Genomic DNA, 228618 nt, shown 5'->3' on the forward strand with positions numbered 1-228618 from the left:
TTTGGAAAGTGGCGGGTGCATTTCGCAGCCCGAAAGGGAGTACATTAAATTCATACAGCCCGAGATGTGTGATGAAGGCTGACCTTTCCTTGGCAGATTCATCTAGCGGTACCTGCCAGTACCCCTTGGTTAAGTCCACGGTAGAGATGAACTGGGCCCGTCCCAGTTTCTCTAATAGTTCATCAGTGCGTGGCATTGGATAGTTGTCTGGGCGAGTTACAGCATTTAGCTTACGGTAGTCCACGCAAAAACGTATTTCCCCATCTGGTTTGGGAACTAGAACCACTGGAGATGCCCATGCACTTTCAGAGGGGCGGATTACACCCATCTGTAACATATCCTGGATCTCCCGTTCTATAGCAGTTTTAGCTTGAGGAGACACCCGGTAAGGGTGGACCCTAATTGGGTGAGCATTACCTGTGTCAATGGAGTGGTATGCCCGTTCAGTCAGTCCTGGGGTGGCTGAGAACGTTGGCGCGTAGCTAGTGCACAGCTCCTGGATCTGCTGTCGCTGCATACGCCCAAGGGTCATGGAGAGGTTCACCTCTTCCACACCACCAGCACATTTCCCTTCGTAATAGACACCTTCAGGCCACTCAGCGTCGTCTCCTCCCTGGGCTGTAAACTGACAAACCTTTAATTCTCTGGAATAAAAGGGCTTTAGAGAATTAATATGATACACCTTAGGCTTTCGGTTGGAGGTGGGGAATGCTATGAGATAATTAACAGCTCCCAGACGCTCCTGGACCACGAATGGCCCTTCCCACGATGCTTCCATTTTATGGGCCTGGAGCGCCTTTAAGACCATGACCTGGTCTCCTACTTTGAAGGAACGCTCTCTGGCATGTTTATCATACCAGGCTTTTTGCTCTTTTTGAGCATCCTGTAAGTTTTCTCTAGCAAGGGCTAAAGAGGTTCGGAGGGTGTTTTGTAGGTTGGTTACAAAGTCCAGAATGTTAGTTCCTGGAGAAGGTGTAACTCCCTCCCATTGCTGCTTCACCAACTGCAATGGCCCCTTAACCTCACGGCCATATACAAGTTCAAATGGGGAAAACCCTAAACTGGGATGTGGTACAGCTCTGTAGGCAAAGAGCAACTGCTGCAATACTAGGTCCCAATCATTGGAGTGCTCATTTACGAATTTACGTATCATGGCCCCCAAAGTTCCATTAAACTTCTCCACCATGCCATTTGTTTGATGATGGTAAGGAGTGGCAACCAAGTGATTTACCCCATGAGCTTCCCAAAGGTTTTTCATAGTTCCTGCCAGGAAATTAGTCCCTGCATCTGTGAGGATGTCAGAGGGCCAACCTACCCTGGCAAAAATGTCTGTTAGTGCCTGGCACACACTTTTAGCCCTGGTGTTGCTTAGAGCTACTGCTTCCGGCCATCGGGTGGCAAAATCCATGAAAGTCAGTATGTACTGCTTTCCTCTGGGTGTCTTTTTCGGAAAAGGACCCAGAATATCCACAGCTACTCGCTGAAATGGAACTTCAATGATGGGGAGTGGCTGGAGAGGAGCTTTGACCTGGTCTTGGGGTTTTCCCACTCTTTGGCACACCTCACAAGACTGGACATAGGTAGAAACATCCTTGCCCATTCCCTCCCAGTGGAATGACCCCCCCAAATGGTCTTTGGTCCTGTTCACCCCAGCATGGCCACTAGGGTGATCATGGGCTAAGCTCAAGAGCTTGGCCCGGTATTTAGTTGGAACTACCAACTGTCTCTGAGGATGCCAGTCTTCCTGGTGTCCCCCAGAAAGAGTTTCCTTGTATAAAAGTCCTCTTTCTACAACAAACCTGGATCGATTAGAAGAGCTGAGAGGCGGTGGGTTGCTCCGTGCCGCCGTCCACGCTCTCTGGAGGCTTTCATCTGCTTCCTGTTCGGTCTGGAACTGTTCCCTTGATGCTGGAGACATCAGTTCCTCATTGGATTGGGGACATAGGCTTGGTCCCTCTGGAAGCGATATAGGGGATGGAGCTGTTTCTGTTGACTGTGAACCGCTCTCCGCTGGTGCACTATGTTGGGATTCAGGCTCCGGCTGAGCCTCTTGTGTAGGGTTATCGGCTGCTGCCAGTTCAGGTTCGGTGGGGCCCTCTGGTGTTGAGGTTGCAAGTACTGGATTCAGTGCTGGCACGGGGTCTGGTGTTGGTTGTTTGGCTGGTTCCGGTTCTGGGACTGGTTCCGTCTGGGTCTCTGGGACTGGATCCACTACTGCTGTTGCAGACATTGGCCTGGGGTCCGGGTCCATCACCCCTGACCGGGCCCTGATAGAAGTTTCCGGAACAGAGCTAGGCCTCACGGCTTGTTTAGCCTGGCTGCGGGTGACCGTTCCCACCCTCTTGGCCTGCTTCATGTGATTGGCCAAGTCTTCCCCCAACAGCATGGGGATGGGATAATCATCATAGACTGCAAAAGTCCACATTCCTGACCAGCCCTTGTACTGGACAGGCAACTTGGCTGTAGGCAAATTGAAAGAGTTGGACTTGAAGGGTTGAATCGTCACTTGGATCTCTGGGTTGATTAAATTGGGGTCCACTAAGGAAGCATGGATAGCTGACACTTGTGCTCCGGTGTCCCTCCACGCGGTGACCTTCTTCCCGCCCACACTCACAGTTTCCCTCCGCTCCAAGGGTATCTGGGAGGTATCTGGGCCTGTGGACCTCTGGTGTGATTCCGGTGCAATGAACTGTAATCTGTTGGGGTTCTTGGGGCAGTTGGCCTTTACATGCCCCAGCTCGTTACATTTAAAACATCGTCCAGCTGACGGGTCACCGGGGCGAGGTGGGTTGCTGGAGAACGGGGTGGTGGGACAATAAGGGGTCTGGAGGGTTCTTTGGGAGGTAGGTGGGGCTTTGGGCGGCCCCCGGTAATAGGGTGTGGTCTGGGGTGGTCCCTTCTGGTCTCCGCTCCAACTGCGACCAGTTTTCTTCTTCTCTGCCACCTCCACCCATCTGGCTCCAATCTCTCCTGCCTCAATTACAGTTTTGGGTTTCCCATCTAGGATGTATCTTTCTATTTCCTCAGGAACACCCTCTAAGAATTGTTCCATTTGCATTAGGAAGGGCAAATTTTCTGGAGATTCAACACTTGCTCCTGATATCCAGGCATCCCAATGTTTCACAATGTGGTAGGCATGTCGGGTAAATGACATGTCTGGTTTCCACCTTAGGGCTCAGAACCTCCGACGAGACTGCTCGGGTGTTATCCCCATTCTGACTCTCGCCTTGGATTTAAACAGTTCATACTTGTTCATATGTTCTTTAGGCATTTCAGCTGCCACCTCAGCTAAGGGTCCACTGAGCTGCGGCCTCAGCTCTACCATGTATTGGTCAGTAGAGATGTTGTACCCAAGGCAGGCCCTTTCGAAGTTTTCTAAGAAGGCCTCAGTATCATCACCTGCCTTGTAGGTGGGGAACTTTCTGGGATGGGAAGTGGTACCTGGAGAAGGATTGCTAGGGTTTGTTGGTATATTCTGCTGGGCCTTTATCCTCTCCATCTCCTCCACATGCTTCCTTGCCTCCATTTCCCTCTTGTGGGCAGCCTCCTGTACCTCCTTCTCCTGCCGCATGAGTTCTATCTGTCTTTCATGTTCCCTTTGTTTTTCCTCAGCCTGAAATTTGGCTAATTCCAGCTGTAGTCGAGCCGAGGATTTGGCCATTCTAACCTCTCTGTTTTTAACTAACTTTACACCCGAGGTTTAGAAATAAACAAACAAAACTTGGCTGTAAAATTTTGCTGTGCTGGAATAGAATACCTATTCTCTGATAGTGATTGTCAGCCTACAGAAAAAGACAATTCCCTTGTCTCTGCTCTGGGCCCAAATTAAAGCAAAAAACCTCCAACTACTTGGAAACCTGCTTACCCAGCCCAAAGAAAAAAAAAATTCTTTTCAAACCTGTGCTCCTTGTAAAACAAAAAAAAAAAATCAAAATCCTAAAAAAAACCCTGCCACTTTTGTCTCCAGGCAAATGGGTAGAGCACACACCCCCTATTTACTTTTAGGAAGAAAAGAAAAAAAAAACCTCTGGGTTGGAAGACTGTGAATTTCCCTGCAGGAGTTAAGTACCCTGCCTCCAGGCAAAGAAAACCTGCAATTCACAAGATAATCCCCTTTTGTCTCTGCTTGGCCACAAAGCAGAGAGAAACCAAGCTGCTTTCAGTTTCAAAGCTGCTTTCTGGACTTCCTAAAAATTCCTTTTTAAAATCTGTATTTCTAGTTCAAAAAAATCTCAACTGGATCTCAAAATGATTTCAGGTTAATCCCACCACTGTGCCACCATGTCACGGTTCCTCCCCCACTCTGAACTCTAGGGTACAGATGTGGGGACCTGCATGAAAAACCTCCTAAGCTTATCTTTACCAGCTTAGGTCAAAACTTCCCCAAGGTACAAAATATTACCCCCCGTTATCCTTGGACTGGCCGCTACCACCACCAAACTAATACTGGTTACTGGGGAAGAGCTGTTTGGACGCGTCCTTCCCCCCAAAATACTTCCCAAAACCTTGCACCCCACTTCCTGGACAAGGTTTGGTAAAAAGCCTCACCAATTTGCATAGGTGACCACAGACCCAAACCCTTGGATCTGAAAACAATGAAAAAGCATTCAGTGTTTTACAAGAAGACTTTTAATAAAAAATAGAAGTAAATAGAAATAAAGAAATCCCCCCTGTAAAATCAGGATGGTAGATATCTTACAGGGTAATTAGATTCAAAAACATAGAGAACCCCTCTAGGCAAAACCTTAAGTTACAAAAAAGATACACAGACAGAAATAGTTATTCTATTCAGCACAATTCTTTTCTCAGCCATTTAAAGAAATCATAATCTAACACATACCTAGCTAGATTACTTACTAAAAGTTCTAAGACTCCATTCCTGTTCTGTCCCCGGCCAAGACGACTACAGACAGACCCAGACCCTTTGTTTCTCTCCCTCCTCCCAGCTTTTGAAAGTATCTTGTCTCCTCATTGGTCATTTTGGTCAGGTGCCAGCGAGGTTACCTTTAGCTTCTTAACCCTTTACAGGTGAGAGGAGCTTTCCCCTGGCCAGGAGGGATTTCAAAGGGGTTTACCCTTCCCTTTATATTTATGACAGACCTTATTCCTCTTATGCAACAATAGTATCGAGCATCACATGTATAATGAAAACACTGATTTACAATAGTTTTCAACCTGCTGATTTACTAATGTGGAAAATGAATCATTTCATTTGCAGTGGACTGCAAAGTAATGATACTTATAGGTTATACAGTATATAAAACATACATTAACATAAATGTGATCTGAATAGCATTTAGAATATGATTACCTTTGATTGTGATTGCCAATATTTATAACAACTGCCATCCTTCAGAACACACCCACTGCACACTGACACTATGTACACACACTACATATACACACTCTTTCGCACACATACAAACACTATACTCTCACACACAGTATCCAGATTACACATACAAAAATTCTTTTTAGGAAATACAAATGTTTTCCTCCTTCCTATAAGATGTGGAAAATGTATATCCTACCCACAGTGCTGAGTATTTGGAATGTGTGAGATTTTCCCCCATTCCAGAAATTCTTCTTATTCTTAGGATAATCTTCATACCAGTATAAGCCTCTTTGTATTGATATAATTGGATCCAGACTATAATTTGGTACAACTTTCTACAGTAGACAAGGTCTTAAACATTCCTGAGCTCAGCACTGCAACACTTAACTTTTAGGCACTTAAATCAGACTTAGATGCCAAAATATCAGGGTTAGGTGCCTAAATCCCAGTTTTGAAAGCATTGTGATCCACAAAACTTCTGCTGAACCTGGTAGGCATGGTTGGCAGGTATAATAGGCCAGGAAAGGCCAAGGCTTCCCTGGTGCAGCTGCCCCCCCCCCACAGACACCTGGGCTGCGGTGGTCCCGCCCCTTCCCTGAGGCACCCACCGCCTGCTGCTGCTGCCACCGGCCTACCTGCACTCCACCTCCCTCGCCCCCCCCGCCAGGTCCCCAGTACTCGCCACGTCACTTCTCCTCAGGGGCAGGGGAGTGAGGAGGGACGCTGCGAGCAAGTGGCAGGCGCGGGGGTCTAGCAGGGGTGTGAGGCGCTTCGGCCAGGCACCGGGGCTGCCAGCTCGGCAGGGGACCGCCGCTGGCTCTGCCTGGCACTTGGACGGGGGCTGGTCCGGCGTGGCATTCTGGGGAGAGGGGCTCAACTCAGCCTGGCTCAGCGCTCGGCAGGGGCGGGAGGGGAATGGCCTGGCCTGGCGCTCAGCCCAGCGCTGGGGCTGTCCGGGGCTCCTCCTTTTATGGGGGGGCAGGTTTCGGGGCTCTAGCATGTGAGGGGCGGGGCCTTGGGCACAAGGGGTGGGGCTGGTGGGCTAGCCTCCCGAAAGTGGGGGTTCACCCATCGCCCATGCTGGTAGGTGTCTAAACACACTCAACGCCTAAGTTTTCAGGTTAAAAATTCCCTACCTGCCTATGTTTCTGCTTTTGGGCATGCGCGCTGTTGTCTCACTCTAAGCATGTGGATGCCTGTCTCGTACCTAACCCCCACATCACCTGTGGGTGAACACTTTTCACAAAGCGATAGTTCTGTAGCTGACTGGTCAGTCCTCATCCTTAAAGAAAGAAAACCTGCACAACATTTTCAAAAGACAAGCCTCAGAACTTAAATTCATAACTTGGCTAGATGCTAAAAATCATGGACTGCACAGAGACACTGGATGTATGGCTTATTACAACAATCTATAAGCCACTAATACCCCCCCACACAAACACACACACATAGCTGCTTTTCTCCCTCCTTCCTTCCTTTCCTCCCTAACACTGGAGGAGTGTTAATGGGCCACTTCACCCAGATATGTGTGAATTGTTTATACTAAACTATTTAGTCCACCTTATATTTAGCTGTGATGCTTGGAGTTAGGCCTTGTCTATACTACACAGTTTTGCCAACAAACGTCAGCTTTCGTCGACAAAGCAATGGAGGTGTACACACTGAAAAGCTCCTCCTGCCGCTTTAACTCCCCTGCTATGCTGACAAAACCACCTCCACAAGCAGCATGTTTCCCATACCCGAAGAAGAGCTCTGTGTAGCTCGAAAGCTTGTCTCTCTCACCAACAGAAGTTGGTCCAATAAAAGATATTACCTCACCCACCTTTCTCCCTAATATCCTGGAACTAACTTGGCTACAGCACTGCATACAACAATGGAAAAAGTTAACCAAGGGAAAATTTGGTTCAGACTGTGGACTTTTCATTGCCATGTATCTTGTGCAGTCATTAACAATAGTTCAAAATGGATCTAAAATGGTACCAAATCAGAATCGTAGCATTTTGCACCCACTTTGCACTGGTGTAAATGACTATATAAGGCTATGGAGAGTGAGCCTTTTTTGTACCATTAACCCATTTGGGGCTTGTCTACACTAGGAGTTTAACCTTGAATTAAGTGTCTGCACAGCCTAGGGAAGGCCATGTTTACACTAGTGAACTTACAGCGGCATAGCCACTGTAAGATTGCTCATGTAGCCACTCTATGCTGACGGGAGAGAGATCTCCCATCAACATCATAAAACCACCTAAACAAAGTATTTGAAACCCCTCCCAGCTTGGTGTCATCTGCATATTTTATAAGCATACTCTCCACACTATTTTCCAAGTCATCATTGGAAAATATTGATGAAGATCAGACCAAGGACTGACTCCAGGACCCCACTAGGTACACACACACACAGTTTGACAGCTTCCCTGGCTAACCTACAATGTATACATCAGTGCACCCAAACACTGTTATGTCTGAGGGTTACTGTGCGCTTTTTTTGTTTGTGAAATACTGCGATCCTTGTGTGCTTGCCTTCTACATTTCCCTATTTGCTTTCCTTCCTAAACTGCCTTCATTCAGCTAAATCCTGTCCCCAGATACACCAGTAGAAACCATTGAAGGCAAATGGAATCAGTGTTCTCCACTATTGAACATTCATAATTTAAACAGCACAGTTGGGTTATAAAGTGGGAGTAAATATGCTTTAGGTGGTCATATTTTTAACTGAAAACTAGAGCCAATGGGGATAAACCATGGTAACTGAGGTCTTTCCTGTTCTTACTGTCATGTACATTCTCCTCCAGCCTGTGAGCTGGTACATCAATGGGATATGTATAGTGAGATAATGGGGACCTCTTGCAGTCCCTGCACTAATAGTTGATGGGGACACTGTTTACATGGGTGCATTTGTTTCTATTACACTAAGAAACAAGCCACCTGAACTCTCACCTGTCAGTTAATGAGTTGCACACTGCATTGGTTTGGCCTGCTGCTGACTGCAGAATCTCTCTTCGGATTCCTTCCCTGTCTGGATATAAATTGATTAATCTACACCAGATTTACACTACTTTGCACTACAGAGAGGAGATTATCCTTCTCTTGTTTACACCACAGGAACTCCATTGAAGTTACTTTTTTTTTTTTTACATTGGTGTGTAAAAAGTGAGATAAAGTGCTCATCAAGTTAAGGATTGTCTACACCAGTGGTTCTCAAATTAGGGCCGCTGCTTGTTCAGGGAAAGCCCCTGGTGGGCCGGGCCGGTTTGTTTACCTGCTACGTCCTCAGGTTCGGCCGATTGCGGCTCCCACTGGCCATGGTTCACCGCTTCAGGCCAATGGGGGCTGCGGGAAGTGGTGCGGGCCGAGGGATGTGCTGGCCACCCTTCCTGCAGCCCCCATTGGCCTGGAGCGGTGAACCATGGCCAGTGGGAGCCGCAATCGGCCGAACCTGAGGACGTAGCAGGTAAACAAACCGGCCCGGCCCACCAGGGGCTTTCCCTGAACAAGCGGCGGCCCTAGTTTTAGAACCACTGGTCTACACACAACTTGCACTGAAATAACTAAATTAGTTCTAATTCACAGTGGGATATTTCAGTGCACTTGGACACTTATTTTGGAATAATAAAAGGGTTCTATTTCTACTTTCATTACAATGGTAAAAAACAACTTGATCTAAGCACCTTCTATTCACTAATGAATTCATCCTCAGAATATTTCAGGGAGATAAGGAAGTATTTATTACATTTGTCTTCTCTTCCCGTGATAAAGCATTAGCTTAACCCATCTAAGATTAAATGATTTAGGGTATCTCTACCATGAAGTAAAAAGCTACACCACCAAGGCTCACTGAGTCAGCTGATTCTGTCTTGCACAGTTTGGGCTGCAGGGCTATAAAATTACAGTGTAGATAATCAAGTTCAGGCTGGAGCCTGGGTCTGAAACCCTCCAAGGGAGGAGAGTCCCAGAGCTTGGTCTCCAGTCCAAGCCCGAACATCTACACAGCCATTTTTAGCCCTGCAGCCCACCAAGCATGAGTCAGCTAACCTGAGTTCTGAGGCTTGATGCCATGGGTATTTTATTGCAATGTAGACATACCCCTAGGAGCAAGGGCAGATAAGAAATCCATGACAGAACCAAGAATAGAACCTAAGGCTGCTAAGTCCTGGCCTAATACCTTAACCACAAAAATCACCCTTCCTCCTTTCAAAGGTGGTACTTAAATTATGAATATTAGAAGAGAACCCTTACGGTACTTGTACCTGAGAATATCCTCCAATCAGCCCTATGGGCCAGCACTATACTGCCTCTAAAGCTAATGCAGTATCACAGGAGGAGAAGACAAATGTACAGACATTGAGGGTATTTTATATTCTTTAGGGATGGGATATATTTTCTATTGATCTGAAAATAACCTCCAATTGCAGTAGTTTATATAATAAAGGAGGATGGATTGCAAGTGGCAGAGATGTGCAATCTTGTCCACTGAGAGGTATCCCATGTGGAAAAGTGTTTCTCCTTTCAGTAGCTCCTACTGAGGGGGGGGGGGGACAAAACATCTTATGTAAGGGTGGTGGCTCTAGGGCCTAGAAAATCCTATATAATATTTCCTTGCTCTTTCCCTCTATAAGTCTATGCTTTCTTTTCCATATTTTCCCTCTCTTTTTGTCTTGATTTTCATCTTCATTTCTCTATCATCTTTCTTTCCACGTTTTCATCTCTATTTCTCGATTATCACTATTTCCATTGAGGTAGCCCCTAAGAACTACCGTCAAGGATCAGAGTTTTATCGTGCTAGGCTCTATACAGCCAAGTACTAAAGAAAACAGTCCATTCCCCTGAGATCTCACAACGTAGATATGAGGCAGGGTGCAGCTGGTGGAAGAGAGAGAAAAACAGGGATTGGATGCTGAAGTAGCAATAAAATGAACAGAGAGCAGCACAAAAGAAGTAGCCCCTGCACTCTCCCCATTTGTTTATTCTCCTCTTTTCCTGCCTTTTATTTCTTTTTCATTATTCCCCCTCTTTCCATTTCCATTATTTTCATATGAACAATATTTTTTTAAATTTTATTCTCACCCTCTTTTTTCTTTGTTTGTCTGCTCAGTTCTTAGCCCTTGACATGTCTCCTCCTCTGAGCACCTTGCAGGGGTTGGAGTCAGCCACCAGCTGTGTGGGAGGCAGACAGAATTTTAAAGATTTCTTTCAGATCTTAAGAGGAAAGGAGGCAGTGGATCAATACTGCTGTATAGGCACGCAGCACTGATTATTGAGATGTAAGCATATGTACATCTATTTAGGGCATTCAACCACATTTCCTTCCCATCCTGCTCAGCTATCATGAATAATGGAAGGAGGAACATCATTCTTGTGAGCCTGGGTGAGTCCAAATAAGTGCAGAAAGGGACTACTACATCTTCTTCATTACTGTCTTGTATTCACTGTATATACCTGGAAAAAAATAAGGCTAAACCTCGATTTTTCATAGATTTTTTTGAGGATTATGAAGTGGTCTGGGATTGGATAAATTGCTAGATAATTTATTCAATTGGTAGATAAACCTCACATACCTCAAAGGAGCTGGGACTAGAACCTGAGTCACTCAGTTCCAAAACCACAGCTCCTTCAACTGACGGTAAGAATAGCTGCTGTCAAGGTTCCTTCCCCACTCTGAACTCTAAGGTACAGATGTGGGGACCTGCATGAAAGACCCCCTAAGCTTATTCTTACCAGCTTAGGTTAAAAGCTGCCACCCCCAAAGTGTTACACAGAGAACAGGGGAAGAGCCCACTTGGAAACGTCTCCCCCACAAAATATCCCCCCAAGCACTACACCCCCTTTTCTGGGGAAGGCTTGATAAAAATCCTCACCAATTTGCATAGGTGAACACAGACCCAAACCCTTGGATCTTAAGAACAATGAAAAAACAATGAGGTTCTTAAAATAAGAGTTTAAATTAAAGAAAAGGTAAAAGAATCACCTCTGTAAAATCAGGATGGTAAATACCTTACAGGGTACTCAGATTCAAAACATAGAGAATCCTTCTAGGCAAAACCTTAAGTTACAAAAAGACACAAAAACAGGAATATACATTCCATTCAGCACAACTTATTTTATCAGCCATTTAAACAAAACAGAATCTAACGCATATCTAACTAGATTGCTTACAAACCTCTCCAACGTATCATCAAGGATCTACAACCTATCCTGAAGGACGACCCATCACTCTCACAGAACTTGGGAGACAGGCCAGTCCTTGCTTACAGACAGCCCCCCAAATTGAAGCAAACCACACACCACACAACAGAACCACTAATCCAGGAACCTATCCTTGCAACAAAGCCCGTTGCCAACTGTGTCCACATATCTATTCCGGGGACACCATCATAGGGCCTAATCACATCAGCCACACTATCAGAGGCTCGTTCACCTGCACATCTACCAATGTGATATATGCCATCATGTGCCAGCAATGCCCCTCTGCCATGTACATTGGTCAAACTGGACAGTCTCTACGTAAAAGAATAAATGGACACAAATCAGACGTCAAGAATTATAACATTCAAAAACCAGTTGGAGAACACTCCAGTCTCTCTGGTCACTTGATTACAGATCTAAAAGTGGCAATACTTCAACAAAAAAACTTCAAAAACAGACTCCAACGAGCGACTGCTGAATTGGAATTAATTTGCAAACTGGATACAATTAACTTAGGCTTGAATAGAGACTGGGAGTGGATGGGTCATTACACAAAGTAAAACTATTTCCTCATGTTTATCCTCCACCCCACCCCCCCACTGTTCCTCAGACATTTTTGTCAACTGCTGGAAATGGCCCACCTTGATTATCACTACAAAAGTCTCCCCCTCGCCCCCCCCCCCCCCCCCGCTCTCCTGCTGGTAATAGCTCACCTTAAGTAATCACTCTGGTTACAGTGTGCGTGGTAACACCCATTGTTTCATGTTCTCTGTGTATATAAATCTCCCCACTATATTTTCCACTGAATGCATCTGATGAAGTGAGCTGTAGCTCACAAAAGCTTATGCTCAAATAAATTTGTTAGTCTCTAAGGTGCCACAAGTACTCCTTTTCTTATTGTTTCCTGGTGTTTTTCTGTATCCACCTAGTGTGTCTTGTCAGATATCTATGCCAGGTCTACACTACAAACATATATCGGTATAACTACGTCACTCAGGGGTGTGAAAAATCCACCCCCCTAACGATGTAGTTATACTGACCTAACCCCCTGTGTAGACAGCGCTATGTCGATGGGATCACTTCTCCTGCCGACATGACTGCCACCTCTCGACGAGCTAGATTTGCTACGCTGATGAGAGAAGCTCTCATGTTGGTGTAGTAGCGTCTTCACTAAAGTGCTACAGCAGTGCAGCCGTACCCCAGTGCAGCTGTGCGACTGTAGCGTTTTACATGAAGGCAAGCCCTTAGGTTGTAAGCTCTTTGGGGTAGGAACTAGCTTTCTATTATGCATTTGTACAGCACCCAACACAATGGGGTCCTGGTCCATGATTGAGGCTCCTCGGTGCTACTGCAATAATAATAATAACTGACACTTGGGAGTTGATTATCTTTCCAACTCGATTGAATTCTGCTCCTGAAAGTGTTTTCCAGTGCCGTGCAACTTCTGCAACCATTTACACAGCCCCAGAATGGCTGTAAGAAATTACCAGATCAGAATGGTAGCATCTGACATCCACTTTGCACTCACTTTGAACAAAGGAACCTAGGAATTGCCATAATGGATCAGACCCAAAGTTCAGTATCCTTTCTCCAACTGTGGCTTCAGAGGAAGAGATGAGAACCCTACAGAAGGCAACTATGGGATAATCTGCCTCTGTACATTAGGTATCATCCTGCTCTTTAACAGTTAGAGACTGGTTTAAGTTCTGAAGCATGTACCTGTGTAAACAACCACCTACAATGCAGGGCAATGGAGAATCAGGTCCAAAGTGTGACAATTATCTGAATGAGCATCAAGGATTCTGATACAGAGCTTCTCCAGCTGTGTTCCTTGGCCCCAAGAGATGCATGGAAGATTTCTGGATGATTCCAGAAGCACCTGGATTTTTCTGGTGTAAATCTTTGTAAAAGGGTCCATTACTTTATTATTAATTTGTTGTGCACAAAAAGCATGTTCAGTGCCGTATAAGACAAAAATAACTAATGTTCGCTGCCTTGAAGAATATAATACATTCAAATCAGTGTGTCCTAGAAGAAAATCAGCCTGACTAGCATCTGTACTGCTTCTTTCTCAGAAAGTGTCCCCACTGTAATATAGTTCCATGCTATAAAGAGACTGCTATGGAGTTGAAAACAGACTCCTTTGCAGCAATATAGGATTGACTAGCGTTGCACAAGAGCTCTAAAAACAGTCTTGGGACTTCCGTTGGACTGCTATGAATATATCTGTAATATGATGAGGCTAGCAAAGAGTTTTAAGTGCTGTATCATCAGCCCCATTGGACTGCTGCTATTTAATCTAAAGTCACACTGAAAAGGAATCCCTCTAACTTCTAGTGGAATGAAAGTATTCTGCTCATGTTTAATTTGTTTAGCAGCAAGCTCTGATTAGCTTTCCTCTACTGTCTAGAGGCCTAGAACTATATATTGTTTTTGTGTATTACTTGTGCTGTAGAAACTGTACAGTGTTACTTTATTGCTGCTAGACACTGGAGATTTTCCCTTAGCTCATATAGGAAAGTAGTTGGTTTTAGATCCACCTTAGAGCACAATAGATTGCTAAAAGCCATATTCTGATCCCCCAACCCCTGTTGCATAACACCTTAGGGTCCAATCCTGCAAACACATATGTACATGTTTAACTTTACTATGACAGGTTTCAGAGTAACAGCCGTGTTAGTCTGTATTTGCAAAAAGAAAAGGAGTACTTGTGGTTAGTCTCTAAGGTGCCACAAGTACTCCTTAACTTTACTATGGTTAGCAGTCCCATGGAGAATAGGGGCATGTGGCACCCAGTCCTACAACTCCCAACTCTACAACTGACTTCTTTGAGAAACTCTAGTTTTGTATCCCTCTTACAGCTTCACTAATGTAATTAGAGTCAAGAGTTATTTAGCACTTGAGTACCCGATTCTTGGCTCATGTACAGCAGTCTTCTGCTAATGTAACTCCACTGACTTCAAAGGAGTTATTTTCATCACAGCAAATCAACAGTCAGATCAGAATCAGGCCAAGTTGTTCTCATAGGGGTTGGTTACATGTTGTTCCCAAGTCTGTATTATAATCTGGGAGTCCTTCCTAGAATTTTCAATTATAATATTGGAGTAATTCCTTTCAGGTGGGTGATGGCACAATTTATATTTAATCTTACCACAACCGACTGCCAGCTTCAACTATGTGTTGATTCAACTTCGTCAGTGTTGCTAGAAGTAGCTTAATATCAGTGACAGTAGAAATCTGTATGGCACATGATCTTTGTAGCATCAACAGGTGTTCACACCCACCACCTGTGCAAAAGGTTATATCCTAAATCTTTGTAAATTCAGTGAGGATATTTCTCTATTCTACTGGTGTTGTTAATACTGGATTTCATTGTGAGGCAGAAGTTGTGCAATTAAAGAGATAGCTACATATCAGTCTATTCACTCTGATAGCAAGTGAATGTTAGGTCATTAGGAATTTTCAGTGGAAATGTTTTTTTGATGGAAAATGCAGTTTCCCATGGAAAATTTCAATTTTGCTGAAATGTTTCAGTTTTCCATTGGGAAAATCTAAATGAAATATTTTATTTCAGGTCAGGTCATCCCAAATCAAAATATTTTGGTTTCTTATACTGAAGGGGAACATTTCATTTCCAGTCAGTTTGACATTAATCTGTGACTTCCTGAGCTGCTGCAGTGACTAGTCAGTGATGTAGTTTGGTATTGTTATGTCCCCAGTCTCTTCTATGGGCTGAGCTCCCCAGGTAGACTACTTCTTCCATGATGTATGCAGTCCCTTCTCTGGTTAAACCATTCTGGTGTATCGTGGGAGTCCCAAGATCACGGTGCATCATGGGTGATGTAGTCTGGCCAGGGAGCCTGGCCCATAAAGACCAAAGGGGGCATGAGGCATTCAAACTATAACTCCCATAATTCACCACCACAGCTCAGAAGGACACAGTTCAATGTCAACATGAGCCAAAACAACACGTTTCAATTTAGTTTGACAAACCAAAACATTTCCAAATTCAAATTTTTCAGAACTTTCTGTTCCTCAAGATATTTCGATATTTACACTTTTCATTTCTATTCAGGATTAAAATAAATGTTGAAATATTGGCATTTCCCTGAGACAAATTTTTGACTACCTCTCATGAACATTTAGCCATATCCAAGGTCAAGAGAAATATGTACAACAAATGGCAAAATGAGAAAAGAATTTTTCTCCTGTAATATATTTAACTAACTTCGTGAGCCAAATTCTTCTCTCCATTACACCACAGCAGAGTAAATCTAGAGTGACTCTATTCAAATTAGCAGACTTACACTAAAGCACATTCTATCTTATGAACTTATATGGCCTCCACTAGTATCGTATCTGAGTGCCTCACAATCTCTTAATGTATCTACCTTCTTAACATCCCTGTAAGGCAGGGTGTTATTATCATCCCTGACATACTGATGGGGAACTGAGGGGCAGATACTAAGTGACTTTCCCAAGATCACAGAGAAATTCTGAGGCAGGACAGGGAATTGAACCAACCCCAAGATAACCCTCTAACCACTGGAATATCCTTCCTTTCCCTTCCCTCAGCTATTCTCAGGTGTGTGGTGTGCAACCTACACCATTCTTTTGAATGATTTTCTCCACAGGCTGTATGGGGATGGGTTGGAAGCGGAGCCATGCCTCTGTCCCTCTTATGCACATTAGGGCGCACTGAGGGAGCAGTCCCTGTATTCAGGGACTGATGGGTCCTTACACAGGTCATCATGCAAGGCAGGAAGGCTTCCTGTGGGTGTCACTTCACCCCCATGCACCTGAATAAAAGCCAGCCACAATCTGGCTCTTCAAGATGAGAACTTGTGTCAAGAAGTAAAGGGTCTTGAGCAAAATGCCAGAGTGATCCCCTAATCCTTATGAAAAGTGCTATGAGACATTTACCTTCCTTCTGCATGGCTGGCAGCTGTGGGGAGAGGAGACCTCAATTTAACAAGTCATCTGAACTTGAATTTATCTTTCTCCCCATTGGCAACTTAGAGTCCTACCAAGAGAGCTATGCTGACAAATCCTGATGCAGTTGAGAACATTTCAGAATTTTTAAATAAATGAATCGGTAGAAAACATTTTTGAAGTTTCCACTGCATTGTAGATTGGCAACACTAAGGGACTGATCCTGCAATTCTTTGAGGCCTAATCCAAGGCCAACTGACAAGAAAGAAGATCAGGGCATGGGCAATTCAAGAATGCAGCATCAGGCCCTTGGTGATTCTGTGGCTTTTGATACCATGCACAAGCATAAAAGTGAATTTTAAAAGTTAAAATTAGGCTTGGAAGTTGAGATTCATTAAAATGAACTGAGAACTATATAGCTTCAGTCTGGATATTGATAAAACATTATCTTCTATTTTATTAACAAATATTGTAATTCTGTTTACTTGTTGGGGATGACACGTTATTTTCACTTTCCATCTCTATTCCTGCCATTTTAAATCTGCTGTCAGTTGAGGGATCAGTTGACCTTCACATCAAAGAAAGCTCCCAATGTTAAACTACAGAAGACCGTTCTGTGGCAAACTGACTTTGTAGCATCAGATGTGATGCTACAAATCATCAGATGTGAGGATTTGAAAGATTAATATCCCAGAAAAACTGAAATAGAACATTAATATACAGCACCCGAGAAGAGAAATCTATTCTTTGTAATAAATTTGATAAGCAAAATAAAAAGACTTTTAAAAATACATAAGCATGAGCATAACACATCTTTCTTCATATCCTAAGCAGGAATAAGTAGATTAAATACATAAAATATATTTAATCATATCTATATTTTCTAGAAACTCGTAAGTCCAGGTACAAGAGAGCACATGTAATGAGTCTAGAGACTAAGGACAAGATTCTTAAAATGGTATGGTTAAATTAAGGCTTCTAAACTCATATTTAGATATTTAAATAAGTACCTGATTTTCAAAAGCGCTAAGCACCCAGCAGTTCCCATTGACTTCACTGGGTTATCAGCATGTTTGAAAATCAGGCTATTAACTTAGGCCTTACATCCTCAGTTGTATTTAAGCACCTTATTCCCATTGAAATCAATTGGAGATAAGGACCTAACTACCTTTGAGGGTCTAGATCAAGGTGCCTGAATATGGATACAGAAGACTTAATTTAGGCACCCAGTGTTTAAAATTTTGGCCCAAGTCCACAGATTATTTATTAATTATTATTATTATTAAATATTTATATTGTGGTAGCACCTAAAGGTCACCAAAAGGTTGGGCCCCATTGTCCTAGCCTCTGTATAAGCAAATGATAAATAATAGTCCCTGTTTCAAACACTTTGCAACCTGAAAGACAAGACAAGACTAACAGGTGGCTGGCACAAACAGGCAGGCTGAGGTGGGGAAGGGGAGATGGGGTGACACATTCTTAGCTGGTCTGTGGCAGTGATCACAGAAGACAAATCTGCATGAATGAAAAGAGGGACTTCCATAATGTTTTAGCTTGTGACTCTGGAGAGGAAGAAGAAAAGAAGCTCAACTTCCACTAAAAACAAAACAAAACAAGAGGATTCTGTGCATGCGATCTGAGGGTCAGAACAATGAATGTGCATATTAGTCTGAAATTTATATTCAGGTAGGGAAAATAATGTGCCATTGCTCCCTGTGCTAGGGTCTTCTGAGGCTGAGTGGCCTAGAGGCTAGATTGCTGGTCTTGCGGTCTGTAAGGCCAGAGGGGATGATAGGGGGACTTGGGCCCTACCTCTCTATTGGGTCCCAGCCCAGGACCTTGTGTAGTTTAACTCCTAAACAGGGGATATGAGTCTCCCTCACAGTGGGGGGCAGGATAGCAGTCAAGACCAGTTTCCCTGGGCTAATTCCTATAAGTTTCTTTAGTATGAGCCATGGCCCTGCTAGTCCTGTTGCACCGCAGTTGGGGTTTATTTGCAGGCTCCTCTTGGTGGGAGGAGCTTCACTTGCCTTAAGTGGCTGCGCTGGCTGGCAGGTCATTGATTCATCCCTTTCGGGCAGGCAGACAGAGAGCCTCTGCCTCCTCACCAGTCAGCCCCAAACGGAGCCAGGCTCCCTTCTTTTATCCCCCACCCGCACCCCCAAGCGTGGCATTGGCTGAAGATATGGCAGGGCGAGACTAGCTGTACCCAAAGGTTTTCTTTAACTCCCGCTGTACTGGACAGCAGTTTCTGCTCCCTCACACTCCCCCTAAAAAAAGCAAGAGAGAAGAATGGTATTTAGATTCGAGGTATAAAACCAGGTTACACAGATTACCATACCTTACCATACATTTTAAGAGCAGGCAAGTCTTCACTTCTGTTTATTCTGATTGTCAGATAGCCATCTATAACTACATATAGGCAGCGAGAAATTGGCTGCAATAATTGAATGACATAACTGAATGGTAAATAAGAAGATCGCACATAAATATCGTGCATTACACACAAATGTCCCTGGACAGTAGGCAGTCCTCATATTTTGTGGGGCCCAAAACTGGACAGTACTGTGTCCAGTTTTGGGCCCCACACTACAAGAAGGATGTGGATAAATTGGAGAGAGTCCAGCGAAGGGCAACAAAAATGATTAGGGGTCTAGAACACATGACTTATGAGGAGAGGCTGAGGGAGCTGGGATTGTTTAGTCTGCAGAAGAGAAGAATGAGGGGGGATTTGATAGCTGCTTTCAACTACCTGAAAGGGGGTTCCAAAGAGGATGGCTCTAGACTGTTCTCAATGGTAGCAGATGACAGAACGAGGAGTAATGGTCTCAAGTTGCAGTGGGGGAGGTTTAGATTGGATATTAGGAAAAACTTTTTCACTATGAGGGTGGTGAAACACTGGAATGCTTTACCTAGGGAGGTGGTAGAATCTCCTTCCTTAGAGGTTTTTAAGGTCAGGCTTGACAAAGCCCTGGCTGGGATGATTTAACTGGGAATTGTTCCTGCTTCAAGCAGGGGGTTGGACTAGATGACCTTCTGGGGTCCCTTCCAACCCTGATATTCTATGATTCTATGATTTGTCAACACATAACTCTTCTGTGTAATCATAACACTCTACCTTTCTTCTCATTTGGTTCCAAACTGTGCAAAACACTGTCCCACCCAGCAGAGTTCTCTGCTGCAAACTAAACTTGAGGCCAAATTAATCCCTGATGTAATTCCATCAGGTTCAATTTGTTCTAGGGACAGAACATCTATAGATTGATCCAATGGCCTCATGAGGGAGCTGTCTCCATCATTCAGCAGCCAGTATCAGTGGATAAAGAAGACAAGCTGCATATGTCCTAAAACTGCTGAAGTTACCAAACTGGGATTGGTTGTTGTGAGGACATTCCCCTACCTTGTGAGGCCCACATAAGGGCCGACCAGAATTGCAGTCCCTCCTCAGTGGACTGCAGTCTCCTTCACTAGTCACTCTAGGGTGCCAAGGGTTGCCACACCTCAAAGGGAGCCAGGAAGGGTAAAAAAAAGGTGGAGTCATGGATTTGTGTCCCTTATGTGCTGGCTATAGAGTACACTGCACTTCATGAGGTGGTATAACCTTAAGTGTGCGTAACCATGGGGTGGTGTAACCTGTTCGTTGCAGGTTTCCCTGCTCTGCCTGATCCACAGAAAATATATCGTTTATACTCGTTCATAAGCTGAATATTTTTAGTAAAAAAGTGATGCATCAAAGAGCGGGGGTCGGCTTATAAACGGGTCTACACCAAAATGTGATGATTTTAAACTCTATGGAATCATTGAATTGAATATCTAATACATTGTCATTTCGTTTACCTGGAGAGTCTGCAGGCATGGAGCCCCTCAGCTCCCTGTGGCTGCGGTTCACCGCGGCCACAGGGAGCTGAGGGGCTCCATGCCTGTAGACGCTCCAAGTAAACAAAACGTCCTGACCCACCAGCAGCTTACCCTGACGGGCTGGGAGCCAAAGTTTGCCAACCCATTTTTTGATGTCAATACTGCAGCCTTTTAAAGTTGCAAAGGCTCTGTTTAGTGGATTAGATTGGCTTGAAAGGAATACTAAAAGAGCAATGCCGCAGAACTGCAAGACATTTGACCAATGCATTCCACAAAATGCTCTGCCTTACAAGCCAATCAGAAAAATACAATGAATGATAGTACTATGGCACTGGTGTCCGTCCGCTACTATGTAATTTGATCTCTTCATGCATTTCTACCAATGGACCGCATAAGTCTCGAGCCAATATGAAAATATAATGTGCAGAATCGATGGAATCTCTAATAAAATTAAAATAGCCTGTTATCCCCACAGACATGCCAATCTACAGGGCTGCTTTGAAATAAACAAAGAACAATAATAATTTGACAGTGATAAAGCAGGTGACATTCCTATATAAAGTCCTACAAGATCTATAACTACAATACTAATAATAATCTATTTTCATACCAGTATTTAAAATGAACAACGATGAAATCAAAAGAAAAAGGTCTGCTTATCACGCAGCGTTCGAACTGAAAGTTGTTGAATATGCAGAAGCAAACAATAATTGCACCGCTGCTTGTGAATTCTGTATCAATGAGAAGCAAGTCAAAGAAAGGCGAAAAAATAAAACAACACTAAGAGACATGCCAAGAAGCAAGAAAAAATGTCCAACGAGGTGCACCTCATTTACTGAGCTGGAGAAAGATCTCAATAATTGGGCTGTTGAATGTCCACAAAATGGGTAGATTGTCACTAGAACTGGAATTCGTCTGCATGCTCTGCAAATGTCGAAAGACGACAAATACAAGTCAGTAAAGCCATCAATGTTTGTTGCATCAGCGGGTTGGTGAACTTGCTTCATGAACCATCATGGTCTCTGTCTTCGTCAGTGAACAAAGATAATGCAAAAGCTGCCGAGACATCTGGAAGAAAAGATCGAATCTTTCCAAAGGTTTATTATAAAATATCAAAAGGACTATGCATTTGAACTCTCACAAATAGGAAATATGGATGAAACACCGATGACATTCGATCTCCCGAGCAACAGAACGGTAACCGGTGTTGGTGAAAAAACAGTTTTAATTAAAACCACTGGCCATGAAAAAATCCATTTTATGGTGATTTTATCGTGTTTGGCAAATGAATCAAAGCTCCCTCCTGTTGTTATTTTTAAAAGAAAAGCCTTGCCTAAAAGCATGAAATTTCCTGCTGGTGTCATCGTACGTACACACGAAAAGGGATGGATGGATGAAAGTTGAATGGCTGGGAAAAGTGTGGAATAAGAGACCAGGAGCACTTTTCAAGAAACCTGCTATGCTCATCTGGGACATGTTCAGGGCACACAAGACAGATGAGGTGAAAAATGTGGCCAAAAATATGAAAACTACTTTGGCTGTAATACCTAGAGGCTTAACTTCAGTTCTACAAGCGCTTGATGTCTGCCTGATCAAACCCTTTAAAGACAGGCTACACAAAATGTGGTCTGAATGGATGTGCTCAGGCATGGTGAAGTTGACAAAAGGCAGGAATCTTATGAAGCCCGAAATCAATCTGGTCGCCCAGTGGATCAAGGACACATGGATGTCCATTCCCTCGGAAATGATAAAAAAATCTTTCAGGAAATGCTGTATCAGCAATGCACTCGACAGGTCAGAAGATGACGGCACAACAAAGGCTGATGATGAGAAGGAATCTGAGTCTGAAGACGACACTGCTGACATCTACAATGACAATGCACGTGCAGCTGTGACTGAAGTCGAGTTTAATGAACTATTTGGTGAATCAGAGACTGATTCAGACTTCGAAGGATTTTAAGACTTTTTAAAGTCTCATTTTGTTCTAAGTTACTTGTTTTAAATATCCATTTACTGATTTTACATAGTAACTGTAATTTTGAAGGTGAATACATATTTGTTCAGTTATGATTCTAACAACAACAGGTTTTTCGTTAGATTACATTAAAATAACTCTAGCAAAACTTTTGAGTGTTTCTTGTGGAAATTGGTGCACCACTTCCCGCAGCTCCCATTGGCTGGGAACGGCAAACCGCGGCCACTAGAAGCTGAGGGGCTCTGTGCCTGGGAACACTCCAGGTAAACAAAACATCTAGGCCCGCTAGCGGCTTACCCTAATGGGCCAGGAGCCAAAGTTTGCCAACCCCTGAAATATAGGGTCGGCTTATGAAAGGGTCATATAGTTTTTGCTATTTTTACCTAACCATCTTGGGCGGTCGGCTTATAAACGAATGGGCTAATGAATGAATATATATGGGTAAGTCTTTTACAGCCCCACCTAGGGAGCTTCAGCTCATGCTTTCAGTTCTGGAGGTTCCCAGTTCAATCCCTGGTGTGTCAGCCAAGATTGCAGCCATCCCACGTGCTCCCCCTGTGCACTGGGGAGCCCCAGAAGTCATTCTGCAGCTCTGAGACAGAGTCCTCTCTGGGGAATGTGGGTTCCACCCCACCCACAAAGCAGGATTGTGCCTGAATGCCACTATCAAGTCCTAAATGATTTAGTAACTCATTAGTATCCCCCAAGGACTCATATCTGGCTATGGAGGCAGTGCAGACCAGAAGGCTGAGTCCTAGTTAATTACCTTTCTAGCTAATGTGTCTGCTTTTGTAGGCAGCACTTACAGCTGAATTGCATATTTTTTGGCTTCACTATTTTTACATGGGAAATGTTTGAATAAGCTTAGTACACGAGCAAGCTGCCTGGAAACATCTTCCTTTGGTAGGAAACAGAATGAGAGGTTCATGAGGCAGTTAGTCGAACCTCCTAACATGAGAAGATGCACAAAAATGGCACCATGTAAGGGTAAGGAGAAGAAGGAAGAGCAGGTCAGCATCTTAGGACCGCAGGCTGCCAAAGGGGAAAACGTGTTTGGTGACTGCCATATCTTTGCTTCCTTCAATGACACTTTTGTCCACGTAACTGATCTCTGTGGCAAGGAACCCATCTGCCGAGTGACTGGTGGTATGAAGGTGAAGGCCGACAGAGACGAGCCTTTGCCCTATGCTGCTATGTTGGCAGCCCAGGATGTTGCCCAGTAGCGCAAGGAGCTGGGCATCACTGCCCTTCACATCAAGCTGCGAGCTATATGTGGAAATAGGACCAAGACTCCTGGACCTGGTGCCCAGTCAGCCCTCAGAGCTCTCGCTCGTTCTGGAATGAAGATTGGGTGCATTGAGGGTGTCACCCCCATCCCCTCTGACAGCACTCGCAGAAAGGGTGATCGCCTGGGTCATCGTCTGTAAACAGTGGCTGGCTTTTGTTTCACCATTAAATCTCTCAAAGAAAACAAACAAACAAAAAAAACCCCCAGAAAACACTACATTGTAAACCCCTCTGAAGAAAATTACACTGAATTTCCCCTTAGGTGTGTTACCAGGGTTTTTAGTCTGCTCTTGTCATCTAAGGGGGAGATTGTAAAATTGCTCTTGGTTTTATTGTTTCCATTACCATAAAGTAACTTATTATCCAACTACAGGGGAATTATCATGTTGTTTTGGCCATGAGGATATGGAGTTAAAAAAAGCGTTAAAGTTCCAGTTAACTGGTAGTCACTTTAGAAAATTGTCGCCATTATGTCTCCTTTCGTAGTCTAAGGGTCTTGGGTTTCCTTGCCCTAACCCTACTTGCCAGTTGTGGGGTTTTTGCTACTGATCCTACGGTTATTAGTAGCGAGAGAATCATCTTTTACCCAAAAGGTAAAACAAAATTAAGAAATGACAATACTGACCGCTAATATAGCCACATGCTACCAAACAGTCACAAACCCTGTGTTGTGTGTGATACTATATCATTTCCTTCACTTTGTCCCATAATTATAATGATAGTTATAGATTTTAAAGGCCAGAAGGGACCACTGTGATAATCTCTAAGCTGATCTCGTTAATGCAGGCCATAGAATTTCAGTATTCTTTAGAGACAGAGATTGTGATAATCAGGCTCCTGCTGGGTTTAGATTGGAATCAGCTGATCATTTTGGTCACATAGGACTCCCCAGCATCCTTTGTTTTGAATGATCACAAGCTTCAACTTCCTTTCACACTACTGATGGTTGGTTTGTTGCCAACTACTGTGGTCTGACGATTGCAGGAGCAGCTCGCGTAGCTCTAATAGAAATGAGAAAGAACTAAATAGAGGAACTCTACACTAGTAAGAAGCACCTCCCAAACCCCACCGTGTTGTTCGAGTGAGCTTCATTCTCTTGTGACACTGCCCCTTAGACTCTTTCCATACATGATAAAGGCACAGTAGAGATGTAACTGCTAACCACAAGTAGCTGACCATCTGTAGCAAAGCATCTCAGGCACAAATGGCTCATACAGGACTGATGGGAAAGGGCTCACTACCTGCACAAAACTACTCTCAAAAAGTTGTTTCTCCTGCAAATTGGACACCCTGTAGCCGCCTGAGGAAATTTCAGCTATTGTTTTAGTGATACCCAAAAGCAGGCTCTGGAAATTGTCTATTTGTTATATTGTAAGTGTATACTGCAAACATAAATAAATAAATCCATATTTAAATAACTGGAGCACTATCCATATTAACAACAATAGGATATGTTGCACTGTTCAATAATTAAAAACTGATTGCTTGATTAGACTATTATTAATTTTTATCATTTATTATTTACACAGTTCCATTGGTCTGCACAGTTGTTTGCAGCCAAAGTCCCTGCCCTAGAGAGTTAAAAATCTGAACAGAGACAGTTGTATGCAGTGTAGCGGTTGCTGTGTTGATCCTAGGGTATTAGAGAGATGAGGTGGGTGAGGTAATACAGGAAGTTGGTCCAATAAAAGATATTACCTCACCCACCTTGTCTCTGAACAGACGCAGCTCAGACGAGGAAGGAATGAACGGATGCAGCATAAAAGCAAAAAGATTGAGCAGCTTGGGTTTGTGACACACCTTGTTTCCTGGCTAAGGAAAATTCTAACCTGTACTATTCCAAACTCTAATAAATTCTGAAACAAGACATCTCTCTCCTCCTATTGGTGCTGTTAGCTCAGGGAAAGACGTGAGATACCAGATAGGAGGGTCTTAGGCTCCCTCATGAGGGCACCTTTGAAATGACAACCGAAAATGGTCCAGCCATGTAGAAGCACGTCCTTAGGAGCCACTACTTCTGTGGCCTTCACACACTTAAAGGAGGAAACAAAGCCCAGGGCAATGCATATGAAAACTGGAAACAAAGCATTCTTGGTCGAGGGGATCCAGCTATGAAACAAATTTCCACAGGAGAGCAGGCCACTCTGATCATCTTCAGGAAATGCTGCCATATCTTCCTCTTTGAAAAGGCCTTTCCAAGCATAAGAATGACACTGACTTTGTTAGTCTCTAAGGTGCCACAAGTACTCCTGTTCTTTTTTCTTTTTACTGACTTCATTGACACTCCCTTTATCTCAACCCCCTTCAAACAAACAAACAAAAAGAGGAAATCAATAAAATCTAACAAGCTAAAACAAACACACCCACACTATGCCAAGCAAGGTTTTAACCCTGAAAAGGGGCAATGGAAAGGGTGCATGAAATCCAGTAGGGACTTCACTGTTGCTAATTATTTTAACATGGAGGTAACATCAGATACAACAGTGATGGGTAGCAGAATGAAACCTTTAGATTAGATTAGATAGGTAGACAGATATAATCTAAACTTCATTATCAGAAACTGCCAGTCGTCCAAGAGCTGTTCTATCTTTTGGAAACTACTGTAGAATGTATTAAAGAAAGCAAAAAGAAAAGGAGTACTTGTGGCACCTTAGAGACTAACCAATTTATTTGAGCATAAGCTTTCGTGAGCTACAGCTCACTGCATCGAAAGCAGTTTCTTAAGGAAATATTATGTAGTACTCAAGATGCCCAGTACATTTTCATCTCAATGTACAGGCATAACTCCCATTATAATTATTAGGAATCACTTGGCAAGACTAGAATTTTGCTTATAAATGCTACACAGTTTGTACACCTTCTTTACCTTATGTCTCTGGGTTGAATTTCTCCCATTGATTTCAGTGAGGTCAGGATTTTACCCACAGTCTCTGTGATTTGCTCACCTGTTCAGAAGAAACTTTGCCAGGCTGTGGAAGCTGGCATTAGGCAAAAAAAAATGCTTAACACCCACTATGCCGTATCCCTGCAGGACTGGCAAAAACTGAGAGCTCATCTGCCCAGTCACTGAATGAGAGATCATTCATAAGCTTAGTCTGATACTGTGCCCTGCATGTAGAGAGGTGGTATCTTCTATTTTTGTAATTCTTGTATATAAAGATACATTGGCTTTTGCATCTTACTAAAATTTAATATTGCTTTTTATTGTCTAGAAGCTTCATGTATAACCAGGTTATTCTCTGACAATTGTATACTTCTGCATCTTGGAAACACTGTTTTTTTTAAATAAACCAGAAATTATTCCTAGATTATAAGGCCAGAAGGGACCACCGTGATTATCTAGTTTGACCTCCTGTTAAACAAAGGCCATTGGACTCCCCTGAATTAATTCCTGCTTGAACTACAGCATATTTCATAGAAAAACATTCAGCCTTGTTTTAAAAATTGCTAGAGGTGGAGAATCCATCACAACCTTTGTAAGTTGTTCCGGTTATTTAATACCCTCACTTTTAAAAATGTGTGCCTTATTTCCAGTTTGAATTTGTCTAGCTTCAGCTTCCAGTCATTGGATCTTATTATACTTTTGTCTAAAAGAATGAAGAGCCCGATATCAAATAGTTGCTCCCCATGTAGGTACTCAGACACTGTGATCAAGTCATCCCTTAACCTTCTCTCTGTTAAGCTAGACGGAGTTCCTTGAGTCTATCACTACAAGGCAGGTTTTCTAATCCTTAAATCATTGTCATGGCTCTTCTCTGAACCCTCTCCAGTTTACCAGGATCCTTCTTGAATTGTGTTCACTAAGGCTATATCCACACTTGAAGCGAGGGGTGTGATTCCCGCTCAAGTAGACATACTCATGCTAGCTCTCACTGAGCTAGTGCACTAAAAATAGTAGTGTAACCACAGTAGCATGGGCAGTGGCATGGGCTAGGTGCCCCGAGTAGAAATCCTCCTGGACAACACAGGTATGTACTCAGGGGCTATCCCATGTCGCCAATGCCTGTGTACTGCAGCTCACTACTATTTTTAGCACCTTAGCTCAATAAGAGCTAGCACATGTATGTCTACTTGAGCTGGAAATCATACCCCCAACCTCCAGGTGTAGACATAGCCTAAAACTGGACACAGTATTCCAGTAGTGACCACACCAGTGCCAAATACAGAGGTAATATAACCTTCTTACTCCAACCCAACATTCCCTTATTTATATATCCAAGGATTGCATTAGACCTTTGAGCCACAGCATCACACTGGGAGCTCATGTTCAGCTGATTATCCAGCATGACTCCCAAGTCTTTTTCAGAGTCACTGCTTCCCAAGATAGCATCCCCCATCCTGTAAGTATGGTCTGTCTTTTTTGTTCCAGAAATATGACTTTACATTTTGGCCATATTACGCATATTGTTTGCTGGTGCCCAGATTACCAAGAACTCCAGATTGCTCTGTATCAATGACCTATCTTCTTCATTATTTATCCCTCCCGCAATGTTCTGGTCATCTGCAAATGTTAGTAGTGCTGATTTTGTTTTCTTCCAGATCATTGACAAATGTGTTAAATAGCACAGGGCCAAAAACCCATCCGTGAGGAACCCCACTAGAAACATACTTGCTGGACAATGATTCCCCATTTACTGTCACATTTTGAGACCTATCGATCAGCTATCTTTAATCCGTTTAATGTGTGCCATGTTAATTCTGAATTGTTCTAGTTTTTTAATCAAATCTCATGTGGTGCCAAGTCAAGTGCCTTACAGAAGTCAATGACGTCAACACTATTATCTTTATCAACCAAAGTTCTCATCTCATCAAAACAAGATATCAAGTTAGCTTGATGGAATCTATTTTCCATAGACCCAAGTTGATTAGCATTAATTATATTTACCCACCTTTAATACCTTATTGATCAAATCTCATATCAGCTGTTCCATTAACTCCACTCTTGCCTCTCCAAGCTGTGAAAATGCAGAGGACTCCCATCAAGTAGATGGTGTCTCAAGAGCGAAGTTTTCCATTCATCTGAAAAGATTTGAGGTGAAAATGCTCACTTTCCAGCAAGATGGAAATGTGCTACTGGAACAGGTGAGTAGCACCTCTGCAGCCTTTCTCTTGATTAAATAATACCCAGCTCTTATGCAGTACTTTTATCAATAGATCTCAAAGTGCTTTACAAAGGAGCTTAGGATCATAACCCTATCTTGCAGATAAGGAAACTAAGGCAGAGGAAAATAAACTGACTTACCTAGGGTCACCCAGTAGACCAGAAGCAGAGCTGGGAATAGAACCCAGGTCTCCTCAGTGCCAGGCAGTGCTCTAAAACTACTAGTGGTCTGGGGGCTGGCACTCTTGAGTCATGACTCCAGAATAACTATACACAGTGACCACTGCTCCAAAAGTTAAAGCTTTCTCTTACTTAGTCTAATCCTTGCTGGAGTTTGCCACAGAGCACTCTCCCGTCGACGTCTGTACTCCACTTTCCCAAGAGGCGGAAGGTAAGTCGGTGGGAGAGCATCTCCTGTCAACACAGCACAGCGTAGACACTGCTGTAAGTCAACCTAAGTTACATCAACTCCAGTTATGTAACTTACGTAACTGAAGTAGTGTAACTTAGATCGACTTACAGCTTTAGTGTAGACCAGCCCTAAATTTACAGTTAGGCTTTCAGATGACAGCTGTGTACTACCCCATTAAACGTGAGGATTTTAGGTGAAGTTACTTAGACAAGCCGGCATCCACAACTAGCCAAAGAAGACAGACAGTCTTCATCAGGGATTCCCAGTGCTAAGAGGAGTGGACAGGGAGTTCTGCCAGGCACAGATGGATAGCTGGAGCATTTGCTGCCTTCCAGGAGTGAAGACTAAGGCCACCACTGCAAGTATAAACAAGATTCTGAGTTTGACAGAAGTGACTCCTTAGGTGATCACAGTGTTGTTGTAACTGTGTTTGGCTGTGTAGCTTGAATGCTTGTCTCTTTCACCAAACAGAAGCTGATCCAATAAAAGATATTATCTCACCCACCTTGTCTCTCCTTTGGCGATCTACAGTGGCAGTCACAACACTGCATCAGATACCATTTCATGGCTCCTGGAAGACTTCAGGGAAGGGAGACAAAGGAGAGGAATATCATGTGCCTTTCCTGTTCCTTGAGGAAAACAAAGAGAGGATACTGGAGGTGAACAGTGGCTAAGAAAGTGGTGTGGATGGATGAGGGAGGTTTTAGGGAACTCAGGGGTGCCTACTACAAGAGAAGAGGTTATAGGGTTCTGACTGCCTCCATCTCAGTAGGGGCACCAATTTCAAGGATGACCAGCTAAGGTAGGCAGGAGGGCTTTACACTATCACTGAAGGGGGAGGTAGATGATGGGGAATCATGGTACAAACATCCAGATCTGTAAATCAGCACCAAGGCATCGCACATGACAAATCCAAGCACTAAAGTGCATGTAAGGAACATATTCTTTGTCTATATACTACTGCTAGGAGCCAAGGTATGAAACAAGAGTTGGAGATCCTCATGCATGAAAAGAAAGGAGGGTTCATGTTACTGAAATTTGGTGGGATAGATCCTTTTATTGGAATATTAAAATAGATGTCTAAACTTGTTCTGTAAGGATGGAATGGGCAGAAAAGGGGCTGGGATGGCAATTTATATAAAAGATGTTAATTATATACAATGCAGGACCTCAAATGTTTATGGATTAAACTTCTAACCAGTCAAACTAAAGGTGAGGTACTGGTGCAAATCTGTTACAGATCACCAAATCTCACTGGAGCCCAGGACAAACAGACCTAAAAAATGGAATCTGGTGATCATGGTCTGGTTATATCTACTTTCTGCAACCAGAATGGGGTATCAACCAGCAATTTGCATGTTTGAAACTTCAAAGGGCCACTCTGCCAAAATGTGAAGCAATTATTAGAATGAGGACTCAAACTTAATGAAGGAGTATTTAATGAAAACTGGGAATTGTTCAAGGATATCCCACTCAATGACAATGCCCAAAGAGCCACTATTCCACAAACACAACAAAGTTATGCTAAGCAAGAAGCCATCCTGTTTAGAAGGAGGTGTGGAAGCAGTGATTAGGGTGACCAGATGTCCCAATTTTATGGGGACAGTCCCAATATTTGGGGCTTTGTTTTATATAGGTGCCTATTACCTCTCACCCCATCCTGATTTTTCATAATTACCATCTGGTCACCCTAGCAATGATTCAGAATAACTTCCTCCCCTTGTGTCCCTTCTTCTCCTCCCCCACCCTTTATGGTCCAACTGCACTGAATATCAAGTTTAATGTAGGTGAGAAGAGAAGCTAAGCATAGTGTATGCTGCAAACATGAATAGAGTGCTGTGCATTTTAACAAGAGGGTATGCTGCACTATTCAATGATTAAACATTGCTTGCTTGACTGTAGTATTATTTATACAGCACCACTGGTGTGCATGATGCTTTACAGGCAAATTCCTTGACTTGAAGAGGTAAAAGTCTGCACGGACACAGCCCAGGCAAAGGAGGAAAGAAGGGATGCAGCATAAAGAGATGCTGCAAGGAGATCGAACAGCTTCAGTTTGGCCTAAGGAAAATTCTAACCTGATTTAGCGTGAGCTCTAACAAATTCTAAAACAAGATGTGTCCTTCTTCATGCTGATGCTGGGAGGGAGAGATACCAGATAAGATGGTCTGAGGCTCCCTCATGAGGATATTTTTGAAAATGACAACCTAATATGCTTCAGCAATGCTCTTCACACATTTACAGGAGGAAACAAGCCCTGGGAGCTGCACATGAGATCTGGGAACAAAACACCCTGGTCGAGGGGATCCAGCTATGGAACAAACTTCCAGAGGAGAGCAGGCCACTCTGAGCCTCTTTAGGAAAATGCTGCCAAACCTTCCTCTTCCTTTGCATCATAAGAACAAGAGTGCCAATGTTGTGACTGGCTTCTATCCCACACCCTGCCACCAAGCACAGAAAGAGAGAGGAAATTAATAATGATAATAAATGAACAAATAGCTTATCCCAAGCAGAGTGTTGATCCCTAAAAGGAAAAAGAGCCAGATACTCTAAGAAGTTTAGGAGGGAGTGACACAGTTCAGAACAACTGCACCTGTATTCCTTCTCTGTGGTTCCTCAAGGGCACCCACTCTATCCTTTTGGCTCCTCAGCCATCACCTCTCTTGGACAGAGACCCATGTCTCTCCCCTCCTGAGTGGGATTTTTCTAGGCTGTACAGTTCCCTGCCAATACTGTGATATCCCCAGCAAGCCAGACTGCCTAAACAGGACTGCCCCATCTCTACTTTACTTTATCTAGAGATTATGAACAGCTGTAATTGCCAGTAGTTACAAGTTACCACACAGCTATTTATAAGCAAGCACAGTTATTCTTAAGGTGAAAACACTACAGAGAAAACATATAAAAATAATAGAAGAACCTACATGCATGCTAAATAGCTTACCAGAGGCCACTTGGGTAGGTGTTAGACCTTCAGAACCCAATAACTGGATTTTCCTCATGGTTACAATTTAATAACTGTCTCAGATTTGGAACCAGAACACCTGTAAATAGGTTACTCTTTCTTTACACAGCTCAGACCTTTGATCTTAAAACCCTGGGAACAGATAATCAGCAGATAAATGTCCTCTTCTCAAGGCATAGCTTCACAGGCTGGGTTTTTGCACACCCAAAGGTGGGAATTTGCATTTGCTTCCCCCAAGAGATTCCCCAGGCAGACCACATGACTTTGTTTGTCCCAAAAGTCCACTCCTGACTGCCACATTGTTCAGCAAAGTCATCTGATGTTTGTAAAATATCCTGGGTTCACCTCCTCCCCTATATGGATGTTGCATACAATCCTGGCCCACAATAATACATAAACTTTGATTTAATACAATGGACTCCAAAGATATTACAGGAAAATGCCATATTTGTCACAGGGAGTTCATTCTGCCTATTGATTTTACATGAAAACTAATCAGATACTATGGTGATGGGCATCAACATAAAACCTTAAGAGAGAGAGAAACAAGGATAAGCAATAATTTAAACTTCATAATCACGAACTGCACGTCATCCAAGAGCTGTTCTATCTTTTTAATTTATTAGAGTAAGCAGTTTCCTAAGGCAATATTGCATACTATTCAAGGGCTCTGCATCCTAAGATTCCCAGAACATTTTCATCTCAATGTGCAAGCATAACTCCCATCACAATTATTAAGATTCACATGCCGAGACTAGAATTGTGTTCCTAAATGCTACACAACATTTGTGCCTTCTGTGACCTATGCCAAATCTGCGGATATCCATCCACTATATATCCGCGTCTATCCACATCCACAGACCGGATGCGGATATCCACAGACCATGTTTGCAGATCGCCAATGGATGCAAATCCAAATTTTATATCTAGAGCCCTGCAAAACTGCAGATATTTGCTTTATATCCACAGATATCTGTATCCACACCTGCTTTATATCCACAGATATCTGCATCCACGTATGGATATCCGCAGACCATGTTTGCAGATTGCGGATCGGATACGGATACAAATTTTGTATCCGTGCAGAGCTCTACCTATGGGGTGAATTCCTGGCTCAGAGACTCCTAGTCTCTATGGGACTTGCTCATCTGTTCAGAGGAAACTTTGCCAGGTGGTGAAAGCTGGCACTAGGTAAAATAATTGCTTAATACCCACTATGTCCATATCCCTGCAGGACTGGCAATGCTGAGCTTCCCATTTATCTAGTTAGGGAATGAAAGATCATCTATAAAATCGGCCTGATTCTGTGATCTGCCTGGCCAGAGCTGGTAGACTTCTATTCTTGTAACACTTGTATATAAGGTAAAGACAAAGGCTAAGTCTACACTTAGAGTTGCAGGTAGGGTGACCAGATAGAAAGTGTGAAAAACTGGGACAGGGGTTAGGGGTAATAGGCGCCTATATAAAAAAAAGCCCTGACTATCGGGACTGTCCCTATAAAATGGGGACATCTGGTCACCCCAGCTGCCAGTGTGATTCCCAGCTCAGGTAGACATACTTGTGCTAGCTCTCATCAAGCTAACACTAAAAACTGTAGACCTGGTAGCAACGAGTGGAGGTACAGGCTAGTTGCCTCAAGTACGTAGCCCGGGGGTCCAGTTGAGATTGTACTCAGGGTTGCTAGCCTATGTCACTACTCAGCTACATTACTATTTTTAGCATGGTAACTTGATGAGAGCTAGAGTGAGTATGTCTACTCGGGCTGGGAATCACACACCCCGTGCCAAGTTTACACATAGCCATAGTGTTGCAGAAGCAGGTTGTGGGATAGATTTTTACCCTTCACAGTTTATATAGCAGCCATAATCCATGAATATAGGGATTTTATAATGGAAATCTTGAAAGATAAGGCCCCCAATAAGCTCTTTTATAATATGATTATATTTAAAAATGGACTCACCTTGTTATTGACTTGAATTTTACAGTGTCTTTTGCTCTTTAGCTACTCCAAAGTGCTTTGCAAAATAATGAGTTTGATCCTGATAGCACCGTGACTATACAACCAAAGTAGTCAGGGGTTATCATGAACTCAGTAATATCTCAGACTGTGTGAGCTGACAGATCCTGCTTTTTTTACAATCCCTTTTGAAAATATAGGCCATTGTCTCTATAGCAATTAGGTAGTCTTAAAATTGGTGGGCAAAAATGTCTAAACCTGTACCTCTCTCCACTCTCCCCCACCCCCAAATCTTTTTGAAAGGGAAATCTTTTTAAAATCCCGATTTAAAATAAACAAAGTTAACTGCACCCTTTGTGAGCTGTTATCAGTTTCTATACTTTTTTTTCTGAAAGTTGTAATGTCATGTTGTTCTTAGTACATTCAAAGGTAAGACAGACCTAATTCACAACATGGAAAGCAGACAGTGTAAGGAGGATGTTAATGGAATGCAGATCTTGCAAATTCTAGGAGCAGAGCTGGGTGCATTTTTTTGCATTAATAGTTTATTTGCCAAAAAAAAAAATGAAATTTCAGTCCACCTAGAACTATTTGTGAATTTGACCTAGATGCCATTCACAGAACAGGAGGAGGTGATGGTACACTATTTATAATTTCTAGGCTAGGGCACTCATCTGGGAGAGACAGATTTTATTCCCCCCTCTGGGGAAAAGGATTTGAACCTAGATCTCCAACTTCATAAGACAGTGCCCCAAACCACTGAGCAATGAGATCTTCCACAACAGGACTTTTTCATTCTCTCCTGTTGAAGCTGTTTCACTTTGTATAACTGATGAAATACTCATTGACCCAGGAACTCATTGGCACTCACCTGCTAGGTGAGTGGTCTAACCACTACACTATACAGTCATTCTCACTTGTCTGGCCACAGACTAGTCCAGTATTTATACAAAGTAGAACAGCTTCAGCAGGAGAGATTCAGGGAGCCCCTCACACACCTCTACACCAGAATATCCAATAGACTGGCAGTTAAAGCACACACCACTGATATGAGACTTTGGTTTCATCTGACCCAAAACAGGCATTTTTGATTTACTGAAAATTCTGATTCTGTTTGACTCAAACTAATTTTTTTCCTAATTTTTTGGAATTGCCAGTTCTAACTGGGAGATACACTTGCAGGAAAGTAACTCAAGGCTAGTGGTCTTCAAACTACCTCCATTTGGAATTTACTAATTATCTCATTATCTCTAACAGCCTCATCAGTATCACTCAGGAATTGGCAAAAATCACCTCTGAAGGAACACAGAAAATAATATAATTAACCATGGAAGTGAATTACTAGGTGAATTGAATTATAGGTGTCTGACTGGGGAAGCAGCTGTAAATGATTTGCATGAGTATAAAAATGGAGCCTTTGCTGTTCTTTCTATTGTGAATCCAAAGCCTTAAGAACGCAGTTTGGGGGGTTTAACACTGCAAGCTTGCTCAGGATTCTCAAACTTTTGGTCTGCTTGTCATAGCAAGAGAAAAGAGGCTACAGCTGGTAGCTGCTCTAAAGCGCAATGGTGCCAAACCTTGTGTTGAGGTGAGTGTTTGTGGTGTTTCTGTTGGTTATGATTCTCTCTGTGGGGTGTAGGCTGTGGTAGTCTCATGACTATCTCCTAAAAGTAAAGGAGAACAAGCCTGTATGCCCCAAAGGAGGAGACTTAGACTTGAAAAGTCTAAATATCTAATCCTACCTATAGAAGCTTTATATTAGAATTAAGCAATACTTAAATGAAACTCTTTCCAACTAAAGACACAGTTGTCTTAGTAGCAGTTTATCTGCACATACTTCTTTCTCTTGCAGGTTGTTCCTAATAGGTGTATTAGCCTCTGAAATATGGACCCAAGACAGGCCAGGTAACTAGATTTGTTAACTATTTGCCTGCATTTCAAGGCAGTTTTCAGACCCTCCCCTCCCCCCCTGCTTTTCAGTAAATGGTGTTCAGCTTCAATGCCCTAGTATGGTGCTAGGGCAGGATGTGGCTTCTATAAGCACTGGCCAGGTGTGGTGGCTCTACTTGAGTCTCTTGTCTCAGTAGACAACTTGCTCTATTCTCTGAATTTATGCCTAGAGTACTTAATACTGTCACATGAGAGAAGTGCACTGGCCCAATAAACTGCTCTAGGGATATGGCTACCCCCAGAGATGTGAGGCCAAGCTCAAGACCTACTTGCACTAGCTCTGATCAAACTAGAGCACGAAAAACAATGTAGCTGCAACAATGTGAGAAGTTAGAGGCTGTAAGTACCTAGCCTCTCTGACTGTGTCCCCCCTCAAGCTGGGGACTGCACCTCTAGCATGATCCTCAGAATAGCCTTCCACCTGTTGCCCACTGGCTTCATTGTGGGATCAATGCAGTAGTCCTGCTCAGAGCATTCCTAATGGATCCATCTTCTGCCCCTGCTTAGAAATTTCTTTGGAGGAGGAAGAGAGGGTGGCTCTCTAATTGAAGTCTCAAACATGGGAGACCCAGGCTCAATTCCCTTGGGGGAGGGTAGATGAGAGAGAGGACTTGAACTAAGGGTCTCCACCTCTTATAACCCAATTGTTAGGGTACTTAAGATTCTCATGTGGGGCTCACTCAGTTTCTCCTAGTGAAGCTGTTTCACTTTGGATGACATCTTACAGTCATTAAGTAGGAGTCTTGGAACCTAAGTGCCCTCATACCAAGCTATAGTAATTCTCCCTAGCATCACAATCCTGTGTCTTGTCCGAGTGGTCTTACAACTTGTCAGAAAGACCCTTCTAATGCCTCAGCCTTGCAAACACTTGTTCCCGTAGCTCTGCATATGAGTAGTCCCTGACTTCTGTGGGATTGCTTGTGTGTAAAGTGATTCCCATGAAGGGGTCTGTGGGACTGAGTCCTTAGTTTATAGCTGGGGTTGCCTCTAAAACTCCTGGAGAGCAGTAAATCTAAATTAAATATTTAGCTCAAGGCAGCAACTTAAAGCCTTCTGTTGACAAGCTGTTAATCTCAATCCTAGGTTGAAAAAACAAAGCTACCTTGCAGGGTGGTGATCACCCCAGCCTCGGAGTCGCTTCAAAATGTCCCCCTGTGGTATCCAGCCCCTCATGACTGAATACCTCCCAGATCCTCTGCTCACAAAGCAGTTTACCAGGCATACTCTAGACCATTGCTCCTGTACTATGCACAGCACTTGAGCTCAATTATATTTTAAAAAGGAAATTTAAGAGACTAGGGACTTGAATACTATGACTTTATTTTTATGTGTAACCATACATTCTTGTGCCTGAACTTAACTGACAAGTTCTCACCCAGAGTTATTCCAGACTTGCCAGCTAAGTCTGGCTGAGATCCCTTTCAGGAAGCAAATCCACTCTCCATTTCATCCTAGGTGAAAGATGCTAGGGCTTCTTTCTGCAACCTCAAATATACTAGGACAGACCTTTAATGTTCACCTCAAAATAGGGTGCTCTTCCCCCTGCTGTTTACTACTTCCTGTTAAACTCTGGCAGAGCCTTTAGAAGCCTTCTAAGTCAAATAACAAAATAGGTATGTCATACAACAGGGATATATCCATGGTTGACCACTGTATAGCCCATCACTATCTAGAGATGTTTCACTCAAGACTTGCTACCTTTGAGTGACCTGCTTCTAACTGCAGATTTAGAGAACATAATTTTTAGTGTTTTTATAATTAGTGTGATATCCTTTCAGTAAAGATTTTACATGACCCTTTCTGGTGAACCCATGGGATCCCTGTGCCATCTGCCAGTTGGTCTCAGACCCTTGATGTGCATGAGTGTGTGTTCTCTGACTAGGTGAAACTACAGGTGGCTATGGTCTTAACCATATACTGACAAAGGGTTGCTGTTTGACCCCAGAAGTGGCTGCATTTCAGTAGTGAAGTCTGCTTTATAAAGAACTTAGCATCTTGCATCCAAGTGACTCCTATGGTGATAGTTACTAATTTGTCTTAACATCTCTACAGGCTCCCTGAGCTCAGAGTGCCTGGGGAGCCTCTTGCGGATTGCACTGAATGCAGAGTACTTCGAGGACAAGTATCTGATCTTTGCTGCTGTTGGTAAGCTAAAGGGGGGAAGAATAAGAGGCAATAAGCATTTTCAAAGCTGCCCCTTAACAGCATGTCCCAGTTATAAATACCTAAACTCTAGGTTACCTACAGCTACCAGGCATTGGGGTGCCAAGTCTCTTATACAACATTCCAGTATTAGAGTATCTACACTGGGTCTTCCAATGTAAAGACCACAACAATATTTAAAGTAACTTCTAATGAGAAGCCAAACATTTAATAGTCTAGCTAATCTGAACAATGAGTTTTGTGAGAAATCCTCATTTGTACCTTATCCACAGATGTCATGGTAACTGTACCTACTAAATTGCCAAATCTAGGTTTATTAAGATCACTATTTTAGATCAACTATAGTATGAAATAAGCTATTGATATCCCAGGTAAACACCAAGGACTAAACTCTACCTTGGTTAGCCTGGTGGTCAAGTGCTCAAATAGACCCTTGGTTTTCTGTTAATGCATGCACTGGACTACAGCAAGACAGAAGCCACAAAGTACCTGACTCACCTGTATGATAGCCTAGCAAGTTGCTGACAGCTGACCTTAGGTCACAGCCAGTATAGCAGCTGATGAGGGGAGGGCCAAGAAGAAATGGAGACACTGAATCACAGCTATAAAACTAGTACTACAGAATTTAAAAAGGGTGATGTGCCAGCATCATATCAGATCCAATCAGCTACAGTTAATGGCCTTCCAAGTATGACACCAAAGCAATTGTCACTGTAAAGTCTACAGTAGGGATTATTGTACAGTATAATCTTGGAATGACTTTCTGGGATGAACTATGTAACTTTGCATGCAATGTCCAAGAAAAAGCTCAGACCATGAGTGTAGCTTGAACAACTATGAAGGTTTCCTGACAGCTATACTTGAATACCTTTTCACAGACCAGTTTGGCACCGCCCAGGAGATTGATGGGACCCTGGCAGCACAGTGTGGCTATACAATAGAGTATAATTATTGGGGTAACATTGAATTCCGTGCTTCCATTATAAGCTGCTACACTCATATTGAGGTAAGCCTACTGTATCTAAAATACCCTACTTTTGTATTTTAGTTACAAAGTCTGTCCTTTCACAGAAGTTCTGACTTACAATGAGTTGTACAGGGACTGTAACTTAGCAATATGTTGCATGTCTACTAACTAGTGCCACTTGGTAAGCTAGGTAGTGCTCTCTCAGAGCTCTTTCCCAGGCCTCTGGGTATATTGTGGTAGAAACACCAGTGGTCTACTAAACACAAACTAATGTGTTAACATAAGCATGACTTTAATTGCCACAAATATTTTTCCCTCCAATATATGAACAGATGGATATCTGTCCTGCTAGTAGCAGGTAACGATCCTTCTCTGCAACCTGATATCTGACTAGCTATGTAATTCATCATCTAATTTGGACCTCCCCCACTGCAACTTCAGGCACTTGCTTTTATAACATGATTATTGGGAAAGGGGCAAGGACTCAATCTCTCAAGTATTGTCTAAAAATATCTGGATTAGGGAGACATGCAAAATGCCCTTCAAGAGCTACACTTATCTCCTCTATTTAGACATAGATGACTTAGTTGTAATGTCTAAACACTACTTTATGAGGCAGCTTTGCATCACTAGTTAGGGTTGAGCAAATAGGAGGTGGTGATGGTGGGAGAGGGGACCTGTTTAGCACACTCAATACCTTGAGTAAGAGCTGTTACTGTGTCTCTGCAGAGTGATGTATACACAGTAACTGTACAAATCAAAACGGCTGCTAATCCTGATATGAAAAATGCTCTAACTCACTTGAAGACTGTGAGTTGCCCTTACAGTCCATGGCATCCAAGAGAGTTAGTATGTGAAACCAACTACATGGAGGTAAGATCCCAAGCGCTGATCTTCCATGGGGAAGGGGGGAACTTGTAAAGGAGTGTGCTCTGGATAGGGCCTTGGATGGGAACCTGAACACTTGGCCACTAAAGCATTTATAAGCAGAATGCAGTGCATGTAGTAATAGGATTCAAACAGTCCAGGGCCCACCTGAAAATTGGGTTTATTTTCATCCAATATATTAATGGATATTGCCTGAAGCATCCTCATTTCTAGGAAGTGAGGTGCTCAAATGTTGAGCTTGTCACCTATTGAATGTCCAATAATAGGTTAAAGCCAAATGGTGTATGAAAACAGTATGCCAGTGAAAACTCCCAAGTATGGGAGTTCATCCATAAAATGAAAATAGTTGGTTACTGTTTTGTTCTGTTGGAGTCAAAACAACTGCCTAACTGGAAATAAGAAACCTGAGAAGTAGGTGCACTGGCTAGACAAAGGGTACAATCAAATGGTGAAATGCAGAGAAGCCAAACAGCCTCTGTCCATTAGCTGTTACTAAAGGGCTGTTTGGCAGTCCAAGCAACCAAGATCAGACTCTTAAAAAGAGAAGTTACTCCCAACCAGGGAACATGATCACTAACTCAAATGTTCCTAACATAGCTTGTCTCCTTATTCCCACTTGGTGTCACTAATGATGGATGTTCCTTTGCAAGGTGTCTGTCAGGAGGAATGTTCCACAGATAACAGCAGACTTGCTCCAAGATGAACCTGAAGACTGGGCTCTAGCCTTTCCAGAGGTAAGCTTAGCTGCTAGCATTGTTACTTCTGGCTCAAGGTCTCCTGTGGACAACTACTCGAGCAATATATTGAAAGCATGCATTGAAGAGTCAGCCTCCAAAAAAAAAGGAAGGGAATAAACTCCTGGACTGAAGGATACAGGTGGAGACATCTTCTGGCTTCCTGGCAACAGGATAAGTGAAGGAAAAATAGGAATTGCCTCACAAATGAGGTGACTGATATCACTACCTCAGTAGCATCTTGAGGCCAGTGCACAATCATAGTGGCTACTAAAGACAAAGACCTGTCTAATCCATGCATAGATTATGCAACAGATGGATGGGGAGTACAAGGAAACAATGAGCTGGTGAACATGAAACCAGTCAGTGAACCAGCTGCTTAATTGTTGGATTTTTATAGAGACTAGGTGAGGTAATGTCTTTTATTGGACCAACTTCAGAAGTTGGTTCAATAAAAGACATTACCTCACTCTCCTAGTTCCTAGAACTGAGACAGCTACAACACTAGATTTAGACACCTTAGTATAGGGAGTACGGTCTCTTTCCAGGACAGCAAGATGAGCTTTTTTGAAGTTGAGGGAGGAGGAGAATACAAAGGATCTCAGATGGTGTCTCAATTGTTTCTACAAGTCAGGTGTAAATGAGAATGGAAATGTAGTCTAGTAAAGACACATGGCAAAACTTTTGAGCTGCTTGTCTCCCTCAGGCAACTGCTGGGGCAGTGTCAATCTGGCAAGTAGTATTTCACCTGCCCAGTGGAAGGAAGGCTCTGCTAGCAAGTGATGCTCAGAATGCTGGCTATGGACTCAATACAACAGACACTAGGATTTTGCTGAGAGCACCATACAATGCTGCAGAAGCACAGCTAGTCAAGGTTGGTACACTCCTTCACCATCTGTGTGCTCTCACTACACAGCTCTAACAGCATCTACTCTTGCAGGTTCGAGGAGTGACTTTCTCTGCAGTGAGAGCAAGTACATTCTACAAGCAACGATGGATGATCTTGATGGTAGATACTGCTGTGGCCTGCCCTATAGGTGAGACTTAGTATCCCTTTGATCTAATGCTAAACACTCAAACATCTTGAAGATACACTGAGACATGCCTAGCTATTAACTGCCCTAAGTACAGTTCTTGACACTAATGGAAATACCTCCCATTCTTTCTAAATTAAGATGGGGTGGATTATACAGATGACACAATTACATGGACCATTCCAAAAAATCTCCGAACCCTCTCTGCTGGGGCAACTAGCTTCAATGATCTCCTTGTTGAAATTGGTGTGGATCTTCACAAACTTTCTGCCAGAGAAATTGCTTCCAGGAAATATGTGCTATCAAACAATACAGATGAAATTACCATCCAGATGCCCATAGGTGCAGAAGGTGGCTATTACAAGGTTAGTGGATAACCATCCGTCTTAGCTACAAGCAGAAAGCTAATGGCTGGTAGGATGAGAGGATTCCCCATAAAGCCCCCTTTCTTGCCTCATTAGACTTTGAGGGAGAGGGGTGTTATGCCCCACCTCTCAATGCTCCACATAAGAACACATGACCTGGGGAGCTCTCATACAGCACCTGAAGACCAGAGACTAGCTCTTCCAATTGACCATGATTGTCTGATGTCAATAAGGGCTGAACACCCTCAGGACCCATGAGGCATTTGCCACTTAATGATTTTGAGACCCCACCCCACCTTTGTGGGGGAAGATCTAACCTGAGGGGACTAAACTTGAAAGAACATAAAGCTGGTAGTATGCAGGGGGGAACAGGATATGGATTGAGCCATTTGGAGTAGAGAACCACCTGCCCCTTGCATTTCTGCTCCTATACAGAGATTTCTCAGAAAAGCAGGATAATGTTGCTGTTCGCTCTAGTAAATGGCTTTTGTTAGATCACCTTAATGCTCCTGAAACTACATATTGCATGCAACTCCTGTATCTAGGTGTCTAACATACAACTTGCCCTTTCAGACCCATGTGAGTGAGGGACAGCATGGGACCAAATACTACATTAATTTGTTTTTGGAACATCAGTGGGAAGACAACAGGTGGGGAGTGACTAAGCATACCATCATCAAGAAAATAGAAACTCCATTTAAACTTGTGCCACCCACCATAACAAACAGTAAGTAACTGAATGAACCTCTAAGTTCACACTTCATTTTTTAGCAAAGGCTAACACCACACCACTTCTTCCTAGATACCAACTCCAGCATTAGGCTGGTCAATGTGACTGTGGGAACATTCCTCCCAGACGTGGAACTGGTGAACTTGACCATAGATGATACAACTGTAACTGTGCCTGAAGCCCTTCAGCATGGATACAAAGTCTATGAGACTAGATACCCCAATGGAAGCAAAGGCTATGTAATAGAAACACCATTCAATGTGCCTAGCATTAAGAAAGAGGTATCTATTTAGTACCTAATGCATGTATTGCAACACTCTACTGGTTGGAGTGTCTAAATGTGACTTGATGCTGGCTCTCTTTCTCTCAGTACTTAACAGAAGACACTAGACTCTATATACTGAATGTCACACTTGGATTCATAGTACAGCCAACACATGAGACCTTCACTGTTCCAGTCATAACAATCTCTCCTGTCAAGGATGCAGGTAACAGGACCAAGACAAATGGTCACCCACTTATGGTGCAACTCAGATTAGGCCAATGGAACTCTATTGGCCCTAACCTGTCAGGTGAAATACTAATATTCCATGTACAAATGATCACTTCTCCATCTGTTACAGTGTTGCCTAGTGCAAGAGGATTCTGTGATGATGAAAACCTCTATCTAACAGTTGTTCGTGGCAATGTGGATCAAAACTGGCTGCCCTTCATTTCAAACCTGAGCCTGTCACCAGATGCTGCTCAGAAGCACAACTATGGACTAGATGACAATGGCACCCACTTCACAATTCGTGTTCCTCTTTATGCACCTCATGTACTATATGAGGTAAAGGGACCGCAAATGTGCATGGTGTCTAGCCCACTATAACTGATGGGAGGGGAGCTAGAATTCCAGAAGCCTGTCAGAGTAGGAAGGAGGGGAAAACCCTTCCAGCAAGCAACTTGGGGTTAGTCTCCTCAAAGGACTTAGCCCAATATTGGAATGCTGAGCCTACAGTCTCAGAGCAGGGGTACACAGGTCGTCTAGGGGTACATCAAGGCCACTAGATGGCTATTGTTTTACAGCAGGCTACATAAAAGACTAGTGAAGTCAGTACAAACCAATTTTGTAGACAATGACTTGTTTACACTTCACATACTGTACCCTGAAATATAAGTAAATATTAATATTCCAATATCTTAGAATATGGTAAAATAAGAGTAAACAAGTCATTTGAATTAACTGACATTTTTTGTATTGCATCTCTTCTGTAAGAGTACAGCTTATGTGAAACTTGAGGGGGCATGACACACTCTTGAAATAGTCTGGAAAGGTTGAGAGCCACAGGCTGGGAAGTATTCCTGAGTAGAATCAACAGCCCTCAGGAGCCCAGGGTGTGGGAGATGCTGAGCAAAAATCTCTGCTCCAGAGTGGGGAATTTGAACCTGGATTTTTTCCACTTCTACCCAGTGGGCTTTTGACCACATATGGTATCAAAGCCGCACTAAACTCTCCTTCCAGCTGTTGCATGCAGGGTCAATCAGCTACTCCACTTCTAAGTAGGCCTACTGGATTGGTCCCTGCAGGTAAGATTGGAAAGGGGCACATAGTTCAGTTATGATGAAACTTCAGCATGAACTAGGTGCCAAGTAGCTTTGTTAGGATTTAAGCAGCTTGCTGCCAGTACATGGGCAGAAATTTGCCTATAGGGTTAGGCACCAATTGAACAGGAGGCTTTGAAGGTCTAAAATTTGGAGTTGGGTGCCTAATGCTCTGCATCTAGCCCTACCAATATGCTTGGCTTTAAACTTGCCATTATTGTGAAATGGTAGCTGAATCAGAAATGTAACAAATCTTGAGTTACTGTAGATAGCTCACCACTGGTGGTAGAGCCTCTCATGCCAGAATAAATACACATGGGAAGCACTCCTAACCTAAGACCAGAGTTTTGTTTTTCCCCTCAACTTCAGACTCAATATAAACAATCCCAACAGTAATCCACTAAACTTGATGAAACTTGAGCCCTTACAAAGATGGCACCATAAGGTTTCTTTGCTGCAGAAGTAGCAAACAGTCAGAAAACTACTCTGACTGGGACCCCAGTCAATCATAGTTTTCAAAACTACACTGAATTACTAGGTAGCTTCTCCCTTAATGCTTTGTCTGATCATAGCTCTGCAGGGCATTGGAGGCCATGGACCAGCTTAACTCGCCTGGTCAAGCACTAGGCTTGATTCTCTCTTTAATAAAGAAGTTTGTAGAAGAGGTTTGGTCAGGCCAATCTGTTGGCATCAAATGGGGTGGGCAAATGGAGCATCTGCAGAAGTATCACATGACTCAGTGACAAAGGGTAAAACACTGGTCTCACTGAAGACGTCAGTGACAACTAGACCAGGCTTTCACCTTTTTGGCTTTTTAAAACTGGCATGGCAAACAATCTCACTTAGATGATCAATAGGAGTTAAATACTTTCAACTTGTGATCTCTCCTAGGATATTCATCCCTCTGGAATAACTGCTTCACTCCATGTAACAATGAAGGATAACACTCTTGCTGACATGACAGACTTTTCAATCTCTTGCAGATTTTCACCTAAAGAACTAATAGGTACAATCTCTTGTTGCCCTACTTGGAATACTTGACCAAATGATCTAGACTGGTAATGCTGGCTCTCTGCTGTGGGGGGAGGTTTGTGGTTTGGGGCAGGGGGAGGAGAGTATGCTGAATGTAACCTGACAATGGATGTCTGCTTGGTTTTCAGACTGTCTGCCAAATGGAACAATGGCTATCACTGCAGTTAAGCTAGCAGGAATCACAGACCTGGATACCAGCTTATTTGTCTTGAGAGACAAACGATGCAGGCCTGTTACAGTGACTGAGAAGAGTGCAACATTCATATTCCATGTGAACACCTGTGGAACAAGTAGAAAGGTAAAGGAACCACATTGACCTTCCAACTCTGACTGGCTCAGAGCTCATATTGCAGAACATACCCATGAGATGTTGATAACTGGCTTTCCAGAAATCAATACTACCTTCCTCTTTGGTCCTAACCATGATCTTGACCTCTGTCCCACCTACTGTATTCTCTAAAGTGCCACACCACCTCAACACTTGGCAGGATTCTAGCCATCTGCAGCCTTAAACTGAAGGCTACATTCTGGCTAGTTAAAAGTTTTGGTAGCATGAGTTTAGGGTGGCCACACCATCTGACAGCCAAATCGGGTCACTCTCACATGGAGAACAAAGACAAGGTTTTCTTAAATTCAATAACCTCTGTTTGTTTTAGAGGCAGGTGTTGCTACTGCTTCTATTGTGATCCAATGGCTGAAACAGGATTAGCAGAGGGGGACCCCTTAAAGTGCAGGAAGCATCAAAGACCACCTATAAATTACACAGGAGTAAGACCTGGGGATGGATTACTTGTTGGTTACATTATCAAGTAATCAATTCACACAGAATACTGTCCCAATGACCTACCACAGGGTTCAGTTGCTTGTGTCACTGGGCACATGACACCCTTTCACTGCACTGCATATGACACCCTGGACTTACTGGCTTTTATGCTGTTAGTGAATACTGGCAACACTAATGTGCACACTGTCCAATGATCTCTCCACGGCTTGAAGAAACTGACTGTTACTAATAGTAGGTCTTGGCTGAGTACCAGTGATTCACCTTTGCCTCCATAGCTAATGTGGTACTAAGTAGCTGTTGCAGCACTTGAGTACCTCTAGCAACTTAAAACTTGACTTGCTTTTGGTGTTAATGGTCTCCTGCTAAATGCTTGGTTCTTTCAGTTTGAGAACACATTTATGACCTATGAAAATGATGTCTCCTACTTCAGACCTGGCAGCATTACACCAATATACCAGTAAGTATTGCTGTACAGATAGAAGGGGAAGAGTTCTTTGGTTAAACAAAGATTATAACCATCTAAACTCTACTTCCTCACTCCCAGACTGAAGTGTGCATGTCAATATATAATAAATGAGACCATCGTTGTCCAGTACAGCTCCAAAAACAACCCAGCACCCAGTATTGAGCCAGGGTTTGGCTCTCTTGCTCTAGCCTTGAGGCTGTTCAAAGGTAAGGATGATAATGCTGAGCAGCCTAAGAGCTGGCTTTTTGAGGGGGTGGGGATGGGAATAGCAGGAAATGACTGACCCTAGAAGCAATACGCACCACTGTTGCATCACTATCATTGTAGTGACTTGTAGTGGTGGCATAATCCACCCATGCCACCCCCAATTTCTAATAAGTGAATGTACAGAGGGAGGGTTCCTTTTTAGCAATATAGACCCATCTGGAAGCCATTCTCTTTGCATCTTAACACCCTACATCCTACACTGCTGGAACTCTGTACTAAAGGGATGGTATTTTACAAATGTAATCCTTTGTAAGGATGGAAACACAAGCATGAAATATAACCCTCCCCAAGGAGGGCTTGTAGTCCTTGGTCAGATGACCTTCACAGTTTCTGTACATGAGCCATTTGCCCCCCTCTTCCCCTTATATAAATGCAGCACTTATCTTTTTTGTGTGGATCCAGGGGAGGGGTCTAATCTGCAAATACCCTTCCTGGGCCCTGACCATTTTCATTCCCATTTTCCAAAGATGGTCCCTTCACACCCATGTGCTCATCCTTAAACCCTTGCTGTAGCAAAATGAGACTGTGTAGGTGGGTAAGGACTTGGGGAAAAACTATGGCTCTGGGAGAAGGGCTTGTTTAATACATCAAGACTTAAAACTCTTATTTCTCACTTCTAGATAAGTCTTATTCTGACTCCTACAAGGACATAGAGTATCCTGTGGTAAAATACTTAAAAGAGGCACTGTATTTTGAAGTAGAACTGCTCCATTCTGAAGACCCACAGCTAGAACTATATCTAGAAGACTGTTGGGCGACCACTTCCCAGGACAGAGACAGCAGCCCTCAGTGGTCTGTCATTACAGACAGGTAACACAATGCCCTCCTCAGTCTCATACCACACTTCTTCCCTGCCCGCCCCATGCAGTCTGCAGCTACACTACTCTGGCCTCTCCTCCCCTCCCCCTGCCATGGTGCTACCACTGGCTACACTACTTAGGACTGAGCCTGCCTCCTGTTCTGGTGAGCTGGAGTGAGGGGGCAGGGAGCATCTCTCTCAGGAGTGGGAGCTGCTGCTGTACTAAACAAGCATTCAAGCTCCTGAGGTCAGATTAAAGGGACAAAATACTGACTCTGCCCCAGCACACTTGTGGTGGTACTCCTCAGTTTCCTGTCAAAGTGCAATGCACATGTATTCTGTAATTATAGCACTTTTACACTGGTCTGCATGTCCACTTTATTTCTCTCAGGCTTAAACTTTTAATTCTTTGAGGTAGAGTTCTGAAATGCCTAACCTGTCCTGGTTGGAGTAATTATGACTAACACATGTGCATTGTCATTCATAATTTAAAAGTAGTACAATCCAATATCCTTCTAGAACAAACTTGTACTCCCCTTAGTGCCCATATCAAAACCCTCTGCTTTAGACACTGCAGATAAAGGCTGCTTATTTTCAAATTGTATTTAGCTATAGCTGTAAGCTTAAAATTTATACAAAAATGCAGTTCAAGTATGATTCTGCTGGTAAGGATGGACTCAAATGTTAGTGAGTAATGTACATAACTGATCAGTAAATATAAATGCCAAAATATTCCTAGTAAGCACTTACTGGATTTTTTAGTCCATTAAATTTCATTTGGACAATGTCTGAGGCAGTAAGCTGACTTATGTCTACACTAAAGGTAGTGTACAAAGTATCAGACTTGTTTCTGATACCTCAAGGCTAGGGATTGGAAAGAATAAAGCCAATATCTTATTCTAAATTCCACATGCAAGTTTAGAACATCTTAGTTTTTTGTGCAATAACTTGGGAGCACTGTAACAGTGATTCCAGGGGCTGAAGTTGCCCCCACTGAAATCTGAAATGGCTTCCCTGATTCACTCCAAGTATTAACCTAAACTAGAAGAAATCTATCTTTAGTTCTGAACTAAAACAGTTACTATGCCCTTGAAAGAAGTCATCAGAAGGGGCAATGGGGTTCCTACACAAGGCATCTCTTGCAGCAGAGATGTAAAATACAAACACCATGAGCCTCCAAGACTAGGTGCTCTAAACCTGAGTAAGGACAGACTTGAATTTTTTGTGGCAGAGATCCTTTACTACTGAGCTACATCTGCTAGCTATGATAGAAATTCTTCCCTAGCCCACTTTTTTAACTATTATGGTTGGAGATGTTGCATGTTGACACATAGCTTGCTAATCTAAGGTCTCTAATTCGGGTCTGGTTTCTCCAAGCTGTGAAAATGCAGAGGACTCCCATCAAACAATCTTCCACAAAGTGGATAGTGACTCAAGAGTGAAGTTTCCCACTCATCTGAAGAGATTTGAGGTGAAAATGTTCACATTCATGCAAGATGGAAATGCACTACTGGAACAGGTGAGTAGCACTTAGAAAAAGTCTGCAGTCAAGGCTCTAATGAGCCTGGAATGCCTATATAAAACAAGTACTATTACAAAAGTTTAACCTGTGTCTACCACTAACAAACCTTCCTGGAGGTTACCAGAGTGACACTGTAGGGGGAAGGCAAGATGAGAACTGAATCAAATGGCTGAGTCACAATGAGCATGACTTTCCAAATCTATAGGAACATCATAGCAACTGTAATTCTTTATCTTGTAGATATACTTCCACTGCAGTGTGGTGATATGTGATGCTAGGCGGCCAGCTTCAGATCTTCTTTGTGCAAGGAGATGTATTCCTAGAAAACAGAGGCTTGGTAAGTAGATCAAAGATCTTCTCTCAAGAGTCCATTAGAGTGCAACAAGCTTTACCTACATTCTGTATGGCAAACCTAAGTATTGACTGCAGGTGTAGTCTAACTTAGAACTCTGAGAAATAATGCTCATACCTGAAGTATTACAAATGGCTTTGCTGTGGGCTGGCCAGACTCTTGAGACTTTATTTTTCTCTTTTAGGTCGTAGTGTTGAGGCATATCATAGGCACGGGCATGTATCTTCTGGAGCAGTCCTTATTGAAAGTTAAGTGAATTGGATGCTATCATCCCACAAGGTAATTACATAAGGACTCTAACATACTAGGGTGATGCTACAGAAACATGTTCCATTACATTGCTAAACCACTCTCCTCTTTTTAATTTTCAGCAAAACGAAGACTGACACTTTGAACCTAATCTATCTATGCAAAAATTATTAAATGAGAATTAAAGAGGTCTAGTCTTGTCCTTCTTACTGGAAGTAAGAATTAGATTCAAATGCTGAACTATAACTTTCTCAATCTCTAGTTAGGGAACCTTTTTTCCCCTCCCGGTGCCAACTGATTAATGCTTTAATATTAAAGTGATTTTTTTTTAAAAAAAAGCCACTAGGTCTAACTAGCAGAAGCTTGGTCCTCTCTACCTAACTCCATAGCAAGGTACAAAAAAGGAATCTAGTTGGAAACTATTTGGTATCTGAAAGTTAAATTGGCTATAACTATGCACAGAGCTCATGGTGGGTCACTTCATAAATTAATGAAGCAAAATACCTCTTCATGCTACTACTGGAAACACTGACTCAGATGGTTCCTTTGGCTAACAGCCTCCCTGAGGTCTTGCTTGACACAGCTGTAGCATAAAGTGCTCTTAAATTTCCCAAAACAGAATCTCAGACAAGCTTGCTCCTTAAATGTCAGTTACCAATGTCTTTAAGCACCCCTTCTTCAAAACAGTACTCTTCTCAAGATTGGATTGCTCTAGTGATTAAGACTAAATGCCTAAAATGAGGCTAGGCGTGTAGGGATGAACACCTCTAGTCAACTGTCCCATCTAAAACTTCTATTTAGAGTCTCTGAATTTTTTCCATAGCTCCTAATCAACATGGCTGATCCTAAAAGTTGAGCAAAGCTGTAACTGGGTCAAACTACCATTCTTCTACAAAAACATGAAAAAAATCTGCCTAGAGACCATTTGGGGCAATCCTTCACCTTCCTTCCTCTTGTCCATTGTGCAAACTGCACATCCACTAACATCAGGGCTCTTTTACTTGTGCAAGCATGCATTGCTGCCTCGCAAGAGTGCTGTTAAGATCTAGTGGGATAAAAGTTCTTAAACTGTGGTTCAAGAAACTTTTTTAGATCCTCCCCTACTGTAGAGATCTGTCACTTGACCTGCAAATTGTACTTGTTCTTGTAGGCACTTAGAATTAATCTTATAGCCTCCTGCTAGCAAGTTCCATTAAGTATGGAGGGCTAAAGTAGGAAAACACAGTAAGTACTATAAATGTTGAGCTGAAATTGCATGTTAAACTATAGAATGCTGGTTCTGAATGCAGCCTTCTCAGTGCAATTTTCAGTAACTGCATAGCCAAAAATCACAATCTAGTACAACTTGATTTGTCAGAATCAAGTAGGTACTCTATCTAGTTTAATAGAACTGAGCTAGTTTGGCCAATAGCTTGTTGGAGGAAGATAGCAATGTCCTTAAAGGTGAGGACAAAAGTTCCTTCTGAAGGGAAACCTAAACTTCTCCATTGGACTCACTGCTCTACTAAGCCACAAGGGCAGGGAGTTTTTTTAACTTGTGCAATTTCTTAATTCCCTCTTTTAATCTGCACTACTGGGCTGCTCTCAGTTACTTGAAGCTTTGTGCAGTGGATGGGACAAACTTCTGTTAACTTCCACTGATTTGTAGTCTGACCTAGATAATCTTTGCTATCCTCTTGGCATGTAAAGAAGCTACTATACTGTAGCATAGTAACCAAGATTGTATCTTAATGTAGAAATGGCTCTTCTAGCAGCTAGCTCCCGGCTAGTTGCTGCTGCATAAAATCACAATGCTGAATAAAGGGATTGTTAGTGTTGAGGCCAAACCCAGATCTTAGTTAAACTAAAGTTCATGTGCATTAAACCACTCTAGCACTACTGCAATGCTTTCTGGCCAAACATCTGCCAAATAAAACATTGCTCTGGTGGCCTGAACTCACTTTTGCTGACACTTGCTGCTTGCACTAAACATAGAGCTGGCTGCATTTCAGAGTGCTACCACACTAACCCAACTCCTGGAGATCCTGCAGACCTTATAGGTGGGGAGATACTTCAGAGAAAGTTCCTTCCTTACTAGTCAAAGGAAAGAATCAACTGAGTCCTCTGAATAAAATGGTGAACTAAACTCCAAGCATGGAGAGCTATACCTCACTCAAAATGGTATGAGGTGATGCTAGTATTGTACTTAAGAGCAGATTTCTTAATGCCCTTAGTAGAGATTGCACTTCTGTGCTCCTTTCAAAGGCTGTCAGTATAGTCTTGGCTGGCAGACAGCAATTGTCTAAAATCCTTGGGCTGTGCTCCAGCACCATCTGTTAGAGCCTGAACACCAACCTTACTGAAACAAGTTTCTCATGGTAAACTAAAAGCTGCAGAGGCCAGGTCAACTGATTCTTTGAAACAGTACCTCATCCTCTTCCACACCCACCCCCTCAAGAAAAGTCATCTTCTCTCCTCTTCTCCCTCCCCCACCCCACCAGTGGTCAGTCTTGTAAGAGCTTTGTCTCTGCCAGAATGACTGAAGTCATTGATGGGAGGTCTTATTTCTGTTCTCCTCAACCCTTTCCCTTCAAGAATATGAATGTAAATGAGAGGTGGAGTTTTTACTCATTTTAAACACCATTACCCCCAAGGCAAGTTTATGGGTTTTTTTGAATGGTAGCACTGAATCTAAACTCTAAAAATTCAGTCTAAAGTCAGAGCAACAGTCTGAGGTAAAACAAACTAAGATCCACTTCATAATTAGTTACAAATTTGTACTGCTCCATTGTAAAACTTGATGCTTTTTTCCTGGAGCCTCTCCCTCTGATAAGAGGAACAATTTTCCATTCAAAAACAAGAGCACCAAAGTACACTGTCCTAATTTCTTTAGGAAAGTTTTCAGAAAGATGGGGTACAAACAGAACATTGCTTCAGGAAATAGAAAGTGATTTTGTCATCCTAATGTAGCATTGTCAGTTGACTAGAGCTACAGTATAAAATGGAGCATAATCCTGCTTATAAATATGAGCTTTGACTTGCATCTCCTCTAAACCTGTTTCGCTGGGGTATCACTTCTTCTTCTCCAATACTAGCTCAAAGCAAGCTGTGTGTAACTGATGCACGTGTCTTTGGCATATTTACCTGTGTCAATCTGCTCATGACTCAGCTTGACAAGCGCCACTCTAGATATCTCTGAGGGACCAGCAGTCTTTTTCAGTGTGCACACAGACCAGCACCAGTCTGCAGACCACCACTTTGAGGAGCACTGATCTAGAATACCTTGCCTGTTCTGCCTTCCAGGCAGTCCTGACTTGGTTGCCTGTTTCTAGGCAACCATATGAAGCATGCATGGCACTTCTCCCTTTCTACCCTGTCCCCAAGATCTTAATTGTGCACACAGTTGTTAATCTCTGAGTCTTTCCTTAAAGACTAAACTCTAAACTTTAACAAGTTTGTAGATGCCTGTTCCTATTTGTGTACTGAAGTCAGGGGTGAAAGTAAGTTGGCATACTGGTAAGTCCAGAGTCCTGAGCAGGGGGCATGGCCTCAACCAGAAGGCCCAGGGCCTTAAATCCCTGGGCCCTTTAAATCTTGATCTAAAGGCCCAGGGCTCCAGCTGCAGTAGTGGCAGCTGGGAGCCCAGGGCCCTTTAACTCACCCCCAAGCTACCAGCTGCAGAGGCAGCTTGGGGCAATTTAAAGGGCCCAGAGCTCCAGCTGCTGCTACTACCCCATCCCAATCTTTCACACTTGCTGTCTTGTCACCCTACCTACTATTCCCTTAGTCTGTTCTGATAGTTAATCACTTTTTTATTCTCTTCCTTCCCCCCCCACCCCACCAAAATACACTCACTGAGTTAGCATGAATATAAACATAGCTGTGGAGGTAGCCTACCTATAGAGTATTTATCTACAGGTTTCAGCTAGTATATAATCAACATGGCTCAGCTGTTCTTCTGCCTCTACCAGTGCTAACATGCTAAACATACTTATTAGTTCTCAATGAGGTCAATAAGACTAGCACACCTGTGTACAAACAAAGGAATAGCACCCTGGGTGTAGATAGAATCCTACTCTGTCAATTTTAATCTTTAAAACCACTTCTAGGGCACTCTGTACCCCTCCAGGTTTTTCAATATCCCTTTTTAAAATGTGGACACTAAAACTCCTAACATTGTGGTATTGGTCCAGGTAATACCATGTATAGAGGTAAAATTGCCATCCTACTGATGCACTCCTATCCTATAAATTGGAGGATCACATTAGCCCATTTGGGGGGGGGGGGGGGGAGGAGAAAAAGTCCTCTCAGAATCACTGCTTGGCAAGATAGCCTCCCATTTTCTAGGCATGGCCTAATTCCTTGTTGCAAATTTACAACTTTACATTGATAGTCTTTGTTCAAATCTTCATAAATGATCTGGAGGATGGTATGGATTGCACCCTCTGCAAGTTTGCAGATGACCTTAAACTGGGAGGAGAGGTAGATATGTTGGAGGGTAGGGATAGGATACAGAGGGCCTTAGCCCAATTAGAGGATTGGGCCAAAAGAAATCTGAGGTTCAACAAGAAGTACAGAGTCCTGCACTTAGGACAGAAGAATCCCATGCACTGCTACAGACTAGGGACCAAACGGCTCAGCAGCAGTTCTGCAGAAAAGGACCTAGGGGTCTCAGTGGATGAGAAGCTGGATATGAGTCAACAGTGTGCCCTTCTTGCCAAGAAGGCTAATGGTAGTTTGGGATGTACAGGTAGGGGGCATTGCCAGCAGATTGCGGGACAAGATTGTTCCCCTCAATTTGACATTGAGGCCTTATCTGGAGTACTGTGGCCAGTTTTGGGCCCCACACTACAAGAAGGATGTGGAAAAACTGGAAAGCCCAGTGAAGAGCAACCTAAATGATTAGGGGACTGGAATACATGACTTATGAGGAGAAGCTGAGGGAACTAGGATTGTTCATTCTACAGAAGAGAAGAATGAGGGGGGATTTGATAGCTGCTTTCAACTACCTGAGAGGGGGTTCCAAAGAGGATGGCTCTAGACTGTTCTCAATGGTAGCAGATGACAGAACGAGGAGTAATGGTCTCAAGTTGCAGTGGGGGAGGTTTAGATTGGATATTAGGAAAACCTTTTTCACTAAGAGGGTGGTGAAACACTGGAATGCATCACCTAGGGAGGTGGTGGAATCTCCTTCCTTAGATATTTTTAAGGTCAGGCTTGAAAAGCAATGTCTGGGCTGATTTTAGTTGGGGATTGGCCCTGCTTTGAGCAGGGGGTTGGACTAGATGACCTCCTGAGGTCCCTTCCAACCCTGATATTCTATGATTTGTTTGAAAGAGTCCAGATTACCAAATGATCCAGAGTGCTGTGAGACTGCAAACAGATTGGCAGAGTGACAGAGCAAACTCTGTTGGTACAACTTTACTTCCATATCCTTGATTTTAAATGTTGAGTAGCACAGGTTGTAGTACAGGGCTCTGTACAACATCACTAGAAACATACCCATTGACTATTTAGCCAATTCTTGGTGTACATAGTACAGGGTTGGTTGGTGTAGTGCAAACTTTTAACAATGGCATAATAGATTAAAGTCTATAATGTTACCTTTAACAATCAAACATACTTATTTCCTTCTTTGAAACTGCATGTTGGACAAAACCCTTTCCATGGAACTGTTTACTGGCACTATTTATGTCCATCAGTAGAATCACCTCAGCTCATCAATCCAAGGCAAAAATAAATGGATGTTATTAAACAGCTCTATAGCTGCCTGGATTATCCTGCTTGCTTTTTTTAAAATATAGGCATAACACTTTTTAGAATTTCCCTAGTATTCAATTTTTTTTAAAATTTCTGGGCTAGAGCAAAATCTGCTTAATCACCCTTAAATTCCAGTATGCAAGTTTTCTAGGTCTTCTGACTTGAACTTATCCATGGCCTATGTCTAACATCCTTTCCTACTACTAGTTGATTGGAGAGCTCTTCATCTGAGTAATCTGTACTTGGAAAGCAGCAAGAACAGAATTGTTGTAATATTACTGACAGAAAGGAGAAAACAATTTCACTATGCCCATCTGGTAATAGACCTAGCCCACTGTTAAGATTTCTTTTGATACTCATAATACCCATACTCCCTCAGACTAATGGCCCATCTAGCACAGGGGCCCGTATGAGGAGATTCAGAGGGAATGAACAGGGCAACTTAGTGAAGTCACCAATCCTGTGTCCATTTCTGGCTTCTGTCAGAGGTTTAAGGACACCTATAGCATAGGATTGCATTCCCTGATCAGCTTGGCTAATCATTCATGAACCTATCCTCCAAGAACATCTAACTTTTTTGAACTATTACACTTCTGGCCTTTACAACATGGCCTGGCAATAAACTCCCCAGGTTCACTGTGCATTATGTGAAGTGTTTTTTCTGTGTGTCTTTAAACTTGTTACCTATTTCAGCAGGTGTTTCCTGGTTCTTGTGCTTTGTGTAGAGCTAAATAACACTTAGCAGATATGGTGGGGGGTGGGGGTGGCTTTTTTTTTTTTAAAAAGTTGTCCCTTTTCTAAGTGGAATAGTGATAGTCTTTAATATTTCCTCATATGGAAACTGTTCCACTCTCCTAATTATATTCTACTTCTCTGAATGTTTCCACTTCTAGTATCTTTCTTAAACATAGTACTCAAGATGCAAGCATACTATGGATTTTTATATGGGCTTTAATAGATATAGTACAATAACCATTTTCTTCCCCTGATATCTTGCTTGTATTATTGCACAGTAACAGAGTAGTTTTGAAAGGTATTTCTCCTTTTCTGAGGGGGTGTGTTGCAAATTATACCTGATAGGCTACATGCAGTTAGAGTCTAGGCTGAGGCCCACAAACAAAGTCCACAACTGCAGAGTTCCCAAAGATATTAAGTTTATTACACTTGAGTATGGTTCCCCCCCACTAGTCAGGAGGGGACCCTGAATGCAGGTTATACAAAGACTATATACCTTTCAGCAAAGCATGTTTCCCTCATGCATTGGAAACCTTAGCCAATAGACACAACCCTTTCCTTATCTACCACCTATCCCTGCTAGGTACATTCCCTATGCTAAACTATTACTTCAACTACACAACATGGTCCTGAAGCAATGCATCAGTAACCTGAGGCAGGGAGCTAAGAACAGAAACCAGGAGTTGAGACAGACTAGAAACGAGGGGGAGGATTTTCACAGGAATGCAGTATCTAAGGAACACTCCTCCTGGTGCATAATGTGCTTGCTTTTAGACAAGGGTGGGCCCCAAAGCAAAATGGAATCACACATACTAACTTTTCCTTAACAGTCCCCTCCTTTTCTTTTGTACATCAGTAAGCTATATCAGGGCTGAGTAACCACAATGCAGAGTTAGCAGTTGCCGACAGCACGTACTACAACATTGTAGGCATACAAAAAAACTCACAAAAGCAATAACAGCCAAAAGGACAAAATACACTGTCCCCCAAGCCCCCCACCTCTGGCAGCCATGAGGTAAGCCAATTCCAGACCTCCTGGAATCCAGCGCTGATATTGTCAAGGCTGGCATGGTGGAATAGGGCTGCCCGCTGTATGAGGGTGTGGATGTCAGTTTCCACCCTGTGGTGCTGATTTACAAATACACAACAGCTTGAGTTAACCAGAGCACAAACCCTGCCCTGGTTTGCAAGGAGATAGTCCAGGGCTAGGCAGTTTTGCAGTGTAGTTTGGGACAGCTGAGTTACTTCAATCTGAAGGGCAGATAAGGCATCTGCAGTAGCATTTGCTATTAATTCTAAAGCTGCTGAAATGTTAACTATAGCTTTTTCTAGCTCGCTTACTCCCACCCATGGCAGAAACCAGTGTACAAAGGAGTGAAAGCCTGTGGGCCGTTGAGAAAGAGGGTTTAAAGGAATACTTTGTCAGTTTCTTCATGCTAGATTGCGGATCTCTCCCTGGGTCAGGGTCTGGTGTACTGTCACGGCTGGTACTATAGCCCCTAAGGTACATGTACCACACCATCCTGCCGGGAGAACCTTATAAGCTGTGTGATTGCATAACCAATACCAGCCCAACCCCTCAGGGCCTGGCCACGGGGCCCCAGAGTAGGTGGAGGGGCCTGCCGCACCAGAGCTGATCTGGGTCGTGTCCTTGCACCCCACAAAATGCCTCCCAAAAACTATATTTTCCATGCCCTTACATGACACACATAAAGCATAATTACCCTGGGCCACCATATCAATAGACCATATTTGGATCGTAACATTCCAGTTAAATGTAGTGTTTGCCCATAGCTTAGCTTAGAGCGTTCAATTAAGAGGGATAGGTATCCCTACCGATGGGACTCTCTGACCCAAATATGTGGGGTTATGAATACGAATACAAATCCAACAATGCATTCAATTTATACCCTGTTTTATGGCACAGGTTAAATTCAAAAAGCTATTGCCCTCCTATCCTTGTACTGGACTTGGGAACAGGGAGAGGAACCCTCAGGCAAACCAATGTCAGCATCCTCCTCTACACCATACAAAAAACACCACCACCAATGTAAGTCCAATAAACAGGAACACAAGAAGTCTTGGTGGGCTGTAAAGGTCCCAATAGCTGGAAAACTCAGTTCATGGGTTGGTAGTGGCGTTCATTCGTGAAATGGCTCATCCAATGGCTTGTCAGGGTCAGGTGGGGGTCCCAGCGCCAACTTAACATAGCTATGATGGATCCAGGAACCTTTACCTGCAACTTTTAAAGCAGAATAAGTATATAACAGAACCTGGTACAGCCCCTCCCACCGGGGTTCCAGGGGGTCGGTGTGGGGGATCTTTTTTAACATTACCCAGTCCCCTGGGTTAAAAGAATGAACCTGTAACCCTATGGGTGCAGTTTGAAACAATTGAGCTTCAGACCGGTTGTCAGTCAGCTCCTTTTGCAGTCTGGCAACATATCTGGCCAAAGTTTCATCTCCATCTAAGAGGCTAGCATGTGCAGGAACATAAGTTCCCGGGACTAAAGCTGGTCTCCCAAACAACACCTCAAACGGGGACAGGCCTAGGGGCATGCGTGGGGTTCGTCTTATGTGCCATAAGACTAAAGGCTAGGCATCTGGCCACTTAAGTCCGGTCTCCTTACAGAACTTCGCTAACATTGTCTTTATTGTTCGGTTAGCATGCGTTCTGCCTGACCTGCAGACTGGGGGTGGTACGGAGTATGTAATTGTCAAATAATCCCCAAGCACCAGTACAATTCCTCCAAAATCTTTGCAGAAAAGCATGAGCCCCGATCTGAATCGATGACTTCAGGGACACCAAACCTGGGTACAATGTCTTTCATTAAAAACTTTACCACAGATCTCGTGTCTGCCTTTCTGGTTGGTATTGCTTCAGGCCATCCGGAAAGTTGGTCCACTATAACAAGGAGGTGGTGAAACCCTGAGCTTTTAGGCATTTCTGCATAGTCCATCTGCAAGCGTTGAAACGGGAAGTTTGCCCAGGGTCTCCCCCGCTTCGAGTCGGCAATTAGCCGAGTCTTAGCAGAGAAGGCCAGGCAAGTAGGGCATGAGCTGAGAGCCTGCTTCACCGCTGGATAGACATGGGGCGCCGCCCAAGATTTTAGTATAGCAGCCTCCGTGCCCTGGATACCAGCGTGACCCAAGGAATGAACATAATAAGCAGCTGGGAGTAGATAACAGCAGGGGAGAATAGGTTTGTTCCTGATTCGCCAAACCTTGTCGGGGCCCTCAGATCCCTCCCAGCATTTTCAGTCTTGAAGGTCCTCTGAGGATATGTCAGCATACAACAGCGTCCAGTCAGCAGGCGGGAAGGGCATATCCAGGGGGAGGGAAGCCGAAACCAGGAAGGGCTGTAGAGCTGCAGCCTTCGTGGCTGAGTCAGCTAATGCGTTGCTCTGGGATACAAAAGTGTTATGCACATAAGAGTGAACCACCGCCACATGGCGAGGGGCCTGAATGGCATCCAAAAGGGCAGAAATTAGAGGGCCATTAGCAATTTTTGTGCCTGAGGAGGTAAAAAATCCTCATTGTTTCCAGAGCTGGCCCGTAGCATGACAAAAAGCAAAAGCGTACTTAGAGTCTGTGTAAATAGTAACAGTCCTTCCCAAAGACAACAAACAAGCCATGGTAAGCGCGTATAACTCTGCATCCTGGGTGCTGAAGGAAGGTGGTAGGGGGGCAGCCTTGATAATGTCTGCCTGAGAGGTAACTGAATAGCCCGAGACCCGGTGGCCATCCAAATAGTACGAGGACCCATCGTTGAAAAGGAGTAAATCGGGTTTGGTTAAAGGGGAGTCAGCTAAATCCAGGCAAGGCTTACCATCCTGCCCAGCGACATCCATCCATACATGGTGAGGGGTACCGTCCTCCAGAAGGGGCAACATCATGGCTGGATTGAGGACGTTGCAGTGGCGTAAAGTAACATTGTCAGCAGCCAACAGGATTAGTTCATATTTATGAGCCCGCTGTGAAGACAATGCCTGTGTAGAATGTTGTTTTAAGAGAACCTCAACCTCGTGAGGGACCCAGACAGTCAGAGGGTGCCCCAAAACAATAGGTCGCGACCGCTCAACCATGACAGTGGCAGCGGCAATCGATCGCACACAGGAGACAGAGCCCCAAATGACAGGGTCCAGTTGCACTGAGTAATAGGCTACGGAGCATGGGTGATCCCCCAGGTATTGCAAAAGGATGCTGCTGGCCACCAACTGGTGTTCGTGAGTGAAAAGAGAACATGGTTTACCGTAATCCGGGAATCCCAAGGCGGGCACAGAGATCCGAGCCTTCTTGGTGGATTCAAAAGCAGCTTCCATTTCCGGGGTCCAGGAGACAGGATCGGGGGTCGATGTTGTGGTGGCCTGGACTAGGCGTTTGACCAGTTCCCCAAAGGCCACTATCCAGGGTCGACAGAACCCCGCAGCCCCCAAGAAAGCCCGTAACTGCTTTTTTGTAACCGGGCGCAGGCAATCCCAGGTTGCCTGCACCCTGTCAGGAGAGAGCAAACACTCTCTAGGCCGAATCTCAAAGCCTAGATAAATTACCTGATCTTTGCACAGCTGCAATTTGGATGGAGATGCACGATGACTCTTATTGGCTAAGACAGTAAGCAAAATAACAGAGTCAATTAAACATGCATTATAATCAGAGGCAGCAATTAACAAATCATCCACATATTGAAGTAGGACAGACGAACTAGGCAAGACAATGTCTTTCAAATCCTCGGTGAGAATCCAGGAAAAAATAGTGGGGGATCCTGAAAACCCTTGGGGAAGACGCGTCCACGTTAGCTGCTGGCCCTTCCAGGTGAACACGAACAAATATTGAGAATCGGGGTGCAAAGGGATACTGAAAAATGCCGCACACAAATCTACGACAGTAAAACAAGTGGCTGACTGAGGAATCAGTGTTAGAATGGTGCTCGGATCAGGGACAACTGGATGGGGGGCTATAACATAACCATTTATAGCCCCTAAATCCTGAACAAACCGATAGACTGGACGCCTGTCCGGTCCCGGTTTAGGCTTCCTTACAGGAAGAATGGGAGTATTATAGGGCGAACTGCTGGGGACTAAAACCCCCTGAGACAAATAGCTGTCAATAAGAAGAGAAATGCTCTCCTCCGCCTCCCTCGGCAAGGGGTATTGTTTCATGGAGGGAGGCGGTCCGTCCCTTGTTTCTAGACTGACTGGGATGGCTGATTTAAGAAGACCCACATCGGTAGAATTCGTGCTCCACAAACTGTGGGGAACACTGGACAATTCAGAGGGGACATCAGGAACAGGGGTAACCGATGCCATAAGAGAAGCAACAGCCGAGTCCAGGACGGACATGTGGAGCCCCTCAGGGGCGCAATATATGTGTGCCCCCAGTTTGCTCAGCACATCCCACCCAAGAAGGTTCGCGGGGCCCTCTGGCATTACAACAAATCTGTGTGACAACTTTAAAGAACCAAGGGACAGGGTAGGATAGGGGAGCCGGGCACGGATTGCCCTCTATACCCTGCACCCAAACTTTGGTATCGGAAAGAGAGCCCGGAACAAAAGTTAAAGTGGAGAGCGTGGCACCGGTATCTACTGAAAAAGGCACAAGCTGTTCTCCAACTTTTAAATAAATTTGCGACTGTAACCCCAAATCCCATTCCAACTCTCCCAAGGTTCCCAAAATCTCCGCCTCTAGTCACTGGGGGTCAACAAGGTCCTGGGGAGCATTAGGAGGAAACCACTGAGGAGCAACAGGGGAAATAGAAGAGCCAGCCTCAAGCTGACTTTGCCCGGGGGCCCTCTAAGAAGTAGGGGGCATTCCCTCTTCCAGGGCCCTGGTTGCTTACAATAATTACAATTCCCGTTTTGTGGTCCACCCCAGCCTCCGCCCCCGTCCCGTTCCCGGCCCTTGCCCTCTGCCTCTCGTATTACCACGTCCCTGCCAATGCTGATTTTCCAGAGGGACCTGCAATGCAGCCACCAACATACTTACCTCCTCTTTCTTTTGTTTATGTTTCTCTTTAGCTTTCTCCTCATCCCTTCCATTAAACACAAAAGTGGCCAGGCGCACTACTTCGTGCAAGGGCTTTCCTGGCCAATCGGGAACATGCTTTGAAAAATATTTTTTTATATCTGACGTTGCCTGATCAACATAGAAGGAGACCATCACAGGATGGTTTTCCTCCGCTTCAGGGTTTATATCGCCCCCGTACACCAGGAATTGTTTGGACAACTGAGACAAAAAGGCAGAGGGGTGCTCATTAAGCTCCTGCTGGCATTCACGGATTTTAGACCAATTAGCCGTTTTACTACCAGCTTTTCGTATAGCCTCCAAAAGACCGTTCTTACCAGCCTTTAAAAGGCCCATTTAGTCGGTCATACTGGGATTCCAATTGGGATCAGTCAGGGGCCAAGGAGTCCGGGTATTATCCTCCCCTGCCCAGCGCCAATTGGCATCCAGAATGGAATAGTTCTCATTAGGGGTGAAAAGTGTGTCCAGGATTACCTGAACATCTCCCCATGTAGGATTGAACGCAGTAAACACAGACCGAATGGTTTGCAGAACCTTCTCTGGGTCATCACGCAGGTGGGGCATCTGCTGTTGCCATATTACTAATCGCCTGGGCCGAAGGGGCGGTGAACATGGTGGAAGACGATCTGTTCACCGTCGTCCGTACCATGGCTAACAAGGGGTTGTTGAACGAGGGGAGCTTGCAGAGCAACCGGCAGGTCAATAGTGGGCCTGTACGGGTTGGGGGTGGCAAGCAAGGAGGTGACGGGCATAAGTCAGAAAGCCGAGGATAAGCCGGAGGAGGGGCAGAAGCAGGCATAGCACAGAGCGGGGCTGGAGACCCCTGAGATAAATAAGAAAAGGAGGAGGAAAGAGGACGGCCTTTCACAAGCGCATAAGACCAGTTGTCCCATACATACCAATAATCCATCTGGGCTGGAGCTTTGTCCTCCAGCCTTTTCCTCAGTGCTGTTAATTTTTCCCCAGCAAAGGACCCATCCGGTGGCCATTCGAGAGGTGTTTGAGTTGTTAGTGCTGGCCACTCAACCTTGCACAAGATTACAGCTTTCTTTTTATCTACCCATGGGTACCAGAAATATTCCTCCAATTCTCGAGAATTTCAGCCAAAGGGGTCCCCTTACTTACACTCTGCCCAGAACCCATAATGGGCTACCAAAAAGGACACCAAATGTGCCACCTTATCGCCTAAGCGATGGCTCACACTCCCGCTCCTCAGAGTTCTCAAAGGTGAACTCACCCTGTGCCGGCTGGAGCTGTCCAAGAGGAAGAGTGCAGTCTCGCTCGTCGGGGCGAGCCTAGAGTCCCTTCGTGGTCGCCAAGAACTGTTGCGAATTATACCTGATAGGTCACGCGCAGTTCGAGTCTAGGCTGAGGCACACAAAGTCCACAACTGCAAAGTTCCCAAAGATATTAAGTTTATTACGCTCGAGCGTGGTGCCCCCCTGCTAGTCAGAAGGGGACCCCGAATGCAGGTTATACAAAGATTATATACCTTTTAGCAAAGCATGTTGCCCTCGTGCATCGGAAACCTTAGCCAATAGACAAACCCTTTCCTTATCTACCACCTATTCCTGCTAGGTACATTCCCCATGCTAAACTATTACTTCAACAACACAACATGGTCCTGAAGCAATGCATCAGTAACCTTTCTTATCATGATGGGAGGCCCACATCACAAGGCCAGGAGGCAGGGAGTTAGGAATAGACAAAGTACAGAAACCAGAAGTCGAGACAGGCTAGAGACAAGGGGGAGGGTTTTCACAGGAATGCAGTATCTAAGGAACACTCCTCCTGGTGCATGATGTGCTTGCTTTTAGACAATGGTGGGCCCCAAACCAAAATGGAATCACATATACTAACTTTTCCTTAACAGGTGTGTGGGGGAAGGAGGGAGGTGAGTTAACTCTTTGCCACTCATGCTTGGAAGAATATTTTTCCAAGCCTATGTCCTAGACCAAGGTTGAGAGCTCAGAATATTTTGTTCATTTTATACACTTTCAAGTTCTTCATTACATCAGTCCAGTCCCACTGTTTACCAACACCTCATGGGTACCGGTCCTAGGAGCATCATTATTGTTGATGTTTCAGTGTCATATTATTCCTTTTCATGATTGTTGCCATATACCAATGAATTTTGTGATCTGCATGAACTCAACTACCAGCAGTTAAAGGCTCCCCTTGTCTTTTCTGATAACAATGGGTAAAGTGGAGCTGCTAGGGCTGTCTAACCTCTTACTAGTTTGCTTGATTTTTGTTCTGTTCTTACACCAGCCTCTTTCAAAATGAATGTACTTTTAGTCCGTTTTTCCATTGATGCCAGACCTTAATGGAGAAATAAAGAGCATTTAATACTCTTTCATCAGGAAAACCATTCCTGAGCGAGCAACCATCAATCTGACTTGCAGTTGAACATTGCAGACTGCATGATATACATATGATTCTATTGATTTTGAACTGAACATTAAAGCAGAAACTTAGTGGAGTTTTTTGGGGTCAACTGGAGCAATAAAGCAGAGGTATGTCTGCTGCCAAAGTATGATATCTTTATTTTCATGGGAAGGAACATTTATAATCTCCAACCCTGTGCTCTGTAAACAAGCATCACTCCCTTAAAGCAGGCTACTCTCACATCTCAGCTCCATCTTAAAGCTATACTGTAATGTAAAAACTGTTTCTACAATTTCCTGCTAATTCACTTTTTAACAGAAACACCATGGCCATAGTCAAAGTACAAGTATGTACAAGTGTGGGTGTGGAAGGATGGGCCCTCTTTTAAGGGATGGGATTTGTTCTGTTCTCTGCTGTATTGCATGGTTTATAAACATTTTCAATAAAACTCATAACTATGTAGCTAAGCACTCTTGATTTTTAAGGTGCTCCTCCTTGCCTTAGAGTCATAACCACTTGGCAGAGCTATGACCTATTGATCAGCTTTAGTAAAATGGTGTATCTGCCCCCTTCTCAAGGCAATGACCTAAACTTTGTCAATCAACTTTCACACCTCTGAGCTGCTACCCTCCTGTTGCTACTACGAATGTCTGTGAAGTCAGAGATCATGGGAGATCTTCAACTATCCAAGGGATTTTTGGAGTACTGCCCTCTGAATCATTCAATAAGGTTTGTGCTGCTGATTTCCCTTTTCACTCTTCAAAATTTGTCCATGTGGTAAGTAATCCTGGGAAGGTACAAACAGATGCAGCTCGTAGCCTACTTGCAGTAATCGCTCACCCTTCACTGAGAGTTCTAGGGCTTTTGTTCAAATAAAATGAGTCTCTCTAATCTGAGGTTTCAGAGTAACAGCCGTGTTAGTCTGTATTCGCAAAAAGAAAAGGAGGACTTGTGGCACCTTAGAGACTAACCAATTTATTAGAGCATAAGCTTTCGTGAGCTACAGCTCACTTCTTCAGATGCATATCGTGGAAACTGCAGCAGGCTTTATATATACACAGAGAATATGAAACAATACCTATTCCCACCCCACTGTCCTGCTGGTAATAGCTTATCTAAAGTGATTTCCAGCACAAATCCAGGTTTTCTCACCCTCCACCCCCCCACACAAATTCACTCTCCTGCTGGTGATAACTCTGTTATCACTTTGGATGGGCTATCACCAGCAGGAGAGTGAATTTGTGTGGGGGGGTGGAGGGTGAGAAAACCTGGATTTGTGCTGGAAATCACTTTAGATAAGCTATTACCAGCAGGACAGTGGGGTGGGAATAGGTATTGTTTCATATTCTCTGTGTATATATAAAGCCTGCTGCAGTTTCCACGATATGCATCTGAAGAAGTGAGCTGTAGCTCACGAAAGCTTATGCTCTAATAAATTGGTTAGTCTCTAAGGTGCCACAAGTCCTCCTTTTCTTTTCTCTAATCTGAATTACCACTGTGTACTGCAGTCATGCTCTGGATCCCTACTCGACATGTGTAACAAAAATCCCTATCTCCAATAGTCCATGATGTAAGCAAATCTCTTTAGATCATAGAGAACCTACACACCCATTCCCTCCCCCATTCTTCAACATAGCTAGTTCATTCTCTTGCTGTCTTTTAAGGTCACTAAAAGCAGTAGGGAAGTTTAACTTCATTATTCTCTTTATTGCTTTGAAATAAAAAAGTCCTCTTCATCAACAGAGGTGCCTAGTGTTCCCTTTCATGAAGCAAAAAGAAAAGGAGTACTAGTGGCACCTTAGAGACTAACCAATTTATTTGAGCATAAGCTTTCGTGAGCTACAGCTCACTTTTAGCTCACGAAAGCTTATGCTCAAATAAATTGGTTAGACTCTAAGGTGCCACTAGTACTCCTTTTCTTTTTGCGAATACAGACTAACACGGCTGCTACTCTGAAACCTTCATGAAGGTAACTTCCACTGCTGAGCTAGCACCATGATCTGAAAAGGGGCGAGGCAATAAACTATGGTCAAAGTCAAATAGCATATGCTCATTCAATAGTTGTGGTTTTGTCCTTTTTAATTAATAAATTAAACATTAGGCAATTTTTAATGCATTTTAAAAGTCAGCTAAGTGCAGAGAGGTTAATAATGTAGGTTTGGGGGTAAAATTGGACAAGTTTAATGTCTTTATGAGAATTATAATAAAACCTATTTCATCATACCTACAACCCTGTTCATTAGTGGTCTTCTAATAAAACTCCCATTAAATCAACTGGGTTAAGATTCACCATTAATTTCAGACAGCTGGAAAACCCTCTACATATGGAACAAAAATTTATTTTAAACAGTAAATCTTTTTATAAGGAAAATGGTATTAAACAACCTCTCCACCTCATGTGCCTGTTTAAATTAAAATTCAGGAACTGGCTGCCTTGTTTTAAATTAAAAAAAAAACAACAAAAACCCCCCACAAGTGTTGAATCAACACCTACCTGCCTTTTAAGTGGCCATTTTATGACCACATACTTTTCCCACTGGTGGTTGGGATGTTATTTTTATACCCCTGTTAACACAAGTTTGAAAGGAGATCAGTCTTCATTGTTTAGGCTTAATGTCTACTGCACATTTCAACAGGTGAATGATAAAAGACCAAGTGAAAAGAAACATCTAGTGACTATTTTGATAAGAAAATAGAAACATTAGCAGAAATGTATCACAGTTATTACCACTTGAAATAAACTTGGTAAAGTTTTGTTATTTCAGCTCATGGCTGGAGCTATTGCCTCAATATGTCTCATGTTTAATGTCTATTAACACTGAATTTAGATTAGGGTAAACCTTTCAAAATGAACCATATCTTGGCATTTTTTAAAAAAGAAAGGTTTACAGTATTAGGGATTTTTGGTATTTGGCACTGAACTGTAAAAAATATTGCAAAATTAAAAGGGAGGGAAAGCAGCTAAATGTCCTCTCTCCTTTTCTTCCCCTCAGTCTATACACTGGGACAGTAAGGTCCAGTGGTTAGGGTACTAGCCTAGGCCTTGGAAGACCTGCAATAAATTCCCTGTTCCACTACAGAATTACAGTGTGACCTTGGATGATGTGCTTGGCCTCTCTGTCTGTTTTCAGCTTCTAATGAAGATACTAGAATCACTGACCACACAAAGGTGATGTTAAATACAGAGGTGCTCAGATACTAGTGGCATGGGGGCAGTATAAGTACCTTAAATAACTGGGGCCTGTAAACCAGCTTCAAAGGGGCTACAGTACGGGAAGAAAGGGCCCTCTGAGTGGGGACCCCCACACAAGGTCCACGGAGTAGTGGTGTCTGTTATTCTAGTGAAATAGTGCGCACGTGCACACACACACATTCACCCTCAGCCAGGGAATATGCTGCAGCCCTATGGCCTTTTCTGGGTTTGGGATTATCCTCTTTAAAAGCCCAATTACATGTAACCCAGTTGTTTAACCATAGCAATTTGTTAGGTGCTCACACGCAGCCTTTCAGTTTAGAATCGCAAAGTACATTACACATGCTAACTAAATCAGTCTCTCCACACAGCTGAGAGTAATAGTATTATAACCATTTTATATATAGGTAAACTGAAGTAAAGAAATTAAGTGAGTTGCCAAAACACATTGTCAGCGGGAGAGCTGGCAATAGAAGGTAAAGAGTCCTGCCTCTAGCTACTTTGTTCTAACCACTCTGCCATAAGGTCAGTCCCTTATGCATATAAATAAAAGATCACAGTTAAAGTGGTAGCATATTTTCCCTGCTGGCTGGGGATAGGTGCAGGGTCCCTCCTCCTGCGCTGTAGTAATAAATTGAGAAATCACTCTCCACTGATGACTGCAACGTACAGTTTCTGAAATGTGTATGAGCAGTGTGCTGCCCAACTTTCCCAGTGCAGTCTAATTATAACATTGTTAATAAACTATTTATACAGAGTAAAGAGTAATTAGCAAAAAGTAGGGAAAGCTCACACATGATTCTCGTTCATGAGACACAGGGAAAAGAACTTGGTCAATCCAAAAACCTGCCCTGACCCTTTTCAGTAGCTCCTCCAGCTGGCATCCAGAAAGTGTCCAGTGGAGGGCAACAAAAATGATTAGGGGACTGGAACACATGACTTATGAGGAGAGGCTGAGGGAACTGGGATTGTTTAGTCTGTGGAAGAGAAGAATGAGGGGGGAATTTGATAGCTGCTTTCAACTACCTGACAGGGGGTGCCAAAGAGGATGGATCTAGACTATTCTCAGTGGTAGCAGATGACAGAACGAGGAGTAATGGTCTCAAGTTGCAGTGGGGGAGGTTTAGGTTGGATATTAGGAAAAACTATTTCATTAGGAGGGTGGTGAAGCACTGGAATGGGTTACCTAGGGAGGTGGTGGAATCTCCATCCTGAGAGGTTTTTAAGGCCTGGCTTGACAATGCCCTGGCTGGGATGATTTAGTTGGGGATTGGTCCTGCTTTGAGCAGGGGGTTGGACTAGATGACCTCCTGAGGTCCCTTCCAACCCTGATATTCTATGATTCCAGAACTCAGAAAACAGCAGTCATATAAAATAGCTGCAAGCTAAGAGCAGTTTAGGGAAGTATCTGGTGACCTCTAGTCCAGTGGTTTAGCTTTTGGTGCCAAACATTGGTCTCACTGAAATTTGTGGCAAAATTTCCATTGGCTTCAGTGAGACCAGGATTTAGCCATTGGGAATTAGTATCAGTACAAACCTAGATTAATTACATTTTTGATATCAGCGGTTAGGTAGCACACTGACTTTCCCCTCTCCCATCCTACCTCCTTTCCTTCCTTTTCTTCTGGAAAGGAGAGTCCAACAGCAAACTGTCTTAATCATTGGCATGCAAATTATTTTATTTGCTGTTTGTTTTTTCATTGAACTTCCTCATCTCTTTGCAGCTAGTGTGTGTGCATAGTCCAGGGTTTTTCCTCTTCAACTCAGTATAAGTTTTGAAAGAGAGAGAACATGCCTTATAAAATAATAATATCTAAGCCAAGTGTGCAACAACTGATACTTGGTTCATCCTGTCTGTGGGTATAAGGAAGATGATCAGAAAATTGAAAAAGGGGAACCATTGTGTTATGGCTACTTCTTCCCCTTTGCCTGGTGATTTTAAAATATTTCTATCTCAGTTACTGGTTTGAAACATTAAAGTCCCCAAAAGATCTAATGTTCTCTTCTTTCCTGTCCTGGGTCTTGCTGTGTGATAAGTAATAGAGTCCCAGGAGCAACAGAGCTGTTCTACACTGACAGACTCTTCTTAGTTCCCAGGCAGAGGGCCTCCTGGCAGAGCCCTGCAAGGAACATGAGCCAGCTAGGAAGGCTGGAGTGTGGAGAACAAGTCTGCTAGAGGAACGCTTCAACTGGGACAGGACTAAGAACCCTGCACCAAGCGTTGTGAACCAGCTGGGAAGTCTGGGTGGGAGTTTTTATGTTTCCTTGTGAACTTTGTTGTTAAACCCAGACACAAGAAGAGTTGTTATATGATACACCTATGTTGAATTTATAGGAGAGCCCAAGAGGGGGAACTGAGGCAGCAGTCAGACCAGACAGATGGTTTTGCTACGCTCCAAGTGCTGTATAAACATTAAGGGTTTGATCATTTCTGGCTTTGCCTTGCACACTAAGCCCAAGCTCTTCTGTCCACACACAAATCAGTCTGACTCAGGTCCACAAGCCCTCAGCACCCAGGTCCTAGAGCCCTGCTAAGGGGGATGGTCAGAGCCCAAGTGCCCCTGTGACTTGGGTCCGAGCCCTGTCATTTTGCAGCATGGATGCCAGTCAGGCCACAGACCCATCAGAAGGTCTGTGTAGCGCAGTGTGGACACAATCACAGGCTTGGAAATACTGAGTACAGAAGCCCAGGTCCCCAAACCCAGACTTGGTGTGCAGTGTAGGGTATGTCTACACTGCAATGTAAGCCCATGCTTAGTAAAACTCAAGCTAGCAGCCCCTGGGTTTGTTAACCCAGGGTTTGAGGGTCTGCACTCGTTCGTAACTCGAGGTTAGGAATTGTTGAACCATGGTCCCAAGTTGGGGCTCCAGTGTCTTCACTGCATTATGCGAGCCTGAGTCCAACCACCCATATCCCAGACTTCCTGGTGCCCATCCAAAATGTGGCCACTCTAGCCTTTATTCATGGTGCAGTGTGGGAAAACTTGACTGTCCAGGGGACAAAAAGTTAGCCCATGGGATTGTGGGATACTTTTGGTGGACTTCCAGTGGGGCTGCATCTCTACTGCAAAGCAATAGGGCTTGAACCCTGGGTCCCTCCCACCTGGAGGCTTGGACCCTCCACCCCCATGGGATCCTCAGGGCATGCACACTTTAGGCTGCCAGTTCATCCATATGCCAATGTCCTGCCTAAGCCCCAGAGTGATTCATGAACCAGCCATGGAGCCTAAGCCAGCAGGTGTGCTCAGAAACTGCCTACCAGAGCAGGTCACATGCAAGAGGTGGAACTGGGCACCTTATAATTTTCAGTGTGGGATGTGGATAATTTTCACATGGGATGTGGAAGGCCCAGGTTCAAGTTTGCCTTTCCTCTCTTTTTTTTGGCCCAATTATTGTTTAAATATTTATGCGTGGAGGACAAGTTATTGGGCAAGCAAGTATGATTCTATCGTCCAATGGTTAGAGCACCCACCTGGCAGTGGGGAGACCATTGGTTCATTCTTTCTGTTCCCATCACTCTTTCATTAGTTATCCAGCATCCAAGTACTTCAAGAAGAGACACTGAGGGAGCCCCACATAAAAATATCCCAGAGCTCAATGGTTAGAGTGCTCTCCTAAAAAGTGGGGAAACCTCTGTTCAAATCCTTGCCTTCCCCTTCTGACAGAGAGAGGGGGGACTTGAACCTTGCTCTAACCACTGGGCTTAAAGTCATACAATATAAAGTTATACAGCTCCTCCTCCTTCTGTCCCCCACCCCCTCAAAGGGGCTTAGCCGCCTAACTGCAGGTGTCAGGTTTCTGTTTGTGGCATGTTAAAGTGACATAGGCATCTCCCTGCAGCCTGCCTGTAGGTACCTATCTCCAGGAGAGGGGTGTGTGCTAAGCATCTCCCCATAGGTACTGCCTCAGTGGAGCACCCACAGAAAATTTTTGGCGGATGCTTAGCACGCACTGGCAGCTAACCTCCTCGCCTCCCCCCCAGCGCCTCCTGCTCATTGGCAGCCCCGCTGATCAACTTCTCTGCCTCTCGCCCAATGCAGATCAGCTTTTCCGTGGCATGCAGGAGGGGCTTGGCAGGAGGGGGACGAGTGGGGATGGGGAGCGCTCAGAGGAGGGGGCGGAAAGAGGCGGGGCGGTGATGGGAAGAAGCAGAGTGGGGTGGGGCCTTGGGTGAAGGGGTGGAGTGGGATGGAGTGAAGGCAGGAAGAAGCGGGATGGGGTGGGGTGGGGAGCGGTGCCTGGGTGGAGCTGGGGTCGAGCACCCTTCCTACAGAGGAAGTCGACATCTATGCATCTTCCATTGGCTCCCCACCTAGTGTGCCGGCTTTTGTGGTTCACAGTCCAAGGTGCCCACTTCTCCCACTTCATTCCATCGGGAACCTAGATTCATAGATTCATAGATTCATAGATATTTAGGTCAGAAGGGACCATTATGATCATCTAGTCTGACCTCCTGCACAATGCAGGCCACAGAATTTCACCCACCACTCCTAAAAAAGACCTCACACCTATATCTGTGCTATTGAAGTCCTCAAATTGTAGTTTGAAGACCTCAAGGAGCAGAGAATCCTCCAGCAAGTGACCCGTGCCCCATGCTACAGAGGAAGGCGAAAAACCTCCAGGGCCTTCCAATCTGCCCTGGAGGAAAATTCCTTCCCGACCCCAAATATGGCGATCAGCTAAACCCTGAGCATATGGGCAAGATTCATCAGCCAGATACTACAGAAAATTCTTTCCCGGGTAACTTGGATCTTACCCCATCTAAAAACCCATCACAGTCCATTGGGCCTATTTACCATGAATATTTAATTACCAAAACCATGTTATCTCATCATACCATCTCCTCCATAAACTTATCGAGTTTAATCTTAAAGCAAGATAGATCTTTTGCCCCCACTACTTCCCTCGGAAGGCTATTCCAAAACTTCACTCCTCTGATGGTTAGAAACCTTCGTCTAATTTCTAATCTAAATTTCCTAGTGGCCAGTTTATATCCATTTGTTCTTGTGTCCACATTGGTACTGAGTTTAAATAATTCCTCTCCCTCTCTGGTATTTATCCCTCTGATATATTTATAGAGAGCAATCATATCTCCCCTCAACCTTCTTTTAGTTAGGCTAAACAAGCCAAGCTCCCTGAGTCTCCTTTCATAAGACAAGTTTTCCATTCCTCGGATCATCCTAGTAGCCCTTCTCTGTACCTGTTCCAGTTTGAATTCATCCTTCTTAAACATGGGAGACCAGAACTGCACACAGTATTCCAGGTGAGGTCTCACCAGTGCCTTATATAACGGTACTAAAACCTCCTTATCCCTACTGGAAATACCTCTCCTGATGCATCCCAAGACGACATTAGCTTTTTTCACAGCCATATCACATTGGCAGCTCATAGTCATCCTATGATCAACCAATACTCCAAGGTCCTTTTCCTCCTCCGTTACTTCTAGTTGATGCGTCCCTAGCTTATAACTAAAATTCTTGTTATTAATCCCTAAATGCATGACCTTACACTTCTCACTATTAAATTTCATCCTATTCCTATTACTCCAGTTTACAAGGTCATCCAGATCCTCCTGTAGGGTATCCCTGTCCTTCTCTAAATTAGCAATACCTCCCAGCTTTGTATCATCTGCAAACTTTATTAGCACACTCCCACTTTTTGTGCCCAGGTCAGTAATAAAAAGATTAAATAAGATTGGTCCCAAAACTGATCCTTGAGGAACTCCACTGGTAACCTCCCTCCAACTTGACAGTTCACCTTTCAGTAGGACCCGTTGTAGTCTCCCCTTTAACCAATTCCCTATCCACCTTTCAATTTTCCTATTAATGCCCATCTTATCCAATTTAACTAATAATTCCCCATGTGGCACAGTATCAAACGCCTTACTAAAATCTAAGTAAATTAGATCCACTGCGTTTCCTTTATCTAAAAAATCTGTTACTCTCTCAAAGAAGGAGATCAGGTTGGTTTGGCACGATCTACCTTTTGTAAAACCATGTTGTATTTTGTCCCATTTACCATTGACTTCAATGTCCTTAACTACCTTCTCCTTCAAAATTTTTTCCAAGACCTTGCATACTACAGATGTCAAACTAACAGGCCTATAATTACTTGGATCACTTTTTTTCCCTTTCTTAAAAATAGGAACTATGTTAGCAATTCTCCAAATCATACGGTACAACCCCTGAGTTTACAGATTCATTAAAAATTCTTGCTAATGGGCTTGCAATTTCTTGTGCCAATTCTTTTAATATTCTTGGATGAAGATTATCTGGGCCCCCCGATTTAGTCCCATTAAGCTGTTTGAGTTTCGCTTCTACCTCAGATATGGTGATGTCTACCTCCATATCCTCATTCCCATTTATCATGCTACCATTATCCCTAAGATCCTCTTTAGTCTTATTAAAGACTGAGGCAAAGCATTTGTTTAGATATTGGGCCATGCCTAGATTATCCTTGACCTCCACTCCATCCTCAGTTTTTAGCGGTCCCACTTCTTCTTTCTTTGTTTTCTTCCTATTTATATGACTATAGAACCTTTTACTATTGGTTTTAATTCCCTTTGCAAGGTCCAACTCTACTTGACTTTTAGCCTGTCTCACTTTATCCCTACATATTCTGACCTCAATAAGGTAGCTTTCCTTACTGATCCCTCCCTTCTTCCACTCCCTATATGCTTTCTGCTTTTTCTTAATTACCTCTCTAAGATGCTTGCTCATCCAGCTTGGTCTACAACTCCTGCCTATGAATTTTTTCCCTTTTCTTGGGATGCAGGCTTCCGATAGCTTCTGCAGCTTTAATTTAAAATAATCCCAGGCCTCCTCTACCTTTAAACCCATAAATTCTTCAGTCCAATCCACTTCCCTAACTAATTTCCTTAATTTTTGAAAGTCAGCCCTTTTGAAATCAAAAACCCTAGTTGCAGATTTATTTTTGTTAATCCTTCCATTCAGTTTGAACTGAATTAGCTCATGATCACTTGAGCCAAGATTATCCCCTACAACCATTTCCTCTATGAGGTCCTCATTACTCACCAAGATCAAATATAAAATGGCATCCCCTCTAGTCGGTTCAGCAACTACTTGCTGAAGGAATCCATCAGCTATCGCATCTAGGAAAATCTGAGCCCTATTATTATTACTAGCACTCGTCCTCCAGTCTATATCTGGGAAGTTAAAGTCTCCCATGATCACACAGTTTCCATTAGTATTTACTTTATTAAAAACATTAAAAAGGGCTCTATCCATATCCAAATTAGATCCCGGCGGTCTATAGCACACCCCAAGCACTATCCCAGGGGAGGCTCTAATAGTTTTCTTCCCCAATTTAATTGTTGCCCAGACAGACTCAGTCATATCCATTTCATCGCTTCTTATTTCTTTACATTCTATCTCATCATTGATATACAGTGCTACTCCACCACCTTTACCTTTATTTCGGTCTTTCCTAAACAGCACATACCCTTCAATACCTGTAGCCCAGTCATGACTACTATTCCACCAGGTCTCTGTTATACCTATAATATCTGGTTTCACTTCCTGCACCAGTAACTCTAGTTCCTCCATTTTGTTACCTAGGCTCCTTGCATTAGTGTACAAACATCTTAATTTTTGCTATTTGGCCTCACTCACATTCTGTACCCTATTAGGCACGGTTATTTTACTACCAGTATAACCTATTAGACTTGTATCTACACTGCCCTTCCTCCTACCTACAGCTGTATCCACTCTTACTTCATTTTCTTTCCACTCTATGCTAAATTCTGGCGTGGAGATTACCTGGACATCTCCCAACCATCTCCCCCAAATTCCTAGTTTAAAGCTCTCTTAATCAGTTGTGCCAGCCTCCATCCTAGAAGTCTATTTCCTTCCCTACTCAGATGAAGTCCATCCCGAGAGAACTGTCCTCTATCCATGAATGCCTCCCAATGGCCATACATCCCAAAGCCCTCCTTATAGCACCACTGCCTAAGCCATCTATTGATAGTCATAATCTTGTCACACCTTTGTTGCCCTTCTCTAGGAACAGCCAGAATCCCACTAAAGATCACCTGAGCCTCAATTTCCTTAAGCGTCCTCCCCAGCCTAGCATAGTCTCCCTTAATACTTTCCAGCGAGAATCTAGCCGTATCATTTGTTCCCACATGAAGGATAATTAGGGGATTCTTTCCCGCTCCCTTTAGAATCCTTTTCAACCTCAGGTCTACATCCCGTATCTTAGCACCTGGAAGACAGCACACCCTCCTATTTTCTGGATCAGCTCTGGTTACAGGCCTATCTATTCTTCTCAGTAAAGAGTCCCCAATCACATAGACCTGCCTTTTCCTAGTGATGGTGCTATTCTCCAGTCTATCCCCTGTTCCCTCTGGCTGCAAGTTCTTTCCATTCCCATTCTCCCTTGTAATCCTTTTTAACCCATCCTGTATCCTCCTGGGGCTCATATTTGGTGTAATCTCCATTAACTCTTCCCCTTTTCCTATAGGACTAACCGCTCTTCTCTTCTTCCTTGCCCTATCACCTTCAGTGACTACCTGCTGAGCCCCTTCTTCATTTTCCAACTCTGCAAACCTATTCTGAAGCTCTATTTCTCCTTCACTAGCCCGTCTTTTCCTCTGCCTAGTTCTTTTAGTCACATGCTTCCACTGACCACTTTCCTCACCCAGTCTCCCCTCAGAATTCCCTCACTCCATTTCGTGGATTGCATGGCTGTTCTTGCGATTTTTTAAGGGCCTAAACGTTAGGCCCCCAAGATGCTCAGCATTGCAATGCCTAAGTCTCTTCATGGCTCCCACCCTTCGGCTATGTCCATGCTCAGAGCTGTGAGTCCCAGCTGGTGGAGGCATACTGAGGTTAGCACTCAACAAACGACCTCGCTAAAAATAATAGTTCACAAAGTAGTGAGTGGCAGCATGGACTAGCCACCTGAGTATGTAGCCAGGGAGTCCGTATGGTTTTGCACTCGGAGCAGCTAGCCTGTATTGCTGCCCAAGCTACCACAGTGACCCTTCTATTTTTGACGTCCTAGCTCATGAAAGTTAGCACAAGTATGTCTGTCTGGGAAGGGCATCCTCACCTCCAAGTGTAGACATAGCCTAAGTGACTTACTGGGTCCCACAGGAAGTCTATGGCAGAGCCAGGAACTGGAGCCAGATATCCTGAGTTCCAGTGCATGGCCTTAGACCTGCTCTTTCTCACTGAGAAGGAGCATTTCCATCCTGATACCTTGGCTCCTGTGTAGGGTCTGATCAAAAGCTGGTCCTTGTGCAATGCCCAATGCTGCTGCTGGCACTAGTCACCCCAGATTGGGTTTGAAGGATAGGCAGCAAATGGGCCCATGGTTCTGCTCCCATTTCATACCAGCAGAGGTGGCCCTATGGGGTGTAGGGACATTAGGCTGCAGCATTCTCTGGAGCTGTGGGAGGCACGGATTCTGAGACATACACAACACCTGCAGGCGTTCCTCCTGGGGCAGCGCTTTTCCACACAGCCCCCGCTGATATGGTGCTATGTAACAATATCTCTTAAAAGTCCCCTGTGAAACAGCTAAGTAGTAGTATCTTCATTTAACAGATGGGCAAATTGAGGCCCAGAGGCTACATGACCTGACCAAGGTCAAACACTGAGTCTGCCAGAGCTAGCAAGAAGAGCCAGGGTTCTTGCCCGCTATTCTGTGGCTCTGATCATAAGGCCCTCCTTATCTCCGGTAACACTGGTTTTACTGATTATTTTAGTTTGTGGGGGATTAAAGAACTAGGCGTGAATCAAAAATCACAGTAAAGACTATCTAGTCTGACTTTTAGGATTTGTCAGTCTCTGTACTGCTACATCCTGGACACAGTACAGCAGTTGTACAAATTTATGTGCAGGAATTTTATATGGTTAGTGAACTATATGGTTTGTGTGTGATATGTGCCTATGTTCTGCCTTGATAATCTAATAGGTCTTCTTTATTTGTGCTGTGATTGCTCATCTCTCAGGATGCAGGTGAGATCGCTCAGCTTGTTTCACTGAACACACAAGTTGGACTGGAAATCTAGGCTGAGTTAAAACAGATTTGGAGCATATGGAATACTTTTAAAAATGTGCCTTTTTGTTGAAGTCAGAGACATATTCTATTTACAGCACAGTATTGAACTCAGCTATGTATTTCAGCCACTATATGAATGACATGCTGAACATATAGATATGCACGTACCATGCTAAAATAACATTGTGTCAGATCAAGCCTAGCCTTGGAAAAACACATTCCAGGGACAGATTTATCCCCCAACCCCATTGCCCCCCAACAACTGAATGTCTCAGAATATGTAAAGAGAAACGAAAGACCTGGAAAACATACAGTAAAGAAATAACCCTTTAGTGCTCAAATTTAACATGTTATGTCCCCCAAGAACACAAAACAAGAATCCAACATAGTGACACTCATCTATTCACCCTTCCCATGCACACAGTATGCCGTACATCCCTAGATTCTGTGTAGAATAATGGTGCTGCCCTGGTTATGTCTTATATCCCAGGGCTGGGAAAGGGTTAACCCACTTTGTTCTGCTCCACAGAGCTCAGACCTGCATTGCAGCAGTGCACCAGTTCTTCTCCTCTTTCAGTCCGCTCTGCATATTGCTGGCCTCCGAGTGCAGAGCGAGGGCTTTCTGAATGAATTTGGAGGAACATATATAATGCAAACTTTTCTTTTCACTGTATAAATGTGATGTAGCCTGTGTTGCATCTATCACGGAAAGTTAAAGTAATTTAAGATTTGAACTGTTTCCTGGTTATAGAGAAAGCAGAACAAACTGTTCTTGACTGCAGGAAACTGCTGATCTTTTGACATGGAGACCTTACAGTTACCCTAGGTTTCAAAAGCACCTAGAGTGTGAACCTTGCAAAATTCTGTAACTTGAAGTGATTCTCTGAGATTAAACATTTAGATTCTGGCCGACTGAGTTGTGGGAAGAGGGAGGGAGAGAAAGAGGAGGTCGTGATCTAATCTAGCCCTCTGATAAAAGGCCCACAGAATTTAATACGAATTTAACCAATCAGGTTCTATATACAGTAAATATGTTTCTATAGAAATTATTAAAACAAATAGAATTTAAGAGAGAATATCTTCATAGCATTTTAAACCATTCTATAGAATTTAATATCCCTGCTGTGAAAACTTGTAGGCAAAGTTTGACAATTCTGTGAGAGGTTATTTTCTATTAGATTCTATATGGATCTAAGAATCAGTCATTATTGGAATATGCTTTTCTGTCAGAGATACAATACAAGATATGGAGTATGAAGCAGTGATATTTTTATTTGTTTTCAAAGACATTCTTAATATTACTTACGTTTCTTCATTTTAGATACATAATTCTAGAAATGTGGATAAATAGCCTGATTTATCAGCAATACCTGAACTAAATATCCAGGCTCTTCCAAACCCTAATATTAAAGTGCCTACAGACCATTATGCTTAGTATTTTTGTTTTTATTTTTTTACATCTTTTAAGAATTCACTTTAAACCCATTGATCTTTTAAAAAAAAGTGAATAGATTGATTATTTCGTTAAATAATCAGTCCTTATTAAACAGAAGATTGGTCAGACCTGTGGTGAGTGAATCTTATCAGAATCTATTTGCCTTGCTCATTGTTGAATCAGACTGATTTTAATATATTTTTGAAGCTCATTAAAAAAAACCCAACCCAACAACCCATAACTCAAATAATGTACAAGTCTACACATCCCCTTCGACTTAGAGCATTCTGAGATATGTACAGCAGCTACCCCTCCACCTCTATTCCTTTTGTTCTGTCTTCATTTGCTCAAGACACTCAGGATTTTTTAAAGGAAGAACTAGCTCAAAGTTCCATTCAATAATTTTTAAAGATTCTTTAGGAGGAGGGATCTCAAAGTTCCAGTGGCAGGTTTGTCTGGCGGTGGGGGGAAGGGTGTCTATGCCCGTTTGACATTGTTCAGCAGGTCTGTGAGTTCACTGATGTACTTGATGGTGTATTTCAGTGTCTGTATTTTGGTGAGAGGCTGGCCTCTTTGGCTGTAGACAGGAGGTAGGTAATTGCGCAAGGTGTGTAAAGCATCAGCCAGGGTCCTCATCCTGAGCTTCTCTCTCTCACTGGCTTTCCTTCTGCGCTGAGCTGACATCCTGGCCTTGGTGCCTTTCTGAGCCTTGGCCTGTCCAGAATTTGGTAAGTATGTAGAAGGAAAATCCATCAAGCTGTATCCGATCAGGCTGCCACCGCTGCTGCTGTTATAGGGCATCTCAATCACAGCTGGGCAAGGCGAAGAAGAGTACGATTCAAAGGAAGGAGATGGAGATAAACTGTGAGGGGATGAGATCTGGTTCAGCTCATAGGTTCCTGCATTGCTCTTCCAGTCCCAGGAAGACAGAAAGACAGAATTATCAGCGCCCAAACCATCTTCCATATTCGGCAAAGTCTCATGCAATTTATCCATCCAGGAAGAGCAGTTGTGAGAAGCAATTCCCTTAGCTTACAAGCAATGGCTGAAGTCTATGCAGGGAGACCCTTTTATGACGGGGTGGGGAGAAGTGACAAAGTGGGAAAGAGGGTTTGGTGAGGGGAGTTCAAAGGAGGTCCCAAGTGCTAAGATGGAAAATGAACTCCTGAAGTGTTATTTTCTTCTCACCGATAATTATCAACCTTCAGCTAAAATACCTTTAAACTAACAGGCAACAGTGAGAAGGAAAAAAGATTATCTTCTTGTAACTAACCAATTAAGACTGCACATCTACATTTAACATTGCAGTGGGGAATAATTATTAAAAGAGTCAAAGGAAAAAACAAAACACAGCAACAGCTTTATTTGATTTTTTTAACATTAAATCTAAACAAAGATTATATACTGTGAAGCGATCACTTGGCTAGAAAAAATTATCATCTAAAACCACGTAGCATTATTTTCTGTGTAGTTATTTGAAGTCAGTATATTATATCTGTGATTAATTTGGCCCACACTCACTGCTGGAGCAATATTCACTGATAATCTGTGTTGTAGACATAAGTCAGAAAGATGGGTTGCTTGGGTTTCTGTTTACACTTATAGCTTTACAGATTTCCCTTGACATTTGGTTATAACTTCTCTTTGAAGCTCTTTGTTTTTATTAGTAGAACAAGAAGCATAAAGGCTTATTCCCTGCAGCCTACACGTTCATTTACCATTATAAATTGCCCAACTCAAGACAAAAAGAATCGGTAACTGTAAACAAAGTTGAAGTAAGTATTATAAGTGAAAAATTACAAATACAGGTGTATTTTTTTTAAAAATAGTGTATAAGCTCTATGCCCAGACAGTAAACATTTACATAGAGGTTTTTAACTGAAAGTCATAAGTACAGCAAACATACACACAACAAAACTAAAAGCTATTTATGTAAGATGCAGTACTTCTAGAAATCCATCTCTTGTATTAAGAGAGGCAACTTTCATATATTCACAGAAATCCTCTCCCTGCATCCACTGCAGTCACTGATAAAACACCGAATGAATTCAGTAGTGCAGCATTAGATCCATATCCCTTAAATGGGTGACAGAGGATGGATCACTTGATGATTACCTATTCTGTTAACTCCCTCTGAAGCACCTGGCATTGGCCACTGTCAAAAGAGAGAATACTGGGCTAGATGGATCTTTGGTCTGACCCAGGATGGCTGTTTTTATGTTCTTAAATTAATAATACTCCATGCACATATAGCACTTTTCATCTGTAAATCTCAAAGCACTTTAAAGAGGGTAATAATCATTTACCCTTTTACAGAGGGGGAGACGGATGAGATGCCTTGCCCAAGGTCATCTAGTAGGTCAGTGGCAGAGATTGGAATAGAACCCAGAGCTTTTGACTCCACTGCCCACTTAAGCATGCAGCCTCCAGACACAACTTAACATTAGTTAGTAATGAACGTGTCACAGAAAGAGCGAGAAACATAGAAGAGAGGAAATTTAGAGTCAGGAGGGAGGAAAAGCAAGAGGCTCCCTTTTAAGGCCAAACTGTGCCCTTGCATGTCCAAATGCAACTCTTCTTGAAATCAGAGGAAATCCTAAATCTATATATGAAGGCAAAACTTCATCCTTAATTGTAATCTGGAAAATGATACTAAATTCCATGAAATTCTGCAATTTTTTTCTGAATCCTGTAAATGAGGATTCATTTACAGGATTCAGGTGGGGGACAACATCCATTCTGAAAAGGGTGGAGGGGAGATGCCCAAGAATGTTATGCAGCCAGTGAATATCAAAAATTGATGGGAACATTCCATTTCTCTGTGGTTATGGCACTTGCACTGGGTTCATTAAGGAAACTTATTTGTGTTCAGTTAGCATCTCGAGCCAATGTTCACCGAAATCAACAGACTCCCATTAACAGCAATGGACTTTGGATCAATAAGTTGTGTACAGGCCTTTATGCAATCAGTTCATGGGAGGCATGGTATGATATTAGAGTGTTCTTGTGCATGAGGTAAATAAGTGAGAACCACAAAGCAAAGGTGAACAGTTCTGGCACTTGGAGTGGAGGCTTGTTTAACAATATTGAGCAACAGAGTATGTAACGTGTTAGGAATTCCACTATTGCCCCAAGCAGGATTTGTTCCAGATTTTACGCTGAGTGAGCCTATTGCCATGCTGTATGCTGGTTTATTTCCTCATTTAGGAAAGTCAGTTGACTTAACCATGAGAAACAGATCATGCCCCTGCCTGTGGACATTAAAAACCAAATGATACAAACTGAGGGACATGCGTGCAACTGATAACATGAAAAAAACCAAGAAAGAAAGTTCTAGGGCACCTATGTATGGTAGCTATTTTTGTCCTCATCAAAACCTCTCCCCCACCTCTTCCCCCACTCCTTCTGCCTCAGTTTCTCTCTCCTTATATTCCCTGGTGACCGTCTCTTTCAAATTTTACCTTCTTCCATTTTATTTATCATTTTTCTATCAAAATACTTTTTCCATAGTGTCTCTTAACACAAGAACTGAAGTGGGTCAAAAACAGAGGAATGTTTTTGAGGGGGAAAAATTGGGAGTGGGGAGTGCTGGGTCAAGGAAGTTTCCAAAAAATTAAATTGCTCTTACCACTAATATTTGATTTGGGGTCAAATTTTTGAATCCTGAAGGTGAAATCAAAGTTAGACTCAATGATTTCGCCCATCCTTACAGTTTCCTTATTTTAAAGTAGTTGAAACCATCAACAACAAATGCATCAGCAGCGTGCGCAAGTATGTATGTATGTTCACAGTTCATTTTTACTAAGCAATATCATGTAAAAACAACAGACACAAACACAGGAAGGTTCCATAGCTATAAATTTTGGTTGCATATGAACAGCTTGTCTAGTATACTATGTACATAAAATTGGAAGGGATTTGGACAAGATATTTATGGGGGATGATAGGAAAATGCAGATTATCCCATATCTGCTTGCTATGGGGTTTCTTATACATTCCTCTGTAGCATCTGGTGCCGGCCAGGGTCAGACAGGATACTGGACTACGTGGATCACTGGTCTAATCCATTATGGTGACTCCTATGTTCATACAAATCTACAAAATGGGGGAAAGAAGGCAATGGGTCAGATTCTGAGATGTGCCCTCTCACTGTGCTCACAATTTTGTGGCCCAAAATAGGAGGTCAAGATGAGCCCCAAGGACCTGATCCAAAGCAACTTGAAGTAAATGGAAAGATTTACATGGTCTACAGTGGATTTTAGGTTAGGCCCTAAGCCTCAGTGTGCAAGCACTGGAATCACAAATAGATGGTCTCTATCAAACTAATTTGTATTACAATCATAACAGGAATAATTTCTTGATACTTGCTGAACACTTCATCATGTTGTTTTGACACTAGTAAAAATGAAATTATTTAAAATGTGCTACAGGGTGGAAAGATTTTACAGATAGCCTTCATTCTCCAACTAGGTACCAGATTTATTTTTTTGTACAATATAAAATATTTGATACTCTTTCCCCTGCAAGTCTCAGTAGAAAATCAGAAAACAGAGAAATTCAGTTATTATGGGCAATACATCCCGACAGCTTTCCTTTAAGTTATGCAAAATTCATACATTGGGAATCTTAATTTCCCTCCATCTCACACAAATCTCAGAATGTCCCTTTTTTAAATCTTTCCACAATGTAATAATATTGAAGGTCATTGAGTTACGAGTCTAATATCATAGTAATACTCACTGACACTTAAATGATAAGGCATTTTCTGCTTGCCTGATAGTTTTGTTTTTTGTTTCAGTAATTTATTCAGCAGTATAAAGGCTAACGTTTCAATCTTCATCTCCTTTAAAATAAGAGATTTTTTGGTCAAATTTCTGACCTATAAGAGAAGGGCGGGGGAGGAAGAAAAGTAGGAAATTATTATTAAGCTTGTTTCTGTGTGAATTATTGCAGACAAAAGTCATTTTCTTAAATAACCAGAAAAGGCAGTAGAATAGAATATAAGATTTATCTTATAATATCCATCCAAATTGTGTAAAGAAGCCCTCTCACCCATGAATATGGAAAATTTTTATTAATGCAAATTTATCCTTTGGGAAAATTTACTATGAGAAATAAATATATCCAGTAGTGTGTTTTTGGCAAGCTTGGGGAATGTGTAGGCAGAACAAACATATAATAGTAAGGAGGAGTACAAAAAGAGAGAAAAAGTGTTGAAATTCGGGAAAAATACAGGAGCATCAGATTTTAAATGAATGAACGTGGCAAACATGTTTCAGTAGCAAAAAGAGAAAGCAACATTTTAATCTAATTTTATTTACAAGCAGGACAAAATTCCAGTGAGAACGCCTTTGTTTATTTCAAAAAGATGGAGGATACGTTATCATCAATTGCAATGGGACCTTGGCCTCCAGGAGCTGAGAACTATATAAATATATAACAAAGAAACAGTCCCTGCCGCACGCTGCTTACCATACTTTGTTTTGCTTTTCACATAACAATTCCCCAGACACTTTACAAAGGTTAACTAATTAATACCTCTTATCCAGCAATTGTGAGACTTTTATTTCCTGTTTTACAGAGGTTAAACATAGGCACATACCAGTTAATTACATGAATTTCAAAAATGCTGAGTGAGCATTCACAGTCCCCATTGACCTCAGTAGTTCAGCACTTCCAAAAATTAGCCCATAGGGTTCTTGCCCTAGGTCACACTCAAAGTACCCCAGATTCCCAATTTTCAGTTGCACTTTAACCAATAGACTATGCTTCCTCCCATGCTTGTCAGTAATTTGGATACTGGGTTTTTCAAACACAAGGACTTTTTCAGTATTCTTGCTCATGATGTAGGCCATGATCTCATTTCAGATAAATAAGAATTTTCTTAAGAGGACAATATTTTAAATAACTTTGATGAATAGCAAATTACAATTCACTCAGAAAGAAAACTAAAAGTCTTTAAGACAAGAAGACAAAAAGATGGGTGGACCTAACAGTGGACCTAACTCTGTGAAATGCCAAGAGTCCTCAGCTCCTACTGAAGTCAATGAGAGTTGTGTGTGCACATGTGAGGTTAGAACTGGGATAATAACTGTTACTTTCAACATTAGCAGAACATTTATGAACAGTTGGGGATGGGATTTTCAAAAACACTCTAAGCGCTGGTCTAACTCTGCTTTAATTAAAGTCAACTGGAGTTTTACTATTCTAAGCACTTTTGAAAATGTGATCCTTAAACTTGTAGCTCACGAAAGCTCATGCTCAAATAAATTGGTTAGTCTCTAAGGTGCCACAAGTACTCCTTTTCTTCTTTCAATGTTCTTAAGACACATTTTAAAAAAACCCTAACAAGGTCCCCAATCCTACAAGAGAATCATGCAGACAGATACCATTGACTTCTGTTGGACTCCGTATGGTCACAAGAGTCACCCACACAGTTCTCTTTGCAGGATCAGGGCCTATAGCTTGACTTTAAAACCTCAGATGTGAGTATTTGATCCTCCAAAAAGTGGCAATCCCAACTGACTGAAAAGTGACAGCAGCTCCCCAATTCATTAAAACAACTGATCTCTAAGCAACTGGCTTCCTAGATGAAAAGACTTACGTGTGGAATTTACACCTACCCACCTTTTAAGTACGGATTTTATTACTTAGTGTTTTTCAACTGATATTTGGGAATGTCTTTTTAATACCCCTGTTAACAGAAGTTGAAAGGAGAATAGTCTATGTGGTTGGTCTTTAATGTCTGCTGGCCATTCCAATCAGAGGGAAAGGGCAAAGGGGAAAAAATAGCCTAAACTGGCTTATTTGGCTCAGAAAATGGAAGACGACAGATGTGATCAAAATAATAGAGACCTATTCAATCAGGAGAATTTCAGCGTCCAGTTCTACGGCTCCATTATTTCAGCTGTTTTTCAGACACCTGCAGTGATATTTCACCTCCTTAATTCAATCTGGCATATTTCAAAGTTAATTTTGATATTTAAAGAACATTTGAAGACCAACAACAGTACCCATATTCCATTAAAAGCCTAGCCAAGTTATTTCCAAGGGATTCTCATATATTTTCCATGAAAAGCTTAATTTTTTTTTGGTTAACATTTTTTATTGGGTTCAGATAGTACCTATTACTACAGCTATGATTTTGTCATGGAAAGTTTTAGTATATTTCATGGCAGAGGTACAGGAAAAAGAACAATAAGCCACTTGAAGGTCACAAAATATTGTAGTTTTCTCTACATTAATATATACAGGAGTATAGTGGGGGGTGCTGAAAGGTGAGGTCTGGGCGTTGGGGTTGGAGAGTGAGCTTACACTTCAGCAAACGGCTCCTGTCCTGCAGGGCTAGACCCAGCTCCTCACTCCAGGCATTGTGACCTGGTTCATGAGATCACAGCATCCCTCAGGTAACCTCAGGTTTGGCTTGTCTGCCCCCCTCCCTTCTCCTCCAACCCCCATAGATGGAGACAGGGGGCAGACATGCCAAACCTGAGTGGCACTGCAACATTGTGTACCATCTTGCAACACCATTCAGTTTGGGGGCCTAATCAAATGTGTTTTTACAACCACTTCCAAGATTTTGTGGACTTTATTCAAATTCATGATTTCCATGACCTCTGTGACAAAATCATAGCCCTACTTATTACTTATTTAAATTGTGGTAGAGTCTACAGATGCCTACAGGGACCATGGCCCAGTTGGGATAAGGCATTGTACTAACAAGTAAAACATGTTTTTCTTCCATTAAAACAGCACACACTGCCTTGCATTCTGAATGGACAGTTTTCCAGAGCGACAATTGTCATCAGGATGTTCAGAACCTCTTTGCAGGGCTCACAACCAGCTCCAGCAGCTGAAGAAAAATCAAATTAAAAACAAAGATCTATCTTTATTTCAAGTCAATTTGTATATTCTTTAAATGCTACTTAGTAGTAATTTGAGTGGGTATGAACAGGGGGTGCTAACCAGTTATTCAGGCCAAATTTCAGCACATGCTGTTCTATTTTGCCTGCCTAAATTCCCTCTTCAGTTTCAACTGGAAAAGATCATCTTTACTTCCTGTCCTAAAACTGTTGTGTAGCATTGGTGTGTGCTGCTAGATAGTTGCCCTATTTCATCCCAGAGGTGGCTCCATTTTAGTGCTGGATGAAATGATCACCGGGGACATAGCTGGCATATCAATTTAATAGTTATAAAACTATTGATATCCTATGAAAAAGGGCAACGTATACATCTGAGATCATAAACACTAACAATAATTAGCCTTAATATAGTTTGCATGTTCAAAGAACTTTGCAAATATCAGGGCCCAAATTCAATGTAATACCTAAACAAAGACTAAAATCCAATTTTTTAAGCAAAGCACTTAAGCACATGCTAAAGTCATATTGACTTCAACTGCAACCGTTTCACATTTCTTAGCTCTTTTTATCTGCTATGGAAATTAAGCATATGCCTAAAGTGAAGCATACATCCTTAAGTGCCTTGCTGAAGTGAGGCCTAACAAATTAAACATGGCACACCATTGTGAAATAGACAGGTATGAAAGTATTATCCCCCTCTTACACGTAGGTGAACTGAGACAAAGTCAAGTAACTTATTCAAGGCTACACAGTAAGTCGATAGCAGATCTGGAACTAAAGCCCACATCTCCTGATTTCTGGTCCTAAGTTCTAACTGGAGAATGCTGCCTTTTCACATGGTATCATTAGACTCTTCCATTTTTCTTTCATGTTAAAATCAATACAAAGTCTAGGAAATGTTATGTTGTGAAGAATAGTGCCAGGTAATCACCAGGAAGGAATGTGTTGCCTAATGAGGCCACAATACAAGTTGGGTACTTGTGCTCAAATTGTTTTCAGCATCTTGCTCCTAGGGTTGTCACTTATCATGTTTTTCACCCTGACAATTTGTATTTTTGAAGGTTAAGTTCAGCGTGGCAAAATTTGTCATTTTTTTCTACAACCTAGCAAAGATGTGCATCGACTTTCTAATAATCACATGCTCGCCAATTTTTTATTCTTCTAAGCTTTTAACCTTCTTTGGGTCTCATACCCATAAGTTGTTATACAATTGCAATATTTTTTTCAGATTTCCCACCAGAGCTCTGGTGATTCAGGACTCCAGTATTTTTCCTGCAATCTCCTAATGCCTGAATTGGTTCTTGCTAAGTCAGAACTCCCCGTGGCTGAGTGACATAGGAGGCACAGTTCCTGGGGGACTGGATTTTCACTGGCTGAAATCCTGGTCCCATTCAAGACAATGAGAAAACTCCCTCTTTACTATCTTATTCCTACCTTCATCTTGTCTCCTCTGGCTCCTACCCCTATTATTATCTTCCTCTTTCCCTGATTATCCCTCTTCTCTTATACTCATTATCTCATCTCCCCTTCGCATCATCTCATCTCCTGTAGGTTTCCCCATTAAATTCATCTTCTCTTTTCTTCATCCTTCTGGATTTTCCAAGTAGAACATGCTCACAAATCACACATACATAACACATGCCAGTTCACCTGCACCACTGACTGAATAGCTCTTTGCTACAGCCACAGAAAAATAGAGTCACTTACTGTGGAGAGGAAGCATTTGATCACCACCTGGGACAGGATTTGTTTTGTTTTTTTCCCCTTGGCTGCAACACATGGGAAATCCCCAAAGCATAGGTTGGAGAATTAGTCTGTCCATAGATTTAGGGTTGGGGTTCAGCTGAGGTTCTCCACTCCGTTATTGACCCTGCATAAGCTACTGTTGCTTAGAGAAGACTCTGCTTTAATATGTTAAACTCTTTTCACTTCCATTTTTAAAACAACTGAGAGAATAGAAAGGACAACCTACCAGAAAAAATGCTGAACAGAACAGTGAGTGAAGCACATCAATCTGTCGCCTCAAAGGAAGTGACAATAAAATGGAGACCTGCAATGAAGAAAGGCCTGTAATCAAATTCATTCATTCCCTTCTCTTCTGTGAGCCCAGCATAGTATGGGCCACTAATTTCACCCTCAGTAATGGGCACACACCCCTACAAGGAAACCTGGGCTCTATTCCTACCTCTGCCACTGACCTGCTGCAGGCTGGTGGGCAAGTCACTTTTCTTCTTTGTGCTTCCATTTCTCCTCCCTCCCTTGTATCTGTATTGTATATTTGTATTGTAACCTCTTCAGGGCAGGGACCATCTCTTACTAGATATTTCTGTGGAGCTCAGCACAATGGGTCCTTGATCACATTTGGGGCCTCTAGGTGCTACTGTAATACAAATAATAATTTGATAGACTGTAGACACCAACAGCAAGGAGTTAAATTTAACCTGTATTGTCCTCTAGGATGCTATGACAACATTCTTTTAACACTACCCAAGCCCCGTACAGAAACAATTTACAAAAGTACATATTGGCAAGTGGGACAGAAACAAACAGAACCAAAGGGAATATTTAATTTCCTTAACATTGACCTGCTCTGTCAGGCTCTGATACACATCCATCAATCTAAGACTCTTGTCTGAGATCTGATGCTCACTGACAAGCCGAAATTGAAATAACACAGATAGATATCTGCCTTTTGGAGATCAAAATGTACCAGTAACTGAATTTTCTAGGAAGTGCTTCTAGAACTTAATTATCCTAAAAGCTGCCAGGACCATTTAATGGAGAAAACAGAAGAGGGGCCTATACAATGCATATTAAATATATGTTAAAATGTAAATATAGTATCAAAAAGTAATTTAGCACTTATTTTAAGATAGAAAGGGTTTATACAACTTGTCAAACAATAACTAATAATCTTAACCCCCCTTTAAAGTTCCTAAATATTATGGAAGGCAGCGTGGGCCTACTGATAGGGCAAGTCACTGGAAGTCAGGAGACCTGTGGTCTGTTCCTAGCTCTGGCACTGGCCAGTTAGTGAGATACAGAGAGGTGAAGTATTTTGCCCTATCCGTAGAATGATGCCTACCTTCCTTTGAAATGAAAAGCACCATAAAGAAAGTATTAATTACCCCCTTTGTACAGATAGTGAAATGGAGTCTGCGACACTGAGTGACTTAACCAAGGTTACAAAGGGAATCAATGTCAAGCCCAGGATTAGATGAGTTCCTAGTACTCAGTTCTCTGATCAGCCATTTTGACAAAAAGGTGAGGATATCTTCTGTTGTATTAAATGAGAGAAAATATTTGTGGTTCAACTAATTAGCTGGAATCTAGACAAGTTCCCAGTCAAAGTTTTGGGTTTATAGTTCAAAAGAACTGTTAGGAATTTTAATTTTAAAAAAATCACTTACAAGCTCTAGATGACAACTTCATTTTACCTGTTCACAGTCCTGGGGCAGATAAGCTCCCTGTTTTCATTTCTGTCTCTCTTTAAAGCTTTGCCTTTCAGCCCAGAATACTAAAACAGTGACCACAGACACCTACTCCCCAAAATGGATTGTATTGTAAAATATAAAAACAATACAATTCAAATTACAGATAAATGAGTCTGATTTTGCTTCAGGGTACATTGACTCAAGCCCTGTATTTCCCTTAAACCCTTCCAGGAGGATTTTTTTCCCTAGATAAAAATCTAACATCATATATTCAAAATATTTTTGGCCTGTGTTATACACAAGGTCAGACTACATGATCTAACTATGCTTCCTGGCCTTACAAATCTATAAATATATGAATATTCACTTTTGCTGATGTATGTTTTCCAGGATGTTTTTGAAACTAGTTTATCACTTCAAGATTTTCCACCTGGTACAATGTAGTGGGGGGGGGGGAGATCAAAAGGTCTATAAATGCGTCAAACTTTAAAATGCAAATCACCTGCCATAATGTTGCTGAGAACAAATCTTTCATTATCACCTTTCTGTGAAAGGTTCAAATTAGCCTGAATTAGTTGAAAAGAACAAGCAAAAGACAACAAATTTATCTTCTTGTGGGTTTTGTTACCTTTTAGATTTATTTGGCTAATTACACAATACTCTATTACTCAATTATTCCACAATGAATTCTTCAGGCAACCTATAAATAAATAGCAGTGATCACATAATGGTGTCATTACAGTTAACTGACAGATATGGCAATGTTGCTGAAGTGTTGATAACTATAGAAATGTTTATTTGTAATGCCAAACGAATCCTTATAAGCAGGACACGTTTTAATTATTACACTGTAGGCTAAAATAACTCTACCATTCTAAATCAATATATGACACTGGAAAATACAGACATCTTATATTAACTGTACATGTCAATGATCCTTTAAAAGTTATAATGAGCAAAGTATAAGGGCTAGGAATTTTTCTAGATGTCAGTCTTACAAACTTCTAATATTGTCTGTGACAAATAACATTTCTTTAGTATTTAGGGGTATATTCATGTAGAAAGAAAGGTCTTCTGCAAAATTCCATCCTCCCCCATCCCCAGCCTCTACGTCACTTCCATGTCCTTCCAACTTACATTTTAGGCCCCAATTCTGCAATGAGCTACACAAAGCACCCCTGCTTCTGCGGCACATATCGCAGGATGGGTATCTTTATTCCTTACTCAGTTCAAAAGGTTTAAACTTTAAAGTTTAAAATGCTGAAACACTGTAAATACATTACTACAACAGAAGGAAATCTACATATATTTCAGAATTTTATGGAAGCAACCATTACTGTCATTTGCATTAATAAAAATGCCACTCCTTTCTGAGGCCAGCAAATTAAAAGCTGTTGTGCCAGCAATGCATGAGTTATGGAGCCTTTCCTCTCCGGGTTACCAATTCAAATCCAACCAAGGTTTGCAGTGATATGACTGAAAGTGATCTCAATGGACTTCTTATTGCATAGAGATCCCTGTCACAAAAATCAATACTCTAACTGGTGCCACTGGTAGGCTTAACAGAGAATTCATGGTCATGGATGGAAACTGAATCATCCTTCTGCTCTTAGAGCTGGCCTTTTTCGGGTGGGGAAGAGGCACGTTTATGGGAGAATGTGGGAAAACGTAGTATGGCTACTTCCTGTACTGTCCATTTTACATATAAACTAGGGCTGTCAATTAATTGTAATTCACTCAGGTGATTAACTCAAAAAAAATAATCATAATTAATTGCAGTTTTAATCACACTGTTAAACAATAGAATACCTATTGAAATTTATTAAATATTTTGGATGTTTTTCTACATTTTCAGATATATTGTATTGTGTTGTAATTGAAATAAAAGTGTATATTATTTTTATTACAAATATTTGCACTGTAAAAATGATAAACAAGAAATAATAATTTTTCAATTCACCTCATACAAGTACTGTAGTGCAATCTCGTTGTTGTGAAAGTACAACTTAAAAATGTAGAAGTTTTTATGTTACATAACTGCACTCAAAAACAAAACAATGTAAAACTTCAGAGCCTAGAAGTACATTCAGTCCTACTTCTTGTTCAGCCAATTCCTAAGACAAACAAGTTTGTTTACATTTACAGAAGATATTGCTGCCCTCTTCTTATTTACAATGTCACCAGAAAGTGAGAACAGGCATTTGCATGGCACTTTTGTAGCCAGCATTGAAAGGTATTTGTGTGCCAGATGCACTAAAGATTCATATGTCCCTTCATGCTTCGGTCACCATTCCAGAGGACATGCTTCCATATTGATGACACTCATTAAAAATGTGTTAATTAAATTTGTGACTGAACTCCCCTGCTCCGTTTTACCCTCATTCTACCATATATTTCATGTTATAGCAGTCTCAAATGATGACCCAGCACATGTTGTTCATTTTAAGAACACTTTCACTGCAGATTTGACAAAATGAAAAGAAGGTATCTATATGAGATTTCTAAAGATAGGTACAGCACTTGACCCAAGGTTTAAGAATCTGAAGCGCCTTCCAAAATCTGAGAGGAACAAGGTGTGGAGCATGCTGTCAGATTTCTTTAAAGAGCAAGACTCCGATGTGGAAACTACAGAACCTAAACCACCCAAAAAGAAAATCAACCTTCTCCTGGTGGCATCTGACTCAGATAATGAAAATGAACATATGTTAGCCCACACTGCTTTGGATTGTCTTTGAGAAGAACCCATCATCAGCATGGACACATGTCCCCTGGAATAGTGGTTAAAGCATGAAGGGACATATGAATCTTTAGCACATCTGGCACGTAAATATCTTCTGATGCGGGCTACAACAATGCCCTAAGAATGCTTGTGGTCACTTTCAGGTGACAGTGCAAACAAGAAGTGGGCAGCATTATCTCCTGCACATGTAAACAAACTTGTTTGAGCGATTGGCTGAACAAGAAGTAAGACTGAGTGGACTTGCAGGCTCTAAAATTTTACATTGTTTTATTTTTGAATGCAGTTATTTTTGTACATAATTCTACATTTGTAAGTTCAGCGTTCATGATAAAGAGGTTGCACTACAGTATTTGTGTTAGGTGACTTGAAAAATACTATTTCTTTTGTTCTTTATAGTGCAAGACTCATAATCAAAAATAAATATAAAGTGAGCACTGTACACTTTGTATTCTGTGTTGTAATTGAAATCAATATATTTGAAAATGTAGAAAACATCAAAAAAATTAAATAAATAGTATTCTATTAACAGTGCGATTAATTGCATGATTAATCACAATTAATTTTTGTAATCGCTTGACAGCCCTAATATAAACTAAGTACATGTCTTTGCCTAAGGCTATTAATCCATTCTGAGCACTTAATTACATTCATGAAAAAGTAGTATTCGCTCTTTGCTTTTTTATAGGTAGTTATATTAATTTGTATGTAATTTAATCTGAGTTTAAAAGTGCATGTGTAAACATTTGAATCACTACAAAGCAAGAGCAAAGAAGCTGATATATTGTGCCCAACATTTATCAAAAGAGGGGTTGGCTAGCATGGTGTTCTTTATGAGGGATGGGACCACTGGAAATTATTCCCCAGCACTCTTCATTTGTTGGAACCTGGATTTGTTAACCCTCTGGGGAGGCTGAAACCCCATTTTTAACTTGGGTTTTTGAGGAAATGGTAGGCTGAGGTCTTGAGCGTGGGTGTTGTAGAGATTTATGGTGGTAGCAGTTATTCACATTGTGCGTTTTAAGTCATGGGATAGGCACCCACAGTGCAATATATTTTGTATATAATGGAAGAAAAATAAACAATATTCACAAAAGTATACAGATAACAGTTAATGTGACAGACCTCATGACTTTTTAAAAAATAAGAAATATTCTATATAAAACAGAATAGTGCAAGGATTTTTTTTAAAGGAAAATAACTATATGATGGTGCACGTTCCTTGTTCTGCTATCAGCCCTAAGCACTAGAAACACGAGACTAGCATGTCCACTTGATATGGATTTCTCCTTCAGCCTGTCCACATGGAAAGGAGGAATGCCCCTGTTGTATTATCATAGATTAATTATATGGGCTAAAGATGTTAACATAACCCTGTCACTGTCCAACATTAAACAGTTGTAAACAAGGTTCAGGGTGTGGTATACAGCCTGCTTAGTACTATGCAAACACACCATTAAATCATTTTAGCTTTTTATTAAAAGGTACAGAGAAGAAAGAAAAAAGAGCATTTGAAATGTAAAATATTAAATAGGGCTTTCATTTTAACTTTCCTTGTTCCCCTTTTTCCTTAGCTGGAGAGAGTTTTTAGAAGGAAACACCCTTGTTTGACACTCTGTTAGATGGTATCAAGGATAGTAATAATTGTCCTTTTGGGGAAAAAAGAGAGAGGATGGACCTGTCATTGCTGCTGTTAAAATCCAATCCCGTTTCATCCCAGGTGGTACTTGGGATTTAGCTGGAGCTGGTGGAGGTGACAATGTTGTCTGGGTCCCTTTCTGGCCTGGACATCTCTCAGGATCAGGATGAAGAAGGTCCCAGGAGATGGTGGGGGCGGCAGTCATGATGGTGAAGCTCACTCCAGTAGCCAATATTTCTCCTTAAAGGCCCCACAAAGGGGACATTGGGCAGAATAGCCCATCCCCTCATTATTTTGTTCACCAGGCCTAGTTTCTGACACAGCAATTTTGGTTCACTGATTTCTGGTTCCACATTTTTCTTATTTATCAAGAATGATCTTAAAGTAGTCCTTGAGTTATCAGTAAGCCTTTTAGTTTGGACTAATTCAGTCTCTCATCTTTTCCCATCATATTTTATCATAGGTTACTGTGACATCTTATGAACTTGTACATACTTTTTAGTTGAGCCCACAATTAGAGTAAATTTGTAGGCCTCAACATTACAACCTTCCTCTACCCTCCCAATCCTAGGACTCTACTGGTGTCCCTCTGCTAGGGCTCCACAGAGTTTTGGATATATGGCTAGGCATGTGATTAGACAGAACAGGAAATGAGTTGCCCTCTGTCACACCAACTGTGCAGACCTGCTGAACTGCTGCATGCAAATCAGTCAGGAGTTTCTATTGTTTGGAACTCTGGGCTGCCTACTGGCATGAATCCTGTGAGAGCTGTAATGCCAGCATGTACAAGTAGACTGCGGAGAGATACAGGCTTTTGGACAACAGAAGTAGTTCTAAAATGTTCAGCTGCAATTTGGCAAATTAAATTGTGAAGCCTGCTCTCCTTATGCACAGTATCTAAAACCAGGGTTTTTAAAACCATATCCTCAGGGTTCTGCATAAGGAAAGCACTGTTTGCAAAAGGAAACAGCACACATCGCATAAATCATATAGATTACAGGAGATCATCAGTTATATAAAGAAAGGGGTCTTGATCATACCTGCAGATGCAGGTACAACTCCCATTGACTTCACTGGAAGCTGCGTGCATGAATCTATGGGATGATGATATACCAGGTGTTTTCCCGTGGCTGTTCTTACACTCAGTAGTAAAATGCATGGGGCACAAAACCTCACCTAGAAGCTGTTGTCAAAGCAAATATTTTCAGTGATAGAAGATAGTAAAATTAAGATCTATTGACTCTACAAGCAAATATCTGTGCAGAAGATCTGGAATAAATACTGGGATATGTGCACATTAGGATTATTAAATTATATTATAGTAGAACCCAATCTACCAATGAGGCAAGGATTCTATTATGCTAAGTACTATACACACACACACGACGACATGGTATCTGCTCTACATGTACTGATAAAATTGAAGTATGGTCATGGGGAAATATCTGTATTTCCCCTTGTATAGCCAAATTCTCTACTCTCTGTATGGATTTCAAGTGGTGGGCAATATGAAGGTACATATAATGATACGCAGAAAGGCATAGTTAGAGGAAACTGGTATCTGGATCTCTCTGCATGAGAGAGACCACTTCACCTACAACTGAAGTAGAGCTATCCAGCACAGAGAAATACTACATGACAATTTAGGATAGAAAGCAAAGAATGTACTCTCACCAGCTCAACTACAAGAGAAACTTAAGTAAAGCAAAATGTAATAAAACTGAAATATAGTCTGGATGTGGGGGTAGCACACCTGCACCCAAAGAGTGCCATGGAGTCTTTAATGACCATAAGTTGTCACTCCTTCAACCCTACAGCTCATCTGAAAGACAGTACCTCCATGTATGTGCTGCCTTATGCCATACTGGGGCATTTGTTCGATAATGACTCACAGGAAAAAGGATCACTTACTCAATCTTCTGGAAGCAATGGTGTTTTCCCTGAAGATTTTTCACCCAAGGCCTGACCTAACTCACCACTTCTTCAGTTTTGAGCTTAAACCTGAGCTGGTGTTGCATCCATAAGGCCTCGTCTAGTTCCACTAAAATCAGCACTCTTATTGGCTTCAGGGATTCCTGCAAAGTCATTGACCAAACTAGGTTCTACAGTTGTAAATATAAAAATCACTGTTACCACCAATAAAAACCAAGACAATTTTAAATGTCTGAGCTATCGCTAAGTATGTAGCACAGTATCAACAAAAGGAAACAGTTCACATAGCATACATCATGTGGCAACTGTAAAAGCATTTGTAAACTCAACTCTTGCTCCTTTTAAGCTTCAAATCCATGGGAGCCTTTCAGAAACTCATCTGAATAATGCAAATGTGGGGCTATATGCATATGGAATGGACCATCAACTATGCAAAATGTCCCTCCCCCACCTCAAAAACAAACAACTCTCAAATGCTTTACCAGAATTTAGCTATTGACAGATTTTCTTCGTTTTATATAAAAGAAAAATGTTAAATATATATATTTATATTCATATTCTGATCCTAGCAATGGTGTGCACATCCTGAGTGACAGGTTTCAGAGTAGCAGCCACGTTAGTCTGTATCCACAAAAAGAAAAGGAGTACTTGTGGCATCTTAGAGACTAACAAATTTATTTGAGCATAAGCTTTCATGAGCTACAGCTCACTTCATCGGATGCATGTAGTGGAAAAGTTCCTCACATGTTCTCGTCAACTGCTGGAAATGGCCCACCTTGATGATCACTACAAAAGACCCCCCCCCCCACAGCCCCGCTCTCTTGCTGGTAATAGCTCACCTTACCTGATCACTCGTTACAGTCTGTATGGTAACACCCACTGTTTTATGTTCTCTGTGTATATAAAATCTCCCCACTGTATTTTCCACTACATGCATCCGTTGAAGTGAGCTGTAGCTCACGAAAGCTTATGCACAAATAAATTTGTTAGTCTCTAAGATGCCACAAGTACTCCTTTCCTTTTTGCATCTTGAGTGACTGACATTCATCTTCATTGCATTTACTTTGAACAGAAAAGATGAACTCATGACAAATGCAACTTTAAGAGAATGATCAGTAAAAGGTTCCTAATCTCAGAAGGGGAGGGTTGAATTGAGCCCTGAGAATTTGTGAAGGCTGGTTTTCAGGCTATTGCTGTTGGGATGAAATGTGAGATTTTCTATGGTGAGAAAGATTAATGGGAGCTGTTATTTGAGACAAGATAAGACCTTTTCATGTTGAAGAAGGTGTTAAACCCTGCTATATTACATCAATAGATAAAAGGAAGCTGCTGTTAGTAATATTACTGGAGCCTGTTGCAGCCTAAGTGTTACTGACAAAACAGTAAAAGTCAGTGGTGGATTTAGCACTCTCTCCTTCAGGAAACAAACTAATTTGCATTCTTAAAACTGCTAAAATGTGTGATATAACCAGCATGTACTACTGTTCACTCAGCTCCCAGGTTCAGATAATCTGCACATGAGAAACTCAGTTTATCAATAGCTAACCTTTTAATTTTATCCATTAAAAATGAAGATTGTGGGTAAAATTTTCAAAAGGGCCTTAATTATTTAGGAGCAGAAGCCCCCTTCTCAAATATGATTTTAAGAACTTGGGGATGGGAGACTTAGGTTCCTAAATGCCAAAAATTACATCTGAAAAGGGCATTTGAGTCCTTTAGAAAATTTTACCCAGTGAAAATAGTTACCTATAATTTAGATCAGATACATGGATTTTAGTCAGTCATCTATTTTGGTTTATATCACAATGAGTAGAGAGAAATTTATTTGAGCAACATCATTTTTAACAATTTTAGTTTTTATAGATATACATTTGTCAGGATATGTATGAGTGACAAAGCACCATTTATACACCCTTGTATTTTAAATGCAATGTGGTTAAATTTAGAAATTCTAGGTTCTAGCTACAAAGACTACCCAGTCCTAGGGTTTGGGGACAATCCAAAGTGAGGAAAAAGGTTTAATATTGTTCATGAATCCAGATCCAACAACACAAGCTGGGAAATGAATGGACAATATAAAGGTTCTAATGACTGACACACACATATATATATATATATAAAATGGTCATTGTGGGTGTCATTATGTCAAAACTAATTTGTTGCTGCCTTCTCTAATCAGTCAGTGGTCTCTGTAGCAGGAAGGAGCAGTTTGCTTGGAGTTGAGGCAGCAAGACATCACAACGAAGGCCACAATGTATTTGCTTGCACCATCTCCATGTTGGACATACTATGGTTAATACACTGGTGATCTACAACAGCTTGACATGTTCTGTTTGAGTTACCATGAGTAGATCAATTTGAATGCCTTTTCATTTTGGTTATCTGGCCGATTCATCTCATTCACTTATACATGCTGCTAAAGAAATGTAACCCTTGTAAGAATTATTTCATGCAGAGGAAATTTGCTATATTTCATATTACTATGTTTTGAGGGTTTATTTTACGATTTTCCTTAAGGTATATCGGGGTGGTTGAAAAGAACAAGTTTGTTAGAATAATCCTGGAAGTGCAGTACAGTGTGTGGTGTAGCCTGTATTTCTTTGCAAGATGTAGACTAGGTGTTGAAAACCACCGGGGGGGGGGGGGGGGGAAGGGGAGGAAATCAGCCCTTCTTCTTTAGCTTGTACGTGGGTTGCGCATCCATTATTTACCTCTATTCTGGATAGCAAAGCAGACAGCTTAGGAACTGTAAAAATAAAACACTAAGAAAGAGTATTGGCCCCAGCCATGAATTAAAACATGAGACAATTAAGAAAAATACCTCCGTTAGCAGCCTAGATAGAGCTGCTGCTGTGACTTGACCGAATTTAGAAAAATAGTGCATAAGCATTACACCTGATAAAAGACCAAACTTGATGTGGAATCTGGACATTGCACTGGGGGTAAGAGTAGCACACAGCACAATTAATGCTTTCCTCTACTCAATGCAGAAGCAGTGTCAGCTGGGTTTTCTCCCTTCCCTCCAGAAAAAGGGGCAAAGTCTCCCCTTCCTTTGTGTTTTTAGCACAGAACTAGGCCCTAATTAGGCAAAGCTCTTTAGAACAAGCACACACAAGCCTAGATTCATAATACTGAGGTACCTAAGTCCCAGTTTTAGGCTTCACTGTGATTCACAGACTCCTGTTGAACCGTGTAGGCTCCTAAACTCACTTGGCACCTAAGTTTTTGCAGTAAAAAGTTCCCTCATTACCTATGTTTCTGCCTCTTGGCATGCACACTGCTGCCTCACTCTAGGCATCTAGAAAAGGAGTACTTGTGGCACCTTAGAGACTAACCAATTTATTTGAGCATGAGCTTTCGTGAGCTACAGCTCACTTCATCGGATGCATACCGTACGGTATGCATCCGATGAAGTGAGCTGTAGCTCACGAAAGCTCATGCTCAAATAAATTGGTTAGTCTCTAAGGTGCCACAAGTACTCCTTTTCTTTTTGCAAAGATAGACTAACACGGCTGTTACTCTGAAATCTAGGCATCTAGACACCCAACTCCTGCATAAGCCTCAAAGTGATTCACAAACTGGGGAAGATAGGTGTTCACACACCGACCTGATGTGTGGGGCCCAATCTGGTAGCTGTGCCCAGAACAAGCCTAACATATTGTGTGAGTTCACATAAAACAGGCTGAGGGAGAAGAGGAGGAAGACCTCCCTCATAACTTTTAGCCCAGTGGTTAAGGTACTTACCTGGGCTGTGGGAGACCCCCAGATGATGAGAAAGGATTTGAAGAGGGATCTGTCATCTTGCAGGTCAGTGCTCTGGCCATTGGGCTATGGATAGGCTTGGAAGGATTTGAATTAAGTCATTACTCCTTGGGAAACATTGATTTATTTGTGTCAGGTGAAATCTAAGAAAAAAAATCATCCACTGATAGAAGCTGGCAAGTGTAGCCTTCCCCGTACGTTGCATCTGCAGGGATTCAATATCCCAACTGTGCAGCCGTGGAGGGAGCCCCCTGCAGCCTCACTCAAACTGAAAATTTAAAATGGATACAAATCAGAAAAAAAGGTTAAAAAGAAACATCAATATTATCTGTCAAATTTGCAAAATAAATAAATAATAAAATCAGATTCTGCCAAAACCAGCTAAGAGGTATTCTGATGTGGGGCTCCCTCAGTCTTTCCCGTTGAAGCAGTGCCACTGTGGATAAATAACTAAAGAGAGTCACTGGGCCAGACAGCAAGCGAGTGCAAACATGAGAACAATTTTGTAACATGAACTATTAAATACAGCTGTTTAAACTGTATCATCCTCTGATTTTTTCCCCCTCTTGCAAGTACAGTAAAGAGTGTAAACTTCTCTTCGCTAGTTTAACACTTACATTTTCCACAGAAATTAATCAAAAACCTAATACTTTAATAGAAAAAAGAGCCGCATTAAGTTAAAATCATGAAGAGATTGTTTTGGTACAAATTATATTTTGCAATACATAATTAATTACATTTTCAAACACTTAATTACTTTTATCCACAACATTTTGTAGGTAAAGAACATTTTGAAAAAAAATCAGATATAATAAGCATAATAAAGGTAAACACATATCTTGGTCTTCAGTACAAATGGTGCAATTAGATACAATAATATGTAAGAACATTTTCTATGTCTAGATGTCTATTTAGAAGTCTAGTACTACCACAATCATTATTCAGTATAGGACAAAAGGTTTACTGGCCTAACAGTCTCCTAATTAGATTCAACATATTTAATGCAAGATGACAAAACAGAAAAGTAACATTTCTAACATAGGTGGGTTTCTTCATTGGAAAGATATCCCAAGCTTTACTTAACAGATTCACCAGCACAAGGCTATATGGTCTGTGCCAACTCATTGCAAGGGTGAGCTGAACTGTTTTAGGATTATTTTCCTCTCACATTGGTGTATATCTTCACCAAAGTTGCTCCTGATAATGGAGTTACACAGGTGCAAAGCTTGTGAAAAGTAGAGATGAATCAGGCATTAGAAATTATATATTTCCTGTCTGTTTCACATGCCTGGACCTGAGCTGTAGGACTGAATGTGGCTCTTACAGGGATTCCAAGAATACACTGATTCCCAGCAGTGCTGGAATCTTTAATAGATATACTTTACATATCTGACCTCGATGAGCCAAGGAAGAGTGGGTTCAAATCTGAATCCTGACAAAATACTTACAAGGTATCATCCATCTATGCAGTTACAAAGGCCAAGCAAAATTCATGGCTGTAGTGGAACATCCTCTGAGAACACCTCTAATGTCTAATAATCATCAGGCCCCATATTCCAAGAGGGAAAAATAGGAAAATGGTCACAAAATGGAGAGGACACTCATTTTAAATGCTTAATAATTCCAAATCTTATTCCATCAAAGCAAAAGAGTAGGAGCTGCATCTTTCTTGTTTTTCTAGGTAAAGAAAGTACAGTTCTTCTTCCAACATTCATTCAGTCTCCAAAATCAATGGGCAGTTTTAAAAACAATACCTTCAAAAGATAAAATCATGACCAAGTAAAAAGACGACAGACAACCACACAGACAATTCTGTAGTTACTTATAGCATTGGTCTCTCAAAATGTAGTAGTCCTGACCTAGTCAACCACTGATCCCTGCTCACATTTTCTAGTAACTGCATTTCATGATCACCTTTTCATATGTATACTAATGATTCTTTTGCTTCATTCCTTTATGTAGCTAGAATAAATGCTATTATTTTCAGAAGTAGTTTTAATCACTCTCTCTTGCCACCTGGCTGGACCAAGGCTTGACCCTCCCAAAAAGTTACCGATCTTGAGTTTTCTGTTTAAATGTCTCTCTTTTCCATTCTATTTTATGTACTTATCACCTCCATTACTGTAGTATCTAAACATCTCACACTACTTAAATATTTTTACCTTCACAAACCCCTGTGAGGTAAGGAAATACTATTTCCCTCATTTTGGAGAAGAGGAACTCATGGAAAATTACTGTAAAGGAGCCATTTCTCCCCTTTCCTGGGAAATATATTGAAGGGAACTGTCCTGCAAGAGGGAAGGGGATTGATTAGTTGAGATCAGAGGTTCTTCTAATTTCTACAAATTCTCTAAACCTGACATTATTCCTTCTTGATCAAAAAGTCTTCTTCATTGACTGCTAGCTATGATGAAGTCATGCATAACTTCACCTACCGCAGCAGTTCTCAAACATTTTGTATTGTGACCCCCTTCACACAGCAAGCCTCTGAATGTGACCCCCCCCCCAATTAAAAATAGGAGTGTGTGTTAATTTACTATTAAATTAATTTAATTTAACAGGGGCTCAGGCTTGTCAGTCCTGCCCATTGCCAAACCCCTACATGGGCTGACAGCTCGTGACCCCCACGTAACCACCTCATGACCCCCTAAGGGGTCACAACCTCCAGTTTGAGGGGTCATAACACCCAGTTTGAGAACCCCTGACCTACAGCCAATGGGGAATTCACTGGTGATCTGTGGGAATTTGTATTGTATTTTGGGATATGTAGTCCCATTGAGCTGTATCTCTGTATTAATGGATGAGAACTATTGTGTTGCTTTTTTGTTTTAAGTCTAATTTCAAGGCTCCTTTTACAATTATTTAAAATATGTCATGCTTGAAAATGAAGTTGCAATAACAAATTTAATTTTAGGTTTCCTATAATTTAACCTCTTCTCTGCTATTACTTAAAGGCAAGTCAAATCTTGCAGAGATTTCATGCTTCTTGTTCTGTAGCAAAAAAATGCCACCAGCTACAAACATTAATTTAATTCAATTACATTTAAATAAAAGTTCAGAGATAGCAATTACAGAAATAGAAAGCACCTAAAATACTCACTTTGAGTCCACTCAGCTGGCACTGATTCAAGTGGTTATTAATCCTTTTCTGGAACATGCATGTGTTCTAGCAGTTTATTACAGGACATGTCAGACAAATAAATTCAGCCACGCTGGACAAGCTCAACTGCTGAATTTATCTGGTCATTTATTTTAAAAATGCTCAACACCACTGGTAACGAAGTATTTGTAAGCCTGTTTTAAAGTTAACACCCCATCAAGAGAGTGGAGTACAATGGGGAATTTCAGTTACACAAAAGCTGTATCAGTTTGTCTTGCTGAGGACACCTGGTAGCAGCATAGCACACTGTAACTATATTATGAGTCTATCTTTACAAGCCGAAAGGCTAATGCTTCATTAAATAAACCTTACCTCCTTTGGAATAAAATATCAGTGTTGTATATTATGTCCATGGCTATGGTGCTTATGGAAAGAAAACACTATACAGTCGTAAATGGATATCAGTGCATGTCAGCTGTACTCCAGGGACTGCATAATTTTGACAATGTTTACATTTCAAACTTCACTACCAAGTAACCAGGACTTCACAATGCTTTTTATTAATTAGGACTATGTCAACTTAGCAACACAGTGTCTCTTGAGCTTGCATATACCAATGCTATAAATATGAGGAGAGGAACTATGTAGGAGTTTTAGACACCAAGTTAACTGTTTAGCATAATGTATTTTTTATGAAGTACTAATTGCTTTTGAGTCTTAGTTTAAGCCTTTCAGACAGAGGCAGGGGACTACCTACCCATACATCACAGTCGTCATTTTTGCTTTGTTGCAGAGAAGAACAGGAATCTAATCTTTTAAATGATAGTTTCCCAAGCCCAATACTGTTAGCTTCCACTACCGAGGCAGGTTTTGGAGATACTTCCATTGACAAATTATTGCTAGTTATTTTTAAATTTGCCACTTTCTCTCTCTGTTTAGTTGGAAGACTTGATCCTCCGTTACCCCTCTCTTTAGTGGTGTTTTCCTTCATCTGAGCTGGATTCGGTTGCCTCTGCTGTTTAATTCTATAAGTCTGATTTTTATCCATCATATTCCCATCATCACTGTCCTCACTAGAAGAAGGTCTCTCATGGCAAACACTCTTTTTAATGGAAGTTTTCCAAGTAGCTTGAGCAGAGAATTTTCTAATGTGACAGTTATCTTTGGCCTTTGCTAACTTCAGTGATTCACCTTTGGAGTGCAAAGGCTCTGCTGCTTGACTGCTCAAACCCACAGACTTTGAACAGTTTTGTTTGGGGTATTTTTGCTCCATTTGTAGCAGGTTGCCAGGTTTTTTGTACTGTTCCTGGTAATTTTGTATACTAGAGACCCTCAAATATTTTTCTGATAACATTTTGATTTTCTTTGTGGAGTCACTTAATTGAATTGAAGGATAAGTGGAAACAGTCTCAGGAATTGATGTTTCTTTCATTTGTTTCAACAACTGTAAAGGTTTTGGTTGCACTATGTTTAGAGACAGTGAAGTATCTTTCTGCACAGACGTCTTCAGAAATATTCGTTCTCTTAAAGGCAACTTCTGAAGCTGTCCTACCAGATCAGTAGGGGTAGGAACCAAATACTCTGCTCTGCTGCAAGGATCAGTGGATTGTGTAGCACCAGAATATTTTGTGTTTTCTCTTGTTTTGTGCTGAAGTGTACATGGTTGGCTTATACAATTATTAGATGCACCAAGCTCAGACACTGAAAAACAGGCAGAATCAGCATGTGCTGGTGAAATGCTGAAGGAGGTTCCTTCCCAATCAATGCCACTCAATTGTAGATCAGCTATCATACAGGAAACATAAGAGGATGATGCCTCAGGGAGTTGAGTAAACTGTGCTGCTGAAGTAAGAGAGTCATCTAAAACACTCTGATATTGAGTGTTGGGTGAAGCAGTTAGAGGAAGGGTAGATACTGGGTTTTGTAACTGCGCAATTACAGTGGAGAAATCTGCAGCTAAAAGGGAATCATTAGATTTGGAGACAATTTTCTGCTGCATTTGATTATCAGGAAAAGTTTTTAAATCTGACTTGCAATTCTGCTCAGGAAAGCTTTCACATGTAGATTGCAAATTCATCAGAGACAGAAGATCAGTAACTTTACCATCGATATCTGAGTGTTCTTTTTCTTTATTTTTCTTACCTGAAAAGACAAAAAGACCATATATAAACAATAGGTGTTTCTTTGCTGTCAAAGTAAAAAACAAAAATTAACCTCAGCTGTTCAGAATTTATAATGCTAGCAGATGAAAAAGAGCAGGGTGAGAGAAGGAGATGGGATCTTGCTAGGGGCATAATCTTCCACTGAATATGATGTATAAACAGCTATGGAAGAGCTGATGCAGTCCTGAAAATATCTTTATTATTTGTGTTATGGCAGTACTCACAGAGTGCTAAGCACTGGTCAGCTTTCAAACTTACTTCTCTGTTTTTTTTCCAAAACTTCCAACTTTTCCACTTTATAGATGCCAACTATGTCAGGATAGGCAGACTGAAACAAAGATTCTTCTTCTACTGTAACCACAAAGGACTCTGTGGGCTGATCATCTGCTGTAACATAATGCTCTAGAAAATTAACAAAGGCACATTAGGGCTGAGGGCATGGAGAAAGGGAAAGGACCAAAGCAAGAACAATGCCGTTTCCTTGTCCTTACCTACAATTTTCAATATAAATGTCAGTAGCAGAAGATTACAGGCCAGACCCTGGTCATGCTACGGCCCCTTTGCACCAGTCTGATGCGGGCAGTTGAGATTCTCCTATCCTGGGGGATTTTTTCATTTGAAGTAGTGCCACCATAATACAGGGGATATGCTGGGGCCAAGAAGAAATAAAACTGGAGTCCAATGTGCTGTCGTGATCCCCAAGCCAGTGTAAGGGGCATCTTTGCTCTCCTCCAACTGTGCACCAAGTGCTGCTCTGACACGCCTAAAGACTGCCACAGACAACTCCTCCCCCACCAAGGGTTCATTGTTTGCACTGTCAAGCTGTTTGATTTTAAAAGTGTGTGTTTTCTGCATACGTTCATAGAACAGTTGTCCAATCTGTACTACAGGTCACTTGTGCACATTGCTGGCTGCCCACTTCCTTTAAAGGGGATTTTTGTCCACTGTTTTTAGTTACATTACAGAATAACCCATGCGTTTACAAGACAGCACCAACCTGGTTTTTGCCATTCAATTTCAAAACAAGGAATTCCATTTTTAACACGTGTCTTGACTATCCTGTGAAACAAAAGCAGACATGGTACCAACTTCACTAAGTGATTTTGCTAAAGCAAGAAATATGAAAAATCACAAACCTATTGCAAAATTTTAATTTTATAATCCATGCAAATTAATCAGAGGGAAAAAAATCCTATTCCTCTATCAGTAGATTTAGTACAGATTCTAAAAATCAGAAAGATTTTCTTTTAAGATTGTAATTTTTTCTTTGGTGCGGGTAAATAATAAACTTCAGTTCTTGACTTTGAACATTTAAACAGACCATTAGTGAACGTAGAGGTCATAAACAGGTACCAGATGAGCATCACTGGAGAGCGAAGTCCCCTTCTCAAAAGAGATACAAAGGCAGTGATACTGAAAAACTTCCTCATACTGCCCTGCCTATCGCCATCAACCCTAGCATGTGGACGATCTGACACAGTAGTTGTGACTCAGTTCATTCACTTCTTGTGTCTCTTTGCTCAGACTGGAGAGTTTTGAGCCAGAGAGATATTGCTTGGGGGGCAATATTCATTTTATCTGCATTGTGCAGTTTATTTAGGGGTGTGTGTGTGTGTGTGTACATACGCTGCCGATGCTTTTTTGTTACACTGACAGTTGCAAGTGAGCAGCCATCAGATGATCACTGCCAATAGCAAAATTAAGTTGATTTGAACCAGCAACTTAGAGGTTAAGAAGTTCCACGTCCTACTAACACTCCTACAAACCACTCAGTCCCTGCTTCCAATATTTCTTTGGGACAGAATTCTGAATAACCACCACTGATCCTGCAAAAACTCACCTTACCGCTTGTGCTATTTCACATCTGTGAGCAGTCCCACTGAAATCAATGGAACTACTCACAATAAAGTAAAAATGGGTAAATGTGTGCTGAACCAGGTTTTAGGCACTAATCCTGCATATATGGAAACTGGATGTGCTACACAGAAGCAGAAAGGGAAATTACTATGCTATGTAGTAGGCATAACTCTGCTCAGTGGTGGCTTTGCACCCATGCAGGAAAGGAGAAGGGTAATCAGATGTCTTTGGGTATCCATGAGGGTGCAAGATTGGTGATGAGATTGTCACAGGTACATACTGGCAATGTGTGTGGGTATATCATCTAAGCAGTGCACAGCCTCTCTGCATCCCCTTTTTTGCTTAATTGGTACTAGAATTTGATGGTAACACTGAACTGAAAGTTTAACAGAGTTAGACAATAATGATATTCGTTCTTGACAAGAAAGTATAGTAAAATTCAACAGCAAGACCATTCACTATTAGCCATAACAAGAGAAAAGCCAGTAGGTATGACAAGAACTTCAGCTCCCCAGCTGCAAACTGTTACCCACTAAGATTTATAGACCACAGGCCTGATTGTGCATGGACTTCAATGAGCAAAGACTCATGCCCATAGTGTGGTATCTCATGTATAGTCCCATTGAAGTTGAGGAGACTATGGCTAAAAGTGAAGAATCATGATCTATAAACTAGCATTAAAGAAACTTTTGTACACATTTTACTTTACACTTTACTTTTGTGTAGCAGCAATGACAGAAATGTGACACTGCTTTAAGCTTTTACCATTTTCAAAAGGCAGCACATAACTCAAGGATGAGGTAAAAGGAGGAAGTAAATTTTACTTCATAAGTAATAAGATTTTCTCCAGCAACAAAAGTGAACAGAAATATGGAGTGAATTCAAAAACTTCACAAATTACGTTACCGTATTGCCTGCAGTTGCTCTGTATCTGTCTGACCAGACTTTCTTTTGATCATGTCATAGCGTGTCAACAGTGACAACAGTTTCTTGCATGCATAGTGTTTGGTCCATTCCATCTTCTCAAAAGCAAATCTCTGTTAAGAAACACAACCTTAATACCTTCTTACTTTGTTGTTACAGTGTCCTTAACAGTTATTTCAATGGACACTTTAAATATCTATTATGTTTTATACATCGGTTCAATACCCACCTTATGGTAAGACACTAATGACCTCTCAGTGCAAGATGGCAGAATAATGGACATCCATAAGAGGATAGATATAGCAGCCTGCTCATCTGAGAGTTAAGGGAGCAGTTGTATAGTAGCAGCAGGAGGAATGGGAAGGCCACATTGAAAGCTAAAAATTTTCTCATCAGATTCTGATAACGTATCTCTCCCATGCATGCACCCCCACAGATTTTTATCACATTCCACTAGAGTACTCATTAATGGTCCATTGTCTATACATCATTCTTGTAAACTGTGCCAGTAGTCTGAGAAGGTGGAACATCAAAACAGATCTTCTGCCCTGCCAGGAAAGGTGAGCCTTAACATTAGCCTTGGAGATGACCTAACCAAGAAGGGTATGGTTTCCAACTTCTGTACATCAGCCCCAAAACAAAATTCAGATGGATAGTTCTCTTTTATGCCACAAGAATCCACTTGATAAGATTGCACATTTATGTTGCTGGGTAGTCTGTAAGTCAATCTAGAAGAGTCATTGTCCCAATGGACACTGAAATCACCCCGCACAATAAACCTGGGAGAATTCTTTTCTGGGCACAAGAACATAATCACTCACTCAAGGCATAAAGGGCTGGCGTATTTCTGTGATTAGCACTAAATGGCATCACCAATCTTTGCATTGTAAATATCAGTCTCAAATTTTATCTACAGACTTATAGACAAAGCTGTTCTACTGTAAGGTGACCTCTTCAACTGTGTTGATTAAATATAATTTCATGTATACATTTCAATCATGTGTCCTTTTGTATTGATAAGAGTACAACTAAAACACATCTTAGAGTTTGATTAAATGTATAAATGCAGAGTTCTCACTGGTAGGCTACTGGTAGTCAGCCTAGTTCAACAGCACAATGAAGGCATCATTTATAGCACTAATGCTTAGAAGAACAATATAACATCAATATCGAAACAGATTTCTTGAAAGAAGAGACCAGCGGTTCACTTTTTTTTTTTTTTAAATAATATATGATGCAGCTCTCTTTGCTACAGATTAGCAAATGGACATTACAATGTGTCCTTTTTACCAACCCATGACAGTTGCCACCAAATTCTCTTTTATTCTGTCCAGTTTCTCTCATGTGTTCTCTGCCCGCTCTCTCCCTTGCATGCTTTCCTTCTCTCTGTAGGGTTGTTATTTTTAGGTATTTCCTGGCCCCCCATTATTTTCTTGTTTAATAGATCATCCTCCTCCTTTCCCACTAGGCAGAAAGCTACATTCTGCTCACTCCTATGGAGCTATCTATTAATGGTCCAGATCTGTAACTACTGTAAGTCATACTAGTTACACTGAAGTCAGTTGTGCTGTGCTGTTTTACACCAGATGAGGATCTCACCCATTGTACTGGAAAACAGTGTTAATGATACATTGATCTCTCTCTCTCACGCACACTGTAGGCTGATAAAATCTACATCCACTCACATAACCTCAGGGGAGCATGCCAGGGCAGATCTTTGAATTTTTGGGATGATGGACTGTCACCGAAAAGCCTTCAAATTTGGTAGGTGGCAATTCAGAACTGGTAAGTGAGGACCAGCTGCCATAACTCAACTATTCAGGACAGGATGTGAAAAGGAACTTCATATCTAGCTAAAGCTGCAGTAGTTGTGAGTGACCCTGTTTTCCTGTTTCTCTCACTACATTGTCCCCTTCTACAGCTATTCTAAGGCCTTAATTTCAGATTTCCAAACAAATATGTATATTAAGGTTGTAGCAAGGTTCTTTCATTCTTCCCACTAATAAAAGTTACTAATTAACATTAATATTCTCAAGTGCATTGCATACTAACAAATATAACATGTCAAAGAGCTGGATTCTCTATGTATCATTCTGTACCTGAAAGGACAATAAATTTGGCCTCTGGCACTCCATTATCCTGACCAGCTTGTTTTTGTTTACAAGAAATTCTTCAATAACCTTGAAATAAAGCAAAAAGAGGACACTTAGAAGAAAGTTAGCTGAAAATCCAATTCACTAATTCAAAATGAACCTTTAGCAGGCTTTTTAGTTACCTCAGAAAATGGAAAGCCCTCACAACCTCTAGCTTTTCTGCAAGTAAAACATACACATTAGGAATAGGATAGAAATGTGTGTGATGCAGGACTTGCATGCTCAACCTGCACCTGAAAGCAATGAGGAGCAGTTCATTTTGAAGACATTCCTACTTTCTGATATTGTCCTCCATTGCATTTGTCTGTTTCGCTCGCTCTGAACAATACCACTCACAAGGGCAGCAGTATGGGTAGTCATGGGGTTCACAGTACTTAATACTTCCACACAGTTTACATCCACTGAACTTATGGTCCTTACAAGAGCCTACAGAAAAAGGAAGAAAGAGAACGAGATGAACCATGTTTCTCAAACTACACTAGTGTTTCATAAAGTTGAAAGAAAAGGATTACTTGTGGCACCTTAGAAACTAACAAATTTATTTGAGCGTAAGCTTTTGTGAGCTACAGATCACTTCATCGGATGCATTCAGTGGAAAATACAGTGGGGAGATTTATTTACACAGAGAACATGAAACAATGGGTGTTACCATACACACTGTAACGAGAGCGATCAGGTAAGGTGTGGGGTGGCAGGGGGAACCTTTTGTAGTGATAATCAAGGTGGGCCATTTCCAGCAGTTGACAAGAATGTCTGAGGAAGGGGGGGGCAGGAACAAACATGGGGAAATAGTTTTACTTTGTGTAATGTGACACATCCACTCCCAGTCTTTATTCAAGCCTAAGTTAATTGTATCCAGTTTTCAAATTAATTCCAATTCAGCAGTCTCTCGTTGGAGTCTGTTTTTGAAGTTTTTTTGTTGAAGTATTGCCACTTTTAGGTCTGTAATTGAGTGACCAAAGAGACTGAAGGGTTCTCCGACTGGTTTTTGAATGTTATAATTCTTGACATCTGATTTGTGTCCATTTATTCTTTTACGTAGAGACTGTCCAGTCTGGCCAAGGTACATGGCAGAGGGGCATTGCTGGCACATGATGGCATATATCACATTGGTAGATATGCAGGTGAATGAGCCTCTGATAGTGTGGCTGATGTTATTAGGCCCTGTGATGGTGTCTCCTGAATAGATATGTGGACACAGTTGGCAACAGGCTTTGTTGCAAGGATGGGTTCCTGGGTTAGTGGTTCTGTTGTGTGGTGTGTGGTTGCTGGTGAGTATTTGGGGGGCTGTCTGTAAGCAAGGACTGATCTGTCTCCCAAGATCTGTGAGAGTGATGGGTCATCCTTCAGGATAGGTTGTAGATCCTTGATGATGCGTTGGAGAGGTTTTAGTTGGGGGCTGAAGGTGATGGGTAGTGGCATTCTGTTATTTTCTTTGTTGGGCCTGTCCTGTAGTAGGTAACTTCTGGGTACTCTTCTGGCTCTGTCAATCTGTTTCTTCACTTCAGCAGGTGGGTATTGTAGTTGTAAGAACACTTGATAGACAGAGACAAACACCTACAAGATCTCTGAGGGGTTGGAGCAAATGCCGTTGTATCGTAGAGCTTGGCTGTAGACAATGGATCGTGTGGTGTGGTCTGGATGAAAGTTGGAGGCATGTAGGTAGGAATAGCGGTCAGTAGCTTTCCGGTATAGGGTGGTGCTTATGTGACCATCGCTTATTAGCACCGTAGTGTCCAGGAAGTGGATCTCTTGTGCGGACTGGTCCAGGCTGAGGTTGATGGTGGGATGGAAATTGTTGAAATCAGGGTGGAATTCCTCAAGGGCTTCTTTTCCATGGGTCCAGATGATGAAGAGGTCATCAATATAGCGCAAGTAGAGTAGGGGCATTAGGGGACGAGAGCTGAGGAAGCGTTGTTCTAAGTCAGCCATAAAAATGTTGGCATACTGTGGGGCCATGCAGGTACCCATAGCAGTGCCGCTGACTTGAAGGTATACATTGTCCCCAAATGTGAAATAGTTATGGGTGAGGACAAAGTCATAAAGTTCAGCCACCAGGTTTGCCATGACATTATCGGGGATACTGTTCCTGATGGCTTGTAGTCCATCTTTGTGTGGAATGTTGGTGTAAAGGGCTTCTACATCCAGAGTGGCTAGGATGGTGTTTTCAGGAAGATCACCGATGGACTGTAGTTTCCTTAGGAAGTCAGTGGTGTCTCGAAGATAGCTGGGAGTGCTGGTAGCGTAGGGCCTGAGGAGGGAGTCTACATAGCCAGACAATCCTGCTGTCAGGGTGCCAATGCCTGAGATGATGGGGCGTCCAGGATTTCCAGGTTTATGGATGTTGGGTAGCAGTTAGAATACCCCTGGTCGGGGATCTAGGGGTGTGTCTGTGCGGATTTGTTTTTGTGCTTTTTCAGGGAGTTCCTTGAGCAAATGGTGTAGTTTCTTTAGGAAATGGCCCACCTTGATTATCACTGCAAAAGGTTTCCCCCGCCCCCGCTCTCCTGCTGGTAGTAGCTCACCTTACCTGATCACTCTGGTTACAGTGTGTATGGTAACACCCATTGTTTCACGTTCTCTGTGTATATAAATCTCCCCACTGTATTTTCCACTGAATGCATCCGATGAAGTGAGCTGTAGCTCACGAAAGCTTATGCTCAAATAAATTGGTTAGTCTCTAAGGTGCCACAAGTACTTCTTTTCTTTTTGCGGATATAGACGAACAAGGCTGCTACCTTAAAACCTGTCATATACCCATATACATGGGTATATCACCAAAAGCTGCTGTATACAGAGCTAAGCACACTAGCAATACCAAGTAATAGTTACAATAAAAATCAGATTTTTCTTGTTAGTTCAAATGTTGCAGAATGTTATTCTGGAAAATTCTCTCTCTAAAGGCCCACAAACATCATGCATACGTGAGATAGTGAAAAACTGTGGAATGAAAGACTCTCTCTCTCTCTCTCTATCCCCTCCAAAAAAAAAAAATATTCTTGCTGTAAGCAGCATTGGGTTTGAACAGAGTCCTTGAGACTGAATGCCACTTTAAAAATAAAATCCAGACAGTGAGAGGAATAGCAATGCAAATCTTCTCTGCTAATATATCTCAATCCTGTCAATGGAGGGCCTGCCAGCATGAATGACTGAGTCGTTCAGTCTCAATGTCAGTTCAGTCTCTGCCCTCTTTCTTGACACTGCCAAAAAGGTACCAACTATGATGGCAGTTTGTGATGTATACACCTGCCCAAACTAGACCTACACCGCCTAACAGCAATTCACTGTTAACAACTTCTGCACACAACAGGGCCTAGGCTTGTACCAGCGGCCTGCCGGTTAAAAAAAATAAAAAAGTTCTTACTCCATCACCAATCCGCAAGAGAGACCTTTTATACTTTTTAAAGAAACATAATCCAGAAGTTGAGACCTACATAAAAAGCAATTTTTAATGCAAGTGATTTAAAATATTTTAAAGGGCATTATCCTTTTTAAAAAGGTATTATACTTATAAAGCTCCAGAATGCAGGGCAGCATCATTACCCAGGGGCGCTGGTTGGGGGAGCAAATAAAATGTATCTCAAATTAAAACAAAAATCTACCCCTTTTCATACTGACCTGGATGATGGCACACAGAACAATGAGTCATCTTGTTAACTGTTAGAGCAGATGCATTACCACATTGAAGCTGTCCTTTCCATTGATCAAACCTAAAATTATATTAGAAATGTTAATGTAATGCAATCTCATAGCTTATTCATGCAAATTCTACCACTTAAGTTAAATATGAGGGAAAAAAAATCATACCATCTAATTCATCCTCTTAAAACTATCCAGTTTTCCATTACACAATTTGTTTGCAGTAAATGTACTTTTGAGTATGTACTATGGATTATTGGGATGTCTAGCTTTAAGACTCATTGGGGCAACAGGGCAAGTCATACCAGACAACATTAGGATCTAAAGCCCATTAAAGTCAACGAGAGTCTTTCCAAATTACTTTTGTGGTCTTGGGATCAGGATCTACCTGCTCCGATCCTGCAACCATGTATACGTGTGTTGTTGTTTGCAAGAATAGGGACTAGGAGTTTATGTAATTTTAAGCAATAATTAACTTTAAAAAGATAGTTTGCCTGGCAGAATGTATTGTTTGAATACAAAGCTGATCATCATGTAAGTAATTTAATATTTTGTTTCCTTAAAAATTAAAACATGAGTAGTGTAGACTCAGGTTCAAACTGCATCATAATACTGCCTTTCAATAAGATAATTTAAAACCCCGAAATATTTTAGGAGACAAGACAAACTTTAACTTTACCTCTGGAGTAAACTTTGACCTCGCAAAGTCTCAATTAACTTTAAAGCCTGTTCTTTTCCAACTCCTGGCACTCCCTTTTAGAGAGAGAGAGGGAAACATGGCACATATTAAAGTTTAAACTAATGTAAAACATTGATATCTGTTAGGTGTAATCTAACACGATTTTGTAGTCTTTCACACAAACTGCATCCCAAACGCTTTACAGAATCCATGCATTAAAAAAGAAAAAAGGAAAGAAATTCAGAGGAATGGGTGGGGGTACAAAAATTGGTTTTGACTAAGATTTGAAATGACCAATAAGACAGACACAAACAGGAAGGTAGTTTTAAATGACAGGAGCTGCAGAAGAGGGTCTTGCACTAACAGAAGAAGAGAGAGATGGTACCAGTATTAGATGACAGGAGAGTAAAGTAGAGAAAAAACATAGTGACAGACAGGAGCAATTTCAAGAAAGGTTGTGTAAACCAGGAGGGTAATTTTCAACTGTGTGTCTTGATGTGACTGGAAAGACAATCAAAAGAGAAGGTCACATTTGTTTACATGTCTCAGTAGTGGAATAACATTCTCATCAGCAGAGGTCTGAGAAGCTGGGACTTTGAGGAGTTCCACGGAGAAGGGAGCTTCTATTGTCTTGATAAAAAGAGATAAAGGCATGGGTTTGGATTTCAGAGAGACAGTATACACCATAATGTATTCACAATATTGTGGAAGGGGTGGAAGACAGGCTAGCAGAGAGGCAATGGAGGGAGCTGACAGACCGGGCTCTCAACTCTGCTCCTTGTCGGGAGCCCAGCTGCACCGTGGGCTTCCAGCTACCTGCCAGAGCTCCTGCTTCTCCGTCAGGAATGGGGCAGCCACCTGGGCTCTGAGTGGGGAGCCCAGGCAGCCAGCAGCAGCCCAGCTGGGAGTGGGGAAGACTTTCTTGTCAATTTCATAGCTCCAGCAGGGAGCTATGAAATTGACAAGAATGACAGCCAACAGCCAATGTAAGTAAACCAGTGTCTACATGGACACCGTCACCCTAACTACACTGACATAAGCCCTACGTCTCTCAGGGAGGTGGAGTTATTATGTCGGTGTAGTAGGGCACTTACATAAGTGGGAGCAAGGCTGTAGTGTGTACAATAACATAGTTATGTCGATGTAAGCTACCTTATGTTGACCTAACTAACTGTGTAGCGTAGACCAGGGCTTAGAGACATTATGCCATTGATTTACAAGCAGAATTCCACATTATTTTTTTAAGCACTGAAACCAATGGCATGATGTGGCCCTTAAACAGTCAAATGGCCAAAACAGAGTTGTTTTGAAATCATGCTAAAGCAGAGATTTACGTCCTGATTCACCCAAGCACTTTAAAAACACACTTAAGTGCTTTGTTGTATTGGAGACTTAGATGAGAAGACAACTCAAACAATTAAAGCGAGGGGCCTATAAGAAAAAAAAATAGCTTGGTAAAAAAATGTTTGGAATCTTCGAAGAGTAAGGCCAGAGTGCAAAATGTTTGGATATTGGGAAATCCAAGGCAACAGAATGAGAATCAGCTTGTGTTAATGGAGAACTGAATTCCTGAACTCCTGACAAACTTGAGTTTGAGAGAGTTTAAAGACAGAAGGGATTATCTAGTCTGACCTCCTGTATACCACAGGCCATTACATTTTCAGCTATACTAATCCCAACGACTTTAGACCAAAACATCCAATCTCTATCACATGGGATGATGATCTACTAACCAGACAGTTTTGTTTTAATAGTTTAACTCTACTGTCGCTCCCTCCATCCCCTTCCCCCAATTCCTAATTTGATAATGACTGCCCATGTATTGGGTAAAAGTAGTTACTGAAAAATTGTGTGTGGCAATAAAATGTATAGATCTTATTAAATTAAGTAGCTAGTTGGTACTACACTGACATAAACTTAAGGGCCTTATGTTTGTATGACAGAAGTGTGTCCTATCAAATATTTTTGTATAGGTAAGAGCAACTGATCACTTCAAATAAGCTTAATGCATGTTAATTAAGGCTTTAAACAAAATAAAGACAATTTACAAAAATGGTAACTCAAATTGTTCATGCCATATATGAGCAAACAGTAGTCCCGAGAGCTCTACTATGGAGGCATTTACTGACAAAGTAAATGAAACAATGATTGCTACTTTAATTTTGATTTTTTATAATCCATTGTTCCTGTGGAACCACTGGCGTGCATGACTTTTTACAAAGTCCTTACTCCAAGGAGCTTACAGAGTACTGCTAAATTACATGGCTTGAATTTGCAGCACAAACATAGGTTATATCATTAGCATAATGAATAAATTGATAATTCAAGAGGACTGGGGAGCTGTAGAGTTGCAGCTGAATAAACTGGATACATAACTGTATAGCTTGAATACACATTTAAAAATCAATTAAAAGTTTGTCACTGGACTGTGGCCAGCTGCTTAGGCATCTAATTACAGCATGTCAATCTCCAACTACTTCTAAGGAATGTATCATTTCAGAGTAACTAACTACGAATATGGAAATAAATGGTTATAGTCAAAGTAGAATGAACCACCTCTTATTTCCTTTTAATACTACAGTTATCAGGAAGCCACTCCAGAAGATAACCAGTTACAACTTCTTGAGGTTTAGAAGCTTCCTCTGAGAAACTAAACAATACTCTTCAATGGCTGAGGACAACATGAATGAGATAGTCAGGTTAAATTTATTTTTGATCTGTATTAGGACTCTGGTATCTAATTAGTGCATCTCAGGTTTGGCCTTGAAGGATCTAGTTGTGCTTGGCTCTCAGTAGAGGTATAGTTTTGTCTCTGTTGAGGTTACCAGATCAGGCTTGTCCTATATAGCTCTTTCTTCCCATGTCTGGTCATACAGTACTGGCACAGCTGGTCTTTAAAGTACAGATTGCTTCTCAAGTACTCTGGTCAGCATCTCTGGCCTATGTAGTCTCTGGCTCTTCACAAGCCTTTCATTAGGTTTTCTGACACCTTTATATCAATACATCTTTCCTGATCTATCATATATTAATGATTTGCGGTCTCTCAGGTACATTTTGTCTATAAAGTGCCAAACACTCTCATGATGCTTCAGAAATACCACCACCACAACAGCTGCCTCAGAAGAAGACTGGTAAATATCAATTCTGATCACAGCAACTTAGCTAAAAAGCTGTTGTACATAAGAATTGGGTGGTGTTGCTAGTCCCCGGCCCCTCCCTGGCTGTTCCCCCTCCCCCGTAGCCAGGCCGCTGCACGGGCACTGCTCTGGCCCGCTGCTCCTACCAGGCAGCGTGGGAAGCACAGCTGGCTCCGGCTGGGCAGCGGGGTTGCGAGCTCCTGCTGCTCTGAGCAGCATGGTAAGGGGGTGGGGAGCAGTCAGGGAGCAGTTGGATGAGGCGAAGGTTCGGGGAGGGGGGCGTGGTCAGGGGATGGGGAACAGGGAGGGTTGGGAGTCCCGGTGGGGCCCGTCAGGGGGTGGGGGTGTGGGATTCTGGGGGACAGTTAGGGGCGGGGGGTCCCGGGAGGGGGCAGTCAGGGGACAAGGAGCAGAGGGCGGTTGGATAGGGAGTGGGCGTCCGGGGGGGGATGGGGGGTAGTCAGGGGCAGGTGTCCTAGGAGGGGGTGGTCAGGGGACAAGAAGCAGGGTGGGTTGGATGGGTTGGGAGTTCTGAGGGGGGCAGTCGGGGGCAGGAAGTGGGGGGAGGAACAGGCTGTTTGGGGAGGCACAGCCTTCCATACCCAGCCTTTCGTACAGTTTTGCAGCCCTTGCGCCAAAAGGTTTGCCCACCCCTGCTTTAGATAGTTTGTGAGGTGTTTAAAAGCCCTTACTGCTTTCTATGTTTTCAAAGCCATCAGAACCCTGCAAGGGGCATGTTGCATATAAATAGTACACATGGCTATTTGGACCCCACTGTGAATGTGGCTCCTTAATATTATGTTTCTTCACCTAATTATTTGGTTTACGTTTTAAAATAATAAAGACAGAAGCTGCTATATGGACTCACTCCCTTCCTCATGCCCTTCATTCTAGTCTTCACTCTGGAGGTTTACTTCTTTTCTGACTTCTGTTTCATTCTGTGGTTCTGCCATCTTTTTCTCAGAGATTTTTTCAAATTGTAGATGACTGTGCCTCCCTTATCCTATCAAAATTATCATCATCTACATCAGGTCAGAGCAAATAACTGGTGGAACGCAAGCAGAGCCAAGTAGAGTTGGTTCACAAGCCTTTCATTAGGTTTTCTGACACCTTTACAAGGCTAAAAGATGTACTTTCTTAATCCTGTTATGAAAAACATTAAATGCTAATCTTGCCCTGACAAGCCCTAACCTTCATAATTTTGCTATTTAACTCTCAGCTCCAGAATCAGAGCAATTCTTCCCAAATATGATTTTATATTTTCATGTTTCCTGACACTGAAAATAAAGTTAAGAACCCTACAATACATTGAAAACACAGGCTAAGTTCCTCAAAAGACTGATACCTGTGTTTTCAGAGGAGGATACAAATTCTCTCTCTATTGACAAATGTGATGTGTACAGCACAGATCAGTTACATAATTTGTTTTCAGATTTCTTTTCTTTGCATATTAGAAATATCTCTTGCAGAGATAACCAAAGTAATATGAGTATGAGCGAGCAAGCACACGTGTAGGAAAAAAGAGGAGTTGTGACTGCTTTTCTGCAAAGCCTTTTGGCTGACAACTCAAGATGTTCAGTCATAAGAAGCCAGCCAGAGAGAGACTGCAGAAAGAAAAGTGAGACCTTTTCTGGAATGGTGCAGTTTTCTGCTTAGCTCTTTTTTGATATTTCACCCAAAACCTATTCCCTCAGGTTTCTAAGTTAAGATTTCAGCAGTAGTAGCTAAGGGTCAGTAGTATAACTCTTTCTGGGAGGTCCTGCCTTCATTCACTTTTACTGAGCTGCAATAGTTCTAGAGCCTTTTTGATTATTACATAGCCAACTCACTTCAGAACCACATAAGAACCCAGTATTTCAGAAGCTCCCAGTCCATTGTACTATTTATTAAATCAGAGGTTCTGTTTTTCCTTTGGTTTTCTTTTTGCCTACAAAGCACTTCATTAAGAAAAGGAAATCCTCTCCTGGATAATCCCTTCCAAAAACACAAATGTCCACTGCTTGATTCTCAAATTCTTCGTTTGATTCCCATAACTTAATCTTGGTCTTTGCATACTATACACCAGTACATATAGCAGAATTGTTTGTTATTCATTGTGAGACAATTAAATTATTTAAAAAAAAAAAGTCAGAATTGTCTACCAAAGAGGTCCCACAGACGACTGATGCTCCATGATCCAAAGCAGAGGTTCTCAGGCAGGGTGTGAGGTATGTCAAAGTTTCTAGGGAGGGCAAAACAAGTCTTCTGATAATGCAATAAGTAAAGTAAAAGCGTGTGAGACACCCAAGCACCAGAGGTCATAATGCCACTTACTCAAATATGGCCTGTCTTGACAGATGGGTGGCGGGACCAAATTTGAGTGAGTGGTGTTGCAACTTGTGGTGCTTGACCCCCCTAATCTGAACAAACAATGCCATCTAAACACTGAGTGCTAGGTGGCAGTACCTTCTCGCTATTTTGGGGAGAAGGGGCTCCAAGCTTTTTTTTAAAAAAAGGAGCTCAGGTGGGGTGATTCAAAAAAGTTTTTAAACACCTGATTTACAGACACCATCAACTTGAAACAAAAGTCATTTTCTTTTGGAAATTTTATAAATTATTCCTGAGGCTTGGTCTAGAGTAGAAAGTAGTACCTGAAACACTTACCTTTAAAAAAAAAAAAAAAAAATTGCAGGAACATTACAGGGGAGGGAGAGAATCTCTCTATTTGAGTTTTTGTTCTGGAATTAATCCTGAGCCTCAGATGTCAATGGCAAAATTCCCAATGGCTTTGTTAGAGTGGGATTAGTGAATATGTGCAAATTAAACTAAACAGATAGTGTAGGACATGTTACACCTCCCTGTTTGAATGATATGCCTCTGCCATGTAACTCAGTACGTTCTAATCTGCAATGAGCTTCAGCTCTCAAAAGGATAATCTTGCATATTTGAGAGACTAGGGTTTAGCACAACTCAAGAGCCATTCTTGGTTGAGTGGAAGTGGCAGACACAAATGAGGTTTTAGTCTGGTAAACTGGATTTGAGATCACTGCACTTCACCTGGAATGAAGAAGCAGTTGGATAGACTAAGCATCATAACAGCTTCATAATGAGGTGCTCATTGCCATAGTTTGCAAAGAGTAGTGCACATCAATCTTACTGGCAGCTTCCATTTCAGCTCATCTTTTTCTAGTCAAGAGCAGCAGTACTTACAAACTGAGACTATTATTTCCCCTCAACTTCTTCTGCATGCATTCAAGCAGCAGTTTCCAATGAAATGTCAGGATATGCAGTATCAGGCTGGTCTGGTCACACCAGACAAATGCATTCATTAGACATTTCTTTAAGCCCTGCAGCAGAAGTGGTTAACTCCCCAATTTCTAAACGTAACCATGCTTTTTGGTCACATCCACGGTGTCTAGAAAAGTCTACCAGCAATCACATTGGCAACTGTGCTTTCCATAAACGTACTGTAGACTACCCCATTTTCAAATATGCTTATTACTAGCATAGTTACAGCCACAATGTGGACAGACAGCATAATCTAATGACTTAACTGTGGGAGTGGGAGCTCAAAGTTTTAATAGGCTTCTACTTTCCTATGCCAGCTCATCCACATATTTGTTGCATGCCAGCTAAACGTCTGTAAATGATAATACTTACCTATCTCACAGAGTTGCCAACATTAATCTTCAGTACAAAGTATTATGAAAATGCCTTTACAGTATGAGTTAAAGTACTTTCTTCAGCTAGAAGTCTGTAGTCTACCATGCATTTCATACGTTTTAATACATGCTCAAACCTTAATTGGTACTGTATGTTCTGAAAATAGAAGTCACAGGAACATGGTAAATAATTAGTTTGCAGGTTACTCACCTTCGGAAGATAATCACAACCGAGAAGAATTGCTAGCCCAATCAGAGACTCTCTGTCACAACACAGTTTCTCCTTAATAGAGGACATTGTATAGCAGTCAACATGTGGGTCCTACAAGAAAAATATTACAGCTGGGAATAGTGTAGGCAGGACCACAAGTGACTAGCAAATTGGCTTGTTGCTGACACAGGTTAACAACAATTTGGCCTACTGTTGTTCAATGGCTAGCATAGAAGAGACCAAGCCATTTGTCATTGCTACACAAAGTATGATTGACAAAAATATCATCCTATATCGAAGACTGACCACATGATTTTAAGAATTGCAGATTCCAAAATCTACATACAAATGTAACTGTATTTAAGTAAAATAATTAATCAAGGATTAGAAATTTAACCAACATCCTAGGCTTACAGAATTACAAAAGAACACTCTGAAGCTGCAAAGGATGAATGAAGAGGAGGAAGTCAGGATTGACCTCTATCAAAGTATCTGAACTAAAAAAATATAAAAAATTATAACCCAATTTTCAAACTTTTTAGGCACCTCGACAGATATTTAGACAACTACAGTAAATACCCATTTTAATACTGATTTGAACACCTAATTTAGGGCATCCCACTTTGAAAACTGGGCTCTAGTTTACTCTGTACACATGTATAGCCAAATGAACACAAGCAAATTGCCCTACACCATTTTATTTTTTTAAATTATGTGCTCCCAGCTCTGCCTCTCTTTGTTCCATTAGTTCTCACAAAGATACAAGCACTTTTTTTTAGCTAAAAAACAGTTTCTCACACCAGGATACATTTAAAACTCCCATCTTTACTCCATTTGCTACCGCACTTGCTTGATGCCTTAGACTTAGCATTCATCTCTCTGCATGCTATAGAAGAGTGCACAACGAAGTTATATGTTCTGTCTTCTCCAAGGGTGGTATCAAACTACATTCCTAATGTATCCATAATTTTAATCAGGTGGTCTGTTTTATTGGCATCATCAGTGCTTGATTTGAGGAGCAGCAGCCATTATCATGTGTGAAAGTGTTACACATTTTAATTTAATGTAAGATGCAAACAAGTGAATTTGCATTTATTTAACCCCATAGACCTGTTGCTCCTATAGGCACACAACTGTCACTGCAGGGCTGTGTCCTGTATAAAATTTACAGCTTTAAGTCACATAAGAATTCATGTAATAGAAAACCTAAACAGACAGCAGATAATTTCATGTTTGTTATTCAACTCAGCTGTTTTTCTCATTCATTCAGTTCTTGAACACTAATAAATCAAGCAAAGAAAGTCTGCTGTGTGAAAACAGATTTTAAACAAGACCAAATACAGGAAGACAAAAGTATGATACTGTTAGTGACGTTAATATAGTATTTAGGCCTGTATATTTGCCTGAAATAAAATTTTGGGTTTTGTTTGCCTGTTTGACTTTTGATATTTTTACCAACATGTGTGAACAAAGACACTGCGTTGCATTTGCCCACAACCAGATGGGGTTTATAGCACAATGAAAAAAAATAAGGAAGTGAGTTAAAGTGTTGCTGGCTTTGGTGGGAGTTTAGTATGTACAACTACCTCAACTCCTATCGCAAGGTAAGGTCAAGCGACCAGTTGGGAGGGGCAAGGAGGGGTGGCATAAGAAACACTAAAAAGAGAAAGAAAACATGACCCTAGCTGAAACAAAATTTCGCTCCCTACCCCTCCGATGAGGCACAAAAGAGGTGGTAGCAAAGCCCCAAGACTCATGACCCTCCAAAACGGAGCATGACCATAAATTGTAAGGGGTGGGACCAGTGGTGTGCACTACAGATATAATTAAGAAGGAGGAGGTGGGAAAAAGGAATGGGGAAAAGCTCTGCAGTGTACAGAGCTATGGATATACTTGCTTGATTAACCCCAATAACCATTACATTGCCTCCTCTTTGGATTCTGGTCTTCCGCTTTATGTCTGTCTGACAAGAATCAAGGGAGGGGTGAGGGAGAAGCCCTAACAGATACCTACTTAATTGTTCAAAATATTTATGGTGCTTCACATTTAGTTGAGCAATATAATGAGAGTGAAGTAGTCTGAAGGAAAAAAGACTCCAAAAAACCTAACACAGTACCTTTGCATTCATGGTGAAATTTCTATAAACTGTTTGAGCTCCATACAAGAAAACATCTCCATCATTGGTAATGCAGCCATCCACATATCCATTTGCATTCAGGTAAGCACACATTGCCTCCGCTTCACCAGCTGCTTGAACCCAAGGTAATCCTAAACACTGCAACATTTCAAGGCACTAAAAAAACAAAAATATTCAAGAGAAGACAGAGATTGAATCTTCAATCATCCCTTTCTACAATTAACCATTTTTTTAAAATGGTCCTCAGGGTAATGTGTATGTCTGCAGTGGCCATCATTATTATTATCATCAACGTAGTACTATCACTGTATGTGTCACTTTGCAATACATGTGGCATTGCAAACAAAGAATAGATCCTTGACTGAACTAAATTTATAGTGAGTAGGGACATGGTTATGTTCAGTTTCCCAGTACTAAACACACACTGAGTGATTAGTGCTCATTCCTGCCAGAACAATTCACAGATCAGATAGGCTCATCAGATTTTTGAAGGAGAGAGGCTGGAGGATTGGCATACATTGCTTAGGAGGCTTCTGTGCAGAAAGGGGCACAGAAGTAGACAATGAGTGAAGCTTGGGTGGAGCATAGGCAAGACAAAGTATGAAACAGGACTTCTTAAACTTTCATCATGGATCGCATCTTAATGAAGTGCCTCAGGGATCCACGTCCCCTCCCATTCATGATCACATAACATCTCTGTGGTAATTACAGCGATAGCTTAAGTGGAAAAGTAATAGATGGGCATGTGCAGAGGAACAGAGGAGCCAATCCATAGATGCAAGAAAGTTGTGCATGTACATGAGTGAGGTAGGGGTCCAGCGGAAATCATGGTCAGAACAGCAGAAAAGGAAGGTTATCTTTGTAGAAGTGTTGGGTGCAAACTACCTGAAGTTACTGTACTGAATTATTATGGTGGCTTCTCTTCACAAGTCAGGATTTTTAACAAATCAAAACCACAAAAGTGACATTGTAAGAATTGCTGTCCTAGTGGAGTATAGCTCAGTCCAAGCAGCTTGACAATATTAATATATTTTATTCAGGTTATTCATCTGGTGCCAGAGCCAAAACCCACTGAAATCAAAGTGAATATTTCCACTGGCCTTTGGATCATGCCCTTGAAGAGCAAACAAACAAAGCAAATAAAACGTCTTCTCTCATTTCATTCCTGTTCTATAAGTACTTTTCCAACACTATCAAAAACTTTAAGTACAGTTTACTTCAATCACAAAAGAAATCTGGCAAACAAGTGAATCTCCCAATTAGTATCTCCCAAGTTACTAATTGCTCTACAATGTTACTTAAAAGGACAGTAGTAATTGTGGTCCAAGGCTCACAAATTCAACATGCAAATTGATATTGCCATGTATTTTTTTATGCCACAAGCAATCATGTAGTACATTATTTTGACATGAGAGCAAAGAGCTGAACATTAAGGAAATGAGGAATTAGTAACGAAAGATATCAATAAACAAAAACTTCCATACAGATTGACAGAGCTATTTGTGCTGCAACCTTGGTTCTTTCAACCTAGTTAAATACATTTCTCACTAAACATTTTCACAGCTAACTAAGTTGAACTCTAGGGTACAGATGTGGGGACCCGCATGAAGGACCCCCTAAGCTTCTCTCTACCAGCTTAAGTTAAAAACTTCCCCAAGGCACAAATTCTTCCTTGTCCCTGGAATGGTATCGCTGCCACCACCAAGTGAGTTAGACAAAGATTTAGGAAAAGGACCACTTGGAGTTTCTGTTTCCCCAAAATATCCCCCTCAAGACCATTCACCCCCTTTCCTGGGGAGGCTTGAGAGTAAACAAGGTGAGCACAGACCAGCCCCTTAGGTTTTAGGACACTAAAAACCAATCAGGTTCTTAAAAGCAGAACTTTATAATAAAGAAAAACTAAAAGAAGCACCTCTGTAAAATCAGGATGGAAGGTAATTTTACAGGGTAATCAGATTCAAAACACAGAGGATTCCCCTATAGACAAAACTTTAAAGTTACAAAAAAACCAGGAATAAACCTCCCTCTTAGCCTAGGGAAAATTCACAAGCTAAAACAAAAGATAATCTAATGCATTTCCCTTCTATTACTTACAATTTGTAATCTTAGATGCTTAGTTCAGGTATGGCTTTAGGAGATGTATTTTCCCTGCCCTGGTTCCTCGCTGTCCAGGAGAGAACACAAAGAAACACAAAACAAAAACCTTCCCCCACAGATTTGAAAGTATCTTCTCCCCTTATTGGTCCTTTTGGTCAGGTGCCAACCAGGTTACCTGAGCTTCTTAACCCTTTACAGGTAAAGGAGGGATTTTATGCTACCCTTAGCTGTATGTTTATGACACATGGCTATTTGCCTGGTTCACAGATCTAGGCTAGAAAACAAGTCTATTGTGTTATTTATGTAATGACCAAAAGCGTGCTAGATGCTTTAGAGCAGTGGTTCTCAACCAGGGGTCTGCCAAGCAGGGCCGGCATTAGACTTGCTGGGTCCCAAGGCAGAAAGTCAAAGCCTCAGACCTGGGGCTGAAGCTGAAGCCTGTGCAACTTAGCTTCACAGGGCCCCCTGTCGCAAGGAGCCCTGAGCAGTTGCCCTGCTTGCTACCCACTAATGCTGGCCCTGGCTTTAAAATACATAAAAACAGTTCTTGCAGCACAGACAGGCTGTGGAATTTGTACAGCATGTTTGGGGTTCCTCAGAAAGAAAAAGGCTGAGAACTCCTGCTTTAGAGACATATACACAGGTCTATACAACACAAATATGTTTATTAGGTAAGTAATCAAAAATATAAAAGAAAAAAGGCTTTGAGGAATTAGATGGCTTGAGAAATTGGTAATGAGATACAAAGCCTTTTACCTCATAATCACTAGTCTGAATCCAGCACAGATCAATAATGACTGGAGCGACTTGTCATGCAACAGCTGTTAGAAGAAGTGCTAGAATTTCAATCTACTTTCAAATGGATGGGTGTCCTGATGCCAAAATCACCACAACAATAGTTCACCTTCCTACCAGGATCAGCAAAGAAATTAAGGAATGGAACAGAGTAAGTCAGGTTTAAGGCGCATCCAAGGAATGGTGAAGAGAGCTTGTGCCAACACTACCTGCATAATGCCTATTGTGTGCTTAGCTAGAGACGAGTCTCCAGCATTGTCAACCTAGAACTATTAACAGGCACTATATTTACTTAGGATTTACTGTCAATATGCATACCTTGGGGTTTAATGAAAATGTATTGAAATTTGCATAGTTAGGGGAGACTAAGTGTGTAGACTCCAGAGGGTGCATCATTATTTTTACATGTGCTAATTCAAATGATCATTCTGCAGTGAGTGACATCTTTGTGTTCAATGCTGTACAGTACATATGGGAACACACTGCCCCAAGAAGTTTATATGAACTTCACAAAAGAAGGGGGTTCATAAACTTTTAATTTAACAAATTAAAGGATTTATATCCAATCTCAAAGTGATGTAAATTTTGGGGGAGGGGGTAGAATCTCATTGAAAAATCTGTGTGGAGTCATTTCTCTGTCAGATTTATTGTAAATTCTTTCCTTTTTTTTTTTTAAATGTTTTTTCCTCCATCTCCGTTCTCTAATACCACAAATAATGAAATTCCTCTATCACTCACCTCTTTTAAAATGGATTTAAAATAGGATCTCCCTGTTTTTGCAGCCCTAGGTTTTTTCGAAGACCCATAGCGCAGCTCATTCCTCTTACTGATTGTTTCTGCTTTCAGCTTTGGGGCATCCCCCTCCATCACAAACACCAATTTGATTTCCATTGAGGTTAAAGAAGAGATTCGAAAAAATAGATTCCTGTATTAACAAAGTAAATAATTTCACTGAAAAATTTAGTTACAAATTAAGCCTGATGACAACTGGTGTGTATACACTAAATGGAAATTTCATGTTGGTCAAAACTTCATAATGAAACCTACACAGTTTCAAACCAAGGAAAAAAAACAACAAAAGAAACACCTTAAGGACAATTGGATTATAGCCCTACCCCAATGCTTCTCCATCCACCCAAAAAGATTCTATAGCTGCCATTTGGAAAACATACACAAAAATATCAGAAAAGATTTCATACCATTTTGTATTGCAAGTCTTTGTACAGGTACATAACTATATGGTAATATGGACTACCATGGATTTTGGAAGTACCTTGGCATAATTCTGGAAGCACAGCACCAAACGAGCAAACTATATCATACAGATTCAAATACTTACCGGTTACAGTTACCCACCCAAAAAAAGGGGGGGAAAAAAAAGATACTGTACCTAAGATGAGGCTTGGTGACTACTCCAATCATCTTTTTAACAGTCTGTGCCTCACACACCCACAGACTTAAATCAACAGCAAGGGTTTTTCCCCTGAGACTTCTCAGATGAACATGTTCTTTCACAGGCTCCAGGATCTGCCATAGATTAGTCACTCCCATTGTCCTGAATTCCTTCGTGCCAAAGTGAGGGCATCAGTTGTAAAGACTGATCAAAACAAAAGTTTACAGCTCATAATATGGAATGTGGTAATTTTTTTTGGGGGGGGGAGGGCAGAAGTAAGTGCTCTAAGTACTTCTAAAAATAACTGTTAATGACTAAGTCAGTGGTTCCCAAACTTGTTCCGCCGCTTGTGGTGGGCCGGCCGGTTTGTTTACCTGCCGCGTTCACAGGTTTGGCTGATCGCTGGCTGCGGTTCACTGCTCCAGGCCAATGGAAGCTGCTGGAAGCGGCGCGGGCTGAGGGACATACTGGCCATCGCTTCCAGCAGCTCCCATTGGCCTGGAGCAGTGAACCGCAGCCACTGGGAGCCGCAATCGGCCAAACCTGCGGACATGGCAGGTCAACAAACTGGCCCGGCCTGTCAGGGGCTTTCCCTGCACAAGCAGCTGAACAAGTTTGGGAACCACTGGACTAAGTGAATGACACAATCAAGCCATCCAAATATTTAGAGATTTCAGTTTATAAACCCCTTGTTTAATGGATGAGCTCCTTGTAGGACAACTTTTATTATAAACAGGCTACAGTGCTGTCTGAACAGAATGATAAAGATGTCCAGTTTAAGAAATCATTTTCATCTACATCTGAAGTACCTCTTTCTCACTTTACATGATAACTGAACATCTACTGCCCCAATCATTTCTCACAGAAAATCTGGATTTCTATGGATAAACATATTTCTGTTCGACTACAAGAAAAGAGCACAGATACATGCCATTGTGTCTTTCTATTCCAAAACTGAGGGTGAGACTGTTTGAAATTCATGCTCCTTTATTTCTTCTTGAAGTTCCCACTTCCGTCGAACATCTGGGAATTACTTTTATGGAAATAATGCTTTTTGTCCACAACCAGAAAGACACTGGAACAGATCCTCAGGTGGTGGAAGTGATCACAGCTCCACACTGGAGCTATGATCATTTATACAAGCTGAGGATCTACCCCAGTATATTAAATGGGATACATTCCTTTTAACTCTCTCTGCTTATGACTCTAAATTCTTCCTTTCCTGAATCCCTCCCCCATTCCTTCCTGTAATCTGATTTCCTTTTATTTCTGTTTTCTCGTCCTCTTTCCCATCCCCTTCAGCCTTAACTGACCCTCCTTTCCAGTGCTCTTCTCACTTTCACCCCCTGCCACTCTTAAAATATCAACCTTTTACCTCTACCCTGCTTCTTTGCGAGTGTCCATTTCTTCACCGCAACACCAATCCATTCCTCTTGGAAGGAGAAGAAATACATTTTCCTTATGCTTATTTCTCTACATTTCAATATGAAATAGACTTAAATAGAAATTGGATTTTTTTTTAAATCACTGTTGTTAATGGTTTATGAATGTGTCTATTTTACTTTTGAAATAAAGAAAATCTCTCATAGAAATGACACAGCAATCAGGTTACATTGTCACATTAAGAAAAAAAGATTGTTTGTGCTTAAAGAGTTTTGCACTACTTTCGAGAGCAAATCATGACCCTGTAGGTCAAAATTGTATCAAATAGGAAGACAACTGCAGAGAAGTTTGGATACAGATGAGGAATGCTGCCATCTAGCAGCCTCTTGAGCATGTGGCTTTCACAGAAAAGGGGTATCAGAGAAACAGTGTTAATGCAACACTAACAAAGAAGTATGAAGCCCTATATACCTGGGATTCAGCTAATTGATCAGTTATTTCTCTTGCTCTCATTGCAGGAATTACAAGTTGTTCTAACTGAAGGACTTCTCACTACTGATTTTCAGGGGTTACATTCTCCCAGTAGATGGTCCATGCCTCTGGAATTTGCAGGACCTAAATCTGTATTAATTCGCTCAAATAAGTGGACTGATTTTCAGAAGTGCAGAGCACATACAGTTTCCTTTCCTTTCTAGGGAAACCACTCACTCTGGGTAGTTAAGCCTTTGTTCCCTGGCCCCAATCAGGTCACTTAATTACGCTCCTACCTTTAAGAAGCCAAAGCTTGGAAATGTTACCTTGTTTGACCTTTGAAAGATTTCTGCTTTAGTTTATTACTGGATATTGATACTTTTGCTGTTGAGCAAAGGGCTTCTCTGCTGGCTTTTGAAGCCCAAAGGCTGCTTTTTCTTTTCATAAACATAATGGTAAGGTGACCAGTTGCTTTGCAGTGGGAGCCAATATAATTTTTCAAACAGATAAATTTAACAAGAGAAAAAGCACATGCCTGCTAAATTGTAGTACTGCGTCTGGCAAGAAAACTATCCCCCTTAGCAACAATGTAGGCTTCCTTTCTCTAAGGACTTAAGAACTTCAGCTTCTAAATGCTGGGAAATCCCAGAAGTTAATTCATTGGCTAGTAAAGAGCTGATGACTTATATTAAGCATTTTTGTGCCCGATGGGCATTTGGAAAGTATCTAGTAATACAAGTCAAATACATTGGCATAGCTATGCTTCTGAAGTTTTATGTACCAGAACAGGCATTGTAAGAAATTAAGTGGCCCTGAGTGCAAATCTGTAAAAAAAATAAAAATGTGTGTTGGGCTACCTCTTGCACTGTAAGAAATCTGATGTTGTGAACAGCACAGGCAAGAGAACAGAAACAGGAAACTGAGATTTTTCCCACTCTAGTTGCTGTGTTTCTGCTGACACCTGGGGCTGGCCTGTACCAGCCAACTGGGGCTGCAGAGCTGTTCCACTACTGTGTAGACTTCAGGGCTTGGCCTGGAACCCAAGCTCTGGAACCCTCCCACCTTGCAAGGTCCTAGCACCAAGACTCCAGCCCAAGCCCAGAAGTCTACACAGCAATGAAAGAATCCTGCAGTCCAAGATTGAGTGGTTGGTACGGGGCAGTTGTGGGTGTCTAGTTGCTGTGTAGACATGACCGCAGAGACACTCATTTGCTAAGTAGTAGCGTCAACAGTATATACTTACTCAGATAAAAGATGCTTTAAAACTACACAGAAGTATTCTTTTTTGCCACCATAATATTTTAATATTTCCAATAGTTACCTTTAAAAAATAGAAAGCCTTGAACAGAGCACTCTGCAGGGGGAAAATTAACCTTCTTACCACCTAACTGGGACTTCCAGCTTTTTGGGAGGTGAACGAGACAACACTTAGCAAAAAGCCCTTTTGATGTTACCATTTGTTGCCTATAAATCAGTCTACGTTTCTTATATAGCTTCCTATAACCTTTGTGTTAATTGGTTTATTAGTACTATGATGACATAGCACATCAGTATTAATTGAAAGGGAGGATAAATGCATCAAAAAGTATTTCTAATTCCATACACATGCAGAAGTAGCTATATAGACAAAAGTGTGGCTAAGGCAACTTACAAAATGAAAAATAAAACAAGACAATGTTTCTCAACATCATAGTAAAATATTAATTTATAACTAGGGATGTGATTTTTCCTTTCCATGATTCAAAGTATATTAGTTGCTGAAGTAGCTAGACGTGCCATAATAAATTTTGGAGGTTCTTTTATTTTTGTCATTTAAATGATTTAGGTGCTAACCATCTTGCAGAAAACTGTACTGTCTTGAATGGGGCTCTTTGCAAAAGACCCATCTAAACAGATTTTATTTCAGGGGCCTCAGTTATACCAAATCTCCCATCCCACCTTCTATACCTTAGAGAAGGTTACATCTTCACAGCAGGACCTTATTTTTCCTGTAAGTCTGTAAATCACCCTAAAACACTGTTGATGTTATAATAAAAACAACAAAATTTAGGGAGTTGGTCTGGCTTCCACAAAAGTGAATTGCAATACAGTCACTGACATCAGGTCCAGGATCTAGACTTGTAAACCAGCCTTTAAAAGTTTAGAGCCAGTAAGTCTTACAAACAATGAACATTTTACATGATTACAATTAACTCAACAAAAACAAAGGGAGTACTTAAAATGAGTAAACAAATTTAAAGCTGATGACAATTAATGGTTTGCTTTAAACAGGTCATCTGACTATGCAAATTTATCCAAGAAATCTTGGCCAATGCCCCTCAATTCTGCCCTACAGTTCCCCTGCCCTTCCCATACTGAGATCTCCCCACACAGGAGAGTTCTGCAATTACTTGTTTTGAACTACAATCCTCACCGGTATTCCAAGTCCTGAGATATCACCACACAGCTTTGCCAACACACCTAAGCTCCCAAAGTGCATCACCCACTGCTATTTCATTTGTGGGATATCCCCTTGTTTTCAGTAGGACAAAAGAGTGAAAAAGTTTTATGAAATGAAACGCAAAACACATTCGGTGCAATTTAGTCTTACTCTTCAAATATAAAAAGACATGTTGCACAAGATTAAACACTTGCAATTCTTTCTTTCTGTAAGTAAAACACAAGAATAAAACTATTAAGTCCCCATGCTACTAGCTGCTTAGGCTGCATACAATGCTGCATCTGCCCTTAAAATACCAATACTTTTACCAATCCATGTGTATTCTCAGCATTAGTGGATTTTGGAGGGGGAAAGGGAAGAGAAACACTAAAATCCTGAACCCATTGGGGCATAGGCACTGAGGTTTTCTTTTCCCCCAGGGTGCTCCACCCCCACTCTGCTCTGAGGGCAACCCCCACTTCACCCCATTCCCTCAGGCCCCACCTTAACTCCGCTTCTTCCTGCCCCTGCTCTGCTCCCTCCCCAAGGCCCTCACCTGCTCACTGCTCTCCCCCAGCTTACAATCAGCTGTTTCAGGGTGCCACCAAACAGCTGGGGCTGGTGGTGCTGAGCACCCACTATTTTTTTTCTGTGGGTGCTCCAGCCCCAGAGCACCCATGGAGTCAGCACCTATGATTGTGGGTACTGGGACGGCCCACCCAGAACTAAAGGTCTATCCACTCACCCAGGCCATAACTGAAGTCTTGGGGCAACAAATGAACAAACAAGAATGGAGGGAGAGTCAAAAGTTAAAAAGCAGGGAACTAGAACAGGAAATAGACGAGAGAACACTCAACAGTGCACACTGCTCCTCAAAGGTGTCTAGGGAGCCAGTGGACACTGCCCAAGGAACTTTGCTTGGAGGTGTGAGACAAGGGACCAGAAATAAGCCCCACAGTCACAGAGATGCCAGTGCCAGGAGGCTGACAACGAGGTCTTGTGACTTTCTGAGGACATGGATGGGGTGTGTGTAAATGAGGTGTGGGGAGAAGTGCAGCCAGAACCTCAGTAGGAGGTTCATCAGATGGCAGCCCCTCAAGACCATTGGAGTAGAGTGTCCCAAACTTCTCAGGGTCTTGCCCCCCGTTACTGCTGTCTGTCCTCCACAGGAGGTTGTGGCTCCAGGGGCAGGGGGACATGGACGAGATAAGGGGCCCAAGGCTGGGGCTGCAGCTGGACCATGGTGGGGGCCAGCAGCTGGGTGCAGAGCCGTGGCCAGGGCTGAGAGCAAAGCTGGGTGGTGCTCCTGCACAACCCCCTCCCCCCTCTGCGTGGGGGCTGGTCTGGGCCCTGCTGTGTCCCCCCAAATGTTCCTCTGCACACCCTAAGGGGGTGCACCCCACAGTTTGGGGACCTCTTCTCTATGCAAATGTGCAGCACAGTCTCCCTCTTGCTGCAGAAAGGACAGGTGTTAGGGAATTCTGCGAACTGCATCAGATACATATGCCTGTGCTTCTGGCTCCCTGGAGGAACTGTCAACTAATATCCCTGGTGGGCCACCACTAAACTGCTGGTTTCAGTGTAACAGCCGTGTTAGTCTGTATTCGCAAAAAGAAAAGGAGTACTTGTGGCACCTTAGAGACTAACCAATTTATTTGAGCATAAGCTTTCGTGAGCTACAGCTCACTTCATCGGATGCATCGGATGAGCTGTAGCTCACGAAAGCTTATGCTCAAATAAATTGGTTAGTCTCTAAGGTGCCACAAGTACTCCTTTTCTTTTCACTAAACCGCTGCAGCTCACTCCTGATACTAGGTTCTTGGGGGACTATAGGCTACACTGCATCCAGGGCTCCTGCACTGTTTCTGCGGAGCCAGGGCAAGGCCAGGATTGGAGTTCAGGTCCCCACAGTGGGAAGCAGGTAACAGTCTTGATGGGGTCCGACTATAAACACACATCCCCAGGATGCTAAGCAGGAGCAACTGGGATGTAACACAGGGTTGGATATTTTAGGGAGACCAAGATGTGACCTGTGTGTCAGGAGAGTGAGTGTGGGAGGGGATCCGAGCCGGGGGGCGGGGGGAAGGAGAAGGGGAGAACTAGTGTGGGATGGGACGCAGAGAGGAGGAAACAGCCCAGGCAGGGAGGGGACTGGGAACCGAACGCGGTTGTGTTTGTGTGTGTGGGGGGGTTGTGACAGGAGGGAACAGCCCAGGCGGGGTGGGGGCTGGGCACCGAACGCGGGTGTGGTGGGGGAGGGGGGTGAGAGGAGGGAACAGCCCAGGCGGGGTGGGGGCTGGGCACCGAACGCGGGTGTGGTGGGGGAGGGGGCTGAGAGGAGGGAACAGCCCAGGCGAGGTGGGGGCTGGGCACCGAACGCGGGTGTGGTGGGGAGGAGGGTGAGAGGAGGGAACAGCCCAGGCGGGGTGGGGGCTGGGAAACGAACCAGTCTCCAGGGGGTCCCACCTGTGCGGCCGGCAGCGCCACGACGTCGCACTCTACAGACTGTATCACTCAGTCCCGGCCTCAGCGTCGGATTCGTATTTGGCGGGGGACCCTCCCACCTTCCCTCCCGGAAGCGGCTCCACCTCCGCGAGGTGGTGGGGCGCGGAAGTACTCGGGCCGCGCGTGCGCACTCGGGCGCGGGGACCGGGCTCGCCCGCTTTCCCTTTCCGGCCGGTGGTCGCAGGCTTGCAGCCTAGCTGGGGGTGGGGGCGGGGCAGGGCAGCGCGGGGTCGAACGCTGGGACTCGGAGCGGGTTTCAAATCTAAACGGATCCTAACGCTACCCGCTGTTCCTTCTCCGCAGCCCCGCCCTCCTGCCCGCGAGGTAAGCGGGGCGCCTGGGGAGCCGCTCCTCCTCGCGATGAGCGCGGGGCTCAGCGGCACAGCCGCTGGCGCAGGCAAATCGCCCTACCCTCATGGAAGGGGGGGTCGCCTGAGCCCCCGCCCCCGCTCGCCGGGCCGGTGGAGCTGCTGGGCAGCACGTTGGGATGGCGTCCTTGGTGGCCAGGCTGCCAAGTCCCTGAGTGGCCGTGGGAAACCTGTGGTCACACTAACGTGGCTCTTCCCAGTGTATCAAAAAGTGTTGCGTTGTATTGTACCCCCAGGTGCCACTAGGCTAGATCCTGGTTTTCGTGAGCGCTGGGGGCCAGGGAGCCCATTGTGCTCGGCGCTGCCCAGACACAGAACACGACAGCCCCTGCCCAGAGGCGTTTACTAGGCAAAACCGACAGACTCGTCGCTTCCAAGGCCAGAAGTGACCCCTGTGATCATAACCCGGGACTGCCTAGAACTAATACCGGTATCCGTTAGAGCCTACCTTTAGAAAAAATCTAATCTTGATTTCAGACCTGTCAGTGATAGAGACTCCACCATGACACTGGTAAATTGTTCAGTGGTTAATTATGCTCACTGTTAAACATTTATGCTTTATTTCCATCTTAAATGTATCTGGCTTCAATTTCCACCCATTGGATTGTGTCCTATCTTTCTGTGGTAGACTGAAGAGCCCATTGTATATTTTTTCCCTATGTAGATACTCCTTAAATTCTGTTTTGTTAAGCTAAAGACAACGGAGTATGTGTAAACAGTGAGACAGTACTGGCCAGCATGATAAACTGTAGTCTCTGTACACTAGATCAGGCCAATGGAAGTGGTCTGCAAAATCTGGAAACCATTCTGTAATTGGACAAAATATGGTACTTTGCAACAGAGGGATCTGTTAGCCTGGTCTTCAGATCTCTGTAGTATATTTTTGTGTGGGACAGTTTCAGGGACCAGGCAACCAGGATTCACATGTTTGTTTGTTGAAGTGCTCTCAATGTGTTAGGTGCTTTCCAAATTGTCAATCCTAAAACTGTCACATATTGCCTATTACACAAGGTTAGAAGGAATGGGAAACTCTTCTAGTTGGAGCCAGAGTGTGGTTGAGAAGTGATGTGGGTTTATTTTTAGCATTAGGACAAAGAGTGGTTATTTCTTTCTGGTGCTCCATTTATAACTTTCCTTTAGGGTGAATTATTTCTAAAATCACTAGAAAAGGATGACAGGTTTCAGAGGAACAGCCGTGTTAGTCTGTATTCGCAAAAAGAAAAGGAGTACTTGTGGCACCTTAGAGACTAACCAATTTATTTGAGCATGAGCTTTCGTGAGCTACAGCTCACTTCATCAGATGTTTACCGTGGAAACTGCAGCAGACTTTATATACACACAGAAATCATGAAACAATACCTCCTCCCACCCCACTGTCCTGCTGGTAATAGCTTATCTAAAGTGATCAACAGGTGGGCCATTTCCAGCACAAATCCAGGTTTTCTCACCCTCCACCCCCCCCCACAAATTCACTCTCCTGCTGGTGCTAGCCCATCCAAAGTGACAACTCTTTACATAATCAAGTCGGGCTATTTCCTGCATAGATCAAGGTTTTCTCACATCCCCCCCACCCCCATACACACACAAACTCACTCTCCTGCTGGTAATAGCTCATCTAAACTGACCATTCTCCAGGTTTAAATCCAAGTTAAACCAGAACATCTGGGGGGGGGGGGGGGTAGGAAAAAACAAGAGGACACAGGCTACCTTGCATAATGGAATAAGGGAGAAGCAACTGAAATCTTAGAGTTGCTGATGAAGGCGAATAGTCTATTGTTATACTTGGTGAAAGACCACTACAGAAAAATATGGGAGGGGAGGGGAAGAAATATACTGTAGCAAGACAGCTATTGAATGTTCTGAGCCACGGAACAAATAATTCTGGTAGGAAAAGAGTGACTAGAGAGAATTTCCACTCTTTCCTCTGCCTCCCCAAGGAAAACCCACCCTAAATTGCTGTTCATCAATTATAGTGGCTGAAGTGAAGAGTGTGATGATCATTCAGTCCATGTTGTTACAGTTTCATTTGGGATGTAAAGTATTCTACTATCTGAAGGAAAGATATAGTTTCTTTTTTAATATTTCCATATCTGCAGGAAAAATTTGGTCATGACGCTGGTTGTTGTCCACTGATTAATCAATCAGAACTAATCTCCAGAATAGATGAGGCCTTAGTAATGAAAATTAACCAATTTAGCTGTATTTTTTTGTTTGTTTCCATTAATGTTAATCTTAAAAGTTTACTCACTGCTTATAATTTCCATAGGAAAACATCATAATTAAATTGTGACACTTGTTTATTTGTCTTTTAGACACAGTGAGAGATTTTCAAAGGTGCCTAAAGGAATTCTTCAGCTCCGTTCCCATAAAAATTAATGGTAACTTTGAAAATCTCAGTCCTAATCTTTACTTGATTACAGCATGCTAGAATTATTATTACCCCAGCAGCTCCCCGCAGGTGGCAGGGGGATGCCTACAGCCACCAGCCCCCTCAGGGGCAGGGGACACTTGGAGCTCCAAACCGCAGGTGGAGGGGGACCCTGGAGCTATGAGCCTCCATGAGTGGTAGGGGCCCCCAGAGCTCCCAGCCATCCCCACCCTGCAGCTGCCCAGCGGCTTCCCATTTTGTAATGGATATTTTTCTTTATTGCCTGTGACCTGTCTGGGACTTTTACTGAAAATATCCATGACAAAATCTTGGCTTTAATTATTATTCGTGCAGTGTATTACCACAACACCAGTTTAACCATAAATTCCTTTATATGCTCTAAACATGATTAAAAAGTCAAAATAATAAGTAATTTACTATGTCCAAACAGTAATATAAAACGTTTATAAACATTTGATGAAGATACTTACAAATGGGCTAAACCTAGGAATGCTTAGATCATCTTGGTCAGGCAGGTATTAGCAATGAACCCTTACTTTTTAATGCCCTTTAATGAACAAATGATGTCATTGCCAATTATCTACTTCACCTAAAAACAATTGAGACAATTCATCTTTATTTCCAGTCTTAATTCAGATAAGATTTACAATCTCCTGTCTTCCCAAGGCCTTTTCTCCCTATCTCTTCGCTCCTTGCTGAACAACAGTTTTTCCCTTGCATGTGGGTTAACCTCAGCCCTAATTTTTGAAATAACACTGGTTTGTGTTTTTCTTTACAACACGTATTTCTTTAACCAAACTTAAGTTAACTCTAATTCTTTAATATTATATTCTACACAACATCTAAAACCTGTGTTGGGTTCATTTCAGAAACATATGAAAGGGGGACTTTGTCTCGGCAATGACAAAGTAAGCCCAGCTTTCTTACTGACAGCAGGTGAGGTGATTTTACCCTGTTCTATCTTTATCTGTTTGTCTTTTCTCTCTTCAATCAAACAGGAAGTAGGATGGAACAGATGTAACCCTGGTGTAAGGCCTCCTTGATACTGTTTTATTTTTCCTTAGGCTATGAGTGACTGGCTTTCAGCATAGGCTCTGCGCTGTCTGTAAACTTGTCAAGTGACAAGTGTCTTCATGGTCTAATGACAGAGCCACTTGTGTGCACTTGGGATTTATCTTTCTTGAGCCTCACCTGCTGAGTAACTTCACTTGCTCTGTTAACTTTGGATATGTTAAATTCTTTAAGACTGGTAATTCTTTATTTTTTTTTAAATCTGAAACCAGTCCTCGTCTGCCAGCTAGTGCTTTATCTTGTAGAGGTGAGTACTGAGTTCTTAACACCTGTTGACTTCAGTGTTCAGGGCTTCTAAGCACCTTGCACAGGGTGTTTAGCAACTTGTAGAATTGTGCCCTTGCTGTATGTTCATGAAAGATATTTTTCAAGTAAATCGTGTGTCACACGAAGTTGAGATCCTGAGTAGAAGAACTTAACCAGTTAGAAATCTTTTAACATTGGAGTAGTGTTTTGAAACTGTTGACATTTCTGGATCCTGCAAGGACTTCTGCACAGGCTTAGTTTTACTTACTGGGCAGACCCACTGAAGTTAGTGGGAATGCTTAGATACATAAAATTAAAATGTGAATGAGTGTTTGCATGATTGAAACTTTATTGTTCCTTTTTGATGCAGAAGTGTGCTTCCCTCCCATGCTTCCTGTAGTGCTAACCATACTTTGGTACTCTAGAAATAAATAAATTCCAGTACAATGTGTACTTTGTTAGTGTCATAACTAAACCTCTAAGTTGAATAGGAGCTATCCATTTATAGTCCAATTGTCGTCATTACCATAATTGTACCAGCACTGATGCCTTTCTGTTGGGTTTGCTCAGCTTTAGGTTTTCAAAATTTTTTCTTTTTGTCTGACTTAATTTTCACTTTGTTTTACTGGGACTTGTCAATATTGCTTCAAAAGTGGGCAGATTCTGTCAGTTTGCTCTTTGTGATCATTCATATTTTTACGTCGATATAGACCTGTGTGTTACAATCTGAGATATTTTTCGTTTAGCTAACTGGAACTTACGATTTACCCTACTTTTTTTCAGTACTTATGGGTAAGAGAAAAGAGGAAAGCTTTTCAAAACCTGGATTCCACAAAAGGCCAAGACAGGAATACACAGATGAATCTAATGATGAGCTTGATGAAGAAGAATGTTCACAGTTTCAGTCTAACAGTAATTCCAGTTCGCAGTCGGTAAGATGTGTGTCCTGTTAGAAATGGTAGTGTTAAAAAAGAGGAAATAAGCAAACTGGTATAAATATACTACTGTTTGACTCAGGTTGATTGTAAAGCAGGAGGGTCTTGCATGTAGGCTGCAGAGGGAACAATATGAAAATAAAGCTACCAGTGATGTTTCTATCTTGTCGTCTTCAGTTGTCCTCTGCTACATTTGAGGAAACATCTTTCCTCTGGAATAATTTTTTAGGGTGCTATCAACCATAATGATCTCTTCCTCAGATTCATACGCACGTGTTACACAATTTCTTGAAGCATTCTGTTTTGATCCTTTTATAAATTTTACAGCCTGTTACAGTCCCCAGTTGTCCTTTGGAATAGACAGTAAAGATTACTTTTTTTAAATGCAACTTTAATAATTTGTGCAATACATACTCATGGCAACTAAGCATTGTTTAAAATTAAAATCATAAGTTGCATTGGCAACCACCGTCAGTTGCATTACTTCTGAGGGCAAAAAACATAGGCAACCAAGTTAAGGAAACAAAATGTTTGGTTAGTCATCCAAAAACGAACCAAATATGTTGTGCAAGTTGATTTTATGTTGCACAGAAATGGGGGGTGGGTGGGAAGTATTTAAAAGATAAATGAGTGACTTGAAAGGAGCAGTTGGAGCCACTGTAGCTTGTTAAACATATTCCAAATACTTTGTGACACCATCAAAATAGAATCATATTTTTGAAATATTTTTTTTGTGTAAAGTGGTAATTTAAAATAAAATGAGGATGAATGTCATCGTTATTGCTCTCTAGAGTAGATGAGTCATAATGAGATAAATATTTTAAGAAAAAATGCTTTAAGAAGAAATGCTCTTCAAATGCAGTGTTGTGTTGTCTGATGTGAGAACTCAAGTTACAGGTGGCCTTTATATATGCTTAAAACCGTTACTTGTTTCTAGGAAACAAAGTACAGAGAAATGTATTCCAAAAGCTTTAACTTTACCCTAAAAACTTTCTAACAAAATATATTTCAACATTTTGCCACTGGATTATCCCTTCTGCTTCTAAATTCAGCTCCTTCTTCCCAACTTTGAAAGTTGTTTAAAAAGAGTAAAGATTATTGTAAAAAAAACAAAAAAAATCTATATGGTGTATGAAGAAAATTATACCACATGGAAGCTAAATAATAAAAGCATGCTGTGTAAGATGTTCATGACTCGGTAACTTTAAGGGGAAAAACTAAGACTATATATACACGGCATACCTCTTGTGTACCTATACCCCACAGTGAAAGGCAGGCTGCATCCACACTGCTGTGTGTAGCTACATATGTCCCCAGAAGCAGGGAGCTGCTGGAGCCTTTCCCTACTGCCTTCCTGCTGCAGGGGAAGACTCCAACAGCAGGACACTACACTGCTAAATATGGCAGCGTACATAGGGAGGCACTGTGTGGGCAAGTAGAGAGCCCTGTATGGTACATACTCAGGTACATACCTGCAGGGTTCAGGAAGTGTCTTTATTAACCTACGCAGTGACTCATCATCTACACTGCTATTTATACCCATGCTGGAGGGGTGTCTGTGGTGCATATACTCTAATGCTATGGAAAGGAGTATGCCGTGTAGATGTACCCTAAAACTATCTTTGATAAATGAAGGATTTTGATAACTATTTGCATTAATGCTACCTTATGACTGAATTACACCACCAACTATACATTTTCATATTGTTGTGTAATTTGTATGCATCGTCACCTAAAGCCCTTCCATCTGTTGTCCTGTTTTGGCTACAAAAGTATATGACTTTTGTTACCACTGCCATTTTATCACTAAGCTCTCATTTTAATTTCTCATTTTACATGACTCAGTTTTGTGTTTGATTTATGTCATTTTCATGATATTTCTGTAGACTTCAGGGGAAGTGGGGATAATTGAAAGCATCCAATTGAAGAACTTCATGTGCCATTCAATGTTGGGGCCCTTTCAGTTTGGATCCAATGTAAACTTTGTGGTTGGAAACAATGGAAGTAAGTATTAATTTTCTCATTTCTCTGTCAGGGGCATTTTTGGGGGACTTATCCAAAAACTAAGCCAAATATGTTCCTAAATATTTAGAGCCAAAGTTCATTAAAAAGTCTTCCTTTTAACTACAGAAAAGGAAAATCATTATTTATACAAACTTCTGCTTTTTCATTAATGTTTGTCTCAGTGCTAAACAAGATAGAGGTTTCTGTATGTTGTGATTTTAATTTATACAATACAACATAGTCCTTAGTCCTGCCATGAGTGCAGGGGGCTGGACTAGATGAGCTCTCAAGGTCCCTTTCAGTCCTACGATTCTGTGAGTCTATGGAAGTTCATTACAAAAATCTGTAAAGTATGCCCCAAAGCAAGTGTTGAGAGATATATATATATATATAAATAAAATAAATATTCTTCAAGTGGAGAACAGAGTTGTGATAAGACAAGAAACCCAAAAGTCCAAAAGAAAAATACTACGCAACTGGTAGACTCACTACTTTCAGAATAGATCCAAAATGTACAGAAATTGAGAAAACTTTATCTGGTGCATGATTTGTCTTAATTCTTGTTCTCTGAAAATTATTTTGTGATTAGAGGTAAAAGGTCAGTATGAACTGAACTCTTGCACATTCAAGCTCTGGAAAATAACTCTTGTTAAACGCGTTGTTACCTTCAAGGGGCTAAAATGCATGACTTTTTGTTTAGTTTGGGTTTTTTTCAAGTCGGGTTTTTAGTAAGTTTATCGGTCCTTTATTCATAATTTAAAGGACGGGTGTTAGGTAAAACAAACCAATTTAAATTTTTCTTGTGCATTTCACCTGCTTGGACAAATCAATAAATAGAAAAATAACTAGTCACCTCAGCTTGCATTTCTAATCACTTTTGCTCTTTGTGTGTTCTGTCCTAGTGGAGCACTGCAATGTTTGGATTGCAGACACTAGAGAAACTTATTATTTTCATACTTAAAATGGTGATCTTTGAATTTTTTGTTCTGTAAAATCTTTTAGTATGGCTTTGTAAAAACAAAATGCACAAACACTACTATTACTTCTCAAATTTGGACGTGAACTACTTGACCTATACTTGTTTATGTTAGGAGACAAAATTAGGGATATTCTTTTCAACTCAGTTTGAATACATTGAACTAAGAAAGCTTTTTGTGGAATAAAAACTGGAAAAGTGGTAATATTTTGCCAACATTGGAATGGTTGGTGTATGCGCCTATCAGATCTTTTACAATAGATATTCTTAAAGTCTATTTTCAATTTTATTAGTCTGACTTAGATGTGTACAGGTTTGGCTAAAATTATATACACTGTAATTGAATTGTATAAATAGAAGATTGCTTGTTTGCTTTTTCAGGTGGGAAGAGTGCTGTATTAACTGCTCTTATTGTTGGGCTTGGGGGAAAAGCTACCACAACTAACAGAGGATCCTCCTTGAAAGTATTTGTGAAAGATGGAGAGAAGTAAGTGAAACAGTGTATTTATTTGTTTGAGGTGGGCTGTTAGTTTGATGTTTAAAGTTAGTTTGGTCCATTGAGTTACAAAGTCCTTAGTTTTCTTTTTTGCTTTATTGGGCCTTTTATAGGATGAGAAACATTTTTAAAAATACAGGAACGTGTGGTTTTAAAATAATAAAAATTAGTAGGTTGGACTTCGGTGTGATATCTGAAACGACTAAATTTTTTAAATTAATCTGAAATTTAGTCACAGTCTTTAAACTGCTATATAAATAGAAATTTCATTTCCTCTCAGTAGTCAATTCTAAGATAACTTAAATATTTTAAAGAATGCCCATAAGTACTGAACTTTCTTTAAACTCTTTACTTTGAGCAGCCTATTTATCCCCTTCTGCCGTGGAACCTTATTTTCGTCTGGAATGGGTTGTCCGATACCCAGAGCTGTTTGTTAATGTTCCTCTCAGCCCCCAAAGTAGAAAGTTGACTTATGTACTAATTCAGTTATCTATTTGATTTATTACTTTTTCACTGAGTTGAGCAGAGACAAATGGAATGCCTTTTGCTCTAATATCAGAGCATCTAAAATTGTTGCAGCACAGCCAGTCTGCATCCTACCCTTTCAGATAGATTTAAACTTTCTGTTAACATGCTACTTAAAGCCTTTTTTAACGTTATGTTTTACATGGAACTATAGCTGAGTGCCCATAAAAGTAAAGGTCTAGTATCATGGTTAGATCCAGACACATAGCTCAGACAGCTCTGACCATGCATCTCAGTTTGGCCTATAGAACTTTCTGCTTTGGAGCTCAAACTCTCCTATGCAAACACAGTGCCATGGTAGTTCTCTGTTGATCTACAATTAGGATGAAACAGACCCAACTAACTTCGGCTGTGGCCTAAACAGGAATTGAAAATCTATTGGGGGAAAGTCTATTTCTTTATCTTGAATGATTCAAACTCAGATATTTTAAGTTGATGTTTATTTTAGTTCTGCAGATGTTTCAATAACGTTAAGAAACCGAGGTAAAGATGCATTTAAACCAGAAGTATATGGCAGTTCTATTATTGTGACTCAACACATTAGCATGGATGGAAGTCGAAGTTATAAACTGAAAAGCAAAACAGGTTTGGCAGTACTTCATTTTCAATTTTAAAGCATTTGAAAAAAATATTTTCATTACTGTCTTTCGTATGTTTGTGGAGGATTAGGTATTTCCTGTGAGCCAGTGAACATTCAAAAGGATATGACAGCGTTAGCTAGTTTTTCTATACTGGCTCTGAGAGAGAGAGATGCTTGAATAATAAAATGAATAAACAAAAAATGTAACTTCCATTATTTTAAAAAGTAAAGCTTAATATCTTTCTAGTAGCATATTTGCATTTCTGTATTCTGACTTTAACAGTACTGTGAAATTATTAGCCATGTTCTTACAATTAATTAAGAAATACTAAGTAGTATTTGTCACATTCTGACTAGTGACAGGTTGGTTCACCCCTTGTTGCCAAAGAATGGTTACTTGACAGGTTATTGCCAATCAACTTTGATGACACCTGGCTAGAGGCATCGACTTGTCCTTTGTCTTTGAGAAACTGGTTTAGCCAGTCCCCAGACTTGTCTCCTAAACGTATTTCAGTCATAATTGCAGTTTGTTAATAACTTTGCATAATGTTATGTTAATAACTAAATAATGTTGCTGCATACATTTTACGATCATATTATTGACCAGTGAGCTATTAGTTTTCAAGTGATACCTCACAATGTATATTTTGTACAGAGATTATTAGAATAGTGTGTAGAGTGTGAATGCAGTGGTGCATTCAGTCACAGTATATCAAGCTATACATTTTTTGTACTTATCTATGATTTTGGATATAAACTGATACGGGTTTTTTCATTTTTTTTTATACTTTCAGGGACGTTAATTTCTTCTAAGAAAGAAGAACTTACTGCAATATTGGATCACTTTAATATACAGGTAATTGCTGAAATATTTGTTAGAGTTCTACGTTACTTGTAGAGGCAAACTGAACACTTTTGCTAAAGCATGCTGCATTTTGATGAACGAGGACACCAGTTCTTTCATACTAACACAGTGCTGCATCATTTACATTCAAAAGGTTATCTTTACAGGCAGTGGCTAGGAACTCAGGTTTGAAAAGGAAAAACAGAAAATTTACATTCTGCAGGATATGAATTTGCTATAGAGATTGGATAAACCAAATAAGCAAACCAGGTGTGACCTCATGTTTGGGATTCAGTCATGCTGTTCTGGGAATTCCCAGTTTATGTATTGATGCCTGTTGTTTCATCCATACAGTAGAACGTCAGAGTTACGAACACCAGAGGTGTGAACTGATCAGTCAACCACACACCTCATTTAGAACCTGAAGTACGCAATCAGGCAGTAACAGAGACCAAAAAATAAGCAAATACAGTACAGTAGTGTGTTAAATGTAAACTACTAAAAAAAATGAAGGGAAAGCAGCATTTTTCTTCTGCATAGTAAAGTTTCAAAGCTGTATTAAGTCAATATTCAGTTGACAGGTTTCAGAGTAACAGCTGTGTTAGTCTGTATTAGCAAAAAGAAAAGGAGTACTTCTGCCACCTTAGAGACTAACAAATTTATTTAGTACTCCTTTTCTTTTTGCGAATATTCAGTTGTAAACTTTTGAAAGAACAACCATAACATTTTGTTCAGAGTTATGAACAATCTCCATTCCTGAGGAATTCGTAACTCTGAAGTTCTACTGTAATTGGTATATATAGTATCTTATATATAGTATCTTATGTTACTCAGTTTCTGCAGACGGTCTGTAGATCAATCTGTTCTAGCGGAGACCTATTTGGTTAGTTTTCTTCCTGTTAAGTGATTCGGTGAAGAACAATATGTACTACTATTCAGAGCCCTATAAAATGTGTTACAGCAACACATATGCAACATATGCAGAGAAAATCTTTAATATGTTACAACTTAATGTAAATATTGTACTGCTTCTGTTGGAATTTCCATGCCAAGTATAATTTTTTGGGATGTGCTGAATGGTTTATGGAACTGAAGATGGATTCTTATCTTTATTTCACTCATATAGAATTGATTCCAGATCAATCGTGGAGAAAATCATGACACTCTATAGCTGTTCAGTGGTCTGTTTAACCATACCAAACCATACCTCCTCCATCCTCCTCCCCACATATATATTTTTACCTTCATTTCGCGTCCTAGTAACCAGTGTTCACGTCGTAAACACTACTCCCACGGTGTACCTCTCTTTTGCCTTAGCGTGTGCCTTCTTGGAAGACTCAGCAGTCAGTTTAATGAACAAGAAGACTGGACTAATGTCTTTCCTTGAGATGTGGCTCGTCCAGGTCATGACTTAGTCAAGTTGATAGAGGAATGTAGGAAAAATGGAAACCTCATTTCCCATTTCTGTCTTGTGCTTTCATTAATATTAACTCAGTTTAAAATACTTATATTGTTTGTAAATGTGGTGTTACAGGTAGATAATCCTGTGTCTGTTTTAACCCAAGAGATGAGCAAGCACTTCTTACAGTCTAAAAATGAAGGTGACAAATACAAGGTAAGCTAATCAAGATCAATGGCATTTAAATAAAATATTATAAAATACAGTTCCTGTTCAGTCATTTTTAATTTTTAAAACTTCTGTGGGGTTGTTGCATGCAGTCCAATGAAAGCAGAGTTATATTCAGAAAAATATGATGTAAATGGGAATATATTTGTTTCAAATTTGTGTAAAGAATTTACCAACGGCATATGAAAAATAATTTTGAAAAAAAAAAAAGTTAATTGTCTGAATTTGACAGCCTTCAAAGCACATTGCAAAGCTTACTTTTACTCCCTGGCCTGTGAGGAGATGGCTATTGGTAGGTCAGGATAATGGTGGTGTGGGACTATGGGGAATTGTATAGGGAGGTTAAGTACATATGGTAGTTCCGTTATTTGTTACGTTATTGCTGGGTTATTTGATTTGATGTGCTTTGCAGTGTCTGGTGCATTGGCTTAATGTTTTATAAGACTGTTTAGGGTGCTCAGAGTATTGGATGTGTGCACGTTTTCTAACAGTTTTTAAAATCCACTTAATTCCCTTTACAGTTTTACCAAAGCTGAAGTTTCGATCTCTCTCTTCTTTGGTTTTAGTTCTTTATGAAAGCAACCCAGCTGGAGCAGATGAAAGCTGATTATTCATACATTATGGAAACTAAGTCAAGAACTCATGACCAGATAGAACAAGGAGTAGGGGTATGTAAAGGTTACTGTGGTTAATTACTACACACATAGACACTGAAATAATATAAGAAATACAGCTATTACCCATTATAAAATGCAGTTGCACCATAAATTAACTATCAACCTGTAATATAGTTTAGCTGGGTTGTTTAAATTCATTAATCTGAGTCATTTTAAACTTTTAAAAAATTATCCTCCTACAATTCCATATTACACCAACAATCCTTTATGCTCATTAACATTTGAATCTTTTTACTTTTTTTAGCTTCTTCAAGACCTTAGGCAGCACTATTTTGAGAAAGAGGAGCACTACAAAAGTATTGCGTTCGTGAGCGAAATGCAAACCAATCTAGAGGCTTTGAAACATAAAATGGCCTGGGCAGTGGTAACTTTCTTGTTAGAATATCTTTTTCTTCAACTGAAGTTCATTTAATTTATCTTCAAATTACCTTGACTGGTCTGATGTATATTTCAGTCTTTCTTTTAAACATTTCAGGTGAATGAAACTGAAAAAGAAATGAAACCAATCAAAGATAGTATTGATATTGAGGAAGGACGTACTGAAAAGTATGATCAGAAGTTAAACGAATGGCAGGTAGGGTTGTCTTAAACAACATGTTAATTCTGAATTTAGTCTGGAAGCATAATGTAGTAAAATCTCATAGTAAACAAAGCTGATTATCAATACCACTGAACTGCTTCTTTTTTGCTGATGGTGGCAAATCAACTTGAAGAACTCCTTCCGTTTATAGTCATTTGTAACATTCAAAGAGTTAATCAGGTTTCATATTCTTAGTATTAACTGATAACACAGTACTATCAGTCAAGGCCACAATTTAACTTTGTGAGGGCAGCGTATTTGACATGCATATGTTAAATTATAATTTTAAAAAGTTGATTTTTAAACATTTTCTTGAATATATATCTATATAATTGTTCTAGGTTTGTTGTGTTTGGTAGCATTATGTTTGTGGGAGAAAGGGCTTTCGAATCCCACTCCTCTCGACGCATTTCTGATGACATTTGATCAAAATTTCCACCAACAGGATACTTCAAGTTGGAAGGTGGGTGGGTGAACAGCGAGTCTCTCTTGCCATGTTACAAAGGGTGGCATCATTGAAATTCTGATTCTGTAGATTTTTTACAAGTCAAAAGACTCCTTCCTTACTTTGCTGTCATTAACTTGCCCTTGGAATTGCTCCCAGACTATATGGCTTTTTTGTTCTAGTGAGGCAGTGAAATTAGTTCAATTAAATTTCAGAGTAACAGCCGTGTTAATCTGTATTCGCAAAAAGAAAAGGAGTACTTGTGGCACCTTAGAGACTAACCAATTTGAGCATAAGCTTTCGTGAGCTACAGCTTACTTCATCGGATGCATGTAGCTCATGAAAGCTTATGCTCAAATTGGTTAGTCTCTAAGGTGCCACAAGTACTCCTTTTTAATTAAGTTTATAATTCTCCACTGTTTAAGTAGATTATCAGAGCTATCTCCTCAGTTTCTTCCAGGTATAGCCTAAAGAGCCATATCTAAATAGCAGTCTTTATTTATGCACTGTTGATTAGCAGTCTGAACCTTCATGGTCAGATTAGTGCTCGTTCACCCCTCCAGTTCACTGGGGACCAACTCTAGGATGGGAAGATAGTTTGTTCTCTGTGCTTGCTGAGTCCTAGGTGTTTTGTTTCGTTGATTCACTCAATGACTGACTATGTGATGTGGAATCACTCACTGAGAACCAAACTGAGATGACCAATTTTGCATAGACTAGTGAGTAGAATTTGAATGATGGTTACTTTTAGTTCTTTTATATATAGGTTCTTATACAATGCTTCTCACAATAGTATTTGAATGCCTTTCAATAGTGTATTAAGCAACGTGACTAACATTTGTCATGTGTTATGTCAAGTCAGCACTGGCCATTTGAGAGCTGGAGACCGGTAGTGAAAGGCACAAGTATTCCGCAAAGAAATCATTCCCTGAGCCATATAGAGACTAAATTGACCTTTCATGGCACTGGAACTTTCAGATATGTTGAGAAGGACCTGGCGAATCAGATATTCGGGTGATATGCATAGAATTTGTTCAACACTGGATCTATAAAACATTACTGTTCTGTGTGTGTGGTTTTGAGTCCATTAAAATCCTTCAGTGTTTTTTTTTATTTTTCAAACTTAGCGAAGCACTTGTTCATGATTGAAAATTACATATGAGCCAAATATACATGTTTAAAATGAAGCTGATTTTAGTTGCTTTTTTCAGTTGGAGTATTTCAGCAGTCTTAAAAATAGGCCATTAGTGTAATCTCTTTTACATACTGTTATCACAGTAATAGTTTACTTTGTGCCATTGTCAGCACTTTGTGTTTGATCAGTTTAATTGACTTTCCTCTGTAGGGGTCATCTGTGCCTACAATAAAAATTAAATAAATTGTAAAACCTCAAGAACAAAGAAAACAGAGATAGATAGACTTGAAAACTACTCTTAATAAGGCAACCACCACCTGGAGCGTCCTCTTGCTGTAGGCCACTGTGGCACAATCGGTGCACCCATCTCAGTTTCCCCTCTGTCTAGCCATGTAAAGAGAGCTCTCGCTGTCTAATTCAGACTCCCATCTCTGGGCATCATTTATTCATTCTTAGAATCCTCATAGTAAAACCGTTCTCCCAGTTCCCAGAGTAAAACAGAAAGAGACATGGATTTTCCATTCTTTCTAGAGATATCACTTCAAGGTCCACCCACCTGGTGAGTCTACGAGCAGTTCGTTTCTGCCCTTGTTCCAGAGCCCCACTCTCCAGGCCATCCATCTGAGAGAGTGACCAGTCTCATGATTCTTCTGCTCAAAACACAGTCCAACAACTCAGCCCTTTTCAATCTCTTGGCACTGGCTCTCTAGCTCAGGAAGGTCAGCAGGCTAGTCCCTTTCCTGACTGATCCTCAGGCAGCTCTCACCTGCACCTCTCCTTGCTCTTTCAGCTTGTTTTCTCAGGCATCTGTCCTCTGCATGTTTTCTTGATTTTTCCAGGCAGCTATCACATGCTTTTTCCTATCTTTCCTTTATATGGCCCAGGTGCCTTCTTTTAACGGCATTTTTTTTTTCTTTTGACATGAATACAGTTTTTTTTTTTTTAAGGACTGAGAGCAATCTCAATGACAGCAACAGACCTATTATTTTAATACTGAAAGCTTTCCTCTTAAACTTAGCTTGTAACTTAAACCACGTTAAATATAGAAGTATTTTAAACAGTGTCTTAAGATACATTGTAAAACACGGCAAACCTTAAATATATCAATTATAAACTCGGTATGCTGGGAGGCAGCCAGTTAGTCACAGGTGCTCTGGAGCCTGCTCCTCCTTAAAGGAGTTTGTCACACTGTGACACTACTCGTGAGACTTTTTTTCAAAGTTTCTGGTTTATATTGTTAAAATGTGCAGAACCAAATATCCTTTTACTTTCCCAGAAGCCACACATTTGGTAACTCAAATGTAGTAAATTTTGCCAGACAACAAAACAAACTCTTTGCATTAAATTTTTCAACTCGAAGGATAACTACTGGGTAACTTTTTATATGCTTCTTAAACCATGGACTGACTAACTCATATCTTCTAATGTCCCTGTGGAATATAATTTTGGGGGAAAAAATCACTTCAAATAGCTGGCTTCATGTTTGTCTCAGAAAGATTTTCCTGGTTTAAAGAGTTGTGGAAATAAAATATTTTGTTTCATTACGTGAACTCATGTATTCTCTATATTTTGTTGTAAGGTCAAAGTAAATGAAGCAGAAGAAAAGTACAAGGCCATCCAAGATAAGTTAGAGAAGATAAGTGAAGAAGCACAAGCATTGCAGCCTCAGTGTGTTTCTTTGAAAGCTGATGTACAAGCAAAAAGAAAAGCATACAACGAGGCTGAGGTTGGTGGAAAAACACATTTTCTAATCCTATAATGCTAATGGTGGTGTTCTGAAACATATGCTGTAGTTCAAATTACTTTGTGGAAGTTCTGTGGACCTGTGTATATAGGCGGTCAGACTTGACGACTGCATTGATCCCTTCTGTTCTTTATGAAAAAGGCCCCAGTCGTGCTCTGAGCTCTGCCCAGGTGGACTCCTGCATCTATGTGGAGGCCCACTGAAATCATAGTGACTTAAGGCAAATGCACTGTGAGAGAGTAAGGGAGTGAGGGAGCTGCCTGCAGGAGACTTGAAGCCTGGAGCAGGCTTGCTAAATGAGCTAACCAGATACACCTTGCATGGAGAGGGAACCGCAAACAGCTGGTTTCTAATAAGATAGCTGAAGCAGTTGTTTGAGGGAGGTGATTCTAGGATGTCCGCTCTGAGCAGGACAGTTGCAAGCCAAACCACAGGTTGGTGACCCCCTAAGAAGTCTGTGTTTTTTTTTTTTTTTTTTAAAGGGACTTAGAGGAAAGCACCCTTTTTCTCACCAGTCTCTGCAGCAAGAGCCGTGCCTTGGGGCAGATTTTTGGGACTCTGCATTTTACTTTTGAGTTATTTTCTAACGCACACCCCTGTAAGAGTGGTGAATGGACCAGCAAATGTGTGGAGTCTCTGTAAAAAGGCCTAGAAGAGGCAGAATAAAGGGCAGAGTAGAGGCACCCCTGCCACAAGAGGGTGCACAAGGCCAAACAGCTCATCCACGTGGAGGCTTCCACTTGAATGGAGCCAGTTGTGTGATCAGGACTATAGTGTGCACATCCTTTATAATGGTACTAAAGACTGGATGGCTATTGGGGGCACGTAAACATAATTAGAAAAGGAACTGATAAAATGATTAGCATGAAATTCAAGCTCTGAACTTCTGCTGCAGTATTGCAAAATGGTAAATCAAATAACATTAGTGTTTGTCTTCAGAAAAATAGTAGATGTGTTTAATTTATTCTTTGTGAAGACCAAGTAAACAAAATCCAATAAGAATGAATATATTCAATGTGTCTAATTTTCTTGGTAGGCACATTATAATCGTTCGAGAACAGAATTAAAACGACTAGAAAAAGATGATGAACAGCTATGGAAACGAATTGAAGAACTGAAAAATAGGTAAATGCCCCACAGCATTTGTAATACACATTTGTGGTATGCAGAGAATGAGCTCTTCAGAATTGGATGATCCAATATCTTTATTAAAAAAATCTCTAGCTTCCAGCAGAATTTAAGATTTTCACGACTCTATAATTTTGCTTAAAACGCAAAATATAAAAAGGTTGAAAATTCTGTCCTGGGACTGACGTACACACACAGCTGGCTTGTTTTTCTAATCCCTATTAATAGACACTTCAATTGAAAATAGTATGGTCTGTGAGAGAAGAAGTATAGTTCTGAGAAGTGTCGTCTTTAAATATACACTTTTGGTCCAATGTAACTTTTGACAGGTGAAGTTGGAAACAAAATAGAAAAATCTGGCTTTTTGACAGAGCAAGCCTTCCAGGTACGTTTCGCTATATGCAAGGCTGATTTAGCATTTTTACTATAAATTAATATCCGAGATTTCAGTGTCTCCATTACAAAAGCCTTTAGTGAACTGAAACTCGGAGTTCAAGTTGTTACTCTTTCCAGATGTTATATTTTTGAGTTTACTTCTCTTTAAAAAAAACCAAAAAACCGCTCATAATTTGAGTATTCATTTAAATATCTAGAACCAGATAACATGGCTTCAAACACAGTTTAATTTTAGAGGACACTGACTAAAGCAGCGTTTTTCAAATGCAGCCACTGTGGGCGCATGCGGCCACCAGGGGCTTTTCTTGTGGCCACAGCCTTCTGGGAGCTGATTTCGGGGGGGGAGGGGCAAAGCAGCAGTCCGTCCTCTCCAGGGGCCACCAGCAGTGGTTGAGCCCTGCCCACCTCTGGGGAGACAAAAGCTGGAGGGAGCAGGCAGTCAGTGAGTTCCCCACATTGCTGGAAGTGTTAGGGTTGGGCTTCAGCCCTGGGGTGGTGGGCGTCAGGCATCAGTCACGGGACTTCAGGCTCTGTCCCCAGGGTGTAGGGCTTTGGGTTCCATTCCCAAGCTGTGCGGTGGTGGGCTTCGGCCCTGAGCTCACCCACCCCATCATCTCTGGCACCCTCTGTCTTCCCCCAGTATCCCTGTAGCTGCGTCTACAGCTACCTCCCTGTCCAGAGCTTAATTTGTTCACGGGCTTGCCGGGGTTGAGTAAGTCTGCTATGAAAAGTGCTATTAACAAACATACAAATACCACTTTTCACAGCAGACTTATAGCTAGCAAGTCTTAAAAAACAAAACAAAAGCAAAAGAAACAAAAATAAAAAAGACAAGAATGTTCAAAGCACCTTATTTGTGTTTCTATTTTGTGTAGGTCCAGTAAAGAATAGAGACAACTGTACATTATTTTTATTATTGGGTCTGCAAAAAACCAAACACCCCTATGTAGATAAATTACAATGATTTGGACATGTATATGTGCATATTTGTTTTTCCTAAAGTTAATGAAGTATTTTAGGAAAAGTTGTCAGTGTGGCCACAGCAAGGGTTGGTGGCCGCACTCTGAGGCCACCAAAATTTTGTTGAGAACCCTTGGACTAAAGCATGTATTTAAAGCTTTTACCAGGAGCAGAAGTCTTTTAATGTGTACTGCTTTAGTAGTGGTTGTATTCTTGCTGTTTTCTGTCTTGTTTTTAGTGTGATTGGCACCTACTATATTCATCTGTGAGTTTATTTGACACACATTTCTGGTGAAGGAGTGAATTTTTTGGCTGGGGGTGGGGAATTGAGGTTTGATTTAAAAAAAAGAAGAGTTACATGCCCATTTATTGCTCTTAACGGGACTAAATCCTTTGACAGAAGAATTTGAAGCTATACCATTCAGAAATCTGACCTAGATGCAGGAACACACACACATATATATACGCTAAGGCAAATGATAAACAGTTGGACAAGAGAAATATAAAACACTTAGACAAGGGTTCAAAAAACCCCAAACTTCCACTTTTGTTCATATTTAACCATACATGAACTGCCATGATTGCCTGTTTCTTGTTCCTCATTTGATCTTTTAATTCTTACCTGTTTTCTTTAAAAGTAGAAAATGAGGATTAAAATAAATAGTTTGCCTTTTTGTTTGTCTCAATTTCAAGACTTCAAGTTACAGAGAATCGACCATTTACTGTAGTTCAGACCACAGAGGACGGCGAAAACCACCCCCAGGGTCTCTGCCAATATGACCTGGGGGAAAATTCCTTCCGGACTCCAAATATGGTGATCAATTAGACCCTGAGTATATGCGCGAGACCCACTAGCAAGACACCTGGAAAAAAATTCTCCGTTGTCAGATTCCTTCCCATCTAGTGTCCCATCTCCAGACGTTAAAATATTTACTGATAGCACTCATGGATGGGACATAAGCCACTGTAGGCAGTCTCATCAAACCATCCCATCCATAAATTTAACAAGCTCAGTCTTGAAGCCAGTTAGGATTTTTGCCCCCACTACACTCCTTAAAGGCTATTCTAGAACTTCACTCCTTTGATGGTTAGAAACCTTTGTCTAATTTCAAGCCTAAATTTGTTGATGGCCAGTTTATATCTGTTTGTTCTTGTGCTAACACTGGCTCTTAACTTAAATAACTCCTCTCTCTCCAGGGTGTTTATACCTCTGATGTATTTATAGAAAGCAACAATATCAGCCTTCATTTCATTAGGTTAAACAAGCCAAGCTCCTTAATCTCCTCTCATAAAGTAGCAAGTATTAGGGGGTAGCCGTGTTAGTCTGTATCCACAAAAACAATAAGGAGTCTGGTGGCACCTTAAAGACTAACAGATTATCTAAACCTAATCTGTTAGTCTTTAAGGTGCCACCAGACTCCTTGTTGTTCTCATAAGGTAGGTTTTCCATTCCTCTAATCAGCTGAGTAGCCCTTTTCTGCATTTGTTCCAGTTTGAATTCATCTTTTTTGAACACAGGAGACCAGAATTGCACACACTATTCCAGAGGAGGTCTCACCAGTGCCTTCTACAATGGAAATATCACTTCCCTGTCTTTACTGGAAATACCTCGCTGGATGTATCCTAGGATTGCATTAGCCTTTTTCATGGCTGCATCACACTGATGGCTCTCAGTGATCAACCAATACACCCAGGTCTTTCTCCTCCTCTGTCACTTCCAACTGATATGTCCCCAGCTCATAGCAAAAATTCTTGTTCGTTCCTAAGTGTATGACCTTCAATTTGCCAGCTATCACATCCAGGAATATCTGGGCCCAGTTGGTATTAGTAACATTTGTGCTCATAGCTGGACCTGGTACTTTAAAATCTCCCATAATCACACAATTCCCAATAGTATTTGTGGATAGGGATATCTTTAATTAAATGTCTCCCAAACGTCTCCCCCAGATTACTAGTTTAAAGCTATTTTAATCAGTTTTGCCAGCCTCCATCCCAGAAGTCTATACCTTCCCTATTCAGGTGGAGTCCCTCCCATAAGAACGGTCTTCAGTCCATGAATGCCTCCTGGTGGTCGAACAACCTCCTTATAGCACCATTTCCTGAGCCATCTGTTGATTATTATAATCTTGTCTCCTCTTCGCTTTCCTCCTTTAGGGACAGGTAGAATCCCACTGAAGATGACCTGAGTGTCTGTTTCTTTAATAATCTTCGCCATCCTGGCATAGTCTTCCTTGGTGTGTTCCATGAGAACCTAACAGCATTATTTGCTCCCATGTGAAGGGACACTTGGATTCCTTCCTGCTCCCATTATGATCTTCTTCAACCTCAGGTCCACATCCTGTATCTTAGCTCCTGGCAGACAGCCCATCCTTTTGTTCTCTGGATCAGCTCTGGTGACAGGCCTGTTTGCTGTTCTTGGTAGGGAGTCTTCAGTCACATAGACCCCCTCTTTTCCTGGTGTAGGTGCAATTCTCTGGCCTGTCTCCTTCCTTCTGTTCTTTCTGGTTGCAAGTCATCTTGACTTTTGTTCTCATTTGAAATCTTCTGTGAGTCATTCTCTGTCCTCCTGGGGCTCTGAGCTCTGGCTGTCTTAGTAGACTTTCCCTCTTCCTGTAGGACTTAGCTGCTCTTTTGTTTACTACTTGCCTCGCTCCTTCATTTTGCAACTCAGCAAACACATTCCTCTGCTCTCTTTTGCTAGCCTGTCCTTTTATTTTCCCTGCCCTTTTCTCGTAGTCACATGCTGGATGAGGAAGGTGGCCCACAAAAGCAATCTACCTTCACAGTTATCTGGTCCAGCTTGTATCTGCAAGTCTTGAGTTTTCCCTTCAGCCTCCATCGTCTGCGAAATCGTCTCACACTCCGTTTTCCTGTAGAGCTTGCTGATTTTCAGTCAAATCAGGATCTACTGGGTTCTCCTCAGTAAATGGATAACAGAGTTATCTTTTTGCTTCAGGTTTCAGAGTAGCAGCCATGTTAGTCTGTATCCATAAAAAGAAAAGGAGTACTTGTGGCACCGTAGAGACTAACAAATTTATTAGAGCATAAGCTTTCGTGAGCTACAGTTCACTTCCTCGGATGCATACAGTGGAAAATATAGTAGGGAGATTTTATATACACAGAAAACATGAAACAATGGGTGTTACCATACAGACTGTAACAAGAGTGATCAGGAAAGGTGAGCTATTACCAGCAGGAGAGCAGGGGTGGGATGGGGGGGGACACACCTTTTGTAGTGATAATCAAGGTGGGCCATTTCCAGCACTTTACAAGAACAGTAGGAGGGGAAATAAACAAGGAGAAATAGTTTTACTTTGTGTAATGACACATCCACTCCCAGTCTTTATTCAAGCCTAATTTAATTGTATCCAGTTTTCAAATTAATTCCAATTCAGCACTCTCTCCCTGGAGTCTGTTTTTGAAGCTTTTTTGTTGAAGAATTGCCACTTTTTGGTCTCCTCCTCCCTCTCCCCCCCCCCCCTCCTGCTGGTAATAGCTCACCTTTCTTGATCACTCTTGTTCCAGTCTGTATGGTAACACCCATTGGTTCATGTTCTCTATGTATATAAAATCTCCCCACTATATTTTCCACTGTATGCATCCGATGAAGTGAGCTGTAGCTCACAAAAGCTTATGCTCTAATAAATTTGTTAGCCTCTAAGGTGCCACAAGTTTTTGCTTCAGGTATATTTCTCCAAAACTCAATTGTTTTGACCTTAGAGACCAGATAACCCCCTGTGGTCTTGGTCTCCCATGCTGATTACAACTCTCTTCTCTCCACTCCCCTCAGCCAGCATGTTTTCCTGTTGACTTGATATGTAAATGGGGCTTCCTTTGTGTTTGACTTATTCTGCATGGAAGATCTAGGGACAGACAGGTAAATTAATGTAAAAGCTTTGTATGTCATCCCTGCTTACTTTAAACATATTTTTAGTATAAGTCACACAACTTGTTGTGTAACACCCATATATATCTCTCGAAAGCTTATGATGATCAGTATGATATAAGCTTTTGAGACTTTACACAACATTTCTTTATAGATAAATACTGTGACAGCAATGTGTGAGGTGTAGTGAGTTTGTCAGGTTTGATAGGAGTTGTTAGAGAACAGGGAACCCTTTGCCAGGCATCCAGGGGCTCTTTAGGGTCATAGGCATAGTGTTGATTTCATGATCAAGCTTCAGAGTAACAGCCGTGTTAGTCTGTATTCGCAAAAAGAAAAGGAGGACTTGTGGCACCTTAGAGACTAACCAATTTATTAGAGCATAAGCTTTCGTGAGCTACAGCGTGGCATAAGTTCCTGAAAGTAATGCCCTGCTGTACAGTAGGGAGACAAAGGGGGAAACATATTTGTTTGATGCATCCACACCTTGCAGTAGGACACAAACTTGTTTTGTAAAATGAATGTGACATGAGAAAATTGATAACATTTGTGCTTATATCATAAGGGACTGATTATTTGAGCAGTGTCAGGGAGAATGGATGACACTCGGGTCCTATAACTTGTAATACATCTGGTACAGGTTCTACACATATGGTACTTGTGGTGTTTGAAGGGGGGAGTGTTGGGCAAAACAAAAACAACCTTATTTTGTATTTATTTTTAGTTACAAAGTTTATTTCCATTTTTTCCTATGGGAACTACTTATTGTTATAGAGCACCTGTTACTCAAAGAAAGCATGATAGACGTTGGCATGATGTGCGTTTTAAAACAAACATGAAAAAACCTGATCAGTTTCTACAATATTAAAAATAGATAAATGCTTTGTTCTGCATTGTGCACCTGTGGTAGGTAACCATAATTACCCTTCTGTGTTTCTTAGACGTAGATCCTGCCTTAAGTTATCATACCTCCATATCTAATTTTATTCACTTATCTAATTACCTGGATTTTTTAGTTTATTTTGGAAATGTTTAATTCTGTTTTTGGTAAGGGAAATTCATCGTTAACAGCCAGACTGTGTGTGGTCATGATCCCAAATAGACCTTGCATTTAGTTAGAAAGCGTCACATGCAGGCCAGACAACAAGACAGGTTTTTCTGCTGTTGAATAATGTTGGATATGCTTGCTTAATAAAACCTGTTAAGTGCTAAAATGTATGTTTTAAACGTTCTTTTCACGATCATCCATTGTGTGTGATTTTAAAATGTTGAATTGTGGTCTGTGTACTGTTACAGTGCTGATCAAGTTTCAGAGTCTGAAAAGCTGGAAACACAGAAAAAAATAGCCCAGTTGAAAGAGCAGTTGAAGATCGTCCATGATCAAGAGGTCATGATGGTTCAAGATATGGATCAATTTCAGCAGGCTGTCTACAAATCCAAGGAAGAACATGCTAGACTCAAGTAAGTTTACCTTTGTTTTTAATTATCCAAGTTCCTTTACAACAAGTGGCAATAGGTGTTCTGCTTCATTACCTGTATTTCAAAGTACTCCATGCAGCACTAGACTTAATTTATTTTTTAGTCCTAGTTCTCCCAAAGCACCTTACGATCTGGTACTTCTTTGTCCATCATCCACAGTGAGTCTAAGTTTGAAAGTTCTCAGCACAAAATACAAAATGTGCTGGCATTTAAGGTGACATGCAGTGCTAAAATTAAAATCTGATTTAATCTAAGACAGGGTGGGTGAAACCTGGTTTTTTTTTTTTTTTGTTTTTTTTTAATTTAAAAAAATCTGACTTTTTTTAAAAAAAATCAAAGGCAGATAATGGTGGTTGTGACTGTAATATAATAAGGGACTTGACATATGTTGATGCTTACTCTTCTCATATTAGTCCTGTTAATCTTCCTTAATTCCCACTATCTTACTTCTACATCAAAATTGTTTCTTATTGGTGTGTTGTTACCTAGAAGAACGTTTTTGGAAGATGCTGGACTTCTAATTACATTCATAACATGATTACCACTTGAATTCTACCGATATTTCCTGTATGTTTTGTATATCATTTGTTTGTGCAGACTATTTATGAAATGTTGATGATATCCATAAGATAAATGGTAGAACCATATTTATAAATTGCATTTATCAAGCCTCTTCTGGTAAGCTCACATGTACAATGGAACACATGTTCATATTCTAGCTTACACTTCCTTGAGCTCACTTAATATTATGTTACCATCTCTACCTTCACATTTCGGTTCTGAGCCTGTGTACACCTAACATCGAGTTAGTGAAATTCCTTTCTGTAGTCACACTTCTGATATTACTACTATGTACCTTTTGAAGTTATCTTGGAAATCTTTCTTTCTGTTTTTATTATTGATACTCTTGCTTGTGTTGTATTGTTGCTCTGTGCATGTCACCTTGGTACAAATGAAAATGTTTTTCAAATCCATGTACTCTAGAGCAATGAGGATAGTTCAGCATACTCTTCATTTTGAAGCCTAAATTCTTTTTCCAATTGTAACAAGCTTTGTTACGGCAACAAGAAAGTCTGACTGCTAAATTTGACAGCTGATAAAATTTTGTCAAAAGTTGTTATATTAATTAAAGTAAATGTTTCAGTAGCCTTTCCTTTTCTCAGGCGAGAAGAACTTGATGTGAAACAAGCATTGGATTCCAAGCAAAGACAGCTGAAGGAGCTGACAGACAGTAAAACAAATAGATTGAAAAGATTTGGACAACATGTGCCAGTCCTTCTTGAAGCAATTGAAGATGCCTATAGAAAAGGACATTTTAAACACAAACCTATTGGACCTCTAGGTAAGATAGCCCTTGCATAAAGGGAAGTAAAAAGTTTGCCTCTATAGAGTCCCACTGTACACTTGGTCATGTGAACACAGAGCCTTTTTGAAAAGTATTTGTCACTTAAGGGGCATGATGTCCAATTCTCTTAAGGTCTACATTTCCTAGACCAAATATATAAATACCCCAGCCCACTAACTGTCCCTCAGTTTCTTTCTTTTTCAATCTACTGGAGCAGTCCCAGAACCATCCTCTACCAAGCTGGTTAGTTGAATGCAAATCGTTTTAAATAGTTTGAATAGGTCTGTATGTAGACTCAGTCTAAATCTAATTGTAATTTTCATGTAGTTTCCTTGTTGAGTTGAATTCTTGCTGTCTTTGGGTCACCCCAGGCCTTGCTGAAGATAGCAGTTATGTTTAGGAAAATGTAGTTTAGGAAATGATCTTGTTCTCCTCTATTCTGTGTATAGGTTTTTATACCATGCTCATCACCGTGATATAATCTGAGCACCTTGCGGTAGTGCATTTAGCAACATATAACTGCATTTAGCATGTGTTTCGTTGCTTACATCCCCTCTCCAGAGGGAGAAGCATGTATAGTGGAGTGTTTTGTTTTTGTAATGTCTTGTTTTTTTATTTTAACATAAATATAGCTGTTACTATGTCTTGTTAGAAAAGACAAGGTCAAAGAAATGTGGTTTCCACTTGGAGCAGAAAGTGGTGAGGTTTGTGATGGTCCTTAGTTCCTGGAGGAGTTCATTCCACCATCTCAGACAGCACCTGGAAAAAGTTCTGTCTCCTCCACAGACAAACTTTTCTCTTATTGTTAAGAGTTACATTGTGCCAGAGAAGCAAAGTTTGTCAACCATGGTCTTCATCCTGGAGCTTTTAGATGATCTCTTAGGTATCCTGGCTCCAGGTCATGGAGTGCTTTGAAGAGAAGGACTGAGACCTTGAACTTGATTTGAAATTCTATGGTAAGCCAGTGCAGAGAGCAGAGGACATGTTTGATATGTTTGTGGTAGCTTGTGTTGCTGCATTATTAACTAGTTGGAGTTTAAGTGGTGAAGGCTCCATGCCCAGGTATATTGCATAGCTATAATCCAGCTGAAAGGTGATGAAAGTATGAATAATGTTTGTCCTCCGGAATGGGACAGTTTCCTAACCAAGAAGGTATGGTAGAAAGTATTATTTACAGATGCTGCTATGTGAGAGTTCTGTGTCAGCAAGAAATTCAAGAGTACTCCTACACTATAGACAGTATTGACCAATTGTGGGGGTGTATCCTTAACTGACATCTGACATAGACTGCAGCATAGTTGCAAGCTCTTCATGGTAGAGAATGCTACCATGGAGATTCATGGATTTAGCCATGAACTACTTCCAGAGATTTCAGGGGAAAGGACCCACCCATTGTGAGGGTCTGCTTCTCAAAGTGTTTGTGAGAAGAGAAATTTGCATGTAAGAGAACGAATTATTTATTTGTATTTACATTATTGCTTAGAAAACCTAACCTGAGCTTAAAAAAATTAAATATATGTTCTCAAATGTTTTTTTAAACTAAAACAAAAAATAATGTAGTTACATTTTAATTGCACTTACATATTAAAATATATTTGATACTGTGCCTCTGAAGTCTTGACTTTTGTCTATATTTAGGTGCTTTCATTAGTCTCAAAGATGCTGAACTTACTTTGGCTGTTGAAACTTGTTTAAAAAGCCTACTGCAGGCATTTTGTTGTGATAATCATCATGATGAGAGAACACTTCAGACACTGATGTCAAAGTTTTATCCATCTGGATATCGGCCCCAAATAATTGTCAGTAGGTTTCGAAATGAAGTTTATGATGTCAGACCTAGGTGAGTTCCAAGTTTTGAATAAAATTGCTGCTTCAGAACCTTGATCCAAATGGCTTAATAGTAACCCCAATATATAATGCATTTTCTAATGTATGATCAGGTGAATTTTTAAAGCGGTTTGCACTGTTTAAATATGTACATTTTAGTTTTTTCTTTTCTTCTTTTCTCATAGGGCCGTTCACCATCCAGAATTCCCATCAGTCCTTACAGCTTTAGAAATAGATAATGCAGTTGTTGCTAATTGTTTGATTGACATGAGGGGTATAGAAACAATCCTGCTAATTAAGGTAGGACATAACTGCCGTATTTGTTTTTGCTATAAGTTTTAAAATGAATTTATATGCTAATGAGGCTTTTTGTAATTAAAAAAAGGCAACCTGATTGCTTCTTGCTGCCCAAGATACCTATAGAAATAAGGCATTCTTCTTTGAATGGTTGCAGATGTGTATTCTACACATGTGCACAGAGCCAGTGCACTGAAGCTGGAGAACTTTTCCTAGCAGTACCCATAAGGGTGGTGCTTCTGCACTCTGGCCCTAAGACCTTTCCATGGTTATTTAAGGGCAGTGCAGCCCCAATCGTGCTTACATCCTTCATTCTAGAGTCAGAGCTTCCCATGTTGTTTTTTCCTCATTGGTTTTCGACATCAGTTATTTGTAAATAATTAGTAAGCTTTCATTTGTGTTAGTGTTATATAGTGCTATGCCCTCGCCAGGGTTTGAGAACTGTCCTTCATGTGAGATGGCTATTCCCAATAACGACCCCCATATTTGCTGTTAGTTGTGCTGAGGAGAGGAGCACATTAGAGAGGTTCTTCATTAGCCACTCCTTTAAAAATAAGACTCAAGTGGTCCAAGACTTGTGCTTAAAACAGCACCTCACTTAATAGGATCAAAGGGGGTCCTGGATAACCCCCATCCAAGAATATTAATGGAACTGGCACATGAAACTGCAAGCCCAGTTGCAAGATTTTGAATGAATCCGTCAACTTTGGGGTCATACCCTATGACTGGAGAAATGTGGATATCCTACTTTAAGAAAAGAGGAAAAAGAGTGATCCAGGAAACTACAGACCCCTTAATTTGACCTAAATTTTGTGCAAGGTCTTAGAACAAATTTTGAAAGAGTAATTAGTTAAGGACATAGGGGTAAAAGGTAATTAAGATAAAATACAACACTATTTTACCAAAGGTAGATCGTGCTAGATCAGTGGTTCCCAAACTAGGAGTGTCGCTTGTTCAGGGAAAGCCCCTGGTGGATCGGGCCAGTTTGTTTACCTGCCGCGTCTGCAGGTTCGGCCAATCTGCGGTTCCCACTGGCCGCGGTTCATCGCTCCAGAACAATGGGGGCTGCGGGAAGGGCGGCCAGCACGTCCCTCGGCCCGCGCTGCTTCCCGCAGCCCCCACTGGCTGAGAATGGCGAATCGCGACCAGTGGGAGCTGTGATAGGCTGAACCTGCAGACGCAGCAGGTAAACAAAGCGGCCCGGCCCGGCCTGCCCGGGGCTTTCCCTGAACAAATGGCGCCCCTAGTTTGGGAACCACTGTGCTAGGTCAACTTAATCTTTCTTTGAGAAGCTAACTGATTTTCTAGACAAAGGAAATGCACTAGATCTAATCTAGTTGGATTTTAGGAAAGCATTCATTACAATTCCACATGGTAAATTATTAGTTAAATTGGAGAAGATGTAGATTACTATGAGAATTGAAAGGTGGGTAAGGAACTGGTTAAATGGGGGACTACAGCGGGTCATAGTGAAAGGTGTATTGTCAAGCAGATGGAAGGTTACTAATGGAGTTCCCCATGGATGGTTCTTGGGACCAGTCTTATTTAAAAGTTTCGTTCATGACATTGGCACAAAAAATGGGAGTATGCTAATAAAATTTGTGGATAACCTAGAGTTTGTGTGGTATTGCCAATACAGAAGAGGCCTGGAATATCTCACAAGAAAATTTGGATGAACTTTGAAATTGGAGTAATAGAAATGGGATGAAATGTAACTGCAATTTGCAAGGTTAATGGCTTACTTAAAAGCATTTTTGCTATAAGATGGGGACTTAGCAGTTGTTAAGCTAGAGGACGAGAAAGATCTGCGTGCATTGGTCGGTTGCAGGATGACTGAGCTGCCAATGTGATGCAGCTGTGAAAAAGGCTAGCACAATCCTAGGGTGCATCTGGCGAGGTATTTCCAGTAAAAATAGGGAAGTGATGTTTTCCGTTGTAGAAGACACTGGTGAGATCACATCTGGAATACTGTGTTCAAAAAAGATGTATTCAAACTGGAACAAATGCAGAGAAGGGCTAGTAGGATGATTAGAGGAATGGAGAACCTGTCTTATGAGAGGAGACTTAAGGAGCTTGGCTGTTTAGCCTAATAAAATGAAGGCTTTAGGGAGATATGATTGCCCTCTCTAAATATATCAGAGGGATAAACATCCCGGAGAGATAGGAGTTAAGGGCCAATGTTGGCACAAGATCAAATGGATATGAACTGGCCATCAACACATTTAGGCTTGAAATTAGACAAAGGTTTCTAACTGTTAGAGGACTGCAGTTCTAGAACAGCCTTCTAAGGGCAATAGTATAGGCAAAAAACCTAACTGGCTTCAAGAGTGAGCATGATAAGTTTTATGGAGGGGATATATGATGAGGTTGCCTACAGTGATGTATGGCCCATTTGTGACCGCATTTAACAAATACCTCCAATGGCTGGCGATGGGACACTAGTGGGGAGGGGTATGAGTTACTACAGAGAATTCTTTCCCAGGTGGTTCTCACCCACATGGTCAAGATCTAACTGATTACCATTTTTGGGGTCGAGAAGGAATTTTCCCCAGGTCATATTGGTGAGACCCTAAAGGTTTTTTGCCTTCTCTTGCTGTGTGGGATATGGGTCACTTGCTGGTTTGAACTAGAGTAAATCATGTGTTCTCTGTAATGTGAAGTTCTTAAATCAAAACTTCAGTAACTCAACAAGAGGCTATGGGACTATTATAGGAGTGGAGGGTTGAGGTTCTCTGGCCTGCAATGGTGCAGGAAGTCCGACTATATAATTCGGATGGTCCCTTCTGCCCTTAAAGTCTATATCTAATATTAAGGACACACCAGAGAACCATCTACAGTTGGAAATTTAACCTGTTACTGATAGTAGTTGATGACAGCAAGTCCGCCTGAACCAGAGCTGAAAACTGTTTAACTGCCTTTGTCTGTTGGTCAAAGCTATTTTCAGCACCCTCAGAAAGCTGTGTTTCAAAAAGCTTTTCTTTAAATGAGTTAAATAATGTTGTTCTGATTTTGCTAGCAGTTAAAATAGTTCTTGTCACTGGTTCAAAACAGGGTGGATTTGATTTAAATCAAATTAGTGATTTAAATCATGATTTAAATCACTAGTCAGGAAGACTCTATTTAATCATGGATTTCTACATAAAAGTTCATTCTTGTTGGTTGTTATAACCTTAATACATATTCTTCACAACTCAGAGATATGAGACCCAAACTGGGTCTCTTTTACGGCCTGCTGCCATTATAGGTTTTCCCTTCTAGTGAGAATGGTTTGGTAGATCTCAAATCAATGAAGGCTACACTGAGAGAGACCTCAAGATTTCTGGAATATGCTGCTCAGACAGTTTCACTTTTGTTTCTACTGCTTGTCCCTCCCGTCTCACATTTATCTCCAGAACTACTTCTCCTTGTCCAGATCTATTCCGCTCCCAACAATCTTCTGTTCATGGAATTCTTTGAAACTTTGCACTTTTAGAGAGAGGTAAGGGATTGACTCTGTGTACACAAATTTGCAGAGGGAAAATAGGGTTGAGGTCTGTTATTTCTCACCACTATATTTTATTTATTTAGTTAGTTATTTATTTAAACACATTTTTGCTGTTAACAAGCATGTTCTCTGGAGACACAAATCCACAGTTTGAGAACTGCAAAACTAAACATCTCTGATGGTATCTTCTAGACTTAGCACTGAGTCCCATTGGGTAGCTAGAAAAATTAACGTAAATAATCTATACAGAAGCCTTTGGAACCCCATAAGATTGGGTCCCTAATCCATGAACTATTGGAACTCTTTTACAAAACTTTTCTTAAACATTACATGAATTTATTGTCTCATACTATAGAATTAGAATTTATAATCCCTATTCCATGATGAGATATCTTTGAGCTATAATGTATCTTAATTAAAACTATCTTTAGATTGTTTGTTTTTTTCCTCAAAAAGCATTTTATCCAAAAAATCTGATTTAAATAAAATCCAATTTTTTATTTTTTTTTATTTTTTTAAAAAATCGTTGATTTTTATCCACCCTGGTTCAGAGAGACCCATTGCTGGCAGTTGTTGTCTGTTTCCTAATGTAGACTAAGCTTTGAAAAGCTGTAATATCTGAGACCTTCTCTCCTCCTCCCCTGCTCCCCCCCAACCCCCCGAAGTTCTGGTTCTCAGCAAAATAGATACAAGTTTACAATGTAATATGGCGGGGCGGGGGGAACTAATGGGATTAGCTCTGTCCGGACTGCACTTAACATACTGCTCCCCGTTCAGGGCATCTTAATATCTGAAAGATATAGAAAATTGCAGGGAATGTGGAGAGGAGCAAGAAAACGGTTTACAGGGCAGGAAATAATCGCTTATGAGGAAAAAAACTAGTATTACAAGTATTTGATAAATTTCTTTCTTCTGATAAGTATTGCTTGGGTAAGTAAAAGGACACAGTCCTCTAAGGGTTTGTCTACATTTAAAATGGTGTAGTGCTTCAGTGAAGTTACTGCCTGCACTGAGGGGTTCTCCCATTGGTGTAGGTAATCCATCTCCCCAAGAGGCGAATTCTCCCATCGACCTAGTACTGTCTACAGTGTGGGTTAGGTCGGCATAACAACATCTCTCAGGGATGTGGATTATTTACATCCCTGAGAGACGTAGTTGTGTTGATATAAGTCCCCAACGTAGCCCTAAGAGAAACTGGATGCCAAGCATACTGGGCTTGGCCTAAAGAAAGCTGCATCAGTTTTACTGAAGATGTGATTTTTAAGGTGTTTTGATTAAACCAGTGCAACTTTCTGTATGTAGACAATCATTTAGTTGTGGAGTATTTTTCCAAAGGAAGCAGGGAAAGGTCATTTAATTGAGAGATTTAAAATGCAGCTGTACAAAGAAAACTGCCAGATGAATTCAGTAGATGATCTAAGGATGTATTCCATCTTGAATATCAATATTTTTGTCATCTTAAGACCCTTTAGTACACTCATTGGTCCAGGTAACTCTTAAGTGGGTTGTTTTTTTTATTCCAACTGTAAGGGGCTTAAACTTCTCTTAAATTTCAAATGAATTCTTATATTGTAAACTCAGTTTTATTACTGTTCTGAAAGCAAGAAATACCACGCCTGAGGTTGATAGAAGTCAGTGAGAACGTTGGGTGCTCTAAGGATCAGAAACATAGCATTTCAAATTGCTAGCCATTGTGAGTACTTTTTATGAGAAAATACATTGTTTTTCAGAGTAACCCAGAGGCTCGTGCGGTAATGCAGAGAAAGAGGCCTCCAAAAAACTGTAGAGAAGCTTTTACTGCGGAGGGTGATCAAGTGTTTGAGAGACGTTATTATTCATCTGATAATACCAGGCCAAAATTCCTAAGTAAAGACGTGGAAGCAGAAATAAGGTTAGTATCATGTATTGCTGAAGTATAAAGTATTCTCTCTCAAGGTGTTAGAAGTAACATCTTTTGCTCTTTGTCCTTCTACTCCTGTTTGAGGGGCTCAGGAGTATTTTATAGCACAAAATCTAAAAAAAAACCCCTCCCCTCTGCATTGTAGAAAAAGGTACCCCTCTCTTCAATTAACCTATCTTTTCCTGTAGACTTAACTCCATGACCGTACCTGCGTCACACTTCTTTCTTGTGAAGTTTTTTTTCCTCATCCAGACTTACTAAAATCAAGTATATATTTTCCAGAAGTACCTTTTGTAATAGATGCACATTCTTGAGTTCCTTCTTAATTGTTTTGAGCTTGTGACATGTGGATGTGGCCCAGAGACATGGGATTTGCAGAGGCAACATACTCTGAAAAATCCAGTTACCTTCCTTTCATTTTTGTAGCCTTGGTCAAAGAGCAAGCCTGAAATGAAAGGTCTCTAAAAGTACTCTGAAAATGGAATAGTGCTTTGATTGAGAGTAAGATAACTTAGTTTTTCTATTCTAAATTAGCCTCACGCCAAATGCCCTTTGTGAAAAGATTTGTAGCTATTTTGTTAGGGCATGTCTGTGCGACAAAATTAAGTCAATCTAATTTACGTCCTCATACAGCCACTGCAGTAATTACATTGCTTGTGCATGTTTACACTTTGTTCCGTGTGTCAGTGGTGTGCATCTTCACCAGGAGCACTTGTATCAATTATACTGTCAGTTTCAGGCATTGTGGGATGACTTTTGAAAGCCAATACATCTGTGTAAGCAGTGCAGCACTGTGTAAACTTAATTACCCTGACGTTGACTCTGTGCCTCTCATGGAGGTGGAGTTAAGTTGGCATAGCAGGGCAGTTACTTCGATGGGAGCAAAATTTTAGTGTAGACACTTACCTTGTTAGATCAGTGTAAGGTGCCTTGTGTTGACCTAACTCTGTAGTGTAGACCAGGCCGCAGTCCCAAACATTTGGCATAGCTACGTGCAGCTATATGTAGTCATCTTGATTATTCTGGTTACTTTTTCAAAACAGCAACTTTAAAAGAAAACCAGCATTTACTCTTGAGAGATTTCAGAGGTGGTGGTGGTAACTTCTTTGACCAACTCCAATTAGTACCATTAAAATACTTTATTTTGGGGACTGAGCTATAATGCAGTTGAAGTGAGAAAATACGGCACCGTTGAATTAAAAATGTATTGAAAAGAAATTTTCCGTAACTATTAATACCTAAGATGTTTTTTTTAAATTCTGTGAGTTCTAATAACAACTTTTTGCTATTTAGGGTATGGTTTAGTATTTATATTTTTCTCCATTTAGATTATTGAAATAAACCAGTCAGCTTCTCTTATGTTCATAGCCAGTTTCTAGTCCACTTACTTTTTTCAAGTTTTTAGTTGTTACCAAAATGCTACAATATTTCTGTTGCAAATTCTGTGAGGGGAGGGAAGTGGGTTTTCTGTTTGTTTTTAGTCTCTTGTATTATAAACATTATATTTTTATTAATTCTTATACTATAAAATATTATTAAACCTTATATTGGGATCCTGCTTAATCTGTTGTTCCTTTTTAAACACTAAAGTCTATATTGAATTATGCATGTTTTACTGCAAAAAGTGTTTTTTGCTATGGTCAGCTGAGATGCTGCCACTGCCATTTCCAGTTATGAAAGCTATATATGAGTATTTTGTCCACTATATATGAAGGTTAACTAGCGTGTCTGTTTTGCGTTTTAATTTACTGCTCACTAACAGTGCCATATTAACAGTCCTGAGGACTGAAATCCTTCTTAAAAAGAACAAGTGTGGGAGGTGGTAGGCCAAGTTTCTCCATACTGTCTTAATTACTTTGCTCCAACCAAAGTTCTATCTGGTCTTAAAGTATACTAGCATTTTTAGAACTAATAACACAGTTTAGTTCAGGTACTTGGCCTTTCTGCTAAGGCTGCCAATAAGGGCTTTTAATGAGGTGGTGGTTTATTTGACATGAATGCAGTACCCAGTAGGGACTGAACAGAGACTACTAAATAGCTATCGGATGATAACCAATTATGAACTAGTGAGCTAATGGTAAAGCGCTCAATCTCCCTATCAGTCATTAGAGCCTGTGTCAGAATTCTTGTTTTATAGCCATGGTTCAGTCCATTTGGTAGAATTTGTAGTTGGAGAGCATATAATCTTATGATAAATTGTATATGTTAAGTCACTTGCAGAAAGAAGTTGAAAACAAAATGGCACAGTTGTCAACATCTCAACATCGTTTACGTTCCACTGAAAATGAGACGAGAGAAAATGAAGATTATCTTAATCATCGTCGTAGACAACAAAAAGAATTACAGGTACAAATATGTAATAGACTGCTAAAGTCAAAAATGCATCTGTTTTAGCCTATTGTATTAGTCTTTTTTTAAACAGTACACTTTTAAACAAGTGATTTTCGCGCACATTTATTTTGGTGGCTTTGCTTTTGTTTAAAAATGTGCAGAGTCTCAGGCTCTAGTGTCATTAAGCGTCCTTGCATTATGCAGCTAGATTTATGCTAGCATGTTTCCCTTGTTCTATGAATGCTCACTACAGCATATTTTTTATTGATTTTTTTCCCTTTCTATGTAAAATATTATTAAAAATTAGGGTTTTTGCTTTCCTTGGGAGACCAATATAATAAATACACCTCTACCCCAATATAATGCTGTCTTCAGGAGCCAAAAAATCTTACTGTGTTATAGGTGAAACCGCCTTATATTGAACTTGCTTTGATCCACCAGAGTGCGCAGCCCCGCCGGCCCCCCTCCACATCCGGGAGCGCTGCTTAACCGTGTTATATCCAAATCTGTGTTATATCAGGTTGCGTTACATCATGATAGAGGTGTACTGCTTTCTAGGATGTGTATTCCTGATCTTCGGTCTAATTTCTTTTTCTTAATTTTGTCCTATTAATCCTTGTATATGCTTTGTTCAAACATAATTAAGTTCTCTTCCTGTTTAGCATTTGCATCCTTCAGCTGTTTGTGTATTAATTTTGTGACACTTCCTAGGGGTATCCAGGGTAACACCTATTTTTAATGTGAGGAAGCCTTGTCTGTATCTTCCTCAGGTCAACTCCTTGACTCTCCAAGCCACAGGCCACACAAGCTCGCAGGCTCTGCTGTCCCTTATGCAACTAGCTGTAGGCATACTCCAAACCCCAAATCCTCCGAGCAGTCCCCTGCAACGTTAAGCCCCTTATCCATTGGACATTCACAGAATTACCAGACCCACTGTTCCCAAAGGAACAGTACACCACAGCTTAACACAGAGCTGTGTAACAGACAATACTTAGATTCATTCATAGAGAAAATCAAGTGTAAATTTAGTTAATGAAGACTATAGATTCAAATGATAACAAACAGAAATACAGTATACCCCCGATTATTCTAATAGCATAGATTCTGATAATCAGGAGTTTGGATAATCAGGAGGGCAGGAGCCATTCATCCATTCAGCAGTAGGGTGGCCTTCGCCACCGCCATCTTCCTTGCAGTCTTGTCTGGGGGGTGGCTCTGCTCTGCCCCCACTTACTCAATCCCCTGACTGTGGGGCTGCAAAGGTCTCTCTGCAGGGCTGGTGACACCCGAGGGAGGCTGCAGTCCTGGTGAAGCAGAACAGAGACCCCCAGCCAGAACTCTACTCTGCCCCACCAGGACTACAGCCATCTTGTACCTTGCAACCTCCAGAGGGGAGTCACCAGTCCTGTGGCAGTACAGGGAGCCCTTTGAAGCTCTGTTATTATGGTTCTGTTGCTTGCTTACTCCCATGACAGTAGCCTTGCTGGACCCATTCAGCAGCAGGGTGGCCTTCCCTGCTGCTGGGGACTTGTTGTCCTTCTCTCATTTCTGGCCAGGGTGCTCTGCTTTATTATCTGAATCTCCACATTATCTGAATTCCTTCCTTGTCCCCCAGCAGGATAAATGATACAGGCTGTATTTCGTGCTGGGGGACAAGGAAGGAATTCACATAATGTGGAGGTTCAGATAATAGGGTTTTGGATAAATGTAAATATATTGTATTGGAAACAAAGGGTTACAAATAAAATAAAATTGTACCACACGTACTAGTGTCTAAACTCAGCTAATAAAATGCCCTCTTGTCTTATAAAGTACTGCTTGCCCCAAAGACTGTCTCACAGCATTCTTCAACCAGGATGACTGAGATCTACCTTACATAAGACCAAGCCTGCTGGTAGCCTGTCTTCCCCCCAGATGAAGGATGCCAGGGCATCTTTGTGCACCGCTAGATATTGTAAGACCAGTCCTTTGTTCTTTACCTTTAAAACAGACACCCCACCTCCCACTGTTCCTGTTAAGTTTCCTCCTGAAGTCCCTACTGTCTCAGCATTGGCATTTAATTTTTTATGCTAGTAGACTTCTGTTGTAAAAGACACAACAGAAAGCTAGGGAGATAATGGTATTCCTCTTCCTGTCTGGGAATCAGTCTCAGGGCATGCGACTGCTACAAGGCCTGAAGAACATAATTTCTTTATCTATATCTGTATATTTATAGATATTATTTGCCATGTACGTTTCGCAGAGATTATGATGACCAGTGTGATAAAGGCTTTCAGCAGAAACCTTGAGAGACACTTTGGTAAACTAGAGTGTAAACACCTCATCAGGGGATCTCTGTAGCCCTTATGACCTCCTGTGCCCTCTGCCAATTGGCATCACAAATGGTCCTTGTTCAGATATCTTTCCTTCCCTCCACATTCCCTTAGTTATTGCTTAATCGAGTTTTGCATATTTAGTTACTTTTACCTTTCCTTATAAATCTTTCCAATCAGTCATTTTTCTTGTTCTCAGAATACCTCTTTACAGTAGTAGGCTAGGTTCTACAGTTCACTTATATTGGCCAATGATGCTCAAATTATCAGGTAAACAATCGCCTAGTGTCCTATTATGGAAGTATGTGCACTGAAGTGCATATAAACAGTTGTACGGTATCAGCACATGGACCAAAATTTAACTACTGCAGAAAAATATTTTTGATGTTGTTTTTTTATGTAATATAGGAAAGTTTTACTTTCCATTATTTTGAGAAAAATGTAATTAATGAAAATGTAACTTTTAAAAATCACTTGTCTTTGGAGTGCCTGCACTTCTGGATCAAAATGTCCTTGTTCTGGTATGATTTTGTGTTACCTGTTTAACTTTCTAAGAAAAAAATTGTTTCTTTTTTCAGATGAAAATAAGAAGAATAAACATAGAAATAGCAGATCTTGAGAACGTAGAAGAACACCAATCAGTAGACATCTCTACATTAGTAAGAATGATTGCTGTATTCTTTCTCACCTTCATGTATTTATTCTATTTTTTTAAATGCTAGTAATGAGAACTTTTTTGGCTAAAGCATGCCTTGATCTGAAGGCAGCCAATCTTGATCTGAAGACGACAACAAGACTATTGTTCCAGTAGTTAATCACCCTCACTTAAAAAGTAATAAATACAAAATATTGTGCCTTACTTCCAGATTGAATTTGTCAGGTTCAGCTTTCAGCCATTGGTTCTTGTCACTCCTTTCTGTGCTAGATTTAAAAGCCCTTTAGTACCCAATATTTTCTTTGCACTGTAATCAAGTCACCTCTCAATCATATTTCTGATAAACTAAAAAGATTGAGTTCTTTAAGCCTCACACTATAAGGCATTTTCTCTTGTTCTCCAATCATCTTTGTGGCTCTTTTTTGTGTGCTCTCCAGTTTTTCAATATCTTTCTTAAAATTGATACTTTGAGATCATTGATGACCGTGTTCAAGACAGACTTAGAATCTCCTGTGCATAGGGCAAATGAAGCAACCCATCTTTTCCAGTGCTGTCTGTCCAGGCCAAGATGTTTGACTCCACCTTAAGTCCATCTCCATAATGGCAGCATCCTTTTAAATTGTACTGTGACGGCATCGGGCCTAATACCAATCTCTGCAGAGCCCCACTAGAAACACCCCTGTTTAATGATGACTCCCTATTGACATTAGTTTTGAGATCTGCCAGCCAGTCCTTAATCCATTTATCATGTAGTTTATAATTTTTGTGTGGTATTAAGTCAAATGCCTTGCATAAGTCTAAGTATATGACATCTACCCAGTTATCTTTATCAACTAAACTTTTGATCTCATTAAGGTTTGTTTGACCAGACCTATTTTCAGTAAAACCATGTTGACTGGCATTAATGATATTCTTATCCTTTAATTCTTTATTAATTGAATCCGTATAAGCTTTTCCATTGTTTTGCCTGGGACTGAGGTCAGTCTAACCTGCCTGTAGTTAACTGAGTCATCCTACTTGCCCTTTTTCAGTATTGGCAAAACATTGGCATTCTTCCAGTCTTCTTGAATTTCCTTGGTATTCCATTAGAATATTTATTAAAATTTATTATTAAAAGTGAACATCAATGGGCCAGAAATCTCCTCAGCCAACTGTTTTTAGCACTGTTGAGTGCAAGTTCTTTGAGCCTGTTTTAAGTTATTTTTATCCCTAGTAGATATTCTTGTTAGCTAATGTACTGGAAAGAAGCTTAATCATCCTCATGTGATACAAGTACATCATTCTGCTTCTTTCCAGTACAGCACTGAAATATTTAATGAATACTTCTGCCTTTTCCGCATTGTTATTAACAATTTTGCCATCTCCATCTAGTTTTGTGCCTATAGTATTGCTGTAATTTCTTTTGCTATTAATACACCTAAACTCCTTATTGTTTCAACAGCTGCCAGTCATGATATTTTCCCTGATAATTTTAACTTCCTTATCAATTTTCTAATTTGTGTTGATTGCCATCATGGCTTTTTGGCCATCTAATAAACTCTTCTTAAAGAACTGTCAGTTCACATTCACATTTTTTTTCTCCTAATCAGTGTCTCAGCTTTGAGAAACTAGCCCTTTTTGAAGCTGTGTGTTTGTGTGTGTTGATATGACTGGTTGGGAACTGTCCTCTGTTTGCTCATATTGAATGTAATCAGTTCATGATCACTAAGGCTAAGATTTTTTTTTAGTAAAAGTCCGGGACAGGTCGTGGGTGAAAAAGACAAATTTATGGAAGCTGTGACCTGTCAGTGACTTTTACTAAATATGTCCAGGACAGAATGGGGATCTGTGGATCCCCACACTACCTCAACGGGGGCAGCTTGGTGGGGGCTAGGAGCCACTTGCAGCAGCTGTAGGCTGTGGGGTACCCCTGTTGCCTGAAGCTCTGGGGTTCCCCGCTGCCAGTGGGGGCTGGGAGCTGTGGGGTGCCCCGGCTCCTGTGTCAGCCAGGAACTGCGGGGTACCCCTACTACCCACCGCTCTGGGGATCTGTGGCAGCCAGGAGCTTAGGGGTTCCCTCACCGCCGGCTGGGAGCTCGGGTTTTCCTCCGCTGCTTGCGGTGGCCGGGAACACCCCGCAGCTCCCAGCCTTGGGGGCGGCAGAGGACCCACCGCTGAAGTCACGGAGATCACTGGAAGTCATAGATTCTGTGACTTCCGCGATCTCTGTGACTAAATCGTAGCCTTAATGATCACTAGTTCCTAGGCGATAATCAGTGTTGAGTGATTAATGCATCTGTATGCAGAAAATGATGTTCAAAATAGTTATTTTATGTTGGGTGTAATACTTTCTGTCTTAAAACTATATAATCTAGGACTTTTGAAACTCTAATATTTTGCCACTCGCTGTATGAGACCTCCGCATATGTCTCCTAAATCAAAGTCCCTTGTAGCACAATTTTTCTTTCCACACCTTACAGACAAGTGCCTGAGGAGTAACTCATCCAGTTCTCTGGGTTGATTTGGTGGTCTGTAACAGCCCCCTGCAGTATCCCCCCTCCTGGGCTTGTTAGTTAGCCCATTGATTCATAGGCATTCTTATTAGAGAACTGAATACTCTGTTGCATGTAATCTCACAGCCATAAAAGTGACTCTGAAATGAATATCTTGTACAACAACCAAGGGTGGTGTTTTTTCTCTTAATTTTCAAACCTATGTTTATATGCTAATAGGAAGATGAAGCTCATGAAAACAAGCATAAGATGGAATCCGTTAAGCGGGATATGGAACAGCAAAGGGGAAAAATGGAGGAATTGAAAAATATTCTACGAGTGGCTGAACATAAACTAGAAGAAATTAAAGAAAAACTTCACCAAGTAGAAGAAATAGCCAGTCCAGTCAAGGTAGAAACCGTAGAAATATACAGCTTTTAAAAACATATTTGATTTTCATTTGTTGGCAAACGTCGTACTAATCTTTAAAGAGGGGAACAGAGGATCTGGGGAATTATTCAAGTCAGCCTGACTTTGATATCTGGAAAGATACTGGAACAAACTATTAAACAATCCGTTTGAAAGCACCTAGAGAATAATAGGGTGATAGGAAATAGCCAGTATGTCAAGAATAAATCATGCCAAACCAACTTAATTTCCTTCTTTGACAGGTTACTGGCCTAGTTGATGCAGGGGGAGCTGTAGACATGATGTATCTTGATTAGAGTAAGGCCTTTTGATACAGTCCTACATGTCATTCTCATAAGCAAACTAGGGAAATGTGAATCTAGATTAAGTTGCTATAAGGGCAATGCACATCTGGTTGACAGATCATACTCTCAATAATTATCAATGATTTGCTGTCAAACTGGGAGAATGTATTTAGTGGGCTCCAACAGGGGTCAGTCCTGGATCCAGTACTATTCAGTATTTTCATTAATGACTTGGATAATGGAATAGAGAGTATGCCCATAAAATTTGCAGGTGCTTTGGAGGACAGGATGAGAGTTCAAAACGACCTTGACAAATTCTCCAATTGGTCTGAAATCAACAGATGAAATTCAATGAAGACAAGTGCAAAGTGCTACCCTTAGGAAAGAAAAATTGAATGCATGTCTTCAAAATGGAGAATAGCAGGCTAGGCAGTAATACTGCTGAAAAGGGTCTGGGGTTCTGGTGTGTCAGATTGAACAGGAGCCAACAATATGATGAGGTCAAAAAGGCTAATATTCTGAGGTTTATTAACAGGAGCATTGTATGTAAGAAAGTAGAGGTTATCGTTTTTGTTTTACTTGGCCACCGGTAAGGCTTCAGCTGGAGTAGTGTGTCCAGTTTCAGCCACCACATTTTAAGAAAGGTGAGGGCAAACTGAAGATAATTTTTGCTGCTTATCTCTGGACTATCAAAGGTTTAGAAAAGCTTTCCTATGAGGAAAATGCTTAAAAAAACTGGTTATGTTCAGTTTTGAGAAAAGACGACTGAGCGGGAGCTGGTAACAATTTTCAAAATATGTTAAGGGCTGTTATAAAGAATATTGTGATCAATTGCCTTCCCTATCAGCTGAAGGTGGAGGCGCTGCCAGGTGGCTCTGCATGCTGCCTCCGCCCGCAGGAGCTGCCCCTGCAGCTCCAATTGGCACCATGGTCAATGCTCCTAAGTGGAGGAACAGCCACAGGGACTTCATGCTCTGTCCCTGCCCTGTCCCGAGCGCTGGCTCCACAGCTCCCATTGGCTGGGGATCACGGACAGTGGGAGCTGCGGGGGCGGCACCTGCGGGCAGAGGCAGTGCACAGAGCTGCCTGACTGTACCTCCACTTAGGAGCAGCAGGGACATGTCGCCTATGGAGCAATCCTTTCCTTGAAATCAATGGCGAAACTTTGATGTTGAGAGAGTGGGTGGACAGAGGAATTATGACTGTCACAGCTAATTGACAATGATAAATTAAAAATATCTTTCACAACAATTTGGCTTCACCTACTCCAGAGCATGAAAATATCTCTAGTTAAAGCAGTGATACTCAGACTGAAGCTCATGAACTGCAAGTGGCTCTTCAGTGTTTCTCCTGTGGCTCTTTGCAGCACGTGATCTTAAAATACTATGTGATTTAATGATTAATCAGTCTAAATTATTAACCAATCAGAATGCTTTTACCATGTTGTTAAACCAATTATAGAATACTTGGTCAGTTATTTTGCTGTGAGAATATATATATGTATATTAAATGAAACCATGAATTCACACTACTGTGGATCTTTTGTGGTTTCTTGCTAACCTGGCTCCTGAACCACTGAGGTCTGAATATCACTGAGTTAAAGCATTTACTTATGAATGTATTTGGACCAGATGCATTGGGAACTCCAGAACCTCCAGAATTTATACTTTGGAGGAAACTTCTAGATCAGTGGTTCCCAAACTTTAACATCCCGCGAACCCTTGTCACTAAAATGTCCTCCTAAAAATGAATATTTCCCGGGATGGTCTCCCTTACCTGAGCATAAATTATAAAAGCAATGATCTTGGAAATATAAAATTTATTTTTATGACATACTTATTACACACTTTGTTTTATTATTCATAATTACAGTATTAATTTTTTTACATTATGAAAATGGCAACACTCTTCCAAGATCTCACTTTTGTAGCTTGTATCACTTTGATTAAGCCTGTTATAAGACAAGGCTCCTACGTTTCATCAAGGAGTATCAGATATAAAACAGCATAAAGGATGTAACCAACTCAAATAGAGTTCCTCCTGCCCAAGCATTCAGGTCTTGAGCAGTCCAGGCAAACACTGCACATTACAGCAAAGCTTAAACTTGTTCTTCATAATTTTAAAACCAACACTAGCAGCCTATTTAATTCTAAAAACAGAAAAAAATATCCACCTTCTTTTCCATTTCTTATAAGGAGTCTTAATGATTAAATCTCCTCAGTGTGATGGATGAGTTTGCTTTGATCCGCATCGCTCTTGAAAACCCCTGGGACTCAGGGCTGCCCTTGGAACATCTTTATCTGCCATTAGGGAATTTTTTCCCGAGAACCCCCTGTAACATTTCGTGAACTCCCAGGGGTTCATGAACCCCAGTTTGGGAACCACTGTTCTAGATTTATTCGGAGAGTAATATCCTTACTATGGTTTTCTGGTGCAAAAAAAACTCTGCTAAAAGATTGATAATCTGAGAGTTGCATTGGATACCCAACTATCTCCAACCCAATGGAATATAACTGTATCTACTGTTAAAAAAGCAACTACAGATCTGAGACTACTGCTTCTTCACCAAAAGCCACTTTTTCAAATATACTGGTCCCCGCATTGGCTAATGGTAAAGGGCCTCATAAATGCTGACCGCTGTTGGAAATGTAACTCCCGGGTGCTACCCTCCAGCACACCAGCTCTGAGCCCTCTCCTGCACCCAAACTCCCTCCTTCTTAGTTAATTGGAATTTTTGACTTACTGGCTGGACTGCGCAGGAGGAACAAGCTTTGCTGTTTGCCGGGCCCAGACATGCTGCAGGGTTGGGGAAGGATGGTGAGCATGATACAGAGTACTGTGAGAGAAACTATGTAGGAGAAATGCCCCAGCAAACACTCCCCCAGGGGGAGGAGAAGCGATTGTCACCCAATTTGTTCATTAGCAATACTAATCGCTACCTTGTGAAGGACACTGGCAGAGTCCCCAGCCCCAGATACAGCAGTGGGTTCCCAGGGAACTGCAGACCCACTGCTGTATCTGGGGTTGGGGACTCTGGATCCTTGCAGGGTTTTTTCTCCAGCTTTGTTGTGGAACTTAGCCCCTGAGTTGGTTGGATAGCTTATTCCTTGTCCTTAGACTCTCTCCGCAAAAGCTCAGAAGTTCTGTGTTGAAGTTACAGCTCCTCAGGGCATAGTGGGCACCTGACATTCCGGTCTGACTAAGCCCTATGCCTTAGCAGTGCAAAGGTCTGCTGACTGGCAACAGGCGGCAGGGCATAGTTCATCCTTTGTGGAGCCTGTAAGTGCACATTGGGGACACCACTTAGATTTAAGCCAGGTATTAACAGGACAGCTCTGCTGTGTGTGAATGGGAGCAGAGTAGTCTGGCAAGAAGGTACTGCGGTGGCAGATGAGTTGAAATCCCGCTACTGTTTATCCTGTCCAGGACAGGAAGAGGAGGAAGATTATATTCATAACTAAAGAGAGAAGAAAAAAATAGAGGTTTTAATAATGGTCAGGAAAAACTGAATCACCAACCTGTTCCACCAGTGGCAGGAAATGTGGTGGCCTGAGTCTGAGCTGAAAGGTGCAGCTTAGTCCTGGAGCCTCCAGCAACAACATTGGACCTCATCCTAATTCCACAGGTGGGGGGCACCACTAGCCCATGAGTAATGAATTAGGAGAGAAGGCGTGCAACAGAATGGAAGGGTCTCAGCCACGTGAGAAAAGACAAGGTGTGTCTACACTGAGATTAAAAACCCACAGCAGCAAGTCTCAAGGCCCAAGCCTACAGACTCAGGCTCACATTACAGTGCTAAAACCAACTATGTAAGGCTTTGGGATTGGGGTGGAGCTTGGGCTCTGAAGCCTGGAGAGGAGGGTGGGTTTCAGAGCCTGAGCCCAAACTTCTACACAGCTGCTTTTAATGCTGTAGCTCGAGCCCAAGTCTGTAGACCCCCAGGCTCTGAGATTCACTGCCATGGGTTCTAAAGTATATACATACCCTAAGAGAGAGCGATAATTCTGTATGAGGAAATGTAAGAAAACTTGGGACTGTTTGGAGGAGAACCCTAAAAGGGAACATGATGGAGGTATACAAAATACTGAATGCTTTAGAAAGTGTAAACTGAGTACTGCCATTTACCTTTTTGCATAATATGAGAACAAGGAAACGTTCAATGGAACTGAAAGAATACGTTTTTTAAATTCATAAAAGACACATTTTTTCATATCATGTAAAATTAACCCGTGGAACTCTTTGCCAAATTATATAATAAAGCTCAAGAGCTTATGTAGGATTCCAGAAAGAATTAAACATTTATAGGAATGAGAAGATCCAAAGCTATATTAGATAGGCTAAAGATATGAACCCTCATTGTTCAGATCATAAGACAACCACTAACCTAATAGGGTTTAGGGAGGATTTTCCTTTTTGGCAGGTTATTCCATAATTGTCTACTACAGTTGATCCTTCTGAAACGTGTAGTACTGGTCACTGTCAGAGATGGGAGGCTGGATCATTGGTCTGATCTGGGTATGGCATTTGCTATATTATGTATGTTTTATAGTTGAAAACAGCATACGGTACAATTTGCAATCACTTTCTGACTGGGAAAATATTCCATTTTGTAACTGGGAAAAGACTTCGAATTTTCAAAGTTTTGAAAGCAGATGTGGTGTGTGTGTGTACAGTGTGCCTGTAAATGCTTACAGTACATTTTATATCTTTTTATAAGAGAAGTGTTCATTTAATGGGATTCTCTGTTCTCTTCCCATTTTTCAGCCCAGTGTCTCTGAGTTCTTCTTCCCAATGAGTAAAGAATACTACTCCTCATTTACAGACCACATACCACCCCTAAAAGTTACCAGTATGGCAGAAGAGCAACACAAGGCATTCTCTTACTATACTCTTTCTGCCAGAATTGAGTATGTGCGCTCACATAAATTGCTGTTACCGCCACTGGAGTTAAGAGGGAATGACGTAAAATGTGAAAATCTATAAACTGTGTTAGTGGAGCAGTAATGACTGAACATACTCCCTCATTTTAAGTCAGTAAATATTGGCAGGTGTTCACAAATCTGCCACTCCAGATTAAATGTGACATTTTGATTTGCTCCAAACAGGATGAATTAAACCAAGCTGACTTAGAAGTGGAAAAGAGTAAACACCACTGGCAGCACTACGAAGAAAAACAGAAAGAGCATTTGGCATCCATAAAAAAACTTAAAGGAGAACTAGCTGCTAAAGAAAAAGAATTAAAGGTATGAGGGTTTTTGACAATTTGTAGGGGACAGAAGTTGGGTATTCAAGGTCCATTTATTACTTAGATAGTCAGCTGTTCCCTCTCCTAAGTGAAGTTTCTGTTATTTTAAAATTAGTATGATAGTCCATTGCTCTAACCCCAAGTACTCAAGAAATCTGTCCTGCATACTATTGTCGGTATTTTAGTTGTCTTTAAGTATTGATTGCTAGGTCAGCTAAAAAGAACTTGAAGTGTATGGAGTGTAGTTTCCTTTTGATATATGTCTTAATGAAACATTATTGTGATTTTAAGCCTACCAGTTAACTTAAATCTTTCTGCAGCCCACCGTCTCCCACAATTCTGCACATCTGGGCTGTTCTCTCTCTGCCACTCAGAGGTAGGTTCAGCATTTTGGCGCCACATGGTCTGGTCACACCTACTCTGCTCTTGCGTGCTGCCAGATTCTATACCTCCACGGCCACAGACAGTAGTAGGTTCTTTTGTTCCTGCCTTCCCTCCTTCTATTTTAACTTTTATGCACATTTTTTGGCAGGGAGCAGTATTCTCCCTCCTTGGCATTCCTCCTCTTCCCTGATCAGTTAATCCTTCAGGGTTTAACCCTCCCTGAGCCTCCCCTATTGCATCTCCCTCGTGGACAAAATCTTTTCTTCCCAAGAGAAATTCCTCCTTCCTTGCTTCCCAGGAGGTTGTGTTTCCTTCGTTCTGTTCAACTGCAAAGGTGTGACGCATCTTAGGTGTCATAAGTTTTGAAAGCATACAGAATCCACAAGATGATTGGGCTCCTAATTAATTTCCTTCCACTCGAAATACCTTGGACTAAGAGCTTCCAAGTCCTCCTCCATTAGGTGGATAGACTATGTATTGTGGAAGCGCTTAAATCATCAGAGATTCCTCTCCCAGAAGGGATCAAGGCTCACACTCTCTCATGAGTGGGGGGAAAAAGCAAATGCATCCAGTTTGGGAAATTTTCAAAGTGACTATTTGGTCTACAGCTAACATCTTAAGTACTACAAGGTGGACCTTCTGCGGACACCACCTATGGTAGGAAGGTGCTGCAGGCCATGGTCCAAAAATAATAGACTTTTGAGCAAACTCATGAATAGAGGAGGGTACTTCTTTCCTACCAAATTTCTTGTTTCACAAGCCTTCCTATATCTGTTCATTGCTGACTACTTCCCAGACATCCACAATTGTGGGAGAATTGAGCTGCAGAGCAGAAAATTTCTTACCGCTTTTCTTTCAGCCTGTAGTGTCTCCCACAGTTGTACCCACCAAGGATTGTTAATGAGTAGAGTCAGCTATTAAGTGGAATCGTTACCATATGACTGTCTTCCTTCATCTAATGTATATAGTTATTTCATTATCTCTGGTATATGTGTTAACGATATTATGCAAGTTGTAAAGCTTGGGAATAACTCATCTGGCAGCAAGCGGGAGCAGATGGGCTATGGCCAGAGTGTGTGTCACCAAAACACCGAGCTGCAGAGAGAAGAGAGCAGTGCAGACATACAGAATTGTGGGAGACACTGCTAGCAGAAAGGAGATGATTGGTAAGAACTTTTCCATTCGATAACTCAGGCTTATCAAGCCAAGAGTGCTGCTTTTGTACCAGTGGGGAATATATGATGAAAATGTCTTCATTCAGTAAAATGTATACTTACTGTCTCTGATCTGAAAACAAATAGCAGTTTTTCTGAGCATTGCATTTGTTCAGTGTGATAGTTTTTATAAAACCATCAATATGGAATTTAAACACAAATGTAATCATCAAGAGAGCTCTATGAAAGGATTCAAGACTAAGGACAAAAGAAAGGCTATTTAGATTCTAAACTTTATAGGAAAGTATCTAGCAAATGGCAGGGGACAGACACAAGCATTAGATTTTTGACCAGTGGCTGTAACTTTATTATAATTTAGAACAGCAAACAATTGCTAAAGGCGTCCTGTCCTATTGGTAGCCTGCAGGGGTGGGGCCTCCTTGTACAGTAACTTGCCAGGAGCCATAAGCTTTGGAATTGGATGCCTCATCTGGTCTGGTTAGTCTTGGGCAGTAAGTTTATGCCGAAGTCAAGCATCAACAAGCTGGGGTGCATGCTGCATCCCACATTTCCCCTTTTCACTGCTACCAGGTTGCCTTTAGAAGTTGATTTTAAGTTACAAGCATCAAGGAAAAATGACTAAAACAACACTAGATGGCTAAAGGAGTGCCGCTTCATTTTTTTGTTAATAAATGAATAGAAGGTAGGATATTGGAAACCTACTGATTTAGATCATGTATCTAAAATATAGTTTATTATAGATATAGATAAATTACTGTCAATATATAGGCGCTTTCAGATAGATATTCCCTTTTCATATTGTAATAAATAAATTATTACTACTACACATTTCTATTAAAATAATGACGAAGAGCCCCAAGAGGAGATCCATTGTACTGAGTGCTATGTGCAAACAAGAGAGACACGCTTGCATTAGAGACTTCATTTCTTTTTGCACAGCTTCTCTCATAGATTACTAATAGGCTATTGCTCCTGTGGAATTTGGAGGCGGTCTAGTGTTGTTGCTGGAGACTCCAGGACTGAGCTCTTCCCTTCAGCTCAGACCACCAGATTTTCTGTGTCCAGAAAATGTTGTTGGAACAAGTTGGCAGTTCTGTTTTTCCTGACCATTTTGTTTTAAAATCTTTGTTTTTTTTTATTCATTTTCATGCAGTTGCAACTTCCAATATTCTCATCCTTCTCTTCTCTTGGGTTGGGTAAATAGCAGTGTTTGATTTCAACTGCATGGATCTGCCACTGCAGCATCTTCCTACCAGACTCCTGTGTCTCTGCTCAGGCATGGCAGAACTATCTTATAAAGCCCTAACTTAAATCTAAGCAGTTTTCCATATGTGAAGCTGTGTATACAGGTTCTACAGAAGGTGAATTATGCCCTGCCTGTTGCCAGCCAGCCAGCCCTTGCCTTGCTAGATTAAGGGGCTCAGTCAGATTAGCATGTCAGTTCCCCACCCTGCCTGAGGAGCTGTGATCTGAACACAGAAAAGTCCAATTAAGTGATTCTGGGCTTTTGAGAGAGCGTCTAAAGATGAGGAGGAAGCTATCTGGTCAGCTATGGGTAAATTCTTGCAACAGACCTGGGTTGGAGGGGAAAAAGCCTAAAAGGATCCAGAGTCCTCATCTTCTCTGTCTCTTCCCTTCCTCCCCCGAAGATACAAAAGTGAGTTCTCAGTTCCCTGGAGAAAGAACCAGGGCTCCAACACAGCTCCCTTTCCTCCCGCTATGAATTGTATGATATCCATGCCAGGATGAATAATGTATTACCTCCCTTCTCTAAACAGCCAGGGAAAGAGGTACCATAAATACATCACACACAAAAAACAAAAACCAACCAACCAGCAAGACATTTCCAAGAGTGGATCCCAATCAATGGCTTGCAAGGAACTAATTGATATTTATACAATATCTTCCCTTTCAAATATAATTAGATACATGTTTTCCCATTGATGAGAGCATCATAAAATTCAAATGGGGATATCTGATTAAGCAAAACGTTAAATTAAAATGCTTCTATAAAAGAAAAATTTAATACATTTTGGGAATAGGGTTGTCAATCACAGTTAACTCTCACGATTAACTCAAACAAATTAATCACACTGTTAAACAATAGAATACCAGTTTGAATTTATTTAATATTTTTGGATGTTTTCTACATTTTCAAATATATTGATTTCAATTACAACACAGAATACAAAGTGTACAGTGCTCACTTTATATTTATTTTTAATTACAAATATTTGCACTGTAAAAAAAAAAAAAAAGAAATAGTATTTTTCAATTCATCCAATACAAGTACTGTGCAATTTCTTTTTCATGGAAGTTGAACTCAAAAATGTAGAGTTATGTACAATAAAACCCTGCATTCAAAAATAAAACAATGTAGAATTTTAGAGCCCGCAAGTCCACTCAATCCTACTTTAGCCAATTGCTCAGACAAACAAGTTTGGGTAAAATTTGCAGGAGATAACGCTGCCCGCTTCTTGTTTATAATGTCAACTGAAATTGAGAACAGGTGTTCGCATGGTACTTTTGTAGCTGGTGTTGCAAGGTATTTACATGTCAGATATGCTAAACATTCATATGCCCCTTCATTCTTCGGCCACCATTCCAGAGGACATGCTTCCATGTTGACGATGCGTTATTTACATTTGTGACTGACCTCCTTGGGGGAGAATTATATGTCTCCTGTTCAGTTTTACCTGCATTATGTCATAAATGTCATGTCATAGCAGTCTCGGATGATGACCCAGCACATGTTCATTTTAAGAACAGTTTCACAGCAGATTTGACAAACGCAAAGAAGGTTCTAATGTGAGATTTCTAAAAAATAGCTGCAGCACTCAACCCAAAGTTTAAGAATCTGAAATGCTGTCCAAAATCTGAGAGGGATGAGGTGTGGAGCATGCTTTCAGAAAACTTAAAAGAGCAACACTCAGATACCGGAAACTACAGAACCCGAACCACCAAAAAAGAAAATCAACTTTCTGCTGGTGGCATTTGACTCAGATGATGAAAATGAACCTGCATTGATCCACTCCGCTTTGGATTGTTATTGAGCAGAACCTGTCATCAGCACAGATGCATGTCCTCTGGAATGGTGGTTGAAGCATGAAGGGACATAAGAATCATTAGCACATCTGGCATGTAAATATCTTGCAACGCTGGCTACAACAGTGCCATGTGAACGCCTGTTTTCACTTTCAGGTGACATTGTAAACAAAAAGTGGGCAGCATTATCTCCTGCAAATAGTAATCAAACTTGTTTGTCTGAGCGACTGGCTGAAGTATGACTGAGTGTGCTTGCAGGTTCTAAAATTTTATATTGTTTTATTTTTGAACACAGTTTTTTTGGTACATAATTCTACATTTCTAAGTTCAACTTTCATGGTAAAAAGATTGCACTATAATACTTGTATTAGGTGAATTGAAAAATACTATTTTTTTTTTTACAGTGCAAATACTTGTAATCAAAAATAAATATGAAGTGAGCACTGTGCACTTTGTATTCTATGTTGTAATTGAAATCAATATATTTGAAAATGTAAAAAAAATCCAAAAATATTTAAATAAATGGTATTCTATTATTGTTCAGCAGTGCGATTAATCTCACGATTAATTTTTTTAATCTCTTGACAGCCTTATTTGGGAACCTACAGTTGATGCAGTAGTAGCTCCACCAGTGAAAGACAGTCAAACCTTCATAAGGGGACTTCCTTCCAAAAAGACCCCATACACCATAAGAGGTTGGCTTACGATTGAGACGTGTTTATATCCTTTTCCAAATCAGGAAATAAACAGCAGTCAAAAGCTTTTCCTTGATGATGGAAATAATGTCCTGAGTAGAGAAGAAATTGCTACTTTTCAAGATAGTTTACATAAAGGGTACAGAAAAGAGAAAGAGAGAGGGTTGTAGTGGTCCTCCTACAGAAGGCACTTTGGACTTGCTAGGTAGCCAAAGACCCCACATTATACTTACACAGAACACCAGACTTCTTGAAGCAGGGACTCCTTCAGTCAGACTGGGAACATCTACAGTTAACAAATTAGTCGAATTTACTTTCCTGGTGTGAGGGGAAACGAAAAGCTCCTTGGGGCAAAGACTGCCTTTTTGTGCAGTCCCCAGCACACTGCGTCCCTGACCTCTAGATGATGATGTCATAGAAATGCAATAATAATCCCAAAGTTCTGATGTGATTTCAGGTACACTAGAGTTTCTTCAGGCGGCTTGGTTGGAGTCCTACAACCAAGCATGATAAAAATGTGGGTACCAGCCATAATGTTTTGTCATCAAGTACTTGGAGTATCAGGTACCATTTTTAATCACAGTGACAAATTAGACAAGTTTGCGGTTGGCCTTGCTAGTCATACTACCTGTGAAAGGCAAGTTTTGGAATTAGTTCCCATGTTCATACAAAAACCCCACTGCCTTTGTCATGAGAGAAAGATTATGCTTATAGGTCCAAAAACCTTTCAGTTCAAGATAAGTTCCCTTTTCCACAATTTCTGGAAAATAGTTCTCCCACCATTTTGTTCTAACCTGTGGAAGGTGTGTCATAAATGGGCATTCCTCGAGTACGAAAGATCTCTCTCAAGCATATGAAGTACATATGTACCTTTTCATCTCATTCTGTCAAAAATGCCAAGGCCTCACAGTTTCAAGTTTGTTGCAAGGAGAAGGTAAAAATGGGGGGAACTTCCATCTAAATTATTCTGCTATAATAATTCAACTTATTCTTTCCCTCCCTACCTCTGGGATACACTGCGTATTACTTCCCATGAATAATTAAAGAGCAGAGAAGCTTTGCAACTGAATGATCAGTTTCTTACCTGATAATTTTCTTTCTTTTTAGCAGCTTCTCTCTGTATTCCATCCACCCTGGTAGTCTGGTAAATGATCAGAATATAAATTGAAATTTTTCTCTGAAGGGAGACTTAGACATTGACAATTGACAGGTTGCCTTTATACTAATAATTGGTTGCTGGAGTGTTTATACAGCTGTGGAAATTTTTTTGGGTGGCCTGAGATGAAAGACAAAGCTTAGTCCTGGAGCCTCCAGCTACAACACCTCCACCTACCTGTAGCCTCCAGCTACAACATGTCTCTGAATTCCACAGGTGGGGATTGCCCATTAGTAATGAACTTAGAATTTCTCTCTTACTGCTTTTCACCATACAAAATATTAACTATTTAGAGGAAGATACATTATGGTTTATTTGTACAGCGTTTTTTAGCATTTCAAACTTCTCTTTAGGAAAAGATTGCACAGGCCACACAAATCTGCCCGCAACGGATAGAAGTCAACAGAACCGTCAAGAGTCTTGACACAGAAATGAATCGCTTAAGAGACAAGATCAATTTAGAAAGAGATCATCATGGAAACAGAGAAGAAATAATAAAGTAAACAGTGGCTACATATTTTGGGGTTGGGGGGCAGAATAGTTGCTTCATTGGGACAGTAGATTAGTTTTATTTTAATTATCTCTAAACTTTTTTAAAAAAACAAGTCTGATTAATGGTGACGGGTGCTCTTCTTGAACTAAGGAGTAGTCATAGCCTTAAATATGTTTGGCTGCTCATTGCATTATTTCTGTAGCACCCAAATGTGGTGCTGTGTGCTCCAGAGAAACTGAATAAGACATGGTCCCTACCATAAACAGTTTTCAATTTCTATTTTTATATACAATGTAACAAAAATAGGAAGAGTGGAGTAAGGACCTCTGTCCACCTATGTCTGTTGCTCTGGCATTAGGATGCTGACCACCTCACTTTGCATGACACTGTTTCCAAGGCAGGGTCCATCATACTCATCAAAGTAAGTGGTGCCAGCTGCTGTGGGCATTTGTATTTTTGGAGTTAGAGAATTCATAGATTTAAAGCCAGAAGGACCAGGATGATTATCTAGATTGGTGTTTCTCAAATATATTTGATTGGCCCCCCCTTTGTGTCTGTAGTTTGCGCACCGCCGTCCCTCCTCCCCCCTGAGTACATATACCACCACCCAGCTCTGAAGGCAGAGTGAAGAGCAGCGGCTGTTGTCTGGGCTCCCAGCTCTGAAGGCAGCGCTGTACCAGCAGCAGCACAGAAGTAAGGGCAACAATATGAAAAGTGATATTTGTCAATATCACTTTTCACAGCGGACTTAGCACTCCATTGCCACCCTTACTTCTACACTACTGCTGCCACCACGGGGCTGATAGCTAGACCCCTGCTGCTTCCAGGTGAGTAGTTTGGAAGGCCTCTGGCTGTTACCTATATCCCCATCTCCTGGGTGTGCATGGCCTTCTGCACATGTCCCAGCCCCTGGGACTGACAGCCAGAGTTCTTAAATAATGGCACACAGCTCGCACTTCCCTTGATGCATTCCCATGCCTCCCTTGTGAGGTTCGTCCCATAGTTTGAGAATCACTGATCTAGTCTGATTTCTTGCATGATACTGAACTTCGCTCTGTAATTCTTAAATCAAGTCCAAAAATTTGTATTGAACTAGAGCTGCCTTTTAGAAAAAAAAAATCTAGTCTTGATTTCATAAATTCTAAGGTTAGAAGTTACCATTGTGATCATCTAGTCTGACTGCCTGTATAACACAGGCCATAGGACTTCCCCAAAGTAATTCCTAGAGCATATTATTTTAGAAAAACATCCATATTTTGGGTTTATTTACATTACCCTCCATTAGTTAATCATCAAGCCAATTTTTTTTGCGGGGAGGGGCGGGGGGACAGGGGGAGACACAATGTGGGTTTTCCTTACTAAACATATGAAAAATCTTTGGTCTGAATAGTTATAGGTGAGGCTTTGAATCTACTGTGCTGTGTGTCATAACTCTTATGGTTATCAAGTACCATATCAGCTGGTTCGATTATCTTGCCTGGGATTGATGTCAGGCTGACAGGCTTATAACTACCTGGGCCTTCCAGTTTACCCTTTTTTAAATTGGCATGTTCACTTCCTTCCAGTCTTCTGGAACTTCATGGTCCAAGATTTTTTTGAAATCAGCATTGATGGTACAGTGAGCTCCTCAGACAGCTTTTTAAAAAATTCTTGGATGCAGGTTATCTTGACTTGCTGATTAAAAATGTCTAAGTTTGGTAACTAATATTCTCCAGAGATACTAGTGGAATGGAGTATTATCACCATGTGGTGAGTCTTCATTATGTGGGGTTTTTTACACAAATACAAATATATTTGTCGAACACCTTTGCCTTTTGTGCATTGTAACAGATAATTCTACCATTTGCATCTAGCAGTGGACCAGTACCATTTTCAGGATTCTTTTTGTTCCTAGTATAGTTAGGAAAAAAACAACTCCTTTATTGTCCTTAACTTCATTGGCCCTAGATTTCTCCTTGTGTCCCTTGGCTTTCTTTATCAATTATGTACAGTTACTAACTTCTCATTTATAATCATTGCTATCAAGTTCCCCTTTCTTCCATTTGTTATATATTATTTTTTATTTTTTACAGATGCCTTCACTTACCCTCTAAACAAAGTTGTTTTTTAACTAGCACAGCCTTCTTCCTCAGTTGCAGGATTGTTGCTTTTGGGGCATTTAGTAAGGTATTCGTAAATGATTTCCAATTCTCATTCACACTCTTCTGATTAAATTCTTCCTCCCAGCTGGTTTGGCTCACAATTGTTTTCATCTTTCTGAAATTGGTCCTACTAAAGCTCTGTTTGTTTGTCTATCAAATAATGTATGTTACCAGTCTAGACTTTTTTTCTGTTTGTACATTATAAATGTCATCAAGCCATGATTACTTGTACCTAAGTTACCATTAACTTTTAGTTCTGTCATCAGTTCCACTTGATCACAGAATATCAGGGTTGGAAGGGATCCCCTGAAGGTCATCTAGTCCAACCCCCTGCTCGAAGCAGGAACAATTCCCAGTTAAATCATCCCAGCCAGGGCTTTGTCAAGCCTGACCTTAAAAACCTCTAAGGAGGGAGATTCTACCACCTCCCTAGGTAACGCATTCCAGTGTTTCACCACCCTCTTAGTGAAAAAGTTTTTCCTAATATCGAATCTAAACCTCCCCCACTGCAACTTGAGACCATTACTCCTCATTCTGTCATCTGCTACCATTGAGAACAGTCTAGAGCCATCCTCTTTGGAACCCCCTTTCAGGTAGTTGAAAGCAGCTATCAAATCCCCCCTCATTCTTCTCTTCTGCAGGCTAAACAATCCCAGCTCCCTCAGCCTCTCCTCATAAGTCATGTGTTCTAGACCCCTAATCATTTTTGTTGCCCTTCGCTGGACTCTCTCCAATTTATCCACATCCTTCTTGTAGTGTGGGGCCCAAAACTGGACACAGTACTCCAGATGAGGCCTCACCAATGTCGAATAGAGGGGAACGATCACGTCCCTCGATCTGCTCACTATGCCCCTACTTATACATCCCAAAATGCCATTGGCCTTCTTGGCAACAAGGGCACACTGCTGACTCATATCCAGCTTCTCGTCCACTGTCACCCCTAGGTCCTTTTCTGCAGAACTGCTGCCTAGCCATTCGGTCCCTAGTCTGTAGCGGTGCATTGGATTCTTCCATCCTAAGTGCAGGACCCTGCACTTATCCTTATTGAACCTCATCAGATTTCTTTTGGCCCAATCCTCCAATTTGTCTAGGTCCTTCTGTATCCTATCCCTCCCCTCCAGCATATCTACCACTCCTCCCAGTTTAGTATCATCCGCAAATTTGCTGAGAGTGCAATCCACACCATCCTCCAGATCATTTATGAAGATATTGAACAAAACCGGTCCCAGGAGCGACCCTTGGGGCACTCCACTTGATACCGGCTGCCAACTAGACATGGAGCCATTGATCACTACCCGTTGAGCCCGACAATCTAGCCAGCTTTCTACCCACCTTATAGTGCATTCATCCAGCCCATACTTCCTTAACTTGCTGACAAGAATACTGTGGGAGACCGTGTCAAAAGCTTTGCTAAAGTCAAGAAACAATACATCCACTGCTTTCCCTTCATCCACAGAACCAGTAATCTCATCATAAAAGGCGATTAGATTAGTCAGGCATGACCTTCCCTTGGTGAATCCATGCTGGCTGTTCCTGATCACCTTCCTCTCATGCAAGTGCTTCAGGATTGATTCTTTGAGGACCTGCTCCATGATTTTTCCAGGGACTGAGGTGAGGCTGACTGGCCTGTAGTTCCCAGGATCCTCCTCCTTCCCTGATCTGTAGAACAAGGTCTAATATAGAATTCCACTGTGGTGGCTGTAGCACTTTTTGAGTTAGGAAATTGTCATCTATACGTTTAGAAATTCTAAGTATATTTTAAGTACAGGCAGCATGAGACCTCCAGCATATCATTCATATTGAAGACACCTGTGATCAGAGTTTTTTCCTACACATTGTAGAGAGGCACCTAAGGAAGTCATCCTGTTCTGTGTCATGATTTGGTAGTCTGTAGCACACACCAACTACTACCCCATCTTGTGCTTTATCTGTTAGGAAATTGATCTGTAAGTATTCAAGACCATTTTCTTCTGAGTTGTCCATGACTTGGAAAAAATGCCATTTTTGCTGTAGAGTCCTACTCACCCTCCCCTTTTTGCCCATTTACTCCTTCCTAAATAAGTTATGACCATTGATTTTAAGATTCCAGGTGTGCAAATAAACCCACCAGGTTTCAGTAATACCAACTAGATTGAATTTATGCTCCTAAATTAGCAATTCCAATTATTTTTTGTTACCATGTCTTTCAGTATTAGTGTGTAGGCAATTCAGTAATTTCTTGTCTTCATGCTCATGTTCCGTGATTAATCAACATCCTGATTTTTGTGCTGATTGCTTATCTCTCCTTCTTTTTATCCTCCCCTTTTGTTATTAGTTTAACCCCTCTTGACTACTCTAGCCAGTCTAGAGTAGTCAGAGATTAGTCTACCCTCTACTGAGGTGAAGACCATGTAAACTATGTAGCTCCCTCTTCCTATAGCTTAGAAGGTGGACAAATCTTCCACAGAACCAACCCCCAATGCCACTTACCTAGCCAGCAATTCACTCCCAGAATCTTCTGCCTCCTGTCTTTCTTTGTGAGACAGGAAGGATTTCAGAGAAGATTTGCTTGGGTATTTTTGTTCTTCAGCACATTTCCAAGTTCCCTGAAGTAATCCGCTATCTGCGAGAGATCTCACAACGCAGTGTCAGTAATGCCAATATGAACCATTACCAATGTATCCTTGCCCATAGATTTCAGAAGTCTATCCAGTCTTAGAGTGACATCTTGTGTCCTGACTCTAGGAAGGCAGCTCAGTGTCCTTTTGTCTGCCTGTTCCTTGCCAAATGTTCTTTTGGTTCTTCTGTGTATTGACTCTGAAGAGTCAGAGCGGTGGAGAATCTGGGTTTCGACTGCTTGCTAATTCTAAACAATCTGTTCCAGACTGACAGATGGTGAGACTTTTTCTTACCTGTAATTTATCTGCTCATAACAGAAAATCTGTTGGTCTGGATTATTTCCCTTCCTTGTAAATTTGAGTTTTATAGAGTTAGAAGCATTTGAAATTTATCTAATGGAGCTTGTAATACCGTCACTGGGGGAGATGTTAGATAGCAAATCTCAACCAGTGAGGTACTGCTGTGTGCTGTTGGACACAGTCAATCCAACAGTTCATTCTAGACTAAATAACTTCTTGTTATGAGAACCCAAATGTAGAGGTAAAACTGAAATTGTTGTTCAACCGTCAAGCGTCTCCCACGATACTAATATGTATGGGCTATTCCTCTCACGTCTGCAGTTCAAAGTGGTAGCACAGCACTGTTCTAGCATGTCCCCTTCTCTGGCTAGCCGCCAGATCTTTTTGCTTTATTGCATTAGTCACATGGCTAATTGCTTTGCTCCTGACTCTTCTTTGCCAGGCTTTATTTTTTTTTTTTAGTTGAGGGTGAGGGGCAGTAGTAAGCAGCTGTCCTTTGTTGTCATTCTCTTCCTCCCCTGGATTGGGTCTTGAGCAGTGTTATGGTCCCAGCCACGCGGAGCCAGCACTCCCTGCAAGACTCCTGTCCCTCTTCTCCGCTCCCTCCCGTTCCCCCCTCCCCCCCCCAAGGTATGGCAGAGCAGCTGCATCATCACCAAGCTAAATTCAAGCAGTGTTCTATCTGAGACAGCTTTTGCAGGCTCTCTGGAGGGCAAATTGTGCCCTGCCTGTTCTCAGCTAGCCTACTGTTGTACTGCTAGAGCACAGGGTTATTAATCAGAAAGGCATGCTGCGTCTCTTACTGCCCCAAAAAGCTGCAACTCCAACGCCAAAAAGTCCAATGGGGAGACCCAGACAGAGTGGCGAAAGAGATTCCAAGAATGAGGAGGACTTCAGTCAGCAAGCCCATGGAGTAAATCCCAGGGCAGCACAGGACTGGAAAGAAGGAGGGGGAAAAAAACTTTTAGGGGCCTCCTGGTCCCCCTGCCTAGGTCCTAAAATGAGTTCTCTATTCCCTGGGGAGAGAAGCAGGGCTTTTATCTAGTTCCCCTTCTTCCTGGTTCAAACCAGGGAACTAGACCCCATCTCCTGAGCAGAGGCAATGGGACCTTAGAGTGGGAGAACAATGAGGGAGGCATATCCAGAGGGCACAAGACTCTGTATTCAGCAAACTGCAAGAGACCATGCCCTGGCCACAGTTGGGCAGCAACATCTACAAAGCAGGACAAAAAAATCTCCAGAGCGCTAAAGAGGGTAAGGAAAGCTACAATGTCCTCTGTCTCAGGCAGCTCCTACTCTGCTGAGGTTCTGTTTCTGAGCAGGATATGGGAAAAATGCAGCCAAGGACTTCACCATGAGATGTTCAGCACCATGTGCAGAAAGGTTGCATCCACGCTCCAGATCCAACCTGAAGAGGAACACTAAGACAAGCCTAAAAACAAATACTTGCCTTCCAAATCCTCACCCTGAGGAAGCAATTCCCCTGTACCCATGCTTTGAGGATGTGATCCGAGAAGGATGGGAAACCTCAGACAAGTGTGAACATACAAACAGGCATGCACCTAAAATACTATAAATGTCAAGGGCCCAAAAAGTGTAATTTTGAAGTTCCAAATGTCAATGCTGCAGTGACATTACTAGCAAAAGATATGGTGATACCATCTGAAGGGGATTTCTTTCCCAAAGATCCAGCCAACAGAAAGGTGGAAGCCAGCCTTGGAAGGGACTTCGAAGCTTCCTTGTCTGCCCTTAGAGCATCCTTGGAAGTTACAAGAGTTACAGTATCCTGCCTGAAGAACGGAGATCACTTAGACTTCTGGCTTGCTAATTAAGAAAATTTTCCTAGCAACAGCCTTCATGCCAGGTGCCTTAATGCAGGTAATGAGATTTTCAGCAAGGGCCATGGAATCCAGGTCAGTAGCCAGATACAGTGTATGGCTTCTTCTGTGGAACAAAACAAACAAATCCCATGTTCATCTAAATTAACAGTCTCTCCTATTTGGGGAAAAATTGGATAAGATAGTGGCAGAAGGTGCTGCCAAATGGAAACAGTCCCTCCCTTCTCTATGCAATGCTCTGAAGAGTGATTAGAAACCCAGCAAGAGACAGAAATGCTCCTTTAATCCATCCTCACAAAAGTACCAGAGGAAGGACAACAGACATATCAGGGGAAAACCCTGGAACCAGGGCTTGGGTGGAAAATCCAGAGGAAGTCCCACTGCCTGTAAGAACCCACTATGACAAGGAACAAATGTGTGCCTGCCCAGATCCTATTTCTCAGAAGAATGGTACATATCAACCACAGGCAAGTGGTAAGAGGGGTAGTGAGTTACAGATAAGTCCTTTGTACTAAAGGCCTCACCCCATCCTTCTATGCCTTCTGTGATGAGATAACTGGTTCTCTGGATAAAGGGAAAGCAGTGGACGTGTTGTTCCTTGACTTTAGCAAAGCTTTTGACACTGTCTCCCACAGTATTCTTGCCAGCAAGTTAAAGAAGTATGGGCTAGATAAATGGACTATAAGGTGGATAGAAAGCTGGCTAGATTGTCAGGCTCAACGGGTAGTGATCAATGGCTCCATGTCTAGTTGGCAGCCGGTATCAAGTGGAGTGCCCCAAGGGTCAGTCGTGAGGCCGGTTTTGTTCAATATCTTCATAAATGATCTGGAGGATGGTGTGGATTGCACCCTCAATAAGTTTGCAGATGACACTAAACTGGGAGGAGAGGTAGATAGGCTGGAGGGTAGGAATAGGATACAGAGGGCCCTAGACAAATTGGAGGATTGGGCCAAAAGAAATCTGATGAGGTTCAACAAGGACAAGTGCAGAGTCCTGCACTTAGGACGGAAGAATCCAATGCACCTCCACAGACTAGGGACCGAACGGCTAGGCAGCAGTTCTGCGGAAAAGGACCTAGGGGTTACAGTGGACGAGAAGCTGGATATGAGTCAACAGTGTGCCCTTGTTGCCAAGAAAGCCCATGGCATTTTGGGATGTATAAGTAGGGGCACTGCCAGCAGATCAAGGGACGTGATCGTTCCCCTCTATTCGACACTGGTGAGGCCTCATCTGGAGTACTATGTCCAGTTTTGGGCCCCACACTACAAGAAGGATGTGGAAAAATTGGGAAGTGTCCAGTGGAGGGCAACAAAAATGATTAAGGGACTGGAACCCATGAGCTATGAGGAGAGGCTGAGGAAACTGGGATTGTTTAGTCTACAGAAGAGAAGAATGGGGGGGATTTGATAGCTGCTTTCAACTATCTGAAAGGGGGTTCCAAAGAGGATGGCTCTAGACTGTTCTCAGTGGTAGCAGATGACAGAACAAGGAGTAATGGTCTCAAGTTGCAGTGGGGGAGATTTAGGTTGGATATTAGGAAAACCTTTTTCACTATGAGGGTGGTGAAACGCTGGAATGCGTTCCCTAGGGAGGTGGTGGAATCTCCTTCCTTCTAAGTTTTTAAGGTCCAGGCTTGACAAAGCCCTGGCTGGGATGATTTAATTGGGGATTGGTCCTGCTTTGAGCAGGGGGTTGGACTAGATGACCTCCTGAGCTCCCTTCCAACCCTGATATTCTATGATTCAGTCCCAGAGAACATCCACAGGGGTCTTCTCATATGCTCTCTAGACCCACAGAAACTCTCAACCAATGCCAGCCTGATGGGGTGGGGAGCACGCGTCTGAGCCACAGAACAACACAAGATGCCTCAGACTCCTGGGAAAGGAACCAGAGAGTCAAACTAGTTCTGCTAAGGTTCTAGAGCTATCTAGAGGATGACCAGTTGGACAGGCCACAGAAGTTTGTACTGTTTCAACAACCAGGAAGAGAAAGGAGTTCAACTCTACATGTAGAAAAAATATCAGTATTGGAATGGGCAGAGAGGACCCTTCCTTCCGTTAGAGCGATACACACAAAAGGAGAACTGAACCAAAAGACAGACTGGCTCAGCAGACAGTCATCAACTTAGAATGGTGCCTAAATCAAAAAGTCTTCACTCTGATCTTGTAGACATTTGGCCTCACTTTAGTCAACCTGTTTGCCAATCACAAGAACCCAAAGCAGGGTTCTTCACCGGAGAAATACTTCACCAGGAAAAGAGATCCAGTGTCCATGGGGACAGATGCTCTTTCACATAGATGTGGCCACAAGGCCTGCTATATTCATTCATGCCCTTTACACATCTAGGAAAGGTGATCCAGGAGATAAAGTGAGAAGGCACAAAGGTGACAATGCCAACTTCGCAACAGCAAAGGAGATCATATTTCTCTGATCTGGTAGAATTGAAATTGGGACCACCATTGCAGCTACTAGTGAGAACAGAGACATCCTTCGCCAAAGCCCATTCCTCCAACCAGACCATCGATACAACTGATAGCCTGGGTATTGAGAGGGAAGTGTTGGTCTATCCTCAAAGTGATCAGAACTCTGCTGTCCTCCAGAGGAGCTTCCACATTAAAGGCTTACTTCTCCATCTGGAGCAGGTTTCATGGTGTCAAGAATGCCAAGGATCCTAATACTCCTGTTGTTCAGGACTTTCTTGAAGAGAAGGGACTTCAGTCCAGCACGGTAGCACTTCAGATGTCAGCCATAAGTAGCATACTATTTGTAGGATCCTCTGTTTCCTTAGTGGATAATCCTCAGGTATCCAGATTCCTCCAAGCAAAACCAGTATTTCCTAAGTGGGATTTACCCCGGTATTGAAAGCCATAACCACTCACCCTTTTGAACCACTGACATAAATATCTGCCTTCTATCTGTCCATCAAAACCTGTTTTGTGGTGGCCATGATGTATGCCAGACAAGTTTCTGAACTGGTAGCCTATCCATGCAGGAACCCCACTGTGGGTTCCAAGATGACCAGGTGGAACTACAGAATTGTTCTTGCCTAAGGTGAATTCATCTTTCCATGCCTCACAAGAGATCATTCTCACTTCATTCGGTCCAAAGCCACAGTACCCGAGTGTAAAGCTGTGGCGTGCTATAGATGTTCGAAGAGCGCTAAAGATCTATGTCAAATGCACAGAATGAACAAGAAGCTTGGGATCCTTGTTTGTCTTCATTCATCTGAAGTGCCAAGGGCTCAGAGTTTCCAAACTATCCCTCGTTAGATGGATCAAGCTCTGTATCTTAGGTATACATGGCATAAGAGGGGCTCCTATCCCAGGTGGAATCAAGGTACATTCTACAAGATCTGTGGCAACCTCATGGGACAAAAGAGTTGTACTTCCACCATAGAGATCTGCAGGACAGCAACATGGTCTCAGGCTAACACCTTTTAGGCACTATAAAGTGGACTTTCTGTCCTTAGCAGAGGCCGCCTGTGGTGAGATGGTGCTGCAGATGGTGGTCCATTAATAGTATTGTCGTTTAAGCAATCAACAATGCTGTTCCCTGCCCAATTTTGTTTTTCTCTCTCCATCCATCCCTACTTCTGGTCACTGCTGGCTACTTCCTCTGTATATCAGAACTGTGGGAGACACTGGGCTGCAGAATGATAAATTTCTTACTGCTAGCAGAAAGCAGTTATCAAGTATCTCCCACAATTCTGCCCTCCTTGGATGTCTTAATAGCCAAGGGACAAAATTTTATTTTGATAGTTACCTTTATAGACTGTAGCCTGCTGTACGCAATTAACTGCCCATCACTGAAGTTACTGTTACTAATCATGTTCTATGAGTTTTTACTTTGAAATGACTCATCTGGCAGCAAACCAGAGAAGGGGTCCTGTCTAGCATAAGATGTGCTAAAGCTTTGTACTGGAAACTGAAGACAGGAGGGGAATAGTCCATATATATCAGAATGGAAGGGAAGTAGAAGAGCAGGAAATAGCCCAAACGTATCAGAATTGTGTGAGACACTGCTAGCAGAAAAGAAAGTACAGAAAACGCTCTTTTATCCGGCACTTCACCAGCTGACAAGCGGTATAAACCAACATTTCTGATCTGCACTGAAAGTCTGGTTTATAGTACGGTTGTTCAGAGGCCGGCAGGGGGCTGGGGCATGGGCAGGGTTCAGGGTGCCAGATGGTGGGGGCGCTTACATCAGGTGGCTCCCCGCAAGTGGCTCCCCGTCCCTGCTGTTGCTGGCAGAGGCACAGCCAGGCATGCTGCCTCTGTCCCCCACTCCCCGAGCACTGGCTCCATGGCTCCCGTCCCAGCCTGTTGGCCGGGAACCGCGGCCAATGGGAGCTGCGGAGGGGTCGGGGGGAGCGCCTACAGATGGAGGCAGCGTGCCTGCTTGCAGGGGCACCTGGCCACACCTCCACCTGGAGCAACAGGGATGGAGAGCTGCCAGAGGTGAGCGCGTGCCACCCCCCACGGCACCCCAAGCCCCCCCTCCCAGACCCAAACTTCCTTCCAGAGCGTGCCTCGCAGCATGCCCCTGCCCCCGCCCCCCTCCAAACTCCTCCCTCTGAGTTAACTGGCATTTTTAATTTACCAGCATCCCCATTCTCCCAGCATGCCAGTTAAAAAGCTTTTACTGTATCAGCTAAAGAATTTACCATTCCTTTTCTCCCCCAACAAAGAACAATAATCTTTTTTATTAACAATGATTTTCCCTTCCCTGAGAAAATTCAGCTTATGTGCCCACATGATGTTAGTTTTAGAGTGATGGTTTAATAGATTGTAAGCATATGTTTGTTTTTTGTTTTTGTTTTCTGAAAAGAGAATGTTGGTTGTCAGTATGGTTTTAAATTAAGCATCAAGAGTTTGCTTGGGTCCTAACAGCATCTTTTGAGTTTAACTAGATATTTATGAGAATCTTTTTGCTGATAAAACAGGCAGCTTCTTGACGCAAAGGACAAATATCAGGATGCAGAAGGTAAAGTGAAGAATCTGAAGAAGTTTATTAAATTGTTGGATCAAATAATGACACAGAGATACAAAATGTATCAACAGTTCAGAAGGTGAGTGTGATCTTTATTTTAGTGTTAGTGGTTCAAATACCTGTGATGGGGCAGATTAAAAATATTTGTCATAAAATTCTATTGATTGGGGAAATATAGGTATTTCCCAGGGCCACTCAGAAGAAATTTCTGTATTCAACACATTTAAAATTCCTGTGATAGGCCTCCACACCATATGTACTTTTTTCAATAATTCTGACTGACCATTATCCTCTTCTTGCCCCTCTTTTAAAAATACTCAAACAAAATTGAAATTGGGAAAGGTATAACATAAAATATTTTAAGAGTTGCAACTAATTGCAGCTAAAAAAAATCAAATCTTTGCATCGCTTAATTCCAGGAGAGAGTTCTATGTACTGGATGTTACCAGAAGGCTTTGCTTATATGTTGTTCAACTGCAAATGGGTTCTTTATTGCTGAGAGTTCAGAAATAAAAATATGCTATTGAATGCGCACCTGGGGTTAGAATATGGCTTCAAAATTAGAAGCTACTGTTTTCTAGCAGCCCTCTTTCTGTGTGGGATATTGTGGCATTGACTCCTTCTTCTTAGAGTGATTGTCCACGTGGATTCCACTTTTTGTGTGCATATGCCCCATGCACGTGAGGTTGGATTCTTTTGGCCTGCAGTGTTGGTTGGGGATGTGCCTGTGCCATAAATGCTTTTGGGCATAAAGGGCAGAACGGGCCCAATCATCCCTCAGTTCCTTCGTACCACCCATGGCAGCAAGAGAGAACCTCTGCAGCGTCCATCTTCTTCTCTGACATGTGCTAGTACAGGGGCAGCTAACCTGTGGCTTCAGAATTTACTATGCGGCTCCTTGTATAGGCACCAACTCCAGGGTGGAGCTACAGGCTCCAACTTTCCAATGTGCCAGGGGGTGCTCACGGCTCAACTGAGATTTTTGTCAGTAGTGTCTGCAGATCCATGCCTGCGCCATAGATACCCTTGTGCTCTGGTATGAGAGTATATAGGGAGGGGACAGACCAGTTCCTTCTCAGACACCTGCAGCTTGAGACTGAGCATTGCTGTGTCGTTGGCTATCTATGCAGCTTGCTACCTCTTTAGCTTAATCTTTTTTCTTTCTTGATACTTACTTTATTATTTTATTTAGAGCAATCCTCTTCCGCTCTGTTTCAGATCATGACTGGATTCATGGTAGAGTAGGAACTGGAGAGGCAGTCAGTCCACACCCCACATTATATCCGCAGTGCTGAGCATTAGGAATTCCAGGGCAGAGGTACAAACTAGTGGACACTACTTGCAAGATATTCCAGTTTCAGACTCATGGTATGCGTTCCCACATGTAGAGTACAGATAGGGACCACACATCAAAGAACTTAGAGTTAGAAGTAAGTAACCTCAATTTGTGTTTATTTATTTATTTATTTATTTATTTATTGCATAACCATGGTTATGCAATTTACATTAATCACTCTGTAGGGATTCCTCAGGAAACCCACTTAACTCTTATGGTCTCAAAATCCAGGCCTGAATGGCACATTTTAATATAATCATTTGAACTCCTTGTACTTCCCAGGTCTCTCATTAGTCACATCTGTATTTAGGTTATTTTTCTGAGATAAATTTTCAGCTAGACTAAACTTGCTCTCCTGTACAGAGATGGTAACAGCATGGGAGAAGCTAAAGCTCCAGGATCTGCCCCTCATGTGAAGCTTTGCTAATTAATGACTGGCACTCCCCATGCCTGCTCTACCTAGGTGAGAGGGACATATCCCCAAGTGAAGTTCCATATGTCGTTCCTTCTTTAAATGAATTCAGAAAGCTAGAGAAGTATGCCTGAAGTTGTTTCTACAAAAAAGCTCAATGCAAGCCACAGACACAGAAGAATATCATTGCTGGACTACACTCATCTAGTCAGTCTCTCTCCATTAGTGTCCTGATGAGCCAATATTTCACCCCAAGATCTTGGACCAATTCCAAGAGGCCCTAGTCATCCACAGCCATTCCAGGGTCACTGTTCACTGATGGGCCAAACGGAACGTTGCTCCAGAGAGAATCATAGAATATCAGGGTTGGAAGGGACCTCAGGAGGTCATCTAGTCCAACCCCCTGCTCAAAGCAGTACCAATCCCCAATTAAATCATCCCAGCCAGGGCTTTGTCAAGCCTGACCTTAAAAACTTAGAAGGAAGGAGATTCCACCACCTCCCTAGGGAACGCATTCCAGCGTTTCACCACCCTCCTAGTGAAAAAGTTTTTCCTAATATCCAACCTAAACCTCCCCAACTGCAACTTCAGACCATTACTCCTCGTTCTGTCATCTGCTACCACTGAGAACAGTCTAGATCCAGCCTCTTTGGAACCCCCTTTCAGGTAATTGAAAGCAGTTATCAAATCCCCCTCATTCTTCTCTTCCGCAGACTAAACAATCCCAGTTCCCTCAGCCTCTCCTCATAAGTCATGTGTTCCCGTCCCCTAATCATTTTTGTTGCCCTCCACTGGACACTTCCCAATTTTTCCACATCCTTCTTGTAGTGTGGGGCCCAAAACTGGACATAGTACTCCAGATGAGGCCTCACCAATGTCGAATAGAGGGGAACAATCACGTCCCACTGTAACCCCTAGGTCCTTTTTTGCAGAGCTGCTGCCTAGCCACTCGGTCCTAGTCTGTAGCATGCATGGGATTCTTCCGTCCTAAGTGCAGGACTCTGCACTTGTCCTTGTTGAACCTCATCAGTTTTCTTTTGGCCCAATCTTCTAATTTGTCTAGGTCCCTCTGTATCCTATCTCTACCCTCCAGTGTATCTACCTCTCCTCCCACTTTAGTGTCATCTGCAAACTTGCTGAGAATGCCATCCTTCAGATCATTAATGAAGATATTGAATAAACCTGCCCCAGGACCGACCCTTGGGGCACTCTGCTTGATACCGGCTGCCAACTAGACATGGAGCCATTGATCGCTACCCGTTGAGCCTGACAATCTAGCCAGCTTTCTATCCACCTTATAGTCCATTCGTCCATCCCATACTACTTTAACTTGCTGACAAGAATACTGTGGGAGACCGTGTCAAAAGCTTTGCAAAAGTCAAGGAACAACACGTCCACTGCTTGCCCCTCATCCACAGAGCCAGTTATCTCGTTATAGAAGGCAATTAGATTAGTCAGGCATGACTTGCCCTTGGTGAATCCATGCTGACTTTGCCTGATCACTTTCCTCTCCTCCAAGTGCTTCAGAATTGATTCCTTGAGGACCTGCTCCATGATTCTTCAAGGGACTGAGGTGAGGCTGACTAGCCTGTAGTTCCCAGGATCCTCCTCCTTCCCTTTTTTAAAGATGGGCACTACATTAGCCTTTTTCCAGTCGTCCGGGACTCCCCCTCTCGCCATGAGTTTTCAAAGATAATGGCCAATGGCTCTGCAATCACGTCCGCCAACTCCTTTAGCACTCTCGGATGCAGCGCATCCAGCCCCATGGACTTGTGCTCGTCCAGCTTTTCTAAATAGTCCGAAACCACTTCTTTCTCCACAGAGGGCTGGTCACCTCCTCCCCATGCTGTGCTGCCCAGTGCAGTAGTCTGGGAGCTGACCTTGTTCGTGAAGACAGAGGCAAAAAAAGCATTGAGTACATTAGCTTTTTCCAAATCCTCTGTCACTAGGTTGCCTCCCTCATTCAGTAAGGGGCTCACATTTTCCTTGCCTTTCTTCTTGTTGTTAACATACCTGAAGAAACCCTTCTTGTTATTCTTAACACGTCTTGCTAGCTGCACCTCCAGGTGTGATTTGGCCTTCCTGATTCCTCTCCTGCATGCCTGAGCAACATTTTTATACTTCTCCCTGATCATTTGTCCAATCTTCCACTTCTTGTAAGCTTCTTTTTTGTGTTTAATATCAGCAAGGATTTCACTGTTAAGCCAAGCTGGTCGCCTGCCATATTTACTATTCTTTCTACACATCGGGATGGTTTGTCCCTGTAATCTCAATAAAGGTTCTTTAAAATACAGCCAGCTCTCCTGGACTCCTTTTCCTCTTATGTTGTTCTCCCAGGGGATCCTGCCCATCAGTTTCCTGAGGTTGTCAAAGTCTGCTTTTCTGAAGTCCAGGGTCTGTATTCTGCTGCTTTCCTTTCTTCCCTGTGTCAGGATCCTTAACTTGACCATCTCATGGTCCCTGCCTCCCAGGTTCCCATCCACTTTTGCTTCCCCTACTAATTCTTCCTGGTTTGTGAGCAGCAGGTCAAGAAGAGCTCTGCCCCTGGTTGGTTCCTCCAGCACTTGCACCAGGAAATTGTCCCGTACACTTTCCAAAAAGTTCCTGGATTGTCTGTGCACTGCTGTATTGCTCTCCCAGCAGATATCAGGGTGATTGAAGTCTCCCATGAGAACCAGGGCTTGCGATCTAGTAACTTCCATTAGTTGCTGAAAGAAAGCCTCGTCCACCTCATGCCCCTGGTCCGGTGGTTTATAGCAGACTCCCACCACGACATCACCCTTGTTGCTCACACTTCTAAACTTAATCCAGAGACACTCAGGTTTTTCTGCAGTTTCATACCGGAGCTCTGAGCAGTCCTACTGCTCTCTTACATACAGTGCAACTCTCCCACCTTTTCTGCCCTTCCTGTCCTCCCTGAACAGTTTTATATCCATTCATGACAGTACTCCAGTCATGTGAGTTATCCCACCAAGTCTCTTATTCCAACCACATCATAATTCCTTGACTGTGCCAGGACTTCCAGTTCTCCCTGCTTGTTTCCCAGGCTTCTTGCATTTGTGTATAGGCACTTGACATAACTCGCTGATCATCTCTTTCTCAGTATGAGGCAGGAGCTCTCCTGTCTCACGCTCTCCTGCTCGTGCTTCCTCCCGGTATCCCACGTCCCCACTTACCTCAGGGCTTTGGTCTCCTTCCCCCTTTAAACCTAGTTTAAAGCCCTCCTCGATAGGTTAGCCAGCTTGCTTGCAAAGATGCTCTTCCCAGTCTTCGTTAGGTGGAGCCCATCTCTGCCTAGCACGCCTCCTTCTTGGAACACCATCCCATGGTCAAAGAATCCAAAGCCTTCTCTCCGACACCACCTGCGTAGCCATTCGTTGACTTCCACAATTCAACGGTCTCTACCCAGGCCTTTTCCTTCCACGGGGAGGATGGACGAGAACACCACTTGTGCCTCAAACTCGTTTATCCTTCTTCCCAGAGCCACGTAGTCTGCAGTGATCTGCTCAAGGTCATTCTTGGCAGTATTATTGGTGGCCACATGGAGAAGCAGGAAGGGGGTAGCGATCCGAGGGCTTGATGAGTCTTGGCAGTCTCTCCATCACATTGTCAATCCTAACTCCTGGCAAGCAGCAGACTTCTCGGTTTTCCCGGTTGGGACGGCAGATAGATGACTCAGTCCCCGACCACCACCACCCACCTCTTTCTCTTGGGAGCGGTGGTCGTGGAACCCCCATCCCTAGGACAGTGCATCTCATGCCTTCCAATTGGCGGAGTCTCCTTCTGTTCCCTTCCCTCAGATGTATCATCTAGTCCATTCTCCGCATTAGTACCTGTGGAGAGAACATGAAAATGGTTGCTTATCTGTATCTGCATTGCTGGTACATGGATGCTCCCCTTTCTTCTTCTGGAGGTCACATGCTGCCAAATTTCTTCACCGTCCTCCTGTGCCCGCTGCACAGCCTGCTCTGAATCTTCAGTATGTTGTGTCCGTAGAAGCATGTCCTGATGTCTGCCAGGAAATCTTCAGTTTCTCTTATGCAATGCAGGGTTGATATTTGTTTCTCCAGACCTTGAACCTTCTCTTCCAATATGGAGAAGTGGAGCAAGTGCATATCGCATTGTCTAATGCCTAGCGAGCCAAGACAGAAGTCGTCAGACTTCTGACTTATCTTGGCCAAAAGCCTGACCAGACCTCTTCGGGAGCCTTGGTACTGATTAGTTAGAAAGTGCTTGTGGTACTCACTGAATGTGTGGACTTTCTCTCTTTTGGTACTGTCCCTTCAGCACCAATCTCTGTACTGGGTGTCTCAGGACCCAGTACCTACCATCTCTGTATTTGTAACCTTGGAACTATGTTCCTTGGTAGCGGCTGTCTCAGTACAAAAATCATATAAACTTAACTGTGGGCCCAATAGAGAGAGAGGTTCAGAGTAGTGAGATCTAAGTCACTAATTACTGAATTATTGGTACTCCCTTAATTTGATATATCTCTGATATCCCCATAGAAGACTCTGAATAAAATGACTCCTCTCTTGGAGGAATTTACTCCTTTTCCTCATCCTCATCTGAACACAGCAGAGAGCCATCGCCCAACCTGCCTTCCCCTCCTTGGGTGAGTAGCACAATGGGAGTCAGAAATGAACTCCAGTGAGGATTCTGTCAGAGGTTGCACCAAAGATATCCCTAATTAATCTTCCACTCCACAGTCTGGATCTTCCACCAGACAGTAGGTTTGATGCAACTGAGAGCCTGACAGAATTGTATGAGAACCTTTCTCTTTCTGCCCTCCTTTTGGCACCCGCCTCTTATTTTCAGGAAGTCTGGACTTGGATCACCTGAGAGCAGTGGGTCCTGGAAACTATAAAGAAGGGGTATTCTATCCAATTCCATCCTTTTTCTTTTTTTTTCTTTTTCTTTCTCTCTTTCTCTGACCCTTCTTGTGAGATACTACTAAAACAAGAAGATTCATTTCTACAACTTGGAGCAGTGGAGGAGGTGCCCTTAGAGTTCAGGGACAAGGGATTTTATTCCCATTGTTTTCTCATCCCCCAAAGAAGGTAGAGGTTTGGTTACCCACCCTGGACCTTTCCTATATCAATACATTGATCTGCTGTTTCAAGTTCAGAATGACAACTCTGACCTTCGTAATTCCTTTGTTAAAGCCTCAGGACTGGTTCATGGCTCTCAACCTGTAAGATGCATATTTCTACATGTCCATTTATCCAACTCACAGGCAATAACTCCGATTCCTGGTGGGAACTTCTCACTATCAATAAGGCATCCTGCTCTTTGGACTTTCCACAGTACCACAGATATTCACAAAGTATTTGTTATATATGGCAACTCATCTAAGGTGGCAAAGACATCAGGTCTACCCATAACTCAATGAGCTGATTTGGGGAGATCACCGTAACAGATGATCAACTCAGTACAATTACCTCTGGAGCCCTGCAACTTCCCAGCCTTCAGAACATCTTGGCAGATCAACTCGGCAGACGGCTCTCAGATAATCGCAAGAGGTCGGTTAAAATACGCAGTCTTGCAGAACATCTTTTGCAGGTGCGGAGTTCCCAGTTAAAGATCTGTTTGCCACAAGCCAAAACAAGTGTCAAACTTTTTTTCCCACAAAGCGTTCCAGCCCAGGTTCCCTGATGGATGCATTTCTCATCCCAGAAATCATGAATGCCATTCCACTGATCCTCATGATCCAGAGGGTTCGAAGAAAAATGAAGCAAGGTTCAGGGATGGTGGTGATGATAGCCTCAGCATGGGCCCAGACTGTTCTGGTATTCAGATCCGAGGAATGTTTCAGGAACCACCAATTACTTTACCTGCTGAGCCTGACAGAAAAATGGTCAAATCCTGCACCTGAACCCAGCATTGCTTCATCTGGTAGCCTGAATGCTGGCTGGATGGTGCCCACTGAAAGAAGACTTTTGGCTGATGTTCAGTACGTTCTGCTCCTAAGTAAGAGAGCCTCAACCAGACTGATTTATAAAGCAAAGTGGAAGAAGGTTTCTATTTGAGCTTTTCAGCAACAGTGGTCTCCCTTGACAATACCCATTTCAGTAGTGTTGGACTATCTAATAGCTCTGAAACTGGTGTGAGGCTCTGTCCCTGAGGTCTGATTGGCCTGCTGGCACTACGTAAGATACAGCAGCAGGAACTGGAAGCTGTCAAACAATGGGGCTCCATCCTGTTCTGGACTGTGTGCCTTGTACTTCCTGCTGCCCACTACTTATTCCTGTTCCTGCTTCTCTGGCTTGATTTCCTGGCATCTAAGATGTGGTTTCTGACCTCCAGGTTGTCTCCTGCCTCTGACCCACCGGTATCCCAACCCGACTCTGGTTCCAGACTTTTGGTTCTGATTTCTAGTTTGTTTCCTACTTCTGACCCAGCCAACTCTTGACTCCTGTCTCATGACTTTGGACTTTGGTTCGAACTGCTAGATCTGGCTGCCCATGACCTGTCTGTGAAACTGTGGTAAAATTTCCCTAAACATTTTATTTTTAGTCTGGGAGCCCCCTCCCTCTTGGGACCTCAGTGTAGTATTTATGGCATTGTTGGGTCCTTCCTTTGCCACCTCTCAATGAAGCCTTCTGTGCTTCCTTAGCTCCAAGGGTAGGTGATATTCAGGCCCTCATGGCAGTTTCCACTGTGTTTGATAAGGAAAGTTTGATACTCTCAGCCCTCCTCATACCCAAAGTTGTTTCAGAAATCCCCATCAACCAATTCATATCTATCTGTTTTCTTCCTCAAGACTCCTTCGACCTTGGGAGAAACTAAACTTCATATACTTCTTATCTGTTGTCTTTTTACACTGCCAGGACAAAACCATTCAAGAATGCACTAGACTGATTATGGCCTTTCCAAAGAGGGCTAAGGGGTCAGGAACTATCCTCTCCAAGATAATTCAAGTGGATCTCCGTTTGCATAAGGACATGTTATGAGTTACCCAGGTTAGATCCACCTTAGCCACATTAGAGCTCATTCCAGCAGCTTCTTCTGCCTGTGAAGAATGTCCCTATTCTGGAAATAATATAGACTAGCTCTGTAAAGCTCAGTCTTCACGTTCACAGGAACCTATTCTTTGGTAAAGGCTTCCAAATCGGATGCCCAGTTTGGTAGGGCTTCCCTGCACTCATTGTTTAAGTAGGTTTCAACTACCCACCTCCAAGCAAATAGATAACTTATTCTTAGTCAAAGAGAGTGGAATCCATGTGGAAAATCACTTACACTTTCTACTGTACACTTCCTGTGTTTCTTAAAGATGTGTTGTCCGGATGGATTCCACAATGTGCCCTCCTTCCCTGCTTCTGTGAAGTCCTACTTCTCTGGAATTCTGTATTGTGAGGGAACTGAGGGTCAGATGGGTCTGCTCTGTCCTTTATTCCCTGAGGTGAGAGCATTTAGTATGGAGGTGCAGCCCCAGCAGACACTGCTGGCCGAAAGAATATGATCTTCTGCACATGGGGTTCATGCACACCAAGAGTGGAATTCATGTGAACAACACATCTCAAAGAACCATACTTACTGTAAGGTAAATAACTGTTCTTTCTTGAAGGACTTGTGAAGTGGAGCTTTTGTAGAGTGGGGAGATAATATATTTTAACAAAAAAGCTGTAGATCCTTCCCTGTTCTACTTCTCCAGTGGCTTTTGGGTATTGGCTGTAGAGTAACAAGTTAATTGCAGTATATAACTAAAATTTAAATTATTGCTTTTAAAAAACTAGCTTAAGATGCTGTGCAGTAAATACTTACTTGGTGTTGATCTCCAGAAGTGGATTTAACTTTTCTAATATATGTTATGGTGGAGCCATTGAGACATCACAGCTAAGGCTGCATTGTGTTGTGCTCTTAAAATGGGAGTTCAACCTCAAAGACAGTGCATCTGTCCCAAATTTTAGTGTATAATTTCTGATTAAAGCTTGCATTTTCTGAGGATTTTCAAGAAAATGAGTTAATTTTGTCCCCCAAATAAGTTCACATTCTCAATCTCATTTTTTGGCTTCAAAATGTCAAATTATAGAAAGTCAAAAAAATGTACATAGTGCTGGTTTGTTGGGTTCTCTGGAGTTGTTAAAATATTTTGTAAACACCCCCGCCCCCATGAGTGGTCTTTTGCGCAAGTTAGCCAGGGGGAGTTCAAGATTTATAATTATCATGTAGCTGCTGGTTTCTCAAAGAAAGGCCCTCTTATGACACCCTTACAGCTGAACAGCTTTCACGATGACCAGGATCCTCTGTGCAATAGCTGCTGGTTTATTGAAAACTAGGAGCTCCATAAAACTGCAGCAGCCTCTTTGATAAAGCAGTTAATACTGCGTCAAGGATCTCGTTTTTTGTGAAATCATGCAGCCAGCACAGGAGCTCCTGGACTTCATGAAAGCAACCACTATCAATCTCAAAGATCCTGTTCTTTGTCAAACTGTTCAGCTGTCTTAAGAGTTCCTCTCCTGAACCAACAGAAAATAGGATCTATGACAAAGCAACAGGAACTTTGACAAATACTAGGCTCTTTATGAAAGTGCCTTTCTGGGTCAGGAGCAGGTATTGTTGTTCATAAATGTAGCCATTGCTGCATTGGAGAGCCTTTCTTAATCTAAAATGTTAAAGTGGGAAATTAATAGACAAAAGCACTATGGTGTGTGTGAGTTAAAGTTGTAGATTTTACATCCAATGCAAAACCACTAAAGCAAGGAATGAAAAGTTAAGGCCTCTAGCAGTTCATACTTTCTACTCCTCTATCCACACTTCACAACTAAAATAACCACTGTACCACACAAAGCATCTCAACTTCAACTTTGCCCCAATAGAAATGCCAACATTCCAGCAAACCCTTCTCCAAACATTGAGTGAATGTGTTTTTTCCCCCAGAACTGTGAAGAATGGAAAGTAGTGGGAGTAAGTCTGGGAAGTTGGTGCTAGATGGCTCCCATCCATACTAAAGTAAAACTAAGTTGTTGAGTGTTTTAGTAATGGGGTGTATGTGTGTCTGGGTAGAGGAGTAGAAGGGGTATGTGCTTTTAGATATTTTGATTTATTTCCTTGTTTTTATGGTTCTATTAGGTATGTTATAGCTGCAACCTTAACACATAGAACAAAGGTATTGTTGTGTGTTATGTATTCTATTATTAAAATGAAGCAGTAATTAAATGTTGATTAAGATTCCACTCTTTCATTTTTGATGTGGGATCTTCGACTCTAAATCTGTTCACCTTTTTATGTATATTATTTTTAAAGATCACTGATCTGATGTTTATTTGCACAATTTATCCAAAAAGGTGCCTTACTTTACGATGCAAGTTCTATTTTGACTTCTTATTATGTCAGCGATCTTACTCTGGAAAAATGAGTTTTGACCACAAGAATGAAACACTTTCAATAACAGTAAGTCACTGTATTTTCTTTATTAATACCTTACCAAAAGTTATGTTTGATGTTAAACGTCGGTGGAATTTTAACCCTTAAAAAAAATCTGTTCCGGTACCTTTTTGTATTCAGTTACTTGGCATTTACTAATGCAGATTTTTTGCATGAAAATAAAATATCTGGTTTCTGTCAACTTTACTATTTTCTGTTCTCCATCTGACATTACAGTTAATGTGAATTGATTATCCTGTCAGAAGACGGAGATGCAGAAAAAAACAAGATGAGCTGTTACAGGAATAGATAACTAAATGTAAATTTAAAATGTGAAGATGTAGTAAATGTATAATTGGTCAGCATTGTTTCAGACTTGCATTCTAACTTTTCAAATAATGATTAGAAAATGAAAACAAGAGAAGTCATGGTGTCCAGTAAATTCCACCTGATATTTACAATTAGTAAATCATTTGATGTCCTCCCACCTTAGTGTGGTTAGTTTCTCTAACTAGACTTGCACAGTTTTTCAGACCCTTGAACAGTTGAAGTCCAATTATAATTTTTTTTTAAAAAATCATACAAATTACTTGTGATCAAAATGTTTTTCTCTAGATGGGAGAAATATGAGATAAGGTACAAAACTTGCATAGCATTTTAAATTCTTGCAACATACAAACACTATCTTTAAACAAAACAAACAAACAAGGCAATTCATTATTTCTGCGGCTCAGATGCATCAAGTCCCTCTTTTGGGTCCATCTTGGCTTGATTTCTGTCCTGTTGACATATTGTGGAGAGTGATTCAACACCTAAATGAGTCCTGAAAGGTAAAAAAGGAAGAAACAAATTATACAATACACTTTGTTTAAAATTTTTACCAGAAAACAGATTTTATGTTTACCAGTATATTTTGTTACAATATCTTTAATTAAAACAACTTTTTTATTTTTTTTCAAGCACTTCAGAATACCAGTAAAAAAAATATAGATAGATACCACAAGGTGTCACTGTAATCCAAGGAACACAGAACTGTTTACATGTGTCATGTATTCATACAGAGGGGCTATTCCTTGTTAAAACACCAGTAGTGATACAATTAGCTGCAGTTCTAAGATCATTGGGGTTTGACAGAAACATAACTACACTGGGTGATGAGGTTAACAGTTATAAAAATAGGTTTCAGAGTAACAGCCGTGTTAGTCTGTATTCGCAAAAAGAAAAGGAGGACTTGTGGCACCTTAGAGACTAACCAATTTATTTGAGCATAAGCTTTTGTGAGCTTGAGCTGTAGCTCATGAAAGCTTATGCTCAAATAAATTAGTTATAAAAATGGAGAATTAAACAAGTCACAGGCTGAGTTATTGGTTTAAATTAAATCTGTTCCATTTTTATTTGGGCAGAGCAGTGGGACAGTTGACTTGCAACTACCCCTTACAAAATTGTGTGTGATTGAACTATTTTAGTTTCATTGAGACACATTTACACTGAAGTATACAAACTTACTGTGTCGCTACATTTTATAGATAGATTTTCATGTTGTTTAATATTTGTAAACTTAAATCTTGTATGAAAAAAATTACGCTATTCTTCTTATGCAAGTATCAATCATGATCTACTAATTAAATGAATGTCTTAACTTAATTTAAGGTCCAGCCTGGAGATATAAACAAGGCTGCTCTAAATGACATGAGATCTCTATCAGGAGGTGAACGTTCTTTTTCAACAGTTTGTTTCATTCTTTCTCTATGGTCCATTGCTGAATCTCCTTTCAGATGCTTGGATGAATTTGATGTCTTCATGGTAAGTATAAATTTCAGCTACATCTTCCAGTTTTGCTGGATAAACTACCAAAGTAATTAAGTGGAGATCATTGGAAAGTTGAAAGACTGTGGTAGTTAATTTTGGTTGTGAACCTACTAACATTTTCCCTCGATAATGCTAATTAGAGAATACATTAACTTTACTCTCTCGTTTTCCAAGTTGGTAACCAGAAATAAGGCGCTTGTCTGTGTAAATAAGTCTGACTACTTTAAAATATAAGTCGAGTTCATGAGATAACTCAGAAATATAACTTCCACATAACTTGCTTTTCTGGATCTTAATATTTTCCCCAGTCCATAACTGTCCACATAACATCGCTGAGTTTCCTCAGAGGTCTGCTAAGAAAACTCTGGTCCTAGCTCATGCCCTCACTTCATCAGTGTACAGTTTTGCCTTCACTGGTAGAACAAGTGTAGCAGTTTAGCTCAGTGTTGTTTCTTGGAAACGTGAGGTAGGTTTACGTCCCTCTCCACGCTTATACACCAGAGTTCTTCCGAAGCTATTGAAACACCGATGAGTTAATATCAAAATAGCAATACACACTCCTATCTTCTTTCTTGATTTATAAAGAATGTATATAGGAAAACCCTGTACAGCATCTGCCTACCAAAGGATGTCTCTGTGGAGATCAGGCAGACTGCTTTGTAGTGTGTGTTCAATTTGTCAGTGGCGAGCCAAGTGGTTGCCATTCATCTTTCCTCTGTTATAGCTGATTACCTCTCTGACCAGAACGTGATCATGGATTATGTTGAGGATGGGCATTTATGGCTTCAAGACCTTGCATGATAGATGCATTGTATACGTTGGTTTTACAAAATATCATGAATCTGGACAGGCAGGATACAGACACTCTGCAGTGTATGTACCTCAAACAAAAATGCCAACTTCCTACCCGATTTGGGGGTTTTGTGATGTAATTCAGTTGTTCTTTGAACATTGTCCTAAAAACAAACAAATCTAGAAAATTCCAGTGAGAAACTTTGTTGAGAGAACTTTTAAGGTTGCACGGTGAAGTGATCAGGACAGCATAGGTAACAACACCACTGCGCATGTGCATTACAATACAGTCTTTAATTTCATGGTCATATTCTGGTTTTCAAATACGATATACATGCATGTTTTTCTACATCTTTGTATGGTCCATTTGTGTAATTGACAGCAAAGGGGAGGCAGGTCATTGTAGGAGTCTGTGCTTTGTACATTGTGCATGTTGTATATAAGTGACTACCAAGCACTCTTAAGCATATGCTGAGTGGTGTATGGTAGCATAAGGGGCTGTACGTATCCAAAGTAGTAGAAAAGGGTATGATGTATTAAGATATCGTATGTTGAGTATGTAATTGAAGGCTGTATCATAATACACATATGCAAAGGGATAGTGGTAATGACAGGCACACAGCCTCTATTCACTTCTTGAATTTCAGTGCTTGACTGTAACCTTCATGTTCTCTTGATGTAGATTTTTTTTTTGATGGAATTTCAGTGTACATGTTTTACTTAGTTAATTAAATAATTGTGTTAGCAAAATATCTCCAAACTTAATTAAGTTTTTGCAGATGTTTATATTAATAGCTTGTCTGTACAGAAATGCAAGACAATAAAATATATATTCTAAATATCAGTAACTGATCAATCCTCTGTTCTTAGGACATGGTTAATAGAAGAATTGCAATGGACATGATGCTCAAGATGGCAGATTCTCAACGTCATCGACAATTCATTTTGCTCACCCCACAGAGCATGAGGTAATCATTTTTCCTTAAACTTCCTCGCTCAAAAAGTGCACTAGAAATGTTAAATAGATACGTAAGAAAGAAGGCAATAGACTTTTTTCACAGTATATATGCCTAGGATATCAGCATCAAAAGCATTCTTAAATGGCCACCATGATGAATTGGGGATTTTTAGTATTTGTTCGCTTCCCTACTCCATTCTCCTTCAACGATTTCAAGTTTCAAGATACTGTGGTCACTCTTATTTAAGGTACATCTTCACTGTGAGAGATGGTGTGGTTCCCAGGTCACATAGACATACACGAACTCTCATCGGAGCCAGTACGCTAAAAATAGCAGTGTAGCTGTGGTAGCATGGGTAGCAGCAGCAGCGGCACTGTGCTCGCTGCCCCGAGGGCAAACCCTGCGGGTACATAGCTGGAGCTGCCCGTCTGGGCTGGTGCTGCCTGTGCTACTACAGCTACGCTACGACTTTAGCATGCAGGCTCGGCGGAGATCTAGCACTAGTATGTCTACACAAGCTGGGAATCAGGCCCCACGCTTATAGTGTAGATGTCGCCTTAGTGTCTTCACTACATTAGCTCTCTGAACCACTTCCCGTGTTACTTAAAATTAATTCAAAGTCATCTCTCCTCTGTATGCTCCAGAAGAAACTATTCCAAGAAGTAATTTGCTTAAGATATCAGACTTTCTCCAAGCTGTTTTACTGTTACAGTAGTAAACCATTTTATCTGGAGTAATTGTTCTCTATTGTTCTCTCTCATTATTTTAGTAGATTTTGTTGCTTTTCTCATCTCCTGCAACATTCTGACTTGTTCACTCATTCAGAAGCTGTTAATTCACCCCTACTATTGTTAATATTGTGGACCGGATTTTGTAGCTACACATATTCTGTCCTTAGAAATTTTCATTTGATAGCCAGTGCAACTGTAGTATTCCTCCACCTTGGTGACCAGGTTTCTTCCCTATATTTACTCCCTGGGGAAATTCTGCGCCAATGCGCAATGCAGAATTTTGCAGAAATTAACATTGTGCGTGCACAAGTTCCTTTCTTCCACAGAAATGGGCTGCGGTGCTGCTTGCTGCCACTAGGGGCTGCTGGACCTGGCAGAGCCCAGCTCCCAGAAGACACTGCTGGGGGGAGGGAGCTAGAGAGTTCCTGGCAGCTGCAATTCCCAGCATGCCCTGAGGGAAGGACAGGGCATCATACAGGAAACTGTGCAAGCCTGGCACTGAGCATCAGGCTGTTTCTCCCTCTGAATCCCTAGGCTCTGCGGGAGGGAGAGGGGTATCTGGGCAGGGGGGTCCCCAGGGCTGGGTTCTCACGGGGAGGGAGGGTGTGTGGGCAATGGGGGGCTCTGCAGCTCGGCTCTGGGGCGGAGGGTGTGTGGGTGTTGTGGGGGGTGGGCTCTGTGGCTGGGCTTTGAGGGGGGGAAGGCGGTGTGGATATCAGGGGCAGGTCTGCAGCTGGCTCTGGGAGGGTAACGGGGTGTGGGTATCTGGGCCCTGGGGAGGCTCAGGCGTGGAGGGGGAAAGGTTGTTTGGATGTATTGGTTAGGGAGGCCCCCGTGGCTGGGTTCTGCCGGAGAAGGGTTGTGGATGTCTGGCCCCCCAGCTGAACTCTGGAGGGGTGGGGAAGGGACTAGAGAAACAGGAACTGGGTTGTCATAGGGGTTTCATTAACTCACTACTACTGGGGGAAATTTTGTGTGTCTGTATTGTTACAGACATACTTGATGACAGGTATTTTGGAATAAATTACCAAAATAATTGAAACTGGTGTAATTATGTAGAGTTATTTTGACAAATAAAATATGCAGAATTTTAAAATATTATGTGCAGAATTTTAAAATATTTTGGTGCAGCATTCCCCCAGGAGTACTATATAGTTTGATGGCCAGGAATTACTTATTATTTTTGTGCCATGGTGTCTCAGAAATGCTGTTATGTCTAAGTGAGTCGACAGGTTTGCTTTTCAGTGATCTGTTTTCATGCATCCTTATGTAAAATAGTTTAGGAAAGAATGGCTGTTGTATCTCCACCTCTGAGAGTCTGTAGGTTTGAGCTTGATGATCATTAAACATCTAGAAGTTCCTTTTGAGCTTTCTATTAGAGCACCCTCCTGGCTTCAATCAGATCAGTCAGGAGGATAGATTGATTACAAGCCCCTCCTCATTTGATGTTTACTAGCCACACTGGTGCCAATAAAGATGTCTCTCCTTATGCTCATGAACCATGAGGATCTGGTTTTGTGCCTGGCCCTTTTGCAAGGACCCAAGAGACAGGTGTGGAATACTGCTTGCACCATCTCCCCTTAATCTATGCAGCTATGTGAGGTGAAGCACAATCTGTCCCTGAAGATGAGGATAGCATACTTAAGTTACTGAAAACTAATGATTAAATATATACTGGACATGGTTATTAAAAAAAAAAAATTCCTTCTTTGGGAAATGGAGAGTAGGATATATATGAAATACAATTGATGCTAGTCTTAGTGTCTGTCGCTCTGAATAATGTGAGCAGAAATAAATGTTACATAACTTTAAAAAAAACAGGGAATGTTTTTATCACAAGAATGTGCCTGAGGTGGAACACAGAGCAAGTTTGCTATAGATGTATCATAGCTATTCTATCAAGCATTTGGGTTGGTTTTTTTTTTAAAGGCATTTAGGATTTAAGAGCACAATTAAAGTCCCCACAAACCCCGCTCAAGATAAGTTAGTGTAAGTCAACATGGTAATGTTATAACCCAGGAAAAGGAAATACGGTACTGTATATCTAAGGAGATCACAAACTTAATCTAATCAAACTAGGTAGCTATAAGAAAAATGTTGACATAACAGGGAAGGTTTGTGGTTGTTTTATGGGTTTTTTCCATAAATATAGGGGACTCTTTTTCCATGGATAATCAATATTTAGAATAAGTAAAATCACATAATAAAAAATCAAAGTTAGTATTAATAAAGGCATTAATGCTAATAACTTTTTTGAATATGAAATGTGAACCATCAAGAAGTCACCAGAAGATATGGATGGAATTAAAGCCTTTATGTTGAAATTTAGTTTTTTATAAATGTCTTATTAATTTAGGAGCAGAATAGAATTATATTCTATCATAATATTTTTAAAAAGCTAATACCTTTCTGAATAATTTATGAAGCTATATTTAGTTAGGAATGTTGGACTTCACCATTTGATCGTATTCTAGCTATATGGTTTCATACATTTAAGTGAAGTATTATGAAGTCAAATTTTACATTTTGTTAAAGTATATGCATTTAATTGCAGTATTAATATGGAGGAACACTAATATAATGGAAACAAAAGTGCAAAGAAAGTACAGTTAAGCTATTTTGTTGCCACAATTTAAAGCCTGGATCCTGCATACACATATGTGCATAACTACACTTGGGTTGAGTGTGTGTTTGTCGCATCAGGATCTAAGGTAAATGTAAACTTTAAGGGGTGTTTGAGCACTAATTTTATTTCTCTTGGAGTTGGTGCTTTCAGTTTAAAACTCAATTTGTATAATTTATACAGTCTAGATTTTAAAATTTTGGGGTTGGAATAAAAGTGGTATTGTTGCATAAAATATATAGAGTTCACAGCTCGTAAAGGCTAGGGGTTAACATCCTGGACATATTGAAGTCAGTGGAAACTTCGCTATTCACTTCAGTAGCGCCAGAATTTCACTCCATTTTACTGTTTCATATGATCAAAGAAAAATTGCTGTCATGTAAGGCAAACAGGTAATGGAGAGTCAAATTGGCAGAAACATTAACGCATTCGCAAGGGTCATAATTTAAATTGTGTGTTTTGTTTCTAGTTCCCTACCTACAAGTGGCCTTATTCGGATCCTCCGAATGCAAGATCCTGAAAGAGGACAAACAACGCTGAATTTTCAACGTAGACATCAAGAAGAGGAAGAAGACTAAAATTAATAAATACTTTGACACATTAATATGCTATCCCTAATGTTCAGGTTTTTATAGTATAAATGTATATAATTTATATGTCTGTAAGATTACTAAGGGCTTGTTTACACACATGGTGCAGCAGTGTGCACTATGGGGGTAGGATTTCTAAAGCATACCAGCGTGTTGCACACTAATTGGTCTGTGTATACCCTGCTGGTACACATTAAAATTTCCCTAACGTAATTCACTCCACAGCCTGTGTAGACAAACCCATACTTGCTTCTTATTGCAGGTTAAGAGAATTCAGTTGAAGGATATTTCTAGTACAGGAGACAACTCCTTTATATTTATAGAGAAATAGTTTGTGTAATGAAAATGTAAATGAAGTGTGTAATTTTAGTAAAACTAGAATTTAGTTTAAAAAAAAATCAGTTTGGTTCACTGGAAAAAATTAAATGAAAATGTTCATTTTGATTAACTTTTTTTTAAACTGCCAACTGCTAGAGATTAAACATAAAATATACTCTTTTGGTTTTTCTGAAAAATTGAAATATATTTTGTGTAATTATGCTGGAGAAAAATCATTTAAAAAACTTTAAAAACTGATATAAGTAGTAATGTTTTAAAAATAAAAAGTGTCCAAGTACACTTAAATTCTGCTAAGTTTATATTGTTCAGCACTGCTCAAGAAGGTTTTAAAATGTGACGTGAAATGTACTAAATTTTCAAGACTGGATTTTGCTGTTCAGTCTATCCAGGACAGGATCATTTTGCTATCAGGCAGTATCTGAGATTTGTTTTGAGTATATTAACTGTGTTTACATATTTAGCTGTGGAAATATCACCTGCAGTATTTTGCCTTGATATATTTAAGAACAGAACCACTTATAAATGAAAGTGTAACAAAACAATAGGTTCTTCTTTGAGTGCTTGTTCATGTCAGTTCCAGTCAGGTGTGCACGTACAAGTGCACAGCAGCCGGAATATTTTTCCCCAGCGGTATCCATCGAGTCAGTTTGGGCACCCCCTAGAATGGTGCCATCCTGGCGCTCAATATAGAGCCCTACCGACCGGCAACCCCCTCAGTTCCTTCTTACTGCCAGTGACAGTTAGCTGGAACTTCCCCTTGCTGTTGTCGTGACAAGCGCATTTGGCAGTCTGTATATAGTTCTCATTAGTTCTGTAGTTAGTGTTAAGTAGTTAGTAGGTACTTTACTTAGTTCTTAAGTTTCCTTTGGAGGGGTTTCCCCTCCAGTGCTATCCCAGTGCTAGGGATGCCGCGGTCTCCTAGGGATGCTGCGGTCTCCTGCCCAGAAGCAATCCTCACACTTCATGTTTGAAGTGTTTGGGGGAGAGCCATCAAAAGGATCGCTGCAGGAACTGCAGAGGGTTTTGCCCCAGGACACTGAAAGAGAGAGTTCAGCACCTGAAGATCCTACTAATGGAAGCGGCACTCCGGCCCTAGTCCAACCCTGAGTCGGCAGACTTGGTACCAAGTATCTCCTCCTCGGTATGCAGTGCCCCGTCACTGTCGGCATGGGGATCAGTGCAGAGTAAAGACAAGGATTCTTGTCACCATCATGGCTCCACTCGCAGATCACATGCTGCAGGCAGGCACTGGTCTCAATTGTTCTGCAGAAGAAAAGGAGGATGGAGAGGGCTCCATCAGATTCCCTGGTCGTGGGCATTACTAATCAACGCGAGCGCCAGGGCTACCAAGGCCCCTCCCCAAAGAATCAGGAGGTGAAACGACTCGACTTTTTTGGTAGAAAGGTCTACTCCACTGGCGCTTGCAGCTCCGTGTTTCTAATCAGCAGGCCATTGTCAGCAGGTACTGCTACAGTACATGTGGGGGAATGGCAAAGTTCACAGAGCTGCTGCTGCAAGACTCCTGTGCTGAATTCTCAGCCCTGGTGGAGAAGAGCAAGCTCATTTCCCGAGCTTCATTGCAGGCCACTCTGGATGGGGCTGATGTGGCCACTTGGGTTATGTCTACCAGGATTGCCAGAAAAGAGGACTCCTGGCTCCAGGTATCAGGTCTGCCATAGGAAGTCCAGCAGACCATTCAGGATCTCCCCTTTGAGGGTGTGACTCTATTTTCCAAAAAGATGGATAAAAGGCTACATAGCCTAAAAGACTTGAAAGCCACCTTCAAATCGCTGGGCCTCCACATCCATGCCACTCAGCGGAGGCATTTTAGGCTGCAACCTCCTCCACGGTTCTACCAACGGAGGACGGCTCATAGAGAAGAAACAGGAGCAGCATGAAGAGGCTGCAGCTGTCCTCAGGCCAGGGCTCTGGCCCATCCAAACCAGAAGCAGGCCTTTTGAAGGTGCGAACGAGGATGATGCAACAGAACTTGGACTGAATCCAACTCACCTTACCTTTTTTGTCCTGACCATCTCCTTTCTACCCTGTGTGGGCCTGAATCAATTGGACATCTGGGTGCTCTGTATGGTAGAGAGGGGATACTCCCTCCAGTTCTCTGCACTCCCGCCCTTCCACCCCCTTTCCCCATTCCTCTTCAGGGACCCTTTTCATGAGCAACTCATCATACAGGAGGTACACTCGCTTCTATCACTAGGAGCAGTGGAAGAGGTTCCTCAGGAGCTGAAGGCCAAGGGTTTCTATTCCTGGTATTTCCTAATACCATAAGCCAAAGGCAGGCTCAGGCCCATCCTAGACCTGTGTCATAACCATACAGCTAAGGGTCGCCTTGAATTCCTCCTTACCTGTAAGGGGTTAAGAAGCTCAAATAATCTGGTTGGCACCTGACCAAAAGGACCAATGGGGAAGAAGCTACTTTCAAATCTGGGGACGGGGGGAAGGCTTGCTTTGTGTTCTTTGTTTGTGTGTTCTCTGGGGAAGCATCAGGTCAGAAAACTCCTTCTAAAATCATCCTAAAATGAGTCTCAATATTGCAAAAAGAGTAATTAAATAAGGCAACTCGTGTTAAATTCTTTTGTTTTTAGCTTGTGAATTTTCCCTGTGCTAAGGGGGAGGTTCATCCCTGTTTTTTTGTTTTTTTTGGTAACTTTAAAGTTTTGCCTAGAGGGTAATCCTCTGTGTTTTGAATCTGATTACCCAGTAAAATTACCTTCCATCCTGATTTTACAGAGGTGCTTCTTTTACTTTTTTTCTTTATAATAAAGTTCTGTTTTTTAAGAATCTGGTTTACCTATTTGGTTGGTAGATTATTCTCACGCCTCCCCTAGGAAAGGGGGTGATTGGGCTTGGGGGGATATTTTAGAGAAACAGGAACTCCAAGTGGTCCTTTTCCTGAATCTTTGTCTAACTCACTTGGTGGTGGCAGCAGTGCCCATCCAAGGACAAGGAAGGATTTGTGCCTTGGAGAAGTCTTTAACCTAAGTTGGTAGCAATAAGCTTAGGGGGTCTTTCATGTACCCTAGAGTTCAGAGTGGGGAGGGAACCCTGACAACCTGCAAGAGCTCAACAAGTTCATGAGCAAACTGATGTTCTGCATAGTCTCTTTGGCCTCCATAATCCCTTCCTTGGATCCAGGGGACTGGTATGCTGCCCTCAACTTGAAGGACGCGTACTTTCATATAGCAATTACACCATCACACAGAAGGTACCTCAGGTTTGTGGTGAGCAACAAACACTACCAGTTCACAGTCCTCCCGTTTGGCCTGTCAGCTGCGCCTTGTGTGTCATGGCCACATTCCTACATGGACGCCAGGTACAGGCATTCCTGTACCTCGACGACTGGCTGATCAAGGGCCGCTCCAGGGCTCAAGTGGAGGCAAAAGTCAACTTCATAAGAATGATGTTCAGTGAACTGGGCCTTATCCTGAACGTGGGGAAATTGACTGTCCCCTGTTCAGCGGATAGGGTTCTTAGGGGTGGTGCTGGACTTGACACACACCAGGGCATATCTCCCGGAAGCGAGATTTGGGGTCCTGGGCAGCAACATTTGAACTCTCAGGCAGTTTCCCACCACCACAACAAGGAATTGTCTGGTGCTTCTAGGACACATGACCTCTTGTATCTACGTGGTGCAACACACCAGACTCAGACTCTGGCCTTTCCAATCATGGCTAGCTTCGGTATATTGGCTGGCTCAGGACAGTTTGGACAGAGTCGTGACTCTGCCTCACCCAGTCTTCTACTCCGTCAGTGGTTGCTCAACCCGTAGGTAGTGTGTGCAGCGGTCCCTTTCACCGGTCCGCAGCCATCCCTCTTGCTAGTGACGGATGTGTCAGTCTTGGGCTGGGGAGCCCATCAGGAGACCTCTGGAAACAAGGCCTCTGGTCTCACACATCAGTGTCAGAGAGCTGAGAGTGGTGCGTCTGGCATGCCAGACTTTCCAAGCCCATTTGATAGGGAGATGTGTATCAGTCATGACAGACAACACAATGGTGATGTTCTATATCAACAAACGGGGGTGCATGCTCCTCTCCCCTGTGCTAAGAAGCCTTCATGCTGTGGCACTTTTGTGTAGCTCATTCAATACACCTGCAAGCATCATACCACAGGAGTACAGAACAAACTGGCAAATCATCTCAACAGGTCTTTTCACGGCCACAAGTGGTCCCTATGCCCAGATGTCGTGAACTCCATCTTCCAGCGTTGGGACTTTCACCAAATAGATCTGTTCACCATACGACGCAACAGGAAGTGCCAATAGTTTTGTTCCTTCCTAAATCTCAGCCTGGGCTCCATTGCAGATGTGTTCTTCCTCCCATGGGGAGGCCGTCTTCTCTACGCATTCCCACCCATCTTTCTTATTCACAAGCTGCTCCTCAAGATACAGAGGGAAGAGGCTTCAGTGATATTGATAGCTCCAGCCTGGCCCCGCCAACACTGGTACACCTCTCTCCTGGAAATGTCCATGGAAGTTCCATTACCTTGCTGCTCTTCCTGGACTTAGTAACTCAGGATCACGGCCATCTCCAGCACCCAAACCGTGAGTTGTTGCACCTCACGGTGTGGAAGCTCCATGGCTGAACCCCACAGAGCTCTCCTGCTTTGACCCGGTTAGACAAGTCCTCCTTGGCAGTAGGAAACCCACCACCAAGGCTGCCTACCTTGCCAAGTGGAAGAGTCTCATTCTGGTCAGCACAGCATCACTCATCCCTTCTATACTACTACTCATCCCCTCTATACTATATAATGTTCCCCTCTATACTACTCATAGTAGACTACCTTCTCCATCTCAAGCAGCAGGGACTGTTCATGTTGTCAATAAGGGTTCAGTTGGCCACCATCTCTTCCTTCCATCAAGGCTCAGAGGACCAGTCAGTGTTTGCCAATCCTGCAGTGCCATTTCCTGAAAGGTCTTGACAGGCTATATCTGCATGTCCAACAACCAACCTGAGACCTCAGTCTGGTCCTTTCCAAATTGATGGGTCTGCCCTTTGAACCACTGGCGATGTGTTCCCTGCTCTGCCTGTCATACAAGGCGGCGTTTCTAGTAGCGATAACCTCAGCCAGTAGGGTGGCTGAGCTCAAGGTCCTAACATCAGAGCCCCCTTACACCATGTTCTGTAAGGACAAGCTTCAGCTCAGGCCACATCCAACTTTTCTCCCGAAGGTTGTCTCCCAGTTTCACATCGACCAGGATATCTTCCTCCCCATGTCTTATCCTAAGCTGCACTCAAGCGGCAGAGAGCAGAGGCTTCACTCATCGGATGTCCACAGAGCGCTAACTTTTTACATTGAAAGAACGAAACCATTCCACTGTTTGTGACTGTGGCAGACAGGATGAAGGGTCGTCCAGTCTCCTCCCAACAAATTTCCTCGTGGATCACATCCTGCATCTGTGAATACCATAACCTGGCAGAGGTGCCTGCCCCTCTGCTCACAGCACACTCCACTACAGTGCAAGTGTAAGCGGGGGAATAGTCCTGCTATTGTGGGGAACTATCCTGGCTTCTGCACTACCCCAGTGAAGTGGGCTAGGGAAAGGATCTGAGTCCTCGCTCCCACTCCCTTTACCCAGTGGCCTCTTTGCCCTTGAGGACTCCCCTTCCACTCTCCTGTCTGGCAGAGTCCTCGTAACCCCAACAAGGCTGGGCCCAGGATTCCTGGGGGGCTTGACGCCCAACCCTGCTGGGGTCACCTAGGACAGGGGCTAGGGTGTCCCCATTCCAGGATACTCTCTGCACTCGGCACTTAGAATCATAGAATATCAGGGTTGGAAGGGACCTCAGGAGATCATCTAGTCCAAACCCCTGCTCAAAGCAGGACCAATCCCAATTAAATCATCCCAGCCAGGGCTTTGTCAAGCCTGACCTTAAAAACTTCTAAGGAAGGAGATTCTATCACTTCCCTAGGTAACGCATTCCAGTGTTTCACCACCCACCTAGGGAAAAAGTTTTTCCTAATATCCAACCTAAACCTCCCCCACTGCAACTTGAGACCATTACTCCTTGTCCTGTCCTCTTCTACCACTGAGAGTAGTCTAGAAACATCCTCTCTGGAACCACCTCTCAGGTAGTTGAAAGCAGCTATCAAATCCCCCCTCATTCTTCTCTTCTGCAGACTAAACAATCCCAGTTCCCTCAGCCTCTCCTCATAAGTCATGTGTTCCAGACCCCTATCATTTTTGTTGCCCTTCGCTGGACTCTCTCCAATTTATCCACATCCTTCTTGTAGTGTGGGGCCCAAAACTGGACACAGTACTCCAGATGAGGCCTTACCAATGTCGAATAGAGGGGGACGATCACATCCCTCGATCTGCTCGCTATGCCCCTACTTATACATCCCAAAATGCCATTGGCCTTCTTGGCAACAAGGGCACACTGCTGACTCATATCCAGCTTCTCGTCCACTGTCACCCCTAGGTCCTTTTCCGCAGAACTGCTGCCTAGCCATTCGGTCCCTAGTCTGTAGCTGTGCATTGGGTTCTTCCGTCCTAAGTGCAGGACCCTGCACTTATCCTTATTGAACCTTATCAGATTTCTTTTGGCCCAATCCTCCAATTTGTCTAGGTCCCTCTGTATCCTATCCCTGCCCTCCAGCGTATCTACCACTCCTCCCAGTTTAGTATCATCCGCAAATTTGCTGAGAGTGCAATCCACACCATCCTCCAGATCATTTATGAAGATATTGAACAAAACCGGCCCCAGGACCGACCCCTGGGGCACTCCACTTGACACCGGCAGCCAACTAGACATGGAGCCATTGATCACTACCCGTTGAGCCCGACAATCTAGCCAACTTTCTACTCACCTTATAGTGCATTCATCCAGCCCATACTTCTTTAACTTGCTGACAAGAATACTGTGGGAGACCGGGTCAAAAGCTTTGCTAAAGTCAAGAAACAATACATCCACTGCTTTCCCTTCATCCACAGAACCAGTAATCTCATCATAGAAGGCGATTAGATTAGACAGGCATGACCTTCCGTTGGTGAATCCATGCTGACTGTTCCTGGTCACTTTCCTCTCATGTAAGTGCTTCAGGATTGATTCTTTGAGGACCTGCTCCATGATTTTTCCGGGGACTGAGGTGAGGCTGACTGGCCTGTAGTTCCCAGGATCCTCCTTCTTCCCTTTTTTAAAGATTGGCACTACATTAGCCTTTTTCCAGTCATCCCGGACTTCCCCCGTTCGCCACGAGTTTTCAAAGATAATGGCCAATGGCTCTGCAATCACAGCCGCCAATTCCTTTAGCACTCTCGGATGCAACTCGTCCGGCCCCATGGACTTGTGCACGTCCAGCTTTTCTAAATAGTCCCTAACCACCTCTTTCTCCACAGAGGGCTGGCCATCTATTCCCCATGTTGTGATTCCCAGAGCAGCAGTCTGGGAGCTGACCTTGTTCGTGAAGACAGAGGCAAAAAAAAGCCTCTGACCTACTGACCATTACATACATGTTAAAGCAAATGCAAGTTATTTAATCAACAATTAATTTTAAAAAGAATAAGGAAAAATGGGAAAGGTTCAAGGAAACACATCAACCCGCTCTGTGGCAGGAAACATCACAAACTGTGTCTCTGGAATGTCAGAGCAGTTCACAGTCTGTTCCTCGTAAGTCCCAGGCCTCCTTCTCAGGCCCTGGCTGTGCTGCAGGGATGCTGTGGGTTGGACACTTTCTCTGGTGGTGGCCACGCTCTCGGGCTCTAAGTGGTAGGACCCTTCTTCCCAGTGTTGCCTCTGCCCTGTCGGGGTTACGATCCAAGCCTGGCCTGCAGAGCCTCTTGGCTGAGGTATCTCCCTGTGCTGGGCCTGCTGCCCAGGGTCCCCCTCGCTCTTCCCAGCTGCTCACCGCACCCAGCTCCGGACTGCTCCAGCCCCAGCTCCACCACTCTGCCTCAGCGCTGCTGCTGCTCTGCCTCCAGCTCCCTGGGCTGCTTCTCTGTCCCCTCTGGCTTTGGTTGCTACAGCTCTGTTTCCAGGACAGGGTCTGCTCTGCAGGCTGCTTCTGTGACTCTACTCCCAGGACTGACCACCTTCGTGGGCTGCTTCTCTGGTCCCTCTGGCTCTGGTTGCTGCAGCTCTGCTCCCAGGACAGGTCTGCTCTCTCTGGGCTGCTTTTCTGGTCCCTCTGGATCTGGCACAGCTCTGCACCCCAGCTCAGCTTGGGCCCCTGCTTTCTCCTTAGCTTGGCCTCACTGTCGGACCCAGGCAATTCCAGCTCACACGGAGGACGGGACCTCCCTGGCCTCTTGACTCTCTGATTAGCCTGT

The 228618-nt window shown here is 41.8% G+C and overlaps 4 protein-coding genes and 1 pseudogene across 12 annotated transcripts; 3 read left to right on the forward strand and 2 right to left on the reverse strand.

The window, feature by feature from the left end:
- Positions 1-23248: 23248 nt before the first annotated feature.
- LOC140908133 (small ribosomal subunit protein uS11-like) lies at positions 23249-23710 on the forward strand (annotated as a pseudogene).
- An 11911-nt stretch (positions 23711-35621) lies between these two features.
- On the forward strand, positions 35622-49894 carry LOC140908377 (uncharacterized). Its single transcript, XM_073335354.1, has 21 exons — positions 35622-35638; positions 35858-35873; positions 37980-38100; positions 38997-39124; positions 39815-39958; positions 40624-40707; positions 41414-41581; positions 41648-41744; positions 41883-42106; positions 42680-42833; positions 42909-43117; positions 43207-43324; positions 43460-43665; positions 45312-45426; positions 45581-45750; positions 46620-46693; positions 46781-46908; positions 47590-47779; positions 49146-49287; positions 49531-49627; positions 49827-49894. Exons 1-21 carry the CDS (start codon positions 35622-35624, stop codon positions 49892-49894), a joined length of 2670 nt encoding a protein of 889 aa, XP_073191455.1.
- Positions 49895-79904: 30010 nt separating this feature from the next.
- Positions 79905-80423, reverse strand: MSGN1 (mesogenin 1). Its single transcript, XM_073335104.1, has one exon. The coding sequence runs from the start codon at positions 80421-80423 to the stop codon at positions 79905-79907; it is 519 nt and encodes a 172-aa protein (XP_073191205.1).
- A 21216-nt stretch (positions 80424-101639) lies between these two features.
- On the reverse strand, positions 101640-135513 carry GEN1 (GEN1 Holliday junction 5' flap endonuclease). Its single transcript, XM_073335952.1, has 14 exons — positions 135458-135513; positions 128716-128922; positions 128064-128250; positions 124413-124589; positions 122297-122407; positions 115308-115381; positions 114608-114699; positions 111265-111415; positions 111112-111148; positions 110936-111016; positions 108819-108949; positions 107053-107114; positions 106314-106457; positions 101640-106035 (listed from the first exon to the last, which is right to left on the reverse strand). Exons 2-14 carry the CDS (start codon positions 128874-128876, stop codon positions 104594-104596), a joined length of 2850 nt encoding a protein of 949 aa, XP_073192053.1. The 5' UTR covers positions 128877-128922; positions 135458-135513; the 3' UTR covers positions 101640-104593.
- Positions 135514-135606: 93 nt separating this feature from the next.
- SMC6 (structural maintenance of chromosomes 6) lies at positions 135607-226772 on the forward strand. 9 transcript variants are annotated; one of them, XM_073335956.1, is made up of 28 exons: positions 135607-135820; positions 138177-138242; positions 140354-140502; positions 142392-142509; positions 143867-143972; positions 144955-145091; positions 145881-145942; positions 147465-147545; positions 148124-148225; positions 148479-148598; positions 148710-148808; positions 151974-152120; positions 153175-153263; positions 159802-159966; positions 161148-161326; positions 162968-163169; positions 163342-163456; positions 168668-168828; positions 171048-171183; positions 174059-174139; positions 176847-177017; positions 182425-182562; positions 189373-189518; positions 201331-201456; positions 212413-212518; positions 214142-214294; positions 215963-216060; positions 219875-226771. In XM_073335956.1, exons 3-28 carry the CDS (start codon positions 140359-140361, stop codon positions 219981-219983), a joined length of 3291 nt encoding a protein of 1096 aa, XP_073192057.1. In that variant the 5' UTR covers positions 135607-135820; positions 138177-138242; positions 140354-140358; the 3' UTR covers positions 219984-226771. The 9 variants fall into 9 exon arrangements, with proteins under 9 accessions (XP_073192057.1, XP_073192056.1, XP_073192058.1 ...); XM_073335955.1 differs by lacking the exon at positions 138177-138242 and having other exon boundaries at positions 219875-226770; XM_073335957.1 differs by lacking the exons at positions 135607-135820; positions 138177-138242 and adding an exon at positions 136095-136375.
- Positions 226773-228618: the final 1846 nt, after the last annotated feature.

Source organism: Lepidochelys kempii, chromosome 3, assembly GCF_965140265.1.
Source record: "Lepidochelys kempii isolate rLepKem1 chromosome 3, rLepKem1.hap2, whole genome shotgun sequence".
Lineage (NCBI taxonomy): Eukaryota > Metazoa > Chordata > Testudines > Cheloniidae > Lepidochelys > Lepidochelys kempii.

Excerpts from the sequence above, each read along its gene's own strand:
- LOC140908377 (XM_073335354.1), top strand. Across the intron at positions 45,751-46,619 it reads CCTGTGGAACAAGTAGAAAG|TTTGAGAACACATTTATGAC; the intron begins GTAAAGGAACCA and ends TGGTTCTTTCAG. Across the intron at positions 49,288-49,530 it reads GAAATGCACTACTGGAACAG|ATATACTTCCACTGCAGTGT; the intron begins GTGAGTAGCACT and ends TTTATCTTGTAG.
- MSGN1 (XM_073335104.1), bottom strand. The coding sequence starts at position 80,423 with ATGGATAAATTGCATGAGACTTTGCCGAATATGGAAGATGGTTTGGGC.
- GEN1 (XM_073335952.1), bottom strand. The coding sequence starts at position 128,876 with ATGGGAGTGACTAATCTATGGCAGATCCTGGAGCCTGTGAAAGAACAT. Across the intron at positions 115,382-122,296 it reads GTTGTGATTATCTTCCGAAG|GGAGTGCCAGGAGTTGGAAA; the intron begins GTGAGTAACCTG and ends TCTCTCTAAAAG. Across the intron at positions 111,416-114,607 it reads TTCTGTGTGCCATCATCCAG|GCTCTTGTAAGGACCATAAG; the intron begins GTCAGTATGAAA and ends CTTTTTCTGTAG.
- SMC6 (XM_073335956.1), top strand. The coding sequence starts at position 140,359 with ATGGGTAAGAGAAAAGAGGAAAGCTTTTCAAAACCTGGATTCCACAAA. Across the intron at positions 152,121-153,174 it reads AAGCATACAACGAGGCTGAG|GCACATTATAATCGTTCGAG; the intron begins GTTGGTGGAAAA and ends TTTTCTTGGTAG. Across the intron at positions 159,967-161,147 it reads GAAGAACATGCTAGACTCAA|GCGAGAAGAACTTGATGTGA; the intron begins GTAAGTTTACCT and ends TCCTTTTCTCAG.